At 47.2% G+C, this 230,926-nt stretch overlaps 5 protein-coding genes and 1 pseudogene across 19 annotated transcripts; 1 reads left to right on the top strand and 5 right to left on the bottom strand.

Annotated features, from left to right (window-relative positions):
• Window positions 1-4,098: 4,098 nt before the first annotated feature.
• Window positions 4,099-15,380, bottom strand: LOC123334134 (Kruppel-like factor 18). The gene is made up of 6 exons (XM_044945105.2): window positions 15,257-15,380; window positions 9,526-9,843; window positions 8,295-8,507; window positions 6,160-6,372; window positions 5,380-6,016; window positions 4,099-4,782 (listed from the first exon to the last, which is right to left on the bottom strand). The coding sequence occupies exons 1-6, from the start codon at window positions 15,272-15,274 to the stop codon at window positions 4,607-4,609; spliced, it is 1,575 nt and encodes a 524-aa protein (XP_044801040.1). The 5' UTR covers window positions 15,275-15,380; the 3' UTR covers window positions 4,099-4,606.
• A 25,986-nt stretch (window positions 15,381-41,366) lies between these two features.
• LOC123334133 (Kruppel-like factor 18) lies at window positions 41,367-49,362 on the bottom strand. Of its 2 annotated transcripts, XM_044945103.2 has the most exons (5): window positions 49,201-49,362; window positions 44,555-44,761; window positions 42,984-43,196; window positions 42,360-42,855; window positions 41,367-41,762 (listed from the first exon to the last, which is right to left on the bottom strand). In XM_044945103.2, exons 1-5 carry the CDS (start codon window positions 49,345-49,347, stop codon window positions 41,587-41,589), a joined length of 1,239 nt encoding a protein of 412 aa, XP_044801038.1. In that variant the 5' UTR covers window positions 49,348-49,362; the 3' UTR covers window positions 41,367-41,586. The 2 variants fall into 2 exon arrangements, with proteins under 2 accessions (XP_044801038.1, XP_044801039.1); XM_044945104.2 differs by lacking the exon at window positions 44,555-44,761.
• Window positions 49,363-73,778: 24,416 nt separating this feature from the next.
• Window positions 73,779-74,183, bottom strand: LOC102389196 (phosphatidylinositol N-acetylglucosaminyltransferase subunit P-like). The gene has a single exon (XM_044944057.1). It carries the CDS (start codon window positions 74,181-74,183, stop codon window positions 73,797-73,799), a length of 387 nt encoding a protein of 128 aa, XP_044799992.1. The 3' UTR covers window positions 73,779-73,796.
• A 2,138-nt stretch (window positions 74,184-76,321) lies between these two features.
• On the bottom strand, window positions 76,322-79,271 carry LOC102416635 (annotated as a pseudogene).
• Window positions 79,272-87,441: 8,170 nt separating this feature from the next.
• On the top strand, window positions 87,442-96,687 carry DMAP1 (DNA methyltransferase 1 associated protein 1). 2 transcript variants are annotated; one of them, XM_045166166.1, is made up of 10 exons: window positions 87,443-87,862; window positions 88,410-88,501; window positions 88,750-88,945; window positions 94,448-94,606; window positions 94,729-94,896; window positions 95,172-95,357; window positions 95,457-95,528; window positions 95,829-95,901; window positions 96,051-96,346; window positions 96,575-96,687. In XM_045166166.1, exons 1-10 carry the CDS (start codon window positions 87,758-87,760, stop codon window positions 96,632-96,634), a joined length of 1,407 nt encoding a protein of 468 aa, XP_045022101.1. In that variant the 5' UTR covers window positions 87,443-87,757; the 3' UTR covers window positions 96,635-96,687. The 2 variants fall into 2 exon arrangements, with proteins under 2 accessions (XP_025144656.1, XP_045022101.1); XM_025288871.3 differs by lacking the exon at window positions 88,410-88,501 and having other exon boundaries at window positions 87,442-87,862.
• Window positions 96,688-97,051: 364 nt separating this feature from the next.
• Window positions 97,052-227,647, bottom strand: ERI3 (ERI1 exoribonuclease family member 3). 13 transcript variants are annotated; one of them, XM_006052599.3, is made up of 9 exons: window positions 227,141-227,502; window positions 224,646-224,721; window positions 212,758-213,035; window positions 193,569-193,685; window positions 186,753-186,812; window positions 182,449-182,540; window positions 155,867-155,939; window positions 121,210-121,342; window positions 97,052-97,578 (listed from the first exon to the last, which is right to left on the bottom strand). In XM_006052599.3, exons 1-9 carry the CDS (start codon window positions 227,273-227,275, stop codon window positions 97,496-97,498), a joined length of 1,047 nt encoding a protein of 348 aa, XP_006052661.2. In that variant the 5' UTR covers window positions 227,276-227,502; the 3' UTR covers window positions 97,052-97,495. The 13 variants fall into 13 exon arrangements, with proteins under 13 accessions (XP_006052661.2, XP_006052662.2, XP_006052663.2 ...); XM_006052600.3 differs by having other exon boundaries at window positions 121,243-121,342; XM_044945099.2 differs by lacking the exons at window positions 97,052-97,578; window positions 227,141-227,502 and adding exons at window positions 106,425-106,578; window positions 227,509-227,562 and having other exon boundaries at window positions 121,243-121,342.
• Between the last annotated feature and the right edge of the window lie 3,279 nt (window positions 227,648-230,926).

The following is a 230,926-nucleotide window of genomic DNA, read 5'->3' as shown; positions in this document are numbered from 1 at the left end:
GGCGTGCTGCAGTCCATGGGGTCACAAAGAGTTGGACACGACTGAGCGACTGAACTGAACTGAAAGCTTCTCCTCTTTCAGTCTCAGAGGCCCATATAGTGTTCCCTTTTATCTTAGAGTTTCTCTTTATCACAGTGTATTCATTCTGTGTATCAAACTTCTCTTGTGTAAATCACTGTGTTTACTGTCTCCTGATTGGACTCAGAATGGTGCAGTCACAGAGCATCATGTTTTTTGTGCTGTGAAAGGAAAATGCAGTTAGTATCCCATGCTGGACAGTATCATTGCCTACTGCATACAACTGTCTACTAATGAGTTTATTACATTAGAAATAAATATGGAATTGGTGGTTTTAATGCTTCATATAATATGAAATTCTTAGTGGGTTATTATATGAGTGTTTTAGTGAAATGTGAGGAAAACAGCTGAGATATTTAATGGGGTAGGAGTGTGTTTCTATTTTTCATATTTAGGTTAATGTCTAGAATTCATTGTCCAGCAGGTTAATTCTGGATAATGAGGGATGGCTGTATTATCTTTTCTCTTTGTGGTGGTTGCAACTGACATAAGATCCAAATGCACTCTCATATCTCTTTGGTCTCCTTCCCACCCCAGTAAGTGGATAATTTTCCTTGGCAGTTGTTATTGAAGATTTTTTGGGGAGGTGGGGCCTTTCCTCTTGGCATTCAGAATCTTAGTTCCTTGATCAGGGATGGAATTCATGGCCCTTGCAGTGGAGGCACCGAGTCTTAACCACTGGACAGCCAGGGAAGTGCCCCGAAAAGCTATACATTTTTTTTAATATATACATTTGTGATAAACCGATATAAGGAAAAGCAAGGAAATTTATATATACAAAATTCAGAGTAGTAGTTAATCCTAGATGATAGACAGTTGGATGGGAGAAGCCCATGAGTAGATAGAAAAGTGTCAATAATATTCCAGTTCTTAAATTGGGGGAGGATTCTAACTCTAGTCCAAACCCCATGTATGATTTTTTTTCAGGGCTGACCTTAATTAAGGCTGTGCCTGGCTGGTCTCCTGGGGGAAGCTGCCCTCCCCACACCAGACATGGTACACAGCAGGACATTGCAGTTTCTGAAGGCAGAGGAAGGACCCAGGGTCCCTTGGAGCAGACAAGCTGATGCATGGTTGAGTTTCTTGCCTGCTCACCTCCATCCAGAGGCCTTCTTACCGGAGCCCTGGTGAGGCATTCTTCTTCACTATGGCCCAGTACTTTTCTAGTCTTAGCCCTTCCTCCCCTTCCTCCTCAGACTCCCCAAGTGCATGAAAAGACAGGAAGTGTTTGTGGATCTTTGGCAGTGAGATCATTCCAGTTGGCCTGCATTATCTGACCCTTGCCTGGTGCTGTTCTGAGAGGGTGTCAACCCAAATAATCAATAAACAGTCTATAATAAGGAATAGAAGAGAGTGTGATTCTAGCCATATTGAGGACTAGCCTGGGGGTGTAGTCTCCACCAAGAAAGAAAGTGCTCTGGAGATGGGTGGGTGGCATTCAGCACAGTTTTATGTCTTCTCAGAACAAGAGCATACATCAAACACAACATGAGTATATTTCTTCATGGTCTCAAAAGAAAGAAACTAGCATGCGGCGAGTCAGTGTGGCCTTGGCACCTGAGAAGGGAATCTTCCAGGGAGTACGAGCGTTGGTGTCATGGGAAGGGTGGCAGTGATCCCTATTCTCAAGACATTCTTTTCACTTCTAGACAATGCATGCTGCTCTTCTAGACTTAAAGCAGATGTACAATGGATGTTTGGCCAAAAGCCAGGCTGCTGTAGCCACAAAAAGTTCAGGCCAAATGTTGCATATGGCAGAATGCTTTCCCCACATTCCAATGGGTGAACACCTTTTCTGTTTCGGAAAATGGAGCATCAGGGAGCCAGCACCTCTTTGTTTCACCTCTTACTTGCAGTGTCACAGGAAGAGAGTAGATATTTGACTTTTACCTGCAGTTTGACTTGTCTTAATTAACCATCTTGGCACCTGGCAACTCAATAGATTGATGCAGCCGGCAGGGTGCTCCATTGAGCCCTAAACCTTTCTGGAAGAATAAAAAGCCTGAGGGTTCCATGGGCATTTCCATAGCTCGGCAAATGGGCCTTGGGAGCACTAGTGAATGAGGTGTGGCCACTTTTAGTTCTGAGAGGAACTGTTGGTCTTGAACTCCTTGGCTGAGTTTCCCTGTGGGTCAAATGAGCAATCCGACAGAGGGGCTCTGGGAAAGCTAGGGAAGCAGCTCCCTGGCCACTGCTCATGGTTCTGGGACCAACAACTGTCAGAGACACCTCCCTCTGTGGAGTAACTGTTGTTGAATCCGAGCAGGTCCCTGGTGCCAAGATAAGCCTTGCAACCCAGTGTGTTATCGATTCTCATATAGTAGTAGTATGTGCGGGCGTGTGCTCAGTCATGTCCGACTCTTTTGCCACCGCATGGACCACCAGGCTCCTCTGTCCATGGAATTTTCCAGCCAAGAATACTGGAGTGGGTTGCCAAAAAACAAAAATTGAGATTCATGGTTTCTGTCAAAGAGTATAGACTCCTGCTGGGTCACTTTCTTCAGCAGCTCAAAGAGACCTGGAGACTTGGTTAGTCTGCCATCACCGTGGCAAATATCATCTTGTTAAACTTTGTGCTGGAGGGATCTCCCTGACTGTCCAGTGGTTAGGGTTCCTCGCTTCCACCATAGAGAGTACGGGTTTGATCCCTGGTGGGGGAATTAAAACCACTCATGCCTCGCAGCCAAAACAAATAAACTATGTGGTGGAGAGTCTGTTTTGGGTGCGTTACTACAGACCCCTCTTTCAAAGCGCCCTGACAGTGTCCACTTTGACTGAGAAGGATGAGAAAGATGAAGAGGAGAGGGCCCAACCATCTGAGACCTCCTTCTTCTACGAGTTGCTATTTGGCTCCCTTAGGTTTGATCCACTCATGACAAGTTCCTCCTCTGGACTACCCTTGCAGAGGCTAGAGCCTCCTTGCCGCCATCCCTGTGGTCCTAAGGGAACCAACAATAAGGGATTGAGGACAGTAGTTGGTAAGACTTAGCCAGATTCAGATTTCCAGGTTTGTAGATGCTGCTTGAGTTGGCCCTGGGCAGTTGGTCCAAGACACAGTTCAAGTCTTAACTGACACATTCCTAGATGTGGAAAAAGCTGCCACTGCCAAAATAGCGAAGATTGATGGAGAGAGCGGGTGTTAGAGTAATGACCTGGCGCCCTCTCCTGGGCAACCGGGGCTAAGGCCTCCTCAGAAAGTTCCCTAAACTTGATTCTTCGCTGGCAGTCTCAAAGGAGACTGATCTAGGCCAAAGAAACCCAGACCAAGTGCTGGCCGTGGGTCACCTGATGTGGGGGCTCCTGTGGAGCTGGGAGATGAAGAGTATTGCCACTCTTACCTGGACCTCTTGACGTTCAAAAAAAATAAAATTAAATTAACAAGATTATGGGCCGTGCTAAGGTCCCTCTGTCACGACAAAGGATCGAAGCCCTAGGTCAAGATCAAGGTTCAACAGGGATGTGGGGGAGAACTGCACTTCTTGACCTTTTCTAAAAATTGAAGTTGACTTACAATGTGTTCATTTCTGGTGTACAGAAAAATGATTCAGATATCTATATGTATATCTATCTGTACGTATTCCTTTTCAGATTATTTTCCATTGTAGGTTATTACAAGGTATTGAATATACTTCCCTGTGCTATACAGTAAGTCCTTGCTGTTTACCTACTTTGTTTTTTTAAAACATATTTCTTTGGCTGCACGGGATCTCAGTAGTAGCACATGGAATCTTCATTTTGTCACGTGGGATCCTTGGCTGTTTCGTATAGGCTCTCTAGTTGTGGCATGTGAATTTAGTTGCTTCGTGGAATGTGGGATCTTCCCAGACCATGGATTGAACTGGTGTCCCAGCACTGAAAGGCAAATGCTTAACCACTGGACCTCATTAAGAAAGGAAACATCCTTTCCCTGGCAGCCAGCGCTTGACACCAACACCACCACCGCTGTGTCCTGACAGCATTTGGGGAAGGCAGAGGGGAAAAAGAAAACACTTTGCCTAAGAGAAAAACAGTTGAGACAACTGTTGAGGAGGTTCCATTTTTTAATAGATTAAATTCATCCAAATGATCTTCATTTAATCTGAGACTGCTTGACACTGAAGTGACCAAGTGTCCCCCTCCTCTTAACTCCATAGAAATGGACTTTCAAAAAAAATATGAGCTCAGGGATAAAATGCTACATTCTTTACACATTTGAACTATGAATACAATTCTCTACATATAAACATTTTTTACATGTACAAATAGAAGTAAATACACAGATAGTGATCTACAAGGATTCATAGTACACTGATGAAAACATTCACTATGTACAGGAAATTCAATGCAGAGTGCTTCTGATTCTACTGAAATGCATACACATATTCTTTATGTTTCAGAAAAAAATAAATGAAAACTTTACAAATTTACAACTAATATTAAGCATCTACTATGTGCTGGCACAGTGCTAGGTGCCAAGCAAAGTCTTAGCAGGGAGACTCTTTCAGTTCATTTCCTCAAAGGCTGCTGGGTTTGTCATCATGGGAGAAATTCATCTGTGGACTTTCTGATGCTGCTTTAAGTGATCAGATCGGGCAAAGGCTTTGTCACATATAGTACACAGGTAAGGCCGCTCCCTCGTGTGCCTTTTCTTGTGTCTGTTGAGCTCATCCGAACGGGAGAATGCCCACGTGCATCCATTCACATTACATTTATAGGGCTTCTCTCCTGGAACCAAGAAAGAAAGGGAGACTCGTCATGATTCAATGTAGCACGGGACAGGGAAGTTGGAAAAGAATGGAGAAGAAAAACGTTGGGCATGTTGGGGTGGGACAGAGAGAGACAGAAGACGGGACTGGATGGTGTGTACAGGAAAGGAAGAGGAGGAGGGCAAGATAGGCTAGAGGGCTGAAGGCGGAAGAGGAAGAGAAAAAGAAAAGTAGGAGGGAAAGCAGGAAGGTAGTGGTGGGTAGAGAAGGTTGAGTGGGGGTCATCTGTTGGGACTATGGGAGTCCATAAAGAGACAGTCCCAGAAGAGGTAGGGTCAGGACCATCCTAAGAGCTCAAACAAAGCCCTCCACTTCTTCCATCATCCCGGGCAGTCAACACCACAAAACGCTGCAGCCAGGTTGCCTCTGGAGCAGAACTAGAGTCTGTTCTTAGGACTGCTTTTTATACCCTTTCAGATCGGCCAACCTTTTCTAGAGTCTTCTGGGTCCCAGACTTAGAGGGAGGTGGCAATGATCTTAAACAATCCCAACGTTTTGTAAAGGCAGAGGCCTTTAGTTATTTCCCTGACACCCCCACCCTTCAGTCTGTACTCACCTGTGTGCACACGCTCATGGATCCGCAGGTGGGAAGATTTGGCATACGCTTTCCCACAGTTCTTATAGGTGCAGATGTAGGGCCTCAAAATGTCAGGCCTCTTCTGCAACGGACACCTCTGAATCTTGGGATTCCACTTCTGCGTTTCTACAGGTTGTCCTTGGATCAAATGAGAACTGGCAACATACAGAATTCTAGGATATAGCAATGATGACGAGGATTGTGGCGTTATATGGACTCCATGGAGAGTGTCATCATTGACTGTCTTCATCTGACCCCCATAGAGAGTCTGGTCTCCACTGAAGTTCATCTGTCCTACACTGAGGATCTGGTCTTCATCCATGGTCTTCATCTGATTCCCATAGATGGTCTTGTCTGCAGCGAAGGTCATCTGGGTTCCATTGAGATTTTGGCATACAGTGGGGCTCTTCATCTGATCCCCACTGATGGTCATCTGGCCTCCACAGAGGCTCTGGTCATCATTGAGGGTCTTCACCTCGCTACCCTCATTGGAGATTGTCCTCTTGTTTGCATTAACAACTGTTACTTGACAATCAGTGATAAATGTCTTTGGGGTGTCAGTGACATCCATCAAATGGGATGCTCCTGTTGGGTTTCTCTCATCAAAGGAGGTCACCTTGGTGCCAAAAAGAAAGTCACTTTAGGTTTTCAAGGGGCAAATCAAGGTTTTAACAAGGGTTGTGATTAGTTCTGGACAAGAACTGTCCAGATATGAGAACATGCATAAATCTTCATTGTGGGCCTCAAAGGATTCATTACCTGGTTCTTCATGGACTCCATTTGGCTGACCTCATCATGGACAGTCAGAGCTGCACAGAGCTCTGACTCTGGTGCAGGTGGGGTTTTTGCCTCATTTATCTCATTGATCTCGTGAAGAAACTCCTCAATGTCCTCAAGTGTCACAAAGAAAGAAGCCATGGAAGCCTCTTTGCTGGTGCCTGATAACTGAACGAGATCTTCAGTTGCGGGTTTCTGCAAAAAAGTTATCCAGTTCAAATTCTGATTCCATACACCCACCATCACTGTTTAGCTAAAAGCCTACAATTGCCTTTTATTTGGCCTCTGTGAATCTGGAGTTGACTCCACCCTGTGTGCCCCCCACCCCCCACACACATAGAGTAATATTTCTAAAATGAAAACATTTCCTTTGCATCTCCTATCTATTGGTGGAGGTGGGAATCTAGATGAATGCAAACAACCCACTATTCCCTGCAGAGATCTTGCTGTACAGCCTTCTTAAAAATTGATGTACCCTTGATGTACCATATTATATGTCACAGGTGTACAGTATAGTGATTCACAATAGTTAAAGGTAAGCTCAAATTTTAGTTTATATAAAATATCAACTATATTCCTTGTTTTGTACAATACATCCTTGTAGCTTACTGTATACATAATAGTTTCTATCTCTTAAACTCTATATTGTGCCTGTTTCTATGCAGAGACTTTTCCAAAGCTGCCCCATCTCCCAGATACCCTACTGGACATTTGGTTAAATTAATGAACTTCCAACCACATTATCTCACTTTATTGCCATTATTACCCCAGAAAGAGGAGCCATGATAAAACCCTATTAAAGAAGAACTCACAGAAATTTGAAGAGGTGAAATGACTTAACTTGAATTGGACCTATCTTGCTCTGGGTGCTCAATGACCTGAACCACTGTGGAAAATGCCCCCTGAATCTTCCTGGGATTCCCTCTGGCATGGCAGCTTCCTGAGAACTATCCTGGAAAGCATCAGCTTCTGGAAACCAATCCAGGAATAAGCTACTCTACAGGCAGAGGCTTAATGTGCACATGCCCAGACTCTATGCTTCTCTTCTCAGTAGCCATCCTTATGCTTCTAGATTCCTATACATCCGGTAGAGTTTGCTGTTGACTGCCAAGAGCCGTGATGTCAGTAGTCTCCCAGGTTCCACCCTGTGTGCCTCTTTGTAGCGCTTGTCATACTCTAGGCAGAGAAGTCTGCTCAGTTTTGCCACTTCCCTGCCCTGTCTCGAGTTCAGCCTACCTCTCTCTGCAAACTGTCTCGGTGACGATAACCTGTCTTATCAAATATGACCTCCATTCCCATCCTGCCACCAAAGCCTGGACACCCTGCCTTGTCCTGACTCTCAGAACAGAGAGATAGATATCACAATTCTTTCCAGGTTATATTCAAAACTTATGACTCTACAGCCATTGAATATGGTAGACTGAGGACACTCTGAAGTCTTCTTCTACACAAAATCCATAGAAGAAATAGATGGCCTTACATTTGTTATCTACAATCACACTCTGAAAGAAGTGGAATTTTCAAAGCCACAGTGTAGCAGAGGCCATGTCACTTGGAGGTGTGGAAATGGATACTTTCATGAGGCCAATGTCATTGTGGAGACACTCCACCAGAAGGACCATCAAAACCTACAGATTCTCTGAGATGAAGGCCTCATTGAAAGTCAACTTCTAATAATGTCTTACTCTGGCATTTCCTTTCCTCCCATTTTTACTCTTGAAATAGTGTCATGCCTGTCTGCTCCTCTTCCCCCATCACTGAACTTAAAGTTCCTCAAGGCTAGAGGACTCTACTTTTTCCTTATAAGGGTCTGACAGATCCAGCTGGACGTACATCAGAGTAAAGGGACCAAATGAAGGACTTCTGATTTCCCCTCCCAGCTCTCGGTCCGCATCCAGCCTCTAAAGTCTCAGGATGTATTTGGTATGTCAATGACATCTGTCATCTGGCATGTTACTTGGATTTACTCTCATCAAAGCAGTTCCCAGTGGGGTCAAAAAAAGGTCTCACTTAGGTTTCCAGGGGCAAATCAAGAGTTTTAACATGGGTTGTTGTTAGTTCTGGTTGAGAACTGTCCCAGGGATGTTCAAGCATGCATAAATCAAAGGGTTCATTACCTGTCTCCGCATGGACTCCTTTTGATCATCCGCCTCACGGGCATTTGGAGGCTCACAAAGCTCTGGCTCCGGGGCAGCTGGGGTCCTTGCCTTATGCATCTCATTGGCTTCCTGTAGAAATGCCTTAATTTCCTCAACCGTCTGAAGATAGGAGTACCTCAACACCTCTTTGCTGTTGCCTGATACCTGAACTACATCTTCAATTGTAGGATCCTGTGAAAAAGAAGTTCATAGGTCGTACCCAGATCTAATCCCAGTTCCACACTTCCTTCTTCTCCATCCCTGCTGATACAATCCTAGTCAAGCCCACCAACATAATTGCATCTTTATTGGCCTCTATGAATTTGGAGTTGACTCTAGCTCATATGCCCTCCACACACACTAATATTTCTAAAATGAGAACTGTTCCTATGCTACACTTATCTATCAGTGGAGGTCGGCCTCTGGATGATTGTGTAGGTGCTCCACCATCCCCTGCAGAGACTTTGCCCCACAAATTATTTTTTAAATTGATGTATACTGGTGGGTGATATTATATGTTACAGGGTACAATATAGTGATTCACAGAAGTTAAGAGTTATACCCAGTTTTAGTAATTATAAAATATTGGCTGTTTTGTACAATATATCCTTGTAGCTTATTAAACACATAAGAGTTTGTAACACTTAATCCCCTCTGTATTTCCTCCCCTCCAATCCCCAGAGAGACTTTTCCAAAGATACCCCATCTCCCAGACATTCTACTGGAGATTTGGTTAAATCAATGGAAGTCCAAACACATTATCTCATTTGATTCACACAATGATCCCAGAAACAGGAGCCATGCTTAGACCCTGTTAAAGAAGAATTCAGGACTTGTCTGGTGGGCCACTGGTTAAGACTCCACCTGCCAATGCCAGGGATAACTTCCTCTTCTCTCATTTCCTTTCTTGAAATAGTGTTTTGCCTGTCTACTCCCCTTCCTGCACCACTGGACTGAAAGCTCCTCAAGACTACAGAGCTCTACTTCTGCCTTAGAAGGGTCTGACAGAGCTAGTTGGGTGGTCTTCAGAGAAAAGGGATCCAATGAAGAACTTCTGATTTCACCTCCCAGTTCTAGGGCCCCATCCAGTCTCTAAAGTCTCATAATGTGTTTGAGGTGTCAATGACATCTGCCATCTAGGATGTTACTTGGGTTTACTCTTATCAAAAGATTTCACTTTGGGGTTAAAAAAAAGAAAGGCCTCACTTACGTTTCCAGGGGGCAAATCAAGGGCTTTAACATGGGTTGATGTTAGTTCTGCAGAAAAAGTGTCCCAGGGATGTTCAAACATGCGTAAATCATCATTGTGGGTCAAAAGATCCATCATCTCGTTCTGCACGGATTCATTTTGGCTGTCCTCTTCATGGGCAGTCGGAGGTACATAGGGTTTTGCCTCAGGTGCAGCTGGACTTCTTGTCCCATATGTCTCATCGAGTTTCTGTAAAAATTCCTCAAGCTCTTCTATTGCTTCAAGGTAAGCCTCTTCACTATTGCCTGACCAATAAACTTGGTCTTCAGTTGTGAAATCCTGCAAAAAAAAAGTTGGAAGTTCATGTTCTCTACCTAGCTGAAATCCCAGTTCCACACACTATGTGTCTCCATCTCTGATGACCATTATTCTAGTCTAGCCCACCATCATTGCTTGCCTCAGTTCAGTTCAGTTCAGTTGCTCAGTCGTGTCTGACCCTTTGCGTCCCCATGAACTGCAGCTTGCCAGGCCTCCGTCCATCACCAACTCCTAGAGCCTACCAAAACTCATGTCCATGGAGTTGGTGACGCCATCCAACCATCTCATCCTCTGTCAGCCCCTTCTCCTCCTGCCCTCAATCTTTCCCAGCATCAGGGTCTTTTCAAATGAGTCAGCTCTTTGCATTAGGTGGCCAAAGTAAAAGCCTGCAATTGCCTCTTAATTGTCCTCTGTGAATCAGAGGTTGACTTCATCTTGTGTAGCCTCCAAAGACAGTCAGAGTAATATTTCTGAAATGAAAACTCTTCCTATGCTACCTTTATCATCAGTGGAGGTGGGAAACTCGATAAATGCATGAATACCCTACAATCCCCTGCAGAGATATTGCCTTACAGAGTTTAATAAATTGTAACATAATTTTGATGTTTAAAGTTTCAGGACCCATATAGGCTGAAAATGAAATGAAGACAAAATATATTCCATGGCAATGGAAACCAAAAACCAGGGTAGCTATACTGCCTCAGAAAATTTCGCTTATCAAAGCTGTTGCATGAGACAAAGAAGGTCAGTACGTAATGAAGGGAAACAATTAATCAAGAGATATAGCAACTATAAATTAATGGACTCAACATTAAGAACACATAAGTGTGTTAAACAATACTACAGTTCTGAAGCCAGAAATAGACAATGACACAACAGTGGTCAGGGACTTCATTCTCCACTTTCAACAACAGATAGATCATCCAGACAGAAGATCAATATAGAAATGTTGGACTTGAACTGCCTGTTAGCACCTATGGACCTAACAGTCATACTCACTACATTCAATCCAGCAGCACCTGATACACATTCTTCTCAGCTACACGTAGAACAATCTCCAAGATAGATCATGATCAAATTTCACAGAACAAAAACAGACTTAAAAATTTATTAAGACTAAGATCATACCCAGTATCTTTTCTTACCAAAATGGTGAAAAAGTAGAAATTAAACAGAAAGATTGGAAAATTCACAAATGTGTGGAAATTAAACAACACTCCTGAGCAGCCAATGTATCAAAGAAAAGATCAAAAGAAAAGAATACATTTTGAGACAAATGAAAATGGAAATATATATAACATACCAAAACCTAGGAGAGCAGCAATAGCAGTTCTAGAAGAGAAGTGTATAATGATAAATGCCCTTATTAAAACTCGCAGGATGCAAAGTCAACATACAAGAATTGGTAGTGTTTCTATACACAAAGAACTCTCAGAAAGAGAATTAAAAAAAAAAACAAACCCTTATAATGGCATCAAAACAATAAGATACTTAGGGATGAACTTAGCCTTAGAGGTGAAAAATCTGTACAGTGAAAATTATAAGATGGTGATGAAATTGAAGAAGACACAAAGAAGTAGAAAGATATCTGCTCTTTTTAGACTAAAAAATTTTAATATTGTTAAAATGTCCACATTACCCAAGTTGATCTACAATCAAAGGATTCCTATCAAAATTCCAATGGCCTTTTTCACAAAATAGAAAAAGAACAATTCTGAAGTTCAACTCAACCCCTCAAAGTTACGAATTAGAAAAGCAATTTGAGAAAGAAAATTAAAAAGCTGGAGGCATAGCACTTCCTGATTTAAGCTTATATAGCTATAGTAATTTAAACAATATGGTGCTGGCTGAAGAACAGACACATAGATGAATGAAACAGAATAGAGAGTCAGAAATAAACCTATGCCAGTCGGTAGACTCATCTTTGACCAGGTACCAAGAAGACACAATGCAAAAAAGATAGTCACTGAAATAAAGGGTCTTGGCAAAACTAGATTCACACAGGCTTAAGAATGAAACTGGATACCTATCTTATAGAACTTACAAAAATTTAACTTGAAATAGACCAAAGAATTAAATATAAAATTTGAAACCATTAAGTTTCTAGAAATAGACATAGGGGAAAAAATCTCCTTACATTGGTCTTGGCATTGATTACTTTGGATCTGACACCAGAAGCATGGGAAACAAAAGCCAAAATAAACAATCAGGACTCTATCAAACTGAAAGCTTCTGCACAGTAAAGGAAACAATGAACAAAGTGAAAAAACAGCCTGTGGCTGGGAGAAAACCTTTGCAAACCATTTACCTGAGAAGGGGTTCATAGCTAAATACATATGGAAACCATACCACTCCACAGCAAAACAACAATCTGACTTGTTTTTATAAATGGACAAAGGACCTTCATAGACATTTTTGCCAAGAGATACAGACAGTCAATAGGTACATAAAAAGATGCTGATCATCACTAATCACCAGAGTAATGCAAACAGAAACCACAGTGAGATAGCACCTCATACCTGTTAGAATAGCTATATTAACAAAAAGAGAAGATATAAATTTGGGGCTGGATGTGGAGAAAAAGGGGTCCTTGTACACTGCTGATGGGAATGCAAATTTTTGCAGCTGTTGTGGAAAACAGTATGGAATTTTCTGAAAAATTTAATACTAGAATTACTATGAAAGTGAAGTCTCTCAGTCATGTCTGACTCTTTGCAACCCCATGGACTGTAGTCTACCAGGCTTCTCCATCCATGGGATTTTCCAGGCAAGAATACTGGAGTGGGTTTTCATTTCTTTCTCCAGGAGATCCTCCCGACTCAGGGGTTGAACCAGGGTCTCCTGCATTGTAGGCAGACGCTTTACCATCTGCACCACCAGGGAAGTCCTGAACTACTATATGATCCAGTATTCCACTGCTGGATGTTGAAAGGAAATGAAATTTATATCTGGAAAGAGATCTACGCTCAGAGGTTCATTGCAGCCCTAGTCATCGTAGCCAAGATATGGAAACAAGTGTCTGTCCACAGGATGAATGATAAAGAAAATGTGTTCTTTAGGTATACAGAGTTTTTGGAAAGTTTATTTTATGCCATTTTGCTTTTGTGGAAAACCTACATTAGTACCTGTTTTCAATACTCTAAAAAAAAAGAAAGAAAAACCAAATAATTTTTGCTTTTACAAAAAAGGGTGAAAATGAAAATAGTGCTCATCATTTGTTTTGCAGTGAACTTGAGTAGAGTGGCAGCCCCTCCCTGGAGAAGTACACTCAGCATCTCCTTAGCAGCACAGGGTTGAACTCTGTCTGTGACCATCTGTGCTTTATTTCCATTTGTTTTGCTAATCCTTGTGCAAGAAGTGTCCTAAACTAAATGCCTCATTGCAGTATGCCATTTCAGCTTACACATGTTTTCATAGGAATGTGCCACTTTCTGAGAGCAGAGAAAGCCTGTATATATACTACAGAACATTATTCGGCCATCAAAAAGAAGGAAATCCTGACATTTGTGACAACATGGATGAACCTAGAAGGCATAATTCTATGAAATGTCAGAGAAAAACATGAACTTCATGGTATTACTTATAGGTAAAATAAGAAAAGGGTGTCCCAAGTGGCGCTTGTGGTAAAGAACCAGCCTGCCAATATAGGAGACATAAGAGATGCAGGTTCAATCCCTGGGTAGAGAAGATTCCCTGGAGGCGAGCATAGCAACCCACTCCAGTATTCTTGCCTGGAGAATCCCATGGACAGAGGAGTCTGGCAGGCTCCCTAGGATCCCAAAAAGTCAGATGCAACTGCAACAACTTTACACGCATAGGATTGGAGAGAAGAGTGGTGGTTGCTAGAGGCTGAGGGTCGGGGAAATGGGAGATGCTGGTCAAAGAGCACACAAATCATAAGACAAGTTAAGTTCTGAGGATCTAAGGTACAGCCCAGTGATGATAGTTAATCACGCTGTTTGGATACTAGAGATTTGCTAAGACAGTGAATCTGGAGCATTATCACCCAAATCAGAAAGGTAACCACATCAGGTGATGATTGCGTTAACCACTTTGAGTGTGGTCATCATTTCACAACATATACATACATCAAATCAGCACATTGTACACTTTAAAACTATGGGAGTTTGTCAGTTCAGTTCAGTTCAATCCAGTGGCTCAGTCATGTCCAACTCTTTGCAACCCCATGAACTGCAGCAAGCCAAGCCTCCCTGTCCATCACCAACTCCCAGAGTTTACCCAAACTCATGTCCATTGAGTCAGTGATGCCATCCAACCATATCATCCTCTGTTGTCCCCTTCTCCTCCTGCCCTCAATCTTTCCCAGCATCATGGTCTTTTCAAATGAGTCAGCTCTTCACATTAGGTGGCCAAAGTATTGGAGTTTTAGCTTCAACATCAGTCCTTCCAATGAACACCCAGGACTGATCTCCTTTAGGATGGACTGGTTGGATTTCCTTGCAGTCCAAGGGACTCTCAAGAGTCTTCTCCAACACCACACTTCAAAAGCATCAATTCTTCAGTGCTCAGCTTTCTTTATAGTCCAACTCTCACATTCATACATGACTACTGGAAAAACCATAGCCCTGACTATATGGACCTTTGTTGGCAAAGTAATGTCTCTGATTTTGAATATGCTATCTAGGTTGATCATAACTTTCCTTCCAAAGAGTAAGCGTCTTTTAATTTCATGGCTGCTGTCACCATCTGCAGTGATTTTGGAGTCCCCCAAAAATAAAGTCAGCCACTCTTTCCACTGTTTCCCCATCTATTTGCTATAAAGTGATGGGACCGGATGTCATGATCTTAGTTTTCTGAATGTTGAACTTTAAGCCAACTTTTTCACTCTCCTCTTTCACTTTCATCAAGAGGCTCTTTAGTTCTTTTTCACTTTCTGCCATAAGGGTGGTAGTTATACCTCAATAAATCTGGGCTAAAAAATAATCTTTTTTCAAGGAAAGGAGAGATCAATACCCCCTCGTAGATTATAACTCCCTCTCTAGATTGTCCAGTTTCTACCAGAACTCACCCAGGCCCCTCCACACATGGCTATGCATTTTGCACATCCTTCTACCCTTCCCACAGAGGTTGCAGCCACTCTGTACCATGCAGTGATCTGGGGACTCTGGGGATCATCCAGGTGGCAGCCTTGCCTTCAAGGGGCGTTTGAGAACCAGAGTCAACTGGACAAGTCTCAACACTGTCCACTTGCAGGAATGGGACTGTCTGGACCAGGGCACCTCCTGGGCAGTGCGTGCATGCAGGGTTGCCCAGTCAACAAGGCCCCAAAGAAATGAACCATTTCGAATATTTGGGTTCCTCTTCCCCAAGTCCTAGTCCCCTGCTAGGGTTCATGACTGTCCACCTAGGAGTTGCTGACCTTCCACCCCAGTGCACAGACTTTGGCCCCTCTGTTTAGCAGGTTCAAACTTACCATTGACGCATCCATCATGTGCTCAGGGACCTCAGTGTGGTGGGTCGAGAGTTGCCAGGGCTGGGCTGCTGGCTGGAGCACCTGGCCTTTTATAGAGCCTGGGAGGGATGTACTGGGGTCCCAGACCAACATTCTTTGGTTGGCCACGCCCCGCTGGGTGGATCCCAGCCCTCAGAAACCAATCACCTGGGAATTCTCGACCTCTCAGGGTACCTACCTGATTAGGCTACCCACAAGGCACTTCGGGACATTTTTAGTCTTTTGCCAGGTGTTCAAACAGTGTGGGGTAAATGAGTTACACAATTCGCTTATTTAATCCTTACCATAGTCCTATAAGGTGGAATTTATAACTGTCAGCATACGATGCAGAAAGTGAGGCTCAGAGAGGTTAAACACGTTGCCCGAGGTCACACCGAGAGTCAGTCACATGTTCTAGATTTGAACTCAAAAGGTTTAGTTTTTGTAATCCAGGTCCTGAAACACATCAGAGGTGTCAACCCAGGATCCAATCAGCCACTGAGTTCTGAGTTTTCATCTCTTGGCTGTAAACAGAATCAGAAGTACCTCCAGGGTGAAATCCTGGATTTGATGAGATCACCTAGAAATCATTTCCATCTCCCCTCCCCCATCCCCAAGTGTCACTTTAACTTGTTTCATCCCACGGCAGTGATCCACGTCTGGATCACTGCGTGACTTCCGACCCTCTTGCAACTCCGCTCCAGGTCCGCGTCTGGTCCCCACTACCTATAACAAGCACCCAGGCTTTAACCATTCATAGAGGCACTCAAGGGGCGCCTCACCAGCCTCCGGTCTGTACAATTTAAAAAGCAAGCAGCACACGTCCCTTCACCTGAGCCCTGATGTGGGTTGAGGTGAGGCTAGAAAGGCAGAAGGAGCCTTCCTGGGTTCTTGGGCCGAATTCTAGATCCTTGCTTCTGCTCAGGCTGCTGGAAGACCTGTCCTCCTGGGCATCTCCAGTCCTCTTTCCCTCCGCTCACTCAGAGGCTACAGCTCTCCTGGGATCACCACTGTATAATCCTAAGGGATTTGATTTAGGTCATACCTGAATGACCTAGTGACCCTACTTTCTTCAATTTAAGTCTGAATCTTGCAATAAAGAAAGTAGGTTCACTAGGTCATTCAGGTATGACCTAAATCAAATCCCTTAGGGTTATACAGTGGTGATCCCAGGAGAGCTGTAGCCTCTGAGTGAGCGGAGGGCAATAGGAACCGTGGACTTCCCTGGTGGCTCAGATGGTAAAGTGTCTGTCTATAATGCGGGAGACCTGGGTTTGATCCCTGGGTTGGGAAGAATCCCTGGAGAAGGAAATGGCAACCCACTCCAGTACTCTTGCCTAGAAAATCCCACGGATGGAGGAGCCTCGTGTCCATGGGGTCGCAAAGATTCGATCACGACTGAGTAACTTCACTTTCACTTTTCACTTTCAATCTGAACCATAGTCAGCTCCAGCATGTTTTTGCTGACTGTATGGAGCTTCTTCATCGTCAGCTGCAAAGAATATAATCAATCTGATTTCATTATTAACCATTTGGTGATGTCCATGTGTAGAGTCATCTCATGTGTTGTTGGAAGAGGGTGTTTGCTATGACCAATGCATTCTCTTGGTAGAATGCATTCTCTTGTTAGCCTTTGCCTTGCTTCATTTTGTACTCCAAGGCCAAATTTGCTGGTTACTCCAATTATCTCTTGACTTCCTTCTTTTATATTCTGGTCCCCTATGATTAAAAGGACATCTTTTTTTGGTATTAGTTCTAGAAGATCTTGTAGGTCTTCACAGAACTGTTCAACTTTAGCTTCTTCAGCATTAGTGGTTGGGGCATAGACTTGGATTACAGTGATATTGAATGGTTTGCCTTGGAAACGAACAGAGATCATTCTGTCCTTTTTGAGATTGCATCCAAGTACTGTATGTCAGACTCTTGTTTACTATGCTGGCTACTCCATTTCTTCTAGGGGATTCTTGCCCACAGTAGTAGATGTAATGGTTATCTGAATTAAATTCACCCATTCCAGTCCATTTTAATTCACTGATTCCTAAAATGTCGATGGTCACTCTTGCTGTCTCCTGTTTGACCACTTCCAATTTACCTTGATTCATGGACCTAACATTCCAGGTTCCTATGCAATATTGTTCTTTACAGCATTGTACTTTGCTTTCACCACCAGACACATCCAAAACTGGGCATTGTTTCCACTTTGGTTCAGCCTCTTCATTCCTTCTGGAGCTATTTCTCTGCTCTTATCCTGTAGCATATTGGACACCTACTGGCCTAGGGAGTTCATCTTTCAGTGTTATATCTTTCTGCCTTTTCATATTGTTCATGGGGTTCTCAAGGCAAGAATGTTGAAGTGGTTTGTCATTCCCTTCTCCAGTGGACCACGTTTTGTCAGAACTCTCCACCATGACTCATCTATCTTGGGTGAGATATAATACAATATTCTACCTGATTAGTAACATAGGCAAGGATATAGCCATTTCTCATTCTCAGTCACCTTTGCTCTTATGATTGTGAACTAACCAGTTTTTCTGGCACTTTTGACTTAATCTTAGCTTTCTGCTGGATCCTGCTCTCTTTTGCATCCAAATTATTTCTGTGGCAACTATTTTGAACTTATTTTTATTTTTTCTTGTGAGACTGCCCAGAGAGACACTGAATATCACCAAAGGTTTGCTGCCCATCTGCTTGGGCATCCTGAGGCAATGCACCCCAAAAGAAATTTTAGAAAAAAACTACGAGGCTCCTAATTCTTCCAGAGTGGCTCAGCAGTATGGTAAAAACTGCTTTGATTTGTTATTCCCACAGTGTGAAAAAGACTGTTAAGACAAAGAGAAAGATGTCAGGGCTGCCATCAGGTTGTCTCTACCCAGGAGTAATGGCATGTTCATGTCATATACCCTAACAGGACACTTCACCTCTGTGGTTAAGAAGGGCACAAATCCAACCTAGTTATAGAAAACTTCTGAAAAACTTTAACTGAGGAACATTCTATAAAATACCTGGCCAGTGCCCTTCAAAAATGTCCAGATGAGGTGCACCCAACATAGGAGCACCACAATATGTAAGACAAATACTAACAAGTATGAAAGGGGAAATTAACAATAACACAATAATAGTGGGAGACTTTAATACCCCACTCACACTTATGGATAGATCAACTAAACAGAAAATTAACAAGGAAACACAAACTTTAAATGATACAATAGACCAGTTAGACCTAATTGATATCTATAGGACATTTCGCCCCAAAACAATGAATTTCACCTTTTTCTCAAGCACACATGGAAACTTCTCCAGGATAGATCACATCCTGGGCCATAAATCTAGCCTTGGTAAATTCAAAAAAACTGAAATCATTCCAAGCATCTTTTCTGACCACAGTGCAGTAAGATTAGATCTCAATTACAGGAGGAAAACTATTAAAAATTCCAACATATGGAGGCTGAACAACACGCTGCTGAATAACCAACAAATCACAGAAGAAATCAAAAAAGAAATAAAAAATATGCATAGAAATGAATGAAAATGAAAACACAACAACCCAAAACCTGTGGGACACTGTAAAAGCAGTCCTAAGGGGAAGGTTCATAGCAATCAGGCATACCTCAAGAAACAAGAAAAAAGTCAAATAAATAACCTAACTCTACACTTAAAGCAACTAGAAAAGGAAGAAATGAAGAACTCCAGGGTTAGTAGAAGGAAAGAAATCTTAAAATTAGGGCAGAAATAAATGCAAAAGAAACAAAAGAGACCATAGCAAAAAATCAACAAAGCCAAAAGCTGGTTCTTTGAGAGGATAAATAAAATTGACAAACCATTAGCCAGACTCATCAAGTAACAAAGGGAGAAAAATCAAATCAATAAAATTAGAAATGAAAATGGAGAGATCACAACAGACAACACAGAAATACAAAGGATCATAAGAGACTACTATCAGCAATTATATGCCAATAAAATGGACAACGTGGAAGAAATGGAAAAATTCTTAGAAAAGTACATCTTTCCAAAACTGAACCAGGAAGAAATATAAAATCTTAACAGACCCATCACAAGCACGGAAATTGAAAATGTATTCAGAAATCTTCCAGCAAACAAAAGCCCAGGTCCAGATGGCTTCATAGCTGAACTCTACCAAAAATTTAGAGAAGAGCTAACACCTATCCTACTCAAACTCTTCCAGAAAATTGCAGAGGAAGGTAAACTTCCAAACTCATTCTATGAGGCCACCATCACCCTAATACCAACACCTGACAAAGATGCCACAAAAAAGAAAACTACAGGCCAATATCACTGATGAACATAGATGCAAAAATCCTTAACAAAATTCTAGCAATCAGAATCCAACAACACATTAAAAAGATCATACACCATGGCCAAGTGGGCTCTATCCCAGGGATGCAAGGATTCTTAAATATCCGCAAATCAATCAATGTAATACACCACATTAACAAATTGAAAAATAAAAGCCATATGATTATCTCAATAGATGCAGAGAAAGCCTTTGACAAAATTCAACATCCATTTATAATAAAAAAAAAAACTCTCCAGAAAGCAGGAATAGAAGGAACATACCTCAACATAATAAAAGCTATATATGACAAACCCACAGCAAACGTTATCCTCAACGGTGAAAAATCGAAAGCATTTCCCCTATAGTCAGGAACAAGACAAGGGTGCCCACTCTCACCACTACTATTCAACATAGTTTTGGAAGTTTTGGCCACAGCAATCAGAGCAGAAAAAGAAATAAAAGGAATCCAGATTGGAAAAGAAGAAGTAAAGCTCTCACTGTTTGCAGATGACATGATCCTCTACATAGAAAACCCTAAAGACTCCACCAGAAAATTACTAGAGCTAATCAATGAATATAGTAAAGTTGCAGGATATAAAATCAACACACAGAAATCCCTTGCATTCCTATACACTAACAATGAGAAAATAGAGAAATTAAGGAAACAATTCCATTCACCATTGCAACAAAAAGAATAAAATACTTAGGAATATATCTACCTAAAGAAACTAAAGACCTATATATAGAAAACTATAAAACACTGGTGAAAGAAATCAAAGAGGACATTAATAGATGGAGGAATATACCATGTTCATGGATTGGAAGAATCAATATAGTGAAAATGAGTATACTACCCAAAGCAATCTATAGATTCAATGCAATCCCTATCAAACTACCAACAGTATTTTTCACAGAGCTAAAACAAATAATTTCACAATTTGTATGGAAATACAAAAAACCTTGAATAGCCAAAGCAATCTTGAGAAAGAAGAATGGAACTGGAGGAATCAACCTGCCTGACTTCAGGCTTACTACAAAGCCACAGTCATCAAGACAGTATGGTACTGGCACAAAGACAGAACTATAGATCAATGGAACAAAACAGAAGGCCCAGAGATAAATCCACACACCTATGGATACCTTATCTTTGACAAAAGAAGCAAGAATATACAATGGATAAAAGACAATCTCTTTAAGAAGTTGTGCTGGGAAAACTGGTCAACTACTTGTAAAAGAATGAAACTAGAACACTTTCTAACACCATACACAAAAATAAACTCAAAATGGATTAAAGATCTAAATGTAAGACCATAAACTATAAAACTCCTAGAGGAAAACATAGGCAAAACACTTTCTGACATAAATCACAGCAGGATCCTCTATGACCCACCTCCCAGAATATTGGAAATAAAAGCAAAAATAAACAAATGGGATCTAATTAAAATTAAAAGCTTCTGCACAACAAAGGAAACTATAAGCAAGGTGAAAAGACAGCCTTCAGAATGAGAGAAAATAATAGCAAATGAAGCAACTGACAAAGAACTAATCTCGAGAATATACAAGCAACTCCTACAGCTCAATTCCAGAAAAATAAACGACCCAGTCAGAAAATGGGCCAAAGAATTAAACAGACGTTTCTCCAAAGAAGACATACAGATGGCTAACAAACACATGAAAAGATGCTCAACATCACTCATTATCAGAGAAATGCAAATCAAAACCACAATGAGGTACCATTTCACGCCAGTCAGAATGGCTGCAATCCAAAAGTCTACAAGCAATAAATGCTGGAGAGGGTGTGGAGAAAAGGGAACCCTCTTACACTGTTGGTGGGAATGCAAAGTAGTACAGCCTATATGGAAAACAGTGTGGAGATTCCTTAAAAAACTGGGAATAGAACTGCCTTATGACCCAGCAATCTCACTGCTGAGCATACACACCGAGGAAACCAGAATTGAAAGAGACATGTGTACCCCAATGTTCATCGCAGCACTGTTTATAATAGCCAAGACATGGAAGCAACCTAGATGTCCATCAGCAGACGAATGGATCAGAAAGCTGTGGTACATATACACAATGGAGTATTACTCAGTCATTAAAAAAGAATACATTTGAATCAGTTCTAATGAGGTGGATGAAACTGGAGCCTATTATACAGAGTGAAGTAAGCCAGAAAGAAAAACACAAGTACAGTATACTAACACATATATATGGAATTTAGAAAGATGGTAATGATAACCCTGTGTGCAAGACAGCAAAAGAGACACAGATGTCTAGAACAGTCCTTTGGACTCTGTGGGAGAGGGAGAGGGTGGGATGATTTGGGAGAATGGCATTGAAACATGTGTAATATCATATATGAAACGAATCGCCAGTCCGAGTTTGATGCATGATACAGGATGCTTGGGGCTGGTGCACCGGGATCACCCAGAGGGATGGTACAGGGAGGGAGGTGGGAGGGGGGTTCAGGATGGGGAACACGTGTACACCCATGGTGGATTCATGTTGATGTATGGCAAAACCAATAGAATATTGTAAATTAATTAGCCTCCAATTAAAATAAATAAATTTATATTTTTAAAAAACTGAAAAAGGAAAAAAAAATGTCCAGATGGGGGAAAACAAGGAAATAGAGAAACTACCATAGATTGGAGAGGATCAAAGAAGCATGTCGATTAATGCAATATGGGATCCTGGACTGGAATTTTAAACAAACAAAACAATAGTGGAAAACCTGTCAAAATTCAAATATAGTCTTCTTAAGCATTCTAGCTAAATGTGTGTCCATTTTGTGAAGCTTTTAGAAGAATCAGCTTTTGGTTTCATTGATTTCCTATATTCTTTTTCTATTTCATTTATCTCTGCTCTAATCTTTATTTATTCCTAAACTGTCTTTGGGTTAGTTTGCTCTTTTCTAATTCCTTGAGGTAAACATTTAGATTGTTGATTTGATATGTTTCTTCCTTTCTAAAGTGAGCATTCCCTCTTAGTACTGTTTTTACAACATCTCGCAAATTTTCATTGTGTATTTTCATTATTATGCAAATAAAAAGTTTTTTTTTATTTCCATTTATCTCTAAGTATTTATTTCTGTTTTGATTTCTTTTTTGACCTGTTGGTTGTTTAATTCAAACAGTTTTGGGAATTTTCCAGTTTCCCTTTTGTTATTGATTTTAACTTCATTCTATTATAGTCAGAGGAAATACTTGGTAACTTTATCCATCTTTTAAAAAATCTATTGAGAATTGATTTGTGGTTTACTAAATTGTGTGTATTAGAGAATGTCCCATGTGGAGGTGGGAAGAATGTCTATTCTGTTGTTGGTTCTCTAGCTAATACTCATTGGTTTTATGTGTTGTTTAAGTTCTCTTACTTAACTTCTGTCTGGTTCTATCCATCATTGACAGTGTGGTATTGACATCTCCAACTATATTATTGTAGGATGATTTCTTCCTTCATTTCCTTCAGTTTTTGCTTTATATATTTTGGTGGTCTGTTATTATGTACTTGCTGCTGCTGCTGCTAAGTCACTTCAGTTGTGTCCAACTCTGTGCGACTCCATGGACTCCAGCCTACCAGGCTCCTCTGCCCATGGGATTTTCTAGGCAAGAGTACTGGAGTGGGGTGCCAGTGCCTTCTCCGATTATGTACTTAAATGTTTGTAATTATAATTACCTTCTTGTTGTATTGAACCTTTTTAAAAAAATATGTAATAAAGTGCTTTGTCTCTTGTAAACTGTTTTGATTTAAAGTCTACTATCAGCATAGTTACTTCTCTTTGGGCTACTATTTGTGGGGACTATCTTTTCTATTATTTCACTTTCAATCTGTTTGTGTACTTGGATCTAAATGGGTTCTCTTGTAGACAGCACTTAGTTGGATCATGTTTTTTTACTTCATTCTACCAACCTCTGTCTTTGGAGTGTTTAGTCAGTGAAAATAATTACTGCCAAGAGGGCATTCACTTCTACCACTTTGCTGCCTGTTTTCTTCTGTATGCTTCCTAGTGTTTTTTGTCCCTCACTTCCTCTATTACTGTCTTCTTTTATATTTAGTTGACCTTTGGTATGTTTAATTCCTTTCTTTTGTATATATTGTATAGCCATTAACTTGTGCCTACCACCGGGACTATGTTTCACATTATAAAGTTTTATACTCTAATTTGAAATTATACTAGCTTAACTTCAAAAACATAAGAAAATTTCGCTCCTCTGCAGCTCAATCTCCACCTCCTTTCAGGAAGAACTAATGGGAACAATATTCCCTAAATTCTGGCCTGTTTAAAATTGCTTTCCAACAGCCTTGATATTATAGGTAAAGCATTCCACAATTTCTTTCCTTGTGCAGGTGTTATTCCACTGTTTGTTTGTTGTTTTTTTGTTGTTGTTTTTACTGATTATTTACGTCAAGAACATGATTTCAAACTGATTGCTTCCACTTGAGTCTTTCTGCTTGAAGAAAAGGAGAAAAAAATTCTTCTTGTGGAAGAATTATTTTTTACTTTTAAAGTTTAAGAATTCTATGAGGATACATCTTAGAGTTAACTGTACTAAGTTGATTTCTCTAGGTAAAGATGGTGCCTTTTAAATATATGCAGATGAATCCTATTTAACGTCAAATGTTTTCTTGAATTAGAGTTTTAAATAATTAGTTCCTTGACTTCTTTGGTTGTCCAGTGGCTAAGAATCTGCCTGCCAATGTGAGGGACACAAGTTTGACCTCTGATCCGGCAAGATTCCACATGCCTTGGGGCAACAACTTTTTTTTTCTTAATTTATTTATTTTATTTGAAGGCTAATTACTTTACTTTACAATATTGTAGTGGTTTTTGCCATATATTGATATGAATCAGCCATGTGTTTACATGTGTCCCCCATCCTGAACCCCCCTCCCACCTCCCTCTCCATCCCATCCCTCTGGGTCACCCCAGTGCACCAGCCCTGAGCACTCTGTCTCACGCATCGAACCTGGACTGGTGATCTGTTTCACATATGATAATATACATGTTTCAATGCTATTCTTTCAGATCATCCCACCCTTGCCTTCTCCTACAGAGTCCAAAAGACTGTTCTATATATCTGTGTCTCTTTTGCTGTCTTGCATAGAGGGTTATCATTGCTGCTGCTGCTGCTGCTGCTTAGTCACTTCAGTTGTGTCCGACTCTGTGCGACCCCACAGACGGCAGCCCACCAGGCTCCCCCGTCCCTGGGATTCTCCAGGCAAGAACACTGGAGTGGGTTGCCATTTCCTTCTCCAATGCAGGAAAGTGAAAAGTGAAAGTGAAGTTGCTCAGTCATGTCCGACTCTTAGCGACCCCATGGACTGCAGCCCACCAGGCTCCTCTGTCCATGAGATTTTCCAGGCAAGAGTGCTGGAGTAGGGTGCCATTGCCTTCTCCGAGGGTTATCGTTGCCATCTTTCTAAATTCCATATACATGTGTTAGTATACTGTATTGGTGTTTTTCAACTACTAAGCCAGCACTCCAGAGTTAGTGCTCTACAACAAGGGAAGTAACTGCGATGAGAAGCCTAGACAGCACAAGTAGAAAGTAGCCCTGGCTCTGCACAACTAGAGTTCCTTTCATTTTGTTCTCTATACCCTTTATTATATTTCCATCTTATTTCTTCTCACTGACACCCTATAATTTAGTTTTCATTTCTGAGATCACTTTGTCTTTTTCAGTCTATTTCCTGCTTTATTAAGAAAGCTACATTTTATATGATCCTTTAGTTTGGTCCATTTTTGTATTTTTGCATCTTTGTTTCTTGTGATCTCCTTCTCCCATATTGACAATTGCCTATTTAAGTATTTGAGATTCAGGTTGGGTTCTTCTTTTGCAACTTTCCTCTGCCAGGGACTTTCAGGGGGCTTCCTTTGGTGGCTCAGATAGTAAAGAATCCACCTGCAATGCAGGAGACCTAGGTTTGATCCCTGGGTGGGGAAAATCCCCTGGAGGAGGGCATGGCAACCCACTCCAGTATTCTTACCTGGAGAATCCCATGGACAGGGGAGCCTGGCAGATTACAGTCCCTGGGGTCAAAAAGAGTCAAATGTGACTGAGAGACTATGTGAGAGGGACTTTTTAATTGCCTTTTTGTCTGACAAAAATAATTGCTTCTCATTTTTAACAATTATTGTATCTTTGTATCAAGGTTTGATTTTTCTTGTTTATGTTTAGAATGTGTTGAGTTTTTCTGGACCATTTATTTGAAAGGAATTTCTGGTGTATGAGGTGGGGAAATTTAGGTATTAAAAGTAATTTTCAGTTCCAGACTGTCCTCTTTTGTTTGCACAATGTAGAGCTATTTCTTTAGTACATGGCACTTTTATTTCTGGTTGCTTTCTCTGATTCTTAGATCTTCTCTAAGTAGAATCTTTATTCTGAGCTATTTCCTTCTTTCTTTCATCATCTGCTTAAGCTTCCTGGAAACACTACTGTCTTCTAGGGTGCCCAGTCTCTTTTTTTTGCATTTTGCTGCTGTTGCTAAGTCGCTTCAGTCGTGTCAGACTCTGTGTGACCCCATAGATGGCAGCCCACCAGGCTCCCCCGTCCCTGGAATTCTCCAGGCAAGAACACTGGAGTGGGTTGCCATTTCCTTCTCCAACACATGAAAGTGAAAAGTGCAAGTGAAGTTGCTCAGTTGTGTCCAACTCCTAGTGACCCCATGGACTGCAGCCTACCAGGCTCCTCCGTCCATGGGATTTTCCAGACAAGAGTACTGGAGTGGGTTGCCATTGCCTTCTCTAATCATGCATTTATTCAACAGAACTCTTTTACTCTGCCCAACGAAGTACAAACACAATATTATCTAAAATGCTGCAAAGTTACAAAACTCAAAAAAAATTCATAGTACTGACTGTACAATAAAAGCCTAAAAAGCAATTGCATGTTGCTAAGGTAACCTTAGCTTACCTTAGGTTTGCTAAGGTTGCTAAGGCACCAATACCATGAATACCAACATAACAGGGAGTTCTGTGATGACCAGGCAGTTATCATTGTCAACTTACCAATTTCAGAGAAAGAGAGACGTGTGTGTGTGTGTGTGTGTGTGTGTGTGTGTGTTCGTGTGTATGCATGCACGAGAATACATGCAAAAAGAACCATTTGGGGCAGAAAACAGGGTATTTAGATCCAGAGGTCAGAAGAAGGCTCAGGCAGGGGAGCAGGGCCAGGCTACCAGGAAGGACAGCTGGGCATGCCCTTTCCTGTGGGACTCTGTCACAGATAACCAGATAGGCCCCAGGTCATCTGTGGAATGGGGAAACATCTTCCCAGATTGGGATGTACCACCACGTAGAGCCCTCTGCTCATCCTTGCATCTTCACAAGCGTTATCCCAAACCAACAACACTTCTGCAGCCAGAACCCTGCCACCTGGGAAACATCTCAATTGCTGCCTTCACCTTGGAAGCCTGCCTCAGAGAGACGAAGGGAGTTCAGCTGGGAAAGTGACAAAAGCGAGCTGGATGAGATATAAGTCACAGGGGCAGAACTTTGGTGGCCCTGCTTATCCAGAGGAGTTGGAGCTGGAATGGCTTCTATGGAGGGAGTGGCAGGGGGCTTAGGTGGAGGGTGGGGGGAATGCAACCTCCTTCATCCAAGGGGGTGATGGGTGAGCTGCACCCATGGGAGGCAGTGGGAGCATTCTCCCGGGAGGGCTGGCTCGCCTGGGGGACGACTGAGGCCAGGGAGTCAGCACAGCCGTAGCAGCGATCTTGTGGCCATCGATTTTTCCTCTGTCCATGTGCTTTCAGAACCTTCCCAGCCTCATCCGGATTCTCAAACTTCACATAAGCCTAGCCTTTAGACAGACGGGGCTACATCTTTTCTGCAGACATGTCAGTCATTTTAATTTTTCCACAGGTGGAGAATATCTCCACGATGTGACCCTTGGTCACATTCTTGGTGAGCCTCCCACTGTGGACTTTGGTGGATTTAGGGAAAGGGCTCTGCCTTTTCCTTCTCTTTTCATCCCTTTTGGGATTTGTAACAAGAATGCCACCTGTTGTCCTGTCTGCCCCAAGAAGGACTCGGAGAGCCTGAGGAGCCTCTGGAGCTGGAGCCACGGGAGGTGCTGGGACTTCTGGAGTGGCTGGAGCCAGGCCAGGTGCTACTACCACCAGAAGCACTGAGCCTCTTCCACCAGCTTTCCTTCTCGCTTGACTCGTTGTGGGACCATTTATCTTTTTTTTTTTTAATTTTTTTAAAAATTTTATTTTATTTTTAAACTTTACATAATTGTATTAGTTTTGCCACATATCAAAATGAATCCGCCACAGGTATACATGTGTTCCCCATCCTGAACCCTCCTCCCTCCTCCCTCCCCATTCCATCCCTCTGGGTCGTCCCAGTGCACCAGCCCCAAGCATCCAGTATCGTGTATCAAACCCGGACTGGCAACTCGTTTCATACATGATATTTTACATGTTTCAATGCCATTCTCCCAAATCTTCCCACCCTCTCCCTCTCCCACAGAGTCCATAAGACTGTTCTATACATCAGTGTCTCTTTTGCTGTCTCGTACACAGGGTTATTGTTACCATCTTTCTAAATTCCATATATATGCGTTAGTATACTGTATTGGTGTTTTTCTTTAAAGTGATCCTTCGATTTCTCATCAGAGGAGTCTTTGTGTTTGGTAGGAGAAGGAGCCCTTGTTGTTGTTGTTTTTGAGTTGTTCAGTTGTGTCTAACTCTCTGTGACCCCATGGACTGCAGCACACCAGGCCTCTAAGTCCTTTACCATCTCCCAGAGTTTGATCAAATTCATTTCCATCGAGTCAGTGATGCCATCCAAACAACTTGTCCTTGGTCGTCCCCTTCTCTTCCTGCCCTCAATCTTTCCCAGCATCAGGGTCTTTTCCAATGAGTCAGTTCTTCACATCAGGTGGCTGAAGTATTGGAGCTTCAGCTTCAGCCTCAGTCCTTCCAGTGAATATTAAGTGTTGATTTCCTTTATGATTGATTGGTTTGATCTCCTTGCAGTCCAAGGGACTCTCAAAAGTCTTCACCACAGTGAAGCATCAATTCTTTAGTGCTCTCACATCCATACAAGATCACTGGAAACACCATAGCTTTGACTATATGGACCTTTGTAGGCAAAGTAATGTCTCTGCTTTTTAATACACTGTCTAGGTTTGTCATAGCTTTTCTTCCAAGCAGCAAGAGTCTTTTAATTTCATGGCTGCAGTCACCATCTGCAGTGATGTTCAGTTCAGTTCAGTTCAGTTCAGTTGCTCAGTCTTGTCCGACTCTTTGTGACCCCATGAATCCTAGCACCCCAGGCTTCCCTGCCCATCACCAACTCCCGGAGTTCACTCAGACTCACGTCCATCGAGTCAGTCATGCTATTCATCCATCTCATCCTCTGTCATCCCCTTCTCCTCTTGCCCCCAATCCCTCCCAGCATCAGAGTCTTTTCCAATGAGTCAACTCTTCCCATGAGGTGGCCAAAGTACTGGAGTTTCAGCTTCAGCATCATTCCTTCCAAAGAAATCCCAGGGCTGATCTCCTTCAGAATGGACTGGTTGGATCTCCTTGCAGTCCAAGGGACTCTCAAGAGTCTTCTCCAACACCACAGTTCAAAACCATCAATTCTTCAGCACTCAGCCTTCTTCACATTCCAACTCTCACATCCATACATGACCACAGGAAAAACCATAGCCTTGACTAGATGGACCTTTGTTGGCAAAGTAATGTCTCTGCTTCTCAATATGCTATCTAGGTTGGTCATAACTTTTCTTCCAAAGAGTAAGCATCTTTTAATTTCATGGCTGCAGTCACCTTCTGCAGTGATTTTGGAGCCCCGAAAAATAAAGTCTGACACTGTTTCCACTGTTTCCCTATCTATTTGCCATGAAGTGATGGGACCAGATGCCATGATCTTCATTTTCTGAATGTTCAGTTTTAAGCCAACTTTTTCACTCTCCTCTTTCACTTTCATCAAGACGCTTTTTAGTTCCTCTTCACTTTCTGCCATAAGGGTGGTGTCATCTGCATATCTGAGGTTATTGATATTTCTCCCGGCAATCTTGATTCCAGCTTGTGCTTCATACAGCCCAGCATTTCTCATGACGTACTCTGCATAGAAGTTAAATAAGCAGGGTGATAATATACAGCCTTGACGTACTCCTTTGGAACCAGTCTGTTGTTCCATGTCCAGTTCTAACTGTTGCTTCCTGACCTGCATAGAGGTTTCTCAAGAGGCAGGTCAGGTGGTCTGGTATTCCTGTCTCTTTCAGAATTTTCCACAGTTTATTGTGATCCACACAGTCAAAGGCTTTGGCATAGTCAATAAAGCAGAAATAGATGTTTTTCTGGAACTTTCTTGCTTTTTTGATGATCCAGTGGATGTTGGCAATTTGGTCTCTGGTTCCTCTGCCTTTTCTAAAACCAGGTTGAACATCTGGAAGTTCACAGTTCACGTATTGCTGATGCCTGGCTTGGAGAATTTTGAGCATTACTTTACTAGCGTGTGAGATGAGTGCAATTGTGCAGTAGTTTGAGCATTCTTTGGCATTGCCTTTCTTTGGGGATTGGAATGAAAACTGACCTTTTCCAGTCCTGTGGCCACTGCTGAGTTTTCCAAATTTGCTGGCATATTGAGTGCAGCACTTTCACAGCATCATCTTTCAGGATTTGAAATAGCTCAACTGGGATTCTATCACCTCCACTAGCTTTGTTCGTAGTGATGCTTTCTTAGGCCCACTTGACTTCACATTCCAGGATGTCTGGCTCTAGGTCAGTGATCACACCATCGTGATTATCTGGGTCATGAAGATCTTTTTTGTACAGTTCTTCTGTGTATTCTTGCCACCTCTTCTTAATATCGTCTGCTTCTGTTAGGTCCATACCATTTCTGTCTTTTACCAAGCCCATCTTTGCATGAAATGTTCCCTTGGTATCTCTAATTTTCTTGAAGAGATCCCTAGTCTTTCCCATTCTGTTGTTTTCCTCTATTTCTTTGCATTGATCGCTGAGGAAGGCTTTCTTATCTCTCCTTGCTGTTCTTTGGAACTCTGCATTCAGATGCTTATATCTTTCCTTTTCTCCTTTGTTTTTTGCTTCTCTTCTTTTCACAGCTATTTGTAAAGCCTCCCCAGACAGCCATTTTGCTTTTTTGCATTTCTTTTCCATGGGGATGGTCTTGATCCCTGTCTCCTGTACAATGTCATGAACCTCAGTGCATAGTTCATCAGGCACTCTGTCTATCAGATCTAGTCCCTTAAATCTATTTCTCACTTCTACTGTATAATCATAAGGGATTTGATTTAGGTCATACCTGAATGGTCTAGTGGTTTCCCCTACTTTCTTCAATTGAAGTCTGAATTTGGCAATAAGGAGTTCATGATCTGAGTCACAGTCAGCTCCTGGTTTTGTTTTTGTGGACTGTATAGAGCTTCTCCATCTTTGGCTGCAAAGAATATAATCAATCTGATTTCGGTGTTGACCATCTGGTGATGTCCATGTGATGTTGGAGCCCCAAAAATAAAGTCTGTCACTGTTTCCACTGTTTCCCCATCTATTTGCCATGAAGTGATGGGACCATATGCCATGGTCTTCATTTTTTAAATGTTGAGTTTTAAGCCAACTTTTTCCACTCACTTCTTTCACTTTCATCAAGAAGCTCTTTAGTTCTTCTTTGCTTTCTACCGTAAGGATGGTGTCATCTGCATATCTGAGGTTATTGATATTTCTCCCAGCAATCTTGATTTCAGCTTGTGCTTCATTCAGCCCGACATTTCCCATGATGTATTCTTCATATAAGTTAAATAAGCAGGGTGACAGTGTACAGCCTTGATGTACTCCTTTCCCAATTTGGAAGGGCCCTAGTTCTGGACTTTTTATTATTTTCTTTGGCTTCTAGCAAGCTCTTGTTTTTCACTCCTAATAAATTCGTTCTCCCCTTTTGAGGTGTTCAAAGCAGAATGGCGGCTTCGCTTATGTGAACACTCACTTCTAGCTGGAGTCTGAGAAAGGATCCCTAATGAATTGCAGTTGACAACAAAGTGCAGCAACTTCCCGCTGCCGCTACCTCCTCCAGCTCTCCTCAGCTTCTGAGGCCAGCGCCGCCAGAGGTGTTTTTATTTACTCTCAATTCTCTGTTTCATTTTTAGGAAGAAGCGTGTGAAGTATCAGATCTGTTACCCACTGCCTCAGGCAGATGTGATGTTCAAAAAATACCTAGAGTGATTTTTAATAAATGCCCCCAGAGAAAATGGTGTTTGCCCCAGGCAAACTTTGAGTCTGGTCAAATATTGTCAGTTTTGCAACTGGGGTCTTCCAGGGACCCACCAGATAGGTCAAATAATGAGAGTTCTCTGGGAAGGGGTGCTTTACAGGAATTCCAGCCTTGTTCTGTCCTCTCCAGTGGCTGCCAGGCTGCTAGTTTTCACCACGACAGCAGGCTGTTAGTTTTCAAGTCCACATGGAAGCCTTGATGGATGGAAACAGGACAAGCTGAAATACCACAGAGCTTGTTGTTCTTTTCATGTCAGTCATTTTTCTCATATAAATGCTCCCCAGTCTCAAGTCTGTGACTAATTTCTTGAGTTTAAAATTTTTTATTCTAATCCATTGTCATTACTTTTATGGAGGAGAGAATTTTAGAAGGTCCTTCACCATCTTCACTGCCTTCATTCTTTAATTGTAGTTTTCATTTTTACCCTTCAAATTATAAATGATAGATTTCTTTTCATATATTTACAGGCTATTAAAGTATATTTTCATGTAAATTGTCTATTCAGTGATTTTGTCCATATTTTCCTCTGGATTTTGGTTTATTTTCCCCTCAGTTTTTAGAGTTTGCCAGTTGTCTCTTGATTTTATCTCTCTGCCTGTTAATCTCTCTATTGTTTGCCCTGTGAAAGATTTTTATTTTCATACAGACAGTTTTACCAGCTCTCTTCTTTTATTGCATCTGGACCTGAGTCTTAGAATTCTTTCTATAAATTCTGGTTATATGAGCCAACTCAATGGAAATGAGCACCCTGCTGCTGAGAAAGATTGAAGGCAAAAGGGGAAGAGGGCAGCAGAGGATGAGATGGTTGATAGCATCACCAACTCAATGGGCATGAACTTGAGCAAACTCCAGGAGATAGTGGAGGATAGAGAATCCTGGCGTGCTTGCAAAGAGTTGGACATGACTCATCGACTGAATAGCAACATAGAGGAATTCACCTAGTTTTTTCTGGTGCTTTTTGTTCAGTTGCCCATATGGTTGCATATTTTACTTTTAAATACCTGATCCATTTGACTTGACTTTTACATATGGAATGAATTACAGATCTAATTTCAGCTTTTGCTACTGAGTTAAACAACTATACCAACATTTTCTTTCTTTTTTTTTTTTTGGCTGCACTGCAGCCAGTTCTCCAACCAGGTACTGAACCCAGACCACAGCAATGAAAGCGCAGAATCCTAACCACTGGACCACCGCAGAACTCCCCCAGCACAATTTCTTAAAGTCCATCTTTCTTCTATTGATTTGTTACTTTTGTACTTATTTCTGATATGTCCTTGTGCCTATTTATAGGTTTTCTATTTTATCCCTCTGGTCTGTCTCCTCATCCACTGGCTCCGCATTACTATTTGTTGACCTTGCAGCCAGAGCAGAGCCCGGTGATCACCCTCCCGCAGCCCTGTCAATGCAGACACTGCACACTGCAGGCCTCCCACCCACACCACCACCCTCAGTCCCTCTGCTAACTCCGAGGGTTGTCTCCTCTGACCCCCCCAACACCACAGCCCTCCCACCATGGACATTGTATTCTGTGCCTCAGGCCCACAGTAGCGCCTCTATTCCCTCTCAGGCACCCAGCCCCTTTCTACAGCTCACCTGCACCCTGGAGGTTTCCCTCCTGCTTGATCAGTGACTGTGGGCCAGCTCTGCTTCTGCATTGACTACAAACCTGCAAACTTGTCTGCCATCCACCTTATGCAACTATACCTTCTTCAGTGAGATCTGAACCCCAACCTCAGAGAGAGGGCTTATCTGCCAAGCTTGCCTTTACTCCATAGCTTGTCCTCTTTTGGCCCTAGGGTCCCATATAGTGTTCCCTTATATCTTAGAGTTACTCTTTTATTACATTCTGTATTTTATTCTTCCACTGCTTTCAGTTCATTCGTTCAGTCTTGTCCAACTCTTTGCAACCCCATGGACTGCAGCATGCCAGGCTTCCCTGTCCATCACCAACTCCTAGAGTTTACCCAAACTCATGTCCATTGAGTCAGTGATGCCATCCAACCATCTCATCCTCTGTGGTCTCCTCCTCCTCCTGCCCTCAATCTTTCCCAGCATCAGGGTCTTTTCAAATGAGTCAGCTCTTCACATCAGGTGGCCAAAGTATTGGAGTTTTAGCTTCAGCATCAGCCCTTCCAATGAATATTCAGGACTGATTTCCTTTAGGATGGACTGGTTGGATCTCCTTGCAGTCCAAGGGACTCTCAAGAGTCTTCACCAAACCACACTTCAAAAGCATCAATTCTTCAGCACTCAGCTTTCTTTATAGTCCAACTCTCACATCCATACATGACCACTGGAAAAACCATAGCCTTGACTAGATGGACCTTTGTTGGCAAAGTAATGTCTCTGTTTTTTAATATGCTGTCTAGGTTGGTCATAACTTTTCTTCCAAGGAACAAGCAAGCGTCTTTTAATTTCATGGCTGCAGTCACCATCTGCAGTGATTTTGGAGCAAAAAAAAAAAAATAAAGTCTGACACTGTTTCCACTTCTTCCCCATCTATTTGCCATGAAGTGTTGGAACCAGATGCCATGATCTTAGTTTTTTGAATGTTCAGTTTTAAGCCAACTTTTTCACTCTCCTCTTTCACTTTCATCAAGAGGCTCTTTAGTTCCTCTGCACTTTCTGCCATAAGGGTGGTGTCATCTGCATATCTGAGGTTATTGCTATTTCTCCTGGCAATCTTGATTCCAGCTTGTGCTTCATCCAGCCCAGCATTTCTCATGATGTACTCTGCATATAAATTAAATAAGCAGGGTGACAATATAGAGCCTTGACATACAGCTTTCCTGTTTTGGAACCAGTCTGTTGTTCCATGTCCAGTTCTAACTGTTGCTTCCTGACCTGCATACAGGTTTCTCAAGAGGCAGGTCAGGTGGTCTGGTATTCTCATCTCTTTCAGAATTTTCCACAGTTTATTGTGATCCACACAGTCAAAGGCTTTAGCATAGTCAATAAAGCAGAAGTAAATGTTTTTTGGAACTCTCTTGCTTTTTCGATGATCCAACGGATGTTGGCAATTTGATCTCTGTTTCCTCTGCCTTTTCTAAATCCAGCTTAAACATCTGGAAGTTCACGATTCACATACTGTTGAAGCCTGGCTTGGAGAATTTTGAGCATTACTTTGCTAGCATGTGAGATGGGTGCAATTATGCAGTTAGCATGAGCATTCTCTGGCATTGCCTTTCTTTGGGATTTGAATGAAAACTGCCCTTTTCCAGTCCTGTGGCCACTGCTGAGTTTTCCAAATTTGCTGGCATATTGAGTGCAGCACTTTGACAGCATCATCTTTCATGATTTGAAATAGCTCAACTGGAATTCCATCACCTCCACTAGCTTTGTTCGTAGTGATGCTTCCTAAGGCCCACTTGACTTCGCATTCCACTGCTTGACATAATGTAAAATCCTTAATGGATTTTAGTTTTCGTGAAATTTTAAGAAAATGGCTGGGATTTTTAATGGGGTGGGAATGTGTTACTGTTTTTCATATTTAGGTTAATGTCTAAAAATTCACTGTCCAGCAGATTAAATTTGGATAATGAAGAATGGTGTATTATCTTTTCTCTTTATGGTGGTTGCACTTGATAAAAGACTCAAGTGCATGCTCATATTTCTTTGGTCTCCTTCCCACCCCAGTGTGTTAATAATGCATTGAATTTTTTTTTGGTGGTTGTTATCGAGGGTCTTTTGTTTATTTGTTTGTTTGGCCACACCTCACAGCACTCAGAATCTTAGTTCCCTGCTGCTGCTGCTGCTGCTGCTGCTGCTGCTAAGTCGCTTCAGTCGTGTCCAATTCTGTGACCCCATAGATGGCAGCCCACCAGGCTCCTCTATCCCTGGGATTCTCCAGGCAAGAACACTGGAGTGGGTTGCCATTTCCTTCTCCAATGCATGCACGCATGCTAAGTCGCTTCAGTCATGTCCAACTCTTTGCAAACCTATGGACAGCAGCCCACCAGGCTCCTCTGTCCACGGGATTCTCTAAGCAAGAATACTGGAGTGGGTTGCCATTTCCTTCTCCATTAGTGCCCTGACCAGGGATAAAATCTGTGCTGCCGGGAGTCTTACCCACTGGATAGCCAGTTCCCAAAGCTATACATTTTTAAAATACATACATTTGTACTAAATCCATAGAAGGTAAATCAAGGGGAGATATATATATATGCAAAATTCAGAGTAGTAGTTATTCCTAGATGATAGACAGAGGGTTAGATGGGAAAAGCACGTGAGTAGATACAAAAAGTGTCAGTAATATTCCAACTCTTAAATTAGGTGAGGATTCTGGCTCAAGTCCAAGCCCTATGCATGATTTTTTTTCAGGGCTGACCCTAAGGCTGTCCCTGGCTGGTTTCCTGGGGGAAGCTACCCTCCCCACATGGGATGTGGTGCATAGCAGGGCATTGCACTTTCTGAAGCTGACCCATGGCCCCTAAGATCAGACAGGCTGATGAAAGATTTGTTTCTTGCCTGCTCACTTCCATCCATAAGCCTCTTTACTGGAGGCATTGGTGAGGCAAATTTCTTCACTATGACTCATATCTCTCCACATCTAGCCCTTTTTCCTCTTCCTCTCCAGGTCTCCCAGGTCCATAAGAAAGTAGAAGACTTTTGTCTGGGGCCTGAGGTGGCTCAGTGGTAAAGATTCAGGACCTGTGGTTTCCATTTCTGGGTCAGGAAGACCCCCTGGAGGAAGAATAGCAACCCACTCCAGTATTCTTACCAGGATCATCCCATGGACAGAGCCTGGTGGGCTATAGTCCATGGGGGTCACAAAGAGTCATATATGTCTGATCACACAAACGCACAACAGTAAAAACATCACTGTCTACCTGCAAACATCTGACCCTTGACTGGTACTATTCCGAGTGGTTGTCAACCCAGATAATCATTATATAGGCTGACATAAGGAATAGAAGAGAGTGTTATTTTAGCCATACTGAGGACTAGTCTGGGAGTTCAGTCTCTACCAAGGAAGAAAGGGCTCCGGAGGTACGTGGCATTCAGCACAGTTTTATATCTCTCAGAACAAAAGCATACATCAAACATGACAAATATTCCTTCAAGTTTTCAAAAGAAAGAAATTAGCATGTATATGGTAAGTCAGTATGGCCTTGGCATCTGGGAAGGGACTCTTTCAGGGAGCTCTAGCATCGGTGTCATAGGAAGGGCGGCATTGATCCCTACCCTCAAAGCAGATGTTCTTTTTACTTCAGGACGATGCATTCTCTTCACCTATGGTTAAAGCAGGTGCACAGTGGATGTTGGAGAAGCCAAAAGCCAAGCTTTCTAGTTGCAGGCCGTGACTGTTGGTGACTGTGAGCAGGTCCCTGGTGTCGTTAGACTTTCTGCAACTCAGTGTGTTATTGAGGCTCATGCTTTCCAGAAAAGAAGGTAAAGTCCTTCAGGGTCACTTTCTATAGTAATTCAAAGAGACCTAGATAGAGACTAGGTTAGTTTGCCTTTACCATGACAAAGATCATTTTCTTACACCTTGTGATGGGGCATCTACTAATGGGGTGCATTGTCACAGGCCCCCTCTTTCAAAGTGCCCCGACACAATACTCTTTGGTTGGGAAGGAAGAGAAAAAAGGAGAGGAGAGGGCCCAGTATTTGGTGGGAGGCTTTGGAACTGGTGCCCTCCCACTGACCCATTTGGGGATCTTGATGGTATTTGTCTACTGGGTTACCAGAAAGGCTGCTTCCTTAGGGTGGGACTCTACCAGTGAAAGCCAGGAAGCCATCCAATGGCGCACCCAGTCACCCTTTTCCTGGGCCCCATTTATCCACATTTACTCTTGTCTTACATGTCTCCACAATCTCTCAGATCACCAGTTGGAGTCTAGGGCAGGAGAAGAGTGTCATAGGCCAGTTGTGCTAGTTGGCTTTGGATTCATCAACTCTGATTTGCTTGAAAAGTGCATCTCCTTTGATAGGCAATTATTGGTCAGTTAGGGCCTTTCTAGTACCTCAAGTGAACCAGCATCATCAGTGTGACATTCTTTATTGATGCAACTGGATTCTGCAGGAGCAAAACACCTCCCTAAATGCCAGCTCACTCCTGTCAGAGAAGGAGGCCACTGGAACATCAGGAAGAGCAGTGGAAGACCCACTGTCAGAGAGTTTTGGCCACACTAGTGGTGGCCTTCTTCCTACACTCCTACTCTGCCCAGACTGGGTAGTTTCTCTCCCAGCTGGAAGCCTCCAATTATTAAAGAGTTCTAGGCAACCTGCCCTCGGCCCTTGTTGAAGTTATTAATGATACTTTCTGAGCATTGGAGGCACAACAGAACAGCCCCCACTCCTTGGCCTGAGTAGTGTTGGCTGACTGCTTAGTCCTTGGCTTCCAGCTGCCCAGTCAAGGAGGGGATCTGTGCCATCGCCAAGACTAGGATCAAGAAAACTGGCAAATTACAGCAGTCCATTAGGAGGCTGAGACAGAAGTCCTTCTGGCCCTCTGGAATAGACCCTAATGGGTTATAGGCCATCTTTATCTTGCTTAACAAACATAGGGGCCCATGGCTACACTCACTCCTCCAGGCAGGCCTAATCATTTGACTTGGAGTGGCTTAGATCATGGCCCTTGTACTCACCAGTCAGCATGGTCACACCCCCTCAAGGTCTGGCTCACAGGGGACCTGATGGTGTAACCTCTGCTTCTCATTCAGATACTAAAGGACCCAGGGGTTGAATTAAGGAGTCCAGTTCCAGGAGGTCAAGACCTATTTGTGATCTTTTGGGCCAGGCCATTACAAGACTATGGATGGCTTCATGCTGGAAGCTCCCCACCCTACACCAACCGGGCAGATCCCTGCAGTGCAAAATCTCTGAAGCAAGTGGCTGCAAGGACACCCACACCTCCTTTCTAGGGGTCTTGGCTGAAGCATTCTTCTCCCATCTGACTCAACATGTTTCCACTCCTAGAATTCCCCTTTCCCACCTCTCTCTCCCTTCCGCAAAATGATAGAGGTCTTTTGTTGGAGGCAATGAGAGAACTTCCCCGTAACTGTATGTAAAGTAACCCTTGCCTGGTGTTTCACAGGAAAGAAGGAACGCTGGAGAGCTGCCACCTCTTCTTTTGGTTCCCTGCTCACTCTCCAGCAGTAAGTGAATAAAGGCTTGATCTCTACTTTCAGGTTGGCTCATTGTCCTGATTGATCATCTCAATACCTGAGTGCAGGCCATTGGGTGATGGGCTCTCACAGATGTTTACTTTTGTACTTATATTAATTCATATCATACTTTATACCACATTAAGAGATAATTAATGTGAGGCCTTCAAAGACCCAGGAATCTAGCTCTTGGGGCCTCTGGAGTGAGAGTGGGTGGGTCAAGTAGAACTTTAAATGCTGCAGGGCAAACTGCTTCTTTTTGAAGTCTTGCAGTAGAAAGTACCTTTCTGAGTGGCCCCAAACTTGGAAGTAAATGGAGGGGTTTCCCAGACACTTTTTCAAAGGAATATTATTCAAGCTGGTACTTGGATGAGGGTTCAAGTCAGACCTAAGAGGACAGGGCCTGCAAGAGCTGGGAGAAGGACCTAAACAGCAGATGAAGATGGCGAAGCTCCTCAGGAGCAGGTGTTCAGTCACGCCCAGGATGAGAGAAACAGACCCCAGGTCACTGCGGCTGCAGACATGTCAGCAGAAGCCTGAGGCCCCAGGGAAAGGAAACATCTTTCCCCTGGCAGCCAGCACTTGACCAGTCCTCCTCCAACACCTCCACCAGCTGTATCCTGAGAAAGCAGAAGGGGAAAAGAGACACTTTGCCTTAGAGAAAAACAGCCAAGACAGGAGGTTCAACTCTTTAATGAAGTTCATCCAAATGAGTTTCATTCAATGAGACCACTTGACACTGGAAGTGACCAAGCGTCCCTTTCCTCGTAACTCCGTAGAAATAGATCTCCAAAGAAAGAAATGAAGTGCTCAGATATGAAATGCTACGTTCTTTCTTCTTTTTTTCTTTCTTTCTTTTTAATTGGAGGATGACTGCTTTACAATATTGGTTTGATATCTGCCATACATTGCCATACAAGCCATAGGTGGACATATGAACCTCCCTCCCACTTCCCACTGAAATGCTAATTTCTTAACACATTTGAACTATGCATGCATTACAACCATCTACATAAAACATCTTTACATGTACAAATAGAAATAGAGGATTTCTATTAAAGGAATAAAGGATTTCTACAATTGCACTCATCTCACATGCTGGTAAAGTAATGCTCAAAATTCTCCAAGCCAGGCTTCAACAATATGTGAGCCGTGAACTTCCTGATGTTCAAGCTGGTTTTAGAAAAGGCAGAGGAACCAGAGATCAAATTGCCAACATCTGCTGCATCATTGAAAAAGCAAGAGAGTTCCAGAAAAACATCTATTTCTGCTTTATTGACTATGCCAAAGCCTTTGACTGTGTGGATCACAATAAACTGGAAAATTCTGAAAAAGATGGGAATGCCAGACCACCTGTCCTACCTCTTGAGAAATCTGTATGCAGGTTGGGAAGCAACAGTTAGAACTGGACATGGAACAACAGACTGGTTCCAAATAGGAAAAGGAGTACATCAAGGCTGTATATTGTCACCCTGCTTATTTAACTTATATGCAGAGTACATCATGAGAAACACTGGACTGGAAGAAACACAAGCTGGAATCAAGATTGCTGGGAGAAATATCTATAACCTCAGATATGCAGATGACATCACCCTTATGGCCGAAAGTGAAGAGGAACTAAAAAGCGTCTTGATGAAAGTGAAAGTGGAGAGTGAAAAAGTTGGCTTAAAGCTCAACATTCAGAAAACAAAGATCATGGCATCCGGTCCCATCACTTCATGGGAAATAGATGGGGAAACAGTGGAAACAGTGTCAGACTTTTTTTTTTTTTTTTTTGGCTCCAAAATCACTGCAGATGGTGATTGCAGCCATGAAATTAAAAGATGCTTACTCCTTGGAAGGAAAGTCATGATCAACCTAGATAGCATATTCAAAAGCAGAGACATTACTTTGCCAACAAAGGTCCATCTAGTCAAGGCTATGGTTTTTCCTGTGGTCATGTATGGATGTGAGAGTTGGACTGTGAAGAAGGCTGAGCACCGAAGAATTGATGCTTTTGAACTGTGGTGTTGGAGAAGACTCTTGAGAGTCCCTTGGACTGCAAGGAGATCCAACCAGTCCATTCTGAAAGAGATCAGCCCTGGAATTTCTTTGGAAGGAATGATGCTGAAGTTGAAACTCCAGTACTTTGGCCACCTCATGCAAAGAGTTGACTCATTGGAAAAGACTCTGATGCTGGGATTGGGGGCAAGAGGAGAAGGGGACGACAGAGGATGAGATGGCTGGATGGCATCACTGACTCGATGGACATGAGTCTGAGTGAACTCCGGGAGTTGGTGATGGACAGGGAGGCCTGGCGTGCTGTGATTCATGGGGTCGTGAAAAGTCAGACACGACTGAGCGACTGAACTGAACTGAACTGAACTGAACAAGGAATAAAGAAGTAAAGGATTTCTACAAGGATTCATAACACACTGATGAAAACATTCACTATGTACAGAAAAGTCAATGCAGAGTGCTTCTGATTCTACTGAAATGCATACACATATTCTTTATACATTACATTTATACAAAAATTAATGAAAACCTTAAAATTTACAACTAATATTAAGCATCTATTATGTGCTGGCACAGTGCTAGGTGCCAAGCAAAATCTTAGCAGGGAGATTCTTTCAGTTCAAGTCCTTTCCTCAAAGGCTGCTGGGCTTGTAATCATGGGAGAAATTCATCTGTGGACTTTCTGATGCTGCTTTAAGTGATCAGATCGGGCAAAGGCTTTGTCGCATATAGTACACAGGTAGGGCCGCTCCCTTGTGTGCCTTTTCTTGTGTCTGTTGAGCTCAGATGAACGGGAGAATGCCCACATGCATCCATTCACGTTACATTTATAGGGCTTCTCTCCTGGAAGCAAGAAAGAAAGGGAGACTCGTCATGATTCAAGGTAGCACGGGACAGGGAAGTTGGAAAAGAATGGAGAAGAAAAACGTTGGGCATGTTGGGGTGGGACAGAGAGAGACAGAAGACAGGGCTGGACGGTGTGTACAGGAAAGGAAGAGGAGGAGGGCAGGATAGGCTAGAGGGCTGAAGGTGGAAGAGGAAGAGAAAAAGAAAAGTAGGAGGGAAAGCAGGAAGGTAGTGGTGGGTAGAGAAGGTTGAGTGGGGGTCATCTGTTGGGACTATGGGAGTCCATAAAGAGACAGTCCCAGAAGAGGTAGGGTCAGGACCATCCTAAGAGCTCAAACAAAGCCCTCCACTTCTTCCATCATCCCGGGCAGTCAACACCACAAAACGCTGCAGCCAGGTTGCCTCTGGAGCAGAACTAGAGTCTGTTCTTAGGACTGCTTTTTATACCCTTTCAGATCGGCCAACCTTTTCTAGAGTCTTCTGGGTCCCAGACTTAGAGGGAGGTGGCAATGATCTTAAACAATCCCAACGTTTTGTAAAGGCAGAGGCCTTTAGTTATTTCCCTGACACCCCCACCCTTCAGTCTGTACTCACCTGTGTGCACACGCTCATGGATCCGCAGGTGGGAAGATTTGGCATACGCTTTCCCACAGTTCTTATAGGTGCAGATGTAGGGCCTCAAAATGTCAGGCCTCTTCTGCAACGGACACCTCTGAATCTTGGGATTCCACTTCTGCGTTTCTACAGGTTGTCCTTGGATCAAATGAGAACTGGCAACATACAGAATTCTAGGATATAGCAATGATGCTGAGGAAAGTGGCATCATATAGACTCGATGGGGAGTGTCTTCATCACTGAGTTTCTTCCTCTGACCCAGATAGGTAGTTTGGACCCCACTGAAGGCCATCTGGCTTCCATAGAGGCTCTGGTCATCACTGAGGGTCTTCATCTGGCTCTTCTCACTGGGGACTGTCAACTTGTTTGCATTAACGGCTGTTGCTTGACAATCAGAGATGAATGTCTTAAGAGTGTCAGTGACATCCATCAACTGGGATGCTGCTGCAGGGTTTCTCTCATCAAAGGAGGTCACCTTGGGGTCAAAAAGAAAGTCGCTTTAGGTTTCCAAGGGGCAAAGTAAGGCTTTAACATGGACAAAAACTGTCCCAAGGATGACAGAACATGCATAAATCATCATTGTGGGCCTCAAAAAATCATCACCTGCTTCTGCAGGGACTCCTTTTGGCTGACGTCATCATGGGCAGTCAGAGGTACACAGAGGTCTGACTCTGGTGCAGCCAGGATTCTTGTTCTATATGTCTCATTGACCTCCTGGAGAAACTCCTCAATGTCCTCAAGTGTCGGAAAGTAAGACGTCATAGAAGCCTCTTTGCTGTTGCCTGATAACTGAACTAGATCCTCAGTTGTGGGTTTCTGCAAAAAAATGTTACAAGTTCAGATGTGGTGGTGGTGGTAGTTTAGTCACTAAGTCATGTCCAACACTTGCAAACCCATGGACTATAACCTGCCAGGCTCCTCTGTCCATGGGATTTTCCAGGCAAGAATACTGGAGTGGGTAGCCATTTCCTTCTCCAGGGGATCTTCCTGACCCAGGGATGAAACCCAGGTCTCCTACATTGCAGGCAGATTCTTTACCAAATGAGCCACCAGTCAGATGTTGTACCCAGTTCAAATTCTAATTCTACACACGCACCATCACTGGGCGTATAGGTTTCCTAAACATCTGGTAGAAAGTTTACAATTGACTGCCAAAAGCCATGATGTCAGTAGTCTCACACCTTTTCACCCTATGTGCCTCCTTGCAGCTCTTGTCATACTCTGATCAATCAGTCTGCTCAGTTTTGCCATATCCACGTCTGGTCCCTTTCTAAGTCTGCCTCTCTCAGCAAATTGTCTCAGTGACTGTAGCCTATATTACTAAATATGATCTCCCACTCTCATCCCTGCCAAGAAAGCCCAGACTCTTCTACCTTGTCCTGACTCTCAGAGCAGAGAGACAGCTATGCTAATTTGCCCAGGGACTATAATCAAAACTTATCATGATACATCCATTGAATAAGTAAGCTGAGGACATTCTGAAGTCTTCTTCTAAACAAAATCCATAGAAATGAGAAATGGCCTTAAATTTAACTGTTATATATAATCATGCTTGAACCTAAGTGAAAATTTCCCAGCCACAGTGGAGCGAAGGCCACTGTCGCTTGGAGGTGTAGAAATAGGATATGCTCATGAGGTCAATGTCACCGTAGAGACACTCCACCAAGGACCATGGAAACTTATGGATTCTCAGAGATGAAGTCCTCGTGGAAAGTCAACTTCTAATGACACCTTAATCTGGCACTTCCTTTCCTCCCATTTTCACTCTTGAAATAGTGTCATGCCAGTCTGCTTCCCTTCCTCCATTACTGAACTGAAAGCTCCTCAAGAATAGAGAACTCCATAGTGAGTTCTGACAGATATAACTGTGAGGACCTCGGAGAAAATGGACTCAATGAAAGACTTTTGATTTTCACTCCCCCAGCTCTAGGTCTACATCCAGCCTCTAAAAGCTCAGGATGTGTTTGGGGTGTCAGTGACATCTGACATCTGGGATGTTACTGCTGGTCTACTGTCCTCAAAAGAGGTCACCTTGGGTCAAAAAGGATCTTGCCTAAGTTTCCATGGGGCAAATCACAGGCTTTAACATGGGTTGATGTTAGTTCTGCACAAGAAGTGTCTGAGAGATGTTAGGACACGTATAAATCACCACTGTGAGTCCAAAGCCTCTTCACCTGGTTCTGCATGGGCTCCTTTTGGTTGTCCTCTTCATGAGCAGTCAGGGGTGCACAGAGTTCTGCCTCTGGTGCCGCTGAGGTTTCTGTCCCATATGTATCATTGAGTTCCTGGAAAAATGCCTCAAGCTCTTCCATTGCTTCAAGGTAAGAGTCTCTTGAAGCCTCTTGGCTATTGCCTGATAGCTGAGCTTCAGTTGTGGAGTCCTGAAAAAAAAAAAAAAAAAAGGAAGTTCATGTACCCTGCTGCTGCTGCTGCTAAGTCGCTTCAGTCGTGTCCAATTCCGTGCGACCCCATAGACGGCAGCCCACCAGGCTCCCCATCCCTGGGATTCTCCAGGCAAGAACACTGGAGTGGGTTGCCATTTCCTTCTCCAATGCATGAAAGTGAAAAGTGAAAGGTAAGTCACTCAGTTGTGTTCAACTCTTCGTGACCCCACAGACTGCAGCCTAGCAGGCTCCTCCGTCCATGGGATTTTCTAGGCAAGAGTACTGGAGTGGGTTGCCATCGCCTTCTCCGTCATGTACCCTACCTAGCTCAAATCCCAGTTCCAAGTTCATGCTTCTCCCTTCCTATTGATCCAATTTTAGTCTATCCCAAAAGCCTGCAATTGCCTCTTCATTGGCCTCTGTGAATGAGAGGACTCCATCTTATGTAAACTTCAAGACAGTCAGAGTAATATTTCTAAAATGAAAAATCTTCCTATGCCACCCTATCTATCAGTGGATGTGGGAATCTAGATGAATGTAAAAATATCCCACCACCCCTACATAGATATTGTCCCACAGAGTTTTAAAAATCATAATGTGATTCATGTTTAAGATTTCAGGACACAAGTAAGCTTGTGAAATGACGACCAAATATATTTAATGGAAAAGGAAACCAAAAACCAGGTTAGCTACACTATATCAGGAAAATTCACTGGCCAAATCTGTTACATGAGAAAAAGAAGATCATTATACAATGAAAGGGAATAATTAGTCAAGAGATAGACCAACTGTCCCCTGGAAGAGGAAATGACAACCCACTCCAGTATTCTTGCCTGGAGAATCCCAGGAACAGAGGAGCCTGGCTACAGTCTATAGAGTTGCAAAAAATAGTAAGACTGAAGCAACTGAGCACACAGGTGTCCAATAGGCACATGAAAAGATACTGTTTATTCAGTTCAGTTCAGTCACTCAGTCACATCCAGCTCTTTGTGATCCCATGAGCCACAGCAAGCCAGGCCTCCCTGTCCATCACCAACTCCCAGAGTTTACCCAAACTCATGTCCATTGAGTCAGTGATGCCATCCAACCATCTCATCCCCTGTCGTCCCCTTCTCCTCCTGCCCTCAATCTTTCCCAGCATCAGGGTCTTTTCAAATGAGTCAGCTCTTCACATCAGGTGGCCAAAGTATTGGAGTTTCAGCTTCAGTATCAGTCCCTCCAATGAACATTCAGGACTGATTTCCTTTAGGATGGACTGGTTGGATCTCCTTGCAGTCCAAGGGACTCTCAAGAGTCCTCTCCAACACCACAGTTCAAAAGCATCAATTCTTTGGCGCTCAGCTTTCTTTATAGTCCAACTTTCACATCCATACATGACTACTGGAAAAACCATAACCTTGACTATATGGACCTTGGTTAGCAAAGTAATGTCTCTGCTTTTTAATATGCTATCTAGTTTGGTCATAACTTTTCTTCTAAGGAGCAAGCAAGTGTCTTTTAATTTCATGGCTGCAGTCACCATCTGTAGTGATTTTGGAGCCCCCCAAAATAAAGTCTGCCACTGTTTCCCCATCTATTTGCCATGAAGTGTTGGGACCAGATGCCATGATCTTAGTTCTCTGAATGTTGAATTTTAAGCCAGCTTTTTCACTCTCTTCTTTCATCCTCATCAAGAGGCTCTTTAGTTCTTCACTTTCTGCAATAAGGGTGGTGTCATCTGCATATCTGAGGTTATTGCTATTTCTCCCGGCAATCTTGATTCCAGCTTGTGTTTCATCCAGCCCAGCATTTCTCATGATGTACTCTGCATAGAAGTTAAATAAGCAGGGTGACAATATAGAGCCTTGATGTACTCTTGTTCCTATTTGGAACCAGTCTGTTGTTCCATGTCCAGTTCTAACTGTTGCTTCCTGACCTGCATACAGGTTTCTCAAGAGGCAGGTCAGGTGGTCTGGTATTCTCATCTCTTTCAGAATTTTCCACAGTTTATTGTGATCCACACAGTCAAAGGCTTTGGCATAGTCAATAAAGCAGAAGTAGATGCTTTTTTGGAACTCTCTTGCTTTTTTGATGATCCAACGAAAGATGGCAATTTGATCTCTGTTTCCTCTGCCTTTTCTAAATCCATCTTGAACATCTGGAAGTTCACGGTTCACATACTATTGAAGCCTGGCTTGGAGAATTTTAAGCATTACTTTGCTAGCGTGTGAGATGAGTGCAATTGTGCGGTTGTTTGAACTGTTTATTGAGGAAATGCAAATAGAAACTCCAGTGAGATAACACCTCTACCCCGATAGATAGCTATATCAAAAAGACAAGATATAAATCTGGGGCAGAATTTGGGGAAAAGGGAATTCTCAAGCACTACTGTTTGGAATGCAAATTTTTGCAGCTGTTGTGTAAAACAGTATGGAACCTCCTGAAAAAGTAAATACCAGAACTACTGTATGATCCAGTATTCCACTGCTGGGCATTCAAAGGAAATGAAATTCATATCTTGAAAAGAGATCTAAACTCCGAGGTTGATTGCAGCCCTAGTCACCATAGCCAAGATATGGAAACAACCCAAGTGTCTGTTCAGCAGATGAATGATTATGTGTTATTCAGGTATCCAGCGCTTTTTGAAAGATTACCATTTCCCTTTTATGGAAAATCTACACTAGTACTTGTTTTCAGTAATCTACAAAAAAAAATGATTTTTGCTTTTACAAAAAGAGTTGAAAGTGAAAATAGTGTTCATCCTCTGTTTTGCAGTGAACTTGAGTAGACTGGCAGACCCTCCCTGGGGAACTACACTCAGCATCTCAGCATGAAGTGCCATAGCCTTGAACTCTCTCCGTGACCATCTGTGCTTTGTCTTCGTTTGTTTTGCTAATCCTTTAGCAAGAAGGGTCCTAAGGCTTTATACCATTTCAGCTTACAAGAGGATTCATAGAAATGTTGCACTTTCTGAGAACAGAGGAAACCTGTGTATATACTACAGAACATCATTCAACCATCAAAAAAGGAAATCCTGACATTTGTAACAACATGGATGAACCTAGAAGGCATTATTTTATGAGAAATATCAGAGAAACCTAACCCTTATAGTACTATTTTGTATGTAAAATAAGAAAAAGCATTTGAACTCATAGAATCAGAGAGAAGAGTAGTGGTTGCTAGTGGCTGAGGGGTCAGTAAATGAGAGATATTGGTCAGAGCAAAAAGTCTTAAAACAATTAAGTTCTGAGGATCTAATATATAGCTTGGTGATGACAGTTAATTGAATACCAGAAATTTACTAAGAGAGTAAGTATTGAGCATCATCACCCAAAACAGAGAGGTATCCATAGCAAGTGACGACTGTGTTCACCATGTTGAATATGGTCATCATTTCACAACATATACATACATCATATTAGCATGTTGTATATTTTAAATCTATGGGAGTTTGTCAGTTATAATTTGATAAAGTGAAAGCAAAAGTCACTCATTCATGTCCGACTCTTTGCAACTCCATGGACTATACAGTTCTTGGAATTCTCTAGGCCAGAATACTGGAGTGGCTAGCCTTTCCATAGGAGAAGGTGATGGCACCCCACTCCAGTACTCTTGCCTGGAAAATCCCATGGACGGAGGAGCCTGGTAGGCTGCAGTCCATGGGGTCGCTAAGAGTCGGACACGACTGAGCGACTTCACTTTCACTTTTCACTTTCCTGCATTGGAGAAGGAAATGGCAACCCACTCCAATGTTCTTGACTGGAGAATCCCAGGGAGAGAGGAGCCTGGTGGGCTGCTGTCTATGGGGTCACACAGAGTTGGACACGACTGAAGTGACTTAGCAGCAGAGCCTTTCCATTCTCCAGGGGATCTTCCCAACCCAGGGATCAAACCCAGGTCTCTCGCATTGAAGGCGGAGCCACAAGGGAAGCCCTATTTCAATAAAGCTGAGTATAAAAATACATTTTTTTCAAGGTAGGAAGAAATCCGTGCCCGTCCCTCATAGATTATAACTCTCTTCCTTAATTGTCCAATATCTATTAATGCCATAATACACCCAGACTCCTCCATACATGGTCACGGTCACACATTTTTCACATCCTTCCATTGTAAGCAGAGGTTGCAGCCACCCTATTCCACATAGTGATCTGGGGACTCAGGGGACCATCCAGGCAGCATCCTTGCCCTCAAGGGACCTTCGGAGACATGAAACTGAACAGGTCTCAGCGCTGTCTGCTTGCAGGAACCTGTCTGTGTGAGGGCATCCCCTGGACAGTGCATGCACACAGGAGTGCCCAGTCAACAACCCCTTGAAGAAATGAACCATTTCGAATGTTTGGGTTCCTCTTCCCCAAGAGTGTACTCCTGCTAGGCCTCATGACTGTACACCTGGAAGCTGCTGACCTTCCACCCCAGTGCACAGACTTTGGTGTCTGGTTTAAATGGTGCAGACTCACCATCGGTGCATCCAGTGTGTGTTCAGGGACCTCAGCGTCGTGGGCCAAGAGTTTCCAGGACTGGGATACTGGCCGGAGCACCTGGCCTTTTGTAGAGCCGGGGATGGATGTACTGCAGTCCCAGACCAGCTTTCTTTGGTTGGCCATGCCCTGCTGATTGGATCCCAGCCTCAGAAACCAATCACCTGGGAATTTTCGACCTCTCAGGGTACCTACCTGATTAGGTCACCCAGAGGCACTTCTGGATGTTTTTTTACAGTCATTTGCCAGGTATTCAAACTGCACAGGGAAAATGGTTTACACAAAATGGCAACCCACTCCAGTACTCTTGCCTGAAAATCCCATGGATGGAGGAGCCTGGTATGCTACAGTCCATGAGGTCTCTAGGAGTTGGACATGACTGAGCGACTTCACTTTTACTTATCAATTTCATGCATTGGAGAAGGAAATGGCAACCCACTCCAGTGTTATTGCCTGGAGAATCCCAGGGACGGGGGAGCCTGGTGGGCTGCCGTCTTTGGGGTCGCACAGAGTGTGACACGACCGAAGTGACTTAGCAGCAGCAGCAGCACAGTCATATGTGGTGGAATCTGTAACTGTCAGCATATGATGCAGAAAGTGAGGCTCAGGGAGGTTAAGCAACTTGCTTGAGATCACACCCAATGTCAGTCACAGGTTCTAGATTTGAACTCAAAAGGTTTATAATCCAGGTCCTTAAACACATCAGAGGTGTCAACCCAGGATCCAATCAGCGTATGTATCCAATCAGTTCTGTATATTTCATCTCTAGGTTGTAAACAGAATCAGAAGTGCTTCCAGGGTAAAATCCTGGATTTGATGAGATCACCTAGAAACCATTTCCATCTCCCCTCGCCCACCCCCAAGTGTCACGGAGACTGTTTTATCCCAGTGGCATGATCCACGTCTGGAGTCACAAGAGTGACTCCTGACCCTCTTGCAACTCCACTCCAGGTCCGAGTCTGGTCCCCACTGCTTATGGCTCATCCATCAAGAGCAAGCTTCAGGGCTTTAACCATTCATAGACCTGCTGAAGGGGTGCCCCACCAGCCTCGGGTCTCTAAAATTTTTCAAGTTGCTCACATCTGTTCATCTGGCCTGATGTGGGTTGAGAGATGAGGTGAGTGGGACGGAAGGAGCCCAGTCGGGTCCTTGGACCCACTCCCTGATTCTGGCTTCTGCTGTTGGCCACTGGCAGGCTTGTCCTCATGGGCATCTCCAGGGCTCTTGAGCTCTGCTCACTCAGAGGCTGCTCCTCTGGAGATATCAGTTGATAATCCAAACAGTTTTCTCACACACTCTTTTATTCCCAGGCAAGCACTGTTCTGTTTTTTCTCACTGTTCCACATATGTAAATGACAAAGTATAATGTTTCTTTGTGTTTTTAGACTCATATGTATGGCATTGTTGTTGTTGTTGTTCAGTCGCTAAGTCATGTTTGATTATTTTTGACCCCATGGACTGCAGAACGCCAGGCTTCCTTGTACTTCACTATCTCTAAGTTTACTTAAATTCATGTCTTTTCAATGGGTGATGGAACCATCATACTGAACCACTCACTATGCTGGAACCATCTCATCCTTTGTCCCCACCTTCTCCTCCTGCCATCAATCTTTCCCAGGATTCAGGGTCTTTTCCAATGAGTTGGCCTTTCCCATCAGGTGGCCAAAGCATTGGAGCTTCAGCTTCAGGATTAGTCCTTCCAATGAATATTCAGGGTTGATTTCCTTTAGAATTGACTGGTTTTATCTCTTTGCAGTCCAAGGGACTCTCAAGCGTCTTCTCCAACAAAAAGCATCAATTCTTCAGCACTCAGCCTTCTTTATGGTCCAACTCTCATATTTATACATGACTACTGGAAAAACCATAGCTTTAACTATACAGACCTTTGTTGGCAAAGTAATGTCTCTGCATTTTAATATGCTGTCTAGGTTTGTCATCGCTTTTCTTCCAAGGAGCAAGTATCTTTTAATTTCATGGCTGCAGTCACCATCTGCAGTGATTTTGGAGCCCAAGAAAATAAAATCTGGCACTGTTTCCACTTTTTCCCCATCTATTTGCCATGAAGTGTTGGGACCAAATGCCATGATCTTAGTTTTTGAATGTTGAATTTTAAGCCAGCTTTTTCACTCTCTTCTTTCATCCTCATCAAGAGGCTCTTTAGTTCCTCTTCACTTTCTGCCATTAGGGTGGTGTCATCTGCATATCTGAGGTTGTTAATATTTCTCTCTGCCGTCTTGATTCCAGCCTGTGATTCATCCAGCCTGGCATTTCCCATGATGTACTCTGTATATAAGTACATGATGGCATGGCATTACTCAACACTTATTCTGAAATTGGCCTTTTCTCACTGGACCTTGTATCTTCCATCTATTCTTGTGGATAGTCACTTAGTGCAATGTTTTTATTGTGGCTTTTTTTCACTTTGTGTGAGTAGAGTAATGAGGAGATGCATCCAAGAAAATTTGGGGGCCTCAGGAGGGACTGGCTTTTCTTTTTAAAAAATTTTTAACTTTAGGGACATGCCACGTGGCATGTGGGATCTTAGTTCCCTGATCAGTGATGAACCTGTGCCCCTACAGTGGAAGCTCAGAGTCTTAGCCACTGGACCACCAGCATATTCAGGAGGCATCTGGTGTGAGCCCACCACCAGGACAAAGGAGAGCTGGTTCCTTTCCAGGTTATCTTCAAATAAATTTGGAAATTGCTTTTGGTTAAGGACTAAGGGTCTGTCCATGTTCATGGATGTGTACAAAACAGCAGGCCCAGGCCTCTCAAATCCAGTGTCACTGACTGAATTTGCATTGATTCGTAAAAGAAACATAGTAAATAGTTTGAAGAAATTTTAGTCTGAATCTTAAGGTAGTTTTGATTTTGGAAAAATGTGTCTGCCTAGTGGAAAAAGTAAAACTTTGGTTAAAAGGTAAAGGTTACACTGTGGCAAAAATTTAAAACCGCATGTGAATAACCACAGACACTTTACTGTCTGAGCCACCAGGGAAGTCCTTATATAAGCAACTGCTGCTGCTGCTAAGTCGCTTCAGTTGTGTCTGACTCTGTGCGACCCCATAGACGGCGGCCCACCAGGCTCCCGTGTCCCTGGGATTCTCCAGGCAAGAATACTGGAGTGGGTTGCCATTTCCTTCTCCAATGCATGAAAGTGAAAAGGGAAAGTGAAGTCTCTCAGTTGTGTCCGACTCTTAGCGACCCCATGGACTGCAGCCCACCAGGCTCCTCCATCCATAGGATTCTCCAGGCAAGAGTACTGGAGTGGGGTGCCATCGCCTTCTCCGAACTTCATATAGATGAACTAAGTAAAGACCATTAAATCCATATTAGCATTTCTCAAACTTTCAGGTCTTAAGAGTCTCAAAAATTAATAGAGGACCTTGAAGAGCTTTTGCTCATATTAGGTAAACTTGTCAGTATTTATGATATTAAATATTAAAAATAAAGAGTTTTAAATATAGGAATACGTACTTATTAGCTATCATATCACCTCTGGATAACTGTTCTGTACTCATGACAGAATGTGAGGAGGCAAGTAACATCTGAGTATTATTATGATATTTGTTTTGACCTTGCAGACCCTACCCCACCCACCCAGTAAAGGCCTCAGGGACTCCCAGAAGTTGTAGTTACACTTTGAGAATCCCTGATCTCTGTACTCAGTAAAACTGCTATTTCAGCTGATTTAAAGTTTATATGGATGAGCAAGGGGCCAAGAATAGCCAGAGATCATTTGTAAGGTGAATAAGGATGGGGAACTTGGCCTACCAGATATCAAGAATCATTAGAAAGCTGTATAAGCAACTAAGTATCGGCAAAAATTTAAACATCATTTCTCTAATTTTTTTTTGCTTAAAGACTTCTTTTTAATAAAAAAAGAGAAAAGCTACCTGTAACATGGGTGTCCCTGCTGAATTTTAAGACATAGAATGAACATATGAGAGTCAACATCAGGTCAACAATTCATAGTCATAAATGAAATTCTAAGAAACTCCTCTCTCTAAGATTTTTAGCTGATTTAGAAAATAAACTATTGGGTTAGCCAAAAAGTTTGGATTTTTCTGTACCATCTCGTGGAAATATCTGAACAAACTTTCTGACCAACTCAATAAAGCCAGGAAATTAAAATTTCATCAAAATTAATTTTTTATGCCTAGTCACAGCATACCTTTTGATAAATTAAATTTGGAGGCTGAATCTGGAGCTTAAAAGATGGTTATACGACTTCTTGATTTTACCACTGAGAGAAATAAACCTGCAAATAGGTCATTTTAATTTATGTAGGATTTGGTTTAAATAAAAAGGTTAAATTAAAACAATCACCTAAATTCCTTATGGTTGCCTCATTAATCATATAGTTTATTATTACTTACAATAATGTTAAGGATTTTAAATGTAAAAATGGGTGTCTAATTAAGTTGGATCATAATTTGGATCACTAGCATCTTTATAAATTTTGTCCTTCTAAATCTTGGAAAATATAAAAATTATGTGAGTCTATGCAGTTATGCTAACTAAACTGAGTAAAGTCATATTTCTTCATCAGATACTTATTATCAGCAGTTGTATTATTCTTTAGTGATAATTTAATTATGTCATGTTAAGTTGCTAACTGACTTTAGGATCTTGGACTAATCCAATACTGAGATAACAGTAGTCATTTTGTATCTGAAAGCCTCATAGAGGTTAAAATTCAGAGAGGGGGAGAAAATAAATTCTTAATTGCCATACAATCTTCAGATGATTTTTTTACAGTATAAAACAAATTTATTTGCAGGAATGCATAATGATTGTTTGCCATGAGCGTTTTGAACTTATGACAAGTCTCATTTTCTTGTTAAATTTGCATTTCCTGGAGAAACTGGTGTATAAAACCTTAATTAAGTATAAGTTCAAATGAGTTTTTAACCTATATATATATGTTTTTACCATATATTTCTTCTTCACAAGACTCAAAATAAGATGGAAAGTCATTCTGAGTATTAAAGTGCTTATTCTAAAATAGTGCATCTTTGCATTAGCTTGGGAGAAGGCAATGGCACCCCACTCCAGTACTCTTGCCTGGAAAATCCCATGGATGGAGGAGTCTGGTAGGCTGCAGTCCATGAGGTCGCTAAGAGTCGGACACGACTGAGCGACTTCACTTTCACTTTTCACTTTCATGCATTGGAGAAGGAAATGGCAACCCACTCCAGTATTCCTGCCTGGAGAATCCCAGGGACACGGGAGCCTGGTGGGCTGCCGTCTATGGGGTCGCACAGAGTCCGACACGACTGAAGCGACTTAGCAGCAGCAGCAGCATTAGCTTTAGCGTTTCTAAGAATCACCTGGAAAAGACCACAAATTACAAATGTTAGTGAGGATGTGGAGGAAGGGGAATGCTTGTACACTGCTGGTGGGAATGTAAATTGGTGCGTCTGTTACCAAAAGTTGGGCCTGGCTGCTTGCTCCTAAGAAACCAGTACAGAGGAAAGGTTGGGACATTTCCTTAGTCAATGGCTAAGACTCCCAGTGCAGGGAGCCTGGGTTGGATTCCTGGTTGGGAAACTTGATCCCACTAAGAGTCTGCATGCTGTAATTAAAGATCCCACATACCACCACTGAAAGATTCCACATAGCACAGGATGGTTGAAGATCCCTGCATGCTGCAACCAAGGCCTGGTACAGCTAAATAAATTTTTTAAAGAGAGAGAGAGGCAAGGTTGGTGAAAAGAAGTTTGCTTTATTCTGGATGCTGGCAACCCATGCAGAGGTAAGAGCTTTTAGCTAAAGGGAGAAACAGCATAGTCAGCTCTGACAGTCATCTTGAAATTGGTCCAGGGGTAGTCTTCTTGGAATTGTGGCAGTTTACATCATGGCTACAGTCTGGTCATCATGTGGTTAACCTCTTCCACCTGGTAGGGCTTTCAGTATCTATAAAACAGCTCACAGGATATGGCTCAGAATATTATCAATAGCCCATGAAGAGGAACTAAATGTCTTTGACTTTTCTTAATGACTAAACCCATTATTTACTCTTGTTGGACTGTTTTCCTCTTCTCGACCCCATGGACTGTGGCCCACCCGGCTCCTCTGTCTATGGGATTCTCCAGGCAAGAATATTGGGGAGGGGGGTGGTTGCCATTCCTTTCTCCACAGGATCATCCTAAGGCAATACTCCCCACAAAGTGTTTTAGAAAAAAACTACTAGGCTCTTAATTCTTCCAGAGTGGTCCAACAGTGCAGTTAAAAACTGCTTTTGTTTGTTATTCCCACAGTATGAAAAACAACTGTGAAGACAGAAAAACTTCAGGGCAGCCGTGAGAGTGTTTCTGCCGAGGAGTAATAAGCCATGCTCATATCTTGTAGCCCAAGGGACACTTCACCTTGGTGGTATTCTTCCCCAAAGGGCATGATAAGTTCAACCTAGTCAAGAGAAAACTTCAGAAAATCCTTAATTGAGGAACATTCTATAAAATACCTGACCAGTACTCTTCAAAAGTTGGAAAAAATAAGGAAATAAAGAAAACTACCATAGATTGGGGAACATCAAGGAAACATGTCAGTTAATACAATGTGGAATCCTGGCCTGGATTTAAAAAACAAACAAAATCGTTCAGTAGTGGGAAAACTGTCAAAATGCAAATATAGTCTTCTTAGTCAATCTAGCTAAAGGTCTGTCCATTTTGTTATGCTTTTAGGAGAACCAGCTTTCGGTTTCATTGATTTCCTCTATTCTAGTTTCTATTTCATTTGTCTCTGCTTTGTGCATTTTGTGTCCTCAGTCACTTCAGTTGTATCTGACTGTTTTCAACCCCATGGACTGTAGCCCACCAGGTTCCTCTGTCCATGAGATTTTCCCGGCAAGAATACTGGAGTGGGTTGCCATGCCCTCCTCTGGGGATCTTTTAGACCCATGGATCGAACCCACATCTCCCGTGTCTCCTGCATTGCAGGCAGATTCTACACTGCTGAGCCACCGGGGAGGCCCTTATCTCTGCTCTAACCTTTATTATTTCTTCTTCCTACTAGTTTTGGGTTTAGTTTGTTAATCTTTTCTAATTCCTTAAGGTGTACATTCAGGGTATTGATTTGATATGTTTCTTCCTTTTTAAGGTTAGCATTCACAGCATTAAATTTCCCCCTTAGCACTGTTTTCACTATATCTCACAAGTTTTCATCTTTTCATTGTATATTTCATTGTCATGCAAATGAAAACAGTGTTTTTCACTTGCATTCATCTCTAAGTATTTTCTTATTTCTGTTTCGATTTCTTATTTGACCTGTTGTTTGGTTAAAATGGTTAAAAGTGTGTTTAATTCCCACAATTTTGTGAATTTTCTAGTTTTCCTTTCGTTATTTATTTTAACTTCATTCTGTTATAATCACAGAAAATACTTGGTGTCCTTATCACCTTTAAAAAATCTATTTGAGAACTGACTTGTGGCCTAACATACGGTCTGTATTAGAGAATGTCCTACGTGCAGGTGAGAAGAATGTTTATTCTGTTGTTGGGTAGAACGTTCTCCTTGTTAAAACTAATTGGGTTTTTGTGTTGTTCAAATTTTCTTACTTATCTTCTCTCTGGTTCTATCCATTATGGACAATGTGGTACTGAAATCTTCAACTATTATTACAGGACTGTTTCTTCCTTCTTTTGCTTCAGTTTTTGCTTCATATACTTTGGAGGTTATTATGTCTGTAAATATTTGTGTTATCTTCTTGCTGTATTGAACCTTTTATGTAAATATAATCTTTGAACAGGAAGGAAGTGAAGAAATGGAAGCATTGATCCAATCTATTACAAAAGCCAAGTAAGGAAGTAGACAAAAACTTATGTAACAGAAAAAAGGCATTTTTATCTGTGGATGTTAGCTCCTGTGCTTAAGCTTAAGCTAATCTCTCAACCCAGTTGGACAATGGAAGCAGCAGATGTATTAAAATAAGAATAAATATTCTCCAATAATAAAATCCTCACATGGGGGTTTCTCGCCTTAAAAACTCTGTGCCTTGACTGAGATATTCACCAGCACTTGACTTTGGGGGAAGAGAACCTGTTACATTAGAGGAAGATTTTCTTAAAGTCTCTAGATTGTGAATTAAGCAAGATCTTCAACTCTTTGAGTGCATGAGATCTTTTTTTTTTTTTTCTCCCTTCTGGAAGAAAGTATGAGTTGGTTGAGAGATGGAGAGTGGAGATTTTAGGAAAATTCTGCAACCCCAAAATTACTTTTTGAAAAAAGAAGTTTTATTTTGAAATCATTTCAAACTTACAGAAAAGTTGCAGGAATAGTACACAGGACTCCTATATGTCCAACCAGATTCCCCAAGTTTTAGTATTTTGCCACATCTACCTTATCGTCCTTATTGTAATTTTCTCTCTCTCTGTATATATGTAGCAGACATATTTGTTTTTTCCTGAACCATTTAAAAGTTAGGTTGCACACAATACTCCATTAATACATCAGTACTACCTTTTAATGCTTTAGTGTCAATTTGCTAAAAGAAAGGTCACTCTCCACAGTAAAACCAACCAACAAATCAGAAAATTAACATTGGAGCAATTTGACTCTGTAATTTATATACCCCATTCACATCACTATTATTCTGTTATCTTCTATAGGTCCAAGATCCAATCCAGAATCACACATTTAGTTGTTATGTCTCTTTATTCTCCTTCAATATGCAACAGTTCTTTGGTCTTTCCTCGCTTTTTATCATCTCGACATTTTTTAAAGAATGCAGACGCACACTCGAGAGCCCATGCTCTGCAACAAGAGAAGCCACCGCAATGAGAAGCCCGAGCACAGCAATGGAGAGGAGACCCTGCTCACCACACCTAGAGAAAGCCCATGCGCAGCAATGAAGACCCAGCACGGCCAAAATAAATAATTAAAAAAGAAAGAAAATTTAAATAATGGAAGAAGACAAAAAAAAGTACAAAGGAAAGACTAGGAAGGACTTTTACCAAAGATTTTGAGTGGAAAAGTTTACATTTCTGCAGGCAGAGAGTTCTGGAAAAAATAAGTACCCATACTAAAGTAAGTCAGAAGTAATTCCTTGGGGCCACCTCTTTAGTAGGCTCAGAATCAAAACGCACCTCCAAATCTGTCCTCCTCTTATGGGAGCCAAAGAATTAGAAGGTCATTTCCACATTGGGCAGAACTCCTAGGTCACTCGGGTCTTCCTGTTTTCCATACACTAGGTGGCACCCAAGTCAAGGGCTTGTCCCCATGGTCAGTTTGGGTAAGTTTTGGCTTATTCCTCTCTCTTCAAAAATACCTAATGTTGTGGGGATTACTAATCCAAGTGTGATTTCTTCCAACTCTCTCCCTGCAAATGTTACCTTAAGGCCATTCGGCATTTTTAATTAAATCCTTCCTTTACTGTCAACCTGATGTAGACCAGATGGAAAGGGTTTCTGGATGACACCCCATTCCCCCAGCAAAGGAGGGGAGGGAAGCAGATGGACTTATAAGACTCCCAGGCACTTCCAGCCCTCTGTGTGGTAGGGCAAAGGTTTAGGACAATGCATGCTTTGCCACAAATGCAAGATTTTAGCACCAAAACATGCAGAAGTTTGGGGGAGGGCACACAGAGAAGATAAAGGGAAAACAAGAGGGTCTGGGTAGGGCCCTGCAATGACCACTTCTTGTACATAAATCTATTCTCCAAGTACCTGCTAGGAGCTAAATTGTGTTCCCTTTAAATCCTCATATTAATGTACTAACCCCCAGTTATTTCAGAATGTGACTGTATTTGGAGATAAGATCTTTAAAGAAGTAAGTTAAAATTGAGGTGATTAGGGTGTGTCCTAATCTTGGTATTAGTCACTAATATGACTGGTATGTTTTTTATTTATTTTGTTGGCTGCGTTGCAGCATGTGAGATCTTTCTAGTTGCTGCAATGCGGGATCTAGTTCCCGGAGCCAGGGATCAAACCCTGGCTTGGATCAAACTCCATGCATTGGGAGCATGGAGTCATAGCCACTGGACCACCAGGGAAGTCCCTGGTATCTTTATAAGAAGAGGAAATCTGGACACAGACACGCACAGGGGAAAGATGCAGGGAGAAGACAGCCATCTATAGGCCAAGAAGAGAGGTCTCAGAAGAAACTAACCCTGTCAACTCCTTGATCTTGGACTTCTAGCCCCCAAAACTGTGAGAAAATAAATTTCTATCTTGTAAGTCATTCAGTCTGTAATATTTTGTTATGGCAGCCCAAGCAGGCTAGTACAGAATCTATTGCACCTGGAAGCAGATTCTGTAATTTTATCACTTTTAAAGCAAAGTATTTTCCAAACGAGAGCTTTTCTGTACCTAGATACCTCTATGGAGGTCACAAAGTTAGTCAAAATATGTTTTTAATTAAAGATGTCCACTCTGTTAATGAAGCAATATTGCCCTTCATTTCCAGTTGCTCCCAATCCAGTCATAATACTGCTAAATATTTCACAGTCACAACCTTGGGTTCTACCCATTTCTCTCTCCCAGTGTGCTAAGAAAACATTCCAAAGACTATCCACTTTTTCTAAATGCTTTGAAAGGGTTTAAATAATATTATGTTTCCTGGTTGTTTGGTCTCATCTGACACAGTGATGACCTATTGCTGTTCTGTCCTTCAGTAGATGCCTGCAAACAGAGCAACTATCTTTCCTGTGTAGCTTAAGAGAGCCATGATACTTTTGTGAAAAATATTACAAAATTTTATGGGACTCTGGCTCCACTATCTAGAACATAATATCTCTTCAAGGGAACAGCATCTTTCCAACAACTGAGAAAAAAACTATTTTCAAGGACTCCAGACATATTGCAGTTTCACAGATGTACTCTTTATTGGACATGATTGGAAATTTTCTCTTTTCTTTTCATGCATAAGAATAAGATAGACCTATGGCTAATGGGATTCCATATTCAAAACGTGTTGGGTTTCTTTGTGCATTTAAATGAACATGATTCATATGTATGAGTTACCATAACAGCATAAGGCACTTAACAAGCTTGGGGCAGTAATGCTGCCAGAGACATGGTGAGCAGGGGAATCAAATCCAAATCAGAGTAAGTATCTATTCCCATGGGGGTTAAGTCACTACTGTGTTTGATTTGGAGTGCCTGACTGTCCAGGCATCACAGGTGCCTGACTACCTCCAGGTGTCTGACTGTCCCCAAGTGCAGGGGGCTAAGGGTTTGTGACTTGCTGATAAATCGGGCCTCAGTAATGGCAATAAGGGCTTCCCTGGTGGCGCAGACAGAAAAGAATCTGCCTGCAATGCGGAAGACCTGGATTCGATCCCTGGGTTGGGAAGAACCACTGGAGAAGGGAATGGCTACTCACTCCAGTATTCTTGCTGGGAGAATTCCATGGACAGAGGAGCCTCATGGGCTATACTCCATGGGGTCACAAAGAGTCAGACAACTGAGTGACTAACGCTTCACTTCAATGGCAATAAACATGTCAACCTTGGGAAGGGGAAGTCCATGTGATTCAGCTGGGCTTAATTTAATTTATGAATCCATTGGGCAAGTACTGGAGTGACTGGGGAGGGAGGATGACTGACATCCACGGAGCAGGTCGTCTTGTTCACCAGGTTATGGAGCGTCTCCTCCATTTTGAAGATTCTCAAGGTGAATAAATACTCTCATAGTCTAGACCCATTTTAAGAGGGTCTTAAATCCACCTACGTATCTCTTCTCCAATCTTCCTTGTTATCGATTTTCTTATCTTGTCCCTTTCAAGTCCCCAGCCATAAAGTTAACAGTTTACCACTTTTTTGTGTGTCCCTGGGGGGCCTTACCTTGAAACATCTTCCCGAACAAGGAAAGTGGACAAGTTGTGCTACTTGAGTTCTGCCCACTAGGAGGATTTCCCCTCTCTGTAGTCTGTCAGGTGAATGTAATACATGACACAGTAGTTCACTGCTGGCCGCTACCAGTGTCCTGTGCTGAGTATTCTGTAAAAAGTTGAAATGTTTTCTCTCTTGGCTCACTGATCATAGGAAACTGTGAGGTCATTGGCGTTGGCTGAGGGATGGATAGCAGGGAATGAGAGTGGACACATTAGGAATGTAAACAGCTCGTGCAACTTTCATGCATATTCAGACTTGAGCCTGGTCTTATAGGACCACTTCCACTTGATGGATGGAGTACCCTCTGTTTTATGGTTTGAGATCAGTTGGGGATGTATAATCACCGAGTGTTTCGTGGTTAAGTGTTGTTGTACTCTGCTGGAGTCCAGGAACAAGCCAGGTGCTAGTTTCCCAAAGAGCTATTTGCTGAATTCGACATGCTTTCTAAATGATACTCTATTTATTAGGATAAAGTTAGCTGGCAACTTCAGATGATTGTACTTGCAGACTTATTGTATGTTTATTTCTATCACACCAGAGTATCTCAAACCAAAGGCCACCAGCCCCATTCTTTACTTTGCTCTAACTAGTCAAATAGGAGATTTTTTTCATGCCTCCATTTTTTTCCCCATCTGCCTCCCATCCCGATTTTAAAAATTTTTTAAAAAGAAGAAGAAAAGAAAGGATGGAGTGTTAGAGAGTCCTTTAGGAAAATTTTATATATTGGGTCCTGAATCCCATAAAACTGCCATATAACTATTTATCCTTCTCATGGGAAGCATATGGGATTAGCAGACTGTGACTATGGTCTTTTATTTTTCCATAATAGTTTAACTTCTATCTGTTAAAAGGCTTTCAAGACCAAAGAAAGTAACTTAAAGAAAGGAATTTATGTTATAAAACTTTTATTTGATCTAACATTTGATCTTGCTCTTTTGAGTTCAATGGCTTCATCTGGGGAGACATAGCAGTGACAGAATTCATACCTTTTTATTACGGAAAATTTCAAACATACATAAAGTAGAGAGAATAGTATAATAAGCCTCCAAGCACCTATCTTCCAGCTTCAACAGTAATCAACATTCTATTCTTGTCATTTATACTCTATCCTTCCTACCACTGTGTTTTTTCTTTTGCTGGAGTATGCTAAAACAATCTAAGACAGCATATAGTTCCACTTTGTAAATTCTTCAGTAATATAGACATTTTATAAACATAACATAACCACAATTTCATTATCACTCCCCCCAAAATCAACAATTAACTACTTAATATCATCTAACAATTAGTCCCTGTTCAGTTTTTCCCAATGGTCTCAAAATGCCTTTTTATAGTTGGTTTATTTAAATCAGGATCTAAACAAGATGTACATATTGCATTTGGTTCGGAGGTCTCTTAAGTCTCTCTCTCATTTTCTAAGGTAAATACAGTCTTTTCTGTTGAAGAAATTTGTGTTTTTTCTAGTTCCCAAAATAGGCATCAGGTTTCTAAATAGAAGGAAAAAGCCTTAGCCAAAGAGTCACATATTATTCAGACTAGTCTAAGAAAACTAATAACTTGAGTAAATGAACTTGAATAGATTAAAAGCCACATCAGAATAGAATTGTAGGCCTTCCCTGGTGACCCAGTGGTGAGGAGTCTGCCTGCCAATGCAGGAGACATGAATGGGATCCCTAGTTGAGGAAGATGCCACATGCCACAGAGCGACTGGGCCCCTGTGCTGGAACTATGGAGCCTGTACACTGGAACCCAGGAATAGTCAGTACTGAGCCCACGCACTGCAATTGCTGAGGTCGGCGCCCTGGAGCCCCTGCTCTGCAAGGAGAGGGGCCCCCACAAGCCTGCACATAGCAACTGAAGGGTGGCACCCCACCCCCCTCATGGAAACTAGAGAAAAGCCCGCGCAACAGCAAAGACCCAGCACAGCCAGAGATAGAAAGAACAGGATTGTACCTTTTGGTCAGAAACATAGGAACCAAAGGCAAAAATCTGCCAAGCTTAAGGCCAATTAATATATATATATACATATATATATACAACACTGTATTTTCCCCATTTTGCATTTATCTTGATACTGCATAAAGTGCATTGCCAAGCTAAAATACAAGCTTCCTGGGACTTCCCTGGAGGTCCAGTGGTTAAGATTATGCACTTCCAATGCAGGGGACACAGGTTCAATCCATGGTCAGGGAACTAAGATCCCACAGGCTGTGCAGCCAAATAAATAAATAATAAAATAAATACAAGTTTCCTAATTAAAAAAATAATGGCATATGAATTTCCCTTTGTTTTAAAGTCTTCCTTATATGTATTAATGGTATTTTGGTTTTGCCTTCACTTTGTATAGGACATTGGAATTTATCCAAGTGCAAGTCATGAAGAATGGATCCAATTTTGTCTTTATCCACTTGGCCATCAGTTGTTCCAACAGCATTTGTTTATCAAACATTAAATGTCTGTATACCTTTGGAATCTATCTTTAAATTTTATATCCTGTTAAATTAACTATATATCTATTTATGCACCATGTATTAATAAAAGAAAAAGAATTTTTTTAAAAAAAACTAAAGAAAGAAAAGAAAACGAAGTCGCTCAGTTGTGTCCAACTGTTTGCAACCCCATGGACTGTAGCCTACCAGGCTCCTCAGTCCATGGAATTTTCCATGGAGTAGGTTACCATTTTCTTCTCCAGGGGGGTCTTCCTGCCCCAGGGACCAAACCTGAGTCTCCCACATTGCAGGCAGAAGCTTTATGGTCTGAGCCACCAGGTTGGTATTATCTTTAGATTTTTATATCCTGTTCAATTAACTATATACCTATTTATGCACTAATACCATGTTTTAATAGTTTTTTAAAAAACTAGAGTTGATTTACAATGTTGTATTAGTTTCTGATGTACAACAAAGTGATTCATATATATATACACATAAATATATGAATAAGTATATTTTCCCCATTATGGTTTATTATAGCATATTGAATATAGTTCCCTGTGCTATACAGCGGGACCTTTTTGTTTACCTATTTTATACATTGTAGTTTGTATTTGCTTTTCCCAAATTCTTAATTTATCCTCTCCCCACCCCCTTTTGCTTTTGGTTACCCTCAGTTTGTTTTCTCTATCTGTGAGTCTGCATCTTCTCTTTTCTGGCTGTGCTGGGTCTTTGTTGCTGCGTATGGGCTTTCTCTAGTTGCAGAGATTGGGCGCTCCTCTCTAGTCGTGGAGCATGCGATTCTCGTTGCAGTAGCTTCTCATTGCAGAACATGACCAGCTCTAGGCACATTTAGCTCTATTCATGTTGCTGTAAATGGTATTGTTTCATTCAATAAGAGAGTTTTAATAAATGTTTCAGTGTGAAGTAGGGCTAGTTTCCCATTTCTCTTCTTTTTAAGGAGATTTCTGGTTAGTCTTGTATTTATTTTCCAAAATAATATATAATCAACTTGTCTGGCTCCAGAAAAAAAATAATAACCTGAAGATAATTCCCTGGTAGCTCAGCTGGTAAAGAATCCACCTGCGCAGGAGGCCCTGGTTCGATTCCTGGATCGGGAAGTTCCCCTGGAGAAGGGATAGGCTACCCACTACAATATTCTTGGGCTTTCCTGGTGGCTCAGACGGGAAAGAGTCTGCCTGCAATGTAGGAGACCTGGATTCAATCCATGGGTTGGGACGATCCCCTGGAGGAGGGCATGGCAACCCACTCCAGTATTCTTGCCTGGAGAATCCCCATGGACAGAGAGCCTGGTGGGCTATAGTCCATGGGGTCTCAAAGAGTCAGACACCACTAAGCACAGCACAGAAGATAATTTTATTGGGATCACAAATTGTAACTTGTAGAGTATGATCTCTTTCTGATATTGAGTCTTCTGATCAATAATATGGCATGTTTTCTCATTTTTTCAAATCTACTTTTTGTCCTGTAGGAATATTTTATAGTTTTCCTCATGCAGGAGGCCCTGATTCGATTCCTGGGTTGTGAAGTTCCCCTGGAGAAGGGATAGGCTACCCACTCCAATATTCTTGGGCTTCCCTGTTGGGGAATTACACCTCATTACACAATCCTCATTACACAATTCTCATTAAATTTGTGTCTGCATTTTATTTCATTTTGCTTTTGCTGTTGTGAATGGAATCAGGGCTCTCTTCTTCCTTTATTTTTTACAAGTGATTACTATTTCTTCCAAGTGGTTACAAAGCTCTTTATTTCTATATGCTAATTTTATAACATGCTACTTGACAAAATACATTTATTCTTCATAGGAATAAATTTTCCATTTATCATAAGTTTCCTAGAACTATATCACTTGCACATGAACATAAATTTACCTCTTCTTTTTCCATTCTTATGTTTCTTTTTGTTGTTGTTGTTGTTGTTTGCAATGTTTCTTTTTTTTTTAATTTTATTTTATTTTTAAACTTACATAATTGTATTAGTTTTGCCAAATATCAAAATGAATCTAATTGTTTTCTCTTGTGTTAAAATAGTGGACATCCTTGTCTTCTCTATGATTTTTGTGATGAGTTCCAAGACTATTTGTCTGATACCAGCTGTGTGCCCTAAAATTCAATTCAGTTCTGACACCAGCTACCCATAGTTAGTGAAGATTCCACAGGTTAAGGCTTTCAGTCCCACAAGGCTGCCCCCACATCAGGTCCCGGGGGTCCCCAGCCCACCCACACTTCTGCCTGGCTGGATACAAATTTGGGACTTCCCACAACATCTTCAAGTGGAAAATTCATTAGACCCACTCACAGAACTCAGGAAAGTGCTATACTTAGAATTATCATTTTATTACAAAGGATATTAATGAACAGCTAGAGGAAGAGATACTACCCTCCTAGACTATTAAGATGTTCCCAGCTGAGGAAACTCCCTTAGCATGCAGGCCCTGAGTTTTTAAATCGTTAGTTTGGTGACTGAACTCAATCTCCAGTTCCTCTCCACTTCTTGAAGTTCAGCGTGGGGCCGAAAGTTACAATGCTCTAATCAGGTGGTTTGGTTCTTCTGGCCCCAGCCTTCATCCTGAAGCTACCAAACCCCTCTCTGCTGTGAATCATCACCATGAAACCCCTCATTAGCATAAACTCAAGTATCGAGTTCATATATAAAATCACTGCAGATGGTGACTGCAGCCATGAAATTAAAAGACGCTTACTCCTTGGAAGGAAAGTTATGACCAACCTAGATAGCATATTCAAAAGCAGAGACATTACTTTGCCCACAAAGGTCCGTCTAGTCAAGGCTATGGTTTTTCCTGTGGTCATGTATGGATGTGAGAGTTGGACTGTGAAGAAGGCTGAGCACTGAAGAATTGATGCTTTTGAACTGTGGTGTTGGAGAAGACTCTTGAGAGTCCCTTGGACTGCAAGGAGATCCAACCAGTCCATTCTGAAGGAGATCAGCCCTGGGATTTCTTTGGAAGGAATGATGCTAAAGCTGAAACTCCAGTACTTTGGCCACCTCATGCGAAGAGTTGACTCACTGGAAAAGACTCTGATGCTGGGAGAGATTGGGGGCAGGAGGAAAAAGGGACGACAGAGGATGAGATGGCTGGATGGCATGACTGACTCGATGGACATGAGTTTGAGTGAACTCCGGGAGTTGGTGATGGACAGGGAGGTCTGGCGTGCTGCGATTCATGGGGTCGCAAAGAGTCGGACATGACTGAGCGACTGAACTGAACTGATATAAATTCAAGTATTGAGTTTATAAATTCAAGTATCAAGGGGGTTGTTATGAGTAACAAGACACCCCTATCACTCAGGAAATTTCAAGGATTTTTGAAGTTCTGTGCCAGGAATCTGGGGAAAAAAAATTTTTTTTTTTTTTAATTATATCACCAGTAGGAAAGCCTCTAGGGTTTGCCCACTAATTAATTTGGGGCCAAGATATTGTAAAGGAAGTATCCCTCAATTTCTTTTTATTGAGTCTTTAACATGAATGGGCTTTGAATTGTGTTGAAGGCCTTTTCAGTATCTATGGAGATTATTATTTCCTCCTTAGGTATATAAATTTGATACACTATGTTAACAGATTTCCCAGTATTGAATGATCTTTATATTCCTGAAATAAATCCCGTCTAGTTATATGTATTTATTTAATGTGTTATTAATATATGCTTACTAATATTTTACCTTTTTTTATTCATTTACTATCAATGTTGTACTTGTTCCACAAAAAGAAATTGGAAGTGTTTCTTCCTCTTCTATGCTCTAGAATTCTTTAAGTGGCATTCAGTTATCTTATTTATTTCATCAAGATTTTCATATTTATTTGTATAAAATTATACAAATTAATAGGCTCTGTTTTGATGGCCCTGTCTGGCTTGTCATTAGTTTGTATGTTTTATACTTTATTTTAAAAATTAAGTTATTCAATAGTTTGTGTACATTGCTAGTGTTTTCAAATAAGCCTTTTGATTTCTGTATTACTTTTACTCTGTTTTATCAGTTCACTAATTTTTCACTCTTATTAATTCTTTGCTTGTGCTTTGCTTTGGTTTTCTTTGATCTTTTTCTATCTTTGTGACATCAATGTTTCATTTACTTACTTTCATATTCATTGATAGAGATATCCAACATAATGAATTTTCCTCTGATAACTCTTTTTTTGCCATAGACCATTTATTCAGATGTAATGTTTACACTATTAGCAGTAGTATTTTCAAGAGTTCTAAATTTTTAATTTTTCCTTCATTGAAGGAATCATTTAAAAGTATGTGTATTAAAACTTTTTTCCAAGTGGCAGAGACTTTATTATTATCATTAATATCTAGCATTGTAGTCATAGAACACAGCCTGTTATTTGCATTTAAATTTTTTACATTATTTTATTTTATTATTTTTAATTGAGGTATAGTTGATTTACAATATTATGTTAGTTTCAGGTATATAGCATAGTGATTCATAGTATTTTTACATATTATATTCCACTAAAAGAGCTGACTCATTGGAAAAGAACCTGATGCTGGGAAAGATTGAGAGCAGGAGTAGGGGGGCAACAGAGGATGAGATGGTTGTATGACATCATCGACTCAATGGACACAAGTTTGAGCAAACTTCAGGACATAGTGAAGGACAGGGAAGCCTGGCGTGCTGCATCAGTCCATGGGGTTGAAAAGAGTCAGACACGACTGAGCGACTGAACAACAGCAACAAAAAGTTATTACAAGATAATGGCTGTAATTTCCTGATACCTGTCACTTATCTATTTTATACAGAATAGTTTGTATCTTTTAATCTCATACCCTGTCTTGCTGCTCCCTTTTTCCCTCTCCTTAACGGTAACCACTAGTTTGTTTTTTATATCTCTGAGTCTTTTTCTGTTGCTACATACATTCGTTTTATTTTTTAGATTCCACTTATACGGTATTTATCTTTCTCTGTCTGACATTTCATTAAGCACAATATTCTTTAGGGCCATCCATGATGCTGCAACTGGCAGAATTTCATTCTTTTTGTGGCTGAGTAATATTCCATTGTACATATATATCACATCTTCTTTATCCATTTGCTGTTGATGGGCACTTGGGTTGCTTCCATTTCCTGGCTATTGTAAATAGTGCTGCCGTGAGCACTGGGGTGCGTGTATATTTTTGAATTAGCATTTTTTTTTTCCAGATATACACCCAACAGTGGAATTGCTGGATCATATGGTAGCTCTATTTTTAGTTTTTTGAAGATGTGCCATACTGTTCTATAGTGGCTGCACCAATTTACATTCCCACCAGTTGTGCACAAGTATTCTTTTTTTCTCCATATCCTCTCTGATATTTGTTAAGGCAATGGCACCCCACTCCAGTACTCTTGCCTGGAAAATCCCATGGACGGAGGAGCCTGGTAGGCTGCAGTCCATGGGGTCGCTAAGAGTCGGACTCGACTGAGCGACTTCACTTTCACTTTTTACTTTTCTGCATTGGAGAAGGAAATGGCAACCCACTCCAGTGTACTTGCCTGGAGAATCCCAGGGACGGGGGAGCCTGGTGGGCTGCCGTCCATGGGGTCACACAGAGTTGGACATGACTGAAGTGACTTAGCAGCAGCAGCAGACTTTTTGATGACAGGTATGAGGTGATATTTCACTGTTGCTTTGATATGCATTTTTCTAATAATTATCAACATTTGTTGCCAGTTTTCTTTATGTCCTAAGATGTCCATTTTCAGGAACATTCCATGTGTACTTCAAAAGGAGGTATGTTCATTAATATAGGTATTCCGAATTTGACATACATTTGTAAGAGCTACCATACTGATTATGCTGTTTAGGTCAGTGATACTCAAAGTAGCCAGTCTACTATGTCACTAAGCATACAATAGTTCAGCTGATTTTTTTTTTTTCTTTTTTGGTGGCAAGACTTTCCAAGTGAAGGAAGTAGTGCATTGATTTAAATTCTGGAGCAAGCTTCTTATCTCACTGCATCTAGTAACCACAGTTCATGAATTGGCAGCAGTCTGTAACCACATTTTCAGTAGCACTGGATAAGGTTTCCTAAATCCTTATTCATATTTTATCCACTTGCTTTGTCTTGGAATGAACTTAATGTATCAATCTTTTCTCTTGTTAATGTGTTTCTGTTTTTATTTGGTGGAAGCTGACTCTATGTTATTGACTACGTATCTCCATTTTTAAATTAGCCATTAACATTTCTTAAAGTCCTCCTTTTTCTTTTTAAAGTCTTTTGGTCAGAATTCTATCTTGACAGATACCAACATAATGACCCTTGCTGTTTTGTGTTTTACATCTTGCCTGGTATAAATTTATCCATTCTCTTATTTTTAAGCATTCTAATCTCTTTGTTTTAGGTGTGTTTTTAAATAACATAGGATTGGACTTTGCTTCATTTGACAATTCAAAAATCCTTTCATGTAATATGTGAGTAAACCTCATTTATAGTATTGGTAAAAATAAGTTTTTAATTATAAACTATTTTACCATATAGTCATCTCTCTCTTTGTTTTAAAAAATATTTCCTTGACTTGGAGAGGAGACAAGATGGCAGAGTAGAAGGACCTTGAGCTCACCTCCTCCCACAAGAACACCAAAATCAAAACTAACTTCAGAACAACCACTGATAAAAAAAGACTTGAACCTACCAAAGAAAGACATCCCACATCCAGAGACATGAAGAAGCTCAACAAGATGGTAGGAAGGTTGCACTCATCATATAATCAAATCCCATACCCCTTGGGTGGGCGAATCACAAACTGGAGAATAATTATATTAGAGAAGTTCTCCAACAGAAGTGAGAGCTGTGAACCCCATATCAGGCTCCCCAGACTGGGGGTCTGGTATGGGGAGGAGGACCCTCCAGAGCATTTAACTTTGAAGGCCAGTGGGGCTTGAATGCAGGAGCGCCACAGAACTGGGGGAAGCAGAGACTCCACTCTTGCAGGGTGCATGCAAGTTCTCGTGCACATCAGGAGCCCGGGGAAAAGCAGTGACTTCATTGGAGCCTGAGCCAGACCTACATGCTGGTCTCGGGGAGTCTTCTGGGGAGGGAGAAGATGTCTGTTTTTCTCTCTGGAGTCATAAAAGTTGGTGACAGAAATATCAGGAAGTCTTCATCTACTTGAACTCTTGTTGGAGGCAGATATCTTGCTTGGGTTGTTGTTATTCAATTCTCAGCCATGTCTGACTCTTTGTAACCCCATAGATTGAAGCACACCAGGCTTCCCTGTCCTTCACCAACTCTCAGAGTTTGCTCAAACTCATGTCCATTGAGTCAGTGATGGCATCCAACCATTTCAGCTTCTATTGTCCCCTTCTCTTCCTGCCTTCAATCTTTCCCAGCATCAGGGTCTTTTCCAATGAGTCAGTTCTTCACATCTGGTAGCCAAAGTATTGGACCCTCAGCTTCAGCATCAGTCCTACCAATGAATATTCAGGACTTATTTCCTTTAGGATTGACTGGTTTGATCTCCTTGCAGTCCAAGGGACTCTCAAGAGTCTTATTCAGCACCAGAGTTCAAAAGCATCAATTCTTCGGCACTCAGCCTTCTTTATGATCCAACTCTCACATCAGTACATGACTGCTGGAAAAACCACAGCCTTGACTATGTGGAGCTTTGTTGGCAAAGTGATGTCTCTGGTTTTTAATACACTGTCAGGTTTGTCATAGCTTTTTTCCCAAGAAGCAAACATCTTTTAATTTCATGGCTACAGTCACCATCTGCAGTGATTTTGGAGCACAAGAAAATAAAGTCTCTCACTGTTTCCATTTATCCCCCATCTATTTGCCGTGAAGTGATGGGACCAGAGGCCATGATTTTCATTTATTGAATGTTGAGTTTTAACCCAGCTTTTTCACTCTCTTCTTTCACTTTCATCAAGAAGCTCTTTAGTTCCTCTTCACTTTCTGCCATTAGAGTGGTGTTATCTGCATATCTGAGGTCATTGATATTTCTCCTGGCAATCTTGATTCCAGCTTGTAACTCATCCAGCCCGGCATTTTGTGTGAGGTACTCTGCGTATAAATTAAATAAGCAGGATGACAATATACAGGCTTGACATACTTCTTTCTCAATTTTGAATCAGTTCATTGTTCCATGTCTGGTTCTAACTGTTGCTTCTTGACCTGCATACAGGTTTCTCAGGAGGCAGATCAGGTGGTCTGGTATTCCTACCTCTTTAAGAATTTTCCACAGTTTGCTATGATTCGCACAGTCAAAAGCTTTAGCATAGTCAATGAAGCAGAAGTAGTTTTTTTTTTTTCTGGAATTCCCTTGCTTTTTCTATGACCCAGTGAATGTTGGCAATTTAATGTCTGATTCCTCTGCCTTTTCTACATCCAGTTTGTATATCTGGATGCTCTTAGTTCATATACTGTTGAAGCCTAGCTTGAAGGATTTTGAGCATTACCTTGCTACCATGTGAAATAAGCGCGATTGTGTGGTAGCCTGGACATTCTTTGGCATTGCCCTTTTTTGGAATTGGAATGAATTAGCACCAAGACTTGGCCCCGCCAGTCAGGCCCCAGTGCCTTCGGCCAAACAACCAACAGAGTGGGAACACAACCCCACCCATCAGCAGACAGGCTGCCTAAAAACTTCCTGAGCCCACAGCCACCTCTACACACATCCTTTGACATGGCCCTGCCTACTAGAGGCCCAAGACCCGGCTCCATTCACCAGTGGGCAGGCACCAGCCCCTCCCACCAGGAAACCTGCACAAGTCTCTGGACCAGCCTCACCAACCAGGAGGGAGACACCAGAAGCAAGAAAACTATGATCCTTCAGCCTTCAGAACTGAGTCTACAAATGCAGTTCAGAACATACCCTGGGACCAGCTGATCCCTGGCCCTTGCGTGATGAGAGGCGATAAATATGATGTTCCCCACAGAGGGCACTTCTCCAAGGTCAAGAAACATAAATAACCTTCCATATACATAAAATACAAATAGAAATTTAGACAGAATGAGTTGGCAGAGGACTATGTTCCAGATGAAGGAACAAAATAAAACAGAAGAACAACAAAGTGATGTGGAGCTAGGCAATCTACCCAAGAAAGAGTTCAGGGACAATAATTGTAAAAATAATCAGAGAACTCAGGAAAAGAATAGATGCACATGGAGAGAAGTTACAAGAAGTTTTTAACAAAGAGTTAGAAAATATTAAGAACAACCAGAGTTGAAAAATACAATAACTGAAATGAAAAATACACTAGAAAGAATCGAGAGCAGAATAAATGAGGCAGAATGAATAAGTGATCTAGAAGACAGAATGGTGAAAATTACTGCCACAGAACAGAATAAAAAGAAATGAAGACAGTCTAGGAGATCTCAGGACAACATTAAACGCACCAACATTCAAATTATAGGGGTCCCAGAAGGAGAAGAGAGAAATGGCTTGAGACAACATTTGAAGAGATAACAGCTGAAAACTTCCTTAACATGGGAAAGGAAACAGTCACCCAAGTCCAGGAAGTGCAGAGAGTCCCATTAAGGTTTAACCCAAGGAGGAACATGGTGAAACCCATAGTAATCAAATTGACCAGAATTAAAGATAAAGAGAAAATATTAAAAACAACAAGGGAAAAAATAATAAATGACATATAAGGGATTCCCCCATAAAGTTATCAGCTGATTTTCCAGCATAAACTCAGCAGGCCAGAAGGAAGTGGCACAACATATTTAAAGTGATGAAGACAAAAACTTACAACCAAGAATACTCTACCCAACAAGACTCTCATTCAGATTTTGGTGGGTCTAAGGACTGTTTGAATAATTTAAAACTCTTTCCTACAAGCAGAGGATAGGAACAGTATGAATAATATCTTGATAGTACTTGGCAAAGACTTTGATAGGGAAAGAAGCAAATAAACCCCTTTTGATCAATCTGTGCCTCTGAGTGAGTTTCAATTTCCATTCTATTATGTAATATGAAATCAAAGCATGAGGTCTTGTTTATGGGGGAGGGTGTGGTACTCCCAGATTCTGAAATGAGCTCTTCTGTATGAAGCTGTTACTCTCACTTTTTAATCACCTCTTTCATTTTTACACACAATTTTTTTTAACCATATGGTAATGCAGTATTTATTCTGTCCATTAGTAACTACTATTTGATAACATTATAGTATTATTAGAACTTAATATAAAAGAAGTTCAACCTACTTTTTTTTTTACATTTCAACACTGGATATTAATCAGAAAGACAGTATAAATTAGTATGGTTGAAATCTTTATGTCAAAAATTTATAATAAATGTTTGGTATTAGTCCACATACAGTTAAGTTTTTGCTGTAAAGTTATTTGGCTTCAAGAAAGAACATTTGGTTTACTTCACTAACAGGAATATCTCTTAGTGCTGGGATGGCCTCTTCTTGGTCTTTCTGGTGCTGTTGATTTTTGGCATAGTCATCTGTGATATTATGAATGGAGTGGAGTAGAGAGGTACTCATCGTGTTTATTCCAAATAAGAGGACATAACCGATGACTACGGTAATGAGGAGATACACAGGCAGAGCAACAGCCCAATACTTTTGAGGCCAATAAGTTAAGCCTAAGGAGTTTAGCCAAGATTCAGGAATAAAAGCCCACACAAGATACAGTATGAAGCCAAATTGGGAGCTTAAGAAAAGAACAAAGCCATAAATTGCTCTTTCTGGCAATGGCAATGGTGAATTTTCCACCATTTTCCCTGTGGCTTTAGATATTCTTGGGTCCTCCAAGCGCCAACTCCTACACACAATTTTGAGTGATAGCAATGGTCCCTACCTTGTTTCTATCTTTATGGGAGTATACTTAATGTTAAACCATTTAATATGATGTTTGCTCTTCAGTTAAGGTCAGTTCAGTCACTCAGTCATGTCCTACTCTTTGCGACCCCGTGAACTGGGGGTTCAAAAGCATGATACTTTTGAACTGTGGTGTTGTAGAAGACTCTTGAGAGTCCCTTGGACTTCAAGGAGATCCACCAGTCCATCCTAAAGGAGATCAGTCCTGGGTGTTCATTGGAAGGACTGATGTTGAGGCTGAAACTCCAATGCTTTGGCCACCTGATGTGAAGAGCTGACATTCGAAAAGACCCTGCTGCTGGGAAAGATTGAAGGCAGGAGGAGAAGGGGACAACGGAGGATGAGATGGTTGGATGGCATCACTGACACAATGGACATGGGTTTGGGTGGACTCCGGAAGTTGGTGATGGACGGGGAGGTCTGGCGTGCTGTGGTTCATGGGGTTGCAAAGAGTTGGACACAACTAAGCAAATGAACTGAACTGAACTTAGTTTCTCAGAAAAAGAGAATAAAAGACTCTTCATCATAGTTAGGAAATAGCCTTTGTCTCTTGTTTTACTTAGTGTTTTTTCCAGAAGCTCTTCTTGACTTTTCTTAGCCGTTGTATAATTGCACAGTTTTCAACTTGATTTTCATCCATGTGATTAATTAGGTTGAGGTTTCCTAATTTTGAACTATCTGTAAGGGGCCAAGGTAACTTTTATTTTTAGGTTTATTCTTAGGTGGTTAATAGTTTTTGCTGCCATTGTGAATAGAATCTTATTTTCTATTACATTTTCTAATTGGTTATGGCTGGTATATAGGAAAGCTATTGATTTTTGTTTTTACGTTGATTTTGTATGTGGTCACCTTGCTGAATTTTCTTATTAATTCTAATAGTTTGTCAATTGATTTTCTTGAGTTTTTCTATGTAAGCGATAGTGTCATTTGCAAATAATCACAATTTGCCTCTTCTTTTCTAATGTTTATACCTCTTACTGCTTTCCTTTTCTTTTTGAATTAGAGAAAGTAAATGATACCATTTGAATAGTAGTGGTGATAAAAGTCATTCTTGTCTTGTTTCTGACTTCAATTGGAATGTGTGTCTATTACTTCACCATTAAGTATGGCATTTGCTGTAAGTTTTTATCATTGTTTTATTAAAAACAAACAATGCATCAAATTAAAGCTGTTCTTTTTCTACATGCTAGGAAATTTTTTCTTTTATATCATTAGTGGATGTTGAATTTAAGACAGTCATTTAAATTTTTTTATTTATTAATATAATAAGTTAAATTGATATATAACCTAATGCTGAGCCATCTTAGTAATGCTGGGATAAATCCTCTTTGGGCTTGATGAATTACTCTTTCAATACACTGCTGGATTTAACTTGTTAAGATTTAATTTAAGATTTTTGCTTCATTGCTCATATGTGGGATCATGTACATATATTTTTTCTCTTGCCCTTACCTGGCTTTGGCTTCAGGATATGCCAGTCAGTAAAATGTGTTGTGTGGCTTTCCATCTTTTTCTTTCTTTTCTTCTCTTTTCTAGCTTCCTTTCTTTCTTTAATGACAACTTGTTTTTTATACTTAAAGGCTGCTGAGAAACAATTACTAGTCCTATTGTTCGATGCACAATACTGGATGCTTGGGGCTGGTGCTCTGGGAGGACCCAGAGGGATGGAATGGGGAGGGAGGAGGGAGGAGGGTTCAGGATGGGGAACACATGTATACCTGTGGTGGATTCATTTTGATATTTGGCAAAACTAATACAGTTATGTAAAGTTTAAAAATAAAATAAAATTAAAAAAAAAAAAGAAAATCTAACATCTTAATTGAAAACTATGGTAACTATATGTACTCATTAACTACTATCGAAGTTTTCTAAAACAACTTGAAAACATCATGTGCGTGTTTAATTTCAGTACAATGGTTTCAAGACCAAGTATACATGTTACATGCATTAAGGCTAGATTATAAATGATTGTCATCACCATCATCATTATCAATATCACCTTCACATTTTCTTTTAACTTGTTTGATGACTCATTCTCACTTCCACTGCATAATCATAAGGGATTTGATTTAGGTCATACCTGAATGGTCTAGTGGTTTTCCCTACTTTCTTCAATTTAAGTCTGAATTTGGCAATAAGGAGTTCATGATCTGAGCCACAGTCAGCTCCCAGTCTTGTTTTTTCTGACTATATAGAGCTTCTCCATCTTTGGCTGCAAAGAATATAATCAATCTGATTTCGGTGTTGACCATCTGGTGATGTCCATGTATAGAGTCTTCTCTTGTGTTGTTGGAAGAGGGTGTTTGTTATGACCAGTGCATTTTCTTGGCAAAACTCTATTAGTCTTTGCCCTGCTTCATTCCGTATTCCAAGGCCAAATTTGCCTGTTACTCCAGGTGTTTCTTGACTTCCTACTTTTGCATTCCAGTCCCCTATAATGAAATGGACATCTTTTTTGGGTGTTAGTTCTAAAAGGTCTTGTAGGTCTTCATAGAACCGTTCCACTTCAGCTTCTTCAGCGTTACTGGTTGGGGCATAGACTTGGATTACTGTGATATTGAATGGTTTGCCTTGGAAACGAACAGAGATCATTCTGTCGTTTTTGAGATTGCATCCAAGTACTGCATTTCGGACTTTTTTGTTGACCATGATGGCTACTCCATTTCTTCTGACGGATTCCTGCCCGCAGTAGTAGACATAATGGTCATCTGAGTTAAATTCACCCGTTCCAGTCCATTTTAGTTTGCTGATTCCTAGAATGTCAACATTCACTCTTGCCATCTCTTGTTTGACCACTTCCAATTTGCCTTGATTCATGGACCTGACATTCCAGGTTCCTATGCAATATTGCTGTTTACAGCATCGGACCTTGCTTCTATCACCAGTCACATCCACAGCTAGGTATTCTTTTTGCTTTGGCTCCATCCCTTCATTCTTTCTGGAGTTATTTCTCCACTGATCTCCAGTAGCATATTGGGCACCTACTGACCTGGGGAGTTCCTCTTTCAGTATCCTATCATTTTGCCTTTTCATACTGTTCATCGGGTTCTCAAGGCAAGAATACTGAAGTGGTTTGCCATTCCCTTCTCCAGTGGACCACATTCTGTCAGATCTCTCCACCATGACCCGCCCATCTTGGGTTGCCCCAGGGGCATGGCTTAGTTTCATTGAGTTAGACAAGGCTGTGGTCCTAGTGTGATTAGATTGACTAGTTTTCTGTGAGTATGGTTTCAGTGTGTTTGCCCTCTGATGCCCTCTTGCAACACCTACCGTCTTACTTGGCTATGTCAAGGCTATGGTTTTTCCTGTGGTCATGTATGGATGTGAGAGTTGGACTGTGAAGAAGGCTGAGCACCGAAGAATTGATGCTTTTGAACTGTGGTGTTGAAGAAGACTCTTGAGAGTCCCTTGGACTGAAAGGAGATCTAACCAGTCCATTCTCAAGGAGATCAGCCCTGGGATTTCTTCGGAGGGAATGATGCTAAAGCTGAAACTCCAGTACTTTGGCCACCTCATGTGAAGAGTTGACTCATTGGAAAAGACTCTGATGCTGGGAGGGATTGGGGACAAGAGGAGAAGGGGACGACAGAGGATGAGATGGCTGGATGGCATCACTGACTCAATGGACATGAGTGTGGGTGAACTGTTGGAGTTGGTGATGGACAGGGAGGCCTGGCGTGCTGCGATTTCTGGGGTCGCAAAGAGTCGGACACGAATGAGCGACTGATCTGATCTGATCTGATGACTCATTGGAAGTCCTTTATGATGGTGTCATGTTAGTGGTAATAATAGTGGTTTTGGACCCTATTAATGATGGATTAATCCAAATATGGTGAACTGCTGCTGTTGCAAGAACTGATGCTTTTACAGCTGGGGACTGTGAAGCAGGAATCTGTACTGTACACCTTGGCTCTGTGAGGGACATTGGAGTCCCTACCTTAGTTGAGGGCTTCCCTGGTGGTTCAGCTGGTAAATAATTAATCTTAGTTGAAACAGACATGATTTGTGGGATTGGGTGACTGGAGTGGGAGTACTTGGTATGCCAACAACTGAGCCAACATTTACCTGTGTAACTGTTACTCTACCTGCAGAGTATATGTCTTTATTTGGTAAAGATTAAAGTCTATAGGTTGGAACAGCCAAGCAATATCTATCGAGTGGCAATTTGCTGCTGCTGCTAAGTCATGTCAGTCGTGTCCAACTCTGTGTGACCCCATAGATGGCAGCCCACCAGGCTCCTCTGTCCCTAGGATTCTCCAGGCAAGAATACTGGAATGGGTTGCCATTTCCTTCTCCAGTGCATGAAAGTGAAAAGTGAAAGTGAAGTCTCTCAGTTGTGTCCAACTCTTTGCAACCCCATGGATGTAGCCTACCAGGCTCCTCCGTCCATGGGATTTTCCAGGCAAGAATACTGGAGTGAGTTGCTATTGCCTTCTCCAAGTGGCAATCTAGGGCCTGAATATGGCTTGATTGATTGCAAAAGAGTTTGATTTCTTTCTTCAAAGTCTAATAAAAAAATCTCTTGGGGAAAGAAGTAAAAGATTGGTTAGCACAGCACTGGATTGACAATTGCACATCATGAGCATCAACAGTAACTCTCTTAGAAATTTTTGCATCATCTAAAATTGTGGTCACAAATTGAAAGGCAAACTCCAACATCTGATTTACAACTCTTACCTCATATTCTGTAATCTCCATGTCCTTCAGGATTTGTGCCATCATCTCTGCATCTTTCAGCATGCTCTTGGGAGAAGGCATCTTGCCAAACTCCATATAATATCCAGCAATACGACTTTTCAAGTTAAATCACTCACATGAATGTATTTCAGTGGTTTTGATGCAAGTCCTTTGCCTAGTGCCTGGTTTACCTTGCCTAACCTACCCTCCATCTCTGCCCTGTCATGCACCCTGACCAGTGAGCAGGATGTTCAGCCTTTTCTTATTCTCTTAAATAGATTCTATAATGTGAAAATTATGTATCCTTCAAATGTGTTTCTCTCTTTATTAGGCTCTGATATCATGCTACTTTCCTGCCTTGAGGAAATTTCATCTTATATGCTCTAAAGTCAACTTATTTATTTATAAATGAGGAATAATCTTTCCCCTGAAGGTCAACTAGAACTCACCTATTTAAAATTCTCAGCCTGTTACCTTTTAACTTTGTCATTCAATGACAATATTTTCAGTTTTTCTATGGTTATTTCCCCATTTGGTTTTCTAATTCTTTTTGGAACAATTTTGGCTACTTTTTTAAAAACTGGAAAACATAACTCAGAACTATGAGCTTTAACTGGTAAAGAAATTGGTATCATAACAAGCATGAATTTGGTATTTATTTTGGGGCAGTGAAAATCCAGGTAATCTTAAAGGTAGCCCTTGACCTGCTGCAACTGATTATCACTTGCAATCAATTATCACTTGAATGAACGATGAAGGCAAAGTGTTGGTGAACTAAGTGGCCTCTGCCACAGAACAGTATGGAGGGAATAAGGGATTTGTGAACACAGTAAAGAGGAATTTCTTTCTCAACAGTGTGAAAAAAAAAAAAAAAAGAAGACAAGAATGTGAAACTCAATACCCTAAAATTTTGATTCAAGACAAGTCCCAAACCATTGACTTTCTATGTCTATCATAAAAATAATTTATCTCTTGCAGTCATGGGGCTGATAGTAACTGAAAATCAAATCCAAAGTGTGATATTGAGGATTACTGTAGTATAATACCAATTAAATTCACAGCCTTGCCAGTCTGTTATGTGAATGTCAGAGTGTTGACCAGAAAAGAAAGCAGTCAGATAACTCAGAGCATCTAAAATCCTACCCGCCTTGAGTCTCCCCGGCCAGTAGAAGAGGCTTCTCTTCCCCTACTGAGGCTAATGGGTGACTTCTGACAATCCTTGTCAGTAGGAGGAAATAGTAACACAGTTCTATGAAAGCCTTCTGTTGACCCCTTCTGGTAAATCAAGGTAAATTCCATGAAAATACACGTGAGTGATGTTTCTACACAGCCAGTGTTCTAGACGGTATCACAATGTCCTTTCCTAAGTACCAGTTGCTTCACCTTATACCCTTCTACCATATGAAAGTGACAGAATGCTATATTTTACTGATTCACATTTAAAAAAATAAAATGTTGTTGAGGCAAAATTCATATAACATAAAATTAATTATTTTAAAATGAACAATTCAGTGGCATTTAGTTCATTCACATACCTTTGAATGTGATTCCATACCTTTGAAATGGAATTTATGTTATAATCAATGATATGCTATAGTTTAATTGATAATGTTTCATAAAATTCTTCATAGTGGAATATAAATAAAGGTGCACCTTTCAGTTGATGGTGTCTTAGAGTAGTTGAATTTGGGTACTTGGTGGTTTTCTTGGATTTTTGAGGAAGCACACTTTATATTTGGATGTCTTGCCAGCCACTCATCTACTGAGTTGACCCGAAGGACCATTAGCTTTGAGAGGAATCCAGAGCAAAGGAAACTGTCCAACTGGTCTAGCCTGTAATGTAAGTAGATGGGCCTCTTGGTCTCCATGACCCACCAGATTCCAATCATGTTGCAATCACCTTGCTGATGGAGACTATAGCAAGCCCAGGAGCAGCAATGCAGAAGTGAAGAAAACCATACTCTGTTTGATAAGTAACTGATCTCCTTTGAGAAACAGCTTTATCTTACTACCAGGCCCTGATAGAGACTGCATGCTTGTCCCTGGGACAACCAGGTGACCTTCCTTCCATAACCTGGAAACTAGTTGATCCATTCTCAAGTCTGTAGTGTTCAAAAGCATTCGTCATCAGATGGAAAGAATACAAATGAGACCAGACCTAAGTGTCTTCTCCTTTGCCACCCATCCCTCAATAAACACTTATGTCTTAACAGGCAGAGGTTGTTTGAATGGATAAAGAAAAGCAAAACCCAAATACCTGCTGTATATAAGAGATGCACTCTAAAATATGAAATAAAATGGAAGGAAAAAGTATATACCATGCAAACAGTAAGCTTGTGAAGGCTGGAGAGACTATATGAGTTAAAGTATATTTCAAGACAAAGACTAGAGATAAAGATAGATACTTCAGGACCACCCTGGTGGTCTAGTGGTTAAGAATCCACCTTCCAAAGCAGGTTTGATTCCTGGTCAGAGAATTAAGATCCCACATGCCAGGGGGCAACTAGAGAAATCTCACATGCTGCAAGGAAAGATCACACACGCCACAACTAAGACCTGACCAAAATAAATACATAAAATAAATATTTAAAAAGATAGATATTTCATAATGGCAAAGCGATTGATTCACCAGGAAGCTATAAGAATTATAAATTTGTGACAACAGAGATTATAACCTAATGACAGAGTTTCAAAATACGTGGAACAAAAATTGACAGAACTAAAAGAAGAAATACACAATTCCATGATCATAGTTGGAGATGAAAAGAAACCCTCAGCCATAGACTAATAGACATAAAAATATCAAGAAAGATATAGATTATGTGAACAATATCATCAACTATCCTGCCCTAATGGAAATTTATAAAACTGCATACCACAACTGCAGGATATATATTCTTTTCAAACATTGTACACATTGTACACATCAATGGACCATATGCTAAGCCATAGAACAAGTCTCAATAAATTTGAAAGCTTTGATATCATACAGAATATGTTCTCTGACCACAATGGAATTAAATTAGATATCAATAATCATACGCTACCTAGAAAACTCCCAAATATTTGGAAATTAAGCAACATAGTTCTAAACAATCCATGGATCAAAGAAGTAATCACAAGGGAAGTTAGGATGATAATGAAAACATAAAATGAATAGCAGGATGCAGGATAAACTTTATAGCTCTAAGTACTTGTGATTGAAAATAAGAAAGGTCTATATACCCCTTGGGCTTTCTTATATGGGCTTCCCTGGTGGCTTAGATGGTAAAGTATCTGCCCGCAATGCGGGAGACCTGGGATCGATCCCAGGGCTGGAAAGATCCCCTGGAGAAGGAGATGGCAACCCACTCCAGTACTCTTGCCTGGAAAATCCCATGGATGGAGGAGCCTGGTAGGCTACAGTCCACGGGGTCGCAGAGAGTCGGACATGACTGAGCGACTTCACTTCACTTCACATACCCCTTACGTTTTATCATGGAATGCTGGCTGGCATCCCCAATGTTATGGTCCAATGGATCAAATAATTCTCAGTTCTCACTGGGTGGTTTCATGGCCTCTCACAGACAAGTGTTTAGTTTCTACAACAGTCATTGTAAGCCAAAAACTCCTTCTCAAGTAGTGGCCAGTTTGTGGGTGGGATCAGAGCCTTGCTTCAGAATCCTGGGTGCCCATGCTGTGATTCCCCAATTGGAATTGCCTGAAGGTATTAAGTAAGATTTCTGTCACAAAATATGTCCAGAACATTGGGTCTGTTGGATAATCAGGCCCAACTAGTAACACACCTTGCACTGCAGCCTAGGCCTATCTTTTGGAGCCAGGTTCCTCTCTAAACCTATAGGTTACTGATAAATGAGTCAGAGCAGCACGCTCAAATATAGTACACACGGCCTCCAAACCCAAGAGGGCCACCAAGCTTTCTAACTCTTTGAGGTGAGTGGTACAAGATGTGGCCTCTTGTTTCTTACTTTAATTTTTGTTTATTTATTTAGCGTAGACAAGCAAAAGAATTGTCTCACCAGGAAGTCTGTAAAAGACTCCAGATTTTGGGAGGACTGGCTCACCAAATAAAAAAATACATGTGTTTAAAAGAAAAAAAGAAAAAGAAAGATGTCTTAGCTTGAGCTGCTATAACAGAAATAACTATAGATGGAGTGACTTAAAAGATATGTATTTCTTAGAGTTCTGGCAACTGAGGAGACTGTTCTGCCAAAAAATTTAAAAAGCTCAATAACATAAAATAGACCACAGGAGTCTGCTCAGGAAAGCTGATAACTGATGACACAATTGGTAGGGGAAGGGGAAGGGAGATGCCTGCAAAATCTAGAATTTCAAAAAAGCTGAAATGGTACAGAGAGATACCGCCCACAAATCCTGGAATCCATGGTAGGTGAGTGTGAAAACAGAAATCTTTTCCTTTGTGGAGAACGTTGGAAGCTTCTTCAATCTACTGCAAATTCTGGAGACTTCTGGGGGTGGGGACAGGGGCAGGGCTCCCGAGAATATCCCAGGAGCCTTCATCCTGGGAGGAGGGAGCCACCCCGCACTTTGCCTGCTCAACCCCCCTCTCCCCACCTCTCTGCCCCCTGCTTCCACACACACAGTGTCCTGGGACTGCTCCGTGTTGGGGCCACACGTGCCCTCCAGCCATCCCAGAGAGGTTTCCATCTTCTTTTTGCCCCTAGGACTGGAGGGGGACCACACAGGACTTGCCGAGACCCCTGTCCTCCGGCTCCTTTCCCTGGACTTTGTCAATCCTGCTCCCCACTGGCTTTTGCCCAGGGGCACAGGATGCTTTAGAGAGGTAGTCATCTTGATCAGGCCTCACAGGCAGCTCCAGTTCTCATCTACTTGGTCCTTTATATTGAGGTACAATGTTCACACGATGAAGTGCACAGTTCTTAATGTACCAGCTGAAGGCAGTAATCACATTTTCCTTCTGGACAGCTGGAGCCTTTAAGGCACAGGGCCTGGCATTTAATGGCCTAACTAAATGACTTCCCTGGTGGCTCAGAAGGTAAAGAATCTGCCTGCAATGTGGGAGACTCGAGTTCAATCCCTGGGCCAGAAAGATCCCCTGGAAAAGGGAATGGATACCCAGTTCAGTATTCTTGCCTGGAGAATTCCATGGACAGAGGAGCCTGGCAGGCTATACAGTTCCTGGGGTCGCAAAGAGTTGGACATGACTGAGTGACTAACACGTTCACTTTCACTTTACAGTTAAATACTAAACAATTATTTGTTGAATAAACTAATGAACAAAATCAAGTCAATGTACATTTCCACCAACAGTATGTAGAAATATGGCGCCTATTTCAACCACACCCTTGTCAAAAATAGGTATCACAATTATGTTCAAGTTTTAGCTATTTGATAGTCATAAAATGATTTCTCATGATAGCTCTCAGTTCTTCAACTCTTTGAATCCCAGTAAGGTGGAACGCTTATCTGTATGGTTATTGGCTGTTGCACTTGTGTGAATTTCCTAATCATGTTCTTTGCCCATTTCAAAACGTGGGAAATTTGTCCTATTAGTTGGAAAACGTCCTTCGTAATTCGCCTGAGCAAGACCAGGGCAGATGGAGTGGCTCCGGATCTTGATCACAGCACGCACACACCACCTTCCCTTCCCCACAGTTTCTAAGAAGCCCCTGAAAACAGGGCACATGACCACTTGCTGGGAGAGCCCAGAGGATGAGAAAACCCACTGCCACACTTATGGAGTGCATAGTCTTGGTGAGGAGAGGGGAGGAGGGGGAGGAGGGGTAGAGGTGGAGGGGAGAGAGAGAAGGGAGAGGAGGGAAGGAAGGAGAGAGCCAGGCCAGACCCTCAGGGGCGACAGTCTACTATTTTCTAGCTGAGCTGTCAACAGACAGGCTGAAGAGCGATGGGCTTCTAGGATCCCTTTTTATTCTGCCTCCTACATCCACATCCCATCAGTTCCTAGTTCCAGTTGACGCTACCACTGCCTCCCACCTTGTTCTCCTGTCTCCAGCTCCCTGCACCAGCAAGCCACCAGTGTTCTTTCTTAAAGAGGAATCTGACTGTTTTCAACCTTCTTCCCAACTCTCCTCCCCATGACGCCCCCCCCCCCCCCATACCCTTCAGCGGCTTCATATTGCTCTCAGGGTTGAATGAAAACTCTGTTAAAGTTGACTCTGCAGCCCCAGAGCACCCCAGCCTGAAATCCCTCTCCCAGGCCCCTCAACAGAACACTGCATTGCAAGAGTCTCTTCAGAAGTGGTGTTGGGTTTCTGGGGAGGGTCAGCTGGGTGGGCACCACAGAGTAAGCTCCCCTTGGGCCTGGCAGAGAGCTCCACTGTCACCTGCAATGTGATACAGGAAGTGTGGCAGTGGCTCCCAGAAGGGTCAAGAGAGAGGCATCCCTCTCTCATTCCCTTTTCCCCAATCCTGGACTCAGTTTCCCCAAGGAATGAGAAGCTCTGGACCAATCATTCTGAGGGATTTCCTAATGACAGCAGCTAAGGCGGCACTCCAAGAAAAGGGAAGAAACCTGGCCATTTCCAAGACAGAAAGATAAATGATTCCTCTTAGGATAAAACCCAAACTGTGGCCCCCTATACCTCCGATCTTAAGTCTTCCTATTCTTCCCCTCCTTACCCAACGGCCACCACACCAGCCTCTTTTCTTTATGTCCCTTCAACATACAGTGTTCCTTCCATTTTAGGAAGGAACACTTTGCCTTTGTTATTCCTCATGTCTGAAACACTCCTTCTCCAGGTATTTTGTGGCTGATTTCATCATTTAAACCTCAGCTCAGATTTCAGCTCCCTGAGAAACTTTTCCTGACCACACTACGTTTAGTCCCCTATCCTATTACCCTACTTAATGTTTTTCATAGCTCTTGTCCCTATGAAACTTACACTATTTTATTGTTCATATGCTAGATATGAGCCCCGTTGAGAAATATTTGTATCTCATTCACCCAGCGCATTCCCAAAGCCTAGAATAACACCTATCACAGACACACATTGGTATACCACATCCTTGTCCTCACAGGAAGTATTCTATCAGGAGAGATATATCTTAAACAAATAATCATGCAACACTGATTACAAGCAGAATCAAGTGTTTGAGGCTGAGGTGCAGGACCCTTTCCCACTGCTTTGTCCACTTGTGGCTCCAAGGACTGTTCCTTTACCCTGTGGGCATTTGCTGCTGCAAGACCCTGGCTTCCCCTGGAAACTGACTAGAGCTCAGAGCATTCACCCAGGAATTAGACCTCAGAAGCAGGGCAAGGTTTATATCTCTAGGCCCACTTCTCCAAACTTGTGGGATCTAGCTAGGTTTGTGGCTGCAGCAGCAATTTTTCCCTACCCCTCTCCCTACGCAAGTCAGAACAGGATACAACATTGATAGCTCACTTGTGTGGGCTGTCTGCTCATTCTAGATTTTTGACAAGCCCCTGGCTTGGGGTCTGGTCTCCTTAATACCTTACAACAGCAGTCCCCAACCATTTCTGCACCAGGGACTTTTTTCATGGAAGACAATTTTTGCACTGATTGGGGGGAGGGGGTGGTTTCTGGATGCTTCAAGCACATTACATGTATTGTGCACTTTATTTCTATTATTATTACATCAGCTCCAACTCAGATCATCAGGCAGTAGATTCTGGTGGTTGGGGACCCCTGCCTTACAAGCTCCACTCCATCTCCCATGCCCAATGCCCAGGGTCCTCCGTGTCTGCAGGCTATTTTGCAGAGGCTGAAGTTAGGAGCTGCTTCCCCTGTCCCTTTGCCCTTCCTCAGGACCTTCTGTTCTTCGATTCTCTCTCTCTCTCCAAGAAGATCAGCAAGTTTCTTCCCTTGTGGGATACTTCTTCCAGTTGCTACCTGCTCGGGGCTGTGCTCTTGAACCTCTTTGGAACCCACACTAATGCAGCTAGCTCCCAGACAAGTGAAGTTTCAGAAAGCTGGGCTCCAGTAAAGTCCCACGGGATCCCGATCCACAGACAACCCAATCAGAGGAGGTGCAAGTGAGGGTCCACACCTCACACCATCTTGGCAGCCACCCTGGCAAGCTCTGCCTTGTCTGGTTGATCTCTTCAACGCTCAGCACAGTGTCTGGTACGTACTTAGCACTTAATGAACAGAGGCAATTAACACCACTAATTCGTTTAATGGAAAAAGGCACCGTGTTAATGTTTTACATGGATTATTGGCACTTCGTTTACGCAGGTACCATTACAGTTTCCACTTTGAAGAAACGAGTGCAGAGAAATTAAGCGACTCCCAAGGTCACAAAGCTGTGCACTCTCTTTTCATTGCGCGATGGCGCAACGCAGAGGGAAATGCCAACGCCGAGGGAAAATGCCAGAACCCCAGGCAGTCCAGGAAACCGGCGAGCTCCTGGGAGGCAAGGTGGGTGACAGGCTCTGCGCGGTCAGTAATTTTCATACGGGGTTGCCAGCCGGCTTGCTTTCCGCTTAACACAGACCGGAAGCGTTCCAGTCGGCCACATTTCTAACGCGCACGACCGGAAGTTTCTGTCCGCGGCTTTCAGGAGATAGTGGAGCCGCTGGGCCGCAGCCGGGAAGCTTAGGTGTGGAGGCGCTGAGACTTAGGAGACAACTGGGGCCGTTGGGGAGACTCAGGTGGCGGGACACTGGCGGGGTCCCGACCTGACCCTGGGCCAGTCTCGTCCTCGCGGCCCGCCTCCTCACCCCGCCCCCACTTGGGGCTGAAGTGGCTCCGCCTCCTGATCTGAGCCTGGTCCCTCTTCAGGCACTGACCCTTGACCTCGGGGCGCCCCCCCCCCCCCATCCTTTGGGCGCGATGGCTACAGGCGCGGATGTCCGGGACATTCTAGAACTCGGGGGTCCAGAGGGAGATGCAGCCTCTGGGACCATCAGCAAGAAGGACATTATCAATCCGGACAAGGTAGCAGTGGTGCCTGGGAGTTGGGTAGCGGGAGTGAAGTGGTGAGGAAGAGTGACACAGAAGAGGGCTCGAGGAGAGATGGGGTGCCACACTGGAGTGAGACGGGCGGTAAAAGATGTGACACAACGGGATAGAGAGCATGTGTCACCGTGATGAGGTGGGACGGAGGAGGGGGACACCCGTGGAAAGTGGTGGGGACCAAGAAAGTGTGACACGTGTAGGAGAGGACCTGGAGAGGGACACTTGTGTGGGATATTTGGGGGAGGGCCATCAAGTCGGGGTGACCATGCTGAGATAAGGGAGAAATATCTTCTCCTCTGCCAGGTCGGGCTCTGAGGTAAGAGGTGTGGTGGGGAATGACCCACTCGTACCCAGGCGCCCCTGGAGTGGGTTTCTGTACCTTCATAGTGTGTTATGACGTGTCACAGTGTGAATGTGTGTCGCTCTACCTGTAGGTGCTGGTTTGTTCAGGGATTGAGCTGGGCTAAAGAATTTTCAGGAAAGGGAGTTTAGGCTGTGGTTCCTCTCCTGTGGTTTCCCTCCCCAGAAAAAGTCCAAGAAGTCCTCGGAGACACTGACCTTCAAGAGGCCCGAGGGCATGCACCGGGAGGTCTATGCACTGCTCTACTCTGACAAGAAGCAAGTATTAGAACCCCAGGGCCCCAGGCTTAGGCCCCTGACCAACCTGCCTGTCCTCAACTCCTGATTTTCCCAGCCAGTTTCCTCCTCACTCAGGGCTCTTGCTTGCCCACTAGGATGCAGGAGCATGGATGTCTCACTCCAGGACGTGACTTCCTTGCTCTAGGGTAGATCAGCAGCCTGGATCCAAAGGCTCTGTCCACACCGTCTGACTCTGTAATCTCTCACCTCCTTAAACCTGCTCCCAGGGACGCGCCCCCACTGCTACCCAGTGACACTGGCCAAGGCTACCGCACAGTGAAGGCCAAGTTGGGCTCCAAGAAGGTACGGCCCTGGAAGTGGATGCCATTCACCAACCCAGCCCGCAAGGATGGAGCCATGTTCTTCCACTGGCGAAGGGCAGCAGAGGAGGGCAAGGACTACCCCTTCGCCAGGTTCAACAAGGTGAGCCACCACCATGGGGACATAGGCCAGGGTGCCCACCTGCTCTGAGCCACATGCCTGAGCTCTCCAGTCTCCTGGTTGGCTCCAGAGGCACTCTCAGACCAGGTCTTGACCATGTTTGCCCACTCAGTCCTTAGGACACATGCTTGCAGGGTCTTCTCTGCCCGTGGGGTCCAGTCCTCTCCTAGCCCTGCTCTGATTTTTGGTGAGCTGCCTTGGCCTTTCAATTGTTGCTGTTCTTCAGAGCGATGTCCTAGGTGCTCTACTCTGCTCACTCTCTACTTTCTCCCTGGTGTGCCTCATTTACACCATGACCTCAGTTACCCTCTCTATGTCACTAACCCCAACTTAATATCTCCAGTCCAGAGCAGCAGTTCCCATATATCCAGTCATTTGCTTACCTCACTCCCTAAAGGCTCCACAGGTACTTCAGATCAAGTGGATTCCTGTGAGCAGAACTTACCATCTTCCCTCTGTTCCCCACCCATAAACCTGTTCCCCACATCAGTGAATGACACCACCATCCACCCAGTTACCCAAACCAGAAATCTGGGACTCATCCTTAACCAATCCTCCTTTAGCACTCATATTATTTCAATCAACAACAGAACAAAGAAAGTAGGGAAGACATACAACAAACGTGGAACAAATAAGTTGGATTCTTTCAGATAGGACTGATCAATGAAACCAGGATATGAAATGAGATAAAGAGGGAACTTGTAGATGTAGGGGAGGCCTAATTTAGGTAGGGTGGTCAGGGAGGGCCTCTCTGAGAAGCTGGGATTTGAGCTAGACCTCAGTGATACATCCCGTCATGAGTCCTGCTGATGGTTTCTATATAAATGACATCTGCCTATGTTCTTCATTCTCTGTACCAGCACCCTAGTCCATGCTGATTCTTCTCTGTTCTAGATGACTGAGGCTCAGATGGAGCAGGGCCCTACCCAGACTCACCCAACCAGTGAGAAACAGAGCTGGGCTAGGCGAAGATTCCCTAGGCCATTGTTTAAGCCACTACACAGTATGGACCCCAGTCCCTGCAGCTTAGAGCAGCCTAATCTTTGAGCCTGAAAGCCCAAGGGGCTTGTAGCTGGACTCCCAAGTCCTGACTTCTTGCCCCTCAGCTAGTACATCCGCTTGCACCTGGACACGTTCCCCCGAATGGCTCACACCCCTTTCAGACTCAGCATGTCCAGGTGTGACCCATCATTCTCCCCCACACCCCCAAATTGCTTTTTCTCCACCTCACCACCATCTTTAGGCCCTTCAGGTCCAATGGAGGGAGAGGCTGGAGATGTAAGACTGAAAAGGGATATCCAAGAGGTAAGAGGTTTGAGGTGGGGGAGGAAAGGTTGGATGAGACAATTCAAGGTGAAGACAAAAGAGTGTTCATTTTGTATTTCGTAAATGCTGCTCCATGCCAGGACTTCCCTTGTAGCTCAGTGGTAAAGAATCCACCTGCCAGTACAGGAGATGTAAGTTCGATCCCTGGCCTGGGAAGATCCCCTGGAGAAGGAAATGGCAACCCATTCCAATATTCTTGCCTGAGAAATTCCATGCACAGAGGAGCCTGGTGGGCTACAGTCCATGGGGTTGCAAGAATTGGATATGACTTAGTGACTAAACTATATATGTGTGTGTATACATATACATACACACACACACACATATATATAAATATAAAATTTTTCTTATTCTTTTCCATTTTAGGTTATAACAAGTTAATTGAATATAGTTCCCTGTGTTATGCAATAGGACCTTTTTTATCTGTTTTATATATAGTAGTTTGTATCTGCTAATCCCCAATTTCCTAATTTATCCCTCCCCCATCCCCATTGGGAACCATAAATGTGTTTTCTGTGTATGTGAGTCTATTTCTGTTTTGTGAACAAGTTCATGTGTATCATATTTGGATTCCACATATAAGTGATATCATATGATATTTGTCTTTCTCTGTCTGACTTCTCTAGTTGCATCTGTGTTGCTGCAAATGGCATCGTTTCATTCTTTTTTATGGCTGAGCAGTATTCCATTGTGTATATATACCGGTTTTCTTTATCTGTTCACTGTCAGTGGGCATTCAGGCTGCTTCCACGTCTTGGCTGTTGTGAATAGTGCTGCTGTGAGCATAGGGGGGCATGTGTCTTTAAAATTAGAGTTTTCTCCAGGTATCTGCCCAGGCACAGGATTCTGGGTCATAAGGTATTGAATTGACTCTTGAAGGACGTCACCAGGTAATAGTAGGAAAGAGTACAGTGACTTGTTCAAGCAGAGGAGTCATTGTGAGCAAAGACATAAATGAAAAATCAGTCATGTGTATGGCATGCTGTGGGCATTTCCCCGTTGACGAAGCCTGAAGTCCAGGACGGAACATGGTGGGAGAAGAGGCCTGAGAGGCTAGCAGGGCTGGGTCAGGCAGGGCTGGGCAGCCAGGCTCAGGAATGGGCTTTGCGCTGTGTCTTTGGGCAGCCACTAGTAGGTTTTAAGTAGAATGGTGTCAGGATCACATTTGAGTTTTAGAAAGCTTGTGGTGGTTATGGGTGGAGAATGAAGCCACAGTAAAGGAAACTAAGCGTCTTCCCGCCAACGCTGCTCATTCGTGGGGCCGTGCTTTCAGCCTGTGGCTCCCCCGCCGATTTCTTGCTCAAGCCAGCAACACAAGAGCTCCTGTGACAGCGCCTTCCTCGCCTCTGATGGCCGGCTGCCACAGCCCGTGATGCTTAAAGCCTCTCGAGTCTGTGCCCTTCTCTTCACCTTCTGCTGCTCTATTTCAGGCCTCTTCACTTCCTACCTGGATTATTTCTTAAACCTGCCAGTTGGTCTCCTAAGTTCATATTTCACCCCCTCTGTCGTCACTGTTGCCAGGGTGGTCTATGTAGAAGAGAATCATGATCTCACTCCTCTCTTTAAAACTAACCTTTCTGGCTCCCATCACCTACAGGATGAATTCCAGACTCCTTAGTGGGCGTATAGGCCTGCAGCAGCTCCCCTCTGCTGACTCTCCAGGCTCTCTCAGGCCTTTCCCTGTCTTGCCCTTTTCTTGTTCCCCTAATGTGTCCTGATGCTTCAGGCCATTTCTCTCTCATCACTGTTTACGTGGTCCCCCTGCTTAGGATTCTTTCCTCTGCATTCCCTCACCAGTTCACTTCTATTATACTTAACCTTAAGGCTGAACCAGACCTCATTTATCTCTTCCCTGTCAACCCTTGTCCCAGGCTGAATCAGGTGTCACTCATTACACCCTAGGCATACCTTTGTCATCAGTTTTGCCTCCCTGTACTAAATTAGTTTTGCAGCTGGACTGCGAGCTCTGAGAAGGTAAGGCCCATCTTACTCAGCACTGTGTCCCTAGCATAGGTCTAGCAGGCCCATGATATTAATAAATATTTGCTGATCTCTCTTGCTTGACTCTGAACTTCTTTTTGTTTTTATGGCTGCACCATGTGGCTTGTGGGATCTTACTTCCCCAACCAGGATTCAAACCTGGGCCCCAGCAGTCAAAGTGCCAACTGCTAACCTTTGGACCACCAGGGAACTCCCTGACCATGAGCTTCTTGAGAACAGGACCAGCTACACTGTTCCTGAGTGTATTTTTTTTTAATTAAATGGAATTAAAATGCATAGGAGGGATACTTAACCAACTGCAGAGATCTGAAGGATGAGAAGTTATCTAGGTAGAAGGAATGTGGAAGTGAGAAGGCATTTGAGGCAAGAACAACAAAGGCTGAGGGGGAGAGCCTGCTATATTCCAGTAACTGCTAGTCTCTCAGCTGGAACTTAGGGTCCATGAAGGACAGTGGTTGCAGAGGGAGGCCAGGTCACTTACCATATGTTCACTGATTGATTCAATAAATATTCATTGATACCTACAGTGTGCAGGTCCTGTGCTGAGCCTAGAAGGTAGGAAGTGATCCAGACAACCCTTGCTCTTGGCAAGTTTAAAGATTATCTAGAAGGCACTTTCAAAGTATCAGGGAGCCTTTGAGGGGTTTCATAAGGGATGGTTGGGTAATATCAGTTATATATTCTAGAACAGTGCTTTTCAATTATCTGTGATAAAGGACATTTAAAAAAATTTCCCAATTCATCAGAGACTACTAAAGACAGTAAAATTGTAAGAAAAGACAAAATATCAGTCCATATTTCTTCTAAATTATTTAGCAGCAGATGATGCTGTAAAATTGTCGTAAAGCTTTCTAAATGCTTACTCTCATTTCTGTCCTTACTGTAGACTAGGTTTGCAGCAGCACTGGTCTAAAGGCTGCCCTTGAACAGTGTCAGAGAGGTCACATCTTGGCTGCAGATGGAGAACTGCCCAGAAGAGGATTAAATGGAGGCAGAGAGACCAGTGGGGAGGCTGTGTCTCTATCCAGCCAAGGGGGTAGTGATGGTCTGGACACCGGCATGGCAGTGGAGAATTGGGAGGTCAAAGATACAGATTTGGGAAAGAGGAGCCGTCTCTGGGGTTGCACAGAGTCGGACACGACTGAAGCAACTTAGCAGCAGCAGGGGTTCAAGGGTAAAGGTAGAAATTAAAGATGCCTCCTAGGGTTCTTGCTTGGGTGATGCCAACATTGAGATCTGAACTGGAGGAGATAGAAGTTTGAGGGAGCACAGTGAGCTCAGTACTGAACATACTGATTTTTTTTGTTGAGGTATAACTGTTTTATATATATATATATTTTAGCTTCAGTTTAGAAGGTAATGATCCCGTATCTGTATATATTGTGAAACGGTCACCCCAGTGAATCTGGTTAACGTGCACCACCTGAACATACTCAGTTTGGGATGTATGTAGGACCTCCAGTAGGAAATGTCCAAGAGGCTGCAGGACGTAAGGGTTTTGAGAGCCAGTGTCGTTTGATGGAGAAACTTCCCTGGTCCTGCCTAGCACTGTCTCCTTCCTGGGGTCTCTGACTGACAGACCCAGCCCATACTGGTGCTGTTTCCCTGAGGGAGGTCTGGAGGACGGCATGGGGGTTGGGACGGGGGTGTATGCTGGGAGTAGGATTCAGGTGCCTTTTCTATAGAGATGAAGCCTTGGCCAGCTTGGGGAGCTGCAAGTCTCCCTGTCACCACTGGGTGGCAGGAGTGCTTCAGACAAGTGTTCCCTGCTAGGGGCTCCTGGACCTTTCTCTGGAACTTAGCCGTCTGCCCTACTCCAAGTTGACCCTTGGACTCCACAGACATGCTTACCCGTGGGCCCCTCACCTTAACCATGGGGTCAGGAGCATGTGTTTTGTGCAGTTGGTCCTGGAGTGGATCCAGAGGTGGGCGACAGTCCTGGAGCCTGCCAGGGCCTTTGGTCAAGCCGTCAGTTTCTTTCCTTGCTCTGGAAACATCATTTCCAGGGGTCCTGTGCAGGGTCCCAGGCAGAGGATCTGCTTTTGTCCAGTGCAGGCATGGGCAATAAACAGGAGGGACTGTGGTCACGGGGCTGCAGCCTGTGCGACGTGCCGTGACGCGGGCGTGCCCATCCCCCTCCCCGCCCCCCGCCTGTAGACCGTGCAGGTGCCCGTGTACTCAGAGCAGGAGTACCAGCTCTACCTTCACGACGATGCTTGGACAAAGGCAGAGACTGACCACCTCTTTGACCTCAGCCGCCGCTTTGATTTACGTTTTGTCGTTATCCATGACCGGTATGACCACCAGCAGTTCAAGGTGAGCTGGTGCCTTGTTATTTGCATGTGTGCCCAACCCTCAGGCCTGGCAGGCCACTAGCTTCATGCCTGCCTTCTCACACACCTCTGAGCGTTTGTCTCTCTCTCCATGTCTGTCCTTAGAAGCGTTCTGTGGAGGACTTGAAGGAGCGGTACTACCACATCTGTGCCAAGCTTGCCAACGTGCGGGCCGTGCCAGGCACAGACCTCAAGATACCAGTATTTGACGCTGGGCATGAGCGACGGCGGAAGGAACAGCTGGAGCGTCTCTATAACCGGACCCCAGAGCAGGTCAGCCCCGAGTCCCACAGACTCTTCTCCAAGCCCTGAAACCCCCTGACCACCACCTCCACCCTCCACGCCCTCGGCTCCCCTACTGCCCCCGCCCCGACCCCATCCAATCCCACCCTTCACTAGCCACCCTCCCTGCTCTCCATAGCGCTCACGACCCCCTGCTGCTCAAGAGTCCCTCACAGACAGCCCAGCAACCCACCCCCCACCCCGTCTCCCTCTCTCTGTCGCTGCCCCTTGAGTTTCACGCTCCTCTCAGCGTCTCTCTTTCCCAGGTGGCGGAGGAGGAGTACTTGCTGCAGGAGCTGCGCAAGATCGAGGCCCGGAAGAAGGAGCGGGAGAAGCGCAGCCAGGACCTGCAGAAGCTGATCACGGCGGCAGACACCACTGCCGAGCAGCGGCGCACGGAACGCAAGGCCCCCAAGAAGAAGCTGCCCCAGAAAAAGGAGGCTGAGAAGCCGGTGTGGAGACTAAGCCAGCCCAGCTTAGGGTGGGGGGCTGGGACTAACACTGGGCCCTCTCCCAGTGACACCCTGGTCTCCATAACTGCTCCTCCCCAGGCTGTTCCTGAGACGGCAGGCATCAAGTTCCCAGACTTCAAGTCTGCGGGCGTCACGCTGCGGAGCCAACGGGTACGTGAATCACCTTCTTCTCTGTGTCTGGGCCTCAGCTTTATGGCCTAAGCGCTGTGGGCCAGGGGCCTGGAGCAGGTGGAGGTGGACACACCAGGATCTCAAGGGGACGCCAGACTGAGCTCAGTTTTCAGCCTGTTCTACTCACTGGTTGTTTCCTTCTGTGACTCAGAGCTGCCTCTAGGGGTTAACTTCTCTTCTAGCCCTCCCCACCCCGCCCCAATTCCTTTTGTCCCCTTCATTCTAAACTACTTGTCGGGAGAGGGTCCCGCTTGAGCTGAGCTGCCTGGGTCATTGCAGATGAAGCTGCCCAGCTCTGTGGGACAGAAGAAGATCAAGGCCCTGGAACAGATGCTGCTGGAGCTGGGTGTGGGTGAGTGTGGAGGCTGGGCCCCTCAGGATAGACCTTCCCACCAGAAGGGGCCCCCGCCCCTCCCAGGCGAGGTTGTGGATGAAGGCCGGGTGGTAGGGGGCAGTTCTTGCTGCTGGCTTCCCACCACCGTGCCTCCTGCCCGCCCACAGAGCTGAGCCCGACGCCCACGGAGGAGCTGGTGCACATGTTCAATGAGCTGCGGAGTGACCTGGTGCTGCTCTACGAGCTCAAGCAGGCCTGCGCCAACTGCGAGTATGAACTGCAGATGCTGCGGCACCGGCACGAGGCGCTGGCCCGGGCCGGCGTGCTGGGCGGCCCCACCACCCCGGCGTCGGGCCCGGCCCCCGCCCCAGCTGAGCCAGCGGTGTCTGAACCCGGTCTTGGCTCTGACCCCAGCAAGGACGCCATCATCGATGTGGTGGGCGCACCCCTCACGCCCAATTCGGTAAGAGGCTGGACCGACCAGGAGAGCTCCAGCTGGCCCTGCTAGTGAGCACAGGCACGTGCATGCACGGGCCCCACCCCCTCTAGCGCCCGAAACAGGGATCATCGCTCTGAGGGGTTCTGAGGATGAGTGGGTGGCCAGTGGGCATCACCTTCCTGACTCAGAGCAGGAAACACATGCACCAAGCCCGAGTCCAGCCATTGACCTCGGCACCTTGTGTCTCCTCAGAGGAAGCGGCGAGAATCGGCCTCCAGCTCCTCTTCTGTGAAGAAAGCCAAGAAGCCATGAGAGGCCCCACGGGGTGTGGGACGCTGCTGTGTAAATAGAGCTGCTGAGCTGGACTGGGCTGCCTCCTTTTCCTTCTCACCGCTTCTGATGCCCCTGGCTGGGAGGGTGGCCAGGAGGAGTGGCACTGGGGCTTGCCTATGCTGAGGCCCTTGGCAGCCCTTTAACCACTGACCAGCTCCCCCAACTTCTGTATCTGGGAACACCCGTCGTTCTACACTTGGGTTGGTTCGCACACAGCAACGACTGTACATCCCAGCTGCCTTCTAACGCAGCCTCGTGCTCAGACAGTCCCCGCAGCCCTGTGCGTATTCAGAAAGGGTCTCAGGTGCTCCACTGATGCCATCTTTACTTACTGGTGGCCTTGAGTACAGGGCAGCCTGGCACCACCTGGTCCACACACACACACACACCAAGGGCCTCATTTCCCCGACTTTATTCAGTGGCACGTTCACAGCAGGGACGGGGGCAGACACAAGGTGGGGCCTGATCTGTCCTGGAGCCCTGGGGGCACCACACACCATGCACTACAGATGGGAGGGGGCACAGGGGGGCTTGGTGGCCCCAGCAGAAGCCTGTGTATCGGGAGGAGGCGGTGAGGAGGAGGTCCCCCAGCCCAGGCCCACAGTGGGAGGGGCTGATACTGGGCTGAGGTTGAGAGGTGGGGGTAGGGGGCACAAAGTGTCTGTTCCAGAGGGGCCAAGTAGCCAGGCCTTACCCAGGGCAGAAGCCCACAGGGCAGGCTGGGGGACACTCTGGACGCAGAGCTGTGCCACTCTCCCTTTGCCCCTCTGGTGAGGGAGAGGAAGGTTCTGGGCTGGGCCAAGCAGCTACCCTGTCCTGCCCCATCCCATCCTCGGCCAGTCAGAACGGCTTTGACGTCTGCTTGAAGATGAAGCCTCGATACGCGAGTGTCTTCATGATGTTGGCAATGTTCTTGCAGTCATCTAAAAGGAGGGAGAGGAGACAGTTAGGTGGGCCCCATATCCTTCCCCTGTGGGCCCACAGGTGCTCCTAAACGGGTGTCGTGGGAAGCAGGATCAGATTCAGGAGCCAAAGGCTCTAAACCAGGGGGGGGTCCTATACCCAGGTGGCAGCATCTCCAGCTTCAGGTTGGGTCTGCAGGAAGCCTGGTCTCAGGGCCTCTCAGTCCCATAATTCATGCTGGAAATTGGCCGGCATGTCCCGCCCGGCCCCAGCGGTGATGTATGGGTGCCGTCGCAGTAAGAAAAAGGCAGAGTAAATGTGTAATTTCTCCCTTGACGGCCCCCGGCCGCTGGGCGATCCTTCTTGTTGCCGCCGCGTGGGGACGGCCCGTCCGCCACACTCCGTCTTCCCGCCACCCGCCTTGATGTCTCCATTTCATTACTGTGCGGCCATTCATCACGCCCACGGCCAGGGTGACTTTGCCGGCACTTCCGTGTGTGTGGGAGATGTGGCCCAGGACATAATCACTGGTGACAAGGCACAAGCCTTGGCACTTCCAGTCGGGGCCCCAGGCTCACATTGCTCCAGCAGCAGCTGCCTGGGTGCCTGGTTCTGTGCAGCCCCGGCCAGCAGAGAAGGCCCAGGTCTGTGGTCCTCTCACAGCCTGGCCAGCAGCCTTCTACCAGACATGCCCGTGGAGCTCAGCCCAAGCTTGCTCTCCTTCCCAGGCAGGCTTCAGACCCTCACTCTGGCAGTATCGCAGATTAAAGACATCTGCGCCTGCCAGATCCTGGCAGCAGTGTCTTCGGTATTGATTCCTATGAGAAACTCCATGGTGAAAGCCTCCCAGACCCCAGACGCGGGTAGCCACAGGCATAGGTACTCCTGGAGCCTCAGTGTCATGGCCATGGACCAGGACTCCCTTCACCACCCCCCTCCCACATCCCATAGGTGGCTCCTATACCACAACCGGGACCTCAGCTGCCACAGCCCTTACCAGATCAATGCTAGGGCTGCAGAAGTATTGTACATCGATGTCATAATCAGGTGTGGGGGGTGGTAAGGTCAAGGTGAGGTCAGGAGGCCCTGCATCGGTCAAGGACCAACCCCTTCCAGTGAGCTCCCAGCCTCTCCTTGCCAGGATCTTAGACTAGGAAAGGGGACCAGCCAGAGCGAGGATGACTGTGGGAGCGGGGCAAGTCCGGTCACCAAGCCTTATGCCATCAGCTGGACCCCAACTCTGCAGACCCTGCACGGAGCAGACAAGTCACACACAGTCCTGTTTCTCAGAGCTCAAAATGAAGGTAGCCAGCTGGGGTGGATGTGGGCACAGACAGGTGACCCCAGGCATTTGGGAAGCCATGAAGGCTGGTCTGAGGCAGAACAGTGCGAAGACAGATGGGTGGGTAGTGGCGGCCATGGCAACTCCAGACGTGACCCATCCTTGTGGTTTATGGGCCGGACACGCACCCCGCTCAGCTGCCGCCCCGTCATTTGTCTCCCTTAGTGTACGCCTAGGCTGTGGGGGTAGAGGGTGGAGGGAGGGGGCTGCGACAGGAGGAGCCAGGCAGTTGAAGGGGAATGGGGCAGTAACGGCTGTGCACGAGGGGCGGGTGTGGGAGCAGGACAGAAGGGCCTTAACGACAGGGTCGAGGAGCTGTGATGGTACTGTTGATAGGGTGATTTTCTTCCCAAGTAAATCTGGCCTTGTCAGGGCACCTCCAGTCCTTCCTGTCTTGGACACTCTGGGGACCATGGCTACTGTGCATATTAAGAATAAGTCCCCTCGTTATCTGCAATTACCCAGCGGCCACACACCTCATTTCTTCCAGCAGAAAAGAAAATTAGTTTTCTATTGACTTCATCTGGCTCCTCCCTCGTTGCTGGACAAATCGCTCAATCTGCCTCCCCTGGCCCAAGTGAAGATGCCCAGCCCCTCCCCCCAGGCCACCAGCCATCCAGTGGGCGAGCGCTGACCTCCCACCTGTGCCTGGTCTGGGGCTGGGTGAAGGTCCATGCACCCCAGTCTCAGCCCTGACCTCTCCCCACTCTACACCCTGGAGGGGTTCATCCGCATCCCGAGCTCCAGCTACTTCTGAAAACTGCCTCCTGAGCTCCAGACCACAGATGCAGACACCTCGGGAACATCTCCTCCTAGATTCACACACAAACTCAAAACGGCCAGCAGTGAGCTCGTTTCCTCCCCCCAGCTCCTTCACTCTCCCGTGTTCTCCACCACAGTGAATGGCACCCCAAAATGTCCCAGAAGAAACCCGATTCAAGCCTGGCATCCTGCCTTCTCCCCCAGTCCAATCAAGCATGAACTGAAGGCTTTGTTGTCGTCCTGTCTCCTCTTCTTCCCTTCACTCTGGCACCACCTCCCAGTCCAGAGCCCGGCATCTCCTGCTATTCCAACAGCAGCTTCTCTTTCTCCCCTTTAATCCATTCTCTCACAGCCAAAGTGATCTTTCTCACACAAATCTGATCACGTTCTTTTCTCCTTAAATCTCTTCAGTGGCTTCCCTGCCCTCAAGTCCGCACACTCATTACGACTTCAAGGTTAAAGGGATCCTGCAAAACCGGATCCCTGCTACCTCTGGTCTCACCCCTGCCACTCTCTACCCTCAACCCCCGGATTCCAGCCTCAAGGGGCCACTTACTGTTTTCTGAAAATGACAAAGTAGGTTTTGGAGTCAGATAGACCTGTTTCTAGTCTTAACTTCGCCCGCTGGCTGTTGCCCTGCGGCAACTGCCAAGTTTCCCCAAACTTCAGGTTCACCGGGGTGATAAGAGGTGCTACCTGAGTGTTATGTGAGGAATGAGCGAGTGAAACCGCCACATGTCTGCACATGCTTTATGTTTGGAATATCTCCTCTCTTCTTGGGTAGGTAAGGATGCTAGTTTTCAGGACGGTCCAGTGGTGAGCAGGTGTGTACTGTACAATCTGTGGCATATGTGACATAGGGGCCAGCACACTTGGAAAAACCACTTATCACTCATGGCAAACTCTGACTACTGACTTCATCCACCAGGGGTTCCAGAGTCCAACTTGTTGCCACTGGTCTATCATAATGAAGAGAGACCCAGAGTGGGCTCACCCAGCAGGTCAGTACTAACTGCAGTTTTGGGCTTCCGCCCCGGAAGCTGACCTAAGAGTCAGTACTCCACTGATCAGCACAGACACAAATCTGGGCTTTAATAGTAAGTCAGATAGAGCTCTGGGTGAGCCTGATAACAACATGGCCTCCCAGGAAGTCCTCGGCTCGAAGTCCTGGGTCAGCAGTCCCATCCTGTGGCCCAACACTCAGCAACTGGGAACAGCCTGAGGCTGTTCCGGGGGGTCAAGAGCAGGGAGCCTTGTGCACACAGCAGAGGCCTCTAAGAGTAGGTCTTCCTCACCTCCAAATTCTAGAAGACTAACCTGTTTTTATGTTCCTGCAGGATCATCAACGTGTGACAAGATTGCCCTCATCTTTTGGGGGGCATTAATATTTTTAATGTTGGCATTAATTCTTAATGTTTTTATATTGCCAAGGCTGTAATGGGGGTGGGGGCTAGTTGCCTACATCCCTCAAAGGTGAGTGGGGTCAGCACTTAACAGGATGAGCTTGCTGGCTGGGCCCAAGGGTAGTCAAACACCTGCTTGGCAAGGTAGCTGCTAGTGGAGGGCGGCTCAGATCGCTCAGGACAGCCTGTGAGAATTCACACAGGGCAGCCCCCTGCTGCTGACACGCTCCAGCTGGTGCCCTTGTCTGGGACCTGAAAGAGGACAGGATGCGGAGCCTGGGCCAGGCCACCCTCAGGAGGGAAGGGGCCCCAGGAAGCTCTTGGAGGGCCATCTATTCACACACTCACTCATTCAGCAAATACACTGACACCTCCTGGGTGCCAGGTGCACAGGCCCATGCTGGGCCACGGCCTGCAGACCCTGCAGCTCCCTGCCCTCGAGGAGCTTCAGAGACTGCACCTACAAGTGGTGCAGCATGAACGATGCTGTGAGAAAAGCAGGCACCAAAAAGGGCACTTCGTTCAGTCCAAGGATCAGGAGAGGATTCCTGGGAGGAGTAAATCAAAAATGCAGAGGAGGCTAGCCAGCAAGGCGGGGAGGTGTTCTCAGCATAGTGAACAGCACAGGCACACTTTCATATGGGAAATGTGGAGTGTCCCCCCAAATTTAAGATGAGCAGATGGTGGGTGGAGGTGATGAAGAGGAGACAGGGGAGTGGCGAGGTCAGCACTGGCTGGCCAGAGGAACTCCTGCAGAGCCCCAAATGCCAAACTAAGGAGCTTTAATTTCTTCATTCTGGGAATGATGGTGAAGACACATGTTTGAGGAGCATGACAGGCTCCAATCTGAGTTTCAGAATTATCTTTTGAGGACTGGAGGGTTAACCCAGAAGGCAGAGATGCCAGCTAGCAGACTGTACTCTGTATTTCTGGTCCAGGTCAGAAGTACTGGCCCAGAACAGGCCAGTGATGGTGGAGATGAAGGTGGAGAGATAAGGGTCATGTGGGGAAGCGGATGGAGGCAAGAGACTTTCAGGAAATAGAATGAGCAAGACTTAATGAACTATCATATATTTTCATCTACTACTCTGTTTATAAAAACTTTGACTTTTTAGTCTGCCTGGAATTTATTTTTGTATGTGGTGAGTAGAAGATCTAATTTGCTTTTTCCCCTAGTGGATAGCCAGCTGTCTCGTCACCACTGACTGAACTGTCCACACCTGCCCCACACTTTTGAATGATCCCCCATCACTGTAAATATATACAATTTCCATACGTGGATCTGTCAGACCAGGAAAGAGAACGAACGTGAAATGACCAAAGAGGCAAATCATCCTGAGAGGACACCCGGAGCAGAACAGTGACAAGCTGCTGACCTGAGGAGGCCGTGAGGCCTAAAGGACCTCAGACACAACCTGAGGTCCCCTGCCTAAAACGCTCGGCATGGCAACACACTGTATAGTGATCTCCTGGAGCCAGCGAGGAACGGGGCTGGAGCACACAAAGCAGGAACCCACGAGATGGGTGGAGAGAACAGTGCGAGGAGCAGGAACCATGACAAGGAAGACGGCGAGAACCTGGCGCATGTCAACATTCTAGAACCTCATCCCATCTCCGCCTCCTTCTGCTAGGATGTCTTGGCCACAGCATGCCTGAGCACAAAGGGTCAGAGGGACTGCCAGAGCAAATTCGCTCCCAGCCCCATGTGGGGCACACTTACTCTAAGAAGTTATTCGCTGTTTACTGAAACCCTAATTTAACTGGCATCCTATGTTTTTATTGCTAAATCGGCTACTCGGTGCTGGGGGCAGCATCTCAAGCTATGGCTGGGCACAGTTCAGGGCACAACAGCAAACGGGAGCTCAGAAGACAGGATGCCAAGGGAGGGAATCAGGACTAAGCCAGCAGAGGGCCCCTGTGTATCCCTAGATTCTGGGTTCGAATCCAAACTCCATCACTGGACAACTGTGTGAACATGAGCAGATTACTGTACTTTATTTAACCTCTCTGTGTTTCAGATTCTTCTCTAAAATGGGAATAATAATGATAATTATAGCAACTACTTCCCTCAAAGAGTTGTTAAAAAGATGAAATGAGTTTTTATTTGTGAAGTGCTTAAAACAGTGGCTGGGTTAGTTATTAGTAGTAGTATTGGTAGTGTTATTCCAATAGTATCCAATGATAATATTGTTATTCCAACAGAAATACTCTGCTATCCCCCAACTCCCATTCCTTGTCCCAGACACAGCCCACAGAGTCCCCTGGACCCACAGACAGGGTGACCTTGGCCCACGGGAAACGCCCCACCCCAGATACAGATTCCCTTCTCCCCACCAGCAGGGCTCCTGCAGCTCCCTCCCCTCCCCCCAGACAGGGCCCTCTTAGCCTCAACTCCAAAGTGACCCCTTCTTCCAGCCGCCCCCCCCACACAACCCCCCTCCACCCCACCGAGGTGCCTGGAGGTGCCACAGGGCTGATGGTGAAGGATGACGGTGGTTCCACAATAAGGGGAAAAGGCAATTTCATCTTGATTAGCAGGCGATTTCTCTCTCCGTAATAAGCGCGCTCCAAATAATTAGCGTGTTTTACGTAATAATGAAATTACAGAAATGCAGTCCACTTATTCAAACAACTCACCATTACCATATTTTTAAATATTAGACTTAATTAGAGTTTATCACTTCAGAGAAGTATGCGGACCGAAGATGTTTTTAAAAAAATCCTCATAAAGTGTTTATTAAGCGCTGGTAAAGCTGGGATAATGATGTGTTTGGAAATTAAGGCAATCAAACACTTACCGCCGCTCCTGGAGGCCGGGCATGGAAATGAGGCCATTACACGCCCATTACCCGCCAGCTCGCAGCCACTTGGGGGGCGGGGAGAGGATGCGCCTGGCCGAGAGGGCACAGTGCCTGGAAACGCCTGTGCCAACAGCCCGAGACAGCCTGACCAGTAAGCACACAATCACTTATAGGCCACTGACATGTGGCCACCAGGAGCCTGACTCAGACTTGGCCAGGCAGGTGACGGGACAGGTCCCAAATGCCAAAGGCACCCAAGACTAACCTGGGTCCAGGCTCCCAGGCCTGGCAGGACACGTCAACTCCACTCAAACCCCAGTGCAGTGCGGGGACAGGAGCCCGATCGGGCAGCCAGAGAGGTCAATGAAACAGGTGGGAGCTGAGGACGCTGCGGACCCAAGTGTCCTCTCCCAATTCTAGGCCACACGGGAAGGGGAGCTGGCATGGTAGAGGGGGCTCTAGGAGGAAGCTGGGGGACTGAGTCAGGGGCCAGGCTCAGGAACACACCTGGGGACAGACCCGGACTGGGCAAAGTAGGCAAGAAGGGTGGCGGGAGAGAGGGGCGGGTGGCTCCAGGCCCCATTTATCCCAGTGAATAACTAATTCCAGAATTTATAGTGCTGGGTTTTTGTTCTGTGGCCATTTATATCTGCGAGGGGAGGAAATGAAGAGGCAGCGCGGACGCCACATCTTTCTGTGTTATTGCTTGTCTGCCATTTGCAAATCATTATTAATTGTGGGCCCTGGTGGCGGGCCGGGTGGGGGCCGGGCCGGGTACATCCACATAGCTCTTCATCAAGGACCCCAGCCGCTGCCCCAGAGAGCCAATTACCCCGCCCTGATTGGGATCAGATAAAGAGGGAATTTTTACAAATTAGGGAATAAATAGAATTTCCACACAGGGCGCGGGCAGGACCTGAGAGGCTGTAATGAAAAACCATCCGTCACCATCAGCGCGGGCTGGGCACGCAGCCCCGGCACTCCCTCCCTGTGTGGGCCCGCCCTAACACTCAGGGGCCCAGGCATGCAGGTCTAAGGACACCCCAAAGCCCTCCAAGGCCTGGAAGCAGGGAGAGGAGTTCCCACTGGGGCGCGTGTACACCCTCCGGGCTCAGCTCTGACACTATCCCTGTCGCCTCATCCTTTCCCTGTCTGCCTCTCCCTCAGGGTCTTGACAGGAGGAGACTGAGGCAGACCTGAGTTGGGGACCACGGGGCAGGGACCACATCCATGCCCCTCCAGCTATGGCAGCCCAAGGGCAGGGCCCCAGCCCCGTGGACCAGTCGCTCTGGGCTCCCATTAGCGCTCCTCCCCTTGGATCATTAAATATGTATATCTTATTACACGCCTTGTTAGAGTATCGAGCTCTATTGACTGATGATAAATCCTGAGCCTCGTCCTGGCCATAAATTTATCTGGAGATGATGAAGACTCAATAATCTAGTCAGGCAGATAATATCATCGGGCCTTAAAAAAGATCATTACATTATATGTCAGAATTAAAAGTGAAATACACCGTAGTAACAGGGCGGCTGCTCTGGCCATTACAACGGGTGCCCGCCTCCCCCCACTCGTCCCCGGCCAAGACCCCACTGGGGTAGAGGGGCCAAGAAGCCTCACCTTCCTCTTGGCTCTGGACGCCAGGGCTAAAAGTGCTTGATAACCTAAGGCCAAGTGAAGAGGATCTGGTGTGGGAGGGGAGCAGGGAAGAAGTGGCCACTAAGAACTGCAGAGCACACCCGCCATGCCTGGCAGCCTCTTCTGCCTCAACCAAACCCCCACCTTCGCCTGTCCCTAGGGGTCTCCTGTGGAACTGTCTTCTGGGGGCCCTGGAGTGGCTCCACTGGGAAGGTGATGGGGCTTCACCTCCTTCCAGAATGGCCTGACCAATGAGGGCAGATTCTTTCCAAAATGGACACCCAGGATACAGAGAGGTTAGGCTTGTCTGCATGCCCCAGGCACCTGTGACCTGGCCCCAGACCCACGGCCAGCAGCCTATCTGAGATCTGTCCTGTGAGCATGCGCTATCAACACAGACCATGGCCACCTCCCTCCCGGGAGCCCTGCCTGTCACGGCCTCTGCATCCTGTCATTTGAGAACCTTGCTGCCAGCTTCTTAGTGTTTGCCGTCGGCAGGAACAACCATCTCCATTATGTCTTATTTTCACCCATTTCCACAGTCACACCCTCCACCTTGTTAACCTCCTCCACTGTTCTTCCTTTGAAATACTAAATTCATACATCCCTAGTTACTGACAGTAATACCTTTTTCTTTCCCCTCACTGGAACCTCAAAACCATTTCGATCTCTCATCTCTCCAGGTACATCCCCCTCCTGGTCTCCACCTTTCTCCTCTGTTCACTGTTGACTGGTTATCCAACAGCCACTCGCTCCCTCTCTGCAGAGCTAATGGAGCCCGCTGACCCACTCCCTTCACTGACCCAGGGGGAACCCCCAGGGTCTGAACCATTTGTGGGGATCCTAACCCCTTGCCAGTCATGGGTTTAGGAGCGGCCAAGCATTCTGGCTACTGGGATATGATGGTAAGTTTGCTGAAAGACCTTCAAGGAAAATTTATTGACTTAAGAAGAGAAGCATGCGGGGGAAATAGTCCTTTATATTCTGGCTGGACGTTTTCATGTCTGTACATCATGTCTGGGACCAAAGAAGCCATCTCCCAGCCTTGAGGGCAGTTAGTCTGTGAAGAACATGCTGAAGATAGAAGAACAGAAAAATGAAAAAAACATACAAACAAACAAAAAAAACCTGGGTCCTTGATGACACTGCTGAGATGCTAAATGAACCAACCCTACGATAACCTTACCTCTCTGGTGACGTAATAAACCCTCTTATTGTTTAAGATTTAAATTGGGTTTTCTTTTTCTTGTAGCCAAAAGCATAGTAACTGATACAGAATGTAAAGGCAGGAAACAGAGTGAGAAAATAAATCGGGGGAGGCAAGGGCAGCAAGGGCACTATTTGAGCTAGGGAATTGGTAACCCCTGTTCTCTTAAAATATTTGCTCAAACTGTTTTCCTGCTATATCTCAGGATACAGGCCATGTTACCATAAAGGCTAAAAAAAGTCAAGCTTAGATGGGAACCCAGGAGAAAACAGAGGGAAGAAAATACAACTTTACTGAGAAAGGATTTTTGTGTATGTGACGTGCAATTTAAGTAGACTTTTTTAAAGTCCCACAGCAACACAAAGTCAACAGACTCACTCATGGTTTATTCTTTCTCCCCTGCCCTTCTTAGCAATGTCACTTCCAATTCCTAGATTATCTCATGGTCCAAAATGGCTGCTGACGCTCCAACCATCACATCCACATTTTAGGAAAGAGGAAGAAGGAAAAAAGCAAGACTAACATACTTTCCAGCTGAGTCATTTCCCTTTCAGTATTGCTCCTGAAAGGGACAAGTGTGTTCAGTGTGTTCAGTCCCACACACTTTTCTTTTTATCTCACTAGCCAGAACTCAGAGATATAAACATCTAGTTGTATGAGAAACTTAAAAAAAAAAAAGTAGCATTTACCTGGGTACACTATGTTGCCCCTAATTATCCAGGGGCTCTATTTAATGAGGAAGAAGGTAAATGGCTATTGGGTACATACCAAGTAGTTTTGGTCCAGGCAACGTAAATTATACACCCCACTTTGGAGCCTGGATTCCACAGTCCATCATCTCAGTCCTTTCTTGCCAGTAGTTTCAACTCTCTTGCTCCTTTTTCCTCCCATCACCCTCGCCTGGAAAAACCAAACTCTGCCTCCTTTAAGCTTACATCTGGGCTGAGTGTGACTAGAGAAAATAGTAACCTTACAGGTTCATGTGACTCATAAAATCAGTCATCAACCTCACCTGGGTGGGTAAACACCACCCATTTTCTATGTGCCTGATCAGTGTGCATGCTCTTTTTTTCCTTAGTGACAATTTCACGTTTTCTCTACTTTCTACAACTCTTTAACCCCTACCCCCAACATCACCCCTGACTGCCTCACCCACGCAATCTTGTCTCCTGCTTCACAGGAAACACAGAAGCCAGCCCCCTGCACCTGGGCCGGTCCTTGCCTTTCATCCTGATACAGCAGAGGAACTGTCCTGAGGTTACTTCTGAAGCCCACCCTCTCCCCAACTCTACCTGGCTTCTGGAGTCTACCCTGACTGCTTTTCAGGGGTCTTACATTGTGAGTAACCCCCTTTCTCTGTGATATAGCTTCAGTGGGCTGACTCAGGCCTTGAGACTCTTCTCTGGGTTTCAGTGACACCACCCTTTCTCCCCTCTCCTCCTCCAGCCCCCCGTCCACGCTGCCTTTTCTCCTGACCGTGGTCACTGGCCTTCCTCCCTTTTGACTCTCTGCACTCTCCCTCAGCAAACGTACCTGCCCCTAAGCTTTACTTACCACCTATCTTCTAATAGTTTCTCAACCTGCACACCTACTACTATTCTCTTGGTCCAGGCGTCAACCTCTCTCGACCAGGTGACATCACTGCCCCCTCTCCACCTCCTCCTCCATGGTGTCCTTCTAAGCCATACATCTGGTCATTTCACTCCCTCTTAAACCCCTTCAATGCTCCTGGAACAGAAAGGACATCAGTGGAAATGTCGTGAAACTGAAATAAGGCCTTCTGTTTAGTAAGCAGTAAGGGACCAATGCTGACGGCCTGGCGCTGACGGCTGCACCGTGACTGGGCAGGAGGCTAACACCAGGGAAAGCTGGGTAAGAACAGCTTCTGCAACAGAAAACCAGTTCCAAGTAAAAAGTTTAAGAGTTCATAATTCAAGCAACAGACACCCACCACCACCACCACTTTCAACAAAGCCTCATTGCTCTAAGGACAGTGTCCAAACTCCTACACTCAGTTCCGGGGATCTACCCAGGGTCCCTCTCGGGCCTCATCTTTCCTACACTCCTGTCGGACTGTGGAATTCAGCCTCTTCTCCCTCTTGGCTTTTCCACATGCTCTTCCTTCTGCCTGGGAAGCTCTTCCCCCACTGCTCAGCCATCCTGAGGGATAAAAGTTTGCTGCGGTTTCCTGAGGCCCTTGCCTGCACCCCCATGTTGACATTAGGAACCCCTTCTGTGTGTTCCCACAGCACCCACTGTTCCTCCATGTGACTGCCTCTGTCACCCCCTGCTGGACCACAAATCCCTTGAGGGCACTCCTGTTATCTCCACAGAAGCCCTCAGTAAATACCTAATAAGTGGAGGAAAGGAAGGACTGGAAGAAAAGTAAGAGGGAAGGATGGGGGGACAAGATCACATGAGCCTACTCTAGCCCTGATACCTGCCGCCTGCAGCCCAGACAGGCCCCAGCCCCAATCCTGCCCCAGGTTCCCACGTGCTGGCAGCTTCGGCTCCTTTCCCACCTCCACTCGTTCAAGTATCTTTATTTCCCCAAGATCTCCTGTGCCAGGAGACAGGTTGGGACCTGAGCTCTCATTGACCTGGCCAGCCCGTCCTGAATCAAGACATCTAGGGGCAGAAGGAGCAGTGTTGGGGCTCCGTAGTCCCTGCCAGTGATGCCCTGGAGAAGGGCCTGACTTAAGCCTGGGGACTCTGGGAGGGGGGGCTGCCCTCCCTAAGCCCAGTCCCACCTGGTAAATATTTCATCCTCAAGCTGCTCAGCTAATCCCTATTAATTTCAATACCGCCGCCTTGCCTGGCTCAGCTCCCAATGCATTATTTATCCCCTTTGTTTGTTTGTCGCTAACAGGTGGGCCCCAGCGGAGGCGCTGACTGGGGACAAGCCCACTCCATCACAGTGTGGCTGTGAATTAATCATGAGGACTAATGGGAACCACCTCAGCTCCAGGCACTTCCCTAGCCCCCTCCCCCTGCCCTGGCACCCAGGGGTGGGCCTGAGCTGTCTCAGCACAGTTTAACTCAATTCAAAACAACACATTTGATCCACTATCTACCCACAGGAATCAGACACTATGTTCTGCTTTGGGGACACAAGCTGAACAAAAGAGACATAAATTCCTGCCCTCAGGGAACTTTCAATCTAGTGCGGGGGAGGGGGAGAAGGGGGCATTTAACAACTTCTTAATGAGGACTATGACTGCATGCTCCAAAGGTCGAGTGTGCAGGGGAGGGGACCTGACCAAGGCTAGGAGTCAAGGACTCTTCCTTGAACAGCAAACTGAGCTGGGCTCCGAAGGATGCTGCTGCTAAGTCGCTTCAGTCGTGTCCGACTCTGTGCGACCCCATAGATGGCAGCCCACCAGGCTCCCCCGTCCCTGGGATTCTCTAGGCAAGAACACTGGAGTGGGCTGCCATTTCCTTCTCCAATGCATGAAAGTGAAAAGTGAAAGTGAAGTCGCTCAGTCGTGTCCGAGCAGACTGAATTAGGCTAAGGGTGGGAATGGGGGCTCCCAAGGAAAATAAAGCCAGGTGGGAAAGCCCTGAGGTGAATGAAGGCATGGCAGCTTCCAGAGAATGAGGGAGGGCGCTGTGTGCTGCAGTACAGGGGGCATGAGGAGAGAGGCTTCAGAAGGGGCCCCTACATCAACAAGGCCCAGCCTGGGTACGCTCCTCTCCCTAAGTGACCAGCATTTGTCCCAGGAGATTAGCACAGAGTCCTCCCAACGCCTGGATACAAGCACACACTCACACCACCTCTGCTGACTTGAGCAGTGTCTGAACTGCTTGCCCTTTGTGCCCGTGGCACTGGACAAGTGGTCAAGACTATAAGCCTTCAACTGCACAGATCAGGAAATCCAGGTGAGCTTTGGCCTGGAGGACTCTGAGGAGGCCAGTGCAGGCCTCTGAATGTCCGGAAGCTTAGGTGTGGCAGGCCAGGGCTGGGAACACTGACTGGCCTCAGCCACCATGCTCACATCACCTCCCAGGAAGGAAGTGGCCCCATCTCTGAAAACTCAGCACCAGACTGGGCACCCAGAAGATCCCAGCAAACACCTTCTGAATGAATCACTGCACAAAAGTGAATGCCCACCATCTCCCACAAAGATCTTTCCCCAGACACTCCCCTCAAAAGTTTCCCAGAGATTTATATAGATAAACGAGCTAACTCATAGTCAGGGTGGTACAATACTTTCATGGTAAGCCTCACAGGTAGGAACCATCATCAATCCTACTTTAAAGAGGAAGAAACAGAGGCCCTGGAAGGTGAATGACTTACCCAGGACCACAAAACCTGAAATGATGGGTATAATCAGAATGAGGTCAGCATGGCTCCAGGCTCCTGGCAGGTCCATAGATCTGCCCCTTCTATGGAGGGATTTCCCCCAGGAATCTCCCTTAGTGACTCCAGGGACCCCCAATCTTGAGAGCAATCCTAAAAGGGACCTTGTTTATGAACCAAATGTAGCTCTGCCAGGGCAAAGACCTCACAGTGCACATGGTTGGGGGCTTTAATTCTATTCAAAGTGGCCACTTTGAAAATCCATATGTCTCCAGGCTCTCCGTACATCACGGTGTCAAGTCATGGAGCAGTGGCATCCATCAGCAGCTCCCAACGCCAGGGCCTGGGTGCCCGTATGCCTGATCCCACCCCATGTGCCTGTCCTAACTAGGGGCTGCTCTGGCAGCATTACCCACGCTGTGAGAAGGCTCAGGCTAGCCTGCCTGCTTGACCCAGCCTCACCCCTGACCCAAACACCTCCTCTATCCCGCTCAGTCTCTGTTTTCTTGGAGCTAGGCAGCCAGCATGGAGGCAGCCTCGATAACTCGCTAACGTGCTGCCCATGCTGTTCTTAAAAATTTATGACTGTGCAACATGAAAAATCCGGCTGAGGAGCCGTCATTAGCAGCGCTGCCTCCCTCCCCCACCAGAGCCGCCCTCGTAAATTGAGATTTATGGCTGCAGCAGGCAGGGCGGGGGCGCGTGCAGACGATGAGGATGTTGTGGGGGAGACAGGAGAGACCGATGAGTCCGCGGTGGGGCCGGTGGCTCCCCCCTGCGGCAGCTCCGGTTCATCGCAGTCTGCGGAGATACCTACCGAGAGCTGCGTCTGGCCTGGGGTGTCAGCCGTGAGCGGAGGCTGATTCCCTTTAGCCGCCGCTCTGGAGGGGGCGGAGCCTATCTATGTCAATCACTGGCTCCTTGAGGTCTTGGGCCATATCCTGAGGTCCAGGTGCCAGCAAGCGAGGGTCTCTTAGAAGGATGACTTGGGGAGGGGGAAGGTTGGACCGAGGGAGGAGGCATCATCTTTGTTGGGGTCACTGGGTCTGGGGCCCCCCGCCCCCCACTGTCCGTTTCTCCAACCAGAGGCTTCTAGGCTGGGCTGTGACTGTGCTATGCCAACCAGAGAATAGAAGGGAAGGGAGGGAGGGAGAAGGATGTCAGGAACCCTTCCGAATTCCCTCTCTTGCTGATAAGAAAGGCCTGAGGAGAGGATGTTACAGGCGGGACGGCAAGGATGCCATCAGTCTCAGAGCCTCCCCAACCAGAGCCAGGCTGGGGCTGAGAAGAGGAGGTGAGACCGCGAGCCCGCACCCCCACCCCCCCGCCGCAGGCCCTCCCTATTACCTCCCCTCCGCCTACCCCCCTGCTCACTTAGCCCTGTCAGCCAGGCCATTATGAAATTGGGGTTTCATTTACAGACTAATTAAACATTACAGCTTGTTCACAATTACAACGCGGGGATGAGGGAGTAACTAATTACGGAAGAAATGAGCTAACATTTATCTCTGCTCCCACCTCCCTCTCCCCCCACTCAGTCCGGCTTCCTCCCGCTCTCTGGTCAGTACCAGCTCTCAAGGCTTATTACCTAGGATGGGGGACTGGAAGGGCCCGATACCCACCCACCCCAGACACAAGGTCAGGCTATTCCCAGCCACCCCGGGGGAGGGGCTTAGTTCCCAGGGCCCTGCCGCCACACTCAGGGCTTTTGCACAGGACCCTGTGGGTGACGGGACCCTGTGATGGTACGTGTGGCCATATGAGGGTGGGGTCTTTGCTGTTTGAGTATGACAGCACTGTGGAGCCACGTGACTCTGTGCATCTTCATCTTTGGGGCAAGGTGTGGGGCTACAGATGATGGTTTCTGTGATGCAGTATGAAGACGGATGATCCATGCCCTGACCCCCAAGCCCCCAGGGCAGTACAGGAAAGAACCAGGAGGCTGCAGGAGGTGATGGTCTAAGTGGGCCCCAGGACCAAATTCCCCACTGGGCGACCTTTTTCAGTCAGCCAGAAGCAAGAGAGGCGGCGGGTGACCCTGCCCTGGGGCTCAGCTCGTCCCAGTCCACCAGCTGGCCTTGGCTTCTGGCCAGATTTGCACCCCCCAGGGCCCAAGGAGCCTCCTGAGGGTCCTGGGGTGCCCCCTGTGGGCAAGAGTCCTGGGGTCTGGCTGGCTTGCCGCAGAGTTTAATAATAGTAACAGTGAGAGTAAGCGTTTCCATCCTTCCTGCCTTTGGGCAGAAGAAGAAAGGAAAGAGGAGGGAGAGGAGGGAGTGGAGGGAGCGGGCTGAAGGGAGGCTTTGAGGCCTCAGAACTCACATCAAACGGCCGGATCTGGGCCTAATTGTCTGACCCCTGCCCCTGCCTTCAATCAGCTCTGCGGCTCCCCGCCCGCCCCTCGCCTAACTAGCAGCCATGTTCTCCTCATTAGGACAAGCTCCCCTTGCACACGTGTCCCCGGACATGTCCCCAGCACTCCCAGCTCCCAACCCTGCCTGGTGGGAGGGTACAGCGGGGACCCAGTTTTGGAGGGGCTCCTGGGACACCTGTACCCTCGGCCACAGCTGGCTGGCCTGAGCGGCTCAGCACCTCTCCCTGAGCGGCGGGGCCCCGGAGGCCACGTGCTGTGACCCGTCCCTGGGCTGGCTCAGCCGCTGTGTGCATTCTGTCCTCTGTGTGCCCTTCTTGTTACAGCCCAACTGTCTCAGACACATAGCTCCTGAGGGTGAGCTGTGTTTGAATCCCGTCCCCTTGGGGCTGGTTCAGCCTGGCAGGGGGTCTGCTGTGGGCCAGGGTCTGCGTTCAGAGGCCAGGAGCTGAAGGACTTTGTCGGCCTACTGTGCATGGATGGTTCCCTTAAGCAGATCCAGGCACGGCGCTGTGTGAGCGTCTGGGGCTGGTGGCACGGCAGGGAGGCAGGGGAGCTGGGTGGTGAAGAGCTCTGACCCTAGAGAGACGTGTGTTTGAACCGCAGCTCTCCCACCTCCTTGCTCTGCTGCCCTGGGTGTGTGACAGCCTTCCTCAGCTGCCTTAAATACGATATAGGTGACAGCCCCAACCTCACAGGGCTTGAGGGCTCACTGAGGTAACAGGTGGAGAGTCCTCTACTACAGCTGGCACCAGCAAACCTTATGAAAGGATACAGGTGGGGACGGTGGACTCGGAGCAGGACAAACTCCCTTCTCCACAGGCCTCACTTTGCCCAGCTGGGTCAAAAATGTCAGGGACAGAAAGAGCTGTAAGGAAGGGTTCAGAGCCCTGGAGAAAAAAGAGCAGCTCCCAGGGGACCCAGCTGATCCCAGGGGCAGGAGCTCTGATGCTGGAGCCACAGTTTGGGGGCAGGGATGTCACACAGCACTGTCAGGTGGGAGGGCAGGGGCCCAGCTTAAGGATTGTCAGGTGGCATTGAGGTCAGATGAGGCAGGTTAGTAGGGCTGGTCCATGAGAGAGAGATCATCCCTTGAGTACTGTACGCTTGGGAGGAGGGGGTGCTAGGAACACCACGGGAATGCAGGCTCTCTGGGTCACTCTAGGTACTCATTCTCAAGGTACCAGACCTGTACGGGACTGGGGGAAGGGCTGGACTGGCCTGGGCCTTGACATTGTCTCTCACCTTAAACCAGTGGTAATGATTTGCAAATATTGATGGAAACGCAAACTACAGAGATTGTGTTTTTCGGGGAGTGAAGGTGGGGAGAGGGGATAAGGAGAAAAATAAACTGAAATGAAGTCCGGTTATCTCCCATCTGTGGCTGCTCCTAATCCCCCAGCCCAAAGGAATCCAATGCAGCCCCTTATCTGCCCTGTCAATCACTCCATCACCGCCCAGTGTTTGGTGGGCACCGCACGCCCTCGCACACACTCAAGCACATGCTCACACATGTACACGCTCACTCCACGACTCTTGCTCCGACACTCCCGCCCACCCCAGCCCATTACTCCTCTGAGTAGGAGCAGCCAGCACGCAGGTCCTGCCAGATGGATGCAATTTGCATAATATCAGCAGCGGAGGCTGCAAGATCACCAGGGGTCAGGGCGCTGACATCCCCGCACAGTCTATCTGCAAGTGCTAATTTGGCCGGCATTGATCTGTCTTTCTGATTTCTTTGTCATTTACGTCTGTGATGGTTTGACAGGAGATAGAGAGAGAGACAAGGGGAGGCCAAGCCGGGCCTGGGGCTAGGGAGGTAGGGAAACAAAGATTGTACTTCCCAGTGCATCATACACACACAACACACACAGACAGACACCAGAACCTCCTCCACCTATCCGCCACTCTATTCATCCATCCATCCATTTCTCCATCTCTTGTAACTGGCAAGGGCCAGTTCCTCAGATGTTCCTGGGCTCCGAGTGCGCCCGTCCAGGGAGGAAGGTGTGAACAGCCCCGAGCACTATGCAGCAGCCCAGTGGAGGCCCTGTGGATGCCTAGAGACTTCTCGTGGTCAGCCACCACCCCTGGCTCATCATTTTCTCTGGGACACTCTAGAAAGAAATGGATGGGGTCAGGGGAGAGGGGGAAGTGGGGTGGTAGTGCTGGGGAAACACACACTCCAGCTGTCTCTCCCCGCTCCTCATAAGGGAGCTGTGCTGACTTCTCCCCTCCCAGCCTCCCTGCCCTGAGGATGGCCAAAGCCAGGAGTGGGGGGCGACACACCCCTCTGCCTCTCCAGGATGGCCAGGAACAGGTCTATCAGGTCGCAGAGGCCTCACCTCAACACTTCACCATGCTCAGGTCATCCGAAGAAGCCCAGACTGGGCTCTGACTGATTCTGAAGCCCTCCAGCTCAGCCAGCAAGTCCCAGGTCAGATCTACATCCTCCCTGCTGGGCCCTTGGCCAGAGTCCCCACGTTCTGAGATGTAGGAGATGTCATGGGGTGGGGAGGGGGGGAGAAGATGGGAACTCTGGGAAGGAAGAGCCCACTGTAGAGAAGTGGACATGGTCACTCTGTCAAGGGAGGAAAAGGGGCTGGAGCCTTCCAGGAGTGACCCCTCCACCAATGGCTCTGTCCCTGTCCCACCTCTTGCCCTCGCCCAGGGTAGCAGGAGCAGGGTGATCAGAAGGAACTCCCTGCTGGGCAAGGTGGGGGCGGGTGCTGGCGTTTGGTGTGTGCTAATCCCCGGCCTGAGGTCTTCAGAGGGACCGGGGAACTTCAAGGAGGGGAAGGCAGAGCTGTACTGCAGACGAGCTCATTAGCCAGCACCCCCACCCCCCCACGAGGAGGAGGGCGGGCGGCCCAGGGAGCTTGGCGGCGGAGGCGGCAGAGAAAAGGCTGTCACTGTCCTTTCTTCCTTTTGGTACAAGCATCTCCCCGAACCGACGATTCTCCTGCAGTGACATCTCTCACGGGCGCTAATGAGATCTGTGTCACAGAGCTAATGCGCTCTGACTGGACTCTGATAGACACCCCACTCCATCAGGGGAGCCTACAGGCTGGCACTGCCCCCCAGGGCCGGGCCCCACCCAGCCACCTGCCAGCCCAGCTCTCTTGCCAAACTGTGCTGGGCAGCAAGCTCCTGAGAGGGCTCACCCGGTGACTTGCCATCCCATCTCACCTGGAGCCTGTGGAATCCCTGGTTCCTGGGCAGAGGAGCTAAGCAGCCAGGGCAGGACCACCCAGCTGGGCACCAGGGAAGGTTTCGATTGTTCGCCCCACCTGTGACGCCGGCAGTCTGCAGGGCCTCCATGTCCCAACAACAGGGGAGATTTTACTGAGGTTTCCTGTGTGGATTTCCAACAAGAAACAAGGGAAGGAGGCCCAGGCCGTGCCCTTAGGGAGGTCAAGTATGTAGGGCCTGATCATTACCTCTAACTGGGGCCTAGGGATGTATTCTGTGCGCTCACACTGGGAGGGCTAGGCAAGACCCCCAGAGGGGTGGCCCTTAGAAGATGCGTAGGATCTCCTGGATGGAAGGCAAACAGAAATCACTGTGTAGGGCTGTCGGTTTAGGAGGAGGCTGGAAACCAAGGGGCGGGGCCCTGGCTCCCAGGGCGACTGTGCCAGGGTGGCCACGCCCCTTCCCCTTTCTTTCTCACCTGCTGCTACCAAAGCTTTGCCAAGACCTGTGGGTTTTATGTGACACTGAGAGAAACGCCAAATGTAAGCTTGTTTTTTTCCTCACTGTCTCTGCTGGCGGCACAAAGCCCAACACCAAAAAAGTGCTCCTAATTCAGCACGGTGGTAAGAATGCAGACTTTGTGCTCAGATGGTCCTGAGAGTGAATCCTCGCTCCTTTGTCTGACTGCCTGTGTGACTGCAAGTAAGTTACTCATCTGAGCCTCAGGCCCCCAATCTGTAAAATGGGGATGACAATGGCTGCCTTCATCAGACTGTATGAAACCTAAATGAGTTAATACAAAGCGCCCCAAATAATGTGAATGTGCTGTGCTGACCACTTGCTGATATGAAAGAAGGCCCACTCAGCAGTCCCCCATGGAGGCTGCCCAAGTCAAGAACGCTAGCGGAACCCACTGACACAGCCAGTCAGCAGTTCTGCAAATGTGTAGTCCCCCTCACCTGCAACCTCCTCCATGCCACCCTGCTCCCCAGGGTCCCGAGGCTGAATCCACTCCCCCAGGAAGAAGTGTCTCTCCCTGACCACGAGGCCACACTGACAGCCACTGAGTCCCCTCTCTGGTAGGCGTTCCATCCCCGATGCTCCCCCTACTGCAGTCCCCAGGGCCAAGCCCTCTCCCCATCCTGGTGACGGAGGTCAGTGGGGCAGGACCAATGCAGGTTTAGCACCTACCACAGCTCCTGAGACACAGCAGGTGCAAGGTAGCCGTTCACCACCTCCTTCCCCATGCCCATGGCCAGCTGGCTGGCCCTGAATTAACCACCACCTCCCACATACCTTACTGCATGCATCCCTCACCTACCCTCCCCATTGCCCCCTCCACTGATTGCCCTGTGGCCTCCCCTTTCATGATTTCTCATTGCTAGTCCTTTCTACACAGACTCTCAGATGGCACTGACTGGAACCAGCTCTGACCAGGTCATTCTACCCAAACACCCCACGGCTCCCCCTCAAACAGCCCAGCCATGCACATCTATCCCAGCGGGCCCCTCCCTTCCACAGCCAAGGTCTCTGTCCTGCCTGGCCGGCCAAACCTCCAGCATACCTGCTCCCTTACTCTGTCAGCACCTCCACCACCCCAGTGCCCAGCAGGAGTCCCCGCCAGGTAAGCCCCACAGCCCTCCCCTGCCACCCATACCTTAAAAGGAGACTCAGGAGATTCCTCCAGGGGCCAGGGTCATCGGAGCTCAGCACACCCTGCCACTCCCCCCAACCCAAGGCATTGCCGGAGAAGCCAGCAGCCCCTGGAGAGGGCTAAGCTATGGGACCTGCAGAGTCCTTACCCAGAGTCACCAAGGCTGCCTCACCCCCCAGCAAGATACATACCACTCCCCACTTGGGGCTGGCAGCTCCTCACACAGTTAATTAGCACCATGTCACTGAGGACCAGCCTGAGTGGCCAGTGACAGGAGCTAACCCCTGACCCCAGGGCTGGGAAACAGTCCACATCAAACTCTTACAGTGCGACCCTTTTAGCACGCACAGTAACTCAGGGCACCGCCAGCTGAAGCTCATTAAAGCTGTCTCTTTGGTGCGAGGGCCATTAACCTCACCGCTCAAAATCTGCACCTCCCCTCCCCGCCTCTCCCAGCCCAATTAATGCCCTGCATCCTCCCTTCCTTCCAAGCACCCTCACCCACTCCTCAGAGCCAGCCAGCAGCTGGTAGGGTAGCCCCCTTCATTCACGAGTACAAGGATCAAATGCCAGGAGCCCCCCATGCCCTGGGCAGAGCAACAGAGGAGGCAGGTCTTGGAGCACCCACTGTGCACCCAGACTGCGCCAGCCATTCCCAACAGCCCAGGGAGGCAGGTGGCACTGCCTCTGGTCTAAGGTCACAGGGCCTGAACTGCTGCTAGCTCCAAAGCCCTGACTTCGCTGCCATCAGCCAGAGCCTCGGGTGGTCCCCTGGGGCCCATCCAGAGGGAAACACCTTCTTCTCTGAAGAAGGAGGGAATACTTCAAGGGTCCCCACCTAGAGCCAACATGGGTGAACAGACAAGAACATCACTGAGTCCCAGGAGGCAGCAAAGATGGGAACAAAGCACCCCTTCCTCTCAGAGACAGCCCCAGGACAGATACGCAGAAGCAGAGCACCCCGCTCAAGGCTGTGTGGGGTGAATTACCCCAGTCCTGCCAGCCCCTCCGTTTCAGGCTGCTCCTCTTTCCCTGGGCCCAGGTTCTCTGGCCCCTCCCTTCCCCAGCACCCTGGCCCTGACTCATCACTCGCTCGCCGTCCGTCCATCCACCAGAGTGTCTGTCGAGCACCTACTTAGAACCAGTGTGTGTAGCGCCCGACTGCCTCACTGATTCTGGACCAGAGCTCTGATCCTGTCTTTATCTCACTCACGGACTTCCTGTCTCCTTAAAACCTCACAAAAAGCCACATTCTCTGACCTGGCATTCAAGGCTGCCTTATTTCCCCATTTATCTTCTAGCCATTTCATTCCCTAACCTAAATGTTCCACTCCAGTCACAGGAAACTACTTGCAGATGTCCAAAATTGTCCTCTCATCACAACAGGCTTCCTCCTGCCCTTGCACTTTGGTATACAGACGGCCTCCCCAAAGTTGAAACCCTTCCCCCAACTGTCTGCCTAGCAAACTCCTATTCATCCTTCAGGGATCCCCTGACTCAAGTCTCATCTTCTCTAGGAAACTTCCTGCTGACTCCGAAGGCCCATCAGCATGATAGGTTTGGGGTCTCCTCTAGGCTGTATAAAACAGCTCCTATGGGAGGGAACAGCAGTTGTGGGGGACTCCCAATTCCCCAGGCCTGATGGCCACTTCCTCTTTCCCCCAGGACCCCAAGAGAACCTTGAGGGCCAATAAAAATGATATGGGGGCATCCTCAAGTAATGAAATGTAAATGAAGAAGAAGAAGCCCTTGGCAACTGAGGGCAGGGAAACCGTCCTTGGGGCAGCCCAGGTGTTTCTGTCCTGACCCTGAGCACCGTGAGTGGAGACTGCCCAGTTCAGTCTCTGCCTCCTCCCAGGAGCTCCCTGAGGACAGGACCATCCGCTCAGCACGCCCAGCCCTAGCAGACACCTGCAGTGTCTGCGGAAAGGATGAGAGGCCAGTCTGCAGCAGGAGACTGGACACCTTTCAGTGTATCTTGCCGGTCCCCTTCCCTGTCACACCTCCACAAAGGTACGCAGGCTCTGCTAATGTGTAACATCACCCGGGAACACCCCTGCTCCTCCCCGCTTGGAACAAAGTCTATGCCTGTCAAGTACCCTGCTTGAAAATATTTGCATGCACACGTGTGCAGACACACACACCAAATAAGATGCACTGAAATGAACAAACACATTTTCTGATGGATATACACACAGGCTGATGGTTGTTTCCACAGACAGGTGCCCTCAGGAAGGTGTACACAGAACACCTTTACCCATACACACATCCCTCAAAAAGACACATTACAGGGACACATACAAACTCCCAGACACACACACAGAGACATGCAGCTTAGGGTGCCATTCACTCCCTCACAGACACACATCCACAATGATATATAAGAAGCCAGCAGAGCCTCCAGTGCTAGAACCAGCCCCCTCCCACGGAGCAATCCCCCTGAGGAGGCACCCCCATCTGGTACCCCAAGTGGCCCCTCCCAGCCCAGGCACCACTCAATGGAGGCTGCTGCTCCTACGGGGGAGTTCAATACCCTGTGGACGGAGCCATCGGTCAGAAGGACCCCGACTAATTAAAAGCTGGTGAGGTTTAAATAATTCATCTCCTTAACTCCCATTGATCGCCCAGTTTAGTGGCCACAGACTTGAAACAATATTAAACAGCCTTCTCCAGCTCCACAGGGGGTGGGTAAGCTGACATGTGCCCACCCCTCTGAGGACATCACCCACCAGAGATGCAACCCAGGGTGGGATCCCTTGGTCTGAATCCAAGGCCACCTGTGATCCACCCAAAGCCCAGACCCCAGCCTCCTCCTGAAAGTTGTTTTGAGAGAACCTTTCCAGCGGTCAGGTTCCACTCTCCCCTCACTCCACCCCTCCTTCCCCGCTCCCCCCAGCTACAGAGAGCACCCTGCTGGAGCACTAAATGAGCCCCAGAACCCCTCTGTGTGCCAGGGGACTGGGGGGTGTGGGCAGGGGACTGACCAAGCTGCCAGGGGATTGTGTGGAGGGACTGACCAATGCCGCTGTGGGGCCGGCCTATGTGTTGCAGGCTGAGGCCCTTGTTCATGTCTAGAAGTCCATTCTTGGGCCAGCAGCCCATGGCGAAGCTGTAAGCCTGGAAGACAGGAGGCAAGAGTGGTTACCAGAGGCCCTGACCCAACCCCATCACTCACCAACACCCTCAGCCCCCCATGTCTTCCTAGCAAGGGCTTATTCTCATCATGCTACTTCATGAGAATCCTCCCTACTTGCTGGGTCCCCTTTCCACCAGAGTCCCTCCAGAAAACCCTTTCCACCTTCAGAGCTCCCTCTCTCCTGGGTGTCTCCCCATCAGAGGTCCCCAGCCCTCATGGGGTGCCCCTCACCAAGCTCCTCTCTAGAGCTTCCATTTATTAAGATCCTCCTTCTTAAGACTCCTCCTCCCACCAGGCATCCCCTTCCATCATGCAACCCCCCAGCCCCCCATCCAGAGTCTCTGGCCCTCTGTTGGGTATTACTGGTCACAAAGACTGGTGGTGGGAGGGAGATATACTGGAGATATATTGGAGATCAATATATCCAGACTTAACTCCAAAGACAGGAAAACTGAAGCAAGAGACGAGGGGGCCAGCCAAATGCCTGTGGTCAAGGTGCTTTTGACCTGGAGGTAGGCCAGACTGTGGAGCTGAGGGCCATATAGGCCTCAACTGAAGAGGAGTAAGGTCACCTGGCCGACTCAAGCAGCTGTGAGGGGAGCACACGAAGAATGTGTGTTTGTGTGTGTGTGTGGTGGGAAGCAGATCTCGCTGAAGGTCAAGTGCTCACTTATGCATATTCAAAGCGGCCACCCATCGATCTGTACTTAATTGTTTTCCTGGGGTTGGGGAAGCAAGCGCTGGGGGCATCGATCTGTTCAGCCCCCAGCACTCCATTGCCCCCCTCTGTCCCCAGGCCACCACCCACCTTCTCCACGGTGGGGGGGCACACATCAAGCAGGGAGAGCACTTCCTCTCACATCCCGTACAGGCATGACAACCAGGTATCACAGATGAGGAAACTGAGGCCCAGAAAGAAGAGACTTACAAGGGTCAGAATGCTATTAAGTGGCCCAACAGGGATTTAATTCCTATTCAGCCTGCCAGCAAGTCCCAGGCTTCTATCAGTGCGCTTGCATAGCTAGCTGACCCTTCAGACAGTACCCATGTCTTCTCCCAAGAAATCTCCAGCACCAGGCTGTCCTTCTCCCAGTGGCAAGAAGGTGACAGGGTGGTTAAGACAGTGATCATTGCAAATGATGTTTGGGTAAGTTCCCAGAAGTTGGATGGTAAGTCCACTGGTGGAACTAAGGTGACTGTTAGCCATGGGCAGGCAGGCACCACAGAGCTCCCGTCCACTACTGGGCCAGGGAAGTCCCCATCCCACCACAGACTGCCTCCCAGCGGAAGAGTGCCCAGCACAGGGTCGGAAGCAGAGCACAGGAGGTTGAACACGCAAGCTGTGCCAGGACCAACGGGCTGAGCAGAGGGCTGCAGGAAGATCTTGGGGATCTTGATTCCCTCCCAGCTGCAGGAATCAAGTGTCAGCCCTGTGGGCCCTGAGAGGCCAGGAGAGAGTGCACCTCAACCTCAGCTCCCTCCAGAGCCACTTTGCTTGACCACAGAGGTACCAGCCACCACCCAATTTCCCAGCCCACCCTCCCACGCTTCCCCAGGCCACAGCTGTACCCACAAATCGGGGGTTGAGCGCGAGGCTCAAGGACAGGGGAGAGGACGCTGGCTCGGAGTCGGGGCAGAGCTGGGATGCAGGCAGCAGGCAGAGCAGCTGGTGGGCGGTGCACAGCTGCGGGAACTGCTGAGCATGGTCAGGGCCGCGGCTGGAGCGCAGTGAGCCAGAGAGCAGTGGCGGGCCGCCTTTCAAGTACTTTAAAATCACTTACAAAGGCCGGATTAAACGATCAGAAATTCCATTTAATAGGACAAATAAAGAAATAACAATCTACTCTATCAGCCTGGAGAAGGCGAGCTGGATGGGTTTTCTTTCTTTTTTTTTCCCCCCCTCTAAAAAGGAAAAAGGGAAGGAAGGGGGAAAAAAGAAGGATAATGTGTGTTTACTCAAGCAAAGAAAAAAATATTTAAGTGATGTCAGGGAGAAGATTGCGGTAACTAGTGAAGAATAACACCGTCTACTTTGCTGTCAAATCACACCCGAATTTCAGTAATAGATTCTCGGCTGACACTCAATTCAATTCGAAGGTGATCCTGCTTTATCCCAGCCCATCAAATATTAAACACTTGCATTAGCAGGTGCTGCCGCTTCCCGGCTTAAAGCAGCGGGCGGGCGGCAGGGCTGCAGAGCCCCTCTGCTCTGCGTGCGGCTCGGGGACAGGGCAGCTTGGCGTTATCTGCGCGTCATCCTGAGCCTTATCGCCGCTAAGCGGGAAGACCACTTCAGATAACATTAGGCGCCTGCCCCAATGCGTCACCGTGATTAGATTATTATTATAATGATGACTCCCCAAGATCTTCTGCAGACTGGAAAGTGAGGGGGCAGCAGAGCCCAGGAGGGCCTGGCTGGTCCAGGGCAAGCCGGGGCCCACAGTGGGGAAGCAGGGGTGCCAGGCAAGGCGGCAGCCCGGTCCCGCCTGACGAATGCCTTTCAGGAAGGGCAGTCTAGCTTGTCAGAGCCAGGGCGAGATGAATTGGCGTCTCTGCTGCGGCCGCCAGTGGCATGCCCCACGGTCTACTATTCCCAGATAAGGCGTGCTAACCAATTGCTGCCGTGGCATGGCCTCAGCCAGCACTTCCTCCAGGGGCGCGGGCGGGGGCAGGGAAGGCGCATGCACATGGGTCTGCCAAGCTCCTAATAAGAGGGATTTAATTTTTACAAATGCTGTTTCCAGCGGGGCCTTCACGTAGCAGCCAAAGTCCAAAATGATATTAAAAACGGTTAATTAAAACTGCTCTCCTTCAGCCTGGGCTCTCCCCGCGCTAGAGAACCCTGGCAGGCCTCCTCCAGGTACTGCCACGCACTTCTGCAGAGCCGAACCTTCAGACGTGACCACCTGCCTCGTGGATCCCGCCCGAGGCACAGTCCCAGGGCACAGCACCACAGCTCCCCCCAGCTTCTACTATCTCGGGCACCCCTCGGGCACAGCTAGCAGACAGCAGAGAACACAGGGTTCTTCCACCACCTAAGCTTCTATCGGCATGTTCTGGATCTTGCTCCTGCTGCCCTTCTGGGCCTGTACCTTCAGGCCCACCACCCCCGGCACTCACTGCTAAAGTCCCTACCCCTGCCCAGATACACACACTGTTGAGCACGAGTACACACCCACACAGGCACCAAATTCTCCCTCGGGTGACTCAGCCCATCTTTCCATTCCCCATGCCCCTCCTGACGCCCTCCCTCAGAGATTACATCCATCTGTGAATCTTAGCAGAGCCTTCGCAGGAGCCCAGCTCAGGGCAAGGTGATGTGGGCTGTGTCTCAGAGGTTCTGGCTGAGGGGTCAAGGCTGGCACCAGAGAGCCACCAGAGCAGGAGGATCAGGGACGCTGAACCCTGTGGGTTGCCCACAAGGACACCGGAGACAGACAGGCCCATGCCAGGAGAGCTTCCTGAAGGGAGCGGTACTGGAGGCACCGGAAAGACGACACAGCAAGGATAAAGGAAGGTGACAGGAGCGAGCTGGATGGCACCAGGCAAGGGCTGGGCTGGGCGGCCAACGTGGAGACGTCTTGAGGTGCTGACCGTGCAGTGCTGCCGTCAGCCAAGGGGCCCGAGTACCACCTACAGCCCCCCTTTACTCCTGCCTGCTTCCTATCCCCACTCCCTCTCTCTCTTCTGCCAATCTGTGGGGCATGGGGTAAGGGACCCAAAAGCGTTCTGACCCTGAGCAGTGCTGGGCAGAAATTTGAAAGCTAGAGCCTGTGCCTGAGCCCCTGTCCCATGCTGGTTCCCAATTCTCTGGACGCCACTTCTCCAGCTGCACCTCTCCTAGCTAGTAGGGCCCCCCTGCCCAGCTGAGGGTTCCAGGCCAGAGGGTGGGGCAGGGGGAAGGATGACTAAGGAGTCCTCTCCAGGGCAGGCAGAGTCAGGGTGAAAGATGCTGGGCCTCCCAAGCCACCCACCCCAGCCCTGTGCCAGGCAAGCATGCACACTTCCCTTCCCCTGAGCTGCTGTAATTTCCATGCGCAGGGAAGCAGGTGCCGAGCTGTTCCCGGCTGGCTCTCCCCTCTCGCGGCTCTGCCCGCCTTGGCTGCTGCCCCATTAGCTTAGTGGCCAGCCATCTGCGACGGGCCTGCCGCGCAGCCCTGCTGTAGGCGCGGCGGGTGGCCCCCTGTGTAACAGGGAGCTTTGCCATTAGCGCCTTTAATATTCTGACACCTCAGCACAGCCTGCTATTACATGCAAACGCTGATCGCCCTGTGAAATTACATTGCTGGGCCCGCGAAATGGAATCGTGTATAATCAGCCTCCTCCATGCACTGTCAGTCCCATCACAAACACGGCGCCCGGCGGCTTACGGGGGCTTAGCAGCTGCGACAAGTGTATTGGGTTTAATAGATGAAGTAGCCCTCATCGGCAGCAGCATCAGATCCTTCAAAGAGGAAAGAAGAGGCATTGACAGCTGCTAGGGTGGCTCTGCCCACTGGTTCGCCACCCACCAGGGCCCTGAGAGTCGGGTGGACACAGCGTGGGCAGGGCAGCAGCTGGGGATAGAACCCAGCTCAGACCACAAAGAGAAGCACAAACTTGCAGAAAACCCAGAACTTGAAAGCTGGCAGTGGCACATCTGAGCCATCCAGCCTCCCCACAAGATCACCCTGAGGGGTGGCCTATGGCAGAAGGGCCATTTCCCAAGACGAGGAAACAAATCAAATCACCCGTGTTTCCCATAAACACCCAACAGACAAAGACAGGGAGGTGATACTCTGGAGGATCCAGGGGAGGAAGTCTGACAGACAGAACTACTCTCTAATCTTTTCTTTAACCGGACGACATGTCGATAGTTGGTAAACCAAATACCAAGGCTACAGAGATGCATGAGGATGGTGTACCCAGTAGCCCAGGCCTCATGGAAAGAGTGCATTCAGAAGTTGGTTCCCAATTCTGCCAGTTATTAGCAGTGTAACTTTGGTGATAACCTAGAGGGGTGAGATGGGGTGGGAGGTGGCAGGCAGGTTTAAGAGAGGGGACATGTGTATACCTATGGCTGATTCATGTTAAGATATGGCAGAAACCAACACAACATTATAAAGCAATTATCCCCCAATTACAAATACTTTTTTTTTTTAAGCACACCATAACTTTGGATGAGTCATTGAACCTCTGAGCCTCAACTTCCTGTACTATAAGACGGGATGACAGTTCTTTCTCCCAGGGTATACCTGAGGTCACTCAGGAACACCCAGTCCCACTGCCACCCCCAAATATTCTTTGCCATCACACAAAATGCAGACTGTCTTTGAGAATGCTATCCCTCCTTTTTCCAGGTTCAGCTTAACACTGATTATGGCAGACTGTGTTTTCCAGTGACAGTCGTTAACATTATCTCCAATCTCACATATGCTCTACTTCTGATATGACTCTGATAAACCTGCCGTCAAGAGGGGAGTCTATACCCCTTTGGAACGGGGTGGGCTTCTGTTATAACCTCAACCAAAAGAGTAATGCACAAGTAACGCTGTGTGATTGCAAGGCTATTTCAGAAATGCCAAGGCAGATTCCTCCTCATTTGCTAGAACACTTTCCCTGACCCTTGAGCTGCCTGTAAGAGGTCAGACTGCTCCAAGGCAGCCATGCTGTGAGGAAGCCCAAATCAGTCCAGGAGGAGACACCACGTGGAGAAGCCATGGGACTAGATGGAGAGAGAGAGGTGCCCGGTCAGCCTCCAGCTGCTCCACCCAAACTCTCCTGCGTTCTCCCCTCCTCTGATGTCTTTCCTCACAGTCTCCTGTAGTCTCATCTCGTGTGTGGCTCCTGCATGCTCCCTTCCTGTTTCTGTGCTCTATCGCTCTCCCTGTGTGATCTCCTCAACTCCCTGGTCTGCACCTGTCCAACTTGCACTATTTAAGTGTCAAACAGATATCTTCTATTGCCCACTTGGCATTTCCACCTGGAGTCCACTCAGGAAATTCATTTTCAATAGGGTTAAAGCCCATTTCAACATCTCCTCTCCAAAGTGTTCCCTCTCCTGGGCTCCTCAATCCCAGTGAAAACTCTTACCATCTACCTGGTCTACCAGAGATGCAGGGGGTCAGCCTTGCTCCCTTCTTCTTCCTTACTTCTCCTCAAGTCCTGGGATTGCTGCTTTATGCCCCCTAAGACTCTACTTGAGCAACTCCTTAGCCTATCTAGGGTGCCCTCTGCCTTCTCCCAGTTTTTATCCCTAATGAACACATACTCTTCTTTCAGCATTCAGTTCAAAAGTACCTTCCTTCAACTTCCCTGGTGGTCCAGTGGTTAAGAATCCACCTGCCAATGCAGGGGACATGGGTTCAATCCCTGCTCTGGAAAGACTCCACTTGCTGCAGGGCAACTAAGCCTGCAAACCACAAGAGAAGCCACCACAACGAGAAGCCTGCACACCACAAGTAGAGAGTAGCCTCTGCTCGCTGCAACTCGAGAAAATACGTGCACAGCAATGAAGACTCAGTACAGCCAGAAATTCAGAAAAAAAAAAAATTTAATGTATATACATAAAAAAGTACATTTCTTTACCAAGCCTTCCTGACTCTTCCCTTCCTTAAACACACCCCGACTCTGAGTAGCACCTGGAATATTAGATTTGTTTACACATCTGTTGCCCCATGATGTTGGGAGTCTCTTGGGGTGGGACTGTATCTGCTCTCTCTGAATGGTCTCCACTGAGGGAAGGGCATAACTCTACCAGGCCTCGTTTTCAGAGAGGCTGCCAGTCCTATTCCATCTCCTTCAGGAACCATGGTTGATCACGCCTAGCAGAAGAGCAATTCCGCCCCGTCCCCAGCCATCCTTGGAACTGAGGGCTCAGCTACCTGGGTTAGGAAAGAAGGGGAGATTACTTCTGTCTCCTCCTTTTCTGAACTCTTTGGGCTTATGGATAGCCTTGACTCCATTTCTTCAGGCCAGCAGAGACCTGGGCAACACAGCTATAGCAGCAAAAGGAAGGACACTCCCATCAGGTGACACAAGACCCTCCTTCCTACCCCCAGCTGGTAGTTCTGTGTGTTCAGTGTTCCCTGGCTACCGACACACTTCAGGGGCACCAGAGCTGCTGCTGCCTCTGTCCATCAACAGAACCTGAGTGGGATAATTATCTTCTCTGTGTACTTAACCTTCCTGCTCACTGCCGAACAACAGGACAGCTGCCTCGAGTACATGGGACCACCACCACGGCAAAGGCAGGAGCTGTGCTACAGGTCCAGGACCCACAATTATTTGGAAGACAGCTGCCGGCTCAGTTTGATCCCTTGGGTCCTGAGTCTATTTTTAGGTGGAACGATCTCCCTCATGTTCCCAGAGCCCTTGCTTCTCTGCTGAGTCAGAGAGGACTTGGGGACACTGAGGCTTCTGGGGAGAGAAGCAGGTAAGGAGCATAAGCCCTGCTGCCTGAGCCCCCAGAGAAGAGGCTGGCCTGTCTGGGGCCCCACATACCACCAAGTCAAGGCAGCAGGTCAGCCTGAGCCAGCTGCCCAGGGAGAAAGCCACATTGTGGGTTTTCTTTGTTTTCATTACAATTTTCTCTCCCATTGCTTCTTTGGAGCCAGCCCTATCCTCCCCGGGGTGCTGAGGATTGAATGAAACACCACCCCCGGCTCCAATAAGTGTATTTCAATTACATCTGTCACTGCATAACGATATAATGATATATCATGTGATATTAAATCCATGGTAATCATATCAGGGATTTTTTTTAATCGTGCACTAATCGCATTATTACATCTCTATAATTAACAACAGGAGGTATGGAAATTCAGTTAAGGCAGAAGGCTCAACGTACTCCCCCCACCACACCTCCACCCTAGCTCCCCCAGATTAGGACCCGATTAGGAGATGGGAACTGCAGGGCACTAGCAAGATGGGCCAAAGCTTCCGCCTCTCAGGACCAGAGCCATGGGCAGAGCCTTCAGCATCCAGGGCTGGCAGACATAGGCCAGACTGAGACCTGGGTGCTATCTGTCCTGTAGCTGCTCAGGCAAGAGCCTGGGGCAGAGGCCACACAGAGAGGCCCAACTACAAGGCAGCTGGGCCTTCCAGACCTCCAAGCTATTGCGGCACCAGATCTTCTCCTTGGGGAGGGGTGTGACCTTTCCTTCAGACCAGCAAGGCCCCCAAAGGTGCTGGTAGGGCCCAAGGCAAGCTCCTGCCTCACGGCCTCCTGCGCCAGAATTCTTCCCTCTGCCCTAGCTCTTTGTGTGGCAGCTCTTAACATCACCAAGTCCAACAGCTGTGATGTCTCTGCCTTTTGGTCCTGTCATCCCTGAGCTGGGCAGATCCAGTTCTTCCAGGGGCCATTCCTCCCCAGTTCTCTCTCTGAAGTTTGGCCCTGAGTACTGCATGATAAGCGGGTTTCTGATAACCACTGGAGTTGTTCCCCTAGCCCCCACAAATGGTCCAAGTCCTTATGTCCTCTCCCCCAGGCCTATATGGAGAGGGGAGGGGCTTGGGATTGCAGCCTGAACTATGTCAAATGACCCTGTCTCTCCCACCCCCTTCCTGATACTGAGCTGTCAGGACTAATCCCCTCAGGGGTGTCAGAAACCAGTCTGCAAAGCAGAATTTTGTGTTTCAAGTCCAAAGCTTTGAACTTGGCATGTAACTAGTCCTCAGTGAGGGGCAGGCATTTTGCTAAGTTTGACGCTCAGAAGTCAGACAGGCCTGAAGATGAAAGAGAAAAATCATGTCCTTTTTCCTAATAAAAAGGAGACACTAATAGCAGTCAGCACTTAGGCAAAGCACTCTAAGTTTCTAAAGTGCTTTCCAAATTAAAATATAATCCTTCATCGGGCATGTGACACCACCACCACCACGGCCACCCAGCCCTCACACGAAGGCATGCGAAGGCATGCACATGCTGGCACCCAGCACACACACCTTCCCTTCTTCCCTGTGCATGCAGAAAACGGAAAAAGTGCTTCCACCTTCCTCCCAGACCACCCTCTCTCTCTGCTGGCGTGTTCATGTAACACACACCTCATGAGCAAATCCACGTGCCAAGCTCTGTGCCCAGTGCTAGAGATCAACCACGCTAGGCCACTGACTTCAAGGAGCTTCCAAGCTGGAAGGAGATACATGTCAACTCACACAGGGTGGGGGACTGAGATGCGACAAGAGCCCCAAGGGAGAAACCAGCCTTGGAGGGGAATAACCAAGAAGGACTAAGCTGGCCTTCAATGTGACATCCAAGGTGATGTGCCTGTGGAAGGTGGACATGCAGGCCAGGAGCTCAGTTCAAGAAAGCCTTTGGAAAGCACAGGCGTGGTGCAGGAAACTGTAGGACTGGGTAAGATCACCTGGGTAGAGAATAAGCCTTTAGGGCCAACGAGGCCCTTCTTCCTCTGATGTCTGGATGGAAACTAGGAAGGCTAAACAGCAGTGTCTTGTCTCCAGAGCTAAGGCTCTCTGGGAACACCCAACATCCTGGCCTCTGCTCTCCTGTTATCTCCTCCTTCACTTAACCCAGATGTGATAGGATGAAGCAGTAAAGACTTCTAGGTCACACTGACTTAGTCATGACAAACACTACTGAGAGTCTGTTATATGCCAGACCACATGTGTGAGTGAGTGAGTGCTCAGTCATGTCCGACTCTTTGTGACCCCACAGGCTGTAGCCCGCCAGGCTCCTCTGTTCACAGAACTTTCCAGGCAAGAACACTGGAGTCAGTTGCCATTTCCTACTCTAGGGGATCTTCCTGACTTTGGGATTGAACCTGCGTCTCTTGCATCTCCTGCATTGGTAGGTGGATTCTTTACCACTGTTCCACCTGGGAAGCTAGCAATATAGACACAGTGCTGTCCCCAGAAAGCTTCCAGTCTATTGGAGAGAGCCTATGTTAAATAAACAGCAACATATATAAGCACTAAGTCATAGCTTTCAGAAGGACTCAAAGAAGAAAGGCAGGCTGCTTACAGGACAGAAGAGGGGAACCTGACCTAGATGGGGAACTCTGAGGACACTCAACAGAAACTGAGTGACGGGGAGGTGACGGGGGAAAGACTAGTGCTAAGGCCTCTAGGCAAACAGCACTTAGAAAGAACCAAGTCAAGGCTAGTGTCCCCGGAGCACAGACAGCCAGCATGAGATGAGGCTATTGAAGAAGGCAGAAGATGCCGGGGCCTCAGAGGACACGATGAGGGTTCCGTACTGTTTCCTGAGGTGATGGGAAGCCATCAAAGTGTCTGCCACTGCCATGCTATGCCATCTTAGGTGCTCCAACAACACCAAAAGTTAGTTCCTTGGCACATCTAACCCTCCCTATTCCTAAGGGTGGACAGGCCTGGGAACCAGGGACCATTTTTTTTTTTATCTAGAAGGAGAGAAAGAACCTGCATGAGCAAATGACCTCATTCATTCATTGTAAGATTCACACATTCACTGAAGGCCTGCGAGACCCTGGCAACTCAACTGAATCCCTTATAAACCCTGTCCTCATGGAACCCACAGTCCTTTGCAGGGAAACAGATGCCAGGAAATGCATGATCACAGTGATATGGAGTGGTTAGAGAGAATTGAGGTAGAGACAGAAAGGAGGACAGTGCTCAGGACAATCGGAGGCATCTGGAGCTCAGCACAGGGAGTGCTGTCCCTGGATCCTCTCCTCACTGCACCAGCCAGGGTGGGTGGGGAGACTGCACTCCCGACATAGACTGCAGCCTGGGCGGGGGGCAGGGGTGGCAGGAGGGCCCTGAGCGGCAGCGAACCTAAGCCAGGATCTTCCCGTTGCAAAGATGAAGGCTGAAAGGCTGTGACCAAAGCCACTGAGGAGAAGACGGACAAGCTCACTGTATCATCCAAGGATGGGGGATGGAGCACCTTTAAAACAAGCAACAGGACTTGAACAGAAAATCATTTCCCGAAATGGCAACTTCAGTCCCCAGGCTGTTTCCTCTTTGGAAAACAAGGGGCTGGAGGGTGGCGGCGGGGAGGGATAAATTAGGAATTTGATATACACTACTATATATAAAAGAGATAAACAACAAGGACCTACTGTATAGCACAGGGGACTATATTCAATATCTTGTAATGACCCATAATGGGAAAGAATCTGGAAAAAAAATACATATATACACATAAAGCTGAATCACTCTGCTGAACCCCTGAAACTAATACAACATTGTAAATCAACTATACTGTAAAAACTAAAGAAAATGGGGGAGAGGAGCTTAATTACCTGTTTTCTTAGGTCCATTGCTGGTCTGAAATTCACCAGTTGGTTCTTCAGGCTCCCATAAGAGTCAGGCTTATTTCTGTTCCCACATCTTTGCTTATACTATTTTCCCACTTGAAACACTAGCCTTCTTCTACCCTCTCCAAGTCGAACTTCTACCCTCTCCAAGCCTTCTTGTACCCTGCCAGGACACCACCTTCAGGGAGCCTTTCCTGATTTCTCTTCCCCCCGCCTCTACAACCCACCCTGACCTCCACAGTTCATACATACCACAGTTCTCCCAACAGCACTTTGCTTAATTACCTATTGCGTATGGTCTGGAACCCTTACTTGACTGGTCGAGAGACTGTCTCATCACTTTCAACCCCTGACATCCATTTCGAGGGCAGGAGGGAAGCTCCACTGGCACAGGCCAAAGAAGCAGGCGGAAGTCTGGGTCCCCGCTCCCTCTGCCCACAGCCCTTTGAGAACTCGACAGGCCTCCACTTGAAAAGGGTGCTGAAAGCAATGATGTCTCCAAGTGCGATGGGAGATATTTGTGTCTGCTTTACCCTTGGCTTTTTGCTCCGGTTCAGGTAGGAGCGGGGTGGGCTGGCTGGCAGATCTGAGAGCGCGGCACGCCCCAGCGGGCAGGGCGCACAGCGCGGAGGAAGGCGCGAGTCAGTCTGGAGTGCTCCCCATTTATCAAGCTCACGCAGGCCGCCAGCCGAGCGAGTCTTTCTATCATTACACCTCTCAAAATCCGATTCATACCACTAATCCTGCCTTCATTCTCCCAGATTAATAACATCTCTTTCAACCTTCACAGTGTGATAAATAGACAAAGAGAGAACAAAAGGAGAGACAGAAGAGAGAGAAAGAGCTGGAGCAAGTCCCCATAATAGAGACAGCTGAGAAAGAGGAGAGGGGAAAAAAGGAGAGCGGGCCAGAGCAGGCAGCGGCCAGAGACTGCAATGGTCTCAGAGAACCGAGAGGAGAGCGTGGCTGCGCCCCGCTATGCGTGGCGCTCTGTCCCCGAAGAGAAAGAAAGGCTCGTTAACAGCTCCTTCCTGCCTGCACTTTTGTTCAAATTCTTTTCTTCCCTTCCAATCCCTGCTTTAGGTCAAATTCCAGTGAAAATGAGTCTTCTGGCTTCCTGGTCTCCTCCCAGCCTCCCTACCAGGCCCAGGGAACCAATCTGGCCCCTGGCGGCAGGGCTGGGGCTGGGCAGGGGCTTAGCAAGGGGCGGAGCGAGCTGGCCTAAGCCCAAACCCCTGCCCCTTTCCTGCTTCTAAGGCAGAAGAGGGGAGAGAACAGAGCAGAGCCGGGGCCCAGGGCTCTGTCCTGCGTAGCTCTCCAACCTAAGGCTCTACCTGGGCAAATCCAAGGCCCCAGCTGCTAGCAGCTGAGCTAGATGGTGAAAGTGGGCAGCCTTAAGCTTGCAAAACACCAAGGTGTGGCCCACACTAACACACGGGGCCTGTGGCACTTCTTGCTCTCCCTGCCCGTGTGCGCCCAGACTGGTCTCCACAGCACAGTCCCCGCCCTCCTCTCGGACAAGTGCAAGGGCCCTCTGGATGCCTGGCTGAGCTCTTCCAAGAGGATTCAGGCACTCCCTTGCTCTGGGCTCTGGAACGCAACACCATTCACATTACACTATAATTCACACTAACCTGTTGCCTTCACTCCACTAGGAGTCTGTCCTTTGAGTTCTCTAGTCCCAGGAACAAGGTGCCCATGGCGCTTCCATTCATCCTCAACTTTGCCCAAAGTAGCCCTGGCAGGAGACTAAGTCAAACAAGGTTCAAGCCGCCCTTTGGACTGAAAAAATATTCCCATGTAACTGGCAAGCTTCGCTCTGAGGCGAGGGGAGAGAAGCCCTCCATGTGCACCCATTCACTTCCCAGTCCATCAGACTGGACAGGGATCAGTCAAGCTCCCTGGACCACTGTCTCAGCACACCCTCATGACGGGAGGTGGGGTGGCATACATGCAGAAGGCAGGCCTGTCCTGCCCAATCCAGCCTAGTAGGAGGAGTCTTCCATGAAAGTCAAGTCTTCTCCAAGGATGGAGCCTGATGGTGGACAGGAAAGACCCAGAGTAGTCCCACAGTAGAAAGCTGGTAGGTAGCCTGGTGATCTCTTTAGAAGTAGGTTCCTCCTAGGGAATATCTTGCAGACACCTGTCAGATACTTTCCTCCAAAAAGCCTCCCTCTACCCTCTGCCCCAATCACAGTCTTCCTTTAGGATCAAAATGGCTGCTACCTACTCCCACCACTCACTATGGGGATCACATTGCCTCCAGTCCCAACTCTCGGGCTTGACCATTATATCTCTGCTTGGGGAAAGTCTGGAGAAAAGAAGGCTTCATAGGGACAAGTTAGAGAGCAATGTAGGTAAGAGGGTACTCCTTGGGATCAAAGCCCATTCACCAAAACTCCAGTTCTGCTGACCTTCCCTCAGCCCCATATGAGAAGGACTGTTCACATTGTCACCTGCTCCACCTGGCCTCCAGGATCAGAGTCCTATAGTAGGGAAACCCGAAAGAATGACCGTGACTAATGTTTGTCCAAGAGTCCAACTGACCAAAGGACTGAAGAGGGAGGGCAAGAAGGAGAGAGAATGATTGTCTTGGTAACCCTATAACCCACCTAGCCCACCAGTAGTACCCTGGGCTCCAGGGCAAGCTAGGTCCAGCTGGCACACAGGCCCATGAGGCCTCCAGGGCCAAGGTCACAGCAGAGTTCCAGAAGCATGGAGCTCAGGCCCTTCCTTCCCTAAGAGCCCAGAGTGCTGGCAGATCAGGGAGCCTCAGCCAGTCAAGCCTGCAGCCTTCAAGACACAAGCAGCCAGCAGGCCCAGACACCCCTAAACTTGCTCTAACCAGCTCCCCCAGGGGCTCAAGAGAGCTGTCCCCCCCAAGAGTGGGACAGTTCTGGCCCTGGGAAGAGATGTCACGGTGGCCCCTCTATTCTTTGTCTTTACCCAACACACAAACCAGGGCCTCCCTGCAGCCATCCAACTCAGGGGTGAATCCCCTGCAGCAGAGAGTCAACCTTCACCCCAGTAAAGGGCCTGCCAGTGGTCAGACAGAAGAAAAGTCAGCCAGACACAACAGGGTCTCCATCAGGTCAAGAAGCCAGACCCGAGTGATACTCTCCCCCCAAACCAGACTTGAAAAGCTCTTTCCCTGAGTACCTGGTTCTAGAGCCCACTCTCCGAGGCAGCCGGGGGCACAGAGCAGGGAAGAAGTTGGGTCCTAATGTGTAAAAAGCTCCAGCAAAGCAAAATCATTTACTCTTCGGTGCAACTGCTCAGCAGAGCTAATAAATCTTGCATGAGCAGGGCCGATTCTAATTTCCTAATATGAAAAGGCATTTGGATTGAGAGAGAGGGGGAGATAAAAGTGATTGAATCTCCAATAGTCCAGGTTACTGACAAGAAACATCCTGCTCAGCCCTGAGAGAAGGATGGCAGCGCCCGGCCGCCTGCACACACCCATCCGTTCTGCCCCCCTCTTGGCGTGATACATCTCAGTCTCTTCTATTGACAGGACGTGGCTTTAAACACAGTTACACAAGTTATCATTTCTGCCTTCTGATCAATCTGAATTTTCAGGACAATTACCCTCTTAATCAATGATTGCTATCAGCAGCCCTGCGCCTGGACGGATTTCTCAGCAAGGTAATCATGCCGCCAGGCTGGACGGCGCGTGCATAGGCAATGAAGCTCCGGGTGGGGTCTCCTCCCTCCCTCCCTCCGGAGCCCCCATATCCCAGCGCCACTGCCAGTATCGAGGACAAGCACGGCAAAGTGTGAAGGCCACTTCAAGGAGTGATGGGAGTAGAGGACGGGAGGGAGGGGGGCCCAGCCGCCCCGCCAGCCTTCCAGACCACCCGATTACGGAACAAACCTATTAAAACCCTAGATTTACTGCCCACCATGCTGATACATCTCCACATGCCCTCCTGCCATCATTCCTACCTCCTAATTAGCCTAATAAAGCCCAATTCTAATTATGGGCTCAAACTATTAGGGTGAGTAAGTGCAAAGAAAAGAGAAATATTGGTTTTACTAATCTCTCAGAGGCTCTTGGTTCCAGAAACTCCTTTTCTTCTACACATTCAGTTCACATGGGCTCCTGGCTGGAATGGCAGGGGTAGCCTCTCCTCCTGCTCAGAGGTCCGGGCATCTGGAACAGTCAAAAAGCCAGCCTGGCCTGGAGCCAGGAGGCCACCCAGCCCCACACTCTCTCCGGGGTACTTCCACAGAGTCAGCCCTCCATATAAAGCAGGGCAGGGCCCCTCAGGAGAAGAGGGGAGGGAAGGAGAGGATGGAGTTGGTCTCTGCCTCAAGGTCAAAGTTAGCCAGACGCTATATCTGCCATCATGGGGGTAACTCAATTTCTCAGATCACCTGTTGTTGCATAAAGGATCTACACCAGAAAGGCCAACGGTGGAGTGAAAATGGCATGGTCCAGGACACTGACACATCAACTTATGCTTCAGCGTGGGTGGCAGATACGAGTTATACCCGGGTAGAGTAGGTTATGGGATTAAAACAGGTCCTCACAATTTGCTATTTCATTCTGAGGGGGAAAGAGAATTAGAAAGCATGGATGTATTCACTTTCTGACATTTACTGAGTGCTAACCATGGGCTGTACTTTGGCCACCTCATGCGAAGAGTTGACTCACTGGAAAAGACTCTGATGCTGGGAGGGATTGGGGGCAGGAGGAGAAGGGGACGACAGAGGATGAGATGGCTGGATGGCATCACTGACTCGATGGACGTGAGTCTGAGTGAACTCCGGGAGTTGGTGATGGACAGGGAGGCCTGGCGTGCTGTGATTCACGGGGTCACAAAGAGTCAGACACGACTGAGCGACTAAACTGAACTGAACTGAACTGAACCATGGGCTGAATGTTGGGGATACATCAGGGAACAGTAGAGAAGTGACCCTTACTCTTAGGAGCTCACAATCTCCTGGGAAAGACAGACAAGTGTCTGCAAAACAAAAGCAATGAAACAAATCTGCTCACAAATGTTCATAGCATCATTATTTAATAGCCATAAGGTGGAAACAGCTTAAATGTCCATCAACTGATGAGCACATAAATAAAATGAGGTATATTCATACAATGGAATATATTATTCACAATAAAAAGAAATGAAGAGTTGATTCATGGTGCAACACGGATGACCGCTGAAAATTATGCTAAGTGAAAGAAGCCAGAAACAAAAGGCTACATTTAAGAAATTTCCAGAATTGCAAGAATAGGCAAATTTATAGAGTGAAAGTAGATCAGTGGTTGCTTAGGACTGGGGTGTTTGAGGGGAAATGGGAACTGACTGCTAGTGTTTTAGGGGTGACAAAATGTTCTAAATTTAAATGATGATGATGGTTGCAAAACCCTGTGAAGATACCAAGAAACACAGAATTGAAACTATTTATTTATTTATTGGCCACACTACATGGCACCTTAGTTCCCTGACCAGGGATCGAACCCACATCCCCTGCAGTGGAAGTGTGGAATCTTAACCACTGAACCACCAGGGAGGTCCCTGAATTGAAATACTTTAAATGGGCAAATTGTATGGTATGTGAATTATATCTCAATAAAGCTTTTTTTTTTTTTTTTTTTTTTAAAAACATGTACAGTAGGATAGAAGTAGTACAGGCTCACCAGCAATGAACAGCGCCAGGGAAAGCTCCAGCACAGAGCCTGACCGTGTCTCAGAAACTCGAAACAGGTGTCTGAAGAGAGTTACCAATAGGACAGGGGGAAAGTCTGCACAGAGGATAGAGTTAGGTCGTGAAGGGTCAGCAGGAACTCACAAGACAGGAATGAAGGAAGGGACATCCCATGAAGATGCAGCCAATGTGAATAAGGCCTAGAAGTGGACAGTCACATAGACATTCTTGGTATTACTGGAGAGGTACATTCAGGGGCCAGGGAGCTTGTACTTTATTCAGGAGACACCAAGCTTTCTCAAGCAGAGAAGTTAGGTGATAAGTACAGGATAGCTTGGGGTCTGATGGTTCAGGTAGGAGAAATAACACGTCCAAGTTGCAAGGACATGTTTTTGGAGTCAGATATCCAGGATTTAAAATTCTTCAATTCTTCTTCAAATACACTCAAATAACCAGCATGTGCTGGGAATTTGCTATTTTGCTCACTATTTTATCCCCAGTGCTTGGCAGAGTGCCTGACCTAGTAGGTGCTCAACAGCCATCTACTGAATGAAAATGAATGAATGGATGGCTATGTTGAATTCAATCCCATTTGCCAAACGTTTATTGAATACCTACTGTGAAGCTGGCACTCTGGTTACACAGAGTGAGCTCTTCAAGGGTAGGGACCCTGTCTGATCTCTGATCTCTTCTGTCTTACTGCCTTACACAGGTTCTGTTTGGCATAGGGCAGGTGCTGAAGTCAATGTTAATTTCCTTTCCTCTCCTGGTCCAGGAGGTTTTCCTGAGACCCAGTGATTCTTGGAGAGGCGTGGCCTGAATACTTCACCGTGGTTGGCGAGAAAAGAGAAGCTGAAGCTATAAGGGTGGAAGGAGCAGAGGGTGATGCCCATGGTATTTATCCCAAAATCAGCCATGGTGCTCAGAAAGCCAGGAGGCAATCCGAGTTGTCCAAGTTAGTAAAGGACTGAGCAGGAATGAGATTGTTCCCACAGCGCATCCTCAGAACCCTCTGCAGACCCCCCTACACCCGCAGCAGCAAGCCTCCTCGCAGGGAGCCAAGCACAGGTAGGGTGGGAACAGAAGCTCAGGACTTGCAGGTGGAGGAGGGAGGAGGAGGGGAAGATCTAGTTCTTTTCTCCTGAGCACCCTGTCCTGTCCCTGGACAGCTGCCATTTCCATACCTCCCCTCTGGTCGGGAGGGCCCTTCAGCTCATGGCTGACCACAGTAGGAAGGGGGCTCCTCCATCTCCCAGCCCTCAGGCCTCTCCCCTCCCCTCCCTTTCTTTCCCTCCCTCTCCTTCCTGCAGAGCTTCCCTCGAGCCATAAAAATAAAATAAAACACAAACACCCACAGTCCAGGAGGAGGGCGTCAGACAGATAATGGGCATTTTATATCTTTTTATGACACTCCCCATAGGCAGCTCGGCAATCACAGCGCAATAAAGGCAGGCATGCAGCTTGCATAGTTAAACAACTGCCGGGTAATTAGGCACAGCAAACACTCCACTGGGGAGGCCGCAGGGCTGCCCTGGGATCTGCCTGCAGCCCGCCCTCCTGCTTGCAGCCACGTAGGTGCCAAGCCCAGGCCTAGCACCAGCAGACTTGGTGGTGGTGCAGAGGACAGACCACTGGCTGCTGCCGTGTGCATACTTGGCCTCACACCTGTGCATGGTCACAGACACACTTGCCCACACCCACACACAAGCACTTCCCGAGCAGCTAGCTTGGACCTCATCTCCCCAGAAAGGCCGCTCCTCTCTTCCAAGTCAGATAGCCAAGGGTCTAGAGAGGGCCCTGCTCTAAGACCCTTGAAGAGGACCCAGGCCTGGCTGCAGCAGGGGCTCGCTCCTGCAGGGAGCCCCGAGCTTCCTGAGCTGCATAGGCAAGGGGACATCTGAGCGCACAGGAGTGATTACATGGGCTCTTTCTCCTGTAAACGCCAACTCAGTACAGCGCTGGATTCAAATGAGTTTTTAAAAATACACTCACACACACCATACACACATTCCTATTACTTCATTTACTACCTCTACTGTATTTCCCCCTATCTGCCTTGACCTGTCCATCTTCCCTCCTAGATCCGGAACTCTGTACAGTGGAGAGCAGGCCTGATTCATCTCTGAGTCTACATGCCCTGAGGCACAGGGCTGCGTTGAAGAATGGTGAAGAATGGTGGTAAGTGAGGTGTTAATTGAGATGAGCTAGCCCAGGCAGAGCGCAGGTCACTTGCTACCTGAGGCTTAGGTCTAGGCTGATCGAAACAACCAACAGAGACAGAAGCCCTCACCAGGGCTGAGGCAGCTGCACTGAGAGTCCACCAATACCCATTCTTCCTCTAGTGATCCAGTCAATCAAATTCAAACTTTCAGGGAATGAATGGCTAATTAATGAAACAGAAGAGGCAAAACCCTGCTCCAATCCAACCTGAAGATTGAAACAGACTCTAGGCGCCACAGAGATCAGCCCTGAGTAGGCTGGGGAAAACTTAAGCACCCAACCCTATACCACTCTTCCCTCAAAGGGAGCTGACAGCAGGCCAGGTGAGCTCACGGAAGGGCCTTGGGTTAACCCAGCACAGACCCATATGAACGTGAACCCAACCCAGCTACTTTTCCTGGTGTCTATCTGGCCATCACTCCCTGTCTGCCAAGGATCACAGGCCAGAGGAAGGGCCTGGGCTGTACCCTGCCTTTAGGGTACTGAGAGGCCCCCTCCCACCACCTCCTATAGAATCAGGGTGACAAGCTTCTCCTCACCCCATATTCTCATGGAGAAGCCACCCAAAGCCTCAGTAGCATTAAGCTCCAGTCCAGGTCACCCCAAACTCTGGGATGACCAGCCATCCAAACTCCTTCCCAACATCTGAGTCCCCAGCTCTCCTGACCTAATGCCAGGCAATACCTTGCCTTTCCTGGACCCTCAGTTTTTCCCAATAGGATACAGCAGTAGCCCCAAGGCTAGAGCTCAAAGTAAGTAAGAGTCAAAGAGGGACTTCTCTTGCCTTTCTTGTATCTGTCACATTTTTTGCTGGGAGCAAAAAGAGGAAACCTCAGGTCCCATAAATGATCTCAGGATGGCAAAGGGAAAAGAGAAAGATCACCTTGCTCAGCTTCCTTATTTGTTAGATGAGGACACTGAGGCCTCAGAAAGGGCACGAGATGCAACGCTAGAGCCCACGTCTTTATCCTCCAGCTTCGAATTCAGTCCAGGGTTCTTTGTATTGCACCATGCTGTCCTCTAGAGACAAGGGCTGCATCTGCACAGCTCCAGGTGGAGTCAGACCACAGGGCCCATACCCACACCCTCCCCTGTATTCCCACGCGAGGGCAAATACACATAGTTGAGTATACACACACGAGTCTCCCCACAGGAGAAATACAAGATCCACATTTTTAATCACATATAGATGTGCAAGTACACATGTGCTCACTCTCTGACACACAGATTCCCATTAAATAGGTGTCATTCCCAAGAGATCTGGAGCATGAGGCTGAACTCTGTCCTTCCCCAACCACTGCCTCATTGGCCATACAATTAGGAAGGGCCCGTGTGTGTTTGCCCAGACCTCCAGCCCAGGCCTCCAGCCCAGGCCAGACCAGAGGAACTGCCTTCAGGTAATATCTGCTATGGGACTAGTCACAAGAAGAAAGTCATGGAAGGAGAGAACCTGGATTAACATCCTGGTCATGTGACTTTGAGCAAACTTCTTCATGTCTCTGAGTCTCTACTTCAGCACCCACAAAATAGGGACAATGGCCCTGTCTTGGGGAGTAGCTGTGAGGACTACATGTACAAAGCGCGTGGAGCACAGAGCCTGGCTCCAGCTGGGACTCTATTACTGATACTAACAGACGTGACCACACCTGCCTTTCCAGAGTGGACTGCAGGGTAAAACAGCAGCTGGGAGACAGGGCTGTGCCTCCTGCGTTCAAGGAAGTCTCTGTGCCCTTTTCTCCCCTTTTTTGTAAGTCCTCCCAGTTTCCAGGGTCCAAAGCAGCAACAACAACAATACAAAAAGGAAGGAAGCAAAGAAAAAAGGAATGAACCTGTGAGAAGGCAGAGTAACTAAGGGTGCCCTTGGCTTCTCAGACTTCACACTGAACTCTGATGAGCCCACCTCTTCCACAGTATCTATGCCTCTACAAGCCTCCTGACATCCCCTCTGCTTACCTCACCAGGTGGACTCAGAGAAGCAGCAGACCTGGTCCCTTCCCTCAAGTGGCTTACGGTCCTGCACACGGACAGACCAAACCACACACAGTAGCCAAGAGGCATGGGCCAAGAGCCCCTGGCCCAAGGGTGAGAGTACAGGCTCTGCAGTCTGGATTCCAAGGTTCAGATCCAGTCTCCAAACACACCCAGGACAGCTCCCCACTCTCCCCTACTCCAGAGTGGGCTCGGAATTCACTTCCTCAAAGACACAAAAGAAAGACAAAGGAGGCTCAGGGTGGGACCAGGACCAAGACGCTGTGTCATTTGACAGGACACTGACTCTGAGCAGCAGCCAGCGAGAGGCACACAGAGCAGGGGCAGGCCTCAGGGTGAAGACCTGCCACGGAGGGCACTGCAGGCCACCCCCAGCTGGAGATCGACTTGTAGCAGCTGCAGGGGAACCTCACAGAGGAAGGAAGGATCCCAGCTGCCCTGAGCTGACTCCTCTCCCTTCCCCCTCATGGCCACACCCACCAGGGATGCAGAGCAAGGCAGGCTGGCTCCCTGGTTGAGGCTGTGCTGCGCTGCCCAACCCCATGCCACATACCAGCACTCGTCTAGAACCTTGATAAACAGCACCTAATTGATTCTTCACTCTGTAATTTCCTATGTGTTACTGTAAGGATTCTGGGGTTGTCTGGCCAAGCAGTCTCAGACTGTTCACAGCCAATAATGCGACAAGGCCTAGTGGCCTCTTTCCCTCCCTGCCATCCAGGCCCACAGGCTCTTTTCCCTCACCTGCACGTAAACACTGCAGCTTCCTGGAGCGACTGCCCCACTATTAGAAGGCAGCTGAGGCTGGCTCCACCCTAGACCACGGGAAATGGTTCCTTCCTGTGCTCACTTGCTTTCTCCTCCACTAAAAGGCATACACACGGCTGGACCACATCGTAGCTTAAAAAACTTGAAAACTACTGTTTGTAGTTCCCAAGTGCAGCAAGCTCCTTCCCTCCAGGCCTCTGCTCACATGGGCCCCATTTTGACTCCTGAAAACTCTTGTGTCTTCCAAGGCTCACCTCCAGTCTCCTCAGTGAAGCTTGGCTGACTGCCTCTCCCACACCCCAGGGGAAACACTGGTTTGCACTGGATGCAACAGGGCAAATCAGTTTTGACCGTGGTCCCCGGAGTCGACTGCCTAGATTCAGGTACGTAACTCCATCACTCACTGGCTGCTGAATCCTGTGAAAGGTACTTGACTGCTGTACCTCAGTTTCCTCATCTGATAGCACTTAACGCAGAGCTGTTTGAGGACTGAGTTAATTTATAAAAAGCATTTACAGTGGCACCTATTTGTTATTATTAATTAACTCTACAAGTGAGGAAAGCAAGGACTGAGAAGGTAAATAGCTTGTCCAAGGTCACAGCACAGCGAGGTGGCAGAGCCAGGAACTGCCCGAAGGTGAATGTGACTCTGTACCCATGAACAGCCAGGCACGCTGGTGGCGGCTGGAATCCAGGACATGAGATGACAGACTCTGTTCCTTGGCATCAGCTGAGGGTCAGTCAGTCCGAGGATGGCATTCGGCTCCTCCTCCCTGGGCTCACTTGAATTTTGCTGGAGGAACCCCTCTTTCCTAGCTCCTGCCCACAAAGGCTTGTATGTCTACCTTGAACTCCTGTCTCTTTGCCCCTCGTGGCCTAGGTGCCTTGTCTCTGGTGCTCTGTGTGAGGGCAAGGGGGGAGCAGAGGCGCGAGCTATCACCTCATGCCCAGGACAACTCTCGGAGTGGGTAATGTTCTTACTGTTTTACAGAGGACAATACTGAGGCTGAAAGAAATGAAGTGACTTTCCTAAAATCTCACAGATAGTAAGTGGGCAGAGTCAAGATTCTAAACCACGCCTACTGGACTGCAGAGTCTGTGTGTCAGATACTGGTATCTCTCATAGTCAGAGAGGTTAAGGAACTTGCCCCAGATCACATAGCTGGCTGGCGGTAGTATCATCTGGTGTGAGCCAGACTCACCTGGCTCTGAAGCTCTTTCTCTTGCGCCAGTGGTCTCTGGTCTGAGCCACATCCACAGGGCCCAGTGTATGCATCAAGTATCACCTGAACACTAAGTGAAGGGTAAGTGTCAGCTACGGCCACACCATTTGTCTAGGATGATGCAGCTAGCATTGTAATTAAGAAAATACAAGCTCCTTTAAAAGCCAAGCAAATTCACTGCAGCTTCTTTCATTATGCAATTTTATCACTGCTGCTGCTGCTACTGCTATGTCGCTTCAGTCGTGTCCAACTCTGTGCGACCCCATAGACCGCAGCCCACTAGGCTCCTCTTTCCCTGGGATTCTCCAGGCAAGAACACTGGAGTGGGTTGCCATTTCCTTTTCCAATGCATGAAAATGAAAACTGAAAGTGAAGTCGCTCAGTCGTGTCCGACTCTTAGCCACCCCATGGACTGCAGCCTATCAGGCTCCTCCGTCCTTGGGATTTTCCAGGCAAGGGTACTGGAGTGGGTTGCCATTGAAAGACCAAAAGCAATGTCTGTGAAGTTTTCCAACATTACTAAGAGCCCCATGTGCTCTGTCTGCCTACCTCCCTAAGAGCGCTCCAAAACCACACTTAGTACTTTTCTCAGGTACTTTCCTGATCCTCAGTCATAAACTCACAATACAGAAGTGCCTTTTGCGTGGAAGAACTGTCTAAAGGTCATTAACATAAACAGGAGGCACAATCCTTTCCAGGTCTTGAGTCCCATGAGTATTAAGAAGTAGTGTAGTCTCCAGCAAAGAGGACCCAAGTCCTGAGCTAGGGAGGGAAGGAAGGAAGGACGGAGTCAGGGAAGTGAGCTTCTGCCTTTCCTATCCGGGCCTCCAACTCCTTCCTCTTGCCCATCTGCCGAGGAGACATGGTGGGGAAAAGACCAATACCTATGTGGGTTCTAGTCCTAGCTTTCTCTCTTTCTGGTTGTGTGCCCTTAGGCAAATTACTTAACTTCTCTGTTTGTCTGGGAAATCTGGCAGAGGAATGGGCATCTGGACTCTGGAGCTCATTAGTCTGGTGTTAATATTCAGTGTGGGTTCAATGAGTGCTTGTTGACACCTAGCGTGTATGTACCAGGCCCAGTGCTGAGCATTGGACATACAGAGATGGGTGGTAAGTAGGCCTCGAGGAGCTCGTAGTCTAGTAGAAAAGACAAACATGTAAGCAGATGATTACAAGATCATGTGATATACTCATTACAAAGTACTGAAGCCCTCCAGAGAAGGAGGTGATTTATTATGTCTACCAGAATCGGTGAAAGTGAAAGAGGAGAGGGAAAAAGTCGGCTTAAAACTCAACATTCAGAAAACTAAGATCATGGCATCTGGTCCCATCACCTCATGGCAAATAGATGGGGAAACAGTGGAAACAGTGACAGACTTTATTTTCTTTGGCTCCAAAATCACTGCAGATGGTGACTGCAGCCATGAAATTAAAAGGCGCATGCTCCTTGGAAGAAAAGCTATAACCAACCTAGACAGCATATTAAAAAGCAGAGACATTACTTTGCCAACAAAGATCCATCTAGTCAAAGCTATGGTTTTTCCAGTACTCATCTATAGATGTGAGAGTTGGATTATAAAGAAAGCTGAGTGCCAAAGAACTGATGCTTTGATCTGTGGTGTTGGAGAAGACTCTTGAGAGTCCCTTGGACTGCAAGAAGATCCAACCAATCCATCCTGAAGGAAATCAGTCCTGAATATTCATTGGAAGGACTGATGTTGAAGCTGAAACTCCAATACTTTGGCCACCTGATGTGAAGAACTGACTCATTGGAAAAGACCCTGATCCTGGGAAAGATTGAAGGCAGGAGGAGACGGGGATAACAGAGGATGAGATCATTGGATGGCATCACCAACTCGATAGACATGAGTTTGAGCAAGCTCCGGGAGTTGGTGATGGACAGGGAAGCCTGGCGTGCTACAGTCCATGGGGTTGCAAAGAGTTGGACACAACTGAGCGACTGAACTGAACTGAACCAGAATTGGGGTGGCATCAGAGAAGGTTTCACAGAAGAGGGTTTTGAAGGATAAACAGGAGTTCCCCCAACACTCTAAAAAGGAAAAGGAATGTAAGCAAAGGGAACAGAATGAGCAAAGGGAAGTGAAAGTGTCCTGCCTACTGGAAGAGCAGCAAGAAGTCTGATACAGCTGGAATGTTAGAGGACAGGAGCTATGAAGACAGGGATGCTGCCATGAGCTGCATCTTCCAGGCCTTGGGTACCATGTTCAAGAGGAGGGATGGACCTCCCATACCTACCACCCTCTTGGCTCTGGTGCTCTTCCTGTCAAAACACACACACTGCAATTGCACCCTTTCCTGGGTCTTTGATTTAAGAGTTCCTCTCCTGGCCCTGACAGTAAGGCATTTCTGTCCCACAGATTATAACTCATTCTGGGCTATTATTCAGCTCCCCAGCCTTGGCCCTGCTGCAGTTAGTCCAAACATAATATCCTTCATGCATATATTATCTGTCTCCCTATTATCTGGAATCATTCCGGAATTAAATTTCAGTCCTGCAATATTGGCTTCAGGAGCGGCGCGCTTTATGGGCTAGTCAAAGGTTAGAATACCAATCAAAATAACAGTGCCGATGCAGCGAGACATTTTAATATTCCAAAACCCGGTAATTGTAAAAGGACATAATATTTTTTCCCTGATTACCCCAAAGGCAACACATGTTAACAAGGCGAAGGAAGGAGTGAAAGAAATTTCAGAGTTCAGACAGCTGTTAAGACATATTTAAAGGAAAAGCCTAGGCAGGGCACTACGCCATGGGGGCAGGGAGATGTGAAGAAAGAAGACAGCCTCTCCAGCTCCAGCTGCCCCGACTCCAAACACAGCACTGGTTCCTCTGCCACCTCTGGGCTTCATCCCAAGAGCTCATTCCCAAGGGGCGATGTCACAGGGGATGGGACGAAAGGAGGAAAGCTCAGGACGTGGAGTCTTGAGGCCCAGGTTCCAGTTTCAGCTCTTCAATCCAAAGCCTCCAGCCTCCAAGCTGACCCCTCCCAGGGCTTCAGCTTCGAACCCCATGGCAAATGCTCCAGGCTGCTCTCCCACCCGGCCTCTCCTTGTCCCTGCCTGTGCCCCTGCCTCTCCCAAACTTCCACCTGGTGCTTTGTGTCCTGTTCTCGCTGCTAGAGGCCTTCATCTACCTGGCCGCAGAGCTAGTTCCCCTTAAGACAGCGGCCTGTGTGACGCTGTCAACACCCCACGGACAGTGCTCTGTACTTCAGATGATGCGGAAGACCTGGGCCACAGCCCTTACCTGTCTGGTCCTGACCACTGAGTGGTCCAGAAGCATCCATCTTGGTGTGAGCCCTCCTCCCTCCAAAATAAGACAAAACAAACACCCGGCAGGGCCCCTACATCTTCACGCCTCTCTTGGTTTCTGTTTTTGTTTTGTTACTGTTTTTTCCAAATCACCCCAAAAAGGGGCTCTGCAGCAGGCACCAGGCAGCCACCACTATATACAGAATCCCAGCCTCTGTCAGGCTGCCTATTACTGGAGCAGCTCTCTCACCACAGCACCAAAAAAGTGACCTGACCGGCAGAGTTCCAGACCCTTTCAGTCCTGACAGCTTCCCGGCTAGCTCAGCCCGCTCACTGGAGCCTCCCAATCTGCACCATCCCGACCTGCTGACCTGCCTATGGCCCCCAGCGAAGAACTTCATTAAAGCCGAGAATTTATTCCTCCATAAGCCCTTAATTTATTACTGCGCTGATTGGGACTCTGAATGCTCCAAGGTCAGGAAAAGTCGTACTCAATCGTAGACACCAACCCTCCCTTCAGCAGTTTCTCCTGCTGTCCACTCCCAGGGGAGGGGGGAGACAGAAATGCTTCGTGCAGGGACCCAAGAAGGTCTCCTCTCCCTCCTTCAGAGCTGGCCCAACCCCATCCCCTTCAGGGCACCCAGCACTGTGGCAGGGTGTGTAGCACAGATGGCAGAGGGAAAGTGGAGCAGCGACCTTCACAACCTGCTTCATCCGAGTCTGTCAAATTCTAGGTGACCTCCAACCCTACAACTTCTCAGCAGGACTGTCTGAGCCCTGTCTGCCAGGACTGACTCAGAATCCTCCTAAGGCTGCCTGCCGGCTTCCCCAAAAGCCCATCCAAACAGGCCCAGGCATCAGAGGGAATTCCAGACCATTTGTGAATGTACATGCATACACTTGCATGGCGTGGCTGACCATACATGAAGTGCTTATTGTGCAGGCATGCACTATACATACATTTATACCAATGTGTCCTGCAGTGAACATATACATATTATGTATGCATATGTATATATACACGTATTCACATCCTTTGGGACCTACGCATTTCTTGATCTCTTATTTACAATAACATTCTCCTCCACCTAATCTTAGCCGCCGGCCCCTTTGGGCACAACTCGGAGCCTACCAACACCTAGAATCACCCCATCTCTGAAATCACTGATTCAGACGTGCCGCTTTCCAACCACAGTCTTTTATTCTTCCATCTGGCATGCTCCACTATACTGGTTTTTACCTGTCCCTCATCTTCTTGGGACCTATCTACTTTTTCCATATCTGTCAGGTCCCCTGCTGTCTTCTCTTCCTTCAACATCCAGCTTAAACTCCACAGTCCATCCTGGCAACCACTGTCTTGACAAAATCTTCAACTGTTGCTTTCGTCACACCTCTTGGGAGTCAGTCTCCTGTGGATGAATGTAAATGTCTGCTTTCTGCATGCGCACAGCCAGGCAGCTGAGCTCTGCTAGAGAAAAGCCACACAGCGGAGCAGAGAGGCTCCACTGTGAATTAGTGTCGCCGACATCAACTGGACCCTCAACACTGCCTATAAATCCCACTGAACTTCTCAAGTAAAGCTCACACTGTTATTCTTTACTACAACTATAGCAATCCTTTTCAACTTTCTGCCAACCTTCCCAGCCCTCCCCTATTCATTATTAGCAAACAACTGATCTATTTCACAGAGAAAAGCAAAAGCCATTAGAGGGAAACTGCCTCTTGTCACCAAATCCACAAGCCTACTCGCACCTGTCTGCACTTCTCCCCGCATCACAGTGGAAGAGCAGCCTTCCCCTGAAGACAGTCAGTGTCAAGAGACTGGGTTTTCCATCCCTTCTCCTGTCACGTTCTTAGAGACCTCCCTCACTCCTATATTTCAACCTTTCTTCTCTAATACACAAATGAGAACATACATCTTCCATCTTAAAACACAAAACTTGCCTCGATTCCACAGCTGCCCCACCACAGCTCTTATACTCCCCTTCCCTCCTTCAAAGCCACATTTCTGAAAAAATTCAAATTTCTCTTATCTCATTTACTCCCCAATTTGCTCCAATTTTGACCCATCCTTATCATGCCATCAAGAGGTTTCACCAGGGTCGCCAAGGTCCTTGAGCCCAGGTCTGGCACTTGTATTTCAGTCTTTACATCATGTGGCCCCCTTTGAACTGACTGATCCTTTTTTTTCCAGAAGATACTCTTTTTCTTTGGTTTCTGTGATCTCACCCTCTCCTGACCTACCTCCTCTTCTGCCATCCTTTCACTGTCTTTTTTCACTCTGTTTATTCTCTTCGGCACAGATGCAGGCAAAACTAAATTTAAGTTCTAACTTGGTTGTGTACCAAACTGAGATGCTGAGCAGGTTTCGTCATCACTCTGTGCCTCAGTTATCTCAACCTTAAAATGCAAAAAATGACAGTAACTACCATACAGAGTTGTGAGAATTAGATAATGTAGGTACGTGAGCACACAGCACTTGGCATAGCACTGTGCAACACAGACATAACGTGAGCTCTATAAGCAAGCTAGGAATTGAATGCCCGGCTCAAGTAAAAAAAAAAAAAAACACATGAAATTAATTGTAAGAATATATTTTATTTAACTTAGTATATCCAAAGATTATCATTTCAATATGGACTCAGCATAAAAAACTATTAAAGAAGTATTCTGTATTTTCTCATACCAAGTGTGTAATTTGCACTTACAACACATCTCAACTGAGATGCTAAATCTTCATCAGAAATACTTCAACTGTATTTAGATTTTAAACAATTAACAGTTGAAAATACAGATTTACCAATCCAGTTCTAAACATACTTAAAAGTTCTTCTTGAAAGTTTTCAACTTATGTTTAATTAAAATTAAATAACATTTAAAATTTGTTCACCAATCACATTAGCTACATTTCAAGTATTCGATTGCTATAGGTGACCAGTGGCAACTATACTGGACACTGCCAGGTCTAGCACACAGAATACAACCATTAATTAAGAAATATTATTACCATGAGTGACCACTCCCCCTCTGCCTCTAGTTCTGACTCTCCCTCCTCTATGTATCAAACACTGATATTTCCCAGTGTTCTGTACTAGGCTCTCTTTTCTTCTCATCTTAATCACTCCATTCCATGGCTTCAATTATCACTCGCACACCAATAATGCCCCCAAATCTGCATCTCTTATCCAGACCTTATCCCTGAGCCCCAGGACTATATATTCAAATACCTTCTCAAAAGCTTCACCAGAATGCCTCAATGGCATCTAACTCAACATGTCCCACACTGAATTCGCCTTCTCTTCCAACATCTACACTTCTTCTTCCACTATCTCGGTAAATTCATTCCAATTCTCCCAGTTGCTCACATCATAAACCTTGAAGTCATGATGGTTTCCTCCTTCATCCTCAACCCTCACAGCCAATCGGTCACCATTTCCCATCTATTTTACAGTTAGTTCTGCTCTAACACTGATTTTGAAAAAGCAAGCTTGTTCCACTGCAACTGGAGTATTAGGGAACGATTCAGCATAACACACACTGTGCATTTATGTGAGACTCTGTCCATAAACAATATAGGATAAACTCAGGAAACTACACCCAGCTGAACAGAGCTGTGCAAGAACATACAAAATGCACACATCCCAAACACATACCAGCTACCTGGACTACCACTTGTGCTGCAAGCCACATCTATCTGGTTACAATCTTTGGTTTCAAAGAACTCTCGTTCCGCCACTTCATAGTAACTCACAAGCTGCAACCCTTCTCATGCTCATTTCCATGCAAACTTCAAGTTTTCTTCAAGGTAAAAATGCCATAGTTATTGTAGTATTTGTGTATTTCTTAATCATTTAATGCATGTAAAGTCATACTACCCATAGTTTTTATTTTATTTTTTTAATTAGATTCCCATCTCTTTTCATGTACCTCTGATGAAGCTTGTGAGGACTCTGCTCCTAAGCCCATTTTTACTGCACAGCTTTCCACAGCACGGCGATCTGCAGGGAGGCGTATGTTCCACCACAGGAGAACTGACTGTACCATTTAACACTCCAGACTCAGTCCATTTCTCTACATTTTCACTGTTGTCACTTCAATCCCAGTAACTATCATCTTCCACCTGAACTAAGCAATGGTCTAATTCCATGGTTCTCAAGTAGGTACAGTACCTCCCCACTCCAGCTTCATCCAGGCCACTGGAAATGTATGTTTGTTTGGCGGGGCGGGGCGGGGGGGGGGGGGGGGGGTGGGGGGGGTGGGGGGGGGCGGGTGGTTGGCATTTTCAGTTGTCACAGTGAATTGGAGAAGGGCACTCTCCTGGCATCCAACAAACAGGGGCTGGGGATGCTACGAGTTCAGCCATGCTGCCCACACAATGATCTGCCCATCCCAACACACCAACTACAACTCTATTACTGGCCCCCTGTTTCTACTAGCTCTCTCTACACTGCAGCCTGAGAGGTTTTTTTTCCAAACGCAAATCAGATGATGCCTCTCCTATCTTCAATCGTGTCCCCTCACCCTAAGTACAAAGATCAAAACCTAAAGTCTGGTCTACAAGGTGCTGCCTCCCTCATTTCGGTTCAGGTCAGCCTTCTCTCTTCCCCACATTCATGTGCTTCAGAAAGTCATTTGTCCAGCAAATAATGATTACATATCTACTGTGTGCCAGGGACTATCCAGAGTGACGAGGACGGAAGAGGGAACACAAGAGACAAACCTTCTCCACCCTCATGGAACTTACATTCTAACTCCATGAAGCTGCCAGGCTTCTCTTCACCCAAAGCCTTGCCATATGTGGTCTCCTTTGCTCAGTCGATTTCTGCTCATCCCCCAGGTCTCAGCTTAGGCCCCCTTCCTCCCCCTTATCCCACTAAGTCAGGTGATATTATCTTATGATGTCCTATCATATCCCTTGTGATATGATCCTATGACTCTGAACTTTTTGGTATTATAACACAATTGAAATTGTTTATTTAACATACATATTTTCTGTTCTATCCCCAGGGCCCAGCACAGTATCTGGAACACAAAAGGCACTCAATAATATTTTGCTTATTTATGCAGATGTGTATGTTTATATATGTGCATGTGCCTTTCCAGTTTATGAATATGTACATATAAACACACTTGTACTTGTATATATTTTCATGTTTCTGCACGTGAAGAGGTGTATACACATGTATTCAAGTATGGATGCATGCATAGTTTTGGGTACGTGAGTGTATTCATCCACATGATACACATGTGTGTATCTATGTGCACACGCATGTGTGTATGCACTCTTCCGGCCCCTCAGTGGCAGCTCTGACCTCCTGGAGGCCGCTGGAAGCAGGGCTCCAAGTTCTCTCTAAGCTGACAGTTCAATAAGAGCATAGATCATTCAATGACATTCCAAATGTCAGCAAACACTAGTTCGCTCCTCTCTGCTACAGGGAAAGTAAGTGGAGGCGGGAGAAGTGGAGACTTGGCCCTGGAAGAGTTGCCCTTCCCTGAGACCACCCATGCCACCTATGGACAGGAGAGGGCAGCTGAAAGACCACATTCTGCCTCTGCTCAGACTGGAGGCCTTAGTCAAGTGAGGACAGAGACCTCAGTCCCAGTTGCTCGCTCACTCAGCAGGTCTAGGGGGCCAAGCAGGCCCGGAGCCTCCCCATTCTTTTCATGGGGCAGAGCCCTCCTGGGGCATTGAGGAGAGGAAAGGAAGGGAAGGGGGCAGCACAAAGTAAGGTCAAGGATGGGAGAGAAGCCCAGACAGCCAGGGCCTGGGTCCCATGTGGGGAAAGAGGAGTGAGGCTTTTACATGGTATTCCCCCAACCCTGGCAATGGCCTCTCTGGCTTAGCTTTTCTCATTGCTTTTTTTAAGGGTGCAGAAATCCCTGTGCAACCTGCACAAGTCACACAGTATAAAGGTCAGAAAGATCGCCATGTGCCTGGACCTCCAGGGTCCTGCAGCCTCCCTGTCTTGAATGGCTGATAAGGACTATAGTTGGATCACCTCAAGCACAGCTAGAACACAGTGTGGCTGGAAAGCAGAAAGGAAGGGGTGAGACCCCTGGTTTTTCTTAGACCTATGCGGTCTACCTCCCAGGAGGCGATCACAGAGTCCTCCGTTTCCCCTAGTACCCATTTCCCCTTCTACGACTCAGCACAGTCTGGCAGAGAACCAAGCTGAATAGGCTCAGCACAGCTTCCTCCACCGCCAGCAGCACCAAGGTAGTCCCGAGTGGCAATGTTATCACACGGGTCGGCTGGTTTCCTGCCTCTCTGCCAAGGAACCTAGAGGCAGGGAGCTATCCATACACCAAAAAGTCTAGTGAACTTCACAGAGCAATTGTTCATGGTCAGCGCCCGCCTCGCCTGGCCGGCCCTTCACATTGCATTTGCAGAGACCAGCAAGCAGCCTCAGATGCACTCTGACAGCTGGCATGCCGTCTCTTCCAGGCGCATGGGCCTGGCCACACCCGCACGCATAGCCCTGCCAAGGCCCGCGTGAGAGGCCCTCTCTGGAGCCAGCTCTCAAGGATCAGTCAGCCAGCTAGCAATTGCTCACTGGGCATACACTCTGCACCTAGCCTTGATCTGGCCAGCGGGGACACAGAGAGGAACCAGGCTCAGTCTCTGTGCTTTGGAGGGACACGCCTGCAAGGAAACACATGGACTCAAAGATCATGGATATCCAGAGTGTCAAGGCCTTACGGCAAGAGATCAACTTCTGAGCTTCTCAGCCCAGGTGAGACCTGAGCCGAATCATCAAGGAGAGGGAATATGCCTGATGAAGATGACTGGGGGTGCTTCAGGCGGACAGAAGGCCTCACAACCAGGCCCAAAGGCAGGACAGAGCCTGGCCTCCTCAGCCCCAGCTGGGAGGCAGTAGGAAGCTATTGTTCAGCTGCAACAGATCAGCAGGATAGGTGGGGAGGGGTCAAAACACCGACTAGCCAGAGGGCAAAGGACCCGCACACCAGAGGACAGCCAAGGAGCTCACACACACTGCCACAGATAGCAGCCCGAGATCTACGGAACAAAGCCCAGGGTGGCTGTCTTCCACTGCTCCTCCAAACGCTCGCTCGCCTCCAGCACCCCCACACACCAAAGAATGCTGCTCCCCCTACACACAAGTCCCCTCTCCCCAGATCCAGATCCCGCCTTCCGAGAATGCCCAGTTCAAGACCCTAATCCTTACAATACCAGAGGGCCTGGCCCTCTAAGATCTCTCCTTCTCTGGGCCCTCCTCTCCCCCCCACCCCCGGGGAATCACTATTCTGACTCCTGGTGTGTTCTCCCTCCTCTGAGCTTCCTGGGAGTCACTGAGCTGGCCAATGGCACAGGTTCCTGGGGCTGCCCCTGGTCTGTTACCCTTCCATCACAGGGATTCATGGGAGTAAAGTCTCCCGAGTGGCCTGAGCCTCCCACAGCCAGGATCCTAAGACAGCAGGGATCTGGGAAGTCTATTCCTACACCTCCCTTCTTCTGCTTACCTAGGAAGCACAGCACACACTAGGAAAAGTACAGCTTTCTGGGTGATTCATTCTCTGCCAGAGCCCACTTTCCTAGCTGCACGGGGTCCCTCCTGGCCCACAGCCTCAGCGCCCACTCCCCATGTGCTTGGGGCTAGGTGAGTGCCAGCCTCCCCCATGCTCAAAGGGAAGTGGGTACTAGTGTCCACAGCCCTTCTCACATGAGCAGGCTCAGCTAGGGGTAGGCAGAACCAAAGCCAGCCTGGACCAACTCCACCTCACCACCAGAAGGAGATACCAGGGCCAGTCAGGAGGGTTAGCGGTCACACTCATGATCACTCCTGGCACTTCCCTCCTAGAGGAATGCAGCTCAGCCCAGAGGGGGAGCTCTGAGCAAGAACTGGAAACTCCCCTTAATCGGGACTTCTCTGCACATCCAGGGGACACCAAGGAGGGTGGTGTCAAACTCCACCCAGCAGCCTGGTCCCTTAAGCAGCTCCCCACTCTCAGAAATAACCACAACCTTTCATATTAGCTAGGGAGGAGGAAGGAGTATTGAGAAAAGAAAAGAAGAGAGAACAACAAGATGAAAAGAACAGAAATGAGGAAAGCAAGCAAGAGGGATGGCATCTGAGGCACGGGAGAACCTGAGGACACGTGGACAGGGGCTCAGATACAGTACCTTTTTCAGGTTAATCCACTGCTTGAAGTAATCTGCTACTGGCAAGCCCAAGTACTGGCACTGTCCTGGGAGCCTGAAGAAAAAGAGGGAGGAGAGAACAAGTTGAGCAACCCATGTCGCAGGTACAGAGTCTATAAGACAGGGAGACCCCCAAAAGGCTAACAACCCACCAACCATGGGTCCTACCCCATCCAAGAAAGGCACCCCACCTTCAGCACCCTGGACACCAGGCTCCAGATGCAGCCCTCAGATCCAAATGTGAGAACCTGGAGACTCTATTCAAAATAATATCAGACACACTGCTTTCTGATGGCCTACGATATTGCTAAGTTTCTTACTTACATTTTCACATTAATTCAGAGTGATGCTGGGAGGTGGTAGATCTGTACACTTTATAGATGAGAAAACAAGAGTCAGAGAGGCTACCCAAGTCCCCACAGCTAAAACACGATAGTGTCAAGAACTGAACCCATGTCTGGCTCATTCAAAAGCCTGTGTTCTTTCCAGTGCAACAGGGTGTTGTCATTTTGTTACAGAGACAGGAGGAGAGAGGAAAAAGAGCACATGATTTAGAGACAGCTGGGCAGGGCCTTTGCCTCACATTTAAGTCTCTAACAATAGCTTTCTGTGATAGCGGAGAGAGAGATAAAAAGATGTCAGAAGGTAAATCGAGAGTCTGTTCTTGATTTTTCTTTAAATTATAATTTATAAACTCTCCCCTTCTAGCGGATGATGCCACTTTGCCTACACAAATCCATTCAAACAAATACTTATTAAACACTGATGTTTAATAAGAGTCAGGCACTGAGGACTCAAAAAGTAAAACTTAACTCCTGTGCACAAGGGACTCACAGTTTGTTCAGCAGAATGGACAGTAAAAGAAATAGATTAAAAGCCTTAAGTTAAAGCATTGGGGTACACGGAAGGATGGAAGAAGATACAAGAAATATCAGCTGGGGAAGATCATCGTTTTCTTGCCAAGAGGAGCTTGGCCACAGGCAAGAGAGAGCCTTTGAAGAGTTGTGATTTACAAAGATAGTTCTGGGGGCAACAAAAACAATACACTGCAAAAGCCAAGTAGCAGCCAGGAGACTAGATAGTAGCCATAGAGACAGTGAGCAAGCAACAAGAAAAAAGAGATGTAAAGGAAATCCTGATGAGCGAATGAGAGAAAGTGGGAGAACCCAATCCAGAGGCATGTGGCTAGACCAGCTTTGTGCTTCTTACTGACACAGTTAGGGGTGCAGAGAGCATATGTGACAACGCAGATGAAGCTAAGCAGCATTTAGTCAATTTCATTACTGTTTTTAAATTCTCTTCATACAGTATCTCCCTAGACCAGGCATCATCCCACTACCTTCCCTCTACTAGCCCACCGGATGGAGGCTTGAGTTTGGGAATGCAATTTGAGAGGTATACCTGACGCCTGCTAAGTACTCAGTACCTGTTGAGTTTGAGAGCCCTAGGAGACATTTGGCAGTGGAATGATGTCTAAGAGGCAGATGGATATCCAGTTTTGAAGACAGATCTGGCCTGGAGATATAAACTGCTGAATCACTCGTGTAATTTAAGTAAAATTAAAGCCACGAAAGAAGACAAGATTACCCAGGAAGACTATGGAATGAGAGGAGCAGAGCGCCCAGGTTAATGTCTCACAAAGCTCAGTCAGTAAAGAATCCGCCTGCGATGCAGGAAACCCCGGTTCGATTCCTGGGTCAGGAAGATCCCCTAGAGAAGGGAATAGCAACCCACTCCAGTATTCTTGGTGGCTTCCCTGGTGGCTCAAATGGTAAAAGCGTCTGCCTACAATGCAGGAGACCCGGGTTCAATTCCTGGGTCAGGAAGATGTCCTGGAGAAGGAAATGGCAACCCACTCCAGTGTTCTTGCCTGGAAAATCCCATGGACGGTGGAACCTGGTTACGGTCTACAGACTACAGTCCATGGGGTCACAAAGAATTGGACACGACTGAGCGACTTCCCTTTCACTTTCCGGTATTCCTGTCTGGAGAATTTCATGGACAGAGAAGCCTAGCGGGCTACAGTCCATAGGGTCACAAAGAGTCAGACATGACTGAGGGACTATACTTCAGACTTCAGATCACCTGTGGTCAACCTAAAGGATAACGAAAGCAAGCTTACCCTTTCTGGAATAATTGATTTTTGAGCCTAAAAAGCAAGTCATTAATGTCAAATGCCATAAAGCAGTCAAGTAAGAGAGAGCTGAGAACAACCCAATGAATTTGGCATCAGTGTGCTGGTAGGGACAGAAGGCAGCAGGTGACATGTTGAAGAGTGAGAAGAAATAAAGTGGAGATTACAAGCAGAAACTCCCTCTTTAGGAGGTTTGGCAACAAGAATATAGTTGAAATGACTGTTTCTACCCTAGAAAGTGTTAGGGCAGTCAACCTTCCCTCCATTACTCTTCAACTATTTGACAGACACTAGCTTTTTCTGTTTTATTGACTATGCCAAAGCCTTTGACTGTGTGGATCACAATAAACTGTGGAAAATTCTGAAAGAGATGGGAATACCCGACCACCTGACCTGCCTCTTGAGAAACCTTTATGCAGGTCAGGAAGCAATAGTTAGAACTAGACATGGAACAAGAGACTGGTTCCAAATAGGAAAAGGAATATGTCAAGGCTGTATATTGTCACCCTGCTTATTTAACTCATACACAGAGTACATCATGAGAAATGCTAGGCTGGAAGAAGCACAAGCTGGAATCAAGATTGCCGGGACAAATAGCAATAACCTCAGATATGCAGATGACACCATCCTTATGGCAGAAAGTGAAGAGGAACTAAAAGGCCTGTTGATGAAAGTGAAAGAGGAGAGTGAAAAAGTTGGCTTAAAGCTCAACATTCAGAAAACTAAGATCATGGCATCTGGTCCCATCGCTTCATGGGAAATAGATGGGGAAACAGTGGAAACAGTGTCAGACTTTATTTTTGGGGGCTACAAAATCACTGCAGATGGTAATTGCAGCCATGAAATTAAGACGCTTACTCCTTGGAAGGAAAGTTATGACCAACCTAGATAGCATATTAAAAAGCAGAGATACTACTTTGCCAACAAAGGTCCATCTAGTCAAGGCTATGGTTTTTCCTGTGGTCATGTATGGATGTGAGAGTTGAACTGTGAAGAAAGCTGAGCATCGAAGAATTGATGCTTTTGAACTGTAGTGTTGGAGAAGACTCTTGAGAGTCCCTTGGAATGCAAGGAGATCCAACCAGTCCATTCTAAAGGAGATCAGACCTGGTTGTTCATTGGAAGGACGGATGCTGAGGCTGAAACCCCAGTCCTTTGGCCACTTTATGCGAAGAGTTGACTCACTGGAAAAGACCCTGATGCTGGGAGGGATTGGGGGCAGGAGGAGAAGGGGACGACAGAGGATGAGATGGCTGGATGGCATCACCGACTCGATGCACATGAGTTTGGGTGAACTCCGGAGTTGGTGATGGACAGGGAGGCCTGGCGTGCTGCGATTCATGGGGTCGCAAAGAGTCGGACACGACTGAGCGACTGAGCTGAACTGAAGTGCGAGTCAATGCCTATGTTTTAGGCTAGTAGTAGAGTAAGCATTTACTTTTCAAAGACCTGAAATACCTTACCATGGGGAAGGTTCCTCTCCACACCCAGATGACACAGTGACACTAACTACAACCAGTCAATTTCCTGGGAGGGAAAGCCTGGCTGAGACCAAGAGGATCAAGGGGTATCCAGGTAGGACGTCTCCATGTGGGAACCAATGACCAAGACTAGAAGGAAATGAGGCAAGATTCTGAAAGACAAAAAGTAGCTTTAGGAACTAGAATGAAGTTGCCTAAGACACTGTACTGTCTTAGTGTAATGTTTGGGCAATTTTCTTATTCCTTTCAATTTTTCTTTCATGTTCCTATCCTTGGTGTTTGCGAAAATGCTTGCTCAGATCAGCTACTTTTAAAACATCACATTTAAGGCCTGTGAGTAAAGGGGGCCATCAGAAGTGGCAGAATCTGCAAAGGAACACATCAGGGGACTGGCCAGGAAAAGGCAAAGGTCCTGGGTCACCTATCACTCCCCCAGCACCCTCTGGTTCATCTAGTTGACCCAGGCCAGGAGTGCTCTTGGCTGTGGCTGGCCCTGGGAGAGGAAGGGCTCCCTCTTCAGCAGGATTTCAAGGGCAGATGTCAACCGTCGGCTGTCAGACAGAAAGTGTCCTCTACCCAGGCAGGAAGTGTCTCACAGGATCCTGTCTGGTTCTCTTGAAGGAGGACAGACTAGACAGATCGTCAGGCTGAAGACTCAGCTTCAGATATGGCTCGGCAGCACCTGGAGTGCTGCCTGGGCCCCTTGGCTGACTGAAGCAGAGAGCGGCGGGACCATCACCCTCACTCGGGGCTTGTACAGTCACTTGTGGGTATACCTGCCATTTGTCGATTCACAGGCATTCCAGTTGTCAAGTCCTCCGGCTGATGGAAGGTCCGAGCTCTGTGACTTCAAGACGCAAGCAGTACGTCTGCTACAGGTATAGCAGGACCCAGGCCCGTCTTCACAAGAAACACAGAGCTATATGCCAGAACTTGAACTCCCAGGTGCCTCGTGGGAAGACAGCTAGCTACACATTTGTATGACAGAACCCCAGCCCAGCTCAGAGAGCACCAGAGAAGCCCCACGAGGAGGGGTAGGTTAGGGTAGTTGCCATCCCTTCATAAAAGAGGAAACTGATGCCCAGAGAAGAAAAAGGATTTGCTTGATCAGACAAGAAGCCAAGGGCAGAACCAGAAGTGGGATCTACGCCTTCTGACTACACAAGGCATCAATCATGTAGATGTAGTCTTTACAAGTCCCTAGGAAGGCAAGGTCTGGGTTTCAGAGGGGTAGGTACCACAGTGGTTGGTGCTCAAGGTCACTTCTGGGTCCACAGTTCTTAGGCGCATAAGGCTACTGTCAGAGGGTACTAGTGGGCACGCAGTACCACTAATTTGGAAAAGAAAAAGGTGAAAGTGCCCCTGGCACAAAGGGCCTGAATGCTGTGAGTTCTACCAGACACTGATCCCAGGAAAAGAGCCACTGGCAGTGGGCCCTTGACTAGCCTACGGGCATGAACGTGCAGGCAGGTTTATGGTGCCCAGGCCTCCGTGCAGCTGGGATCACTGGGCACAGAGCTCCTCAACTGCCCAAACATCATCTGGCCATGCTTATTACTGCTGCCCAATGAAATTTTACGCACCAAGTCCACAGGTGTGATTTCCCCTTCTTTATGAGGGTCGGAATGACATCACTGATGGCCAATAGAAAAGAGCCAATTATGTCCAGGCCATAAAAAGGAATGGGAATTTTTTTTCAACCAAATCAAAACTTCCTTCAGCCTCACGAATGCAAGGGGCCCTCTTTAAGGAAGCCCCCCACCCTAGTCCTGCCTGTGGGCTCTAAACCAAGGGATACGACTGCTTTCCAAATACTCTGGGGCCTAGGGCCAGAGAGGGGCTCCGCCTTTGTTGTTTACCATGGGGCTCGTCTCTTATCACGCTGGCTCCCTAGGGTCATCAGAACAGACCAGGAAACCTTTCCCTCTGAGGCCTGACTGGCTCCCTGCTACTCCATCCAGGGGGAAGTCAGAAAAGATGGGGTACTCCTCAAGTTCCCTTACTACTGCGGCTAAGTAACAACGCAAAGAAAGCCCTCTCCTACTTAGAAAGAAGAGTATGGGAGGAATAAGGGTATAAGAAACAGCCCCCTCAATAAGCATACAGCACAGAGCAAAGGGAGCCCCACCACCTGCAGCCCCACGCTCGGGCTAGGCCCAGACAACCCTGATGGCAAACAGGTGTGACCAGCTCGGCGCCAGCCAAGGCAGGGGACTGGCTCATTAAGGGAACACCACCCTCGCTAATGGGTATGGGCGGGATGAAGCCATTGTTAGCAAGAGCTCAGCTTTGAAGACTGGGTGACACAGAGCTGGGGGGCTCTGCTAGAACTGCTAGGCTTCAGTGGAAGGGGCCAGCAGCATCCATGGAGGTCTGACAAACAGACTGGCAGACACCAAGAGCCAGGACCAGCCAGAGAGCAGGCACCAGTGCTGGCAGAGATCATGGACACTCTTCCTTCTGGGTTTCTTTCTCTGCGAGTCTTAGGGACGTGCAGGTCACTCTCAAGCCTTTAAGAGGAGGAAGTCAGCTGACTCTAAGGGCTATATTTGACCCCTCTCTGCTTCTCTGGAAAGGCTGTGGGACCCGGATCTCGGAGTGATGTAGGCTGTCATTTCTCATACCCAAAAGCACATTATCGCTCACCTGCAAGGGCAAACTGTTTTGTTCCACCTGATATGCAGAAAAGGGGGCGTGTGGAGGTGCAGAGGTGAAGAGCTGGGAGAAAGGCCCTATCTTTTTTAAAGTCATCTCAGAGCACAGAGGCACGGAAGGCGAGCCTGGGGAAAGCGGAAGCGGCACACCCAGCCGACCGGTCAGAGAGGGAGCGCCTGTTGAGGGATCACCTATGAGGGGTGTGGGGCTGGTCTCCATGAAGGGCTCCACTCTTGCTCATTCTGATGCAAACCTTCCCACAGATACTGTCACTGTCACTGGCTGTCCTGCACCTCGGAACGCATCTCCTAGGCTTGTCTCCAAGTCCCACCGAGGCTGAGCCTCAGGAAAGGTCCCCTTCCCCTGGGTCCCAGTCTGGAGTCCCAGTCAGAGCCCCACAGTCAGCACAACACGCGTCTGCATCCAGCTCAGGCAGGCTACTGGAGCCCAGGCAGCACTTCACTGGGGACGCAGCTCTTTGTCTCTCCTGTTCCCGTTTCCCCACCCAGAGGAGATAAACAGACCCCGGGTGATAAACGGCCCACCTTTCATGATCACTTTTCCTCAAGTTGAGGAGAGTAGCTGGTGATGGATGGGTTAGAATTTGGTTATCAGGAAGGGCTGTCAGCCAGAGGTGCCTATCTCCTCCCCCACTACACAGGGCATCATTATGCTGTGGCATCGAGGTAAAATATGAGCAGGGGGAGAGAAGGAAGCAAGGAAGGCTGGGCTTCCTTCCCTGTGTGGGGAGGCCGGCTTCCCACAGAGCCAGCCGAGCTACAGTGAGAGCAGGCATGGGGCTGGGACCTTGGTTATCTGCCCATGACACCTTTTATCTCTGCACAAATTGGTCCTTCTGCCCCCACAGCATCCTCTTAGACAAACAGAGGCAGGCACAATGTGGCACCACCGCAATCACGCAGCAATTTAACCCGAATTAGTGAGAGGGTCAAACCAGGAAATAAGGGTTTCTCATTTCAACAGGTTCCTTAGTCTCTGCTCAGAACCACCACACTGCAGGATGGAGGGGGGAGAGAAAGGAGACTCATAATTGAATTCACTCACTTGGCCTCTGCTGATGTATAAAAAATTAATGCTTGAGCCTCATACTTATCAAAGCTGGCCAGTCTCCATCTCACCTGAGAGACACACCGTGGTAGAAGACACAGCCCAGCCATTCCCGGCCAGGCAAGGACAGGAAGGGAGAGGAAAGCAATGCCTTGTGCCAGCAACGCCTAGAAACCTACAGGATAATGTGTGGGGTGTGGGGGAAGGAGAGGGGCAGCAAGGGTATAGGAGGTGAGCACATCAAAGATGACCCTGGACAGTTCAAAAACACGCTTCAGGGCTTCCCTGGTGGCTCAGTGGTAAAGAATCCGCCTGCCAGTGCAGGAGACATAGGTTCGATCCCTAGTCCGGGAAGATTCCACATGCCATGGAGCAACTAAGCCCATACGCCACAACTACCGAGCCTGTGTTCTGGAATCAGGAACCACAATCACTGAAGCCCAAGCACCCTACAGCCCGTGCTCATAACAAGAGAAACCACTGCAGTGAGCAGCCTGCACACTGCAACTAGAGAGTAGCCCCTGCTGGTGAGCAAAGCACAACCAAAGAAAAGCCCGCACAGCGATGAAGACCCAGGCAAAAACAAACTGAATTAATTAAACAAAACAACAAGAATTCACTTCAGTCTACAAAGAGAAAAGACATTCTGGCTCCACCCTCCACCAGGAGATGGCCAGTAACCCCTCTGTCTGTCTCTCTCACTCACACACACAAACACACACACCCAGCTCTGTGCTGAAAGTAACACTGTTCCTCCCCACCCCGCCCCCGCCCCACACACAGAGCTCCGTGCTGAAAGTTAGTAACCCCGCCCCACACACACACACAGCTCTGTGCTGAAGTGAGTAACCCCTCTCTCTCACAAACACACACACACACACACACACACACACACAGAGCTGTGCTGGAAGTGAGTAACCCCCCCACCTCTCTCTCTCTCTCACACACACACACACAGAGCTGTGCTGAAAGTGAGAAAGCCAAAAGGAGCACACACATGTGCACACACATACACACACACACACACAGCTCTGTGCTGGAAGTGAGTAACCCCTCTCTGTCTCTCACAAACACACACAGAGAGCTGTGCTGAAAGTGAGGAAGCCAACAGAGTACTGACAGCATTGACAGGGCTAAAAAAGCAGGGAGTGGAGGAGGCACTTCTGCTCCCCAATCACATCCCCCACTGCAGACCCTGGAGCTAGAAGGGCCCCTGATGGGAGAAAGGACCATGTCTGTGGTTCTGCCGCACTAGGAGAAAACTTGGTCAAGTGACCATGCGTCCTCGGGCAAGTTATATCACCTCCATGACCCGCTCTGTGAAGGTTAAAGGAGCCAGCCAAGGGAAACATTTCATAAATAAGCACTTACAGAAGGGATCCTGGCTGTAAGGAGGTCAGCTGAGACCAAACCTGCAACTGCCTTTGGAGATGCTTCCAAGCCGCGGGCATTGAGAAGACAGTGCCTTGGTCAGGAAAAGGCTCCTGGAGAAGTTTTCTGGGGATGACAGTCAGGGAAATCCAAAACCACTCAACAGCTGCCAGAATGAATTCCAGGAAGCTTGGGGATGAGGGGAGGACTTGTGGATAAGAAGGCACCTTGGTACTCACTGTCAAATCTAAAAATTCAGCATGCATATAGGAGGCAACAAAAGCCAAGGCTCCAGTTTACGCACAAAGTGGGAGAACTTTCTACCTCAACTGAAACCACATATTTACAGTGTCACTGAGATCCAGGACCCTCAAGGGGCAGAGGCCAAGCGACTGTGATTCCTGGAGATGCAGAGCTTCCAGGACCGCCTAGGAGATAACCATAGCATGAAGCTAATGATCACTCCAGGAGAGACTACTGCGAGGCCATCTCATTTCCAGGGATGGGAGGGCAATGCTGGGGAGCACTCACAAAGATTCAGCTTCAATCCCCTGTGCTCTAACACACACACACACATACACACACTCTCTCTCTCTCCCTGTCCCTCCACTCTTCTCTGCCTGCCCACAGCCCTGGGAGGATGCACTGCCGACTTCTCGGCCCCCTTGGCCCCCACACTTGCCCCCATCCTCTGGGACGGCTGCAGGTTACAATTCCAACCACAGGCTTCAGAAAGATGATACACTTGCCGGAGCCTGCAAAGGGTCAGGAGAGAGTACTGTTTGAAATACCAGCGTGACAGCTGGCTCCTTGTCTGTCTCTTCCTCCCCCACCCCCCTCCCCAAACTTGTCATGGTACAAGAAGTCTATAAGCAGCCCATCAGCTTTAAATATCAGTGTGCGTGAAGCAGGAGCACGGGAGCGAGGGAGCGGGAAGCAGACAGCGTGCGCCTCTGTCGCCACTGCCTGTCAGGGAACACTAATGAATTTCACCACCAGCAGCCATGCCTTAGATGGGGGTGGGGGTGGGGTGGGGAGTTTTCTAGGGAGAACTCTCACAGTATTAAAACATCTCTTCCTAAAGCCCTGTGAATAAATGCCACTGCAGACCCGAGAACTATGCCCGCCACTAAGACTCAGGGCAATGGAGGGAGAGGGCTTGGGTCGAGCCCTGAGGTCTTCCTAAAGAGGAAGGGGAGTGCAAGTGTGAGGCTGGAGCGAGCTAGCTGAGACCCCCAACAGGAGGTGACCACCATCAACCGTATTCATCTCTTAACGGCCTTGGGATGGACAAGAAGAAAAGCCTGGTGCAGGGAGAGAGTACCAGTCAGCCAGACTCACTCCCTCCCTGCTCCACATCCCAGCAACTTCAGCCAGCTCACTTCACTTGAGCCCAGGAGCAAGGGCTCCTAGATTGTTCCAGATCTAGGGGAGGTGGGGTGAGGAAACCGGAGCGCCATCAGTCCCAAGAGGAAGCTACTTTGGCCACGGATGTCAGGAGCCAGAGCTTATTGTGCTCTCCATCTTACAGATGAGGAATGGAGGCGGAGGGAGTAATGTGACTTTCCCAAGATCCTACAGCTAGCAGGCAGTGGAGCCAACACTCAAACCCAGGTCTCTCTCACTTCTAAAGGCCCTGCTCTTTCCACAGTACCACACACCTCTCTGAGGAGGGGCCGACCACTCGCTGGCTCCTGAGTGCCCTCAACTGCCAGGCCCTGCCCTGCCCTGCCCCTCCGCTCCCTCCCCCAGAGACACATGCACCGCTGGCTGGCAGGGGCCACAGCTGCCATGTAGCACAGGGCTGGGCCCCGGGCCAGGGTGAACCCAGCCTGGCAGAGCAAGCCCTGGGCATGAGCCAGACCATCACCTGGGAGTCTCCACGGCTCAGAGGGCATGGCTGCAGGCAGAAGCCTTCCCTCGGGTGCCCTCCGTACAGCTCTGATCAGCAGTGTCTGATCTGGCACTCACCTGCTGTGCAGGGGGCAAATGACATTTAATTTCCTCTTGGGTTCCCTATGGTACAGACTAAAGGCCGTCACCTGCGTCTGGGTCTGGCAGCACAGCTGGAAGTGTTCCCAGACATGCTGCTCTGGAGAGTTCCCAAACAGAAACCAGAACACAGGCGGGTGCAGAGGGACGCCCCGTAGGCCAAGCTGCCCATCCTCCCAGAGAAAACCAACCTCAAATCCCCACAGGCAAGCAGATGTTCCAAAAGCTTCTGTATGTATGTAGTGCACCTCCCTGTGCCACGGCTTTCCGGCCCACTTGCCGCCTATCTCTAGTCCCATTTCTCCCTCGTGGAGCCCATATAAATAACCACACACAGCACACAAGAACCACAGACACCCTGTGGAACATGTAACATGCGCTTCCCCAGTGCCACAAAAACACCACGAAATCAAATACTGTGTATCTTGCCAGCCCCTCTCCAGTGAAAGGATAAGACGGGCACCTCTCCAGAGCCTCTCCTGCTGCTGTTCTTCCAGGGAAAGGGCACGGTGCCCACCTGTGTGGCTGCGAGAAGTGCTGGAGTGGCTGCCAGGACTTGGGCAGGTGGAATGGCAGAGGCCCCAGTAGGCAGCAGGGAGTGGGGTTGGGGGAGGAGGGTGGGCAGGTGCTGGGAGGTTTCCAGCGCACTCTGGTCAGTGTCTCGAATGGTGAGCTATTTGCTTTTTCAGCTCAGGCACTCTGTAGCAGTTTGAGCGGTCTCCAAGATACCTCACTCATCCCTCACTAGAGTCTCCCTCTGGCCTATGGCCATCTTGACCCTTTGCCTGGCCTACAATGCCCTCTGGAGGCTCCACAGAGAGCATCCTGCAAGCATTCGGGATGCGGCAGGCAGCCTGACCTCTGCTTCAAGGACACAGCTGTTCCCCGCACCCCGCTGATCTCCTCTGCCCTGATCCCGGCTCCCCTGACTCCTTTAGAATGTGTAACCTAGCCGACAGAGTCACACTTCTGGTGGGCATTTTCAACTGTGCTCCACGGAGCTCTAGAGTTCTAGGAGGGACATGGAGCTACTTTGTGGACTGGTGAGGGTGGGAAGAGGAAGAATGGGCAGGGTCTTGCCCCAGCTTCAAAAAGAACAGCTCAACTTTTATATATTTGTAATATTGGGCTTTCTTTAACATTTTATTTTTTTTAAAGTTTCCTGCTAAAAATACTACCCATTCGACCTCTACTGTGCTGCTCTGGGTTCATTCACTGTGTATCTTTGTAGTGTTTGTTCTCAGGCTCTACCTTACTTATTGCTTAGCCTACAACTGGTTTTGCACATGCTGCTCCTTCTGTCCCGATCACTGGTGGTCCCCAGAGTTCCCAGCACAGTCCTTACTGGGCCTAGAGCAACTCTCAACAGGGGCTCACTTTAGGCTCCTGCTGGAATATTCTTCCAGGACACACAATGGCTAATGTCTTCAATGGCAGTTTCTAACAGTATTCCTCGGAAGACAAGAGCTGCCATGGGTGGTAACTGACATTTACAGGAAGGTCCCAGCGAAGACGCATGGCACGTGCCACTCTTAAATCACCAACTGCAGCACACCTGCTACCATCATCAATCATCTAAACCAACCAGGGACCAAGGAGGCTTTTGCATCTGGCCAATCTATGGGCAAAATGGAGTATATTCCAATAGGAAATACCACTCATTAGAAGTCTCCAAGCCACAGAAGCAGGACCATTGAAACATAGGATGATGCTCCTCAGCCAAGTACTCAAGGGCCTGCCCTTATAGAGGAGGCGCTCGTGTGCGTGCTCAGTAGTGTCCGACTCTCTGCGACCCCATGGATTGTGCCCGCCAGGAGTCATGAGTCCCACAGCTCTGCTTATCGGACTGGAAATGGGCAAAACCCCTTGGCCCATCAACCAGGCCCACATCCTGGGTCTCCTCCAGCCAGCTCTGGGGAGGCGGCAGCAGGAAGGCAGGGGACCGTGCTCCTCCTCCGTGCTGAAGCCACTTGTTAATAGGCCCCAGATTCCCTCCTCCCCAGGGAAAAGGAGGCAGCAGTGAGCACTCTCCCTCCCTCCACACCCCCTCAGCCCACATCTGCCTCCCAGCAGGGCCAGGGAGGAGAGCCATTAGCGTGTGCCTCAGCAGACAATGGGGAGGAGAAGTCTCCAGAGCAAAGGACAACTGCAGCAATTAGAATGCAGGGAGGTTCAGAAGCTATTTAACTGGGTGACCCTGAGGTCGCTGCATCTGACTCCCATCCCTGGATAAATATTGTATGAGAGGGGAGGGGGGCCAGCGAGGGAGCCAGCGGAGTGCTGCTCCTCCTTCCACTCCTTTCCCCACCCTACACGGCTGCCTCCAGCCACACACACCAAGAACATTATTTACAGCCCTGACAGTCAGAGCAATCACTCTGCTAACCAAGAGGGAATGGACAAAGTCGACTTACCCAAAATTGACTATGGCAATTGAAGAAGAATCCAGGGCTGTGGGGGAAGGGAGCAGAGCCAATACTGAGATGTAAAGTTTCTCCCAGATTATGGGTCCAGCTAGCATGAATACTCTCCATCACACCAAAACCACCAGCAGGTGAAGCTGGTCCCAACTGGTAGACAGTCATCAAAAATGGAGCACCCTTCCACCCTTCCGAGGGCCCCATAACAGAAAAACTCCTGGATCTCATCACTACCCAGGCTGTCGTTGCTCAGTCGCTAAGTTGTGTCCAACTCTTTGCGACCCCATGGACTGTAGCACACCAGGCTTCTCTGCCCTCCACTATCTCCCAGTTTGCTCAAATTCACGTCCGTTGAGTCGGTGACGCTATCTAACCATCCCATCACACCCAGGTGTTCCCTAGCAAAGATGGGGTCCCAGCTACCTGCCCAGAGGAAGCCATATGCCACTTACTTATCCAGCAGGTCCCTTTGCTGACTTAGTGGGTTAAGGCCACGAGCAGGAAAGTCAGACAAAGCAGCAAGGGGTCAGGGTGGGGGAAGAAGAGGAGAGCGTCTGAGCACAGGCTGCGCCTCAGCCCCCACGTGCCGCTCCTCCAGTCCTGCTCTAATGCACCCTGACATGCCTCTGAAGACAGAGAGCTGTTTGCAGTCAGCACCGTGATTTGTTAGTAATTATTTCCATGGTGTCACATTGCTGTCACTCTGTTAACAAAGAGACAGGCTGCCTCGGGCTGCCTGCAAGAAAGAATCGCAGAGAAAAAGGCCTGTCAGGCTCCCGGGACTCTCTGGGCTGGCTGGCTTTCTTCCCCAAACCAACATCCTTGCAGGCTTTGGAAGAAACAGTTTTACAGAACTATCAAGTCTGAGTCGTGTCACCCGTTAGCCAGGGACAGAGAATTTATCCCCCCTGCTCACAGGCGCCCTTCCCAAAGCCCGACAGAGCTAAGCCCCCAGTCTACAGATCATTCAGGCATGGGCCACTCTGCCAGCGGCAGCCTTGGGCTCCCTGGCCCACACTTCCCAGCCCTCTGCTTCCTGACTTCCTCCTCACTGGGGTGTTCACAGCCTCCTCTGCGCTCCCAGGAGCTGATCACAGTGACCAATTTCAGAAGCAGCTGGCATGGATGGTGGTTAGGGAATACACAGTGGAAGGGCATCTTCCCTCCTTGAACCTGCCAAACACCGTTCAGGACCAAAGATGCTCAGGTGCCTGAGCACCTGTGAGGAGATCCTCTCTGAGCTGCCTAGATCAGGACAGAATCTGCACTAAGAGAACTGCTGCTGCTGCTGCTGCTAAGTCGCTTCAGTCGTGTCCGACTCTGTGCGACCCCACAGACGGCAGCCCACCAGGCTCCCCCATCCCTGGGATTCTCCAGGCAATAACACTGGAGTGGGTTGCCATTTTCTTCTCCAATCCATGAAAGTGAAAAGTGAAAGTGAAGTCGCTCAGTCGTGTCTGACTCCTAGCGACCCCATGGACTGCAGCACCCCAGGCCCCTCCATCCATGGGATTTTCCAGGAAAGAGTACTGGAGTGGGGTGCCATTGCCTTCTCCAGAGAGCTGCTGGTGGTTTGCTTTAACACAAAGTAATGTCTACATTACCCTGGCTGGGAATTAGAGGACAGATTGGCGAGCGCTGACAAAACAGAGGTCACTCACCTTACAGGCATGGAAAGTTGGAGATTAATTCTCTCCTCTCACAGAGGGAATCAGACTCCAGGATAGTGGAAGGAGGCGCCAATCTTGAGAAACCCTTTCACTGCCAAGCAGCAGTAGTAGCAGCAAAAAAGGAAGATGAAAGCCCACAAGAGTCTGAGAGAGGCCCTGTCAAGGTGGCAAGGGCCACTGCCACTCAGCTCCTACAGAATCCCAGGGGACAAAGGAGCCTAGACAAGACTCCAAGTCTCCTGGCATCAGCGTCCAAAAGACAGGGCAGTGCTGGCTGCACGCACTGAAATGAAAGCCCCCCGAAGGCAGGACGTTCGAAGTTTTATCTCTTTGTTCACTGCTAAGTCCTCAGTACCTGGAACAGTATAAGACATATCACGGACATTCAATAAATATCTGTTGAAAGAATAAATAAATGGGTGACTAGGGCTCAAAGGCCACTTCCACAGCCCTGGGGTCAGCCTCTATCATTGGGGGTTCAGAAAAGAGGGAAGGCCAGTGCAGACTCCACAAGACACAGGGAAGACCACATGTCTAAGGGGCTGGAATTAGGTTGAAAGGATGAGGGAGATTAGGACAAGCTGACAGGACTAGGCAGGTGCTCGTATTAGATTAAACATTCACATACTCACTTGATAAACATGAACGAAAAGACCAAAAGAAGGTATATAGTCCAACAAAAAAACCAACTGCAGTATAGTAATACAATGGAATCCTACCCAGCAATAAATAGGTTGAACGACCAACGACAATGCGGATGAACCTCTTGTATATTACATTGAGCAAAGGAAGTCAGACTCAAAAGAGTATATCTTGTATGATTCCATGTATATGAAAGCCAAAAAGAAGAAAATGAGCCCAAAGTAACGGAAGTCAGAGTAGTGGTTACCTGGAAGAGGGTAGGCATTACTGACAGCAGAGGGGCACGAGGAAACTTTCTGGGATGATGCAAAAAGTTCACCTTGACTTGGGTGGCACACAGGTGTGTACATGTATAACAATATACTGAGCTGACCATTTCACACTTGTATACTGGATGTACCCTACTGTACCTATTTCATACTTCCATTTCTAAAAAGGTAACATTTTTTTTGGTTTTCCTTTTTCTGGCTGTACCACATGGCATGTGGGATCTTAGTTCCCCAACTAGGGATCAAACCTGAGCCCTCTGTGTTGAAAGTGTGGAGTCTTAACCACTGGACTGCTAGGGAAACCACAATAAAAAAATTTTTTTAAGTTGGGTCTCAAGAGTCACGCGAAAAGTATCTCACCCATACAAAAATATTTTCTAGCATCAACAGTGGAAGTTCAGGAGTTCTCCCTGGAGTTCAGGACACAAGCCCCCCATTTTTCACTCTCTATTTTCCAGAGGACATCACTTCAGTCATGTCCAACTCCATGTGACTCTATGGACTGTAGCCTGCCAGGCTCCTCTGTCCATGGGATTCTCCAGGCAAGAATACTGGCATGGGTTGCCATGCCCGCCTCCAGAGGATCTTCCCAATCCAGGGATTGAACCTGCGTCTCTTACATCTCCTGCATTGGCAGCAGGTTCTTTACCACCAGCACCATCTGGGAAGCCCTTGCCAGAGGACAGAAGGACCCAAACGAATGGCCAAGGCCTGTGAAGGTCCTAAACTTTTCAAAACACAAAGCAGTGCCACCTGAGTCTTAGGGGGAGCCTCTATTCCAGACCACGCAGACTCCACAGAAGTAGAGCTGGCGCCCTGGTCAAGCCATTCCCTGCTGGTTCTGAGGCTCTCTGAAGGAGCCTCTCAGGTTCTTCCACGGAGCACAGAACCAGACTTCCAGACACTGCCCAGAAGAGCCACAGACACAGAAACAATCTGTCTTCCTGACAAGCCAGGCAGAGACCAGCTGATCCACTCCAGCTCTAGGTGACGGTCAAGGTCCGAGTGCCTACGGCCCCTCCTGCCAGCAAGGAGGCGGTAAGACCCTCAAGGATGGTCGAGGGGCACTCTATCCATCAGATGGGAGACCAGACACCTGGCAGCCACACTCACCTCAGGACCAATGAAGCAATAAAGAGTTGTCTAGTCAGCAGCGCCACAGCAGGCTCCCGCCACCAGAAACATCTCAGCGCCTGGCCAGCCACTACATAAACACCTCCGTCTTTTATCAGGGTTTTAACTGAGCAGAACTCCCACTCCAGGGATTCCCACAACCACTGAAGTGCTTAAGACCCTCCGACACCTTCCCAGGGGGAGAGGAGATGAGTCTGCCACTGGAGCCCCACCCTGCAGCCTAGAAATGCCCAGAAACTGGAATACCAGAGGCGCTGTCTGCCCGGGAGGGGCTGTGCCCGCAGACCTGATGGAAGAGCTTCTTTCTCCCCGAGTGTCCCTGCAGGCCGAAGGTCCCTCCAGTCCTTCCCTGGACTCGGGCTGTGAGGGAAGGCTGCAGGCTACATGGCCTGCCAACCCGCAGCTCCAGGACCGCGTGGAGAAGGGTGGGGAGGAGCGCCAGCTGGGAGCCAGAAGCCTGCTTGGACTTCACAGAAACCTGCTCCTGCCCCGAGGCCCACACGTTGGAGATGGGTAATCCTTAGCCAAGCCCATCGTCAGCAGCCCCTTTCCTGCCAGGTCCTGGCCCCAGGACAGGTGCAGGAAGGGGCTTGCCCACATCTGTGAGAAGGCCGGCTCCAGAGGCCAGAGCTCTCAGGTGGAGGCGGGGCACCCCTCGCTCCCCAGCACCCAGGAACCCTGGGCCCGAGGAGTTGTCAGGCTAACGAGGCTACCCCACCACCACTCCATCTGAGCGTGGCAGGCTGCGCCGCACGACTGGCTTCAGGTGGCTCTTCTTTAATTAATGGCATCCCAGGCTCTGCAGGGAGCTTCACCCCACAATGAATGGCCCTCTCTCATTAGAGGCAGGCCTGCCATGATGTATTCAGGGCGAGGGCTAGGATTCATTTCCCTGTCTGTGGGTTGGGGATGGGAGGGAGTGGGGAGGCAGCAGGGAGAGATTTATATCGAGTGACTTGGATTAGCTGCAGCTGAAACATGACCCCATCAACGCAAGCTGCCTTCTTGGGGCTAACCCAATGCACCTCTGCTGACGAGAGGGCTCTAGGGAAGCTAAAGGGAGGGCAGAAGGTCTGGTTCTTGTTCGCTCTGGGCTCAGGCTGCAGCTCAAAGGCCCAGAATTCCTATACAACCTCCAGAAGCCCCTCCCCAGCCCACCCACACACACGGTGTGCAGTGCAAGCCTGGCCTGACTCTGAGCTGATCTCGCCTTACCAAGAGCCTCTTTGTGGCCAGAAAGCTGACCCACGGGCTTCACAGCTATATCAAAGCGCTGACCATGGCAATCAGCTGTTTCTCTTGCTTTCTATGGGAAATACCCTCACTCCCTACCTCAGAGGAGGAGTCCACAACATGGGAAGGCCCCACGTCTGCAGCTGTGTGGGCAGGACCCAAGTATGTGTGGCCATCTCAGACCTCGGGCTACCCAGCACTCAGGAAAAGGCAGGCATCAATCTGACGTGGAAACATGTGGGCAGCACCGCACTGCTCTGACCCCTTAGGCTGAACCCCACCTCCAGGGTGGGGGGATCCTGAGCAACACTTCTTCTCTCCCCCACAGCGATCATGAGACTGAGCAAAGTGGCCTGGGGTCTTCAAGGCAAAAAGGAAAATGTGCCCCATGTTTCCAACGTACTTCTCACAGCCCTGCAGAGGCTGCACTCCGCTAGCCACACAGGTGGTTTTAGGCCATGGAGCTGGGTAGGTTCAGGCTGGCAGCAAACAGCACACAGGCCTAGAAACTTACCCTACAAGTCGCATTAAACTTGCTGTTCAGTTTTGCTTGTGCTTGGGAGAAAAATCCTACTTCAGGGCCTACCTCCATCCTCAGCCCTCTGAGAACGCCCAGTTCACTTAGAGAGATGGAGGGTGGGCCCTCAGCTGCTGCTGCCAGCCAATCAGAAGGCTGCTTTGCAGACCTGCTGTGTCCCAGGGAGGCCAGGGCAGAATGCCTATCATCTGTACACACAGGCTCCGTGTCGTCCACGCTTTCCCCGGCCCTCGTGGTGGAGCATTCATATATCCTTCCTTCCCTACTCAGAAAGAGATGTAGCTCAGTTCCGCTTTGCTAAGCCCTATTTGGCAATGTGTCTAAACACATGCAAACTTAATTAGTTCAGGAGGGGAGCCCAAGCGCTTGCAGTGACAGATAAAAGTATCAGGAAATGAGACAAGTCAGGACTGCCAGGGAGTTCTGACTCAAGCCCCTTCCCCTAACAGGCTGCTAATCAAAGGTGATACAGCTCCATGCCGGGACCAACTGGCAAACCCATGGACAAGGTTCTCACGAGCTTAGAGACACGATGAGATGCCCCACGTGCTTCCAAGGATACTATAGGATAGAGGTTTCCAAAGTAATATTGGCAGTGGTTTCCTTAAAACAGATCTGAGGATTCATTCATTTGAAGATCAGCAAGAAGCCTCTCAGACAGCCCCAAGCCATCCCCCACCACTCCTCCTGGCCAATCACATTCCCAGAGCAAAATGAACACAACGGTCCAGCCCTCCAACCAACGCCAGCCCAGGTACCAGAAGCCTAGGGTGTCAGAGAACATCCCAAGGCTCTGTCACTCAGTGCAAACAAAGGAGAGGAGGAAGGGCATTCCGACCAAGCCCAAAGCCATGCTGGAAGACAGAAGCAGATGGACAGATACCCAAGCGGTCAAACACGCAGCTTCCAGAGTTCAAATCCCTGCTACAAAGTGGCTGTGTGCCCTTGACAACTTACTTACCTCTCAGTGCCCCAGTTTCCTCCCTCATGTGTTAAAAAATAATTTATTTCATAGGATTGCAGTAAGGATTAAATGAGATAACACATAAATAGCACAGCAGGACTCTTGGTATGTAGTAAGTAGTCAATAAATGTTGGCTATTTTTATTATCTGATGTCACTTTTCCAGATCAGTTCTAGCCCATTTGTGTCCTGGGGACACAAATGTCTCAGAGAAAGCCCTTCACATTGCTCCTAGGACCAAGCCCCATCTCCCTCACCCAGGCCCTTGCATCATCTCACCCAGTACCCACCCTGCAGGGCCCAACATCCAGTGCTGGCAGGGGAACCCAGGAGCTTCTTGGCATGAGCAGTGCAGTCCTCTACCCCCTCACACTCAGTCTGGGGCAGGAGGATCTGAGATTTTTTCTTCCATTCCATTCTCCCTGAATCCACTCACTACCACCCGCTGCCATTCTTCCTGGGCAGGGATTCTACAGGCCCACTCCATGCCTTAATTGTCATTTATTCAACACACATTTATTGAACAATTACTACATGTCAGGCATTGTCCTGGGGTTATAATGGTGCACACAATCTAGGGAAAGAGACAGACAAGTCGAGGCAGCTACAACGCAATTTCTTGTAAGAATAAGTACATGTACTCCAGGAACGTACAGGAAGGCACCTAAAAAAAGATATTAGGAGGGATCCTTAGGAACTGGCCAGTTAGAGCACCTGGCTAGGGGTAGGGGGAGCCTGAGTACATAGAGAGCATCAACAGATGAGGCTAGGGAAATAAACAAGAGCCTTGAAACCTTGAATAATCAGTGTGACTTTGCCTAGAGGACAAGGGGAAGCCTTGAAGGGTGTTAAGTGGGTATGATGTAATCTGCTACAATTAGGAGAAAGAAATATAAGAAACAGGACAGCTGGAGAGACCAACAAGCAAGAAGACATTCGTAGGAATCCAAGAAGAATATGGTGACCTGAACTAGGGCAGGGGTAGTGGGTTTGGAAAGAAGGCAACAACTTTGAGAAACCTCTGGGAGAAAGGATCATAGGGTCTGGCAATTAACTGGTTAGGGCTAGAGGAGGGAACCAAGGAAGATTTTCAGTTTTCTGACAGAACTACTGAGTAGATGGTACCAGTGAGTCATTATTCAAGAAAATGCTGGAGGACAAGGTGTTGGGAGAAAAAATAGCACCTGAGCTTTAAGTTTTAAGGCTTCCTTGATAGCTCAGCAGGTAAAGAATCCACCTGCAATAGAGGAGACGTGGGTTTGATCCCTGGGTCGGGAAGATTCCCTGGAGGAGAGAATGGCAACCCACTCCAGTATTCTTGCCTGAAAAAGCCCATGGACACAGGAGCCTGGCAGGTTACAGTTGATGGGGTCGCAAACAGTCAGACACGATTGAGCAACTAAGCACAAGCTTTAAGGGTATCTAGGTAAGATAGAGAAGAGGAGCTGGACATGAAGGCTCAGAGTTCAGATGGCAGAGGGAACAGATTCCTTTTCTCCAGTGGGATCACTGCTGCATGTTGGTTCCATTTCTCATATAGAGGAAAAGATGAGAAGACAGCGTACAGAGAATAGCTGAGGCTGAGAAATAGATGAGATCACTCCCATAAATGTGAGTGTGTAGGATACAAAGAAAAGACAGCTAGGAGAGAGATCAAAGAAATACCAGTAGTTAAGAAACACCAAATTTAAGAGAAAAGGAAAAAAGAATCATAGGAAAGAGAAGGAAAAAGTCAGAGAAACAGGAGACATAAGTAGAAATGAAGAGTGCTTCAAGGAGGAAGTAGGCTGAGTAGAGATGCCAAGAGGGCCCAGGAGGACCCCCAGCAAGCCTTTCAGACGTCACCTACACATCCCGCGAGATACTGTGTACCCCACAGAGTCCTCCCCGGCATGTGCTTCCTCTGCCATGGGACTCCTCTCCAGGGGACAGCACTCTCTGCTCTCCCACCGTCCTGGCTGCATGACCCTCAGCAGTCCCTGTTGAGACAGTGTGTGTGTGCGTGTGTGTGCACGCGTGCGCGTGCGTATGCATGCACTAAGTCACTTCAATTGTATCCAACTCTTTGTGACCCTATAAGTTTGTGTGTGTGTGTGTGTGTGTGTGTGTGTGTGTGTGTGTACGCATGCGCACTAAGTCGCTTCAACTGTATCCAACTCTTTGTGACCCTATGAGTGTGTGTGTGTGTGTGTGTGTACACGTGTGCACTAAGTCGCTTCAACTGTATCCAACTCTTTGTGACCCTATGAGTGTGTGTGTGTGTGTGTGTGTGTGTGTGTATGCGTGCACACTAAGTCGCTTCAACTGTATCCAACTCTTTGTGACCCTATGAACTGTAGCCCACCAGGCTCCTCTGTCCATGGGGTTCTCCAGGCGAAAATACTGGAGAGGGTTGCATGCTCTCCTCCAGGGGATCTTCCTGACCCAGGGATCAAACCCACATCTCTTGTGTCTTGCACTGGCAGGTGAGTTCTTTACCACAAGTGCCACCTGGGAAGCCCAAGTCCCCGTTGAGTATGTACTCCCAAAACAAACAGTAAGTAGGATAATTTGAGCAAGTATCTTTTTTTTTTCCAGAGACAATGTTTGTCTGTACTTGAAACAAGAAGGGAGAGCCATGTAATCTAGAATGGTTTCAATCATCTGAAAAAAAAAAAGGAGTGTGAATTCAGGAGTGACTTCACAGAGGTGCTTCCACCTGCCTCCTGACTGAGTCTTCTTCATGATGGATTAAGAACAATACAAAAAATTTCATGTCCGAGTATTGAAGTAACTGAAATAGATCTCATTTTATTTGGCTAGACAGCCTAGTATTAAGAGCTCTCCCCCAGTTGCCATTCTTATAAATTATCATTATTTTTTCAAACAGTTTGCTACCCAGGTGGCTGAGTTTTTCATTGCAAAATATTAGTTCAGATGGTCTCACACAAACTTATGTTAAATGTTAAATATCTTTTGATCTCCAGACTTTCTGGTCCACATCTGCATAGCACCAACAGAGGGGTATGGTATGCAAACTGCACAAGGAGAGCAGGGGAAACACCTAAGTCAAATGCCAGCCCTGCACTCACACATTTGGCCTCCAATGGCAGGAAAACGCCCCGCTCCCAAGCTGAGGGGAAGCTCCATGAGGGCCCTCCCAGCAGACCCGGAGTGGACCCCTGGACCCTGCTCCTCCACAGCAGGGTCTGATCATCCTGACCTCTCTTCCAAAGGGCCTCTTCCCCTGAGGCACGGAGGACCAGGTCCACCCTCATATCAGCTCTTCTTATCCCCCAGCCCACTCTGCAACCCCCAGTCCTCCTGATCTGCTCCTCTTCTTAAACCCACAAGCCACTGCGAAACCCTGTGGCCTAGCTTCTAAGCACCTGTGCCTAGAATGCCTCCTGACTGGGTCTTCTGGCCGTTCAGCTGGCAAACCCACGTCTCCAAACTACAGGCGAAAAGGTAAGCTCCTCAAAGGCAGCGCCTGTGCAGATGTCCATCCTCACTGCATCTTCCCTGTCCTCCCACCATGCCAAAGACGGAAGCCCTTTACAGAGACAATCCAGAGCCTGAATAAGCAGAGGAGAGAGAACACTGTGAAAGATCACTAAACTCTACACGGAGCTTCAGGAAACAACAGGTAAGGCAATGGAAATGCAGGTCAGGTAGGGAAGGCAAGCCGACCAAGGGCCAAAACCACAAGTGTCGTTTCTTAAAAACGTTTAGAAGGAAAATGAAATCTGCACCCACTGTATTAAAACCCACCTGAGCGGAATCTGTGACGACAGCTTCAAAGCCCACATAAACCTGAGTATCACCCCATTCAGGCTGACAAAAGATGGACATAAAATTAATTTGTCAGGATGGGGGGAGATTTCTTTTCTCCAGTGGGATTTCCACTGCCACTTCAGTCCCCATTTCTCAGTGCCACACTAATCAGGCCCTTTCCAACAAAAGTGATGTGAAGCTGGCTGCAGGGAGAGGGAGGCTGGTGGGGGCAGGGGGCGAGGGGAACAGCAATGAGAGGGAGCCATGGCTCGGAGAGACTAGAGTGGGAAATGAAAATATTTGCTGAGTTCCTTAGGCTTAAATTTGAAAATAGATGTCAAAACAAGAAGTGAGCCACATACTAACAAGTTGTTAGGTCAGTCTACCACCGCCCTTGTCAGGCTCATCAGCAGGCTTTACCAGGCATGAGAGAAGGTGATGCTTCTGACGAGAGCCATCTGACAAGAGGCTCCGGGAACACGGAGAAGCTGTGCGCCGTCACGCAGCACTGCTTAGGTTTCCTCTCTGGCTGTTTTTATTTTGTTACACATTTAATTAAGAGCCTTCCCAGCAGTTACGCGGAATCCTGCTTCGAAAAGGCGGCCACAGAGCTCTCCTCCCCCCGCCCCTGCCACCAGACATCTGACTCCTCCCTGCACTCTCGCTTCCAGAGCTTGGCTGGCCTTCATGAGCCAGACCCAAACCAGCCGCCAAAGTCTGCCCCAGTCATCTCTTTTGGAAGCCATGTGGCCTTAAGAATTCGATTATGCCTAGCTGGGTCTACCAATTTGAGCCTCGGGTTTTAATTCGGCTTTGTTTTCTCATCTATAAAAGAGAGACACCACTGCCTTCCCAAGAAGACAGGTAGGAGACTGAGAGACACATGGCATGTGCTCATTAACATGTTTAAAAATTGCTCTTTATCACAGTCACTGCCACTTTCAAAAGGGTGTATTGTTTGTATCTGGTCCCTTAATTTCTTATTCCTGATTTGTTATACACGTATCACTCTTTTCCCTTCCTTTTTATACCCTTGCCCCTTGCTTGTACCATGAGCTACCTCGAGAGCAGAGATGTTGTCTCTACTTGTTTGCCTTCTCAGAGGCCCTGGCACTTGTGCTGGGGGAACACACTTCAACCTTCCGTGCCTAAACAAGTTATGGATTTTAAGATTCTGCCAATCTAACTGGTTGTTTTTCCTTCATCTCCCAACTGATCTAATTTCTTCCGTTTAATGAAATTCTTTTGGCATCATAGAGTAGTAATGTTATAATAGAAATATCAACTAAGAAATAAGATCAGAAACATAAAATGTAGTTCTTGAAATTGATGTTAGCTGTCATTTTCATGTTTTCCTTTTTTCCTTTATTCCCTCACTCCCTTAGTAGTTAAAATAAAAAAGTGAAATAGATTCTCTTCAGGAGGTAAAGGAAAAGAGTAACCCAGAAACTGTGCTCATTAACATCTGATTTTCCTTTCACATGTGCTCTGATTCCCCAGCCCAATCCCTCTTATTGATGACATCAGTCCCATCAAGATGCAAAGCAGCCTCCTGAGTCACCAAGATTTGTCCAGGGCCCACCATGCCAAGGCTTCCAATGCCAGCCATCCCCTCTCCTTGTCATGGAAAAACCAACCCCAGGTTCAGAGACCCAGCCAGATAGTCCCCAACATCATGGGCAGGAAAGCTCTCACATACGCATATAAGCACACGCCATTCACCCCTATCACAGAAGATGCTGAAATTGGGTGTTTGGAACATGAACACGCCAAAGAGAGAAAGCCACTGGGAGAGCGGGAGTCTCATCTAACTAGAGAAACCAGGCCTCTGGCCTGGGCCACACGAGTCCTAGAACCCTGGGTGTCAGCCTGTACCCTGCCCCACCCTGGATAGCATCTCCTGTGTTGGAGCTCCCTCCCCAGGAGTCCCTTCTCACTTGAGTGCTCAGAGCTGCTCAGGATATGGAACGCTGTAAACCAGAGCAACAGCACTCTTCCTCCTCACCCTCTCCTCGGAACCCTCCCGACTCAGCTTTGCCTCCAGGTACAGCCCCTATAAGTTCCCCAACAATGAGTGTCATGGGGAGCTCTGGAGCGTGTGGGACGCAGTCAGCGCACACACATGATCTAAGGCCTGGGGGAGACAGGTGTGCGGGCGAGTATGTGACCTGGGTCTGCTCTTCCTCCCGCCTCACCTAGAGGGTTGGGTCCAATAGCAGGCTGGACAGCCACCCGGCTGCAGAACTTCACCTCAATGACCAGCAAAAGGCATAAAAAGGATCTTGGTGAGAAAATAATGCCTGAATTGGAAGGAAATGTCACTCCAGAGCCACGGCTCCGTACCCCAACCAATGCCCCATCCTATGCTCAAAAACTCACACACATACACACACAGAATGCTCGTTGCTGCCTTCAGGCACAAAGAACACAGAGGTATTGATCCTATCAATCCTCAGCAAACAGCGCCCCCTCCACCGCCCAACCTCCACCCTGCTTTCGTTCCCTGGGGACTTTCTGAAGCCAAGTATCCATGAGGGTAGACAAGAGGCCGAAGTGTCAACCCAGCAAAGGAACCAGCTCTGTCTTCCAGAACTGGGACAGGATCAGGAGACAAAGGAGAAAAAGCAGTGGGGACAAGGGAGGAAAAGAGGAGGCTGGTGACCCGGCAGCAGCATCCCTCTCCCATCCCCACTCTGGGCTCTCTGTGGGATCATCAGGGCCTTGCATCCCACATGAGAGCCTAACATAGCATCGTGGTTAGGAAGATGGACCCTGGAGCCAGGTTGCCTGGGTCTTAATTCTGGCTCTGTGTGTCCCTGGGCAAGATACTTAACTTCTCTGCGCCTGAATGTCTTCATCTATAAAATAGGAATAATAAGAGTCCCAAGGGTTAGTAAATGAGTTACTATTTCTAAAGTATTTAGAAGAGTAAATACTATGTACTTGGTTTAGAAGAAAATTAAAGACCCTCTTTTAACTCCTTTCTTTCAGGGCAGTAACGTGTAGCCCACAATAGGAAGAGCTCTCCTAGCACAGGTAAGAAGGCAACAGCAGGGCTGGAAAGGTTCATCCAGAGGCAGAAGGCAGAGCTCCCAGCCCTCGTTCTGCCCAGCCAGCCCCCAGATCCAAGGACTGCCTGACCCAGCTGCCCTGTACACTTGGACATTAGAGACTGTGAAAGGCAAAACCTGGTCCCGCAGGTTCCAAGCCCTGTCAGCAAAGGAGTCCTGCTCATACTCACATGACTTTTAAGTCCCAGTCTCCACAGGTGACAAAAATTGACTTGACGTTTGGATCTAAGAGGCCTTCCTTCGCCATCCACTCATCGACCCTCTGAAAAGTACACAACAAGAACAGATGAGATTTTCCATTTTTTTTTTTTTCCCTGAGTCTCTGAAGAGCCACAACAGTAAAACGCAGATAAGCTGCTTGTAATCAGAGCAGGAGAAAACTGTAATCTTATCCTACCACAGCTCCACTCTGGGCTCTCTGCCTTGGCTCAGAACTATGGAGGCCCTGGCAGGATGATCCCTGCAGGCAGATCCCACAAGCCCAAGTGCTGGAGGGGTGGGGGGTGGGCAGGGTGCCCCTCCACTCTCCCGGTGCCTGGCAGCCCACCCTGGACAGGATAAGGACAGAAGCCAGTAGGTCAGTCCAAATACCTCTGGTCCTCAAACAAAGGTACTGCCTAGCACAGACACAGGTTGGCCTGGACCATGAGAACAGGCTGGAAGGAGGCCCCCAAGCAGGGAACTCCATAGGATCGTTCGCTTGTTTAGTCATTCCACCCTCCCACCAAATGTTTACTAACCAAATGTATTAATTTACTTATTCTCCAAACGAAGGTCAAGTTAACTTTCACCAAGAAGCTAGCAGAAGAGGCTCCTCTGCCGGGCTGTAGCCCCATTCTGACAACTGGGAGAGCACAGCCTGCTCCAGTCGCGAGAAGTTCATCAACTGGCCCCAGAATCTGCATTTTTCTCCTCCTGGTTGGGGATTCAAATTCAGCAGAATCTTTTGAAGGCTGAGCTCAATTCCTAGACAGGGAAAGAAACTGCTCCTAAAGACACTTTAAGTCTTTCTTCCCCTTCATCCCTTGGATCCATTTTATTATTTGCACTCACACTGCAAGTACAAATACTAAAATCAGTATATAACGAGAGAATTATCATAAAGAATTCATGAAGCAGTGCCTACTTTTCAGAAGATCCCAGGCATGGGGCAAGAGTGCAGCAGATCACACCGCTGTGCCACTCACACAGGGGGATTATTTTTAAAGGCTATATCGCACAGTCGTTAGAAACTCGGGATTGAAAAATCAGACACATCTGGGTTCTAACCTTGGCTCTTCCATATCCTGGCTGTGTCACTGATGGGAAGTCATTTAAAAGTCATTTAACCCCTCTGAACTTCAGTTTCCTTCATCTATAAAACGAGGTAGGATGACTAACCTTACAGGGTTGTTTGGTGAATTATATGTGATAATGGATTAAGTGCCTACCTAAAAATAGACAGTAGGCTGGGAAGGGGAGGAAGACAGATCATCTTAATACAATGCAACAGAGGCATCAATGGAGAAGCACCCAGGATGCCATCGGACCAAGAAGAGGTGGAGGCCAGCCCCAGCTTTCACGGGGAAAGGCATCAGAAAGGCTGCATAAAGATGACTGAACTAGTGGCTGGGTGGCTGAGTTTGCCTGACAGCTTGGAACACAGGACAGGAGGCAAAGGCACAGACATTCTGCGTCTGAGAAGCAAGTGTCTGTTTAAATTCTGCCTTTCCCACCAGACTATCAGCACCATGAAGGCAGGGGCTGTTAGGTGTCTTATTCACTGTCCTAATCCCTAACCCAGCACAGTCCCTTCTTGATCTCTTGATTGAGATATGAATAAGAAGTAATGTGACTGGAGTTCTGCAGTGACTGAAAGGAAGGGCAGGAACTGAGGCTGGGGGAGGCCAGACTGTGAAGGCCTTGTATACCCAGCAGATAATGGACAGCCCATGATAACCCTGGGCTTCCTGGATCCTCAGAGGTGCTGGAGGTCTGGCCCAGCTGAAGCAGTCCTGGAGCAGGGCCAAGGGTCCCATGCAGTTTCATGGCTACGGCAACCCTACCTCCTGGGATATCAGGGCCAGACTCTGCAGACCCTCTTCACAGTCTGCACCCCAGAGCATCCTCTTCAGTGCAAGGGTCTCCCCGGCAGCTAAATTCTGGACCTTCCACTGCTGAATGTGTGTCTCCTGGGCCACTCTGGCCCCAGCCCTTGCACGGACACACACGCACACACACACATGCATGCACACATGCATCCTTTCCCTAGGGTCACCTAAAGAAAATTAGGTAGACATTACATAAGAAAAGAGGTAAGGCAAACCTGGAGCTCCCTAAGTCAGCTAATCTCGCTCCGGTTCACTGGCCTTAAATCCCCAAGGTAAGTGCCCCACCTGCTAGGGGGCTCCCCAACGCCCCAACTCCTGCACAGTGGTCCTGGAAAAGAGAGCAGGACAGGACAGGACTGTCAGGAGGCAACGCCCAGCAAGACCAGGCCTCTACCATGGGAAGCACTCACTGCTCCTTGGAAGCTTACGGCCAAGGCCATTCACTCATGCAGCAGGTATTCAGTGAGCAGCTTCTGCTACAAGGCTGTCCAGGGAAGTCATGTGTTTGGAATCAGGCCTGTCCTTTTCCTTCCCTTCTCTACTTGAATGGAGAGATGGCTGGAGGGACCACCAAGACAACCCGCAGTAGCCAGCCTTCCCGGCTACTGAAGGTGTGGAGAAGCCCAGTCTGAGACCAGCTAAGAACAAATGTGTTGAACAAACACCCATCCGGCCATCTGCTCAAGGCCTTGGTTAGGATGAGAACTAGCTCCTCAGCTCTTTAACCAGCTCAGGACTCATGGGAAAAAGCAGAGCCCAGTCTGGTCTCCTCGAGCCCCCAGAGACTCCCTCAATGCCAGCAATCTCCCCTCTTCACCCACAAAGTACACCGAGACTGGGTGAGACTCAGACTCCTCTGAGCACCCTGTTTCAGGGTTGGCTCAGGGTCAGCAGGAGGAAGCCTCCTGAAGACCAACCTCCCCCTCAACCAGCACCAGTCAGGAGAAAACTCCATAACCTCAACAGCCCTGGTTTGGTGCTGGCCCAGAAAAAGCATCTTCCTCCCAAGATCCCAGCCAGAGACACTCCAGGGAAAAGCTGCCTGTCCCCTGGCCTCGCTCTGGGATGCTGTCTGGAAGACAGGGATGGAAGGGTCCCCTCTTTCTCCTAGAGTCTGGTCTTGGAGAGAGCAGTCCAGGCTGAGGAGACCCCTTAGTGATAGGGGTGAATCTCCCCACCCAAGAAGAAGGTCAGTGGGGCTGGGAGACACTTCAGGGCTCATCTTCTCCCAACCCTTCAAGAGCCTGACCAGCCACTGAGCCTGGGCCTGCATGCTCCCTGGGACCAGGAACATATTCAGCCACTGGGTGAGCCTAGACCTGTCTCTCTGGCCCTAGTTCCACCCTTAGGAGCCCCAGGAAACTCAGTCTGTGTTTCTCTCCTCCATGGGACAGGCCCTCTGGGCTCAAGAAAAAGATCTTCTTCCCTCTCTCTGCCACCACCCTACTCCCTCCAGCGTATGTGTGCTCTGCTGTCCTCCCAGACACACGGCTTGCTCCTGTGATGGGGCAGAGCTTTGGGCGTGTTGCTCTTAAGGATAAATAAAGCACCTAATGCGATCCACAGGCTTTTTCGCCTCTCCCCTCCCCCTAGAGAAGGAAGGGGAGGGGGGGCTCTCTCCCTCTCTGAAAACCCCAGGCCAGCGGGGGTGGGAGATGAGCTGAGGCCAAGCACGGCTTCCCGATTCCCTCAGGCTGGAGCACGAGAAGCAGCGTCTTAACCTTTTCCAGCTCCCCAAGGAGAACATCCCAGAAGTGTGGTCTCTGCCAAGGGTTCTAAAGCCTTTAATTTGATTTTCCTCACATAGGCAATTGTTGTAATTATTCTGATTAGGAATCATTACCCAGTGCAGCCTCCGCACCCCTGACAGGCACAATGCATCCAGCGGCAAGCTGCAGTGGGGCAGGCGGGCCGGCCGCACCTCCTGGAGGAGCTGACAGCAAACAAAAGCCATCAATGGGGAGTTCTGGGTGAGTTAATGAAGTGCTCACATGCCACAAGAAGCCAACACTAAAGCTAAACAAAAACACCTCCAGTCCCCGGGGCCGCCCGCAGTGCCGCAGCTCGGCTCCCCTGCTCCCAGAGCAGGCTGCCTGAGTCACCGGAGCCACCGGCCAGCAACAGCCTCGGGCTGCGAGCAGGCGGGGCCTCCACCGACTCCCGGGGGCGCGAGGACATCTTGTCAGTAACCCTGACGGGAACAGCTGGAGATGACAGATCAATGGTTCAATACTCTCAACAGCATGTCACTGATGTGACAGCAAATGTTATTCTAATCAAGCCATAATCATAGTCAAATTACATGGCTACATTCTCAGGAAGGGAGGGAGAGGAAGGCGGCAGGAAGGGGTCAGAGGTCAGGAATTAAAGGTCACTCAACCTACCTCCAGCACTTGCTGCAGGCTTGGCTGACCATCCACCATGGCTTGAATAATCCCGGTGAGCTGAAAGGAAAGAGAAATAGCCTATGGGTGGAAACCGGGGACGCAGGAACTCAAAGCTGGACTGGAGTCTTTTCTGTTTTCCTCCTTCTACAGTAAAAGCCTCTGACCTGCACAGCTGTAGGCTCCAAACCTGGCAGAAGCCTTGGGGATCACGTATCCCCACAACTTCCTGCCCTGAGATGCGGGTGCATATCCACATAGGGAGCACGGGCTGGGTCTCAGACCTGTTTTCAGCTTTCATTTTGCAGAAAATACGATTTTACACATCTTTTGTATTCAGTAGGTGCAATAACTCCTACCGAATTACTGTGCTAATTACTGAGCCCGCCAGGCTCCTCTGTCCATGGGGATTCTCCAGGCAAGAATAGGGGTGTGGGCTGCCATGCCCTCCTCCAGGAAATCTTCCCAACCCAGGGATCAAATCCAGGTCTCCCGCATTGCAGGCAGATTCTTTACCAGCTGGGCCATCAGGGAAGCTATCAAGGCTTTAGTTTTCATGTAGGCCAAGGGATCTTTCCAACCCAGGGATTGAACCCACGTCTCCCGCATTGCAGGTGAGTTCTTTACCGTCTGAGTCACCAAGGAAGCCCAAGAATACTAGAGTGGGTAGCCTATGCCTTCTCCAGGGGAACTTGCTGACCCAGGAATCAAACCAGGGTCTCCTGCACTGCAGGCAGATTCTTTAGCAGCTGAGCTACCTGGGAAGCCCAAGTAAATTCACCTCCAGGCTCCTTAGGAGTTCCTGCAGAACTCAGGGAATGCCCCCACATGGGACCAGGATCTCCAGTTCCAAGTCCCCCTTTCTCTGAGCCTTGGTGTCCAGCACTTCCCCCTCTGCACCAGTGAAGGGCCAGGGGGCCCCCCAGGCATCCACCCTTCACCCTGCATACCTGGGCCCTCGATACCAGCTGGCCAAGCAGGAAACTGGCACCTTCAGCAAAGGAAAAAGCCCACAAACCTAGTCTAGAGGATTTCTCACTCAAGGGCCTCTGCTCCACCCAGGTCAGGCCTAGGTTCAAACCAGCTTGGTGCTTTGGTCTGCTTTATTTTGAAGTGGAAAATATCCCTCAAGTACAGACTAGAGAGGCTGCCTGCAGGGCCTGCAGCAGGAGGCCCCTGCACAGACGTGGACCCAGCTGGAAATCACCATGGCTGGCATGCCCCCGGCCACTTCCAGACAGAGTAGCATCTCAGGCCTGCTTGGAAACTTCTTTTTTTTTTTTTAAGTGTGGGGGGTGGGGATTAAACTCCAATTAAACTATAATTATGTGTAATGAATACCAAATACCCAACTCACACAAACCGCTGGCTCTAAGAGGGAAGGTTATTTTCTCATAGCGACTTACACGGAATGGTAATACACACCTTTTAGGGAAGAAATTTTCATTTTAAGAACGCTGAGTTCCTCTAGGTGGGTTTCTGTAGTTCATCAAGTCATTATTAGGTGGTATTTTAAGGAAGTGTAAGGACACAGCCACTCTATTTTATATTCCAGAAACTGTTTTTATATTAATCTGTATTTTAATTGGGTAACAGCTGCTGCCTACAGACTTCCCATGGTCTAAAAGGAAAATAAATTAGAAAGATTAACTACACTGTTGTTTTGCGAGGCTTTAACCCACAGCATGCCCACCCGGCTGGCACTTCCACACCCTTTCCTTGCTTGGAAGACCAAAGGACTGCCCAGCAGAGGGAGGGCCTGAGCCAAAGAAAAAAAAAGATGGTCCCTTGAGGGCTCGGGTGGGGATGGGGAAGAGCCCCCGGTTTGTCGCTTTCATCGTGGAGCACTGAGGCTTCTCCTTTCCTTCAGTCAGCATCTACTGCTGGAGGGGCTGGGCCCCACTCAAGCAAGCAGGGATCCAGCAGTGAAGAAAGGCATGACAACCCTGCCATTGCGGAATCTGAGTTCTTCTTGGCAGCCCAGTCCTGGCCCAGTCCAGAGCCACAGTGTGGCACCCAGAGCCACACTGAGCAGGCAGGGCCCTGTGTTTTGTCTTGGCAAGGTCTGGACCAGGCCTGTTGCCAACTCCAGGTCCCACAGCCAGATGACTGGTTGCGCCCACTACTGCCCTTTCTCGCCCCGCTTCTCTCCTGCGAGGTTCTCCTAGGGCTGAGTCACATCCCCAAGCCTGGCGCTGGGGCTTTGGATCAGGACAATCCTGGTAAAGAGGGCGCACAGCCACTTATCAGGGAAAGCCCCAGGGTCTGCACAGTCTCGTGTCCAGTCTGAGTTTCCTGGGGCAAGGTTAGGTCTCCTCCTCTTGGCTCCCACCAAGTGTCACTCAGATGAACTGTGAAGGGATTCCAGAAACTCCCTCTTACACAAGAGACCAAGAGCATCCTTGCCAAGAACCCTCGCTCCTTGGAGATGGGACTGAGGTCAGCACCTGCCCTAGGCCCCAGGAAAAGTACTACATCGAAAACAACAACCGAGGTGCTGACCTGCGGGGTCTCTCACCAAAGACTAGGCCCGCCTCCTGTCACCATGGGGTGCAGAGGTGCAGATGGCCTCCAGGATTCTGGGGCTTTCTCACACTCCCCCGCAGTGGTCAGCAATCCTAGAATCATCAGCCTGGGAGGAGCCTAGTGAGCTTGGCTTCCTCCCTCTCTCCATGCTTCCCAAACCGCCTGTGGTCCAAAGCATGGCTTACAGCTTACAGCTAAGGGACTTGAACTCAACCCCCAGAGACACAGGGGCTTGAGATCCTTTCAGGAACAGGCCTCGCTCCCCTGCATTAACGCCTCCCAACAATGGACCACATCTGATCAGCTCTGTCAAGGCACTCGATGAAGATGGTGGAGGGTGAAATTTAAGAAGTCAATCCCCATACCTGATACCGACAACCTATAAGACATACCAGAAACTGTGAGGAAGACAGAAAATATAATAAAATACTACTGGGAAGTGATACCTTAGGCCTAACCTAAATCTTTCACGCTGCTGTTTCAGCCCATTCCCACTTGGGTTAATATATGTTTGTAAAAAGCTTTCACATCCTCACAATGAAAGGTACTAGAGCAAAGCCAAGTATTTATTAAGCTGAGAACCAGGGCTCACAGGCTAAACAGAGCTCAGAGACCTTAACCACTTAAAGCAGGAGAGGTGAGAGGAAGGATTAATGTGTGCTCTGTGGCTCCTTTCACTGAGGGATTACAGATTAACTCCCGCTTCCCCAGACTCAGAAACCACAAGGCGAGGGGCTTCTGACCCTGACTGATAACGTGACTGGTGACTGAGATCCCCTACCCGCGCCAGAGCTCTGTCTGGGGACGAGTGGGCTTCCTCGTTCGTAAATACAGGCAACTACAGGAAGCAGCCCTGGATGCTCGCTGCCAATAGCATGTCAGCATCCAGTGCTTTCTCCCTTCACAGTTTATCTCCAGCACAATCGTATTCTGACACCAAGACAGTTTGTTGATTACATAAGCACTTGTCTCTGGTGTGCAATCTGATAATCAGACCCACTCTTTCTCCTCAGACAAAGAGACCAATAAATCTCACCCTTTACAAGTACAGGTGCAAGACAAAGCCCTTTACTGGCATTTAGCAAAATGGGTATTTTTTCCTAGTTTGTTTTTTTTTTCCACAGTGACAACAATAACAAAAAGGACTGCACGTGGTCAGGGACTGTGCAGCAGCCCAGCTGCTACAGGCAGAGATGTAATGAGCTGGAGTGGATTCTAGAGGGGGTAGGAAAGGGCTTGGGAAGGAAGAAAACACACCCCCATCCTGTTTCTGTCAGAACATCTCCAGGCAGCCTATCAACTGGGACTAAGAAAGGACCTCAAGAAGGCTAATGACATGTTCATCACTCAGAGCAGTGAGAGTGTCTGCATGCGGGCTGCAGATTTACTCAAGGCAGAACCCCTCTTCTGGCTGCCCGGCACGGAGCCTGTCTCTCTCCTAACACAAGCATGTGCTTGTGCATGCACACACATGGCCAGGGTTCTTAAAAACAAAACTTCTGGTCCAAGAGAGAAAAATCCTCCCGGAGGACCTGCTTAGAAAAATCTGGAGGTTTGGGGTTGCTCCTTACCCTTACCAATGAAAGATTCCTTGTGGCTGGAATGATCTCACTGCCCTCCCCCATCCACAAAGGCACATTCTGCCAGACTGGATGAGGTCTCAGAAGGACAGCCCCATTCTGTGTCCATGCCTCCCTTGGCATTATAGTCCATCTAGACAGGGTGATATCTAGATGACCTGAGGTTTTCCAAAGAAGACGTTACTTACTCAAAAGAGCAGTGAGCAGTACAGCTACTCTGGGGGGAGGCAGGCTGTGGTAGAAAAACTCCTTGACACCAGCCACTTGAGGAACATGGATTTTTACTTGGTGCCAGGCCCTAAGGATAGGACCATCAGGGATCACATCTGGTTTCTGCCATCAAGGAGTTCACAGTCTAGTGGAGAGATGGACAAATGACTGCGGTATAATGTACCTGACTGTGCTATGCCGGGTTGAGCACAGCCCAGCCTGGGCTCAGTGAAGGTTTCCCAGAGAAGGTGACCCTGAGCAGAGTGCTGGAGGACAAGCAGGAGGGCAGGCGGGCACACAGGCAGAAGGACCATCGCGTGTAGAGGCAGACTTAGGAAAGTGAGGGGGAGATGAAGCAGGGAGATCTGAGGCTGGATGAAAAAGCAGGGACCAGGCCAGGGGGAGTTCTGAGCTCTGGGAGCCTGAGAGAGGATGGCAGAATCCACGCTACAGCACAGTCACAGCCTCGCTTCAGAGCAGGTTTCATAAGCAGGATCCAACACCACCAAGCCTGCTACCCTCCAAATTATGTATGCGTGTCCTTCGGTGAGACTTTCCAGAAAAAAGAAACATCTCTCATCAGAGTCTTGCAATCCCTTCTCCCCTCCCTCAAAAGAGAAGCAGTAGCAACTTTGCTCTGAAAAACCCGTTTCCCAATATCCTCAAGCGTCCACTCCTGCCCAGAGCTGAGCTCCAGCAATGCTCCGTCCCATCCCTAAACAAGTACCAGCTTCCCCCAATTTAGGCCTGCCTGTCGACGTCAAGCAGTGAGCTGGAACTGGAGGCCCCAAGGGGGAGGCTGCACACAGAAAGGAGGAAGGAAAAGATAAGGGGACACTACACTTTCAGGCCAGTGGAGGGCTCAAGAACCTGGCTAGTTTCAGGAAAGTCTTCCCTTCCCTTCCCATAAGGAAGGGGATTTTCATCATCATTAAAGTGACGATTTTTCCCCAAAGGGGGAAACAGGACAGATTAGCGCCCCCTAGTGGTACAGGTAATTCCTAGGGGAATGAGGGGAGAAAAGTTGTCCCAGTGGAAACAAGAGCCACATCATCATTGGTTGGAACAATAAAAGGCTTGAGAGACTAGACTCCTTGGCAGATGGATACATACAACAAAAGGCCCACCTGGGGCACTGGCATCAAGGCCAGGAGCCCAAGACCTCATATCCGGGCTGTCAGTATCAGAGACCACTGAGCTCCCCAACCAGCACAGGCAGGCACTTCCCCAACGCCCTCTACACCAAAGGGATTGTTTGGGGATTACTTGAGAACTTCTGTCCTCCTGATTCACTCATATGGAGAAAGCAGGTCCCTGGATAATGGCACAAAGTCTCTAACGTACTCTCACCCCAAATGCTAGTTGTTCAGTCGCAAAATCATGTCCAACTCCTTGCAACCCCATGACCTGCAGCATGCTGGGCTTCCCCATCCTTCATTATCTCCCGGAGGTTGCTCAAACTCAGGTCCATTGAGTTAGTGATGCTATCTTATCCTCTGCTGCCCTCTTCTCTTCTTGCCCTCAATCTTTTCCCAGCATCAGCTTCTTTTCAAATGAGTCAGTTTTTCATATCAGGTGGCCAAAGGATTGGAGCTTCAGCTTCAGCATCAGTCCTTCCAATGAATATTCAGGGTTGATTTTCTTTAGGATTGACTGGTTTGAGCTCCTTGCTTTCACGTTTTCCCAGGATCTCTGCTACCACACACTCTTGGCCCATGATTCTACCACCCCAGCACAGAGCATATAACACGATACACCACAGGGAAAAGCAGCCACAGAAGGCTTCTTCATACAGTCCTGAGAGTCAAACTCTTCCAGGGCGCCTGCTCTCTGCCAATGGTTCTTCTGAGCCCCTAGCAAGCGCCAAGATCTCAGTCCCAGTTTCAAAATCCATAAAATGGGGCCACACTAACCTCCTGGCAAGGTGCCCAAGTACAGAAGCAGCCTAGGATAAGGATAAAGACATCTCCGCCTTGGCCAGGCTGTCCTCATTCCCCACCTGGACTGCCCATCTCTTTCCTTAGTGATAGCGCTGTGCTTCCCACAAATTCCATCAATGCTTCACAGAGCACCACTTCATTCAAGGACAGAAAAACATCACCAGACAGCTAAGAAAGCCTCAACATAACCAAGAAGCTGAAATCTTTACCTCCTGCCAAGGACCCTAGGGGGAAATGGAACTGAAAAGAAGCTGAACCCCAGAGGCACCACCCCACTCCTAGACTCTAAGTTCCTGGTTTACCAGGAAAGGTAGGGATGATGAGGAAGGGAAAGTGTCAAGGAAACCGGGAAGAGTGAATCACTACTCTCCCGGGGTTCCCCGATGACCACAGTGATCCAAGGGGAGTGGCAGACTTTGTAAAAAGCCAACTGCTGGGCCCAATGTGTACCTGCCTTAACCACTGAGAAGACCTATGCTTTCCCTCAGCAGCCAGTATAGAGCACCAACGATCCCCAAGCTCCTGTCCCAGCAGCGCCTGCCGCTAGCCAGGGCCCTTACCTCTGTACAGAAGGGAGTAAGCTGTGGATGAACTACGGGCTGGACATACATGTGAAAGGTAGACTCAATCTCCATGGTCCGGCCATTTAGCTTCAGGATGGGGAACTCGATGATTTCCTGGAATGGCAAAGGCACAGAAAAGGAAGAATCAGTTGTTTTTTTCTAAACTAACCATCTCAAAGAACTCCGAATCAAGAATGGGGGAGTATTTTGGACTAATTAGCTCCTGCCAGGTCAAACTGAAGACTTTGAGTGAGAAGATGCCGGCTCAGTTATAATCTTGACCCTCCCACAGTTAACATTCTCACAGGTTCCAGGGACCCAACACACACTCCACCCTCACTGTCTCTGGGAAGGGGAAGGAGACAGTGGGAGCATCTGGCCCAGTTTCCCCCCACCCCTGGTTCTCCAGCAGGGGTCTGCTCACTCCAGCCCCTAAAAGGAGAACCCCCTTCCTCCTGCTTGGGTCCCTTCCCTGGAAGGGGCCTAAGTCTCCAGCCACATAGATAACCAGCCATCAGACTAATGCACAGACCTCTGTGCATGAAGTTTAAACAGAGCCAATGAGTTTCATTAGCTTTTACAAAAAGGAAAAAAAAAAAAAGAGAGATAAGCAATAAATAAAGTCAAAGGAACCAAAGACGATACTGAAGAGAAGGAGAAACCTGAGTAAGAGTATTAAGAGCTAGTGCCTCCCACCTTTCTCTCAGGCAGCACATCCACCCATCAGCATCCCCCCACCCAACCCAATCGCTTAGCCAGCCCTTCCCAGTCCGCTGGAACGTAATGGAAGAGAACGAGGAGGAGTGACAATTTGTTTGGTGTCTCTAAGATTAATTTGTCTCCGTTATTTAATAGAGATGCACAGCACCAAGGTCCTGGTGTGCAAACAGGCTTGCAGCACGCCGACTGTGCAGCCTGCTTCATACATCGCTCCTGGGAAGGGAGGAACACACCAGAGTGGGGGGAGAGAGCCGGAGAGAGCACGCACGCGCCGGAGAGACGAGGGGAAGCCAGAAGAGAGAATAAAAAAAATTATTGCTTTTTAATATTCAAAAACAGTTTGCAAAATTTAATCAAAGCAGAGGAAAAGCTAACATTTTTACCACTTTGACATTTTTATTAGTGCTTTCATAAATTTTTAAAACATGAATGGAATTAGTTTACAACACACACACACAAAAAAACTGCCCTGAAAACATCTGGAAGAGACAAATAGGAAATAATAAAAAAAATAAATAAAAGCAAAATCCTCCGAGTAAAATTAGCATGTGAAAGAGGCCTCCACTGCAGAGACAGGAGCGGGGTTTTGCCCACTCAGTGGCCCCTGCAGTCAGCTCCAGTGGCATCCTTTCCCCAGGTCACCCATTCTGCTGAGGACCTTTCCAGCATCACTAAAATCAAGGCAAATTGGTTCTCTCCAGGGACAGCCCAGAGACACAACACAGAAGCCGCTGACACCTGACTGCATTCAGGAAATGGATGAGTGGGGAAACGGAAGGAGAAATGGCCTGTCTCCCTGATATTCCAGGGCAGCCTGGTGTCTCCCCACCAAACACACCTGCTCTATGGGATTCATTTTTCAAGCATCTTTATCCAACAGATCACAGCAGGACTGAAGACCAAACCAAGGCAGCCAGATTTCATGACAGAGAAATTCAAAGCTTCTGGCTGCCTGAGCTCCCTGGGCTGCCCCAAGGATGGGGAAGCTGGCAGGAGCCCCTAGAGACAGGAAGGGTGGAAAAACTAAGACTGAGGCAGAGGCGGGGCAGAGAGGAGGCCCAGGCTGCTGCTTAAACTGAGTGGTGCCTCTCCCTCCAAAGTACCACAAGGTAGGCCAGAGAGGAGAACTTGGCTCGGAAAAACAAAACACACAGACACAAAGTACACACCAATCCCCTTGAAAAATCAGATACCCAGTAATCCAGGCTCTAACTCTGAGGTGGGGCTCATCTGAGTTAGGCTCGTTTCTGATATATCCTTCCTCTGCCACTAAGTAGAAGAAACACTTCCCCAAAGGAAAGACCTCCATAGCCTGGTGGGTTTGGCAGCCCTGGTGTCTAAGGAAACAAATACAGCCAGCTCCTCACTAACAATGTTAGCTGGGCCCACAATGAAATTTAACCTGTGACACAACTGTACTTTTCATTTAAACTTTCATTTGGAGAGAAGCAGTGTTTGGAGACCTGCAGTTTGTCCTGCTAATAAAGACAAGTGTTGGGACCTTTAAGGATGCCATTCATCTCTGGCTTTTATTAAATTCAATTTTCTTAAGCCCATGATACATTATGAAATTAGGAGTTGACATTCCTCTGGAAACAAAAATATCTATCAAACATAAATAGAAAAAAACCCCTCTATTACCAAGAATTTATGGCTTAAAGTTGATCTCTTTCCACTTTTTTACAAGCACATGGTTTGTTTTAGAGATCTGAAATGTTATTATAGATCTAGAATTTTATTAGTATTTATTGTAAAATAGTAAGCGCTTCAGCTCCTGCTCTGACCAGCACCGAGTCAGCATTCCCAGTAGATACTCTTAAACCTTGGCCTTTGGGTTTCCCTACTGCAGCTCAATCGTTCCTCCCACTGGCTTCCTCACCCCTGGGGAAATGGAGCCAACCTAAGTGCTCACACTCAAAATCACCCTCGGCTCTGTATGAAGAGAGGTAACCCCTCTGAAATGTCTGCGGGCCAGCATGCAGCAGATTGGACCTATCCTAAACACCTCTCCAATGTTGTTTGGCCATCAGCCAAGCCTTCTCTCCAAGACCAAGAACACGGCCAATCTCAGAACATGACTTTGCAGGGGTCCTACCTCAGCACCACCATCAGCTACTGTAACAACGACCTTACACACTGGCATATTCTTTTGAGCCACGGAAGATGCAAAAGAGGAACTTCTGATAGAAGACCCTTTGGGGAGTTAGAACAAAAACGACCTCACTTAGCTACTTCTAACCTTTCCATATTGCCCAGACAAGCCCAGAACCTCAAAGCACTGTTCTCAACAGCCCATTCATGGAACAGGAGCCCCAGTCTGCACCAGCTGACAAAACTCTGCAGCCTGTACACCTGGGGTAGGCCAAACACTTCACAAGTTTTCAGCTGATAACGCTTTTTATTATACGTTTTCAAATACATTTTCTCATCTTACCCTTTTTAATCCTGGAAGGTAAGTCGTATTGTCATCATCATCAGGTCATAAACCAATACTATTAAGCACCTGCTATTTACCAGGCGGGGGCTGGGTGTAGACACAAAGGCAAATACAATGCGATGTGTCTCCTCTCTCCCAAGTGCTGGGAGCCTGGGCAAGGGGTAGTGAGGAGCTGGCCCCAACACCTTCAGAGACAAACACAAGATGGAATCATTTCATTCTTTCCATTTATTGCTTGCTTCCCTGGTGGCTCAGACGGTAAAGCGTCTGCCAGCAATGCGGGAGACCCAGGTTTGATTCCTGGGTCAGGAAGATCCCCTGGAGAAGGAAATGGCAATCCACTCCAGCACTCTTGCCTGGAAAATCCCATAGATGGAGGAGCCTGATAGGCTACAGTCCATGGGGTCGCAAAGAGTCGGACACGACTGAGCGACTTCACTTCTTCACATGTAGCAGACAGTTAAAACCGGACATGGAACAACAGACTGGTTCCAAATTGGGAAGGAGTACGCCAAGGCTGTATATTGTCACCCTGCTTATTTAATGTATATGCAGAGTACATCATGCAAAATGCTGGGCTGGATGAAGCACAAGCTGGAATCAAGATTGCCAGGAGAAATATCAATAACCTCAGATATGCAGATGACACCACTCTTATGGCAGAAAGTGAAGAAGAACTAAAGAGCTTCTTGATGAAGGTGAAAGAGGAGAGTGAAAAAGCTGACTTAAAACTCAACATTCAAAAAACGAAGATCATGGCATCCAGTCCCATCACTTCATGGCAAATAGATGGGGAAATAATGGAAACAGTGACAGACTTTATTTTCTTGGCCTTCAAAATCACTACAGATGGTGACTGCAGCCATGAAATTAAAAGATGCTCGCTTCTTGGAAGAAAAGCTATGACAAACCTAGACAGCACATTAAAAAGCAGAGACATCACTTTGGCGACAAAGGTCCTTCTAGTCAAAGCTACGGTTTTTCTAGTAGTCATGTGTGGATATGAGAGCAGAACCATAAAGAAAGCTGAGCGCTGAAGAACTGATGCTTTTGAACTGTGGTGTTGGAGAAGACGCTTGAGCGTCCCTAGGACTGCAAGGAGATCCAACCAGTCAATCCTACAGGAAATCAGTCCTGAATATTCACTGGAAGGACTGATGCTGAAGCTGAAGCTCCAATACTTTGGCCATCTGATGGGAAGAGCAGACTCATTAGAAAAGACCCTGATGCTGGGAAAGACTGAAGGCAGGAGGACAAGGGGACAACAGAGGATGAGATGGTTGGATGGCATCAGTGACTCAATTGACATGAGTGTGAACAAGCTCCAGGAAATGGTGAAGGACAGGGAAGCTGCAGTCCACGGGGATGGATGCAAAGAGCCGGACACAACTGAGTGACTGAACAGAGGTGGCAGACACTCTGCTAAATGGGCAACAGGAATGACGACATTGAATCTACCTAACAACTCAAGAAATGGGAATCCTTATTAGGCCTATTTTCAGTTCAGTTCAGTTCAGTCGCTCAGTCATGTCCGACTCTTTGCGACCCCATGAATCGCAGCACGCCAGGCCTCCCTGTCCATCACCAACTCCTGGGGCTCACTCAGACTCACGTCCATCGAGTCAGTGATGCCATCCAGCCATCTCATCCTCTGTCGTCCCCTTCTGCTCCTGCCCCCAATCCCTCCCAGCATCAGAGTCTTTTCCAATGGCCTATTTTACAGGACAACTAAGACCCCAAAAGCAGTTGTCACTTGCTCAAGGTTGCACTGCTAGTAAGGGACTGAGCTGGGACTCCAAATGGGGAAAAGATAGTAGGTCTAACAGCTCTCAAAATCTGAAGGGTCAAGAAAGATCTGATTCTTTTAGTCTGAAAGACTGTCTTTAAGGAGCTCAGTGCTCTATCTCCTAAGAAGAAAGACTGTTCTTGAGTTATAAGAGCAGTGAGTGTGAACCATCCAGGCAGAAAGTCCTGCAGGATTCCAACTGAAAAGCCTCCACTACAGCTGCAGGGACACGCAGTGCTGGGCTCTGTGCTCAGGGAGGGTGAGAACTATGAGCCTCCAGCCTGCGTTTCTAGCACCCAGGCCTGCTCCAGCGCACAGACCCCACTCTCAGCTTTTGGTAAGTAAACACACAAAGGGGCTGAAACATGGCAAGAGAGGAGCCAAGAGCGTGCCTCTAACAGGAAAATTCTGTTTTCACAGAGTTCTCCATAGGACCAGAGAGGTGAAGTGACCTACCTAAGGTGACAAGATGGGAGGTGGCAGAGCCAGGCTGCAAAGAACTTCCTACCAGATCCCCTGCCTCTCATCTCCCAGCCTCCCTCAACTGCTACAAACCACCAATGTCCCAGTTACTGTGTGCCTGGGACCGCAGATTCCTGGAGCAGAAATCTGCTAAAATTAGGACAGCTGGTCACCCTACACCATCCACCGCTACCTGCGCTACTAGGTTGTCCAAGGGCAGAGTACCACAACCCCAAAAGCTGGTCTGCTGATGATGGATGGGAACTAGCCACATCTTGACAACTAAGCACAAAAGCCTTAGAACTTGGATTTCTCAAAGTACCCATGGTTCCAAACCTATTGTATCTGCTGTCTCACTCAATAAAATGCCAGCTGTAAGTATTTTTTAAAAGGGGAAGGAAGACAGAGAGATAAAAAGGAAGCACCAAGCAAATATTCTTTTATCTTTTTGAGTAGAAGTTTCAGTTGGAGCAAAGATTTCAAATGCAGCTACTTTCTAATTGCTTGAGTAGGAACCCCAGTGATTCTCTTAATAAACTGAAGACAAAACTGCAACAGCATTTCAAATGAAACGTCACATGAAATTTCACACCCACAATCAGTAGATTATAAGAAATAAATGTGTAGGTTGCTTTTGGGGTATTCGAACTCCCTTAAGCTAAAGTGTCTGCAGTGATAAGATTATATTCAAAGATACAACAACAAAAGGATTTTAAGCAGAAGGACTTTGGGTTAGGCATTTTTTGACAGTGGGACAGAGGGTTTAATAGTGTGGAATTCTTACAGACCTTTTCTCCAAAGCACAGATTCTTCTTTGCCCTGAGCCAATCTTTCTATGGTCCTCTCTGAAACGAGCAGGTCATTTTTCATGGCTCCCCCTTCTCAATCTAGGAACTGGCATTCCCTCAGTTTACAACTAATCTATGCCTTCTCTCCACCCACTTATTCAACGTCCAAAACGTGTGCACTCCTGCAGAGAAAGGTTTGACAAAATCCAAAAGCAACATCATCACACGACAAGGCAGAAAAAGTCATACCTAGTGAAAACATGAATTTTATCCAGACAGAGATTTTTGGATAAAAGTTTCATGCAAAGGCAAGACCTTTCTCCAAGGGATCAAGGAGCCTCTTGACCACAGGGAAGAGGAGAAGTTGAGAGGGAGAAGGGAGAACTGCAGGCTGTGCTGGGTAACGAAGGGACCGTAGTTGACTTAACAGTTTCTCCTTTGGGGGGAAAAAAAAGACATTTTATGCACAAGGAGCTTATTTCTTAAACAAACACTCGTGGTTTTGATTTACACCACAGCCTGCTCCTAAATAATTTATGGCGGGTTAAATTTATTGCCGAGCCCTGGCTGGCTGCAAATTCGAATTGCCAAATAATTAGATTTTAGGGCAAAGCTTATAAATTACCCGTCGATTTGTCCGGACTTGTTTGTCAGTTGCTTTGTGCTTCAGGTCATCTTTGGCATTTGGCTGTTTGGGTTTTAATTGCTGATTTACACTTTGACAGATGAGAGCTGATGCTCGAAGTTTCAGGACAAGGAAGGGTAAAAAATTGAAGCTGTACAAGGCTGATTTTTCACCTACACGTCCGTCTTCACCCATTCCCATAGACCCCAAAGCAATTAAAATATAGAAAAGAGGCTGAAAATAGAGACTGCTGTTCTTTACAGGGGGGAGGGGGTGCAAACTGAATTATAATTCAGATTTTACTGAAATCTGAATTTTTAAAAATATATAACACCAATAAATGAAGGAGACCAAAAATCTTAGAAACTACATCCTCACCCAGGGGTGTACAAGCTGGTGTCTACACACACATGACTCTGAATCAGCCTCAGTTCAAACATCTTCAGATATTCAATTGTAAATAACTTCTGATATTAGTGGCCTCTGTGAAGCTGACCCTTCCGGGCAGCAAACAACCAAATGATTTCTTTGTAGCTACCTGTATACCTACATTTGTCAGGGAATTAATTTAAACAAATCTCAGGTTGTGTGCAGGAGAGGTCCCCCAGGGGCAGCAGTACAGGAGGGCATGGAAGTGGAAGGGCGCCAAATTCAACTTACCATTCTAATGGAGGGAAAAAATCTCTTTGGATAGTGCTGCGGCTCCGTCTACATGTTGATAGAGGACCTGCAGGCTCGCTTTATGCTCCCCAGAGAAGGAGGGCCTGCCTCCCAGCCACCTGCTGTACCCCAATAGCTTACTATGAGGCCATGAGTCAAAATAACATTAGCAGTAATTCTCCTAACAAGAGCTGACACATATAGCTATTACATGCCAGGCACAGTTCTAAGCTCTTATATTTTATCCTCCCAATAGTCCTATAAGATTGGTACTATCATTAATCCCATTTTGCCAGTAATGCCAACTGAGGCATACTAAGTACAAGTAACTCACTCAAGGCAGGTCATACTGCACCACACAATGGTGGCGGACACCAGGCTCAGATCCAGAGGGTCCATTTCTGGAGTCCATGCTCCTCAGCACTCTGCTATACTGCGCCTCACAGAACAGCCTCTGCCTCAGTTCGCCTCACTTTGAGGGGAGGTTGAGCGTCCACATTCTGGCACCAGGGCACATGCTGCAGCCAAAGCCTGTTCAGTTAATCCCCCCATAGGGTGGGGAAAGTTATGTAACACAAAAGATGAATCAGAGGCTTGGTTTGACAAAGTCCTTTTTTTCCAATCAATGAAAATATTGCACTGAAGACCCACTAGCCAGGAGTGAAGAGGTGGGGCTGAGTAACAGGTGATCAAGACAGACCAGGCCCACTCAGGCAGAAAGTGGGCTCTGGCTAGGCAACTAGGAGAGAAGCCCAGAGAGGCCAGTTGGGCTTCAGGAAGCCTTGCACAGTAATCCCCACTCACAGTCCCAGGGTCCGCTAGTCTCTTCACAGAAGACAGCATCCCCCAGGGGAGCTTCATAGATCCCCTGCTCTCTGTGTGTGCCCGACAGCCAGAAGCCAGGCCAGGGAAACAGTTGTGCTGCCATGACAGCAGATTTTCAAAATCACTGACCAGTAAGCAAGCGACACAGACTGACATCTTGTCCACACTGCCTGAACACTTCTCTCGCACACTGGCTCATAGGAATCCACATCTCCATAAGGCAGGCATCACTGCCCTATTTTATAGACGAGAAAGCTAAGGTGGTCAGTGACTTAAAAGCACGGTCCCTTACAGGCAGCATAAATTCCTATCTCCTGGGAATCTATGAGAAATGCAAGTTTCTGGCCTCCAATCCAGACTTTCTGAATCAGAAACCCTGAGGGTGGGCCCAGCAATCTGTGTTTTAAAAAGCTTCCAGGTAATTCTGAGACTTGCTGACGTTTGAGAACCACTGGTGGAGTAGAGCAGTGTTTCTCAGACTTCGAATTACCTGACATCTTGTCAAACTACATTCTATCTAATGCTGGGCCTGATAACGGGCTTCCCAGGTGGCTCGGTGGTAAAGAATCCACCTACCAGTGCAGGTGGCACGGGTTCGATCCCTGGTCCAGGAAGATTCCCTGCAGAATAAAATGGCAACCCACTCCAGTATTCTTGCCTGGAAAACCCCATGGACAGAGGAGCCTGGTGGGTTACAGTCCATGGGGGTCACAAGAGAGTCAGACACGACTTGAACAACAAGTGACTGAACAACAAGGGCCTGATATTCCATCTTTCTAACAAGATCCCAGGGGCTGGGGATGCCACTGGTTCTCAGACCACATTTTAGCCAAGGTATAGTCTAGAATATCTGTGTGACTAAGTCCTTATCACAGAGACACTGACAAAAGAACATCAGAGCCCACAGTTCTTGGCTCTTAGAATAAACCCTTGCTCGGCCCACTTTCAACCCCCTCAGGTGACCCTTTATATCTGCCAAGCACTCCTGGCTTCTGCCATCAGACATTTCATTCTCCTGGCTGCAGAGATTCACGGTGGAAAAGCTGACATGTCACATCCCAGAACTGTGTAGAGCAAGTTGACACATTTCTGTTAGGAAGCTTGCAAGAGGTCTTCCTGCCAAGGCAATGCCTGCTCCCTTCAAGAATGTAATCAAGACCCAGGGCATCAGCTCCCCACAGAGCACTCATCATACTACTCTCTCCAGAAAAACATCTTCCTTCTACACAAATGAATCAGAAAGTGGGACTGGATACCTCTCCAAGGAAGACCTCTCATTATAGACATCAGCCAGGAGCTTTCTTTATACCCCTGGTCCTGATTAAGCCTAACACTGGCCACAGATGTAGAGCAGGATCACAGCAATTCCTACAATAGCCTGAGGCCCCAAGCTGGAGACACCACACCATACCATGAACCAAGGCCTGCCCCTGGCATTGTTTCTCTGGTCACCTTACCTCTCTAGTGAAAGCAGACCTTATCAAAATGGCATGCTCCTCCCAGTCATCAGTCCCCGCCTCCTCCATCCCCAACTACCAATTCCTTTCGGGTGATCAGTTGGTTTTTCATTCATACCTGCTAGTGCTGGGGAGAGGCGGGGAGCACAGACTGTGATCAATACAGATTCCCTGAACTCCATTTCAGACACTGCAATTTCAAGCCATGGCCCTCAGTTATCACATTGGTAGAGCAAGATTCCAAGCTTTTCAGCCAATTATCATCCTATCCACCATCACCATCTACTTCCCAAAGGACACGGTCAAACAGTTCATCAGATACCAGAGGAGTAAAGTAACTGCCTACATCACCACTAAGCTCACTACATCAGGTGTCCCTGACACAGGCCTTCAGTGCAGAGCACTCTGTTTATAACCACTGCAGGTTTCTGCTCTCCACTCCTCACCAAATCTCTTAGCACCACTGACAACCAGAGCCCACCAGTACCCCAAAAAGCTATGAGCTACTAAAGAGCATGGTTCTCAAGCTTGTTTCTTTCCCAGCAGACCTAAGGGCTACAACACATAACTCTTCTCCATTCCCACCATCACCACCTTAGTCCAACCCACTAACCCACTTTCAAGTAATAGCTCCTAACCAGTTTCCCTCTGCCCATATTTAACCCCTTGGAACACCTTCCCTTCCATTCCCTTGAACACTGGCTAACGACATCTACTTCTGTTTCTTCTCTTCCACTCAACATTCACACTTCCTTTCCTGGCTTGCCAATTTTACTTTATCAACCTTACTGTGGACTCTGCACTTCCTTTCCTTTCAGCAACATCAGCACCTCCCAGTGAGAGCCTCTGCTAGCAGTTAGCCTTCAGACAAGTCCTTGGCTGGAAGGGCCTCCCCTGGACTAGACACCGACCAGGGCACTGGAACAGTGGAACTCACACAACAGACATTTACTACCATGGACCAAGATCTCCTACTGGCCACTACAGACAGTTCAGTTCAGTTGCTCAGTCGTGTCCGACTCTTTGCGACCCCATGAACTGCAGCACGCCAGGCCTCCCTGTCCATCACCAACTCCTGGAGGCCACCCAAACCCATGTCCATTGAGTCGGTGATGCCATCCAACCATCTCATCCTCTGTCCTCCCCTACTCCTCCTCCCCTCAATCTTTCCCAGCATCAGGGTCTTTTCCAATGAGTCAGTTCTTCGCATCAGGTGGCCAAAGTATTGGAGTTTCAGCTTCAACATCAGTCCTTCCAATGAACACCTAGGACTGATCTCCTTTAGGATGGACTGGTTGGATCTCCTTGAAGTCCAAGGGACTCTCAAGAGTCTTCTCCAACACCACAGTTCAAAAACATCAATTCTTCGGTGCTCAGCTTTCTTTATAGTCCAACTCTCACATCCATACATGACTGCTGGAAAAACCATAGCCTTGACTAGACAGGAGGGTCAGGGTCTAAACAAGCCCATTCCAAGGCAGTTTTACTTCAAATGAAGAGCTTCCATAATGCTTGACTTCCCCTCCAGAGTCCTCCTCCCTCCTGATTCTCCCAGTGCCTAACCAGGCTTTGCCCATGGCAGCACTCCACACACACAAACCATCTGTGCCTGTCCTAGCCTGCTCACCCTTCTGCTGCAGACCTGCCAGCCTGGGGGGCGGGGGTGGGGGGGGTTGGCTAATGTCAATCTGGGAACACTCTTGTTCCAAGCTTTTAGGCAATGACTCAATTTTCACAGCTAGAGCTCAAAACTCATCACATAAATGTATGACTGTGGGGCCTTTTTAAGTATTGTGAACACCTAGGATAAGGGGATAAAAAATAATCATTCCAAAGCACCTTAATCAAAATGATGCAGGATCCTTTTTCCCAACAAGACACAGAGATGGAGGAAGCATCTCCTAGTATCAGTTTTCCTCATGTCAGACAACTGATTCAGGTCTACAAAGTACGAAATGTAATCAACACAGGCGAGAGGAAAAACAAGACAGGACGGGGGCAGGGAGAAGTGAAGGGAAGCCCAAGACCAACCCTAAATGTTCCTCAGGATTTCACGCCCCCTCCCCCTTCCCAAAGCACCAGCTTTCTTTCTGTGGCTGTTACCTGTTGCTGCTGCTCAGACGAACAGCTCATTTTGTCCCCACCTTCCACCCTCTCCAGTCTATAGTGAGTCATTTCTCTCCTCCTGCCTCTTCATTAATCCTTCCCTCCTTCCTTCTGTTCTCAGTGTTAAGTCAGCTAGCCATTTATCTGTTTGAAGGGTATAAACCGCCCCAGTTTATGGAAGGAGGTCTTCCCATGGGATGCCTAGCAGATTCAGATCCAAACTGCCAGTACTGGGAGCAGGGGGTCGGGAGTGATGTCGTCCCCTAGCCCTTGCCTCTCCCTAGAGACCTCACAGCCCAGCCCAGTGCCACCTTCTAGGGCAGCTCCCTGACAATGCCTCAGGGCCTTAGCTCACATGTTTCTATTTGACCCTCACCCTTCTGCCTCTCACACTTTTACTGCATAAAATTCTCTTAAACCTTTTTAGCTTTCATAGTCTCATTGATGTTCTTGAATGTGAAAAATACCATATTAATGATACAATCATACTAGCCAAATGCTGAAATCATTGGCTGGGTTCTGGGACTTCCTTGGTGGTCCAGTGGTTAGGACTCAATGCTTTCAGGGCCTGGGTTCAATCCCTGGTTGGGGCCTGAAAGATCCCACAAGCCACGTGGCACAGGAAAAAAAAAAAAAAATTTGCCCCGGTTCAAAGTCTTCATTCTCCCTCTCCCTCATTTTCAACTACCACATAAGCAAGCTTGCAATCCAGCTCAGTTTTGTCAGACTTTGGTCAGTTGGTCCTGGCGCATTCTGTGAGCACCTTCTTTCGTTCCTGCTACAGCAGTTCTGAGAGCCCTCGGGTCCACCTGGCACTTCTGACCTCCTGACTTTCCTTAATGAGGAGCTATGAGACCCCTCCAGAAGCAGGGCTGACCGTTCCCCTGCTCTGTGCGCCCACTGTGCCAAGTACTCACCCAGGCGATGGTGGTTATCATGTTCCTTGACTATGAGCCCCTTGGAGGGTAGGGACCACTTCTTGTTTTTATATCCTGGCATCTAACATAGAGGTTGAAGTTTTTATCCAGAGAGTGAAAAGAGGCTTTTTCATTGCCTCTAAGGTGGTTACCATGAGGTCCTCCCTATTCTTTTACGGACTTGGTTGGTTTTGTCATGTCCAACAAAAACCTTAAAAGGCAGCTCAGTGTCACTGTTAGTTTACAATCCCTGATCTCATTCACCATTCATCAATGGCCCCATTCTTTAGAGCTCTTCCCCACCACCAACCTTAGCCCAGTGTCTAACAAAATCTGCATTCCAAGACCTGTCTCAGCCCTGGAGAGGCCACCAGATAATAACAGGCTGGGGGAAATGTCTCCTGATTTGCACTAAATTACGTGGTTGATTTTGTTACCCGTGACCCAGCGCTTCTTCCCAAGGAAAGTTCCTGGTCCCACCCCCAGGCAACTCCAGAGCCTAACTACACACTATGGCAGGTTAAAGGTATAAACCCTGAGGAAGGTAGAGAAGCAGACTGAATAGTGCAAATAAACCCACTTCGATGTACCTCTGCTATGCCAAACACACAAGAGAGCGCCACCATGCACCAGTGCTCGGCTCCCGAGATGTATATTTTACTTTTACATTGCTATGTCTGCTCCGAATAAAGAAGGGCCATTCGGCTTTCACTTGAAGTTGAACAGGGACCGGACCCGGACACAGCAAATGCTTGTTCCCATTCAGGGAGCACTAGTGAGGAGCCACAGTGAGAGCCTTGGGAGGCCCATCCCGATGAGGGACCACCAGGAAACTGCAGCCTGTGGAGGGGGAACCTGGGGAGGGGGCAGGGGAGGCACCACATTTACGGAAGCAGCAAGAAAAAGGACAAAAGGGCCTAGTGGGCTGCCATTCCCACCCATCACTGGCCACCAATAGAGAAATTCATTTATAGTGACCCTGGAAGAAGAGATGTGCTAAAGCAGACATATAACTAAGAAGAAAGGCAATAATTGGTCTGATGGGCAGGGGAAAAATTATTCCAGGAGTTGAGAGCCTATGCAAGAACACTTACGGCTCACACAGTCATCATAACTCAGCCCCCTCAAGCATTTTGTGCTCTGCTTATGGTGTTAACTTTAATGTCTTAACATATAACACCATCCGCACTAACACAAAATACTACACACGCCAGATGAGGCTGAGTTATAGTTGCTGTGGGAAGCATAACTTTGAATTTCCTGATTTTGGTGCATTTAATCTCAACCATAATGTTACATTAACGTCGGTTTTGCATTTCATTTCCCAGTTTAGAAGAATAGAACAGCGTCAGCGCCTTCGCCTGTCTGTACAGAAAAAGGAGGCGGGCTGACTGGGGCCATGGGCAGATGGACCGCAACCCAGCAACTGGGCCTTCCTGCTAAAGAGCCTGACCCGACCCCTCCCACTTGGAGGAACCTGGACCAGGACGAGTGAAAGGCAAGGAAGGGGTGAGTTCTTTCTCTAGGGAATGACCTTTCCATCCACTTGCAAAGTGCAGGAACCAGGAGCAGAGAAGGGAAGAAGCTGAATACAGAGCAACAGCAATGTGTGTGTATCAGGTGGGTGGGTAGGGGGGCGGATAGAGGGGGTAGAGGCCTCCTGCTGCTCAGCCTCAAATGGAGGAGGAGACCAATACAGTGTGATTTGTAGGGATAGCAATCAATTTCCTGTGAAGTTTTCCAAAATGTCTCTTTCACAAGACTAATAATGAGGAGTCAGCTTCAAATCACACCAAAAATCCACCAAATGCCCCTCTTCTATATTATCCCTTCTCCTGTCACCATCAACCCTCCCCCAACCCTGCCCTCCCCAAATAACCCAGCATCTGGACAACTTTCTATAAAAAAGAAATGCCTTTACTCATAGTTCTAACTCAAAATGCAGATGGAATCTCTTCAAGGTTTCCTTAAAAAAAAAAAAAAAAAAAAAGCCCCTGCGGACAAAGAGCAAACACTAGAAAACCTCAACCCCAAAGGTCATTTTTCTCCAAGTTCTGGGCACTTGAATACAGATGGGAAGGAAAACAGTCAGTGGGGCTGCCGCGGAGCAGCGAGGAAAAGACTGCACCTCGGGGCCTGACCGAGCCTGATGGACAAACTCAGGGAGGTGGGGAGGGGGCAGCCGGAACGTGTGCTCCCAGATCGGAGCCCTGGGCTGCCCCTCCCTGGCCATCCGGACGGCCCAGGTTACTTCCTCCTCCCCACGTTTTGTGGCCTACACCTCATTTCCCTCACTTACATCTGCTTCGAGCTTTTCTGAACACTGAGGTGGTGAGAGGACTTGCCCCCAGGTTAAAAGCGGCACAATTACAGTTCCCACCAAAGCTTTCAGGCTGCTCCCGGGGCTTCAGGGTCACAGCCGCCGTCATCTGACGCACAGCCACACCAAAATGAGCAATGTGAACTCTCGCTGATTGAGGACAAGGCAGTCACAATTCTCAACCAGATAAAAACCCACTTTCACGTCAAGAAACAATTCCTGAGGCAAGAAAGGAATTGTACACCTCACATTCAGAGTCTCTAAAACATGGTAATCCACCTAAATTACGTGAAAAAATATTTTCAAATGAAAAATAGTCTCATATTCAACCTATACCTATCATGTCAATCTGAATCAAAACACATAAAACAAAATGAGTGCAAATACCAGAAAGGTGAAAGCCTGTTACTGGCAAACCAACCATTCCAGTTTCAGCAATCTGAACAAAGTACAAAAGTAAACAGCAAAAATTATGACAAATGGAAAATACCAGATGTTTTACGACATTTACAATCAGTATTGTTGAGTACAACTGAGTCTGTGCCTGTCCGTTTGTATGGTGGCAATCCTGTTGGATAGTCCCTACAAGCTGACTCAGGGACTTCTGAATGGCAGACACAGATGAGAGAAATGAAACCCACGCCAAGACTCCAGAGAGGCCCTGGCCCAAAACTTGTTCCTGCCTCCTACACAAATGAGGGATATGATACACTCCCAGAAGAATCAGAAGTGCACTGTGTTCAAGCATTCTCAAAGAGTTCAACTCTTGGGAGCCAGGCAGGAGAGGAGCTGGGGTGGTTCTGATTCACAGTCCAAATGCATCCCCAGGAGGCATGCAGACCTTGCTCATGAAATATCTCTGCAGGTGGACAGTCACCAAGCCACTAGGGAGAGTTGACCAAACCTGTACAACATATTCAGGTTCTTTCACTGTCATATCTAGAAGCAGACGCTCATCCCAAATCTCAATCTTTTCTGCTCCCATTCAAATTCTTTTTTGGTCTTTATTAAAACAAAGAGCAAGTCATTATCATTCTCCTTGGAACAACTCCTTCCCAGTTTGGACAAAAAAATCAGTCACTAAAAGTATATTAAATTTTTTTTTTCTAAGTCTTAATTTTTGTGCCTTTAATGATTCTTGTTCCTTTTATTCTAAGCTTCTCTCCAATTCCTTCACTAGCCATGTTGACCAAAAGACCTAAACAATGTAGAGGCTATAATGAGAACCTGACCTGTGAAGAGTTCAGTGGAAGGACACAGCGTTATCTGGGACTGACAACTTTTCCAATCCACCTTCCAACTTTCTCTGAATCCTGTCAGGACTCCACCACCTGCAAACTTTAAGGCAGATTTTGTTTGTTTGTTTTCAGAGAGAGAGGAGGGCTTTAAGTTGCCAATAACAGTAAGTCTCAAGTCACTCTGGGCCACCCATCCCCTTCCTGAGAGCGGTCTGGTTCAACAACAGAGCTGTCTGGCCCCAAACTCACCTTCCTACCTGTTGATCACAGCATTGTAGAGACCTAATGAAGTAGAGATGCATTACATTTATCACTTGCCCTAGATCCACTCAAATCCATCACTATGTCACAGCAAGAAGTTAGATTGATCTGACAGGATTTGCTCTTCTTCACAAACCCATGTAAGTTATTACTCAGTACCCTATGCTCTTCTAGCTGTTTGCTGATTGATTATCTGACGATCAGGTCAAGTATCTTCTCTGGAATCACAGTAAACTAACGGGTCTATAATTTCCAAGATCATTCGTATTCGCCTTTTAAAGATAAGCAAGACAGCGAATGCTTCTTCCTGAGTTCTCTACAGCAACAGCTAATGCTTTGCTAATAATGAACCAGGACAGCCAATTCCTTAAGTGCCCTTGGAATCACATCATCAGGGTTCATTGACTCTGGAGATAATCTTTAATTAGGCTCAGATCCTGGTGAACAACAGGAAGCCCAACCTCAAACTGGGTCCAGAAGGTTTCTTCCTTCTTGGGAAGGAAGTTGGTGATACAAGTGACTTAAGTCTGCACTGCATTACATTTTCAGCACTGCAATCAATTAATAAAAAGAACAAAAAATTAAAAGAACAATGTCCTTGAAAGAGAAATGAAAGGTAATACTGACAAACCAAACTGAGACATGAATCAAGCTTCATCTTCAATAACATTGGCAGAATCCTCTGGAGAACAAGAGAACAAAGCTACATCATTATCTCACCATATAATCTAACTGAAAAGTTCAGAAACAAACATACTCAGGCAGGTGTCAGGAAGCAGAAAGCAGGAAATGTCATCGAGAAGGTACCCAGCAACCGTGAGGCTTCAGAAGAGGGCTGAATCCTGTGCAATAGGGATGTGTTAGATTTTTAGACTCAGGTCCTGCTTGGGCTTACTCAGTGACTGAAATCATCAGCAAGGGAGATAATATGGCATATTGGGGTATGGCTTCCTGATTCTCAACTCCAGAGAATCTATGTAACCAAGACTCCCACCCACCACCCAAGCACACCCATCACAGAATCTCCAGTAGGTTGGGGAGGTGGAGAGGATGACTCTACAGCGTGGGTAGGAGCAAGAGGCTGAGAAAATAAGTGGCTCAGGCAGCTCCCAGGCCGTCCTCCCTTTCACGCAAAGTTGCTTTTCCTAGGATGCTCTCCTCATACAGCTCCTGTCTTCTCAAGCCTCAGCACGCCTACTTTCAGTCCTTTCCCAAAGTAGACCACTAGCTTAAGGGAGAATAGGAAAGAGAGGAGTAGGGGAAGGTAAAAGCGTTGTGGTACCTGCTTTCTGGAAAATAATCTCCCATCTAAAGATAGAAGCCTTTCCTGGGAAAAAACAAACTATGAGAAATGAACCCAGTTCACCTCTGCAGGGCTCCTACCATCCTCTTCTCCTCCTCTAACTACTAAAAGCTACTCCCAGACCAACATGTCTACACAGCCCCAAATTACACACCTGATAATCCAGCCCTACAGGGAAGAGTTACAGTTCTAGAGTCAGGCACACCCAGGACCCCCACACTATGATGAGCTGCCATATCAACCCCCAGGCACACCCCCAAAGCAAATACCAAGCACTCCAGTATCACAGGTGCACGAGTCTCTTGCTGCTAATCCAAGCTTCCTAGCAGCACTGCCTTAAAAGGTAAAAGATCCCTAAACACAGCTGGTAATCAAGGAAAAAAAAGCAAGAAATGTTCCTTTCCAACAGTGCAACAATGGTTGAGTTATCAAATGCTGTGTAACAAATCATCCCAAAACTTAGTGGCTTAAAACATCAATAATCATTTATTCTCTCACAGTTTTTCTGAGCCAGGAATTCAGGAGTGGCTCGGCTGGTCAGTCAGACTCAGGGTCTCTCCTGAGGTTAAAGTCAGATGTCCACTGGGTTGTAGCTATCTGAAGGCTTGACTGGGGCTGGCAGATTCACTTCGAGACAGGGCCAGGAATCATCACTAGCGAGTTGGTACTGGCGTTTAGCTAACAGTCTCAGTTCCTGTACACATGCACCTCTCCCCAGGGCTGCCTGAGTGTCCTCAAAGCATGGTGGCTGGCTTCTTCCAGAGCAAGTGATCCGAAAGAGCAAGGTGGGCTGCGACGCTTTTTATGACTGAGCCTCAGAACTCAGGCAGTGTCTTCCGCGCTGCTCTACTGACTCTACAGGGCTAGCTCTGATTCAGTGTGGAAGGGGAGCTACCACAGGGGGGAATATGGGAAGGCACGGATCACTGGGAGCCATCTTAGAGGCTGACTAACACAGTATTCCTTACAACAACATGCAGCAGCAGCAGGAGAAGGGAGGAGGGAAGGGAAAGGAGAGAGGAAGGATGGGACAGAAGGAAATCTTTGACTCTCAAAGGCTGAGACCAGAGAGAAACAGTGTGCCCAGTTGCCTCGAGGCCTCTCAGGTCTGCCTCGCCCTAGGATGCTTGAGGCAAGTCTTGCTTCTTAGGCAGGAACTCCAGATGTGTAGCTAAAAGCCAAGAAGACAAGAGAAAGTGCCTCTGCGTCCCAGAAAGCCAGTCTCTCCTCCCTCCCTCCTTGCCCACCCCACCTTTGCTGAAGCAATGATGCAACAGTTACCTGAGGATGAATCTGTGGCTTGTCACACGTGGCCTCAAAGTCCAGCACTAAAAAGTAGTGATACCTCTGGGGAGGGAAGGACATCATTGCCGCCATGGATGCGCCAAAGCTGTGGGCCGCCAGCTTTCTGGTGGATATGGAGCAGAACTCCGGAACACCACAAGGAGAAAACAAGTGAGAGCCCAGCACTTTTCTTGCTCTTGAAAGCAAATATGAAGAAAATCGAGCTGCTCCAGTCTGTAAAGGTGCTAGCATTGAACATCCAGAAGCATCTAAAACTTAGGGGAGGAAAGTTAAAAAAAAAAAAAAAAGAAAGGAGAAGAAAGAGGAAAAAAAAAAAAGAACAGAGTCTGGGTTACTCCCTCCCACCGTGGCCCTGTTCCATCTAGTCTTCAGAAATATTCAGACAACATGAACCAGTCCCCAGTGTTTCTGTGCCCCTTTTCTAAATCCCAGTATTCATGACTGAAGCTCAAGACCCTAAACATTGGCTCCCACAGCATTATGACAGCTCTGAGTCTCCCAGACCATCTCAAAACAAGATGCAGCACTGGCCTTGATCTTTAAGTGGAGCTCTGAAGTTCAAAAGAGAGGAGAGACAAAAATGCTGTGGTCACGTCTCAGGTGGCAACAGTTAACACTAAAGCTAAGTTTCCCAAAGTAACCGGGGGTGACCCCATTGAACCAGTCCTGGGCGCTAAGTAGACTCAGACCAACAGCAGAAAATGCCCAGGATTCTGTCCTCAGCTACAGTCCAAGCCACTTGCCCCTGGCATTCCTTTCTGTATCTTGCCATCTCCATATGCCCGCCTCCCTTCTTCCAATTGGAAAGCAGGCGGAGTCATCACAGGGAGCTTGCTCACCATAGTCTGGTGACTCCCCAGTCCCCAGACAGTAAGGGGCGCCTGGGGGAATGAACGACGCCTGCAGAGCACAGCTGGCAACAGCCTCAGCCCTTTCCCTCCCCTGCCTTTAGACTCTCTACTAGAGGCCTTGAATGACTGCAGGACTTTTTTAAATAGGGAAGAAAAAGAGAAAACCCAGATGTGGCAGTAATGGGAGCATTGCTAAAAATCTAGTAAAGTTTTCTGAGTGAACATGTGCAAAAAAAAAAAAAAAAAAAATTCCAAATCACTTTTCAAGTTTGCCCTTTAAATTTGCAGAATCTCTGCTCCTTAGAGGGCTAACAAAATATAAAAATCAAAGCCTAAGTTTTACTCACAAATAACTCAAGCTTCCTTAAAAAAAAAAGAGGAATAAAGCAGAAATTTTGTGTTTTTCCCATTTCATACCCAATACTCCAATTCCCTCAACTTTAATCCTCAAAGTAAAACAAGAAATCTTGCTGCTCAATATGGAAACAGCCACAGTTTAAGCTTTCTGAAGCCCCATTCTGACAGAGCCAAAAGCTTGTCTCTGAAAGACTGCAGTGGGCACTCGCTCCCTGCTGTAGCGTGGAGGCGGTCAGCAGCCGGGAAGTCCAGCGCACCCTCAAGGCAACGATGTTACGACCACCTGAGTGAACACAGACAATGCCAAGTATTTCTTCTCATCCCAGCTCTCCTGTGACACACAAACTGACCTACAGTAACTTGCCTGCGTGTTTATATGCTGTGTGGGTCCACAATTTGCCTATTCCCATAGTGAGAGCCCATGTAGAACTAGGACTGGAAAGTATTTTAAGTTCTTCATGATCCCAGAACAAGCACAGTGCTTGTTTTCACCGTGGCTTCACAGCCTCTCCAAAAACGCAGCCCGATCCCGCAGCCCAGATCCGGAGCCTGGGACAGACAAAGGCTGGCTTGAGTTTCATTATGGAATCCCTTGGAAAGGCAAACAGGCCAACACTCCTTTGAAAGCTGGAATCCAAAATAACTCTCCACGTCACCCACTCCTGAACAGTACTGGAAGCCTTGCTGACATGGGAGACACCAGTCTGCTCAGATTATACATTCTAGTTTGGATTCAAAGTCCCTCAGTGCCTTAGAACTCTTCTCTAAGTCCTCAAAGTCAGGCCACGTATAAGTACTTTTGAAAGTTTTAATGTTTTCCAGTGTATATATACTACGTCAAGTGTTTATGGTCAATCAGACCCAACTTGCCAAATACTGCAGGCAATTAAGCATCGTGATTAAGGAGCACTTCTGGGTTTGAATCCTGGTTTTACCACTTATTTGGCACTTTGGGCAAGTTCTGTTCGATTCCTCACCTGTAAAATGACAATAGCAGCTCCTACTCCTTAAATGAGAGTGAAATGAGAGCAGGGTTTGGCACAAAGGGCTCAGTAAGGATTAGTTTACCATTATTACTATCATCCTGTTGGGTTATGCACACCTGGCCAACCCAGGACCCCCATACTTGGCGCCTATAAACCCAATGCATAAGGCAATCTCAGAGTAGCATCAACGTCTTCTGCATCCCCTGACTGCTCTAGACCTCCCATACCATTACTATACATGCCCTATCCCCTGCCGTGGACAACACAGTGACAGCCAGAGGTCCTCACAATGGCCAAGGCTTCCTTTCTCAACTGATTTCACCCACATCACAAAGCTTCTCTCTTGTAAAAAGTCTCTGAAGGAAATTCAAAAAAGAGGGAATCTATGTATACATATAGCTGATTAACTTTTCTGCTGTTTAGCAGAAACTAACACAACAGTGTAAAACAACTACACCACAATAAAAAAATAATTTTGAAAAATTAAAAAAAATTTTAGACCAGGCCTCCACATGTATGCAGTCACTGGGTTCCATACTTCCCTTACCTCTAAAAATCAAGTTCAACTCAAGTCAAGAAAAAGAAGACAGCTCTTCTCTTCCTACAAAATTCAGTCTAATAGCTTTCGAGCCATTAATTGTAGAAGAGGAAAGTAAAAGTCTCCATCAGCTGCAGTGGGAGGAACAGAAGAGTATGTGTGTTGGGGGGTGGGGGGTAGGTATCAGCATTCATAAAGAGGCAGGAAGGTGTGATGCAGCACATCACAGCCCTAGTCGGGCATGAAGGGCATCCATTGGGAGAGAGGGAAGAGCAGCCTGATGTGGGAGCCACGGGTAGGTAAAAGAAACACCCAAGAGGGGAAAGAGCAGTGGCAACAAAGGGAGATTAGTTACATACAGAGGGACTGATCCAAAAGGGGATTGCATTAAGGGTAATGGGACCAGGCTTCTCACTGTTAATATGGAAAGGGAAAAACATCCGTATATCAAAGTGGAACTGGAAATATCTTCAACTGGAATTGGAGTTGAACTCAAGGTTTCTGACATATATGCTATAAAAATAAAGCTAGATGTAAATGTTAGGATGAGTATATATCTACACACAAATATATAGACACACGTATACATAAAATCCCATGGACGGAGGGGCCTGGTGGGCTGCAGTCCATGGGGTCGCTAGGAGTCGGACACGACTGAGCGACTTCACTTTAACTTTTCACTTTCATGCATTGGAGAAGGAAATGGCAATCCACTCCAGTGTTCTTGCCTGGAGAATCCCAGGGACAGGGGGAGCCTGGTGGGCTGCCGTCTATGGGGTCGCACAGAGTCGGACACGACTGAAGCGACTTAGCAGCAGCAGCATACATATTTTCTAGCTCTGTTTACTGAAGGGCCAGGGAGAAACAACACTCTTTGGAGAAAATGGCCGATTCCAGGGCCACAGCAGAGAAAGCACAAGATGAGCTTAGAACATCTTGTTGTGCCAGAAAGCAGGGAGACACTCAAAGGATGCAGAAGCCAGCTTGAAGGGGCTTCCACCGGCAAGTAAATAATATTAATGGATTATTATGCACTGAATAAAAAAAGGAAACCATGAGGCCTTAAGATAAAAATAAATGAATGAATAATTTTAAAAGTTAAAGTTTGGCAAGGGAATTCACATAGTTCCAAAGTATCTACCCACAGAATGCTTATTAACAGGGAGTAAGTTTACAGTGCAGAAGCCTAGCAGACATCTCCCCAATCCAGTGAACAAAATGAACATCAATAAGGGGATTAATCAAAATCATGCATCACATGATAGGATGCAATGAGAAAATCAAAGCATCATTTCTGTGATATTTCTATCAAAGACGCATGAAATGAAGTGCAAGTCGCTCAATCATGTCTATGACGTGATTCATAGGGCCGCTTGACTCTTTGTGACTCCATAGACTGTACAGTCCATGGAATTCTCCAGGCCAGAATACTGGAATGGGTAGCCTTTCCCTTCTCCAGGGGATCTTCCCAACCCGGGGAGCGAATCCAGGTCACCCGCATTGCAGGCGGATTCTTTACCAGCTGAGCCACAAGGGAAGCCCAAGAATACTAGAGTGGGTAGCCTATTCTTTCTCCAGTGGATCTTCCCGAACCAGGGTCTCCTGCATTAGATGCATAACCTGAATCGAATCATGAGAAATACCAGAGAAACCCTAAGTGGGAGACACTCTACAAAATAACCAGCCTGTAATCTTCGAAAGTATCAAAGTCATGAATATCAAGGAAATTTTACTGGGAAAAGTCTACAAGAGATTAAACAGACCTGGTAACTAAATGCAATGCATGATTTTGAACTGGATCATTTTGCTACAAAGATCATTATTGGGACAACTGGCAAAACTTGAATGGGGTTTGAGGATTAAATGGAGGCAACATATCAATGTTAATTTTGATGGTTGTGCTACGGTTAGGTAGGAGAGTGTCCTTGCACGTAGGAAATACATGCAAAGTATTTAGGGTGATGGAGTGTTAGGTAGGCAACTCAACAGTTCAGGAAAAAAAATTCTTTGTACTGTACTTCTAACTTTATATAAATCTGGCCTATTTCAAACTTTAAAAAAAAAAATGTAAGCCACATGCAATGTTATTAAAAAGAAAAAAAAAAAGTGCAACAGGAACGGTACATGAAGGAGCCATAATCCCGTACTGCCTACAGAAGGTAGGCTGCCCGGAGGCTGGCAAAAGCCAGCCCTCAATGCACAGTCTCCATCCTAAGTGCCCCCGCCCAGTGCCCCCTCACTGGGCACTCCTGCCACTGCTAGCATCTGCTCCGGAAACACCCCTGCACTCCCTGCAGAGGCGCCCCACCTGCCTGTCTACCTGCTGACATCTTAGGGATTTCCCCTTTCTGTTGATGTCTTTATACTTCAGTCACAAGTCTGCAGAATATAAGTCGATAACCTATATCATCAACCGGGACTATGAGAATCTAGTTGACAGGCGGAACTCAAAAGGAACCGTTTATGTTCTCTGTATATCTATTTGCACACCAGCTTTCACCCGAGACCAAGATTTACACACATTTACTCTGACACCCATTTCCTTTTCCTAGCAAATTAAAGGTAGTAAGTAGCCTATGGCAAAGAGGAAAATGAATGATTCTCTCTCCTCAAAATAAAGGGACCAGCCTCCCAGTGGGGCAGGGGAGGGGAAAACAGCCCGATTCGGAGGCGCAGGCCCGCGCCACAGCCCCTGGAGGACCGTCTCTGGGTAGAGTATTTACACAACAGACACAATGGCTCCTCTGCAGCCATTACTGTCGGTCAGGTAAATAACGCATGTGCCAAAACACACATTTAATGAGGGAAATAATATGCCTTTATAAAAAGCCTCGATCCGTATTTACCTGAGAGACCAGAGAAGCACCAAATCACCAGATTAGTGGAACCACAGAGGAGTCATTCTGGTGTCTTGGGTAAATAGACATTTTATAGCCTTCCATTACTGGAGGGGGAAGGAAGGGCGAAAGGAGGGGGCCATCCTTTAATATCCACATGCAGGCCAGGGGAGCCTGGGGAAGAGAAAAGAAGAGAAGCCCGTCATGAAATATGGGATCCACTCCCACCCCACCTCCCCATCCACTTGGGATATCTCTGGGGAGGGTATGGGTTTGTACCATCCCTGAACTCAACCCATTCCATAAAAAGCCAGACTGGGGAGTTCCCTGGTGGTCCAGTGGTTAGCACTTAGGGCTTTCACTGCTGTGGGCCTGGGTTCAATCCCTGGTCAGGGAATTAAGATTCTACAAGCCACACGTTGGTGGGTGGGGTGGGGGAGCCAGACTGGGAGGCAGAGGTGCATTCCAGAGAAACCCCAGGGCACTGAGGCAGGTTCTGGGCCCAGGTGACTGGAAGCACGTGGGACAGCCGCAGCATGCCCAGCACCGAGTTTCAGGGCAAGTCCCTGCCCCAATCTGACCTGCAGCAGCACAAGTACTCGGGCACCTGGGCCACAGAGGCATCCTCAAGAACACAGTAACACCTGTCTGCAACTCATCAGTCACAGGCCCTGCCTCAAGTGGCTAAAAATAACCTGGGAAAAATATAAATAAACTGCATGCCTTCAAGAGTCATAATGTTCAGTCTAATGAATGCATTCTTACTGCTGGAGCACTTTCTGTGAAAATCACAGACTGTCAAAGATGCAAGAAAACCTAAGAGGAGACACAGTCCAGTCAGTCAGGGAAAATGAGCCCCAGAAAGAGAAAAGAACAGTCCAAGGTTCACAGAGCAAGTAAGGGTAAGAAGAGAAGCTGGGACTCCCAACTCCCAGCTCCGCGCCTCCGGCCACTGCCCCAACACAAGCAGCAGGCACCAGCACTTGCGCCCTCAGCTTTTCTGCAGTCTCGCAGTGGAGGCCAGCAGCCCGAGGGCTCGGCCTAGTCTGCTGAAGGTGCAACAAAGCTTGACAGACCTACAAAAGCCTGGAACCTCTACATGACTTCTGATGGCCCCAAAGCAGAATGGAAGCAGGAACTCTAAAGCTGGTCCTCATCTCAAACAAAACACGCTCCTCCTCCGTACAACCCACCACCCTCCTGGCCTGGAGCTTTTGCTACTTCAGCTCCACGACAAGGCTAGGGAGAATCTGTCCAACATCGGAAGCAGCTGCTAAACCCAAACTATCAGCAGAGCTAAAGTCGCTAAAGACCTTCAGGAACACAAAACTCTGACGGCAACATCACGAGCCATAGGAGGCTCCCTCTCCCCTTCAATTAGCCCATCTCAGCCACTCAAGACAGCACAGAAAAAAGAAGTGCCTGTTTGTGATTTGCCTGCTGTTTGCTAACCCTCAGCCACATCCAGTGACTTGGGCCAACTCCTCTAAGGGGCCAAGGCTGAGAAACCTCTCTTTGCAAAGACCTGCATGTCAGCTGTGCCCCGTGGCACAGAAAAGAGGGCAAAGGCTCGTTTCCTAACACACCATAAACAGAATAGAAATGGAGAAAGGGCAGGGTATGGTATGGTATCCTCATCCCTTTAAGCTCCTCCCACACTCGTAGAACAGTATCTGACCCCAGAGGGGAGGTACCCAGAACTGGCTACTTCCCTGCTTCCAAGACGGAGAACTGGAATAGAAACAAGCAGTTGTTAAAAATGCTGGTATGAGACAAACACTGGTTCAAATCCCAACTCCACCACATGTTCTTTGTAATAATAGCTACAACAATAATGCCTATCTCATAAAGATTAGATTAGATCATATAATATGTACAAAGTGCTTTACACAATAGTACGATCTCAGTTAAAGGGAATTATTGTTAATACAGGAGAAAGAGAAAAGGAAACTACTATTTTCTGAAAATCTACTATAAGCCAGGCACTACAGTGGTTAATTTGCATATTTCATCTCATTTAAGCCCCCCAACCATCAAGCAAAATAGGTAACAGCATTCCCATTTCACACACGAGAACACTAAGGCTGAGATGCACTCAGCTCTTCAGGGCTCTGTTCTCCTCTCCTACATTTGAGGGCCCACGGTCTCCACTTGGCTGATTCTCCCATCAGCCATGGGGCTAACAATGCATATCAACTGTAGTTTTTCTTCTGAGCTAAGATATGACTTTAACTAAAAGAAACTCAACCATAAGCAATAATTAAGTCTGTCCAAATCACCCAAATTTGTTTCTAAGAAGAAAACCAAATTGCAGCCCTGGGTACAGAAGCGGAAACAGGAAGCACTGTCTTGGATTAGAACAACTGCAGCACAGCGAGCTCAAAGCCTCTCCTCAACCCAGTTCCATAGGAGCAAATCTGCCCGTCTCACAGAGCAAAGAAACCGGCAGGGAGCGGGGTGACAACCAGCTCGTGCTCAGGCCCCTCAACGGGACGTGTCCTTTTACAAACCTGTGCCTTGGCAATTGCTGCTCCCTCTGTTTTGAAATGTACTTCCATTTTCATCAGGCAATTACTGCTCCTTCTTCAAAAGCCAGCTCAAATCTTCCCCTTTTAGTAACTTTCGATGACACCTCGTCAGAAAGTTGATTGCTTAAATGATCCAGCAGCACAGTTTATTCCTACTTCCTAACTTTCATCTCACTATATTGTAAGATTTTAGTCACCTGATTCTCCTCTTACCAGTCATTTTCAGGGAGATGAGAACTTTCAGGGAGTTTCATCAGGTGAGAATAATAGAAGATAGGTGTAGGGGTATATGTTACGTATGTGTGTGTAAAAAGTACTTAAGTTGGACCATTGAAACCATTTTAAAATTCCAAGTAGCATTAAAGTAAAGCATAGTTTTTCTCCATCTAAGGAGTATATGAGTTCTAAAAAGTGTGAGGAACACTGAACTAGACCTAGATCCTTAAGGGCAAGGACCATGTTTTATTCATTTCTGTACTCTCAGCACAGAGCCAGGCACAAAGTAAGTGGGAGGCAACATTTGAACGACTTACGATGTCATCTGCTCTGGAACTGGAACATGTCAGAACAGACCAGGGCCTAAGAACCATGAAAAGCTTCTTTTCTTTCTCTCTTCTTCCTGCCCCCCCACCCCCCACCAATTCTGTCCTCCCCAGTTAGAGAGAGTGAATCAGCACTGCCTTGGTGCGGGAATACCATTAAAAGGATTAATTTAGGGACCGGTGTTTGGACTGTCACATCCAATCACTACCCACAGATCTACAGCTTCCCAAGTCAAGCTCATGCAAAGAGGAATCAATGGCAAGGACACAGAGGGTCTGAACAGGCATACTAATGGCCTCCTGAGGTGCCAGCGGCCAGCTCTGACACTCCCATAAATTATCTGCCTTTTGATTTTACCTGTAGCTGTGGGGCACGAGGCACAATTTTGAACATATCAAAGCAATCTCTCGTCACCCAAGGCTCCCCCAAGAATGTCCCCAAAGGGGGCTGGTCTAAAAACAATGACCCAAAGGGAATCTGCTTCCCAGCAGGCCTGTTCCTAGCAGTCATCAATTAAAACCCAACAGGACCAAGCGAATAAACGGACGCAGATCAAGACGAGCAGATGTGGACAAGGCATGCAGCAGACCATGGTTCTGCATCAACTGTACACCTCTCACTCAAAGGAAGAGAAATCACAGCAATAAACTCACACAATTTCATCGGGAGGCAACCGCACCAGCTGACAGCACACTCAATCATCCCGGGCCTCAGTTTCCTCACTTGTGGAGCAAGGACAATAACGCTGACCACCTGACCCACTTCCCAGAGGGGTGGCGAAAAGTAATTAAAAAAAAAAAACATTCAAGAGGCACGTTACAAAGACAAGGGCCACAAGGGTGGCAACAATAATAAATGGCCCTGACAGACTGGGAGAAATGACTGGTCACACTTTGATGAATTTCTCTCAGGTAGTTGCTCACCCAGTTCACTTCACTGATGGTGCTGGGGCTAACGGGCCACCCCAAAGAAAAGTTCTGGAATTCTGTATGGGACTCCTACTGTCTGAAAATTTTCCATTGTGAAAAGCAGCGTCTTGCCTTAATTATAATTTACTCCTGTCTGCTGGCTGCCTCCACCAGAGGCTGCATTTCCATCACATGGCCACAATGACAATTGTGAGGACCCCAAATGTACTAAGCCAAAGGCCAAGTCACCCGATTGCTAGCTGCTTTTTTAAAAAACTGTGTAAAATACTATTAATAACAAAAGTTAAGGACACCATGCTAGGAGTTTTACATCTCATCAAATCCTTAACCAACCTTCCATTTTACAGACATGAAAGCTAAACTCAAAGAAGTCAGTCACTTGCCCAAGGTCACATAAGCACTGCTATCAGAAACCTACAGGCTTCCCTCCAGCAATGCACACCAGAGCTTGTAGGAGGAGGAAGACAATTCATCAGACACTCAACAAATACTTTATTTGGTCCCTGTACCTGACACATACCATCATACTCAACTAGGAGACATTCTCAAAACCAGAGAAAGGTCACCGGTTTCCTACAAGCAAACAAAGGAGAGACTGAGTAGGACATGTAAAGAATAAGGCACTATCCTGGGAAGCTTAGGAACATGGGTCCCCCTCTGTGTATACAGTTCAGGAAGTTCAAAGTAATTGACATTAAGCTATGAGACCAAAGACTAAAATCTCTCCCAGGCTACATTTCCCACTTTTTTCAATAGAAAAGAGTCCCAAAACTTCTCACGCATTCCACACCAACTTGTCCTTCCCACCCATCTTTTCTGGTCTGTGAAATAGGAGCTGGTATTGCCAACAATTTCTCAGGTAGATACCCTTTAAGCTCAAGTAGATAATCCGAAAACTAGTAAAGAGGACAGCATACACATCGATGCAAAGATTCAGGTGTACTCAATCTTTAGTTCTCTAAACATTGCCTCAGTAGCAAGAATATAAAATGTCACCCATATGTAACTGCCACAGCCTCCTTACTGGTCTCTCTGCCTATCCCAATTTATTCTTAACATTGAACATTGAAATCAAAGCAAACTTTCCAAAACACAAATGTAGTATTAGGCTGCTGCTTAAAACTTTTCAATGGCTTCTCACTACTTTTATGATGGTCTGATCTAGTGGTTGGTTCACCGGCCAAATCCAGCTGCCACCTGTTTTTATCAAGTTTTACTGGAACACAGCCATGCTCATTCATTTTCATACTATAGCTGCTTTTGTGCTATAGCAACAGAGTAAACCGTTGTGACACGGACCCATAAAGGCTAACTCTTTACTACCTGGTCCTATACAGAAAGTTTGCTGACCTAATCTTTCTTTTCTACCCACTATTTAATCCTAAGAGTTGATAAGGCCCTGGCTTCTGCTTACCTCTCCTTCATTTCTTACCATATTCTCCTGTCCCCTGCCCACTGAGTTCTGTGTGTTTCGATCACACTGAACTTCAGCTGCTCAAACTCAAGAAAGCTCTGACCTTTACGCTTAATTCTTCACATCTTCATTCTAGCTGAGTAGGTTACTTCCTCTGTAAAGCCTTCCCTGAACCCACCAGTCTGGGTTGGAGCTCCTTCTAAGTCCTCTCAGAGCACATATACTTACCCTGTTACAGCCCTCTGAGGTCTCATAACTGCTTCTTTACTATCTGTCTCTCCCATGTAGGCTCTTTAGGGACAGAGATACCAGTTGTCTTGTTCACCACAAGCCCAACACCAAGCAAAATGCCTGGACCTCAGTTATTCAACAAACAGCCTCTGAATCCTGGATATCAATCAACAGAGTATAACTTTTTAGCCAGCCCCAGAAATCCTCATAAAATGGAAATAGGCTGGAACTAACCATCTACCCAGAGGTGATCCACAACCCAAATTAAACCAACATCCCAAAGGCCTTGGTAAAATGCATTTATAAAAAACCAAATAAATATGATCCTTCCTAATGTCTTAAGATGTGTATTTCTTAGGACAAAGAATTATTCCAGCTCTATTCAACATTCCTGAACTTCAAGTAGGTGTTTGTGCAATGTCCACAAAGAAATTACGGCAGAACTTGAAAGCCTGGATACCCCACCTCCAACTCTCACCAGTTCATAAACTTTGCATAAGTTTCAGTCATCTTTCAGCATATGGTATTTTGTCAGAAAAAACTACAGAAAAGTTAAAGTGTGCACCAGTCCCCACTCCCTTCCCCCCAAGCCCAAATACTCATCAGGAAGACATCAAGCTGAAACTTGACCATGCAATAAGATTTCTCACCTCTCCTTACTTCGAAGATGCCAAGACTGGCCGCTGGGGATGCTGAAGGTTCAGTGAGAGCTGGAAAGCCCCAATGCTGTGGATAAATACACATCTCTGCAACAAGTCTATTTCAATATAAATGATCATATCCCCAGGGGGCTGCTGTTTGAAACAACTTAAAACCACACTATACTTCAAACTCCTAAACTCAAACTACTTTGGGATAACAGTTATCTATGTAGAAGCACAGTACCAGTACAGAGTTTTCAGAAGCTACAGTTGACCTCTGAACAACAGAGGTTTGAACTGTATGGGCCTACTTCCTATGTTAGGGTGTTTTTCAATAAATATACTGGACACTTTTTTTAAGATGACTGACAATATTTAAAAACTTGCAGATAAGCCAAGCAGCCTAGACATGCCAAAAATTTTAAGAAAAAAATAAGATGTCATGAATGTGTTAAATGCAAGTACATATACATATAACAAACAAAATATGTGTTAATCAACTGCTTATGTTATCAGTAAGGCTTCCAGTCAAAGCTATCAGTAGTTAAATTTGGAGAAGTCAAAAGTTATAAGCAGATTTTTCAACTGTGTGGGGAGTTGGTCTCCTTAACTCTTGCATTTTTCAATGGTCAACATATGTATTTTTGGAATGATGAATTTCATTTTCTCCAGTGGCATATTTTTCTTCCAAAGAAGGTTTATCTCCTAGAGACACTAAACATTTAAAATATCTGAGCCTGGACTGAGAAAAATGGCCATGAAGTGGTGGCTCTCTGGATAATCCAGAATCCTAGTCTAGTCAAGGAGGGGACACTGGTGACAGCTGACAATATTCATAACTCAGAAACTGAGGCAGGGACTGGAGCAAGCACTGACTGCCGCAAAACCACAGGCTATATCGCAAATGGGCCACAAAGACCAGGTAACACTTGCAGAATACATGCAGGTCTGCCTCAAGTTCTAAGTCAAGGTAACCAAACCCCAAGTCAAATCATCAATGGATACCTATCATATTTATCACTTAATTCAGATCTTCCATACTTTCTCTTCATAGCACATAAATCTTACACCTTTTACTAATCACATCTTCCAAAAGACTAGAAATTGCAGAGGTGCCCTTGTAAGCCAGCAAGCAACACACTTGCACAAAGAAACACCTAGGTTTGGAACCAATCTACTCCTGTCTACCACTCTACACATTTAACACTTTATTCTACTTAGATCCCCTAGGAAAATGCCACTCACCAACTTACCCCACCACAAAGAAAACACTTTTCAAAATGAAAGGGAATAAAAGCACTTTTATTTGGAAATTTCAAGTTGCAAGGAGAGCTCTCAGCCAAGCTCTGTGACCTAGCTAGCCGATTATTTACAGGATCTTTGGGCAGGAATTGTTAATGAGCTTTTAATTTGGAGTGCTTAAGTTGCCAAAGTGCTCTGAGCTCCAGTGAAGCACCACAGAATCCATAAAGGAAACCTTATCAATCACTTCCCGGCAGCTACCTTCCCCCAACCCCCACCTCTCTGAGGAGAGGCAGCCAAGTGGGTTTCTAACCAAGATCACAGACACACACATTAGTGGAGTCACACTCCAAGTCCCTGTTTATAAATTGGCTTTTAAATGGTAGGGAATTCAGGTATAATATACTTAAGCTCCAGGCATGAACCCACCAAAACAAGGCATGCTGTGTATGATAAAGTCCAAATAAAGCAGATTTTGATGAAGCCAATTTCTGGTAGAAACTCTACAATCAAAAATCATTCGGCCAATCACAACCTACTATAGTTCAAATAGTGTACAGTCTTTAGCCAATGGGATTCCTGTTTTTTTGCCCTTCAGTGGGAAGGCTGATAAAATGTCTGACAAGAACTAATACCAGAAACCTATAGCAGAGGCAATGATGGGTAGTACCAGTTTGCAAAATCCAGCCCTAAGGACAGAATTCAAGCGAGGAGCCATGTTCAGCATTTTTCAAGTCAACAAGACGCAGTTATATTTTGCAAGACTTTGCAGTCAAGCCCCAATCCAAGTTCATGACTTTTTAAGAAAACACCTGTTGCTGGAGCATTTGCAGGAAAAGCAAACACGAAGCTAGCCAAGTTAGGCCCTTTATTCACTCTTTCCACCATAACTACTACCACGGATACAGATTTACAAAGACGTAAACTGCTAACCTAGCGTGTCTGCGCGTATGTGTGTCGGAGATGGGGTAAAGGGGATGTTCTATCTACCATCTCCTTGTTAGTTTTCTATCCTATTTGATCAAACCTCTTTTTCTCCTAAGGAACCCCAGGTAAGAAGTCAGCATGCTTAATCACCTCACCCAGCCTGTCCTGCAAAGCCCTGCCCCTCTCCCTCTCCGCCTGAACGTTTTTCAGTAGACCATATGCATCCAGGGTGAGCACATGGGCCAGCACCCCAGGCTGCCCAAACTGCGCGCCGCGACCCTCACCCCGCATGCATTACCAGGGCCCAATCTGGGGGGCCTCGCCGCATCACCCACCCCGGGATGTTGCCCCCAACTCGGGCCCATCCAAGTCCAAGGGATTGTAAGCGGAGGAGCAGGGGGCCAGGAGACCAGCCCTCCTTCCCAGGGCCGCCCCCGCCCCCCGTCAGCAGCGGGAGAGGCTGTCGCCATGGCAACGCCCCCTCCTCGGGGCCAGCGCGGCAGGCTCCCTCCAGGTGCAGGCCCCGACGTCTCCCTCGGCCTGAGCAGAAGCTCAGGACAGTTTACGGCGGCGGGCGCGGCCCGCGCCGACTGCGGCGCCGGCCAGGCAGAGGCAGGGCCAGCTCCGCCCGCTCCCCACCGCCCGTTCCCGGCCGCCTCAACAGCGGCAGCCAGCACCACGAGTCCACAACACACCGACTCACCTCCGCGCACTCTGACCCCGGCCGACGCGGCGGACGGGCGGGCGCGGTGGCCAACCGCTGAGCCCGCCGCAGGCTCCTCCGACCAATGGGCTGCAGGAGGGCGGGGCTTCTTCTCCCCGAAGGCTCGCTCTCCCGCCGACATGCGCGCTAAGGTGTGCCAAGATGGTGACTCCCTTCGGCAGGCCTTGTGGGACTTGTAGTTTTGATATTGCACGTATTTAGAAGAAAGTGAAGGGGCCTCACTTCAGAGCTGTGAAAGAAATTTTTAAAAAAAACGGAACTTTTGAGGCCTAGAACCACCCAGGTAACCCACTTCCATTTTCCCACCGTCCAATATGCTCATGAGGTGAGTATAGGTTCATAAGGTGACATGTTGTACTTAGATATCACCTCATGAGTCGTTCATTCAACAAGTCATTATTATCATTACCTCTCTGATGGGAGCATGGGGAAGACCTGAGAGGAGGGGGATTTAAGGCGAAGAAGAAAATGGTTAGATTTCTGAAGGGCCTTCCCAAGGAAGAGGGACCTGCGTTGGTCAGATCAGCTCCGCAGGGAACTTAAGAGTTAAAGGGATTCTGGCCTCAGCTGCAGAGAATTTCCACAGTCAATTACTTCAGTCAACTGGAAGAAACTCTGGCCAAAGCCAGAGATGTATTTCTTCATCTTGGTTATGCCTCTCTGGGAATTCAAGAGTACCAGGTTCTGAGCTGCGGAATCCCAGCCTTGGCCAAGCCACTGATGGCTTTGACAGCCTCCCACTCAACCAGGAACCGTCTTCTGGGCCCAATTCCAGTCACCAAGCCCTCTGTCTGCCATCTGAATATATTCAATTAAGAAAATGATGTCATTTCTGGGCCTTACCACCTCCATGAGATCTGACCTTAACTTAATATGGTTTCCACCTGAGCTGGGAAAACCTGGTAATCCCCATATCAAGGAATGCCTACCTTAATCCCACATTGTGGATTAGGCGATTCTGCTCTGCACCTACAGAATTTATGGCATGGTTTTATAATTGTCTGTTTCTTTCTTGTCTCTCCCCCACGGCTGTAAACTCCTTTAACATAGGCATTATTTGCATATTGTTTATGCTGTGAAGTAATACCCAGCACAGTTCCAGACATAAAGCAGGCATACACTAAATGTTTGTGAATAAATCAGGAAATAAGTATCAGCAGAGACCTGTGTCTCCTAACCCAAGGTCAGTAAAGTGGAAGTACATCTACCTATCCCTGATTTTTGGAGCTGGAACTGGGTCTTCCTCCTCCCATTAAAGGCTTCTCTGGTGGCTCAGCTGGTAAAGAATCCACCTGCAACATGGGAGACCTGGGTTCAATCCCTGGGTTGGGAAGATCCCGTAAAGAAGGAAAAGGCTACCCACTCCCAGTATACCCAGTATTCTGGCCTGGAGAATTCCATGGACTCTACAGCTCATGGGGTTGCAAAGAGAAGGACAGGACTGAGCAACTTTCACTTTCCTCTTATTAATGTTATCTAGATGTTAATCCCAGTTGATTAGACTAGTCAACATGTTTTATTATACAGTGCCTCTGATAAGTGTCAGACACTTTCTTTTGCTGAGTATTCATTGGTGAGTAAGTCACACAAAATCTGTATCCTCAAGGAGCTTTTATATTAGGGAAGAAGAGGGAGAGGAAGAGCAGACAATAAACAAATAGGTAAATAGATAAATAAAATTAGACCAGTAAGAGGCCCTAGTATGGCCTCTCTTGCCTCTGGCTTTGTTATATCCTAAATCTAGTCTGAGAATAGGTCATAGCCAGCCTTCTTGGCTGTAAGAATGAAGTAAACATACTGTATGAGGATTGGAGATTTTCCTTAGTGCCCAGCCCCAGGATTCTCCATGGAGACTTCCATGATCCCCTCGACTGCCCCAAAATGTGTTCTGTCCACCTTGGTGCTCTAGAGCTCATCTGGACAACTTCCAGGGCCTCGCCAAATTGTAAGCTTTTTTTAGACATGGACCAGGCAAAATGCACCCAAATAATAGGATAGTTTAAGTACACTTGGTGCCTTATACTGTTGCCTAAGCCAACATTTGGCTCCCTCAAGCCTTTGGCTGAGGGGTGTGTGTGTGTGTGTGTGTGTGTGTGTGTGCGTGTGCACGTGCACACACCCTCAGTAATGTCCAACTCATTACAACCCAACCCCATGGACTGTAGCCTGTCAAGCTCTTCTGCCCATGGAATTTTCCATTCAAAAATACTGGAGTGGGTTGCCATTTCCTTCTCCAGGGGATCTTCCCAACCCAGAGCTCAAACCCATGTCTCTTATGTCTCCAGCATTAGCAGATGGATTCTTTACCACTACTCCACCTTGACTGTATTGTAGTTCCCTAGAAAACAGAGCCTGAAGCAAGGCTTATGTTGTAAGATTTCACTGGGAAGTAGAAATCCAAGACGGCAAGAGTCAGGGGAGAATGGAATTGAGGCAAGCAAGGAGGGAAAGAAAATATAAATATGACCAAAGGTTGAAAGAAAGCACAGCTAGTCAGTTGTTTTGTCCTACAGACCATGTAAAACCATCACTTCTTAGACAGGAAAGGAAGGTTGTATTACTCCACCACTCCAGCAGCCACAGTTCAGTTGAGTCACTCAAGTCGTGTCTGACTCATTGCGACCCCATGGACTGCAGCATGCCAGACTTCCCTGTCCATCACCATCTCCCGGAGCCAACTCAAACTCATATCCATTACGTCAGTGATGCCATCCAACCACCTCATCCTCTGTCGTCCCCTTCTCCTCCTGCACTCAACCTTTCCTAGCATCAGGGTCTTTTCCAATGAGTCAGCTCTTCGCATCAGGTCCCCAAAGTACTGGAGTTTCAGCTTCAACATCAGTCCTTCCAATGAACACCCAGGACTGATTTCCTTTAGGATGGACTGGTTGGATATCCTTGCAGTTCAAGGGACTCCCAAGAGTCTTCTCCAGCACCACAGTTCAAAAGCATCAATTCTTCGGCACTCAGCTTTCTTTATAGTCCAGTTCTCACATCCGTACATGACTACTGGAAAAACCATAGCCTTCACTAGATGGACGTTTGTTGGCAAAGCAATGTCTCTGCTTTTGAATATGCTGTCTAGGTTGGTCATAACTTTTCTTCCAAGGAGCAAGCGTCTTTTAATTTCATGGCTGCAGTCATCATCTGCCGTGATTTTGGAGCCCCCCCCCCCAAGACTTTATTTTTGGGGGCTCCAAAATCACTGCAGATGGTGATTGCAGCCATGAAATTAAAAGACACTTACTCCTTGGAAGGAAAGTTATGACCAACCTAGATAGCATATTAAAAAGCAGAGATACTACTTTGCCAACAAAGATCCGTCTATGGGGTCACACAGAGTCAGACACGACTGAAGCAGCTTAGCAGCAGCAGCAGTCTCAGCACAGTGGGCACA

This window comes from Bubalus bubalis, chromosome 6 (assembly GCF_019923935.1).
Source record: "Bubalus bubalis isolate 160015118507 breed Murrah chromosome 6, NDDB_SH_1, whole genome shotgun sequence".
NCBI classification, from domain to species: domain Eukaryota; kingdom Metazoa; phylum Chordata; class Mammalia; order Artiodactyla; family Bovidae; genus Bubalus; species Bubalus bubalis.
This window is presented reverse-complemented; position numbering and strand designations above follow the sequence as displayed.

Excerpts from the sequence above, each read along its gene's own strand:
- LOC123334134 (XM_044945105.2), bottom strand. Across the intron at positions 8,508-9,525 it reads TTGATTTGCCCCCTGGAAAC|GATCCTACAATTGAAGATGT; the intron begins GTAAGTGAGGCC and ends TCTTTTTCACAG. Across the intron at positions 6,017-6,159 it reads TGGAGTCCATGAAGAACCAG|GTGACCTCCTTTGATGAGAG; the intron begins GTAATGAATCCT and ends TTTGGCACCAAG.
- LOC123334133 (XM_044945103.2), bottom strand. The coding sequence starts at position 49,347 with ATGGCCAACCAAAGAAAGCTGGTCTGGGACTGCAGTACATCCATCCCC. Across the intron at positions 44,762-49,200 it reads ACACACTGGATGCACCGATG|GACTCCACAACTGAAGCTCA; the intron begins GTGAGTCTGCAC and ends TTTTTTTTTCAG. Across the intron at positions 42,856-42,983 it reads AGGAGTCCCTGCAGAAGCAG|GTGACCTCCTTTGATGAGAG; the intron begins GTGATGATTTTT and ends TTTGACCCCAAG.
- LOC102389196 (XM_044944057.1), bottom strand. The coding sequence starts at position 74,183 with ATGGTGGAAAATTCACCATTGCCATTGCCAGAAAGAGCAATTTATGGC.
- DMAP1 (XM_045166166.1), top strand. The coding sequence starts at position 87,758 with ATGGCTACAGGCGCGGATGTCCGGGACATTCTAGAACTCGGGGGTCCA. Across the intron at positions 94,607-94,728 it reads ATGACCACCAGCAGTTCAAG|AAGCGTTCTGTGGAGGACTT; the intron begins GTGAGCTGGTGC and ends GTCTGTCCTTAG. Across the intron at positions 94,897-95,171 it reads ATAACCGGACCCCAGAGCAG|GTGGCGGAGGAGGAGTACTT; the intron begins GTCAGCCCCGAG and ends TCTCTTTCCCAG.
- ERI3 (XM_044945094.2), bottom strand. The coding sequence starts at position 227,275 with ATGGCGACAGCCTCTCCCGCTGCTGACGGGGGGCGGGGGCGGCCCTGG. Across the intron at positions 193,686-212,757 it reads AGCCACAGATTCATCCTCAG|GAAATCATCGAGTTCCCCAT; the intron begins GTAACTGTTGCA and ends TTGCCATTCCAG. Across the intron at positions 155,940-182,448 it reads GACTGGGACTTAAAAGTCAT|GCTCCCAGGACAGTGCCAGT; the intron begins GTGAGTATGAGC and ends CTTTTTCTTCAG.